At 34.1% G+C, this 288,358-nt stretch overlaps 5 protein-coding genes and 1 long non-coding RNA gene across 16 annotated transcripts; 2 read left to right on the top strand and 4 right to left on the bottom strand.

The window, feature by feature from the left end:
- Positions 1–53,131: 53,131 nt before the first annotated feature.
- Positions 53,132–56,422, bottom strand: LOC120354393. Its single transcript, XM_039441463.1, has 2 exons — positions 55,060–56,422; positions 53,132–53,386 (listed from the first exon to the last, which is right to left on the bottom strand). Exons 1-2 carry the CDS (start codon positions 55,585–55,587, stop codon positions 53,339–53,341), a joined length of 576 nt encoding a protein of 191 aa, XP_039297397.1. The 5' UTR covers positions 55,588–56,422; the 3' UTR covers positions 53,132–53,338.
- Positions 56,423–84,550: 28,128 nt separating this feature from the next.
- LOC111051798 (sulfate transporter) lies at positions 84,551–131,587 on the top strand. Of its 9 annotated transcripts, none has more exons than XM_039441828.1 (15): positions 98,015–98,320; positions 101,770–102,016; positions 104,502–104,669; positions 109,271–109,426; positions 111,063–111,173; positions 114,329–114,507; positions 115,807–115,971; positions 116,588–116,692; positions 121,081–121,214; positions 122,235–122,397; positions 123,809–123,985; positions 124,867–125,139; positions 125,860–126,033; positions 127,315–127,441; positions 130,638–131,587. In XM_039441828.1, the coding sequence occupies exons 2-15, from the start codon at positions 101,986–101,988 to the stop codon at positions 130,769–130,771; spliced, it is 2,097 nt and encodes a 698-aa protein (XP_039297762.1). In that variant the 5' UTR covers positions 98,015–98,320; positions 101,770–101,985; the 3' UTR covers positions 130,772–131,587. The 9 variants fall into 9 exon arrangements, with proteins under 9 accessions (XP_039297769.1, XP_039297768.1, XP_039297767.1 ...); XM_039441831.1 differs by having other exon boundaries at positions 98,016–98,270; positions 101,799–102,016; XM_039441830.1 differs by having other exon boundaries at positions 98,016–98,270.
- A 2,962-nt stretch (positions 131,588–134,549) lies between these two features.
- LOC111044345 lies at positions 134,550–165,042 on the bottom strand. Its single transcript, XM_022329459.2, has 9 exons — positions 164,685–165,042; positions 149,445–149,871; positions 148,004–148,177; positions 144,777–144,897; positions 143,972–144,244; positions 143,107–143,213; positions 141,437–141,608; positions 140,017–140,096; positions 134,550–139,602 (listed from the first exon to the last, which is right to left on the bottom strand). The coding sequence occupies exons 1-8, from the start codon at positions 164,692–164,694 to the stop codon at positions 140,019–140,021; spliced, it is 1,362 nt and encodes a 453-aa protein (XP_022185151.2). The 5' UTR covers positions 164,695–165,042; the 3' UTR covers positions 134,550–139,602; positions 140,017–140,018.
- An 8,360-nt stretch (positions 165,043–173,402) lies between these two features.
- Positions 173,403–212,555, bottom strand: LOC111044346 (SRSF protein kinase 1). Its single transcript, XM_039442097.1, has 12 exons — positions 211,928–212,555; positions 202,850–203,071; positions 199,938–200,025; positions 199,502–199,696; positions 198,733–198,895; positions 196,214–196,357; positions 195,142–195,247; positions 194,150–194,235; positions 187,626–187,886; positions 182,172–182,311; positions 181,145–181,252; positions 173,403–176,939 (listed from the first exon to the last, which is right to left on the bottom strand). Exons 1-12 carry the CDS (start codon positions 212,191–212,193, stop codon positions 176,661–176,663), a joined length of 2,058 nt encoding a protein of 685 aa, XP_039298031.1. The 5' UTR covers positions 212,194–212,555; the 3' UTR covers positions 173,403–176,660.
- A 31,231-nt stretch (positions 212,556–243,786) lies between these two features.
- Positions 243,787–269,102, bottom strand: LOC111044347 (syntaxin PEP12). The gene is made up of 6 exons (XM_022329463.2): positions 268,899–269,102; positions 266,824–267,066; positions 265,123–265,291; positions 255,905–256,169; positions 254,798–254,880; positions 243,787–245,194 (listed from the first exon to the last, which is right to left on the bottom strand). The coding sequence occupies exons 2-6, from the start codon at positions 267,057–267,059 to the stop codon at positions 245,102–245,104; spliced, it is 846 nt and encodes a 281-aa protein (XP_022185155.1). The 5' UTR covers positions 267,060–267,066; positions 268,899–269,102; the 3' UTR covers positions 243,787–245,101.
- Positions 269,103–270,847: 1,745 nt separating this feature from the next.
- On the top strand, positions 270,848–277,255 carry LOC120354513. 3 transcript variants are annotated; one of them, XR_005573086.1, is made up of 4 exons: positions 270,848–271,073; positions 272,582–272,669; positions 276,137–276,344; positions 276,895–277,068. It is a non-coding gene; the product is annotated as an uncharacterized LOC120354513 (long non-coding RNA). The 3 variants fall into 3 exon arrangements; XR_005573087.1 differs by lacking the exon at positions 276,895–277,068 and adding an exon at positions 277,119–277,255 and having other exon boundaries at positions 270,857–271,073; positions 276,173–276,344; XR_005573085.1 differs by having other exon boundaries at positions 270,857–271,073; positions 276,173–276,344.
- The last annotated feature ends 11,103 nt before the right edge of the window (positions 277,256–288,358 follow it).

Raw genomic sequence — 288,358 nt, 5'->3', positions numbered from 1 at the left:
CCGAGGACAAAAACTGTGCTCCGAGGACAAAAACTGTCCTCCGAGGACAAAAATTGTCCTCTGAGGACAAAAAAATTGTCCTCGAAGGATAAAATTAAAGTAAAAATGAACTTACATGTGTTGATTTGACGAAATGACAGCTATCTCCTCGGCTATGCTTCTCTCAGCTCAGGTAGCTCCTCGACTGTGGTTGTCTCAGCTCAGGTATCGTCTCAGCTTAGCTAGCTCCTCGGCTATGCTTCTCTCGATGCAGGTATGTTTCCCTCACGAGAGCACAACTGCTTATGAGACCGGAAACCGAGTTGTGAGGTGAGAAAATGCTGTGAAAAACAATGAAATATTTAATAACTGCAACCAAATATTAGAAATCAATAAGTAAGTGTTATTTCAAAAATATCAGAATGTAACGGATTATACTTACTTACAATCAAATGTCAGCGTTGTGCTGCTGGTAAACCTCTGGGGAGTTGAGTACAGCACGCTCCAATTGCACACGCCCCCTCGTATGCTCTCTCTCACTCGTACAAGCCTGCAACAGACAGAGAAACGACTTGGTATAAAATCAGTTGCCTCAGAGGAAAATCACCATTTACGTTAGAGAAGAGTTAAGTGAACTTATATACCCTACGTGAACTTCTCCCTAATCATCAACTACACAATGGATTCATCATCATCTTCAAGCTTCATCATACCAGACAGCCCACCAACAGAGCAGCAGCTCAACTACTGGCAGCAGAAGCAGCAGCAGAAAGCTCGCAGCTCAGCTGCCACCTCCGCTGCCACGGCTGCCGCCTCCGCTGTCTCCGCCACCTCCTCCTCTGCCTCACCCCTGAAGAGACAGGGAATCTTCGTTCATCGAGAGAGGGGTGAGGAGATCGTGATTCTGGACAGTCCTCTGCCACAATCTACACCAGCTACCTGGGCGCCATGACGAGCGGTGCTGTCAACTCAACCCAGCAAGCAGCCGGTGAAGGGGAGGCTAGTTTTCGAGGATGAGCCCGTGCTCACTCAATCAAAGGTTAGCTTAATGAAATATTTTTTCAACAGAAACGTGTGCTGGAAGAGGAGGAGGACAGCTCGATCGTGCCTCTCTTGAGGGTGGAGGGGGAAGTGGAGACAGAGGACGAGAACGAGATGCAATCGGAGAACTTTCTGAGATTATTGAATAGCCACACCGAGAAGCCATGGACGCCTCTCCGCGAGTTGGAAGAGGGGTTGCCATATCGAATATGTGACGTGAGAGAGGCATCCAACCAGCACGGGCGGCGAATTGTGCTCAAAATCCGGGTACCCAGACTACTTACAACAGATGTTTATCTTCCAGAAAGATTTAGCTGGATTTTGAGCACAAAAGACATTGAAAATTTTAAATTGAAGTGCAAAACCTTATCTCTGTTTGTGAAGCATGTTAATGCTTTTATGACTGACATAAAAATTGTTAAATGCTAAATTAGCATTTAGCATTTTTTATGTCACTGACCATCTAGCATTAACATGCTTTACATGTTAGTAGTGTAGTGTTCAATAAATAGTTTTTTTGTTATTCTATAAAAATTGTTCTCAATTCTCACCTGTTATACACAGTTCACTAGAAGTAGTAGTAAAACACGTACACAACCAGACGTTCAGTCAGCACTATGCAGCTTCCACTTTTATTATGATGAGTGCTGTGAAATGAATGTCTTTTTATAGCTTGTTGTACGCACGCACAAGGGCGAGCGTCAGACACAGCAGGCAGTCGCTCACTCAGTCAAGGCCGACTTCCTTGTTGTGAAAGGTTGGGCATTGCTCCCTCACATCTGTTTTAGCACACGCTCATATCTGTATGGGCGGAACACTTCCTCCTTTCAAATTGTGTTTGCCTTTTCAGATTTGCTATTTGAAAAGAATAATTCTTTTAATGAAAGAAAATTCTTTTCAAATAGCAAATCTGAAAAGGTGAATTCGATTTGAAAGGTGAATTCATTTCTAAATTAATAGAAAATTCAATTTTCTTTTAGATTAAGTTAGTGTAATGATTAATTAATTAACTTTAGTTAATGTTCAACCATTGAGTTGAAAGGTAATGAAAAATGGTATGTAGGAGAAAGCAAACTCCAAGGAAACAAGGCAGAGGTATCTTAAGCTCTGCTGCCAGAGTCCTTAAGGGCGTGGCGGGTGCTGCTACAGGTATTACTTCAACTATTTTAAATAAATTGATCGATATTACACCTGTGGAGATCCCAATAGCCCCTGGCTACCAGTATTGTGGCCCTGGCACCAAACTTGAAAAGCGATTAGCAAGAGGTGACCCGGGAATTAACAAACTTGACCAGGCTTGTAAGGCACACGATATAGCATATTCACAAAATAGTGATAATGCAAATCGATCGAAAGCTGACAGAGCACTAGCGAACACGGCGTGGGAGATTTTTAAAAATCCGAAAACTCCCCTTGCTGAGAGAGGACTCAGCTACCTAGTTACAAACGTGATGAAAGCTAAAAATTACTTTGGTGGTTTTTTGAGAAAGAAGAAGAAGAAGAAGAAGAAGAATGAGAGGAGAAGTTATAGTAATGATATTAGACGCAAAGCTATAGCTCAGTTGAAAAAGCATATTGCAGGAAAAGGGTATTTTTTGAAGCCTTTTCCTAGTATTAGTGGGGGCAGAATTTTAATTCCACCCCCACCCCCACCATCATATGGTGTGAGTTTATTCCCTCAAGTTAAGAAACGTAGAACAACAACAAAGAAGAGTAGGAAGAAGACAAAGAAGAGTAGGAGGAAGTAAAAGACATGAATATTGAAGGAGAATTGAGTAATTATGATTTGATTGATTGGTCAAAATTATTACAGATTCTTTTAAGAGGAATATATATGCTAGATGCATTACCCAAAAAAATTCTAAAAAACGAGAATGCCATTGTGAATTTAGCAAGGGAAAGCGAGGATGGTACACATTGGGTTGCATATAAAAAAGTTGGTTCCAATGTTTGGTATTTTGATCCAATTGGAAATTTACAACCGCCATACGAATTGGACAAATATTGGAAAAAAGAAATTGGAGTAAATATATTTTATAATGTAGAGCACATGCAACCATTAAATAGCGATTTTTGCGGTCATCTTACATTATTGTTTCTTGCAAATCAGTTGTAATTAAGTGTTTGTGCTGAACGCACACACACACACAAGATGGTTGTTATTACATTAAGATCTAACACAAGTAACCTCTATGAACATTTACAAGAAATTATAGAATTGGATAAAAATCGTGAATGGGAAATTGGATTGATTAATTTTTGTAGTTACAATAGTATTGCAAACATTAACAAAGGAACAAATTCCAGCTTCAAATATGGCGATAGATTAATTGAGTTGGATACGGGTGCATATGAACTTGAAGATATTATAAAATCTCTAAAGAATAAATTGAATATTGATGAGAAGAAGAATAAACTTATTATACGTGCAAACACAAATACTATGAAGATTGAAATTCATTCTGATAAGCCTATTGATTTAACACGTTCTGATTCGATTGCTAAGATACTTGGTTTTGATAATGTTGTTTTGCAGCCAAATAAATGGCATTATTCTCAGCATTTGGTTAACATAACAAGTGTTGACAGTATTGTAGTTGAGTGTAATTTAGCATGTGGTAGTTACTCTGATGGAAAACAAAAACATATAATCTACGAATTTTTACCAAAGGTTCCTAGCGGCTATTTAATAAACGAAGTACCATCACCGATTATTTATGTACCTTTGAATACGCATCGAATTCAAACTATTAATGTAAAGGTAACGGACCAGAACGGATCGTTTATTGATTTCCGTGGAGATACAATTACAATTAGGTTACACATACGTGAAAAGTAATGGGTTATCTTGTTTTCAATCCACGTTCAAATAAGACGTGTACACGTGATGTCATTAGAGAGATGAACATGAGAGCGTCAACACCTAAAAACAAACGTGCTTTGTCGGCTAAAAGTGCGAGAATATTAGAAAAGTTGGGTTTTATAGTTGATTGGCGGAATGTTAGGAGCGGCAGCAATTAGTGAAATTCTGGATGTGGAGACAGACCTTCAGTTCTATAATGATATTACTAAATTTCAGTTCCATACTCATACAGTATATTTGGGTCAAGAAATAAAAAACTCTGACGAGGCACGTATTGGTATAAATTCTTTAGATGTCTATTCTTTACCTTGCAAGTCATTCATATTTATTAAGGGAACAGTTAACTGTACAGAACCGGGAACAGGACCAACCGATGCACCAGTTGCGGCAGAGTATAAATTAAGCAGTAACATAATCAGCAACCTTTTTGATGAAATACGATATGAATTAGCAGGTCAGCAAATTTCTAAATCAAGATTGATTGGATTAACATCCACAATTAAAGCTATTCTAGTGAAGAATACGCTCAATAAAAACACATATCACTTGGCTGGTTTTGACAGAGCAGGATATGAGTTAACGGATAATAAATTCACTTTCTGTGTACCGCTCAAATTAATCCACCCGTTTTTTGAAGATTTTCAAAGAATAATTTTAAATTTGAAACAGGAACTCGTCTTATTGAGGTCGCCGACAGATCTAAATTGTGTTGAGTCGGCAAGTGGAACAAACGTTAGTGTGAAAATTACAAAACTGCAATGGAGAATGCCCTACATAACTTTAGAAGATCATGTAAGACTGAAATTTTTGAGACTGCTCGATGCTGACACTCCACTGAAATTAGGTTTCCGACATTGGGAAGTTTGTGAATTACCAAATTTGCAAAATTCACTTAACCATTCTTGGGCAGTTCGCACCACATCGAGTTTTGATAGTCCAAAATACGTTATAATTGCATTTCAACCTGATTGTAAGAATAAAATTAAAAAATCAATATCTAATTTCGATAGCTGTGGTATTTAGAATGTTAAAGTATATTTGAACAGCGAGTATTATCCATATGAAAATCTGCTAGGTAAAAAGGAGGTATTATACTGCATGTTCCTGGATTTCGCGCCCTCGTATTATAATCATTCAATCAATAGCAAACTCGGAACAGAAATTGACTTTAAAACGTTTTGTGAATCAACACCACTGATTGTTGTAGATTGTTTGCACCAAGCAAGTCATTTGAAATCATCAACAGATGTTTGTATTGAAATGGAATTTAATAGTGCAGTACCTGCAAATACTTCTGCCTATTGCGTTTTAATTAGCGATCGTGTGATGGAGTACACACCTCTGACGAGCATGGTGAAAGAAGTTCAGTAATTTTATTGATAGAGCACACCGCCTGCAATATTATATGAGGTGTGCACTCTGACAAATTTGGTTCATTATCAGTTTCACCTTTGAACAGGCAACATGTCCTATTCTTTGTGTTCTGATATTTTGGACAAGCCGCAAACTCACTCTATTGGTATTCAGTGCGATCTTGATAGTTTCTATTATGAAGCAAGGTGCAGTACACCAAAGCCGCTGCAGGTGGAGGGGGAGGAGGAGAAACGAGATGAGGAGGGGAAAGACGAAGGATTCAAGGAGCCCGCCGCCGAAGAGAAAGAAGTGGACAAGCAAGCGAGTGCGAAAATTGCTACAGTTGATCTTCACTGGTTTAAACAAGATTGTAATCAAATTATTGTGAAAGAACTTGCCATTATTGATCAGTTTAATAATTATATTATATTCCATTTCAAATCACCATTCGCAAAGACAGAATTGAGTGCAAAATTGTATAACGATGTAACATGGTTAGAACGTCACTATCATAAAATAAAATGGGAAGATGGAGATTTAGAATACAGTGACTCATTAATACGTGATTACCTTGCAGGTTATGAGAAAATTTTCACAAAAGGAACTGAGAAAGCAAAAATTTTAAGAAGATTACATACTAATGTTCAATGTATACCTGAGGATTTTCCAAAACCCGATTTCAGCTTTTTCACTAGTTCATGGTGTTATGCTGTGTGTAACATTCATAAAAATAGACCAGATGCTCGCTGTGCGTTGTTCTCTGCACAACATTATAATTCTTTGTTGTTTAAAAATATGTATCAAACAAATAATTTCTTGTGCGAAAACAATCGAATGCAAAGTATGAAAATGGTGCCGATGTACATGAATTCACAGAAAAGAAACTTTGCTCGTTATGGATTCTTCTACAATGGAAAAGAGATTCAGTGTGTTTATTGCATGCATGCATTGAGACTGCATAAAGCACGTACATGTTGTCTGTCGACAATTAATGAAGAAAGGCCGCTTAATTACTCTATAATAGTACCTGCCTACACATAGTTTTCTTCATTCGCTTATCATGGATCCGAGAAAGTGGTTAGCTGCCGACAACGAGTTGGAAGTGAGGTTGAAAAACTGTATCGACTGGTATGATGAATGCAAAATTGCTATTAAGAAATCATCTCGTGAAAATTATAGTTTGGCGAAACAATTGAAAGACATTTTTCTAAGCACGGTTAATTTAAATGACATAAGAGACTATTTGTGTTATTACCGTCCTCATAATTTGTGTATAGATAAGCTAATTAGAATTGAAGATGAAATTATGTATTGTTGTAGTGAAATGTGTAAATAAACTTTTTCTATGTTGAAAACAAATTTTTCATTCAGATATTTCCTTGTGCATTTTGGTTTAGTTTCAGTCTAGACTTGATTGAGCAAGCACGTATCGAAAAAGTTACACCCACCTCATTTTGCTGTTAGCACACAAGCTGCAATTAATTTTTTTAGAAGCAAGATACGCCCCCCTCACAGACATCTGTTACAGCTAAGTGCACCTTGTGCCTTATCAATTATAGTTCATAGCAATCAAGGACATGCAGTGTTTTAGCTTTGCAAAATTCAAAAAATTAACTCGTTTTGAGTTCAAAAAAAATTTCATTTAATGAATTTGATTCAATTGCAAAGAATATTAAATTTTCAACAGGTTGTCAAGATGTTGATTTACCGTTAACAAAAACAGAAAATGTACACTTTCTGATTTTATCTGAAATATTCGAACTGCTAGATATACTAGATACAGGACATCTACATTATTGTAGTGCAAATGATTTGTCAACTATTGTTACAAATTCCGACGAACTTTGGAAATGCTTGTATGACATTGCAGATAAAAAATGTAAAAGAACAACTTAGATCATTGACCTCTCTCTGTTGAGATATGTCAGACATCAATAGAGCTTGAGTATGACCCCCAAGTGAAATAGGTCTGAGTATATTATCTATACCTATTTTTGGATATGCTAGCTCATTCTAAATTTACTATAGATATTCTCGGAGAAACACTTAAACAATAACGCCTGCGGTTTGTACAGCACATGAAAATTCAATATAAATTGATTGAGTTTTCTTAACTGTCAGGTGGAAAGCAAACCATTATTATTATTAAGCATTAGATGTAGAAATATGCATTCACTTTAATTTGACAGTATAGATGTGAAGATAAGGATTCACTTTAATTTGACAGCATTAGATTATTAGATGTAGTAATATGGATTCACTTTAATTTGACAGTAGAGAATTTGAGAATGGATTCACTTTAATCTGACAGTAGAGATTTTTTCCCTCAAAGGGAAATTATTTTTTCCCTCACTCCCCTCACAGGGAAAATTATTTTTTCCCTCACTGAGAGAGAGAGAGAGAGAGATCACTCTCTTCTTCTTCATCCCCCTTGTCATCACTGGGGGAAGGGAAGATTAGATTAGATTGGATAAGATAAGATTAGATTAGATAAGATAAGATTAGATTAGATAAAATAAGATAAGATAAGAGAGAGGGAGAGGGAGAGGGAGAAGGAGAAGGAGAGGGAGAGAGAGAGAGAATGAGAGAGAGGGAGAGAGAGAGAGAGAGAGAGAGGGAGAGAGGTCCACCGCCTGGTGACATACGAGGATATTCGCTGGTCTCAAGATCACTTGTGAGGCTATATATCCTTAGAAGGATATCCTCATAAGTACCCAGCATTTTTCTTGGTTGGAATCGTTAATATATGCTTCTAGAAGGGCAACTAGCCCACTTTCATTGAAATCGGTAAATATCACCACAAGTGACTTCTCATCTACTGCATTAGTTGATAGTGTACTCCGCCAGGGCTGCGCTGAATGCAGTTTTCTCTCTCCAAAAAGAGAGAAGATGGGTGATCCTTATGGGGATATGAGCTGTGATTGGCTCATTTGAATTTCAGAGAGAGTAAATGTATCTTAATTGTCACTTGCTATGCTAGAGACGGGCAACAGCGCTGCGCTATTGCCAAGTCGACATCATAAACAAAAGAGTCATGGAGTGGATGTTTCAGCTTTTGCAGTCTGATCCACCTTCCCCCAAATGAACCCAGAGAATTTCTGTGATTTATTTGGGCGATAGAGGATGTTAGATTCCTCCTTAGGTGATGTAGTATTAAGCCTTCTAGGCAATCTAAAATACTTACAACTAAGGAAGGTATTTTACTAAGTTAATTTATTAATTTTACTAAGTTTTTACTAGTTTTTAATGTTACTTTACTAGAATTCAAATTATTTATAACTACAAAATTTTACTAATAATGGAATGATTTATCAACAATTTGAACCAAGCAAAATATTATCAAGTTACAGAATTTAAATTGAAAAATGGTTGTGTTTCTCCACTTGAGATACTTGAGATCAATAGGTTCAGTCTTTAGATTATTATAATAAATTTCTTGATATTAAAAATATTTGAAGTAAAAGTTTTTGAGATAGTTGAAAAATCTGTATAGTGGTACTAATGTACACTGAGCATGGAAAATTCAAAATTTTCACGTTTAAATGACTCCCACTCGGGTTCCTGGGAACGAAAAAAATTGCAATTAGTCTTAAAATGTAGAGAAAAACTTCCTCTTCAAAATGGTTAGTATTTCAATTCCAGGACTCCTGACTTATGGAGGTACATAGCAGGGGTTTCTCATCCTTTTTCAGATAAATTGAGTCATTCTTCCAATTTTATTAATGAAGCTCGATTAAAAATTGTTCAAAATATTCGAATTTGGTCTCAAATTTCAGAGAAAATGATGCTCTTCATTCAGTATATGGTATCTCTTATTTAACGAATGAAATTTGAATGATTACATTGTCATAAAGTCTGCTCTATCAAATTTTACAATTTTTTCAAATATTTGTTGAGTTATAACTTGGTAACTATTGAAGGTACCATTATGTTTTTGATCTAGAAATGTAGAGAAACTCATCCTCAAAAAGATAGTTACTGAAAATTTGCTTGCCTAATGCCTAATCCCATCACAATTTCAATAAAATAGGAAATTGACTCAATTTATCTAAAAATGAGAAACCCCTGCTATGTCAGGATGAGAAACCTCCTTATGCCAGGAATCCTGGAATTGAAATACTAACCATTTTGAAGAGGAAGTTTTTCTCTACATTTCAAGAAAAATTGCATTTTTTTCGTTCCCAGGGACCCGAGTGGGAGTCATTTAAAGTAACGTGAAAATTTTGAATTTTCTATGCTCAGTGTACATTATACACGGTAGCCATAGTATATAAAAATGTAAGCTCCTAACCGAATTTGACATATCATACATGGATTTATACCGCCTTTGTGAGCTAGGAATGATGAGCTATTGCTCGTCTGGATCCGATGAACCGTTCAAAAGTTATAGACAAAAATTTATATCCCCAAGAATAGGGGATGTTTTGATCCACCCCCATGAGTCTAATGGAATAATTCGGTCGATCAAACGTAATTTCTCACACTTGGAGGTCTTGGGAGGAGAATTGTAGAGTTATAAATAAGCGAATCCCAAAATTTTAAGACACTTTAATGTGCCATGAAAAGCAATTTTTGGGGTTTTTGTGGGTGTAAGGGTTTTTAAAAATTACTGTAACACAAAAACTACTGGCCGTAGAAGGTTAAATTTGGTCTCAATTGAAAGACAACTAAATCACTAAGAGGGATTTTGAATTACGGATGTAGGTGACATAAATTTGGAGTTATAAACTTTTTAATCAACAGAAATGTCAAATTTTCAATTTTGTGAAAAAATGATGAAATTTTTAAAACATTGTAAATTGGGAACTAACATTGATAGACGGTTGCAATTAGTCTCAATCTCTTCCAAATTTTATTCTTTACGAAAAAAAATTCATACATTTGTTCGTGCGATGCTTTGGTTCGGCTACAATTCTTGAAAAGCAAGTACATTGTTGGTCAAAAATACAGTTTTTTTCAAGATGACGGCCGAAGCTCACACAGGACTTTCCAGGACTTTTATTATGTTATTCAGGGCTCTTTCCTGAACATATTTCCAAATTTTCAGCTGGGTCCTTTGATTTTCACTTTTTTTGCTTAATTTGACTGGACTACATAGTAGTATGATACTGAATTACATAATGAAGCCATCATTACCAAATGATTCTTCAATGTCACCTCATTTAGACTCAATACCGACTTCGACTCCAGTACCAGTAGCAGATTCGATTTTCTCTGTGTCATCTTCAATTCAAATGATGAAGCCAACATTACCAAATGATTCTTCAATGTCACCTTATTTAGACTCAAGACCAACTTTGACTTCAGTACCAGTAGCAGATTCGATTTTCTGTGTGTCATCTTCAATTCAAATGATGGAGCCAACATTACCAAATGATTCTTCAATATCATCCCCAGACACAAAACAGATTCTGACACTTCTGAAGATTCGATTTTCCCAGAATCTACTCCAATTCAAATGATGAAGCCATCACCAAATGATTCTTTGATGTCACCTCCAGACTTGAAACAGGCTTCAACTTCAGTGGCTGATTCAATTTCTGATTCAATTGTGCCTGAAGTACCCACAATTCAAATTATGAATGATACATCAACAAACATTCCATCAGTGACATCTAAGGACTCCAAAGAAACATCAACATCAATTGCAGAATTTAATATTCCTTTGTCATTCAATCCAACAGTATCATCTTCAGACTTGAGAATATCTCCTCGTACTCCAATTTCTAATGCTGTGCAGTATGCAGTTCCTCAATCAGATGATGAATCTTCAATGAGTGGCATGTCAGATGGTTCTAATGACTTCTTTGTTCCTGAAACTGATGACAATTCATCTCATGACAGCTACATTTCAGATCTCAGCTGTGAATCAGATCACATCAACACTGAACAATCAAGCAGCTCTCATGCTGTTAACAACATTACTTGCAATGAAAGTGAAAACCCAAATAATGCATTGCATTACTTGCAATGAATTCCATCCTAATGTTAAAATCCAAAAAATTCAAATGAAATCAGGCCACCGAATCTATGACAAGAAGCAAGTTTGTCTTTTCTGCAAGAAGTTATTCACTAAGCTTCCACAGCATTTTGAACATAGTCATTCAGATAAAAAAGAGTAGTGTGAGTACTCTGCTTTTCCTAAAAAGAGTAAGGAACGACTTGACTGCATCAGAAAGTTAAGAAACAAAGGAAACTATCTTCATAACATGGAAGTTCTCAAGAAAAGTGATGGTGATCTGATTGTTACCAGGAGGTCAAAGAAAGATTTGGCATATACATCTTATTTGCCATGCCAATATCGTTTCGCCTTTATGCACAAAAATAAATTGTGGCGGCATGCTAAATCGTGTCCTGACAGATTTGAACAAAAAACCAAATCGAAGTCAGCTATTACAAATGGGTATCTGTTGTTACCTTTGCCAGAAAATTGTTCCAAACTGTTCAATGATAATATTCTGAAACACATGCGAGAGGGTGAAGAGAAATCAATAATAAAACATGATAAGTCTCTTTGCACATTTGGGTCAAAGCAAGCCGTTAAGAACAAATTCCTCCCACAACTCAAAAACCAAATCAAACTCAGACTACTTGCTTGACTAATTATCCACCTGAAAAATAAGAGAGAAAAAATCAAGAAAATGATTAGTTCTGCTAAACATTTAGTAATGAAAGAGAACTTCTACATTCTTGCATCAGCAGTGCATGAAATGAGTGTAGATGCTGGCACTCCATCACTGGGGAAAAAGCTGGGTCATCACCTGGAAAAGATAGCCATGATTGTGGGAAATCAGAGTATAGTTGAGGGTGATGATGTCCTGAGAAATAACATAGAGGACTTTCTTGTATTATTCAATGATGAGTGGGACACTTCAGTTTCTGGGCCTGCAAATGATGTGCTGAATAGGAGAAGGTATAATAAAAAGATTGAGCTGCCATCCACAGAGGATATAATGAGATTGAATCGATTTATCGAGTTTATTATAAGTAATTTCAAAGATGTAACCTATACTGAACTGACAAAAGTTATCCTCACACACCTTGTAGTGTTCAACAGGCGCCGAGTGGGAGAGGTTTCTCTGATGGAGCTTTGTAGTTATAATAATAGATAAAAAGCTGAAGAGCCTCAAGGTGAGATTGAAAAAATGCTATCTCAAAGTAAAGTCAAAATGTTTTCAGACTTGGAAATTGTATACTTCAGAGGGAAAAAAGGAGATAAAGTGGACTGCCTGTTAACCCCAGATATGGTGAAATGTTTAGATCATCTGGTTTCAATCCGGGAAAAAATGGTGATTTAAAGGAAAATATATACTTGTTCTGTCTGCATTTTTCACAGCACTGCATTAGAGGATCTGAAGCCATCAAAGAAATGGCAGATAAGTGTGGTGCAACACTGCCATCTCAATTGACATCTACCAAGTTGAGAAAACATATTAGCACTGTATCACAGTTGCTCAATTTGTCTGAGAATAATTTCAATGCTCTCTGCAAACATATGGGCCACAACCCTTCTGTGCACAGTCAGTAATTTGGTAATACTGTCTGTGCCTGAAGAGACCATTCTCAAAACGCAAATAAGTAAAATTTTACTTACTCTGGAGCAGGGAAATATCACAAAATATCAAGGAAAAAAACTGAGTGATTTTGAAGTACCGCTGACTGCAACTACTGATAGCACCAGTGATTCTGAAGAAGATGAAACAAATACATTGAATGATTGGAATGAAACATCTGCTGGAGGCAATGAATTTGGTACAAATTTATCCTCCAATACAGACAACTTCAATGATGGACCCGAAACGCCGACCCCACCTGAGTGTGAAAAGGCTGAGAAGAAAAAGAAGACAGACAACTTCAATGACAATTCTGGCTACAGCCCTTCTTCAAATGAGAGGAAGCCAACAGCTAAGCCAACTTTGCCTTTACACTCACCCTTTGTCAAAAACTCTGTCAAGAAAAAGATTATTAGAGTACAGTGGAGTAAAGAGGAGATGGATATTTTGAATGCATTTTTTGCTGAAGAGATAATTCTAGGAAAGAGACCACCTACCAAGAAACGATGCGAGGAGTTGATAAACTCCACAGTTCCAAGGAAGAGGAAACTATCTAAAAATCAAGTGGAGAGTTAATGCCATTATCCAAGAGAGGAGAAAGAAGCTGTTGTAATACTTCACCAAGTGTCGAAACATTGGGCTATTTTTTCACCTTACCGTATCAAAATGTTTTTTTCAATTCTTGAATTCTTGTTTCATGGTTCAGCTCTAAGGTTGCCACAATGCCATTTTTTCATTCTCGAAAACTTTTTCAAGTCAATGTGGATTTTTTTTTAATGGCTTACTCTTTAAAATGCATGGAACAGTGCACATCATTACCAAGATGGTGCTCACTTGAAAATTCAATATTCCACGCATTTTGAAGAGTGAGCCATTAAAAAAAAATCCATACTGACTTGAAAAAATGCCAGAGAATGAAAAAATGGCATTGTGGCAGCCTTAGAGCCTGAATCATGCGACAATTCAAGAATTGAAAAAACACTTTGATACTGGTTTACATTGAAAATGTTAGACCTATATATTTCTATTATTTTTCATTCTGAAGCTTTGTGTTCAACGTGTGGTACAACTATCATAGTATTTGTCTCAAAGTATATTACTGGGGCTCTATTGGAAACAAATGGAGAGACAATTTTTAGTAATTATTCAATGTATTGTCCATTTATCAATATTGATGTTGTCATTTCCCTTGTATTGAAGTACAATTATTCATTTATCTCAATCTATAATATTGTGTTCAATGTAATTGATGATTTTTTCATTGGAATCGAATTAAGATAAAATTTGTTTTACTTTGAAAATGTTGACCTATGTATTTCTATTACAGTATTTTTCATTCTGAAGCTGTGTGTTCAAAGTGTGGTACAACTATCATGGTATTTTTCTCGAAGTACTGGGGCTCTATTGGAAACAAATGAAGAGTCAATTTTCAGTAATCATTCAATGTATTGTCCATTTATCAATATTGATGTTGTCATTTCCCTGGAATTGAATTTAAATTATAAAAAATACAACTTTTTTGAAAAGTAAAACTCATCATTTCAATTAATTACTTAAACATCTATCATACTGTAACAATAAAAGGTACTTTCCCATTAAAGGCAACCTCAAAAGGTAACTATCAATATCAATATATCGATATCTCCAAGATGTAATGACAAGGAAACAGAGTATGAAAAAACGAACATGCATTTACTTTATAACAACTGACAAGGTAAGGCAAGTTGAACTTAAAAGAAGAAAAATCTATGATAATGGCATAAAAGCAGCAATGTCTGACATAATACTCTCAAATTAATCTCCATCCTCTGCTTTTACATAAATTCTCTCCTCATATAATATATATTGACAAGGTAAGTATCTAGATGGTGATAATTACATTAATAACACTTCCACACCGATTCACGGTTCTCATGAAAATAATACTCCATCCTATTCTCATTATTGCATAAACAAGTTTTATGCAGCAAACCTTTCTTTTTTAAGAACAAAATTGAATTTTCTTCATTTGCAGGTGAATCAAATAATAAAATTTATCACTTAGGTAATCAATCTTATCATTAATAACCGTGTTATTAGGTAATGATTTTCTATAAAATCAAATCATCTTGAAATACAGCTGATATAATTTATAAACATGATCATCATGAATATCAATTTCAATAGAATTGATATATCGATATTGATATCTTTCGAGGTTGCTTTTGATGGGAAAGTACCCAATAAAATTGCTATTAATATTGGTTACTGAGATTTGAGTAACCTAAATTGGATTATCATCACTAATTAGTCTACACTGAAGCATTGCAAGTATTTTTTAATATAGATCTCTTTGTCAATTCCATAATTTAAATTAAACGCTGTTATTTCTCCCAGAACAATCTTTGTAGATTGATGTGATAGTTCAGTTTTTCCGAAGTTGTTTACAGTTTTATCATTATATAGAGTAAACAAGAAACAAATAAACATTTTTGTCCAAGTAATGACTATCGCTATTATCCTTATAGTATTATATTATATCCTTATTAGTACTAAGTTATCACATATCCCTCTAAGTACCAAGATTTCTCTCATATCCCTTCACGTACAAGGAGTTCTCTCATATCCTAAGTTATCACATATCCTTCTAAGTACTAAGAGTTCTCTCATATCCTCATAAGTACCAAGATTTCGCTCATATCCTCATTAGTACCAAGTTATCTCGTATCCCTCTAAGTACTAAAGATTCTCTCATATCTCTCATATCCTCATAAGTACCACAATTTCTCTCATATCCTCATAAAGATCTTTCTCTCGAAAACCGTTATATCCTCATAAGCACCAAAAATATTGAATTTTCAAACGAAAAATTTGCGAGAGAGGAGGAGAGCATTTTAATCAACATTTATTTCTGATCATTTTTCTCTCCTTATAATTTCGATATCATGTTGAATAAGCGATTTCCCAAAAGGGACCATAGATCCAATATCCTCATAAAGTACTGCGCACTAGACAGAGAGAGAGGGAGTGAGAGAGGGGGGAAATCTATTTTTAGAACACCCCCCCCACCCTGTGGGCGGGGGGAAGGGGTGGCGGGATGGACGAGGGGTGAGAGGGGGGAGGGGATTTCGAGCAAAAAAGTCCGTCTGAAATCTTAGAATTCATCTACTCCCAATTCATAATTATTTACTTTCAATAATTCTATTGCATTGCAGCACAAACGACACACATTTTTCACTCAGACTAAATAACCTCACTTTTCTTCCAACTTGCTGTTGTAGTTGTTGTCAGCTGTGACTTAGAAGTTACAAACCAATATCAAGTCATATAAAACTACTGAATCAGAATTTTAGCATTTTTATGTAATTTTTATAAATTTCATAATATTCTGAGATAGTCAGTAATTTTTATTTTAGCGGAATATTTAATTGAAGAATATAATTTAATTATATAGTATGGCTGTCAGCTGGTCACTCAATGTCCCAGGAAGATGATTTTTGAAACAGAAGTTCTATAAATTGTCAACAGATAGCACTAAATTTCTTTCAGCCAGTCAACCATTTGTATCTTGGGAGTCACTCTGAGCAGTTACTGATAGTGATAATATCACATAACTAATATTATCCGTTCTCAAACGGCTTGTGACTTGAAAGTCACATGTGGCAGTAGAGGGTAAGGCGGTGCTGAACCAAGTTATACACAGCGTAGTTAGCGCGTACTATGCAAGTAACATTGCTGAGTCAAGCTATCAGCGCTCGTATAACATAGACTTTGAGGTGCGTACAGATTTATGCGCCACGAACACGTTCAATTCATTTTTTAACAGCTGATGCCAAGCTTTTTATATCTGTATCTTACCGTTTCTGTACGAATACAGATATAATCAGCTGATGGAAAGTGAATTGGTCGTGTTCACGGTTCGTAAATTTGTACGCACCTGTTTACCAAATTTGAACATTTTCTGTCTATTACTTCTTTTTAAAACTGAGAAAACGCAGAAATATTTCTAAACGCTGGAAAACCTGCTTATTTTAGGTGTATCTTTTGCGTTATTCCATAGTCCTTCTATTACAACATTCTTACACCCTAGCTGAGCTTCTGCACTAAATTTGGATATTTTCTGTTCATTTGTTCTCGATAAAGCTGAGAAAACGCTGGAAAAACGCAGATTTTCAGCATAGGCTATCTTTGAAAAATGTTTATATTCGTTCTTAGTGCGCCTCTAGAGGTTCATCAGAACATACATCCAAATTTGAACATTTTTGATCCAGTGGATTATTAGTTCTGTTGATGAGTGAGCGAGAGTGAGTGAGTAAGTGAGCGCCATTTCGCTTTTATATTATATATATATATATATATATATTATATATATATAGATTTGCGGGGAAGGATGCCGTGAACCCCATCCACCTGAGGGCTATTGCCAACCTGCATGCGGTACTTCTGTTTTTAGAAATTAAGCTCTGTTTAATATAAATATTTTCAAAATCAATGAGGAATTGAGGTTCATGGTGGAAATTGTGTAACATTTGCCACCAAAGTGTAAAAACAAAGTAGTGCTGTATAGTACATTTGTGAAGTAGGCCGAGATGATAACAGCCGATCAAATAAAATTGCTAATAATTGTTGGTTCAGATTTGTTTTGGAAAATTTATGTTTGTTTTGACGATTGTTGAGGCTTCTAGAAAATGTCCTGTAGTTACAATTACTGCCACCCAACTTCACACCAGCCGACAATTTTTGCTAAAAATTGTTGAAAATACTGTAATATACATCATTAGTTTAGCGTTAGTTTACGCTTATTATGACAAACGTGACGTTTGTTCAGATTTCTAGGTTTTAGACTTGAGAGTTATTATTGTCAACTTAGAATTATTACTGTCAACCAACTTCACACCTGCCCTAAGATTGACTTAAATGTTTCAAAATTGTATAGATCGTATTTACAAGGCTCTCATGTTCATTGAAACAATAAGAAGTTTTAGGAATTTATCAATATAATAATAGAATTGGCATCCTTGAAGAAATATTTCCAAGAAAAAGGGACGGATCTAAGAAAGGTAGGGTCCTCTTTTGGAAATTTTGAAGGGTGTTACAGAAATCCGGTTATCCCTAACAATAAACTCTTGTTTTGTGATGCCTGCACAGGTCAACTGTATTGTCTGGCGATTACTCATCACAGGCGATAACACTGCTCCAAAATCCTCACTAAAATGACTATCCACAAGTTGTAGAGAGGATCCATGACTTTGACTAATGTGATTGACACTATTCTGAGCTTCCTCTATGCTTCGCGGCAAGGAACAGGATTGGATTAAATCGCCCGCGGAACAACACTTTTGATCTACTCAAAAGCGCTACTATTGAATCCTCCGGCATATAGCATCAGAACTACTACCGTATACGGTTTAGAAGTGAGAAGGGGAGGTAGGAAAATTCTACAAAAAATCATGAACGATTCCCTTCATACTATTAACACACCCATGAAGTATCAAATCAATCTGTTCAAAACTAACAAAAGTTATAAAAATGTCTCCAAATTAATTTATAATCATAATAGAATAACATCCAACCTTCCGACCTGGACATTCAACTGATTTTTACTTTCCTTGCCCTATTACCATAGTTAAGGAAAGTATTGCTTTCCGAAAAAAATTAAGGTACCCCAATTTCTAAATTTCTATACGTTTCAAGGTACCCTGAGTCCAAAAAAGTGGTTTTTGGGTGTGTGTGTGTGTGTGTGTGTGTGTTGTGTGTGTGTGTGTGTGTGTGTGGTGTGTGTGTGTGTGTGGTGTGTGTGTGTGTGTGTGTGTGTGTGGTGTGTGTGTGTGTATGAGTGTATGTGCGTCTGTGTACACGATATCTCATCTCCCAATTAACGGAATGACTTGAAATTCGGAACTTAAAGTCCTTACAATATAAGGATCCGACACGAACAATTTTGATCTAATGCAATTCAAGATGGCGGCTAACATGGCGAAAATGTTGTCGAAAACAGGGATTTTCGCGATTTTCTCGCAAACGGCTCCAACGATTCTGATCAAATTTATACCCGAAATAGTCATTGATAAGTTCTATCAACTGCCACAAGTCCCATACCTGTAAAAATTCCAGGAGCTCCGCCCCATCTATGCAAAGTTTGATTTTAGACTCCCAATTATCAGGCTTCAGATGAAATTTAAACAACAAATTTTAAGTGGAAAAGATTGAGCATGAAAATTTCTACAATTTATTAATGTTCAGTAAAATTTTCAACTATAATTTAAAATAAGCTTGAACTTTGAGAAAATGTGATTATTCAATTGCAAACTGTTGGCAATACTGTTGATTCTATTAAATCATTCACTATGAAGAGATAGCAGATCTCGTGTGTATCCAGCGTTATTGTCTTATCACCAGCTGGCTTAGATCTTTGAATAGTAGACTCTTTAGATGCGCGTGAATACTAGCGTCAGGTGATCAATTTTTATAACGGCAAGGAAAGTTGTGTGAGTGCGACACACCAGATTTTTTTAATTCCCTTTAAAAAAAATATTATTCAATGATATTTAAGCTTTTCTGAGCTTGGGATAATATTTTTGACGAGTTTCTTCATACCTATATCCAATTAGATATATCTTATATGATACAGTTCTTGAGTAATTAACATTTATTTTGTATACCTACTCTTGTATATTTTTGACATTGAGTATGCACCTAACTGGATGAATACTTCTTATACAAATCAATTCATAGTACATATAATTCAATAATATCCTTGTAATTTGAATTAGAATGAAATATTATATGAGGAAAACTGTCATAAGGCTGTTGGAGAATGTTTATTATAGAACTAGCCGTCAGGCTCGCTTCGCTCGCCATATCCGTCTAGCCAGGGGGCTCCGCCCCCTGGACCCCCGACTGGATCGTCCAAGAATGAGATCAGCAGGCTCGCTTCGCTCGCCTGCATTTTCCATTTGAGAATTTTTATCATATGATAGAACAATCCAGTCGGGGGTCCAGACTAAACGTTTGGCTAAACGGATATGGCGAGCGAAGCGAGCCTGACGGTTAGTAATGTAATATTCCCAGGGTTGAAGTGCCCAATCAATTTTTCCGCGATAAATGCATTTAAATCTTCAACTTGGTGCCAACCTAACAAAGTCAACTCAACTTAATGCCAACCTGACAAAATTATTAATTTAGTTGCCAGTTAGCAACTGTTTCGAAGAGGTACTCTATCTAGATTATAGTTCTATAGTAACATATGATATGGAAATTTCAATTATAATTAAGAGATTGGGAGAAGAAGAATATACATGCTAAAAGACGAACTTTAAACCCTTAAAAACAACCCTTAGAGCTAAAATATTGCCAAAAGATTTCTTAGTGCGCCTCTAAAGGGCCAACTGAACATACCTACCAAATTTGAACGTTTTTGGTCCGGTAGATTTTTAGTTATGCGAGTGAGTGAGTGAGTGAGTGAGTGAGTGAGTGAGTGAGTGAGTGAGTGAGTGAGTGAGTGAGTGAGTGAGTGAGTCAGTCAGTCAGTCAGTGAGTGAGTGCCATTTCGCTTTTATATATATAGATGTAGTAACAGTTTGTAGCATTCAACTTTTTAATTCTAGTTCAGTATACTTTCTTGTGTCATTTATCATTGCAATATATTGTACGATAGGTATGAATTAAAACTTGGGATAAATTTAAAATCAATTAAATAATAGGCGGTGTTTGGCAAAGATGAACTCCAAAGAATATTGTGATTTGATGTCGAAATGCAATGACAATCGAAACCTTAAGATTCTATGAAATAAAAGATTCTATGACTGTTCCCCAGTTTTATTTGGATGTACATATAAGAGTGGTTGCTTTCTGAAGGTCAAATACAAAACAATCTTACTTTCCCACACTTTATCGATCCCCAATAATTAATTTTCTAATTGATCACTAATATTTTCATATAGGCTGCTTGTAAGTTTACTTAGTGTTTCTTTCTTCAACAGAAAGGAAGTGTTAAAACTTTTAGTCGTTATAGCCTAGAGGACTGACTAAACTTTAGTCAGGTGTCGTTAGTCCGGTAAAGAGTTGGATTCCGTTCCCACCTGGCATTTGTTTCTATCATACCAGGTACTAATTTGGGCATCATACAAAAATATCCCCTATATTGACAGTCTCTCTATAGTGTAGTAATGAATGGAAGATAATCGTTTAAAAATATTTATTTTCTTAATGATCAGAACATACAAACACTCCCTTTCCCAATCAATCACTGTATGTAACCCTCCGAGCTCAGAATGGCGTCAACCTTATAAACAGTTTATTCAACAGACCAACTTATAAAAAATAAATCTATTTCCACCAGAATGGAGTTTTTAAAAACTGTAATTTTTCTCTAGCCACCAAAAATCTGTCGCAAACCATCGAGGTCAGATTGACTATACAAGGAATAATTTAATCTGAAACGATAAGAATGTTCCTGTGTGATAACAGAAAAGTGCGATATTTTGCCAATCACAATGATACAGAATGATGGGGACAGTTATAGTTAAGATAACAAGAGAAACTGACTAGAAACTGTCCAGAAAGATTAAGTTTTTGGAATAAGTTAAATCGAGAAAATAAAAAAAATTTATGGTGAATGAGAAATCATCTTTAAGAATAACAATAGTGAATTCACTTCACTCAGATGAACATATTAGATTATTTACTTTATTTGTGTAGATTACAAAATTCTGGTTTGAATTCTGGATTATGATATTTAAAAATGTAAGTAATTATTCAATGAATTTTACAAACCATAAACTGAAGGAATAGTCAACAATATGGAAATTAGATGAAATTTGATAATGATAATAATGTGATTGAGATGCATCTACATGACACGGTGAAGTTCAAACATATAAATATTCATTTTTGGAAAAGGATACTCACGGATATTTTATATTTCTCATCAACACTTCACCATGAGAGAGAGAGAGAGAGAGAGAGAGAGAGAGAGATAAATTGTTTGATTGAAATGAAATTTAGCTGATGACGAAGTCATACTCTGGCTGAATAACCTTACCATTAATGTTTAATCTCTTCCTTTCTTCCATAATTTTTACATTACTGCTTTGCCATAAAGAGTAATAATCCTTCCTTCTTTTTTCTTTTTTCCTTCGTCCTGGTACCCCCAGAAGAAGGAAGTTTATTGCACAAAAATATAAACAAGAATAATGATAAGAATAGTCATACACAATTAATTATCAGGTCTTATTATAAACCGAATCAGTTTGACAACTTATCAATCCTCCATTTCTGTGATAAAATTACAGACAAAAAGAACACCAGACAAATTATCTTCTCTTTCTATAGACATTCTATAGAAGGTTTGACTGGAAATAATAAGAGAGATATAGACTGATTAAATGTTTTCATTAAGGGCGGATTAAGGACTCCGGCAGATCCTGGAGTTGACTTGAATTCGGAATGAGAGATAGTTTATTTTTTTTAAATTTTATGTTTGCAGTAATAGACAACATGAACAAGCTTTCCTTCTAATAATCGAATTCATAGAATGTGTACAACAGTATCTGTGACTGTACTACTTATTATTGTATTATCGAATACAAATTGCATTTCATCTTCAGACCGTTCATTCATTTTTCAAACTGTACTGTAAAGAATTAATTGAAGTTAGCTGTATCGTTGATATTATGAATAATTATGAACCAACGATCATGATGCTACAAAAATGATTACGCGACAGCTGCAACCCTAAACTCTAGACTAACAATGAGAAAGAAAGACATGTACAACACTATTCATTCATTTATTTTGAATAGGTCAACTAAGGACCACAGTAATTCACCATTAACCATTATCATTATTATTATTATTTACGTTGGTCTCCCGCTTTCGCCTCCAATACTCTTTCATCCTCGCACTCTGAGCGATTCGTCTTTCTAACGACCAAGTTTCAATTCTGGGTTCTTTTGGGAAAACATCAACTTTAAGCTGATTCCGTAGTCCTGCTCTGATTAGTAAATCTGCCTCTGTTATATTTAATTTTTGCATATCCTTCTTAGACTCTAAAAACCAGTTCAATTTGGATTTCCCACTTATCTTCTTGGGGGTTCATGGAAGTAATTTACAGTTCCACCACATGTCAAATTAAAGAAAATGAGGATATTATTTTCCAAGAACTTTCTTTCTTTTTCTGGGTCATTGTAAACTGATGGTACAGAATAGCATTGTTCCTGACTTGATGTTTCTACCTGGAGAAGTGTCACCGAAACCCTTCAATTGTTTAGCTTTACTGCTCCTACATATCTCGTTTATTGTTAGACTAGCAGGTACCCGTGCTTCGCAAGGGTCTATTTTAAAACTTGGCGTAATGAAATCCAGAAGAATTGAAAATAGGCCTATAAGAATCCTCGGTTTATCAAGAATTTATAAGCAGCATTTCAAGTAAATCAGTCCAGTAGCTCAGACGTGATGATGCGTCAAACATAATTCCCCTATCCTCTACACGTGTATACGTGTTTAAGCCAGTCCTTTCCACTATTATAGAATAGAAGATGATAGATAGATGGATATATCATCCATTTATCTATTATCTTCTATACTATAACAGAGGAAATGAATGAGAATAAATTTTGAATGGTTTGAGATATCGATGTGCGGTTTTCACCATATCTTTTCTCTGGAAATCCTGTATTTCTATATTCCCATGTATCATATGACCACCTTTCAATTAAAACATAATTGAATGCGTCAAACATAATTTTCCTATACTACTTTACACCTGTATACGTGTATAATCCAGTTCTTTGATATAATAAAAATTTTTAATTCCGACCATATGATTTGGTGATTTTTTTTTGAAATCGTATGTACTATTAATGAAGTTTGAACATTAATTCTGAAAAATCTAGAAGGAAAAATGAAATTTGGGCTTCCAGGTGCACGAGATTGATATTTTTAGAATCTATGTTCAAAATTAGGAGATCTAAATCATTCCCGTTTTTCCGGTATGCAATCCACAAGTTGACATGTTTTGATGCGAACAAACGAACAAACGAACACACGAACAAACACAACCCTACTCTCTCTTATTATATAGATGTCTCGGGAATTCACCAGGTTAGTTAGGCACATTTTCAATGTCTGAGATGATGTATAGTACAATGCATGTCTACTCTATCTGGATCATGAATTTCAATTCCAAACAATGATGAATTTATCATTGATGAATATGAATTCTGATCTGACTTGATAAGAACATTTATAAACCCATTCTAAAAAACAGATCTTACATTCCCTATAATCGCAATGACGGTTAAACGCTTTTAGACTATTGAAATTGAAATTCATTATCCAGATAGAGTAGACATCTATTTTTACTGAACATCAACTCAGACATTGAAAATGTGCCTATCTAATAGGATCAAGGATTTATATTATCTGAGCTAATGTCACGACGACTCAGGTAACGTTTCTCTTCTCGAAATATGAGCATTGATGGTGAACTTGAAGACTGCACAATACCAATAAAAATGAATTTATTCTGCTAACTGACAACATCAATCCAATTATTAGGCTATAGACTCAAATAACTAGGAAGAAGTGAGATGTGTTTTAATGGTGCAATGGTTTTGATGATGAGTGCAATTGAATCTATCCAAAAATACTATCAATACCGTTCCAACCTATTCCGCTTCATTAATTCCATACACTTTACTCTTATAATCATTATCATGCATCATTTTCATTGTTGATTGTTTATCATGCATCATCTTCATCTCCATAAAATTCGTAGAATCCTACATAGAATCTCTTTTGGTATCATAGAATTCGAAACAGAGTTTGTGGTAACTATAATCACAATCAAGAAGTTAGTCTTGACGCGTAGTTGATTCTAACCATGGTAAGTTGGATTATTTTTCAAAAACTAGATTTCAATACCGAAATCAATCTAAAAATTTACAAGCATTTGATCTTATTCCTTGTAATGATAACTTTTCAAATCCTTGCAGTGGAGAATTATGGAAAATTGATGATCAAAAACTTGAAAGTATTAATGGTTATGTCAGTTTAAAATCTGTAGCCCACAATCATCTGCACATTGGAAATGGTGAACAGATGAAGGAAGAGGGTGATGATGAGAGGGAAAGGGAAATTAGATGGAATAGTGGAGAGGAAAATGGAATTTAATCAAATTATGAAATTAAGGAAAAACTTGGAGAATGGAATGAGAATGTACAAAAAATGAGGAGGGATGAGAAAGATGTGGAAATGGAAGAAAGTCAAGGTATGAATTTAGAAAGAAATGGAAAAGAAATATTGGCTAGTATTGGAAAAAGTGAAATTGATAACAATAATTATAGAATGAAGAATATGTATGAGTTGATGCATACTCAACAAAGAGAAGAAAATTAATGAAAAAGCAATTCAAAGTACCCCAACAGCAAAGAAAGTCAGTCTTATCAAGCAGGTGTTGCGTGTAATGCAGTGTTATGTTTTGTTCACGTTCGTTTCATCTTGTGTGTTTTGTTTATTTTTGTTTTATTTTCCATGTTTTGTTTATGTCTGTAATCCTTTTCATTTATGACTTGAGGGCAAGCCAATTTGCCAGAATGGCCGAGTGTAGGATATGAGATTGTAGCGATGGTAATTCTATTTTGACGTATGATGTTATCATCATATGAAAGTAATCATGTGATCAATTCCGTAAGCAACATCGTTGATGAAATAAATAACAGTTTGATTTTTACGAGAAAAGCTCAATGTATAGATCAAGAAAATGTAAAATGTGAATGTGTGAAGCTAATAAAAGTTCTTTTGGTGCTGTCTCCATTCTGGAGAGCCTAGCGCAAGCGACAGTAGTTGAGGCCTCTTTTTCAGGAGTCCTCTACGGTCGCAGGTCTCGACTGTCGGGGCTGTACAAGAATTAGAGAGGCCTCAACTGTCGCCTAACGCAGGCGACATTCGATGCCTCTTTTTCAGGAGTCCTCTAACGTCGCAGGTCTCGATTGTCGGGGCTGTACAAAAATTAGAGAGGCCTAAACTGTCGCCTAACGCAGGCGACATTTGAGGCCTCTTTTTCAGGAGTCCTCTACCATCGCTGGCCTCGAATGTCGCAGGTCTCTACCATCGCTGGTCTCGACTGTTGCAGGACTCTTCTGTCGTTTGCCTCGTTTGACCGGCCCGCCTAATGCACTGATTGTGTGCCTTTTTACTCGTTCTCTCTCATATTCTCTCTTGGTTATGACGAGTGAGTAAACGTGTGTTAGTTCGGCTCTGTCTTCTAAAAGATATTTCGTAGGGTTATACAGTTCAATTCACTACAAATTATACATCAAGTTATTCAGTTTCTCGAGCTAAATTCAATATTGGAATTATATGTTTGATTAACTCACACTCTTTTTATTTATCTTGAGAAAACATTCCTAATTCTTCAGACTACCTTCTTGCCTGTAAAAGTGTAAATCCACCTAACGGTACACTATGGTTCGACCGAACAGAGGCACGCCGAAGAATGAGGTCAATGCTCTGAAGCCAGGGCCTTCTCCAGCTATTTCTGGATCATCGTCTGAAGAGACCCTCAGAAATTATTCGACAGCAAATTGGAGAATCTGTGCGAAATGCCATCTCAATGGCTGTGAAGTCTATTTTCGAGGAACTTCAGGCATTGAAGTAGGAGAACAAGCAGCTGCACAATAGAATTTGTGAGCTGGAGGTGTCTTGTCACCTGAAGGTCGACGACCTCAAGCAATATGAGCGCCAACATTCAATATGTATTTTTGGGATCCCGGAGAGTGACAAAGAAGACATGGACATGCTTGATGTGCTTGATGTCTTCAACAAGAAGCTGAACGTGCCCGTGACTCTGGCAGATGTCAACCGCTCGCATCACGTTGGAAGGTGTCAACCACCTCGACAAAGGCAAGCAAAGGTCCTAAAGGACTCGCCACACCAAGCTCGCCAGTACCGCCGAGGTAGTACCGCTGGTGTTAGTTTTCTCGGCTGAGCACGCCACACCGAAAAACGTCCGCTAGCGGTAGTCTCCGAGTAGTGAGTCTAGTAGTGGGGGGGTGAGACGTACTAGTTGCGTTGTGTTGCAAGGAGGAGAGGTGCGCATGCGCTACCTCTTCAAATCGCCTGCCATGTATTCAGGTTGAGCGCGCCACACTGAGCTTGCTTTGTCCGCCGTACTACCTCTCAGCAAAGTTTTGTTGAATCGCCTAGCAGGCGGTCGTAGGTGGTAGTGCGCCGTACTACCGCCGCGGTAGCGAGCTCGGTGTGGCGCAATCAACCTGAATACATGGCTAGCGATTTTTAATACTTCGCTACCGCCGCGGTAGCGAGCTTGGTGTGGCGTGCCCTTAAGGACCGACCCATCATAGTTCGACTCTACAGCTACCGGACCAGGAAGATGATATTCGATGCTAAGAGGAAGCTGAAGGGTTCCGGCGTCACCATCCGCGAGGATCTGACTGTGGAGCGTCTCAAGATCCTCAATGCTGCGGCCAACCATCATGGGCAGAGGAATGTCTGGTCATCTGATGGGAGGATCAAGATCTCTTTTGGCAAGAGAGGGTCCACACAGTCGAGAGGATGACCGACCTTCAAAAAATAAAGATAAATTAAATCATTTCATGATTCAATGACTAAGGTGCCCTTCACTACAATAATAAGAAATTTGTATTAATAGATTTCACAGTAGATATACCTTGGCATTTTTCATGAGCTGGCTTTCTGTTCTATAAATGAATCGTTCCACTGCTATTTATGATTATTTAATATAGCGATTATTTCAAACTAAGGAGATGCACATTTGTTAATACTGATTAATAATTTATCTTGATATTAATTCCCAAAACTATGTTCAATGCATCAACTACTATACTCCAGAGGGTACTAAGAAAATCATTATCTCTATTCTTATTAATAATTACATCTCTAACCAAAATTATTTCCATAATTAATAATTTTCGAGATGATGAATTTCAAATAAATTGGATGATTAACATATGTTATACATATAGATGTAATCTATAGTATAGAGAATAATCTCTTCTATATTAGGTGTACATAATGATATCTTCTACTATTGCCACAGCTTGAACAATAGATGCTAATGTGTGAAGAGTTATTGATAGAACAGAAGGGTGGGTAGTCTGTTCATATCCTTATATAGGGGCTGTGTTCCATTTAACGTTCTCTTAGACATTCATCACTAAAATATTACAGTACTCAATTTACTACTCTTATCGTTATTGCAACTCCCAATAGTTAATATACTTCTAATACTACATAATATTTTTCATACTTCACCGTTCAATCCTATTTAAAGCTCATCTAAAATAATCTAGCACTTTCTCAATTGTCTCCTCTACTTCTTATTTTTCTTTCTCATTTCTCTTCTTAATCTTATAGTTATTATGATTACTAAAATATTGTTGTAATTATTACATTTATTATAACTGTTTTGATTTTTGCGATGATGATTATTATTCTTTTCTATTCTTCTTCTTCGTCTTCTTCTTCTTATTCTTCCTCTTCTTCTTCTCTTTCTTTTTCTTTTCTTCTTTTTCTTCTTCTTTCCTTGATTAATTCAAGATCACAATATGATGTTCTATTTCTTATTCTATAGTTCAATTACATAAGTTCTTCTCAATTGTGCACATTCCTTCTTTCTCTTCTCTTCTTCCCTATTATTATCATTATTTCCCCTGTGATTTTTCCACTAGCTATCCAGCATGTTCAAATGTTTATTTCTCTTTCTATCTCTAATTCTCTTTCTACCTTTTCTCTTTCTATCTGATTACTCTCTACTAATATCCATTTGATATTCGATTTTTTCCCATATCTAATCATACTATTCCTCTTCCATTTTATGCAAATATTATTCATTATCAGTTGTATTAAGTATCTTTTCTCAATTGATAACTTTCTTCAAAGATTTTTCGTTTTTCTGCTGGCTTTTTCTTCTCTTTTGCAGTTTTTACTGGATCCCATTTCGCTCTATCTCCACCTTGAACACGATCTTCCACTACTGGATTCCATCTCTCTCCATCTCCACTTGGACTTTGATTTTCCACCACTGGATTCCATCTCTCTCTGTCTCCACTTGGACTCGATCTTCCACTACTGGATTCCTTCTCGCAAAATCTCCACTTTGACTCGATCTTCCACTAATGGATTCCTTCTCGCTCTACCTCCACTTGGACTCGATTTTCCACTACTGGATACCTACTTGCTCTATCTCCACTTGGACTAGATCTCCCACTACCAGTTCTTCCTCAATCTTCATCTTATTCACCATTAGGATTATTCATCACCGGAACTCCACAGATCATAACATCTACATGTTATTGTGTTTAGTGAATTTTTTGAACTAGTGTTTTTAAATAGTGAAGGGAGCCGGACTGTCAAGGCATACAGAATGCACTCGAAACAAGAGACTTTTTCATTCAGATTAAATTTTATCAGTTTCATCCCCATTTTCTCTGTCATGTGTCATTCTGAGGTCGGTTCACGGTTGGTCTGCTGCTTCCATGATGCCTCTCACTGACACGTCAGCTCGCTCGCCCTCAAGTAGGTATGATTATTTCAATAATAGTAATAATGACGCAGGTATGTTTCTAGCAAATGAGCTCCACTCTTTCAAAAAACTTTTCAAGGCTGCTCACCTTAACGTCCAATCCCTCAGCTGCCACATTGATGAACTCAGAGCAATCTTCCGTTTTCAGGACTTCAATATAATTGGAATTTCCGAATCATTTTTGAAGCCTAGTATTTCATCAAATTTTGTTGCATTACCTGGATAAAATCTTTTCCGGAATGATAAATTAAATAAAGCTTGTGGGGGTGTAGCAATTGATGTGAAAGATTGTATCAAAACAAAAGTTTTAATCACATCTAAACAAGAGTATTGTTCCAGACCATAGTTTATGCTACTTGAATTATCCTTATCTAGTACTGATAAATTACTCATAGGTATCTGTTATCGCCCACCAAAAATAGGTCATTTTACAGATTTCGAAAATGCCTTGCTTTCTCCTATGCCTTGTTATAAACGTATACTAGTTATGGGGGATATGAACACAGACTTGAACATGACAAATCGTAACTTTGACTACTTTCAACTGACTACTATTTTCTAATGCCCAAACATGACTATTTTACCTCTCGATCCATCTCATCATACTCATGAATCAGACACACTCATTGACCTTCTCATTGTTAGTGATCCCAACGAGGTTGTTCAAGCAGGCCAAATCCCAGTCCCAGCTATTTCTGGACATGATTTCATCTACTGTGTACTTTCCCATAAGATACCTAAACCAGAACAGAAAATTATCACTTATAGACACTTCAAAAACTTTGATGAAGCCGCCTTCCTGACTGATGTGGCTCAGATTCCATGGCATCAAATTGAAGCGTTACCCTCAGTTGATGACATGGTCAAGACTTTCGAGAATTGGACTTTGACTTTGTATGACAAACATGCACCTCATGTGACAAGGAGGATTGATAGAAAACGACGAGTACCATCATGACTGAAGACATACTTAAGATGATGGGATGTATCTTTGGTAGAGAGTTAGTGGGGAGGATATTTTTAATATTCTCTCTGAAGAATGAACATTGCTATGTACAATGCTCCGCCAGTTTATGTAGATGCATAACAATATAATTATCTATAGTTATTATATTACAAATTGCTTTTTCATATCATATACAGTTCAATAATTTTTTTCTTAGTCTATATTATGTAAATTCATCTATAATTTTGCTGTATTGTAAGCTATTGTAAATAAGTGTATAAGCCAGTATATATTGTAATCTACATAAATAAAGTACTCAATCAATCAATCAATCTCTCTTTCTCATTTTTTTTCTGGACATACACAAGTAGCGCCCAGTGGTCGAATGGGAGTGATACATGGCTCCGATACACACATTCACTGTTTACGTCGTCACGTCATCACTGCCAGTCTCATTATTTGTCTGTCACTCACTGTCTCTCACTCTCTCTGGAATTGATAACGGTATTATTATAAACTTTCTGACAACCTGACAACCATCTTACTTTATAACGATCATTCCTTTCCTATTCGACTCCAAAAGTGTTCCAGTGATTTAGCTCGACTTGTGAGGAATTTTGAAATTATGAATACATCGAGTTTCCAGCTCTGACAGTATCAGTAAGTTTAAAAGGTTGACGACCGGGAATCCCCCGGTTTGTCAAAACCACACCACCCCATCAACTTTTCTATAATTAGCACACATTGACTCTTTCAGGCTGTCACCATGAGTGAGAAAATGAACAGTGTTGATATGTTTGCTACGCTGAGTTTCAAAGTAATTATTAGTGTTTGAAGGTTTCAAGTATTCAAAAATATATCTTTATCTATCATCCACATTGCCTCTGTCATAAAAACAAAATTCAGAAATGAAAAGTCAAAATATTAGAATGAATGATTGAGCCGATGTGTCTGCTAGAACCAATTTGACAGAGATTATTCATTCAAGATGACTATATCTCAATGAATGATTGTTCGTACAATCATGATTCTTACCCAATCTTCCAATATCAATTGGAATGTAATCATAGGATAGAAATATGTATCTCATTAACTTGGCTAATATGTTGTCATAATACAGTAGTGTTTTGCTTGAAGCTTCCTTAGGATACTGTAGTGAATTTGAATCTCGCTCCTTACGTAATGTCGGCTGCTAGTGAGAGCGAAATGGCATCACTCGTGATGACGTCATGAACATTCACTTTGTTTCGTTCAATCTGTGAGTGCCCAAACACATTCTGACCGCTGGGCGCAAGTTGCAGATTCCCTTCTTTCTATCTAACTAAAGTGCGAGATAAATTACTTTTAACATGAAGAGGAGAAACCCATTTCTCCCTCCACAGTTTGTAGCATAGACAGAGACGGACATCCTGCGCACAATTGGATGCGCCGTGTCATTTTGCTTCATGTTCTTGTGATGAAAACATCTCTGTAACATACACAAACCAATATACCTGCTGACCAGTATATATGACTTGGAACATTGCCAGCAATAGGTGGAAGGGGAGTGTTGGTGCGTTGCATTACAAAGCTCTCTCACTCAGACACAAAAGAAGGAGAATGCTGCTAGGTAGTGGGAGTGATTAGTGGAGGATAGAGCAGCGGACCTCTCCATCTTCGAGAAAGAGCCGTGTTAAAAGTAATTTATCTCGCACTTTAGTCTCAGAGCTTTTTTTCTTTGGAGCTATAGTCAGTGGCCATTATCATGGTTATTGTTGTGGGAGTGATTGACAAAGTTTGCAATTCACAAAATATATTTCTTTGCGTAATGGTTCAATCAACAATTTTACGATTATTGTGCAATGACAAAAATAAAACAAATGGATAGCTGTAGTGTGAACTTGAGTGTAGTTTTGAAACATCAAAACAATGAAGTTGAGCCCTCTTCTGTCAACATTGTCCTTTGGCCTAACTTCTTTCCATTACCATTGTCATTGCAAATTCAACCCTCACTAGTAGTCACCACCTACCCATTTCGCACCCGCTCATCCTTTTTCTATCACCACCTACACCTCCAATGTCTCTCTTCCTTTCATATGATTGTAGTGAACCTCCCGAGCTGTAAAACGCACTCAGGAAGTATTGTACTAATTTTGAAATCCACGATTTGTATAATAATATTACTCATCATGGGTTTGTGAATCTATAGAACTTTATGAATACTTTATATATTATGGAATAAGTCAGAATCAAAATTCAAGACAGACAACTGAAATCACGTGTTGACACATATACGACAGACAGTCTGTGTGATTACTATAAAGTTCCTTTTTGAGTATCAGTTCAGAATTCAATGAGAGAAGATGTAGTTCGATCGAGCTCCCCTATCAGCTTATCCAACGGGCCTACTTTTCGTTCAGTTAAATCATAAGTAATTGCGTCAAATGTTCGAAATCGGTTTCTAGAAACTCAAAGGATAAAATCGAATGTGAAATGTGTCGAGTGTTCTATCACGGGTCGTGTGTGGGGTTGAACGAGACTGAATTGAGTGTTCTGGCGGAGCAGGGAAGATCTTGGTTGTGTTCGCCGTGCAATCGTAAGCGTCGATTAAGCCGTAGTTTGAGCGACACCAGTGTGAATGATTCCGAGGACGTTAAGGAAATGATAAGATTGCTGGGTGAAAAAATTGATAGCGGGCTTAAGCATCTAGAAAATGATTTTGGAAGTTCACTTAATACGTGTCACGAGAAGTTAGACGAGAACTCTCAATTGTTGATGGCTCAGAAGGCGATTATTGAGAAGCAGAATGAACTCATTGATTCTCTGCGTCAAGAAAACCAAAACCTTTCCAAGCGAGTGAGTGAATTGTCGGAGCGTCTTGATGACGCTGAGCAGTGTACTCCAGATCTAACACCCTGGAGATTTTCGGCGTTCCTACCTCTCAAAATGAAGACGTGACGCAGACTGTTATTGGTGTGGGTAAAGCGTTGGACTTGAAAATAACAGAGGATATGATTGATGTATGTCATCGCTTGAAGCCGCTAAATAACCGGCCGTCATCGGGGATAATCGTACGCTTCGTTCACCGTACAGTGAAGGAGGCGTTTTTGGCAAAGCGTCGTGTTAAAAGAACATTATCAACTAGACACATGGGCTTGGCTATGGACTCTCCCATCTACATCAATCAATCACTCAGTCAACGTTGCTTGTTAAATTAACATTGATTAATGGTAGGGTTATTTATATATGTATTGTTTACTTTTCTCCCAATGCTGGGATAGATGACTATATTGATTTTTTTGATTATTTCGAAACAAATGAGGTTGTTTGTTCGTCTTCTGTTTTAGTGTTGGGTGATTTTAATATCAATGAAATTAATGGGTTCAACTGTAATTTGAGTAATGGTTCACACAAATGCAGAGCATTGTTCAATTTCATGTCATTTTTTTTATATGAAATTGTACAACAATGTATTGAATGCAAGTTTTAAAACTCTGGACTTGGTGCTTTCAAATTTTTCTGTAGATGTTTTGCGAGAAAACGTTCCTTTACTCCCTGAGGATCTTCATCATCCTTGTATAGGAGTAAATTTTGTTTTAAGAGATACCCCCTTGCCTTTGCCTGTATACTCGTCTTATTATAATTTCAAAAAGCTAACTTCCTTGAACTCTACCGGACGCTCTGTAACTCAGATTGGCACGCACTGTATCACTTTCAGGATTTTGACTTAGCAGTTGATCATTTCTATGAAATTATATACAGAACCTTCTCATTGCATGTACCAAAATCTAATATAATAATTAAATCTAAATTCCCCTCATGGTTTACTAGAGATATTATTCAATTAATCAAGCAGAAAAAAAATGTGCACGAAAAATGACTTTTTCTAGATATTACCGTAGTAAATTTGTTGAACTGGGAGCCACTATTAAAATTGGAATCAATAATTCTTATAAAGACTATATAGCTAATCTACAGAGTAATATAGATTCGAATATTAAACATTTCTGGAACTATATTGGTAGTAAAAAGGAATCTAGATCAAAGGGCAATTGTTTGGAAATGGATGGGGTTAAGTACGTTGGTGCTGATGTGCCAAAGGCATTTGCGCATTATTTCTCATCCATCTATGATGTCATAGGAGGTGATCGCGATAATGCTGCTGCTCAACATGTAAACCGCAATAACAGTAATCGTAATTTCGATTTACCAGTACTGACCATTCCATACCTTTCAGCCAATCAAGTCAATTCCGCAGTTGATGGACTTAAGGCTACGCATTCAGTTGGACCTGATGGCGTTCCTGCCTACATTATAAAGGGTTGTAAGAATATACTTATTGAACCACTGCGATTTATTTTCAATTTATCTTTGGAAACTAATAAATACCCCACGAAATGGAAAACTGCCTGTATAACACCAGTTTTCAAATCAGGTCAACCAAATATAATTTCCAATTTTCGACCTATTTCTATTTTGGACTCTCCTGATAAGGCCTTTGAATCTGCTCTATACAGGCACAGAGAAGAGGACAGAGAACTCATCTAATGTTGCGCTTAATGGGTGACCAGCAGTGTGGAGTGGGTGTGGAGGGGGGTAAAATGGGTGACTAACAGTTAGTTCTTCAACTCGCTACGAGAGATCAGTACCATCGACAGGCCTTCCCCACTAATTCAGAAATCCCCCCCCCCAACAGTTGTAGTACTCTGTCACCTACTCCCCTTGCTCCGCTATTGTCATTCCACATCCACATTCAACAAAATAAAAACAAGTCACGATTGGCAATTATCCAATATTACTAGTAGATGATCGGCTTGCTCTGCTCTGCTCTGCTCTGCTGTCTTTTCAATTTTATGAAGCGCATACACGCACACATGCACACACCATACAGTGAATCACACACTAGTACAGTAACTTCTCAGAGAGGAGAAAGGAAAATATATTTTCTGTGTGATACTACAGTAATCCATAATTTCCCTCTCAGTATTATCTCATGCTGATGATATCAACATAAAAGCTGTTGTTCCTTTTCCAATATGATTCATAATAAGTTTGGAATTATTTTATTTCTATGAATGCATAAATAAATAAATAAATGAGTCAATTCTATTACACATTGGCAAATAATCTGATAATGAGATCCTTCCAGATTAATTTTTATCAATGATTAAATTGAGGCTCCATCAATTATTGTTATACTTTTTTTCAATTCAAAGTGAAACTTCAAATCAAATAATTTATTATTAAATCACCATACCATCTATTCATATGATTAGTCCATTAATAAAAATTAAAGTCAAATAAAATTATTCTTTACATCTTCTGGATTAATTGTAACTTACTGGAAACTGGGTATACAGAAAAAAATATTTCATGCTTTTTTCTATTTGACTACTTGCTAGACAGCCATATTTATTTCTGAGTACAAAATTCATAAACTCAAATAATGAATAGATCACGAAGAAAACAGAAACCTCCATAATTTATTTCCTTTCAATAATATATTTTATAGAAAAGAAATATAAAGTAATAAATTTGTTGACAGTGTGTGACATAATATATCCCAGAATGACAATTCAATTTAATTCAATGGAATTGATGAATGCAAATTATATAAAAATCTGCATAATAAATAATTTACACATTCTATGAAACTTATTTAGTAATAGGCTATATCAAATAATAAATAGTCTATTATTTTTGCAATTACTATAACCCACTATTAGCTATCACTATATGAAAAATTACTAATAACTGCTGATACTATTCTAGCATATTATGATAATATACGGTTAAAAGAATTTATCTTTTTCTATCTGTATGAACTTGTGACCCCTGTGGTTCAGAGAACTCGCCCTCGCCCTTGAAACCCTCAACTTTTGATTATACAGAGTTTATGAAAATTACTAAAGCTGCTAAATATTTCTCTTACAATAATAATTTGACAGCAGTTTCCATTGGGAATGTTATTTGAAATGAAAAATTACTCTAAAAATATTACTCTGTCGCTTCAACATCTTTGACACTCAAAGATTTTTTTAAATGTTTGATACATGATTTCGATACATAGTTCCAAGAGAAAATAAATAGCCAAAACCGCAAATTGATAATTATATCAACCCATATCATTTTGTTGATACAAAAGTTGTAAAGTATAATGAACCAGCTAAAATCATATTATGTCAATGTGTGTGATTGCTCCCAAATCAACGTTAGTAGACAGTCTACTAACTTTGCTCCCAAATAACCTCAGATGATGTTACGAATGAATGAATGGAAAAACTGTAGTAATTGCATGCAAAGAATTCTTCAGCAGACCAAATGATAGATCATAACAATTTTTTTCTAATGCACTTTCAATGTTATTTTTATATCCTGAAAAAGGACAAAAGAGTGAGTCAATTTGTTGTCCAACAAACTTGACCTGTAAAAGGGTTCGGAGAATACGTGTTCATAATTTGAGAAGATTGATCAATTCTTTCTAAAGTTATTGTAGAACATACAAACAGACGGACAACAACTTTGTCCTTCAGTAAGTCAAAAGTTAAAACTCACGCTAGTTCAATAATATTATTCTATACAAAACCACTATAAATGAACAAAATATATTTATCAAGCTTAATTTATCATGAATACCAATAGAATATATGAGCCCAAAGTTAAACAATAATATTCAACATTCCATAATAACATCTATATTCACAACCAGAATAGAAAATACTTCGAAATTCATCAGTCCTTTAATGTTACGAAAAGCAATACTATGAAAATGAAAATACAGTCGAACCTCTGTATAACGAAGTCGATTATCCCGAGAAAAAATTCGCTGCTTAGAGGTATTCGTTATTGAGAGGTTCTGTCAAGAAAACTGCCACGATCCCATGGATCTTATAATATCGTATCACGGCAGTAAATAAATGAATATGGTACATAAAACATATCATCGCGAACGTAGGTAGGGTACCTATTAGGCCAATATTAATATAAAAAATTAAAAATTTATGCTGTTGAAAAAACATGTTTTTTAATATTTGTAGAATCTAATAAGTAAACTCACCAATTTATTTCCAGAAAGCTTGATTTGTACTATTAGTAGATCTTAATCAAAGTACATACTCTGTAGCAATATTTTTCAACTTTTTACACTACTATTAGATGGAATGCAAAATATGGTTATTTTGTCAATAACTACACTATAAATACTATAATAACTCAAATTTCCTATTTTTTTTTGTTTTATATTTGAAAAAGTGAGTAATATCGGTTGAATTTTGCATTTGAATAAAACATCATGTTCGATAAACGACTCACATCTATTCAAACAGTCTGACATGTCTGGTACACTATTTTTCAGTTTTAATCCTTGCCTGATAATTTTGAAAGCCTCTAGAACTTCTTGATCTGACAGATTCTTCTCCTCAGGTTCGTCACAGTCATCATCATCATCATCATAGTCAGTTCAAAGAATTGTGAATGTGTGACAAAAGCAAGAATGGGAAAGTCCAGTCGTTCACCTGCCTGGTCTACAATAATGACAAGCTCTTGGAATTCAATTTCCGACATGTGTTTCACCCTCTATTGACTGTCTACCACCCTATCTTCTTCCTACCTGAATTGCCATTATTTTTAGTCTATTGACCTTTCTGCTGAAACTAAAGAATTCCTTGAAAATGACCGTCTGCTTCCTATACACACTACACTTTGTATGTTGAAGTCAAGAAAAAACTTTGTTGTTGAGAGGTCTGAAATTCGTTAAATAGAGGTAAATAAGCAGCAAAAACTCTAAAATGTCATGGGACCAGGTAAAAATTCGTCGTGTAGAGGATTTCGTTAGGTGGAGGTTTGTTATAGAGAGGTTCAACTGTATATTAGTTTGTTCAACATCCTACAGTTTATAATAGACAGGCCCTTATTGACAATTACTTGTGAATAGCTCCTCGAATAACAATGTTTTGAAATACTATTGTTCACGTAGGCTTCAGCAACACCTTTCTGCAAGAAGGGCGTTGGCAGTTGTGCGTGTGTCAAACTGGTTGGAATCTACAATCTACAAATTGACACCCTGGCTCACTAGAGCAACTGTTCAAAGGTAGTTTACAAAGAATAGCAGTCACGAAAGGCAATTCATTCATTTTAAACAAAGACAGCTCATTATTTGACATTGCAGTTGAGAGCGTAATGGAATATCAACATACAATATGATAAACAATATAAAACTAAATTTCGTATTAGGTGGATAAAATAATTCTTTTAGACTCAGTATGAGAAGCAGAAGGTGATATAATTGAAAAAAATAAAATATCCCTAATTCCATGTGCTAAAAATTTTTGTTGGAGAAGATGGAGATGAAGCCCTACCAGACTGTTCTAGGGTCCCAAACTTTGTCCAGGTATTCTATTGTCTAGGCCTACTAGGGGTGGATGCGTTTGTAATCGTGTTATCATGGTTCACTGCAGTTATCCTACAAACTTGTCCTGCACACTCGCACAAGCGCCAATTACAGAGCGGAGGTGCTCAATTAATTAAATTATTAATTAATTAATTAATTCACACCTAATTTACTAATTATTAATCAATTATTTATAATCAATTAATTAAATTGAGGTGACATGGTCAATCACTTTATTATACAATTTTCGTTTGGAAAACTATTTATAAACCTTGAAGATAACAGTAAATCTTTTAATTACCATTGTATCATAAAATCAGGAAACGGGTATTCTACTTTATATGGTTATGAAATGTTTCATAACTATTAGTTCGGAGAACAGTAGAACTCGCTACACTCACTAACATTTATACTCATAGGCTACACGTCTGCCTATTCACACACAAACACACATACAAATTGGATTTAGAGTATGATGATATATGCAATAGGATCAGTGGAGAACGCTGAGTAATAGAAGTTCTCTACACTTTTGAGCTTAGAAGCACGATTGGAAAGATAAAAAATCTTACAAATAGACGAACGCTGATTGACTTGAAACATAGAATTCGCTTCGCTCATTTAATAAACATACCTCAATCTGGTCTCCAACCCATTCCAGCATATTGCAATTCCAAACTAAAACCTAACCCCCTAAGCTACCCAACTCTAATTTTTCAACACAAAAATCTGTAACATCAACATGCATGAGCATAACGCCCACACAGCCGCACACAATCATGAATGTTCTATTCTATCTGGTATGATTTGTAAGGTGAAAAAACATACTGTAATACCTATATCACGATAAATATGAAGTATTAAATCACTTATTTGAAATATGAAAATATAAAGATAAAACTAAGTGAAAAACATCAGTGAACAACAATATTTACAAAAAATATGCACATACTCTATCACTACGCTTGGCCCTTGATGGAAAAGCTTCCTTCTGACTTGAACGGTCTTTGGCCAAACCAAAAACCTATAAACCCTATAACCCCATTTTTTAGGGTTTGTATGCATAAGAGAAGTCCAGAACCAATTTTCGCATGCAAAATTTCCTTGTACAGAGTGGCCCAAATACCTAATATGTCTGGTTCATTCTCCAGTTCTGAGCTATTACAATCAAATCCAGTCATTCAACAATATCTTCCGATTGTCACAATTCATAAATGTATAATTCAACATCCTACTAGGCGTAATTTTGTGCTCTACAATCTGAGAACAGGTAGAACGCTCTATCTCAAAGATTTTCAGGACACCTCAAGGATCGAAATTTCATTCATAACTTTTGATACAATGTTCGGATCTTCCCGTACGCTCTTTCTTTTCGGCTTGTCAAGGTAGTTGGAAATCATATATCATGAGTCAAGTTCCTAAGAGAAATGGGAGATTTTTTGTTGAGTGTACACTGTACTTCAACCCATATTCCATACACAGAATAACGACAACTTATTTATTCAATGCTGCATATCTTATGAAATAATACAGATATAAAATCAAAATCTAGTCAAGGATGTGAGGAATTTCCTCCTCTTCTCACTCCAATCAACAATACTTTCGATTTCAATACCATTAGAAAGTTACAACCGATTGAAAAAGTGACGATTGAAGTTTTACCATTTTTTCGCAATTCCACTGTTAATTAATCAAGAGTCTCTTAAACGAGGATCATACATCATAGAAACTCATGATTGGTTCTAAATTTTATTCTATAGGAGCTCAGTTACCATAAATATTTATCTTCAACTACTGTTTTCCATCTTAGAAATACGGAGATCGTGAATATGAGGAGAATATCTTCAATCTCTTGATATTTTCAAGTGATTGAATCGTACCGTGCGTCCAAGTGAACTATGAATAAAAATGATAAAATCAACAGCATTTTTTGCGTTTCAAGTTTATCAACATGGTCGGAATTGATTAGCAGCCACAAAGTTTCTTCTAAAAGGTCATGAAGATTATTTCAAAATCGATTTACGATTTTAGTTTTGCTCTTTATTGCTCTACTTATAATTTTGTATTATATCAAGCAAAGGAAATACATTTACGACAAAAATACACATACATACAGGGGTAGGTAAATCTTTTTAAAGAGTATCAATCAATTTCTTCCTTATAATATACAATGAAACTGGATGTTATTTTACTGAATGCTAAGAAGATAGTGGCTCTTATAAGTTTATAATGAGAGAAATTCATTGAATTTTCAAATTACTCCCTCTTCCCCAATCTCCCGCTAGACGGCTAGCCTAACAGCATTTAGCTCATATGCAAAATTAGAACTTTCCACTATGGGTACAGTCCATGAAAAAGGTTGACAACCATTGGCTATTCAATGAAAACAAAAAGCAACTGAAATAATATTATTAAGGTTAACAATCTTTGGCTATTCAATGAAAAAAAGTAACTGAAACAATATTATTGTTAATGAGCAGTTTTGACATCATTTAAGAACAATAATAGAGAAATATAATGCTGCATTACACAGCACCTCAAGAACATGTCATGATTAAAATTATTCCATGCTCTTTCTCAATTTTTAAGTTCAAAATCGCAATATTGTGGATTAAATTAGATTGATTTAAATTTTTTCAATTATTGAATTGAAGTACATAATGTAATAAAGTTACAAAATCTGGCCACTCATTCACTTATTGTTTTCTAGTTCTTGTTGATTAGAAATAAAAATTAATCCTCTTTGTCACTGGAGAAGCAGCGTTCATGTGATCTGGAGAGTTGAGAGTAGCAAGTGATTAGAATAAGAAAAATGAATGTCTAGTCTATGTACTATTAGCAAAACAATGACATACATGCCTCAAGCCACAATGCTGTCAGCAGTCGTTTTGCTGGGGGGAGAGAGTGGTGTGAACTGGTTTGTTGGAGAGGGAAGTGTAGGATGCCAATGACTCCCCACTACGTCCCCCTACTACAGTACTAACTCAGCTCAGACAGAAATCGTCATTAACGTATACAAGCGCTTTCTACCGGTATAAGTGATACTACACATTAGGCGAAACAATAGTCGGTAAGAATGTTCCCTCTGATCTCTTCTCTGTGATACAGGATAGTTTTTGATCATGTGAAGCATGTAATAACCCCTTTTGAACATGGCTTCATGCCTAGTAGATCAACTGTGAGTAATTTGCTGACTCTCACACAGTTTGTTTCCTCTCACCTTGACATGCAAGGCCGTGTAGATGTAATATATTTAGATTTCAAGAAAGCATTTGATTCAGTTAATTTTAATGTATTATTAGATGAATTGATTACGAACGAGTTTTCACCTGACTTAATTGAATTATTTCGTAGCTATTTGGTTGATAGAGTTTCCCAAGTGAAGTACAATAATCACACATCTGAAAACTATGATAACCCCACCAGAGTCCCACAAGGATCTAATCTTGGACCTCTTTTGTTTCTTCTTTTAATTAATGATCTCCCTGATTGCATTAAAGAATCTGAAATCCTGATATTTGCAGATGATGTAAAACTTTACAGGTCAATAAAAAGCATTGATGATTGTGTCAGATTGCAGGACGATCTTAATCGAGTTAACCTTTGGTGTTGTCAGAACAGACTCAAGTTGAATGTATCTAAAACTAAATTCATGGTGTATACAAGGCAGATGAATTTTCAGCATCATTTATATACATTGGGAGGTGACAATCTTGAGTGTGTTAATAGCATCCGAGATCTTGGAGTTGTCATGGACCCAAGGCTTGATTTCAAGAACCACATTAACTATACCTGGTCTGGCCAGAGAATTTGAACTGTAGCGCCAAAATCCCAGACTGCCGTTCTGCCAATAGCAGGCTTGTGTTTGCGCCAGTGCAGACCGTCCAGCTGTTTTGACCTTGTCAATGTATTTTTCCCAGTCCATCTTGTTTCATCAGCCCGTCTTGTTGTGCAAGACCGAGTTTGTATTTTGTCATGTAATTTTGATCAGAAATTTCTTGTAAATAATTGTTTGAATGTTGTGTGTGTCAATTATGAGTATAACAGCATAAATAGTGTTAAATTGAATTAATTTGAATCGGATTTGAATTTATAAAGAATCCAGTTTGAGCTTTGTTCGAAACACAGTGTATGACCTGCAAGTTGAACACAGAATCAACGCGAAAAGGCAGCCTGGAAGCAAACCTGTCTTTTCCCAGATTTCATCCCACCCTGTATCTGACCAAAACACCTAATAAAGGCTTCGAAGGGCAAGTAGACAAGATTGGAATCAATCTGGTGAGTTTTTGCTATTTTTTATTGTTCATTAATGCAGAGTTTAACTGTACAAATAACCTGGCTCAAATTGAAGATTAAATTTTGCCCCTTGTTTGTATTTGATTATTTGAATAGTAAACTACAGTCCTCTGGTAGCTCTAGCCTGAGCTTTGTTCAGAACATTTCTTGGTCCTGCCAGGCCGTGATGAATTTAAATGTGTAATTTGTTGATTAATTCACACACATTGGATTTAAGCAGTTTTCGTATTTGTCCAATGTTGGCATGTTGAGAATGGTCTGATCTATGCTCAACTTAAGTTTGTTGTAGCCTTGTTCTAGAGCAAGGTTTCTTGTCAATTTGTATTTGTCTGAAATTAAATTTATTTCAGTTAAAATTGTAATTTTCCTGAAACTAGGCTCATTGTGCTCTTTTTCAGGAATTTGTTTGTTTGTTGGAATTTGTATTGTCCATTTTGTTATACATGTTAGTGAAGGTTAATCACCAGCATGAATTTGTTTGTTCAATTCAACAAGTTATCGTTTGTTTGTGAGTTGTTGGAAGAACATTATCTAATCATATAGTTTTGTCTTCAGCAGTAACTTATCTTGTGAATTGATAATCAAAGTTTAACTTTGATAACTTACTAGTCATGATTCTTCCTTCCATCTAGTTTTGAACTCATTCTTGTTTTATTGTCTGTTGTTTGTATTGTCGGGGCTGAATTGTTTTGTGTATGAGTTCAAGATGGAGGAAAAATTACAGAAACAAATCAGGGTGCATCGCACTAAACTGGAACAATTGTATGCCAGATTGCAAAGAATTTATGAACTGTCTAAAAATGTCTCTGATCCAAAAGTTGCTGAGCAATTTTCAATCTTGTATCCTCGGGTGTCTCAGACCATTTTGGATTATGAAAGGACAGAATTAGTGGTTGATGAGTTGGAACTTGAGTTGAATAAAGATCATGTTGTAGCATTCAATGACTCACACCTAGATCTGTTTCAGTATATTGAAGTAGCGGCTAACACTCTCAAACAGAAAGAGGTGACTGATGCTATTGCTCAATCTTCGGCAGCTACAGCAGCTAGTGCACAGCCGGTCGTGTCCGAGTCGGTACTGCCTAAAATCGACCTTCCGAGATTTGATGGGAACCAGACTCAATGGTCGGTGTTTTATGAACTATTTAAGGCATTGGTACATGACAACAAGAGTTTGAACGATCAGCAGAAGGTCCAATATCTTGTAAGTAGACTTACTGGACAAGCAGCAAATATTTGTTGTCATTTGCCACCATTGGCTAACAATTATCAAATAATTTGGCAGGCATTATTGACCCGCTATAACGATCCACGGGCGCAAGTCGATGCCTATTTCAAACAAATTTTTGAATTTCGTCCAATAAAATCAGAATCAAAGGCAGGTTGTATTGCGATTTTGGATGGGTTTTGCAGTTCAATCAATGCAGTGAAGAGATTGCGACTCACTGATTTGTCAGACTCGATATTCCTCTATCATGGCTTGAGATTGCTGGATCCAAGTTCTCGAAGAAATTTTGAATTGGCTGTCCATGACAAGGCTATGCCAACTTATACCGATTATGTCAAATTCATTGAAAAGCAAATTGAGACTCTTCCTTCTGAATCGTTTAATATGAGGCACAAAAAGGATAATAAATCAAAGGTGTTTGTGGTTCAATCTAATGATTCATCTGACGATGCATCTAGTAAAAATCCCAATTGTCTGAAGTGCTCAAAACCGGGTCACCGGTTAGTAGATTGTGCAATTTTCTTGAAAATGACTCCTTGGGATCGTTATTGTTTGATTAAAGGGAAGTTTTGTTGTTTTCGTTGTCTTGATGTGGATCATTTGAGTAGAGATTGTCATAGTAAAACTCAGTGTGCTCAATGTCGAGAATCTCATCATTCTTTATTGCACTTTTCCAGATCAAGTTCCAATGAAGGTGTTGCATCCTCATCGAACTCCAAGGCAGGTGGCACATCACCTATTAGTTGCTGTTCTACATCCAATGATGTAGAAAATTCGACCGTTGTGTTGTCAACCGTCACTGCACATGTTCGAGATTGTAATGATCAGCTTTGTGATGTTCGTTTCTTGGTTGACACCGGGAGTCAGTGTCATTTTGTTACAGCCAAATTGTGTCGGCGTTTGAGACTACCATTCCAGCCCATGAAAACCGTTGTTCGTGGATTCGGTGGTGGTACTAGTGAAGTTCGAGGTCATACTTGTGTGTCGATTCAGTCGAAGTTGGATCCTACCATCAAGTTTTCGATGGATGCCACAGTGGTAGATAGAATCATCGACAAGTTGCCTTCTTGTGAAATTGACAGATCCAAACTCCATCATCTTGAAAATCTCACACTGGCTGACAACAAATTCTACCTTCCTAGTAGAATAGATGGCATCATTGGTGTGGAGTTAGTTCCTCACTTGCTACGTGGGAGTCCTAGTATAAGTGAATCGCACGAATTGATGACTATTAATAGTGTCTTTGGTCACATTCTGATGGGGAGAGCGCCGATTCTCACTTCAACAACAAATGTGTCGAATTGTTTTACAGCCATCTGTAGTCCATTCATTAGTAGTCCATCATTGGATAGTTTTGTGGAACGTTTTTGGGAGTTGGAATCGTGCCCTGCACCAAGCTGTCAACTGAAACCGGAAGAGTTGGAGTGTGAGATAAATTTTTGGAAGTCTGTACATCATGTGAATTCTGGTCGTTTTGTTGTTGCCTTGTCATTTGCGGAGCCGCCCAGCAGCTTGGGAGATTCGTATGCTGTTGCCGAATGCAAACTGCTGACTTTGGAGAGACGAATAGAGCTTGACAGCAATACTTGTATTTCATATCATGAAATATTGATCAATTACCTACGTCAGGGTCACATGTCGTTTGTAGCTGATCAGACAGACCGAGGTGGTTACTACATACCGCATCACGCCATCGTGAAAGCAAGCAGCACTACCACGCCCATCCGAATTGTATTTGATGCTGGGTCCAGAACATCATCGGGTTTGTCATTGAACCAGGTTCTTCATGCTGGTCCCAAATTGCAGACTGACATTTTTGTTTTGTTAGTTAATTTTCGTTTGTTCCCAATCGCACTAACTGCCGACATTAAACAAATGTATCAACAGATATTAGTGGAGGATTCCTGCCGTTGTTATCAGTGTGTATTGTGGAGATTTTCGCTGGAGGATCTGATCGAAATTTATCAGCTCAATTGTGTTGTTTTTGGTGTTTCAAGCTCTCCATATTTGGCGCTTCGCACCATCCACCAGCTTGTAGAGGAGGATGGAAATCGTTTTACGGCAGCCAAGGCGAGAATACCAAGAGACATGTTCATGGACGACTTAGTCACATCTGTCGCCACAGAGTCAGAGGCCGCGGAGCTGTATTGTCAGTCCAAGCAGCTGTTTGAGGGAGGAGGTTTCTCGCTCACAAAGTGGACTTCCAATTCACCATCAATGTTGGAGAAATTCTCGGAGGAAGAGAAATCGTTTTCGTACAAGGATTTCGAAGCAGACAACTCCTTGGCTATCTTGGGATTGAATTGGCAACCTAGTACTGATCTGTTTCAGTTTTCAGTCAAGAGTGGTGAGGTCGTCGCTACTAAGCGTTCTATTCTGTCAGTGATTGTTCGTATCTATGATCCACTTGGTCTCTTGTCACCGTTTACATTATTTCTAAAATGTCTTGTCCAGAAACTGTGGAAATTAGGAGTGGATTGGGACAAGAAGCCGCCTGAGTCTATCTGCACTCTTTGGGAGAATTGTCAAAAAGAGTTGCCTCTATTGTTGAAATTTGCTGTTCCACGTCACGTTGGTTTGTTTCAGAATTCTCACATCAGTTTGATTGGTTTTTGTGACGCATCATTGTCTGGTTATGGTGCAGTTATCTATGTGAAGTCGCAGAAGGAGAGCGAGGAGCCAAGAGTTGTATTATTGTGTTCAAAGTCCAAGGTAGCACCATCTAAAGTTGTTTCAATACCTCGTTTGGAGTTGTGTGCGGCACTCTTGTTGGCAGAACTCATGAATTCAGTAGTCACTATTATTAGTGAACGTTGTCATGTGTCTCGTATTGTCGCACTCTCTGATTCTACAGTCACCTTGTGTTGGATTAATGCTCCATCCGCGAAATGGCAAACTTTTGTTGGTAATTGCATCGCAAAAATACAGGATTCTTGTATACAGGAGTGGATGCATGTTGCTGGAATTGAAAATCCCGCGGACTGTTTGTCTAGAGGTTTATCACCAGTTGAGCTTGTGAACTTTCCGTTGTGGCTCTCAGGTCCATCATGGATAGCAGAGGACGAATGCGATTGGCCTGTCCGAACTCAAATGGAAGAGATCGTGGATCCACCGGAGGCGAAAAAACCGTCGGTGTTGACAGTCACAAAATCTCCTGATTGTAACAGCAATGCAATATATTCATTGATTGGTCGTTGTTCGGACTATGGTCGTCTTTTGAGAATTGTAATTCTTGTTCTCAAATTCTTACAAATCTCACCCCTATCAGAAGAATCAGATTTCGATGTTGCTGAGAGGTATCTATGTAAAGTGGTACAGAAGATACATTTTTCATCTGAATTTGTGCAATTAGAGAAGGGAGAGGATTGTTCTATGCACCTACGTCGCCTGTCTCCATTCATTGATAGAGGTGTGATTCGCGTCGGCGGTCGTTTGTCTCATGCTGGACTGGAATTTGAGACTTGTCATCAGATGATCTTACCAAAATCCGACACTTTCGTATCGATGTTGATTGATTATCATCACAAGAAGAATTGTCATGCTGGACCTTTGTTATTGTTGTCCTTGATCAGACTGAAATTCTGGATACTGTCTGCTCGCTCTATTATTCGTATTTGTGTCTTTAAGTGTAATTGTTGTTTCCGTGTTCGACCTAGTAATAATGCAATTATATCCACTCCCAACTCAATAGTTGTTGTGCTTGTTGGATTTTTTCTTTGTGTTGTTTTTTGGTGTTGGTGTTTTTTGTTCTTTCTGGCATGTCTGGATTTTTTCCTTTCTGTGGTTTTGTCAGTTTTTGTAACTTGGCTGAAAAATAGTTTTTCAGAGGCGGGGGTATGGTCTGGCCAGAGAATTCAAACTGTAGCTCCAAAATCCCAGACTGCAGTTCTGCCAATAGCAGGCTTGTGTTTGCGCCAGTGCAGACCATCCAGCTGTTTTGACTTTGTCGATGTCTTTTTCCCAGTCCATCATGTTTCGTCAGCCCGTCTTGTTGTGCAAGACCGAGTTTGTATTTTGTCATGTAATTTCGATCAGAAATTTCTTGTAAATAATTGTTTGAATGTTGTGTGTGTGAATTATGAGTATAACAGCGTAAATAGTGTTAAATTGAATTAATTTGAATCTGATTTGAATTTATAAAGAATCCAGTTTGAGCTTTGTTCGAAACACAGTGTATGACCTGCAAGTTGAACACAGAATCAACGCAAAAAGGCAGCCCGGAAGCAAACCTGTCTTTTCCCAGATTTCATCCCACCCTGAATCTGACCAAAACACCTAATAAAGGCTTCTAAGGGCAAGTAGACAAGATTGGAATCAATCTGGTGAGTTTTTGCTCTTTTTTATTGTTCATTAATGCAGAGTTTAACTGTACAAATAACCTGGCTCAAATTGAAGATTAAATTTTGCCCCTTGTTTGTATTTGATTATTTGAATAGTAAATTACAGTCCTCTGGTATCTCTAGCCTGAGCTTTGTTCAGAACAATACCCTAGGTAGTGCTAATAAATTACTGGGTTTTATATTTCACAATACCAAAACCATTCACTAATTGTGATGTTAGTTTAAGAATATTCAATGCACTAGTTCGCAGTAAACTTGAATATGCTGCAGTAGTTTGGGGGCCTTATAATGTGACAGACATTCATGAAATTGAAAAAATTCAAAATAGAATTCTGAGACATTTATACATAAAAAAATTTAATTGCTTTTGTCCCTTTAATTTTCCAACTAGTGAGTTAAGATCGATATTTAAAGTGCACTCTCTAGAATTACGCAGATCTGTAAATGCTCTATTGCTATTATTCAACATTTTAAATCATAAAGTTCATATTCCATCATTCATAAATTTTATTGAATTTCAATGTACCTTATGCTAGGCCTAGGAAAAATATATTATTCAACATCCCTTTTGTGAGAACTACTCATCACTATAATTCGTTTCTTATTAAAAGTCTAAGATTATATTATAGGTGATGATTTCTTGATCCATTCCGAGCTGCTTTGTATAAACACACTTTTTTCTATGTATTTTAACACGACATGCAGTCAATTATTGAGTAAATATTAAAAACTTTTACTTACTGACTGGAGTACTTTCAATTGCTTGGCAATCATTTTCAACAGCGAAGACCGGAAATGTTTTGATGGTTAGGAAGATTTGTGGTGTTTATTATGTGATCAAAAAGTTTGTTGGATTTGAAATTCAGCTGTTCATTTAGTATGTTGTTATTATCTAGGATGGTGGCTTTATAAATTTCAAACTGTTCTGTTGTATTTAATTCATGTCCATTTCTTTTTACTTTCAATATTGTAAGGTTGGTATCTATGTTTGTGTAGGTGTGCCCGGTTTCATTTAAATGTGTTGCAAAAGCTGATTCTGTTTTGGTTTTAAGTGCGTTGATATGTTCTTTAAATCTAAGTTTGAATGATCGTCCACTTCTGCCAATGTAGAATTTTTCACAATCACTACATTTTATCTTATATACCCCAGGGAGGTTGTGTTTGTCGGTGTTGTCAGTGGTTTTGGGGGTGAGGGTGGCCATTAGCTTATTTTTGGTTTTGAAAGCCACTTTGTAGCCTGCTTTTTTAAAAATTCTGGCAATTTTATTAGATTGACTATTGATATATGTTAGTGCTATGAAGTGTTTTCTCTCATTTGTTGGATTGGTTTCTTGCTTATATGATTTTGCTTTTGTTTTTTTGTTTAGTTTATCTATTATGTTTGGGTCATATCCATTACTCTGTGCTAGGTATTTTATTGTGTTGAGCTCATTTTTGTAGTTTTCTGGTGATAAGGGTATTTTGTTGAGTCTATAGAGCATGGATCTGAATGCTGCATGTTTGTGCTGTGTTGGGTGGTTGGAGGAGTTGTGGATTAGTGTGTCTGTTGTGGTTGGTTTCCTGTAAATGTTAAAGCTGAGTTTTTGGTCTGGATTTTTTGTGATTGATAGGTCGAGGAAGTTTATAGAGTTGTTTTGTTAATATTCAGAAGTGAATTGTATTTTGTTGTTGAACTTGTTGATGTGTTTACGGAGAACTTCACATTGTCTCTGGTTTCCCTTAAAGAGAATTAAGACATCATCTACGTATCTATACCAGAAAACTATCTTCTTTGATATTTCACTATTGAGGATATGTTTGTTTTCAAAGTTTTGAATGTATATTTCTGCAAGTAAGCTACTAATTGGTGACCCCATGGGTAAACCTTCATCTTGTAGATAGAACTTATTGTCATAAGTGAAATAGTTTTGTTTGGTTATTGCCTGTAGGATTTCAATAATTTCATCAGTTTTTTCTACTGGTAAGTTACTTTTTGTAAGGAGGTCTTTGATTATGGATATAGTTTCATCGATTGGAATGTTGGTGTACATGTTTGTTATATCAAAGGATGCTAGGGTTGAGTTGAACGGAATGTGAGTGTCTTTCAGTTTTGAGATAAGCTCATCACTGTTTTTGAGGTGTGTATTGTTGTTTAGATCAATTACTTTTCTAAGTGTATGGTCTAGGTGTTTTGCAAGTTTGTAGGCTGGTGCTTCGCGGTAGTTTACTATGGGTCGGATGGGAATGTTGGGTTTGTGTAATTTTGGGAGTGTTTGTAGGGTCGGTGCTGATGGGTGGATTTGTTTGAGTGTCCTTTTTTCTGTTGCTGATATTATATGTTTTGCATTGTTGATTGTTTTCTTTATGGTTATGTGGTATTCGTTTGTTTGGTCTGATTTGAGTTGTTTTATGTTGTTTTTAGTAATGAAATCCATGGTTTTTTGGTCAAGGTCTTTTTTGTTTATGATTACGGTGGTGTTCCCCTTATCTGCTTTGACAAATTTCAAGTTGTTATCATTTGCTTTATTCTGTAAATCTCTTATTATTTGGGCTTCATTGTTGAGGGAGTTTTTGGTTTGTGTTTTGTTGCTTTTGATTACTTTTAATGTTTCATGTCTTAGTTCATCTTGAATATGTGACTCAGTATGATGTATGGATGTCTCTGTTTCAATAACTATCTGTTTCAATGTGCCATTATTGCATTTGTAGGATAGGTTGTGTTTGAGGCCTTTGTCAAGAATATCAAGTTCTTTCTTTGTGAATTCTGTATTTGTTAGGTTTACAGTTCTTTTGTAGAATTCATGGTTGGATTCAATGGCTATGTGTGGAGGGGTTAGGTTAGCAATTTTCTTATTGTGTGTCTCTTCTATTTTTTTGGTTTTTTGTTTAATCCAGTGATGGGTTGTGATGGCTAATTCTTGAAAGAAGTCATGTCCATAAGTGTAAGAGATTTCTAGGTGTAGTTTCAAAAGTTTGGAGTTGAGCAGTTCTTTTTGTTTGTATAGGTCTTTGATGTTTTCTTTGATCATTATCTTTTCAGCTTTGGTTTTGGCAATTTTAGCAGGTCTGGAATCATTTTTAATTTTGATTTTGGCATACTTTGGAGTGAGATTTGAGTTGAGACATGTTTTGTTAAATTAATGTGGAGTTGTTTCTTCCTAACCTTAAACATTGTTGATCTGTAGTTGAGGATCATTGCTTGTCTGGCAGAATTAAAGGTGATGATTTCTTGATCCATTCCGAGCTGCTTTGTATAAACACACTTTTTTCTATGTATTTTAACACGACATGCAGTCAATTATTGAGTAAATATTAAAAACTTTTACTTACTGACTGGAGTACTTTCAATTGCTTGGCAATCATTTTCAACAGTGAAGACCGGAAATGTTTTGATGGTTAGGAAGATTTGTGGTGTTTATTATGTGATCAAAAAGTTTGTTGGATTTGAAATTCAGCTGTTCATTTAGTATGTTGTTATTATCTAGGATGGTGGCTTTATAAATTTCAAACTGTTCTGTTGTATTTAATTCATGTCCATTTCTTTTTACTTTCAATATTGTAAGGTTGGTATCTATGTTTGTGTATTAAATATTTACTCAATAATTGACTGCATGTCGTGTTAAAATACATAGAAAAAAGTGTGATTATATTATACTTTGAATGAACATATAGATCCATTTTCGAACTCATTTAATGTCTTAAAGAAAAATTGAGAAATGAATTTATCTTGTAGCGCGTTTGAGTCATGAAATGTTATGAGCTCTGGCTGAAACTCTTTTTGTTTTCTTTATCTTTATTATTTCAATTTTTTATTTACTTTTTATCTTATTCTCTTCTTTATTTTTTTCCATAATATTTTTCATCTTTTAAGTTTTCTTTATTATGTAGTATGGTTATCTATTAATTGTGTAAAAAAGGCTCTTCATGGTATTGTCTGTGAGCCTTTATATGTATATGTATATCAATAAATAAATTACTCGCAAAACACAGACACACATCAACTGGTTTGGTTATGTCACCACACATTTTTTCTTACACAATTTCAATGTTACCCTGACTCAATACCCGCTATTACTTAGTAATAGCTTTCTATTAATAGTAGGTATTGGTTATATCCTCAATAACGTATGTCGTCAAATCATGTTATAGCTTTCGTTCAGTAACTGCAAATATACAGGTTAATCAAGTTGGAAATCGTATGAATTCGATTTGTATATAATGATGGAATAGTTTATGATAAGAAAAGTTGTACATACTGCTGATATTTTCAAATATTTTTTGTATATAATTTCAATAGAATAGTAAAATAAGAGCGATATTGTCAGTTCCACATGATTTATTTGAGCCATATTGGTTTAGTTTATTCGTTCAAAAAAAATTATGTGGAACTGACATCATCGCTTTCATTTCACCTTGATATGGAAAAATTCCACAATATCTCTGTTCATACAGTAAAGTTTAAAAAATATTATTATCTTGATTTAATTTTAATTTCAACTATATTAAGTTTTTCCATATACCTTTAGGTCTAAAAGGCGTGTGGTCAACGTTTTTAATCCATGTTCTTAATTTTTAATGTTATTACAACTGTTTATTTTATAAGAACTAAGAAGGACAAACAAAAAACCAATAGATGTGATAATTTTCAATCAGACTTTATTTAAAAATGAGAAAATGGGATTGATGGCTCCCTGATTGCCATCAATACTTCGGCAAGTTCGAGGATCCAGTATCTCTGGCAACAAGGCGTGATGGTAGAAATAAATTAACTTTTTCTTCATCTTCTCGGTCCAAAGCCTGTCATCCCTTTCGATCTTTTCAATATGGATGTCTTTCTTTGTCCATACTACAAAATAACAGATTTTTTCTCAGCTACATGTAGTTGCCCTTGCACCTGAAAAATCAAGAAACAGTCCAACTTAGAAAATTCCACACATTGTTAGGTAAACGTGCACGTATGAAACTATTTATCATCCTATGGTATCATGTGGGGCTACTATTTTTTCAAATGAATCAGCCAGTACCTTATTGAATCTTGTTATTTAGGCTTGCTCAACATTTTTCGAAAAATACTGTCACTTTCAAATGTCAATTCAATGAATTAAACCATAGAGAAATATAATTTATGCTATTATTTCTCTATTATTAAACGTAGACAAACTAGGATAATAGCTATTCATCCTTGGTAAAACAGCTGATAATTTCGCCGTCTGTCGATAACTGAAGATGGGAGTGCCTGTGTAGGAATGAGACAGAATTATGTTCAGCTGTTGAACTATTGCAATCAATAAGTTTATCCCATGAGAAGTATTATCTTGCAATATTGATAAACAAAATATCGGGGCACCGAGCTTCGCTCGTTATTTATTTATTTATTGATAAACAGAATTCAATTCTTTGAAATGATTGGGGAAGGACTAACAGGCATAGCCCAAAACTGTTTCTTCCCCGAATTTTGATTTAATATTCCAAAAAGTAGGTTATGTTCCATACACTTGAATTCAGGTCAAATTTTCAGTTCAAATATTTGAAAACATAAACGTTCTAATTTGGATTGTTTACAAACCAAATTGAATAACAAAAATAGCACTCACTTATCACTTAGAACTGTAAAATAGTGATTAACTTTGAATATTATGATATACGTACCATCTCATGTCAACAAATCAGATTATTTTGATCGAGTCAATTGAAATTTCTAGATTTCTCGCGAGATACGGTAAGCTAATTGATTACACAGCTGATCTCCCACACAGGCACACGCATCTCCTGTTATCGACAGACGACGAAATTATCATCTCTTTTTCCAAGGATGAATTATCCTTTTCATGTCCTTCAGCAAGTTTTCCCAGGGATGAGACCTAGTGCAATCGAATTTCTATATCATAAACCTACTATGTTCAAAATTTCGTGAAATTGTTAGAACCGTTTTCGAGATCCGTTAACCAGATGTAACTATAAATGAATAACCAGATATAAAAATACATAAATTGCTCGCTTAATATAATAGGATATCTGATTTGTAGATATGACCAACGATATGATTTTATTTAAGATCCAACCTTTTTTTTATTCAAATTGAAGTACCCTTATCAATATTTTCAAAGTCAATCGTTATTTTACAGTTTTAAGTGATTAGTGAGTGTTATTTTGTTATTCAATTTGGTCTGTAAAAATTCGAAATTCGAGCTTTCCAAATTGACTTGATTTCAAATCTTTGGACTGATAATTGAACTTAAATTCAAAAATGTATGGAACACAACCTACTTTTTGGACTACCGTATTTATAGTGTATATACATCAAAATTCGGGGAGAAACAGGTTTGGGAAAGAATATTGTGTTCTGTGAATCAATAAATGAATATTATAAACTATGCGTTTATGCTTATATGCTTTTGTACTCCAGAGCGAAGCTCGGTGCCCCGATATTGATCCCCAAGAGGCAAGTTTTTAAGTTTTTACTGTCATAAATAAAATTATTTTTCTCATCTCACGTTTGTTTCATGACGGTTTTGGAAGTTTCCGTTATTGTGGGTTAGATATATCAAAAAACACCTATGAATTTACCTGGTAATAATAATTGTGTTTTTTCTTGAGACGGACGTTTCCACAACGTAGTTTTTCCAAGCAGAATGATTTCACTTTGATCACGGCTTCGCTGATAGTGAGGTTTTCAGCAGACTTCGAACATTTCACCTCAATCAGATTATCACCTCCGACCAGTCCGTCAGGTGAAGCCGCCAAGAAGTCATGTTCTTTGTCAACAAACAAACCACAAGGTTGAACTTGAATTTCTTCCATTTCTTGAAACACATTTATGGCAGCTGGTTCGTGGAGCTGTCCATACAACGTAGCATCGTTTGAGACCTTGCTGTATAATAATTGTTTGACGACTGTCGCCCATTTCGACCTTTGCAATCTTTTACTGATCAAACCGAAGTTTGATGCAGTAACACGTAACTTTCTTTCTTGAAGCCACCGGTTGTTCTCGTTTTGTCCACGTGTTTCCAGCTCTAGTTTGATCTTTTCATCTTGAGAATGTGCCGAAGATTTCAACAAGTTTGTCTTTTCTTCTTCCATTTCTTCTACTCCCATATCGATTTTTTGGCACAGTGGTCCATAGTCTTTCAAACCTGTACTCCTTTGCTTCACCCTCCTCTCATATTTCTTTCCATCTCTAAATCTTTTCAATAAAGACGTTCTACATGATAAGTTTTTTCACACAACTCAAACAAGTTTTTTTGACTAGAAGGGCTGGACTCTTTTTCAAAACCTCCTTCATTGTGTGATAGTGCAACATTGGGCCAAACTGAAAGTCGAGTGCAGCAACATTTGACCTGTAGTTGGAGGATCCTCTCTTTCCTGTGACTTGTTTTCCTCCACATAACTTAGCAACAAGAGGCATGTAGTTCTCGGCCAAGTTGCTGGTCCCGTTATGCCATAGCATAGATGCTTTGAGAAGTAGAGGTTTCAAAGCAATTTCTCCTTCTTTCAACACATTAAGTGTTTGACCTTCAATCATACTCCCGATGTCAATGTCTTTACAGAAGTATGACTTACAGTTCCCATGATATCCCAATACCAATACCAAGTCTAATGGAATGGACCGTTTCTCAAGTCTCTTTTCAAGTCTTCAATGTTTTTATCAGATGTATAATGTGCTACTGATCCACGCACTACAGCCTTCAGTCTTTTTATAACTGACTGATTCAGGACTCGTTTTTCAACAATCCCATCCTCTCTTATCTTGTACAGTCTTTTAGTGTGATTCTTAATCATATGATTGCTGCACTCTATTTTTTCAACATACCGCCCATATGGCACCATCTCAATTACCTTCTGGTGGACGCTAGAGTCTCCATCACCGATAGATTTTCTATACTGAAGGCCATGAATTTCCTCACTGGAGTTGAATGCGCTAACAACCATGTCAGACTCCATCGAAGCAATAGACCCCCCCCCCATCACAGTTCTTGTAGCAGTTATTGTGCTCAACACTGGAAACACCTTTTCTTTCCAAGTAACTGCACATAGAACAATACTTGTTCCTCACATCTATAGGCAGTAGCTAGAAGGCCTATCACACATACCACTCTGGAGTTAGCTGAATATCTGAGCCCATGACTGCAATGAGACCAACCACCGTCCACTACAACAGTTATGTGAGGAATGTTGTTAGTGGTCACATCTCCATTTGCTATGGCTAGTCGTTTTTCTTCCATACCAGCTTGCTTCATGGATTGGGATAAAACGTCCTGCCAAACCTGTAAAACAGAAAAAAAATCATGTTTTGGTTTATCAATGTTATCATTACATCATCTGTGAATAATAATAATAATAATAATAATAATAGTAGTAGTAGTAGTAGTAGTAGTAGTAGTAGTAGTAGTATAGTAGTAGTAGTAGTAGTAGTAGTAGTAGTAGTAGTAGTAGTAGTAGTAGTAGTAGTAGTAGTTGTAGTACTAGTAATAATAATAACAATAATTGACAAGGAGTTTAGGAGAGTTAGATATGAAGCATTTGACAGATAAAATTTAAAAACCTGTTGCAATCAATTTATGTCATACTTTGATATAATACAAGAATTTTTATTACATAATTGTTAGTCAACATAAAATCGGAACATAATGTAGACCTATACTTGACATTATACATTGGTCCGTGAACATTCTTATTTCCTTCCAATCATGGATCAAATCGTTCAAAACCAATCATGGATTTTGAACGTAGATAGTGGATTATTGAATTCTAAGGAAAGAATGTCCAGTTACTTTTCTGTCCCAAACCTTATAAATTTGGTACGTAGTTGCTAAAAATATTGATTTCTGAAATTACTATTTCCTGTTTGCTTTGTTTCCTTTGATCCTGATTTATGAGATTTGAAAACGTTTTAGACAAAAATAGTTATTCGGTAGGTATCCAAGTGATAGCAAAATATGAATTCTATTTATAATAAAATAATTTTAATGGAAATGGTTCTGGAAAAACCATTGGTATCTGGCTTGTTTTGCTATTTATACCGGTACCGGTAACTGATGCCTATTTGTGAGGATGGATCAAGTCCAGGATGGTCAAGGTTATCAACTTATAATATGTAATTTATTGTATAATTTGTGTTTTTTACACGGTATATCAAAACAAATTTAAAAAAAAAAATCAATTATGCTACTTGATGTCTCCTCAGTAGGAATCAAAATAAAACATGATGGATGACCTGAAGATTGGTTGTTCACATCAATAGTCACTGTCAAAAGTAAAAAATAATATATTGCTGGTATATAATGTAAACCTCACTATACGACGTGTACATTATTGTTTCCAATTGTAAAAAATAGAAAAACATATTCAATAAATTCATCCAAATAGAAATAAGAAATGAAAATTCGATATGCACCTTTCCTAAACGTTCCTCTGTCTTTTTGAAAGTCTTTTCATTTGGCGGTAATACGTTCATTGTAGTAAGAACCTCTTCCATATTTCTGTGACCTGAACCAATGGATGCAAACCCCCAAACTGCTTCGTCAATAAGTGTCATTTGCAATGATGGACATTCTTGTGGCGCAACTTCAGGTCTTGGATCACTGGTAATCACTTTACATTTCTGGCAATGCGGGCATTTGAACTTCATTGTCCATTCTAATGATTTTCAAGTTGAAGAACCAGTGTCATATAACCATTATCACTTTTTTCACACTCGTATCTATGGTAGTCCAAAGATCTCAATTCTTGCACAAGATGTTTGCCGTCCACAATAAATCGGTCAGAAATAATATTAAAATCGTCTTTGGGTGGTCTTCCATCCGGCTCAACTATTAGATCTGGATACTCATCATATCTGTAATTAAATGGGGGTGATTAATTATCAAAACATGTTGAAAAATGATTGAGATTTTTTATTTTATTGGCGCACGCACATAGCAGCAGACAGACGGAGAGATTATCAACGTCGGCATGTCGAAGTAAGCAGACATAATAATGTTTCTCCGCCTATGTCTGCTTTTGTGTGCGTAAAGAGAACTAGGAGAGCATAGAGGCTCTTTGACAAATTCTAGATCTATAGTAATTAGACCAATATCATTTCACAAAAAATGTCAACTTTGAATTAGACATAGTTTTAGAATGAATTTCTCTCTCTGAAGTTTATAGCGATGAAGAGTAGGTTTATATTATCACAGTATGTCGATAATCTTTCTCAGAAATGATCATCGTATGGCTGTGAATAACTTGTATTCATGTATTCTTTCTCCCTTACCAATTCAGCTGAAGATAGTAATTCTATATGATTTTTTATATATATACTGTATAACACTATACTCTATATTGACACTCATATATAACTGTATACTGGTATACTGTATTATATAGCCATTGACACAGCAGACAAAACAACACGACAAGCAATACTCTGAATCCAAACAAAACCTAACTCGCACTCTCTCTGACAATCGCTTTCTCTCTCTTCCTACCCCTAAGTTTGGAGAAGCTATACAGCTATGAGAGAGAAACGCGTTTGGCGAATGATAGTTCCATGCTTTCTCCCCTATCCCTGTCCCACTCTTTCTCACTTCAGCCCATTGTAATACTTTCTGTTGTAGTACGGTGTGCAGAAAGTCTCTTCAGGTTTGGAATGTCTATTGTGTCTATTCTTTGGAATTGAAAGAATAAAATCTTACTATCCCTCTCTGACTCTTGCTAATATGTTAGTTTTTCTTGGAGCTTGATAGAATCGCCAACCTGAGGCGCCTATTGCATGAATGAACTAGTAATATTAGTCTTATTTACTAGTGTGGAATTTTTTTATACTGTACTAAAATTTCAAATAAATATTAGTCAGGTGATCGAGTCATTATTGCTATTTTCATATTGTAGGCTATATTTGTTTATTTTTGCTTTGAAATACTAGCTTGAAAAAATATTTATCTTACTAAAAGTATCAAATATTAACTATGAAAAATTATTCTCGTTCTTGTTTAGCATCTACAAACGCCTTCAACACAACCTATCTGAATCATTCAACTTCTAATAAAATTTCAACTTCTAATAAATTTTTTAGTAATACGGTACATATACTTAAATCATTGATAGTGAATCTTCTCTTGCAAGACAATAATAGTCCAAAATTATATTTCTCAATGAGTAATATTGTGGGTTGATCCAACAAAGCTTTATATAACAGTTAAAAAAAAATAGAATATGGAAAAAAGTTGACCAGTGACCAAAATACATTCTACTTGTTAGGAAGTATAGAGAACAACATTTTCGTATATATGAAATTAGTTGTAAGTTATTATTATTATTATCTATTTATTTATTTATTACAATACAGTTGTGGAGGCAAACAGGTATAACCTAAATATTGCCTCCTTAACACTAGTTACACATTTCAGATATTCGATTTACAGTTAAAATAAAAATATAAAATAAAAATAAGATAGTAAGTTAAACGAGATGAAAGTATTGAAAAATAAACTAAATATGTATGTATACAATATGAATGCTGTAAGAAATGTATAGTTATATTGTATACTTGAACAATGGAAGTGATGAAAAATAAACGAAATATGTATGTATAAATAATGTATGCTGTAATATATAGTTGCAAGTCGGAATTAAAATAGAGAAAAAGAAAATCGAAAGGGATAGAGAGAAGCATATGGCATATAAACGGAATGAGAAGAAAGAGAAACACCTGAGAATGAGCCAAACACAACAAGATTACCATTCATTGATGAGAACATTAACAAGTACTAGCTCCGGATGATATTGTGAGCCTTTTTCCTGAAGCTGTCAAAACCATCTCCAAGCACATCAACCCCACCTCCAAGACCATTCACCAATCTGGGGATTCGATTGAGAGGTTAGAAGTATCTATTGGCTGTCCTTGATCTGGGTATGAAAAACAATGGGTGATATCTGCGCATCAAGACTGGAGTTGAGATGATGACATACCTTGTTAGTAAAGTATCACAGACGTTACTCTCCACGTAAGAAACTCCACTATTTCGCACTGAGGTGGTATCAATCTCATGGTTTGAAGCTGGTTGCAGACCAATTGAGGGGATTGGTAGCACAATAATTGTAGCAAAATCAGAGGTGCCATCAAGGACGCTGTTTTTTAGATTTGACTCTAAGGTGGAAGAAGATGTTGATGGCCCAGATTTTTCTTCTTCTTCCTTTACAAAAAAAGAAAAGTTAATAGGTCTGATGTATTAATTCTCATTGAATTAAATTTAAAATGAATATAGTTTGGGAAATAATTGAATCATGGTTAAAGAAATGCCTGGAAACGTTATGTTTGTATAAGAAATAATATTATATAACTTTGGATGTGAATATCTATTTCAAGTATCATTATTCAAATATGTGTTTTTATATAATGTATGTGTTGGCTTATTCGTTTTTTCAATTGTTATTTTTATTTATCAAAAAATAACCGGTTGTTTGGTAGATACAAGGATATGGACCATAAAAAACTTCACTTTTATTATTTATAGAGGGAAATAATCATTTACTATACTCGCTGATAATTATATTCTGTAAACTATTAAGTTACTTACTTCTGCTGTAATCTCCATTCCATCAAATGCACTGGTACTTTTCTTTTGTGTGGTCTTCTCTTCTTTCCTTTAGGAGTCGACGTTGCACTGCAATTAAATTTAGAAAGAATTATTCTGGAAACTTGTAATTATGGGATATGAAAAGAAAGTGTATGAAGCAAATGGATTTGTAAATTCATATTTCCAACAAAGAGAATGGGCTGGCTACTGTGATACTAAATATTGTCTTCGTAAGGGTATAATATTGTATTTATGGTGGAGGGTGAATTCCTATAGGGAATACTTATAGAGAAGGATCAGGCAACCATGAGACATACAATTTTAATTGAATACATTTGGCTATTATTAGCATCTAATTACTTTATTAGAAGTAATGAGCATTGGGATCGGGAGCATTTCCAATCACAATTTTCTCTATTTAATTCACTTCATGTATAATGATGCTTATAAATTCTTCAAAGTTGAATATAAAGTGTTGTGAGTCGCAAACTATTCATTGTAAATTCTTAACCTGTCATAACATAATGCATACCTGGGTTGAAAGTTCTCAGTGGAGACAGAAATGGCATCTGCTGAAACACTGTCAGCCTGGGAAGATGAAGGCACTTCGAGCGGTAAGGTTTGTTCTTCAATCCTGAAATGTTCAAAAATCACTTTGCAGACCTTTTTTCATATATAGTCTATATAATTTGCAATTTCTCTACACTCTTCTCACTGGTTCTTTATTTCCACAGAAATCACAATGATCAGGAGAGAAAAAAAGAGCTTACATTGAGCTATTTTTCTCCTAAATTTTCATAAGATTACAGAATTGAAAATAGGTTTTGTCTATAAATTCAATTCAGATCACATCTTTAACAGTATGTTCTGAACAAAAATATTGTACAAAACCGATTCTTGAAATATCTAGTCGCATTTGTATCACCTCACTATAAACATTACATTTAAATAATAAGGTACTGTGGTTTTGAAAGATCAATTCAAATATGCCATGCTTTTCTATCACCCGGTTGCTCTCTGTACCTATCCATTCAGACATATCTTGAATAATTATGCGAATAGCGTTGTCAATAACGTTAAAGTCGTTCATATTAACAAACATAAAAACATACATACCGAAATACCTCGCTTGAGATAATACAAACTGAGAGTATATTTATATTTACATAATAACAATATTAATTATTCAAAGCATGATTTGCTTCATATTAAAGTAGACCTAAAGTACATGACATTTAAATTTATCTAATTACATGAAATGAAATCAACGAACCTTCTACGTCTTTTAGCATGACATTCTGGTGGTAGCCGCCTTTTCATTCTCCTGGCTGAAAGAACCATCTTCTTCTTTCCTTTCACCGTATGTCTTGAATCCATTTTACCGGCCGAAAATGCCAGAGAAACATATATAATACGGAAATCTAGATTATATAGAAAGTGCGTCTGGAAATACTATGTCCTAGGACTAGCCACGATCACTGTGATATGACAAGTGAACAAGCTGAAGAACTAAGAAAAGTTGTGACCAGCCTGAGCACTAATAATGAAGGCTGACTTGGGGGTGGGGTGGTGGGTGAGTGACTTGTGTGTAGGGGTGGAAGGTGCCTGAGTGCCGTGTGGATGGGGTGGAGGGTAGGAGCGCATAAAAAATCATAGAGATAAAACTTGTAAATATGATTCCGATGGAATCACTGGTTCGATCTTCAAGCTGAAAAATGATAAAATATTTTATCATCAAATCTTAAAAAATAAAACAGGTAGTCACCTGTTTTTCTTGAAAAATTGTTCCCTTTGAAATTAAGAAATTTAGTTTTGTTCAAAAAAATAAATAAAAATAAATTGACATTGTAGTGGCATGGAGATAGATATTAGAAGAATAAATCAGTTTTCAAAACAAGTTTTACTCTAATAGTGAGCGAGTAATAGCATGAAGTATTTCACATGATTTTAAAGCGCTATGTGGTGGCAACTTTTGAACTAGGGCCTGCGGTGTTTCGCCTTAAAAAAATTACCGTTCCATTGGTTCCAGTTCTATATGATATATTAAATACAAGTATATATACAAATACAGGTATTTTCCCTGATCCCTTGAAGATTGCCAAGGTGATTCCTATATTGAAGAGTGGAAGTCGTTCGGATCCTTCAAATTACAGACCAATATCACTTCTGTCTATGTTCTCAAAAATATTTGAGAAGATTGTGAGAAGGAGGATTTTCCACTTTTTGGAGAGTAATAACTTTTTTTATGAGCCAATTTGGATTTCAGGAGGGTTCGAGTACTGAAATGGCATTATACAACTTCATTTCACAGATTTATTCGGGATTGAATGCAAGAAATGTGAAGGCTTCTGGACTATTCCTTGACATAAAGAAGGCATTTGATAGGGTTGACCATTCTATTCTACTTAAAAAACTAAATGCTGCTGGTATCCGTGGCAGGGCTTCAGAAAGGATGAAATCATTCCTTGAGAATAGGCAGCAGTATGTTTCCATTAGAGGTGTAAACAGTAACATTCTTAGTATTAGCAATGGTGTGCCCCAAGGATATGTTCTTGGACCCCTACTATTTCCTGTGTACATTAATGACCCATTCTCTTACAAGTTCAATGGCATTGTAACGTCTTTTGCTGATGACACTGCATTCTCTTACTCATCAAAAAATGTTGAAGAACTGCAAGTGATGATGCAGCAAGATCTTCATACACTCCGCCTTTGGTTTGATTACAATAAGTTAACAATAAATGCTGCAAAAACAAATTATTCAACTTTTTCTTTATCATCACCACTCATGTCGAATGTCCCTATTTTCTATCATGAAATTGACTGCAGTAGGATGCAGTGTAACTGCACTGTTGTAGGAAGAAATCAATCTATAGGATATCTTGTGTTGGTTGTAGATGATAAATTGTCTTGGAATATCCATGTTCTGGGTCTAAGGAAGCATCTATTCTACTTGTCAAGAGTTTTCTATAATCTGAGGCAATCCCTTCCCCCAAATATTTTGCGTCAACTATACTTTGCTTTCCTTAACTCCAAATTGGATTATGGGATTGCATGCTGGGCTTCAACATACATTTCTCACTTCAAATCAATAATTACATTACAAAAAGCAGAAGTTCGAGTTATATTTGCAGTTCACAGACAAACACATTCTTTCCCTTTCTTCAGATGGATAAATGCATTGCCTCTCAGACATATATGTACGTCTTCAAGGTCCTAGCTCTACTCTACAGGATGAGTGGAAGCTATGGTCAGCCCATTGTTGAGGATAATCATTCCCAGCAAACGCGACAGATAACTCTGGGATTGGTGAGATGCCCTAAAGCAAGCTGTACTCTCTTTCAGAAGTGCTTTCTTTTCCTTGGGCCAAAGTTCTACAATATTCTGCCAGCAGAGATTAAAAATTTGAGAACCTTCAAAAAATTTAAATCAAAACTTAAGCATGGCTTTTTGAAGCTCATCCAAATGATGTTGAGGAATGGTTTATTGTGCTGCATTGAGCTTGATTATACACCCTTTGAATAATTTTGTACCTCATAAATTTGAGTCCTATTAGGCATTTACAATTTGTGTAATGTGTGTGTGTGTGTGTGTGTGTGTGTGTGTGTGGTGTGTGTGTGTGTGTGGTGTGTGTGTGTGTGTGTGTGTGTGTGTGTTGCACTCAAGTGATATTACTCTCACTTTTCGAGCTAGTATTCATTCCACTTGCATCATTATGCATATAATACATTATTTATTGGTTGTGCAATGTCAATTGATATAATATATTCGTATTTTCGAGAAGATATTTTTATGTTCATTTGGTGTCCTTGTACTTGGTTGCCACCTCGATTCGTCCGTCAATGCTCCAAACGTTGCGCTGGCCATGAAGATCAGCTGCCGCGTTCAGGGTCTTCAGCCTCTCTGACGTCAGGTCCTCCCGAATCATGATCCCGGACCCCTTCAGCTTGCGTTTGGCGTCGAAAACCATCCATCTCGTCCTGTTGCTGATGAAGTGGAGGATGATCGGGCGGTCCTTCGGCTTGGCTGTCCCTGCTGGTGAGGCTGACGCTTTCCTACTCTGTGAGAACGTTTGATGTGGGTTGAGAACGGTTGAGGACAGTGTGGGTTGATGAAATTAACTTAGATCGTCGACTATTTGGTGAATATCACTATCTGTTTAATGTTTTAAGTGAGCATGAGTCCCGATTTTTTGAGTACATGCAAATGTCAACTTCAACATTTGATTATATTTTGACGAGAGTGAAGCCTGATTTGGAAAAACAAGTCACTAATTGGAGGAATCCAATATCTGCTGAAGAAAGACTTGTAATAACACTAAGGTAACTATTTTTCATTAGAAATAAACTTTTAACGTATAAATGAAATATGAAATAAAATATGAACCAAAGTTCCCCCACAATATTTACTAGATGGTGAGAGAATTGATGAATTTTTAAAATTTCATAGAATTATGAATGAAATGGATTAGAAAAACCTTACTTTTGATTTCAAAGTGCAATAAATGAATTTTCTCTTTTGAATAATCACGGGAATTTGGGCAAACATTAAAAATATACTAGTGTAGTAGATGGTGGGAAAATGTAGAAGAATATTTGCATTATTATGTACTTAATACTATATTAATACAAGTATATTAATACTTGCATCATTATGTACAAGAATAGACCACTAGTATGTACAACAGTAGGGCTCTCGCACTTTAACGCTTTGACGTTAATCTCATAGAGGCTCCAAAAAACAAACCAGCTTGTTCTAAAGTTTGACGCCACGCTCCGCTCCGCTCTGCGAATTGACGCCTCCAGTGTGTTTTAGCTCCTTACTTAACATGATATTGTTCACGACGCTCCTCAACGCCACACCACGCTTTCATACATCCCTCTTTTTTGGAGAATCATCTTGATAGGACCTTATGAGGTTATGAGTTCATAATGATGGTTCAATAAACCAATCAATATAGTTTGTTTAGTACCGTATGAAATGACTTGGTTTATTTATTATGAGTTTATCAAGTGATTTCATACATAGTGATTTGTTTCGTTATTTCATGTTTCTTCTTAGCAAGTTTCTCACTATAGTGAGGTCCACGTTATAATGACAGTGAAGAAAGATAGGAGAACAACGATGTCAAGTTGAATTCAAAAGCTAATTATGAACTTGAATTCTATTTATAATAGTAGTGATATATCATATATGTTACAATATTTAATAATTCAGCTGCATCAATGATACTAGTCCAGGCGAAAATGTCATGAAAAAGGCACTTCATGCTCATTTTTGGTAACAGGCATGGAAGATGTCTCAATTTCTTTGTTAGGTCTAGCGTACTGAGAAAAGCTGTGATGATAAGTCGAAATCACAGGCAAATACCTCGAAAACATGATGGCCGCCAAAATGTTCTACAAATCATCCCCTACAATTTTCCTTTAAAAGTTTTCTCTTAAACGCATATTTTATTAGTTATAACCTTCAAAACCCTACTATACGTTTTTCGAATTTCTTTCTATTATAACTTTATTTGTGCAAGAGATACAGAGAAATTTTGAATCTATGAAATTTAAATCGTTTTTTCAGCTTTAAACGATATATCTTCATGTGCTGTACATCGATAAATGTCTCTCCAGCGCCCTCCAAAGAAAACCCTGTGTGATTTCTGGTGCGTTTTCCATACGCATAGGTAACAAGCTAGAACTATAAAATCGATTTTTCATGACTACTTCACGATAAAGACTTGCAAATGGCCTCAATCTCTTTGTTAAAACAAGCCTAGTATGAATATTGATAATTGAACAACAGAAATATTCGACATCATTAAAAAATTCAAGATGGCGGTCATTATTGACAAAAGTTTTTGTTATTCAGTTATTCAGAAATAACTGCTATTCAGAAATTTTTATGACGCCCCAGCCTACAACTAAATGTCATTTTGAAGCTTTACAAATATTCTACAACACTGTGCCAATAATATTAGTGTTTTTTCACTGTAAAGACATTCACAGAGTGAAATGTACAATCCTTTTTCCCAAAAAATCAGACTTTAAGAGTTTGAAGTTATATTTACCATAGTATATAAGTTGTTGGAATGGGATAAATCTTTCGTATATTGTAGTATGATTATTTTGCAGCCCCAAGATGGCTGAATTAATCCGATATCCTCAACATTAATCTTTGTTTTTTCATGATGGCGAACATTTTTGAGATTGCCATCATTAACATTCTTCTTCTACACATCATCACGAAGAGATTGATACCATTTCCGAGTCTGTAACTTCAAGGAGTCATGAGATACACGCTTTTCTAATTGTTGGTTTGGCATATGGTGGATAAAGCGTGTTTTCCGCTGCAAACAGTACTTTTCTCTCTCTTAGAGATTTCTTTCATATTGATGATGGAAACAACAAAAATATTCGACATCATTAAAAAATTCAAGATGGCGGTCATTATTGACAGAAATTTTTATGACGCTCCAGCCGTGGAATATGGACTTACAGCCTTCAATAAGATGTCATTTTGAAGCTTTGGAAATATTCTACAACACTACTGTTCCAATAATAGTAGTGTATGTACACTGCGAATACATTTACAGGGTGGAAAGTGGAATATTGTCTCCGAAAAATGTATGTTTCAAACTTTTGAAGTTAAATAAATAAAAAAAAAGAGTACTCAAAATAAGACGATTCTCTCCAATATTATATTTTGGTTAATTCTATGCACTTTGGTGGTAAAATCAATCCGATATCTCTCACAATAACTAAACATTAAGCGATATAAAAATTTCTGTCAATAATGACCGCCATCTTGAATGTTTTACACTGAAATATCATAGGTAGGTAGAAGATGAAATAAGAACTTTCTTCATTCTAATCATTTTAAGCGTTGATTTGATCATTAGCGTTGATATTGAAGTCTACCAGGAACAGTTCGAAAATCAACAAAGCTAGCATTATAAATTATGTTTTGTCTGTAGACTACGCTTGTTGATGAATTTATTGACACACCATATGAATCCAAGAACCGATATCAATTTAATGAATGTGTACACAAACATGAAACTGTTGCTAAGGCAATACATCTGATAGCTACACTAGTCCCTTGCTCTTGAGTGGAATCACCTGTCTTCTATTTCTGTCCAACACTCCACCCTGGGATGACACTCTGTATCGTATTTCGTCAAGCCTTTTGAGTATTTTACCAACCCTCTTCATGTAGGGTATCTACATGCTTGATGGGTGAAATATTTCAATAGGAAAATGCACTTTAGAACTAGGTGGAATTCATTAAGGAAGGAAATAAAATACGTTTAGGAACAAATTCAATGTACATAATTAAATTAAAAAAAACAATGCTCCTTATCAGTTTATTACCAGAAAAGTTAATCTAACAAATCTATCAATATTTAATAAATCTAATAAATATATCGTACAAAGATTTGCAACTCACTAGAATAGGAAATATTTCTTCCAATTACATAAATTTCATTAGGGCTACTTTATTTGTTAGATAAAAAATAATCCAATAGTACCCCTTTAAAAAAAATATATAAAATACAATAAAAACTCAGATGTTCAATTCATTTTCCAGTTTTCCTTGAAATAAACAAAATAATAAAAAAAACTAATAAACAAAACAATATCTTCGAATAATTTCGTCAATAGCTGGTTTTTCTCATCATTGAACTCTATTTCAAATTTTTAGTTTTAAAACTCTTTCAAATATTGAATTGTGATTCAAAATCTGGGATTCCTCCTTCGTGTTCAATTTCTCACTATCATGTCCTAAAACTTATCAGATACGCCTATTCCACCCCCTAGGTTATCTAATAATTGCGAAGTATTGCTACAACCCGGACTAGCTACAGTCGGATATGGGTCGGGGTCAATAGCCGCACTCACTGGTGGAGATACAGGACCTACGCTTCTCCCCCTATATTTATATATTAATATTATAATAATTATATATATATATATATATATATATATATATATATATATTAATATTGTATTAATTATTTATATATATTATAATAATTATTATATATATATATATATATATATATATATATATATATATAATATATATATATATATAAGGCAGAGCAAATTCTTTACCCTCTGCTTCTTTCGCGAGATTTTTAATTTCAGGGGAAGAGTATTTGCCCGGACCGTTGCAGGCCGATTCGGCCCTCGGCCTTTGGAATACAGGGTGGGTGTTAAGGGAGATTAAGATAACCCTATACATGGAGACAGATCTGACTATCAGATCCCTACAAATAATTATATTTGTAAAGGTAGTACACAATGTGAACCAACTGCGAGTTGACGGCGGGCAGACTGGATCGGTGAGCCCGGAAAGAGGTTTTTCTATGGGGTTTAAGATAAGAGCTATTGGGTAAAGGTGTGATGAATCTATGGAGTTGTTAGGGGTATTTAAGATATAGTTAAAAAGGGTACGGTATAGGGTGTAAGCTGTAGAGAATAGGGTACAGGGCGTGAGGTATACGGTATAGGGTATAGGGAACAGAGAATCAATAATAAGATTATTATTCTCTACAGCAACTCTTCAATAATCAGCAATTTGACAATTGCGCTGTAGTTCTCAGCAAGCTGGACCTGCTAGCTAAATACAGGGTATAAATTTCCAATACGGGATATTTAAGGTTCAGTATATAGGGTTTTAGGTTTAGGATTTCTGAATCGCGGCCTGCAGCTGCGAAAGGATCTTCAGCAATTCTGAAACTGCTAAACAGGATTTCCGCGCTAGTCTAGCAACTGCTAGATTAAAGGGCTAATTTGTGACAGCCCTCAAGTGAATGAGAATCAATCTCAATCGTCCGAAACGCTTATAATTAATAGTCAGTATGTCGACTATTATGAGAGGATAGAAAAGGTTTTCAAAGACACAGTCTGTAGAATAATATCGGGAAAACAACAGTCTTCCGTTATCAGGATAGGAAAGGATTTTTCCAGTATTTTCCACAAGGAAAATATCGAGTCAGAGACTCCTAATTCAGGAAAATATGTCAATGGGCTTTTCCAAGCAATGGCCAGTCTGAGGACTACAACAAAATCGATCTCTAATTTGCCACTGAGATCACGGGAAAATTCATGAATTTCCCACAGGAAAAACCAGTAAATAATATTTGCTATTAAAGGAGACAGGTTTCTAGGAATTTTAGAAAGGATTCGCGGGTCTGAAAAACCGCGACTAGGACGATCTCTAATCTGAAACTGAGATCCTGATCTGAACAGGGTTTTCCTAAACTTTTCGTGGGTCAGAGACCGCGATGGGATCGATCTCGAGTCTGGAACTGAGATCAGGAAGGATTTTAGAACAGGGAAAATTGAGAGAAAGAAAGAGAAAGGATGTCGCAGTCCAAGGACTTCGACAAGGAATTTCTCAAGCTGTGCCTGAGAGCTGGGAGGATTTTAGAATAGAAAAAATTGAGGGATAAAGAGAAAGGACGTCGCAGTCTGAATGACTCCGACCAGGACGAGCTCAAGCTGCACCTGAGTTTTCTAGGAAAAGGATTGGAATTTCCCTACTAGGAATTACAGCAAGTCCGAAACTGATATGTAAAATAAATACAGGGGCCACTCTACAATATGAAAATCAAGCAAGGAAAATTTACTCAAAATGATAAGAATTTCTGTACAAGTATAAAAATTAATCGAGAAAACTATTCTCAAAAAGGACAGGGATTTCCCCAGAAGAATAAAAATTAATTGAGAAAAACTTTTCTTAAAAAAGAACAGGGATTTCCCTACAAGAATAAAAATTCAATTGAGGAAAATTATTCTTCAAATTGAGGGCCACCTTACTACAGGAAAGGAAAAACATATGGACTACCAGTCCTGACATATAATTACCTGAATCGACGTGATTACTGATACAGAGAATGACGAACCGATTCCCAATTCCCGTATTAAACTTAAAAATTTCATGAAGCGACAGAGTCGAGACTTACAAATTAAGTCATCAAAAATAATCCGCTGCAAGAGCCTAGTTAAATTTCCCACTTAACTGTTTGTAGCACAAACTTGAGATCCCTCCATGTTTCGAAACCAAGGATAACTTGCTCACTGTGGGAGAAATAACTAACAAGAAAGAAAATCCCCAAGAAAGATCTAACTTCGAGTTGTCTGGAACTCGTCCTACAATATTCTATTCTAAGACACAAACATAGAATACTTCCCCTAGTAATAAACTATTACCGGGAGAGGAGAGGAGATTCACGACCTGTTCAAACGTTCGACTACCGAACTACTGCACTATAAATAAAATCTACAAGGACAGAAAATCCCCCAGGAAAATCTACCTTCAAATAGTCGGTAATTCAACTTACAATATTCTATTCAATAAAATAGAGAATAGAATATTATCCCTATAGAACACCACATTTGGGGATGCCGCTCGGAACGCGGCCGTACACAAACTCAATCACTGAACTACTGCCTCTCACCCAGGTCTCATCGAAGCAGAACAGGGTCGCTGAAAATTAGGTGGCCAGGGGAAAAGAGATTACCGACCAAAAGGAGTCTCAGGAGACGATCACGCCACCGGCCATGTGACAGGGTATGATTCCACTAATGCTGATGCTAAGGGTGGATTAATGATGACCATACTGCTAATTTCCATGATAAATTAGGCCGGTAAACAATCCTTCTCACCAGAAATTTCATGAAGAACGATACCGACTCAACCCGGTAGTTGCTTATTGCTTTGATGATACGGCTGCTTCTGTTGCAATACTAGATACTAGAATGCTCAAACTAGTAAACAAGATCTGGAAATTTTTGGTTCAGATGAATCTGCTGCTGATAATTCACAGGGTTGTCGCCAATGATGATGATTTATATGCTCGACTCTAAGCTTAGCAAAATGCATCTGACTGCCGACCCTATTCTTTCACTAAAATAGAGGAAATTCACTAAATTCTATACTGAATGACGGTTCTCCATTCGTCACGAAATTCACTTTGTGACAAACTAATATTATCCATTGATACATGAATGTTTTATTTATTCAGATCTGGGGATAACGTATTCAATATGTAATATGATCTATAAGTTTTTTTGATCAATATAATATATACACAAAAACAGGAATATTCAAAATCAATTGCAGTCATTGTAAAAAAATTATATTGGACAAACACGTCGAAATTCTCAAACAAGATTCAAAGAACATATACAGGTACTAAAATCCAGATATTGTACCACACAAAAATCAAAATTTGCTGAGTATCTTCTAAATTCAAACCATAAATACACAAGCATAGAACGTTATGTCAATATTAGATTTTGGACATGAGTGAAATTAAACATGAAGGAGGTATTACAGATTTATGGGGGATAATCATTATATTAATTCGTTTCTAAATCTATGTGAAGTAAATATGGATAATCTGATTATTGTTCATCAAAATATACGTAGTATGCGAGAGAACTTCCAATCTTTCATGAGTGAGTTTCTTGATGAGAATGTTCGTCCGCATATTTTTATTTTCTCAGAAGTATGGATAAAGGATCATGAAATTGATTTTTATAAATTGGATGGTTATAATGCTTACTATAAATGTAATGAAAATCACAGGGCAGGCGGAGTAATTGTTTTCATTACCAATAAATTCAAAAGTGAGTTAACTCAAGCAGATACAAGTACATTTGATGTGTTAAATATTAGTGTAGAATTAACTCCTAGGATTAAGTTTGCTCTGTTAGCTGTATATAGATTACAATCTTATAGTGTCACTGCTTTCACAAATGAATTACAAACATTCATGGAAAATATAAACGATAAAAATTTAATTATTTGTGGAGATCTGAATATATGTGTTAAGGAAGTAACTCGTGAAAATTATGAATATCTAACACTTATGGCTAGTTTTGGTCTTGAACAGCTGATAAATGCACCAACCAGAGTTAATAGAATGAGCTCCTCATCAATTGATCACGTTTTCTATAGAACTCGAGATAACATGACATGTTCTGCTGGTATCGTTAAGATTGATGTGACCGACCATTACCTAATTTACTGTCTCCTGGATATAGGTGACATAATAAATCCTAGTTCCCAAAACTCTTCTAGCCTAGTCAATTCTATTTCTAAATTTAGCTATGAAATTTTTTATGAACATGTGAAATGTATTGATTGGATTGATGTGTATGATACTAATGATGTGGATGTTGCTTATCAATTATTTCTCAACAAATTAATAACGGCTGCAGGAAGATCAAAGGTAGAGGCTCCCAAAAAACGCAGTTATAAACCACTACAACCGTGGATAACATATAATTTGTATCGACGCATAACTAAACGAAATCAACTATATAAAAAGACAATAAAGCATCCAAATAATAATGACCTTCTTAGTTACTATAAAGCTTACAAATCAAGTCTGGCTGCAGATTTAAAGTTTACGAAAAATTCTTACTATTATTCTTTATTTGAGAATAAAGCAAAGGACACAGCTGCACAATGGAAGTTAATAAATGATTTAACCGGTTGCCAGAAAAATAAAAATAAAGATATTGTTTTAGCCGAAGAAAATAATGTTGTATCAGATCCTTGTATAGTTGCTGATAAATTTAATAATTATTTTGTGAATATAGTAGAAAAATTGAAAAATAATTCCGCTAACTGTATAACAGAACGAAATGAATATAAAAATTGGTTTCCAGAAGGAAATTATTTAAATTCTTTTTTTTTAAACCTTGTTTGTACAGATGAAATAGTTAGAGTTCTGAAAAGTTTTGATGATTGTAAGTCGTCTGGAATTGATGGAATTTCGGTGAAAGCAATAAAATTGGTCAGCGTATTAATAGCTCCCGTTTTAGCATATATAATAAATCTTAGTTTTGAGTTGGGTGTTGTCCCTGAACAATTAAAACAGGCAGTGGTCGTCCCGATATTTAAGAGGGGAGATAGCAAACAAATGGGTAATTATAGATGGTGTTGCTGGATTATTTATAGACATTTTTAAGGCATTTGACTGTGTTTCTCACGAGATAATTCTGAATAAGTTGTGGTTATCAGGAGTGAGAGGTGTCACACATAAATGGTTCCAGAGTTACTTATCAAACAGGAGTCAGAGGGTTAGAATAGCTGATAAAATAAGTGAGCCTTTGTTTTTATCTTGTGGAGTCCCACAAGGCTCTGTTCTGGGTTCTATTCTTTTTTTGGTATATGTGAACGACCTCTGTAATGGAAAATTCATTGGAAAACTAACAGCATTTGCGGACGATACTGCCCTGACATATAACTTGCCCAGAGAGATTGACATTAGTCAGTGCATGTGCGATGATCTGATAAAATTGAAGTTTTGGTTTGAATTAAATGACATGACTATCAGCAACAAAACAAAATTCATATCGTTCAATTCGAGAGGGGGAGATCAGGCAATTCTTGATATATTATATAAGTGTAATGAATGTGTAGCCTCACCCATTCAGCAGTCATGTAACAGGTGCATGCAAATTGAACAGTGTGATTCTATTAAGTATCTTGGCGTTGTAATTGATAAAAATTTGAATTGGAAAGAACATATTAAAAAAATAAAAGGTGAACTAATATCTACCCTGAGAAAATTCTATTTTCTACGCTATATGTGCCCAATTAACGTCTTAAGAATGCTGTATTTTTCTCTGGTGGAGTCCAGACTTCAATACGGGCTGGTATGCTGGGGAGGTACCTATATAACTACATTGAAACCGTTAATAATATCACAGAAAAAGCTTTTAAGAGTGATAATGCATAAAGGGAGAAGATTTCCATCTCGAACACAATTCTTGACTTTGAAAATTATGCCATTGAGACATTTATATGTTTTTAGAGTTCTCCGAATATTTTATATGAGAAGTGGTAATATTGGTGTGGAAGCGAATATCTATAGCCAATCCCTGAGAACAACGAACCGATTTAAAGTACCAAGACCTTACAAGGAGTCCTTCCGTAGATCTTTTCCATATTTGGCACCAAAACTGTTCAATTTGTTACCACCTTATTGTCTTTTATCCCACTCATTATACATATTGCAGAGAAAAGTGAAAGAGTGGCTTCAATCATTGAATAGTGTGGAGGTTATGCTTTGTTAGAAAAATATTATTATGATTATTATTTTACTATTTTTGTAAATGTATAAAGAATAATTCCTTCTTGTTTTATCGAGGTATATATTGCCTATGTATATCATTTGTAAAACTCTTGCAATATCTAATGTTAAAGCGAACAAAATAGTGCCCGCCAATCGGACCTTTTTTTTTACTTCCAAAAAATTTAAAAAATAATAATGTATGGCTGCCCCAATACAGGTTTTTTAAAAACAACCTCAGGAGCAGCCTATTCCACATAACCAGGATGGTATATTATGTTATTACAAATGTCTTACTATGTATTATTATTACTTATAATTTTGTAGTTTCTATATATTTTTTGAAATAGTATGGTCTAAGTTATTATGTAGAGATGTATTTTGAACTTGTATTTTGTATTGTTTGAATTATGTGGAAATAAACTTATTTATTTATTATTTATTTATTTATTTACTTGCGTTCAAAACTGAATAAACATAATATGTTCAACATCACCCATGTGGAAAATCACAATCCAATATTTGAAAGAATTTTTAAAAACCTGGAATAAGCCAGATGATAAGAAGAATCAGCTGTTGAAGAAAATTATTTGAATATATTATTTTGTTCATTGACAATAATAGTTCATTTCAAGAAAAACTTGAAAATGGATTGAACATCCGAAACTAGTTGTTATTGTATTTTATAAAATAAGTTTTTAGGAAAAGGGTACTATGGGATTATTCTTTATCTAGGAAATATTTGATTGAACAAAATATTTATGCATTTCTCTGCTTTATCTAAAACATAACTTATTATTGATTATTAAATACAGATTACATCAAATTTTAAATATAGTACCTACTCTAAAAGTTCTTCCTGGAAACTGTATATTTGAGAAAAAATCAACCTCACTTTTTTGTTGTATATTTCTTGTTTTTGAAGTAATCTCGGGACTGGGCAGGCATAGATATGTAAACCCCATGAAGAGTGATTTGTGTTATGACTGGTAGGTAGGCCTACTCCAGAGATGACAGTTGTGCACAACATATTGTGGCATTTGGGAATTACTGTGGCATTCTGAAATGAATGCTGTGTTATGTAGATGAATTTATTTAATTTTTAAATTTGAATATGGTTGGTGGAGTTTGTACTCAAGGATAGCATACAGTGCTATGTACTATCCTTTATCCTTGGTCAATGATAGTATTCATTCATTTATTGTACAAAACACTATAATCATAATATAATTATGAAATTGGAGGAGAAACTAGGCTGAGCCTTAACTCTTCACAAATTTTGATAAAATGTTAATGTTCTCCAAAGGTTAATGTTATGAAATCATACACTTCTTTGTCGCTTGATTTTTGGTATACAGTGCTATAAACTATCCTTGGTCTGTACTATCATTTGAGACATTGATAAGCCTTTGCGCACCATAACTTGCAATTTAACTCTACAACATCATAATAATGCTTGTTGCCATAGCAGAACTAGTGTTGTATGCATTACTCATATTCAGATGCTTCCTGATTGATTCAATATATGTTTATAGGCGATAAAAACCACCCTGCCCACACCTCAAGCTCTTCTCCCACCATATCTGGATTCTACATTTTTTATTTTCAATGTGGGTAGTAGAAGTTTTAACAGGAAGGGGAGACAATTTACAGTTGTAGCAATAGAGATTCCTAGTCATTATTATTGATAATTCCAATAGACCGCTCAAATGAAATCAAGCTGGTCTTTCCCATACAGTTTTCACATGAAAACAGTTGTTTCAATGAAACAAGTTGAAAAAATGACAAAACATCAACTGATTCTTGTGGGTACTGCCCACCTGTAGCAAAAAATAATTTTAATGCCATGGTGAAAGCAGAAATCAAGGATTGAGATTTGTACATAGAATTCAGCGAGGCGTACATAGAACATAGAAGGCGTTTTTGAAAAGACGGCTTCTCTGATTGGTTCTCGTGGAATTAATAACGGTTAAATTAAACCGGCTGTTGTGCAACCGGTACTAATTGTATTACTTTGTTCACAAATATAGCGTCACATACATACCCACCCACACACGTGATTATTTCACCATTTTATGCTTTCCATCAATTGTTATAGCACCTTCAGTGTTGAGTGTGAAATTCTCAATACAGCAACAAGTGTCGACTTGTCGGTACTCAACCTTTAGCACAGGGGTTAGGATGAGGATTTTCAGTATGTTCAGCTCTTAACTAGAGTCTTAATGAAGATGCAGAGTCAAAAATTGTGCTCCATATATTGTGTCCAAATTACATTGTTAAATGATCTATTGTTTTAAAACTAATGATTTTACACTCAACACTGAAGGTGCTATAACATTTGATGGAGAGCATAACATGATGAAATAATACATCAAATTGAAGATAATTGAATGCTATACAACCCAACGTTCAGTACTTATTTTTTCGATGCATTGTTGTTGATTACAAGCCCTAAAAGTGCATGAAGTTGAAAGAAAAACTGTCTTTTCAAAGATTATACACTTTTAAAAGTGAATATTTCGTAAACTAAAGGAGATAACACAAAACTCTACTGAACAAAACTTGTAGGAAATTTATCTAGCTTTATTTTCTCTTAGTTGAAGATGCCGCTGAAATGCATTGTTTCCAAGATACATGCGTGTAAGCCAGAAATGAAAAACACAACTTTTAAACCACCCTCATCCCTTAAGTACAAGGGGTAGGGATGAGGACTTTTGATATGTTCACCTTCTAAGTAGTCCGAACAAAGCTGTAAAGTCGAATATTGTGTTCCAAACATTCCCTCCAAATTTCCTTGTCAATTGTGATCTATTGCTGTTGTTTAGATCAAAACTGAAGATTTTACACTCAACACTATAACGGCTGCAACAATCGTAGGGAGAGGGAGATGCGTAAAATAATGAAATAATACATGAAATTGAAGAGAATATGATGCTCTATGAGCTCATGATTAGAATGGATTTTTTCAATGAATCGTTGAGAAGTTATAAGACCTAAAAGATGAAAAAAATCGGAGCCGGAATAGTTTTTCTTCAAAATGTGACACCTTCGAGAGCTCATACCTAGAAAACTATGAGAGATATGGGAAAATGTTGCGGATAAAACTTGTAGACTAACTTGTAAGCTTTAATTTCGTATTTGATAAAAATTCCCGAAAGACGCATATTGTTCGAGATATATGCAAAAAAACATAATATGGTACTTCCAAACCAACCCCATCCCCTTAGCACATGGGGTAAGAGTGAGGACTTTTGATATGTTTACCACCTCACTATCCACAAGAATAGTGTATATACCATCATTGCACTATCCATAAAAGAGCTGCGGGGTCAAAAATTGTGTTCCAAACTTTTCCCCCTATACCTTTTTTGAGCATTCGTTTCTTGAAAGTGCTACCAAAAATGTTACCAAAAATCCCACTCCCCACCTACCAAAGAGTCATGGAAGAAGTGAAGTCAACGAAGAAAGAAATATGAATTGTTCAGAGAATAAATTGAAAGTGAAATTAATTAGTTTTTTTACTTTTCTACGCTTTGTTCAAATGCTCAAACAATAGGTTTCATGGTCCAATAACTCTATAATACTAAAACACTATTTAGCATAACTTGACTGCTTTTAAGAAGATACAAGAGACCCGTAACTGAAATGTTTGAGACCGCAATTAAAACTGTTTTTGCATTATTTGTCATTGTCTGGATAAATCATTAGCATTTGGAAATATTTATAAACATTCCCACATTATGAGAGTCATGCGGTAATGATTTTATTCTAAAAATCTCAATGTGTTTTCATTTACCTCAAAATACGTGTTGGTATTTTTCAATCATTTATGATTCACCACATTCGAAATATCTAGAATTGTGATTGAATGCTTGATGGAAGATGTTCCACTACTTAACTTATAGATGTATAGTACCGTACCAAATGCAATACCATACATTTCAAATCTATTAGTCTCTTAACCTATGTCAACGGCGTTCCCACACTGGTTTCAAGCTCTAAAAATGATAGTTCTAGCGTGGCACACTCACTCTAATAAGTCATCTTTTCCGTTGTGAAATTTTATTCAAGTAAAATAATTCTAGGCTTTACATTTTTTACTCATCAGTTGATCAAATATAGTGAAAGAAGACTTTCAGCGCCTGCAGCTAAACCGATTTGAAATCGTGGAATAAACAGCAAGAAAGGCTCTGTTCTACGGAAGGTTAGCGTCAGGTGAGCGAGCGGAGTGAGGATACTAGTTTTTAATTCTAGATTTTCCTTATTTAAAGATTTTTATATTTTCAAAGTGAAAATAGTTCAGAACCTATGGGCTATATTGATATAATATATTTCTGCGGATTTCGTCAACGCTGTTGATCGAAAAGGTCTTGGATCAGTTTCCTGTACCATAATACGAGGGCTATTTTTTTTCAACTTCCGATCCTGCCGCTAGATGGCAATGCGAGCGGCATTGGCCAACAATGCGCGGCAGCTGACTATGCGCATCTCACACTATAACCTCACTCGTTTCCGGCCATCTGTCGTCATTACCAGTTCATCTAGCAACACATAAACATGGCTAATATGATAGAATCTCCCGCCAAGTGTGAGTTGCGAAGTGATTCGTTTTGTAATTCGTTTTTTGCAAGCTGAAGGGTTATCCGCAGCAGAAATTCACCATAGAATGAAACGAGTATATGGTGAAAGCTTTATGAGTGACAGTGCAGTGCGTGATTGGTGAAGGGAATTTAAAGATGGACGAGTTGACATTCATGATGAAGGGGGCCAAGGGTGACAACGCCCGTCCTCACAGTGCTGCTGTGACGAAGCATCTTCTTGACGGGTTTAAATGGGACGTTTTTGACCATCCGGCGTATAGCCCAGACTTAGCACCAAGCGACTAACACCTTTTCCCGCAACTGAAGAAAATGCTAGGAAGGCAGAGCTTCCGATGCTGTGAAAAACCATCTCAAATCACTGGCGGCTAACTTCTATGAACAAGGTATTAAGAAGCTTGTACCCAGGTATAAAAAATGCCTCAATCTGAATGGTGACTATGTTGAGAAGTAACTAATAATGTAAATAACTTTTGATAATAAATTCATTCAATTACTCTCACTAGTTTCTTTTTTATACCACATCGGAAGTTGAAAAAAATAGCCCTCGTATTAGTTTGATTAACTGTCGGTCCCGGCTGCCTAAAAAACATACTTCAGGTCATGTCAGGAGGCCCTGGAATTGATCAGGTGCAACCAGAAAACTCTGAAACAAGACCTGAGCCAAGGTCACTCGACTACTATTTAGTTTGACCGATGTGTGTAAACTGTTTCTACATAATGTATCTAAAATGTGTTAGCTATAGTGTCGATAGAGTTCTTTTGAAAAAAAATTCCAAGGACGTTGAAGATGAAATAATTTTGCTCTTTTCAACTCAAGACTGAATTCTCTCTTCTATCTGACACATTCGTCAATAATAATGATTTTCCAATTAAAAGATGAAACAGTTGAATATGTTGAAATATGAATATAGTCCAGGCAACGAATGCTCAAATAAACGTGTAGAGGGAAAAGTTTGGAACACAATTTTCAACTTCACAGCTCTTTTAAGGATAGTAAGAGGATTAACATATCAAATGTCCTCACCCCCACCCCCTGTGCTAAAGGGGTGGGGGTGGTTTAAAAGTACCATTTTTTAATTTTTCGCATATATCTCGGAAACTATGCATCTTATGAATGGACATTATTTTGTATTCTGTGCAAATTGAAGCTTACAAAATTACCAACAAGTTTTGACCTTTACATTTTTTCCATATCTCTCATAGTTTCTGAGATATCCGCTCTTGAAGGAGAGGTTTTTTATTGAAAAATTTTTTCATCTTTCCGGCCTTATAATTTTTGAACAATTGATGAAAAAAATCCATGCTGATTATGAGCTGATAGAGCATCATGTGCTGAAGGGATGAGGGTGGTTTGAAAGTTGCATTTTCCACTTATTACTTACATGCTCATATCTTGGAAACAATATGTTCTATTGACATAATCAACTACATAAAAATGAAGCTTGATACATTTCTTACAAGTTTTGTTTGGTAGAGGTTTTCGATAAAGCCTATACTTTTCGAGATATTCATGTTCTAAAGTGATGCATTTTCGAAAAACCAGTTTCTCTTCTATTTTTCGCTCTTTCAAGACTTATAACTTTCAACAATTGATGAAACAAGAATGTGCTAGTTACGAGATTGTAGAGCATTAAATTATCTTTCATTTCATGTTTAATTCGACTATTTCACGCATTCCCATATGCTGACTGTTGCAGCAGTTTATGTTTTGAGTGTCAAATCTCAAGATTTGCAAGTGACTTTCTTGGAATTCACACTATTCTGTCACAAATTGACAATGTGCTTCAGTATGAACATTCATATTGAGTATCTATTGGAACGTCTGCGGAACTGAACACAGTGGGTGTTTCTAAACTTCCTACCAAACAAAGACACTCAAAACTGAAACTGCTGCAACAGTCGTATGGGAATGCTTGAAATAGTCGAATCATACATGAAATGAAAGATGATTTAATGCTCCACAATAATTATATAATTATATAACAAAGCTGCAAAGTCCAAAATTGTGTTTCAAACATTCCCTCCAAATTTCATTGTCAATTGATCTATTTTTGTGAACAGAAAATTTCACTCTCAACACTAAAACTTCTGCAACAGTCGTAAGGAAATGCGTAAAATAGTGATAATATACATTAATTTCTCACTTTCAAGAGCGGATATCTCAGAAACTATGAGAGATATGGAAAAAATGTAAAGGACAAAACTTGTTGGTAATTTTGTAAGCTTCAATTTTGCACAGAATACAAATGTTCATAAGATGCATAGTTTCCGAGATATATGCGAAAAATTAAAAAAATGGTACTTTCAAACCACCCCCACCCCTTTGGCACAGGGGGTGGGGGTGAGGATTTTTGATATGTTAATCCTCTTACTATCCTTAAAAGAGCTGTGGAGTTGAAAATTATGTTCCAAACTTTTCCCTCTATAATCTTTTGTTGACTGGTCTACAGAGCAAATTACAATCAATATACGATAATCGATTGAGAATGTCCAGATGTAGGCCCTATGCGATCCTGAAAGTCCCTAGAAATAGCTACTCCCTTCCAACAAGGTCCAATAGATAGAGGTCATCACATCAATGTTAATTTTCGAGCAAAGGCATTCACGTCATCAAGTTTTCAGTTTATCATGAATCAACCGGGTTGGAGCGTCTCAGTTAGTCGAAATCTCAGTTCTTCAAGATCCCGTTTCATGAGCAAGTTCTCCAGCCCTGGGGGCTCACTAGTATCATACATAAATCCAAATGATACCGTATCAAAACATTTATTCTAATAATGATACTATATTACCATTTAAAAGCAGAATCACAACCTCCAACCCTATCATTTCACATCAATAAATATAGCCTTCAAGTTCATGTTAAAGGCAATTAGTTAATGTTTAGAGCAATAATAGATCCACGACAGTTTGCAACGCTGTAGCTCACTGTAGTTGATTCGTGATCAACTTTACTTGGCTCCGTGTATCATCCTGCAATGTAAATTTGATGCCGAGAAATTCGACAAACTGAACGGCTCAACTTTCCACTTGTTTCAGTTTCTCAAGAAACGGACGAAGTTGGCACTTGATTAACTGAGATCGTGAGGAACTGAGACCCTCCCGTTACAAACTACTCGATGACGGATGTATCAGCAGATCCTGAGCAGCAGAATTATGTTATGCTGCAGTCAATATTCAAAGGATTGCAGTATTATTACACATTATTATAGTGGTAAAATATCCTAATATTACATACAGGCTAAATTTACAATTGGATATTCACAGTATATGAATGATTAACCATTGGATGACTGATTATAATAATTCAGGTGAAGAAGGCCGTTAGATAATTGATTGAAATTGCATAAATAGTCTGCATTGTAAAGTACTTAGAGAAGAGGCCAACAGGTTTTCATGAAATGAAGTCAGTTTGATGATACTACTTTCGCTTGGAAAAATCGAGAAATTATGGCAAGAAATAAAATTTGTTAAAAGCACTTTAATTGAACAGAAGGAAAATGATTTAGAAATTGTGTACGGAAAGTGATGTACTAACCGCAAGGAGCATTACTTGCCGTGAAAGGACGATTCGGTTATTGAGTCAATCACTAATCAAGTCTTAATCAGTCACTTGATCATCAGCCCGCATCATTCATTTAATGAACCTTGAAAATATATACAAAAAATAAACCTAACTCCATCGGTCCAGTCGTGTAGTCAATTAACTAATCAGGATGACGGATTTTTTGTCAACTACTTGAACGTGAAAAAAATGTATTAATGACGTACCTGATCTTTCACCGATAAACTAGCTTGGCGAAAGTTATCGACACATCATTATACTCTTTTTTCTAATGAATACATTATGTGTTATTTTATAAAAGAATACATTTTTATATCAGCTATTCTATATTCTTTACATCTTAAAGATATTCTATCCTTTTCAGGTCATCTCTACGTTCGGTTTTTGATCAGGAGGGAGTATGTTAAGGGTTAATCTTACAAAGAAATGATATTCTTTGTTAATGATACTCTAGTTTCTATACTATCAATAATCTTGGGTTCTATTTTTCTATGGTCTTAGTTTCGATAACCAGTTGCATTATTTGACGTTGCTATTGCTTCTATGTATTTTTAAATTGTATCTGAATGTTCATTTAGGAACATTTTTCCAGATGTATCTTTCGGATACATATGTTGTAGCCTCGATTCGATAAATCAGGTGATAACAAAGAGAGTTCATACTGTGTGGTATGAAAATAATTATTATTGATAAAGGAAAAATAACAAAACAGCTGTGCACAATGGACGTTACTGTATAGAATTTAGACTGGTTTAAGCAATCTCTATAATATGAATAAACGATCAAACAAACAAAAATAGGTATTCGTGAAAAAAGAGTATTTTCGGTGCGTGAAATATTATGTTTTATTGGTGGGAATAAGTTACAGGCAACTGGAGTTGGATAAAATATAAAAAAAAATTTTCAGTTGTAGCAGAATAAGCTATAATTATTATTCATATAAAGCATAAACGACATGGAAACCTATATGAAATTATTCATCTTACCGGATTTCTTCATGAGATCCATAAAAAATAGTGTCTTCAGACAAAATTAAGAGCCTTATTACGCAAATTGAAAGCCCGCTTGAAAATAATTGAAGAACGAATGCAAATTAATGTGCCCGCTGTTTCTAGTTTGGCACGCGAAATGGTTTTTTGTTTTGTTATTAGCTGTATGTTATTTATTCGACTAATAAAGCGGGAGAGTGAGAAGTTATGGAGGGAGGTGCGGTTACTATAGTGATGGCGAGAAATATGTTAGCATCTGAACAGTTTATCAATGGTAGTAAGAACGGTAGGCCGAGCCGGCTATAGTAGAATGACTTCGGCTTCACTTAATTCAGTGTGATCATAGAGAGAAAAGATACCGTTGAATTATATTATACTTGTATTATTTGTCTGTGGTGTGATCTCTCCAGTGAACTCTGACAGTCCAGGCTTCAACATCATCTGTGGTGGGTATAATATTTGCAATACTTTTCTTCCAAATAGTGATAGCCTTTTGATAGAATAGTCTTCTAGTTTATTTTTCCTAGTCCAGTTTAGTTTTTGAAAAACAAAACAGAGACTGAGAGAAATCATTGAAAAATTCAACTAATAAACGTCTGCTGTACTCTACAATATTTTCAGAAAAAATATTATACTTATACGCGACGTTGATTATTTCGCTTCAGACTCTGTTCTGTATTACCATAGAAAAAGATACCATTGTCTTATTAGTCTCTGCATTCAGAGCTATTTGGAAAGATCGGTTGGTTAGTTTTCGAAGTTTGTCTCTAATACATGATGTACGGTATGCTTCAGTTTTCGCTCATTATGTTCTAGACTCGTATTTTTTTGTCAATGAACTTATGTATTTATTATAACATCTTTCAGGCAATAATTCAGTACCGATATAATCATTATCAGACCTTTAAACCAAAATCCACTCCAGAATGACTAGTATTAGAAGATACTGTACATAGACGGACTCGTAACACAGATCAATGAACAGAATAAACGTTTGACGACCTTATCATTGTTTTAAAATATTTTAAAGTGATCATTTTGGGAGTTAATTTCACGGTTGAATAATGTTCACGTGTTCTATTATCTATGTTCGTATGAGAGTCAAACATCCATACTTTTAAATTTTATCAACCAGGAGCACTATTTAGACTTGAAAGTAGACAAGTAGTAGATTATGTTGCACTATAGACTTTGTATAATCAGCCAAAATGAATAATTAAATCAAAAGTAAAATCAAATAATTAAATTTATGATGGAAGAAAGTGAAATTTGACGAAAAAATTTATTACCATACCCATCTATTCTCATGGATAATATTGTTTGTACTTGGAGAGAGTTTAATACGTGTTAGAAAATTATTCCTGGATGAAGTCAATGCACTTTGCAATATTGCAATGCTGTAGTTGACAGAAAGCTCTATAAGTTACAAAAAGGCAGACATAACTATTGAGTTGAATGGAAGCTGTAGACTGTAGACTTGAATTCTGAAAAGGATCTTCTCAGATAAACAATGATTTAAAGGAATGAATGATCTGAAATAATTTCAGTGCTTTCATTAAATTATTTTCATAAATGTTCGAAAAGTTGATTAGATTTATTCAAGTTCTTTAGTTTCCTTCGATAGTTCTCTAGAAGATGTTTTATTTTTTTGGAGTATAAATGGCATGGCAAAATGTAGCACAAATCAGAATGGTGATTCAATCTAAAACAAATACTAATTTGGGTTCTCACTGAACTGTACCCTGTTCTCCAATCACTAAACAGTGTTATACTGTATTGTCAATTAGAAAAACTTATATTATGCACTAATAATGCATTCATTTCAACCAAATAAATTAGTGGTTCTGTGAACAGTAGACCTCACGCAGTTTTCTCATCCACAAGTATCTGATGTCACCTGTTTGAAATGTTAACAAACTCATTTCACGTTTGAATTTGTATTTCATATGATATAATTCATCCAGTTCAGTGATAATCATCCGATCTGATGAAAATTAATCTTTTACAATCAAAAATATTATAATTTCTTCAGCATTATTATTTAGTTCATTTGGTTATTTTTAATCACTTATTAAATTAGTTTTTTCAAATGTGAGAATATTGATTCTGATAGGCACGCATAATAATTCCATGACTGCAAAACAAAATATTGAAACCAAAGACCTTAAAGATGCATACCTCTTTAAGGTCTTTGATTGAAACTATAGACCTTATAGAAATAGAGACGGCTTCTCTAGACATCTGTGTAATCCAGTTGTCAGCTGATTGATTATGAATTATTCTATAGTCTGATTAATCCTATCTTCAGAGTAGATGATATAATAGTGATATCGGAGTATGGAGGAATTCCTTTTTTTTTCATATTATCCTTAAAATGCAGAATTTCAAAAAACCTTGTGTATCGACGCGCAGTTGAAAAATGAATATTCCTGCCAAATCTCATCGAATTCTATCAACGCGTATGGCCGTAATTGCGTTACATACATACATTTATACAGACAAAAGAAAATCCGAGTTAAAACATCACTACGTTCGGTCAATTATAACATATCGGTCCTAAGCCATACGACTCAGATAAGCCTTAAAGCATAAAAATTCATGAAAATATGTATTAAACTACTGTACACTAAACGAATTTACTAAAAATAAAATTGTTTTCGGAGACACTTTTATTGGCAATATAAGTTAATACATCATTCTTAGTATAAGCGCGTGCTTTATGCCAGGTAGGCCAGCACATGAATATTAATCATTTTTCAAATTAAGACTTTTTATGAAAGGGAAATATAATATGATAATAAAGTGACCTATTTTATTGATTTATAGCGAACAACTCATGTGGAAATCCGTTATAATCCCACATTGATAAATTCTCATCTGCTATGATGGTAAATACTACTAATCTTCAGCACCACTCATAAAAAACATAAGCGTTTCTCATTCAATCAATTCTGACAGTTTTATGTGAATTCCACTATAGCGAAAACAAGATAAATTTGTATCTTGCAGTTCGGAGATTAATAATTATTCATAAATGATAAATATTTCCTCATGATCAATAATCCTATCACTTGCTCTTTCTCTTATTCATCTCACTTCTTCTTCATATTTACAGTGTTCATTGCAATTACATACTGACTTTATACGCGTACACTTTACCGTAATAAATGTGCATAGCCTTTAACCTGCCTCAACCGTTTTCTCGAGTACATTGTTATAAATTAACTGGTTGTTGGCAGAAATATATTTAATCGAAAAAATTGTTTTTGTTGTTTTGTGAGTATACCAGAGAAGACGACCTTCTCTGCAGGAGAGGAGTGACTGAGAGACAACTCTGTGAGATAGTCTCTCTCAATGCTCTCCCACTCCCATACACACACTGTCATACAGATAACTCTACCTCTACTGGTCTAGGTCTACCCAACTCTCAGCGGCTTCGCTGCAGTGTTTACTTTGTGCGTTTGCATGCAACTTGGGGGGATCGGACGTGTTTCAAACTATAATGTGTTTAGGTTTTTCAAAATATTTGAGCATTGATTTTTTCATCCAAAACAGTTCACTTAATAAGTAGAAATAACTTCTGAATGTTTTCTCTCTTTTAATAAGGTAAGTGAATATATATGAATATATTATAATTCAATCTTTTGTTTGGAATATATATGAATATATTATAATTCAATCTTTTGTGTGGAGTGATTGTGTAGGATCGGCAGTTTTATGAGAATCTATTCAACTAGAATAATACATTAGTATAATTAAAATTTTAGAATTTATCCTATATTTATCAATTTTAGAAGAATCTTTCCTTTGTTAAACCAAACTCCAATATTCTACTAAACATAAATGTGAAACACTTCGAATTAAACTTTCAATTAAAGAAAGTATTTCGATTTAAAATTTAAAGTCTTACCAGAGTTTATTAAGATCCAATTTGAAGACTAAAAGATGATAGGCTGAAACATTGTAGGAAATATTTTAATGGAACCAATATATTAGTGAAAGATTTATAATGATTCGACTTTTCATTTTCATGAACTATTGCTTTTTTATGGAAAAAATATATTAGGCTAATTATAAATGTCGTATGAAATTGATACTAATAATCGGTTTCATGTTCAAATTCAAATATTTTTTATTCCATACATAATACAGGTTACATTGCAATACAGAGCATGTTTTACTGGAATACCCCTACAAGACTATTCGACTAAGTGTAGGGGGTAAATGTATCTTGTGTTCAATATCATAATAATTTTTCGATTTCAAATCATGAAAAATCATTTCAAATCATGAGCTTGGGAGTATTAATAGAGTACCGTACGGTAGTAATTTTCAAAAAAGTTGGTATTCGAGTCTGGTTCAAGTTCATTATCTTGAATACTGTTGGTGAATCCCACACAATAATGACCACAAATGAAAATCATGAATATGATGATGCAATGATCACAAATAATACAATGGTTTAAATTCAAACACAAAATGAAACTTACAGGCCTATTCAGCAATTTGATTATCAATAAATAAAAATAATGAGATAAGATTAGCCAAGATATCATATGTTAGTAAAGTTCAATAGTAATTTTCATAAACTTAAAATGAAGTATCAACTATTTGTAATAAAAATAACATCAAGATTGATATCATATTTTTTGAATAGCTCGTTTGAGAGAGCAATAAAATCATAATTATTAACAGATATAATATTATAGGATGGAGATAGGAATAAATTTTCATACAGAACTGAATAAGTAGTTTCTATCTGAATAGAACTCTTCCTCAAACACATAAGTTAGCTATTATGTATTTTAAAAATCTCTAATATTCTTTTGTGAAGTTTACGTGGAAAAATACATGGGAGACAGTACCTTCCACAATTTAACAATATAAGCGTCTACAATTATTTCAAAAGAATAAAATACCTTTCAAGAAACCATAACTTTGTTAAAGTGATACTTTTTAGTACTACTGGGAGTCTAGTTTCTCATTTGAATTCTCTTAGTTGATTTCTTTATTGTTCAAAACTTTCCAGATTTTTGTACTTTATCTCGATAGTCAATATTTCAAACTTAAAGCTCAGTTGTTATATCATATTGGAATTTTATATTCTCTCGTATATAATGTTCATTTTGTTTTTGAATCGTAATCAACAGATTAATTGAAATGAAAACATTCTTTATAAGATTCTTTAAAACATTCTTTAGGCAGAGTAAGAAATTATAAACGTATCTAAATCCCATGAATAGAGTATTTATAGTGATTATAGAATTTACCAGTCAAGAAATGACACTTCAATTATTTTCGGTTCTTATTAAAAGATCAATAGTACTTTTGAGATTCTAATTCTCAAATTCAGTTGAGAGCACTTACTTACTTGAAAGCACTTGAACTGAAAACTTCTGAAGATCTACAGGAAATTCCTATTGGATTGCAGTAAATGAGTGTATAAATAACGTGAGATGAGAGTGTTATGAATGTGGATGTTTTTCAAGTATATCCCATCAACAAACACTTGAGATCCTCTCGAACTTGTACTACATTGTTGCATGGCTTGGAAAGTTTTTATTTATAATAATTTTGCTCATATATTTTGATACATTGTGCCCAGCAGCGCTGGAACTCAAGCAAAAATACAGTAAAATTAGAACAGAATTCACGATTTGGTTTGGGTTTCAAGTTGAGTCCAAACTATCAAAAAATATAAATCCAGAGCAAATTCCAATCCAACACTTCCAACTGCAACATTGTAAAGAACTCTCAAACAGAAATGTTTGTTATTTCGAGGGCTCTCTTAGGCTCAACTCACACTCACGTGACTCAGGTCGAAAAGAGACTCGTCTCTAGTCGAGAGCATCTGTTTCCAAATGGTGACACTCAGACCAGTCGACTCTAGTCTCCGCGACTGTCACCAAATGGTGACACTCAGACCAGTCGACTCTAGTCTCCGCGACTGTCACCATTTTGAAAACACATGCTCTCGACTAGAGTCGAGTCTCTTCTCGACCTGTGTCGCGTAAGTGTGAGTTGAGCCTTACTCTCTACTCATAACTCGGCTAATTCAAACACTCAACTATGTTGAACAGACACCGACAAAAAAATATTTGGATGTATTTTTTCTTAATTAATAATTTGTTTGAATTGAGAGGATCATGGGAAAATGGTTGACAATCATCTGGATCATAACCATGTCTCAGAATCATGTGGGGATGATCGTCAGGAAAACATTTCAAATGAGCAAACTGGACAGTGTAAATTACATGAAATAGTGTTAAATTAGATGAGTGTCATTCATTTCAATAGCATCTGTAATGGATTTTTTTGTAATTACTTCAGAAACTTTGTACAAGAAATTATCAAATGATTGTTCTACTAAATTCTGGAGTTTCCTTTCCTTAGACAGTAACAAGTAATTCTGCATGTATTTCGGCACTTTATATAGAGCTACTCTGTCAAAAATATCGAAGGCTATTTATTTAATTGTAGGTGAGACAACATTTCCAAATTAGACATTTCCTGTCATGATATTCAAACCGTCTCGTTTACAAATAAAAGGTATTTCCAAATTACACGCTTAATATTTGCCACGGAAAAAACGTTTAATTGAGAATGTTTTTGATAAGTTCTTACAATTTCCTCGCCAATTTAAAAAAGTTTATTTCCGTATAAAGATTGTTGCTTAATCATATCGGTTTCATCAGTCAAAGACTGAGGTTGAGAATCCAAGTGCTGAGGTTGATAGCTGATTATCACCCACATTACTTCTACTCATTCATGCATATCCAAGGTAAAAACTCATAGTTTTCATTGTTTTACATATAACATATCACCATTTCTATATTCGTTCTGTTTATTGGTAGGAATATTTTTAGTTTTTCTTCATAGATATTTTCTATTTCATCAAATCTTGATTGAATTGATTATTTATAATAATGCTACTATAAAATATGGAAATTCTTCCAAAGGTTATTTATATTCACACTTGAACAATCATTGCATTGAAGTATCCTATATCCAAAGCTTGAATACCTATAAGTCAATACTAGACTTTAATTTAAGTGAATATCATTTGTTTTTTTAAAATTCTGATGATTTGAAGTGTAATTTGGTATGGATTGAATCAATGTGTGTAGTCTGATAGATAAGCCAGAGTGGGATACTTACTTGAATTACATACTGTCTTACTATGGTATATTTTTATAATCCATTGGAAAAGACAAGGGTTTAAATGAGATAAGGGGTTTCCAATCAATAAACTTTTGATTATTGTTTATTGGTAACTAAGAATGACTATTCATAGTTTTGAGTTCAGAGTAAAAAATACAAGAATAATGAATACAAATAGTTGTAGGAAATAGTAATAATTATTGTTCTTCACTCATTACGGTTCTACTTTGGCTAGAGCATAACAAAAATTTTAGAAGAAGAAGAAGACGAAGAAGAAGAATACGACGAGGAAAAAGAAGAAGGAGACAACTGAATACGTATGAGCTAGAAAATATTGATGAACGTGAAATAGAAAAGTAAGAATATTTGAAACAAGGCCCTACGTGACATCATAATTTGCAACACGACAATTTGCTATTATCTTGAACATAAATTTGAAAAAGAAACCCTGTCTTGTTCACATTCTGTCTGACATAGTTAATACCTTTGTAAAGCTATCATAACTCATATTGCTAGTAGTAAAAAATCCGTCATTAGATGCAGAACAGTAGCATAATACTTTGAGCTCGAGAATGATTTAAAATTACCAATAACTTGGAGACAAGTGCCGCTTATCATGTGGTGGTGTTTCTCATAGAGCACATCTTTGGGCTTAGTTTTCGGTTTTTATATCACTTACTCTGAGCACTTACTTCTTTCATTACTCTGAGCTTTGTTACCATTGTTACAATGTTACCATAGGCAACAGCCTAGTAACAATTGTCAATAAATATCTTATCTTATCTTAGCTTTCTTTCATCTTCTGTGTGTCTTTTACTTTATTATTCTGTGTTTTGCTATCGGACTAATTCGGAAAAACATCATGAGTTGGCACTGACAATAAATACTTGAAAACAGGGCATGTTTTCCCTAAACAAAAACACTTTTGACATTTTGCAGAAGGTTGTTGATAAGTGACGTTTCTCCTTCATCGTTCATCTTTGCTATCCCACACTAGTTATGAGAAAAGTAAGTAATCTAACAGTATCATATCATCTATGAAACGACAGAATCAGTAATTTTCAGATTTTAATTTCCGCTTTGTGAGCATTCCCATTTGTTAAATCACGATCGAAAGTCCCAACAATTTATTCTGGTAACCTACAATCAAAACTATAGATATGTTACATGAAACAACCATGATTTCAGATTATTGAGAAACCTTTCATGATCATCTGAGGAAAAAGCATTTCCTTCATCTCCAAGGCAACTGGTATATGGGGTCTTTTACCTTGAACAGTCAATAACTTATTGATGTTTGCAGTGGATTCTTCCACTGAGCTTACTCTGTAGGTAATAACATTTAATCACAATCTAGAAGAATACTCAATGCGTAACACTACTATCTGTTACCACAGTACTTTTGTTGGGCTATATAAAAGTTTATTGTTGGAGATCTTATTGAAGGCCTTCAAGCAATATAGAGTCTAGACATTGTCGAATCACTGTTAGTGGGGTACAACTTACAGCTTCCGTAAATATTAACCTTCCTAATAGATTCTTCTTTGACATAAAAATTTTGAAACATCAATATTGAGTAAGAAAATTATAGAATAAAGTGAATAGTATAATATAATACAAAGTGCGCCAGAGAAACTTACTTATTTGAAAGGTCAATAAAAACAAAAGTAGTTAAATTATTATTTCAATCTTTTTTTATATGAGAATACAATTTCCCATTTTTTTTTCATTCAGTCTTGAAAAATGACATTAGATCAATGGCGACCCCAATTGCGCATACACTGATGAAGTCGATTTTTGAAATTTGTATCCATTCGTTGCAGTATATTAATCGGTGTGTTGGTAATGGTGTCACGAATGTTGTTCTTGAGGTGTGCTATGGTCCGCGGTTGATCGACATAAACCAGGGATTTCAAATAAACCCCAAAAAATTGCATTGAGGAAACGCATGTGGAAATAAGCCTCTTCAATGAAAATAATGACCGCGTCTTCAGGCAGGTTGTCAATCAGCATATCACATGCATTTTGACGGGCAACAAAATCGCGTTCAGTCAATTCTTGAACAACAGCCAATTCATAGGGATGAAATTGGAGGTCTTCATGGAAAATTCGTCAAACAGTGGAGTCAGAAATTGCCATAGTAGCTGCGTGTTTGCGAGTCGAACTCCGGGGAAAATGCACAACTGCCTCACTCTTCCGATATTTTCTGGAGTTCTGATGGTTTTTTGTAGTCCATTTCTGGGTTTAGCGACACCTCCACACTCCCGAAATGAGTTAAACCACGACAGAATCGAATTACGGACAGGAACGAGTCTGTGAGGATGAATTCCAAATCGAGCGCGAAAGGTACGTTGCGTAGAAGCAACAAGTGATCAACCATTAGAAAAGAAGCTCTCAACTGCAAAGGCCCGCTGCTCTCCAGACCACAGCATGATGGCTACTTACTTAAGGGAGAATAAAATTGTACAGGAGAGGAAATTGTAATTGGGGAGGAACTTCTTCCTCCAGATGCGCCCCCTCCTGCACCTCTAAACGACCAATTCACCGCGCAGGAATTTTTATAAATAAGTAAGTTTCTCTGGAGTACCTTGTAGTAAAATATTGAAACATATTCGTGATGCCCAGTAGTAGGAAAAGGATCACAAAGAGCTTCACGAAGAATAAGATTCTCTGATCATAGCAAAAAATATGGAAAACATAATTATTCAAGACTTTGCATCGGCTAAAATAACGGATTCACAAACGAAATGAGAATCTCATGAGATTGTGAAAAATGATTGAAAAATATTTTGAATACTTCTTTGTTGTACAGCAGTAATGGTTGAAGATAACCGATGAACTTTTGTTATTAACCAATCACCTATGTTTCTTCTTTAATATTTATTTGACTTTTTTATTTCGGCATCAATCAGTTTTAAATCATGAAAGCACTGATTTAGTTCAACTTTCTTGGTTAGATGCAACGTGATACGGAAACTCTATACCACTGCAGATGAATATATATTTTGACGAATCGAAAAATAGATACTTGAATAGAAGCAATCAAAACATTTCTAATACAGTAACTGTCCTCTTGAATACTGCAGAGAAAACTGATATTTATTCTGAATCACTTGTAGTCTATTAAACCATAATTAATGTCTTAATACTACACCATTAAGATACGGTTGCCAATGCGGTAAGAGTTTTAATTGTTGTTTCTTATCTGAAAGTTCATAGAAGTTCGATAAGGATTTCTTCCATCTACATATCCACCAAAGTATCCTATAATCTTGAGGAAACAAAAATTCGTTTTAACTAAAACCCCAATTTATTTTTTCTATTCTTCGTTTCTTTTTCTTTAGAGAAGTAATCAAATCACGTCATTAGATCAACATAAATTTTATGCTTTTATGCTTTTATGCTTGAAATGATTATTATTACTGTAGAACAGGTAGCCAATGAAATCCTAATGGAATTTGTAACTACAATGGTGGAAGATATCTTAACGTTATAGTTAAATTTCAAGGGAATGCCGAGAAAAGGGATTTTTTCATGGGCCAGAATGTTACAAAACAACGAAGTAGGTCAACATAGTATTGATTAAAAATAAGCATGCATTCAAATTCAACTCAAAAAAATTCACACAAGTAAATAATCATCGATAAACAGTAAAAACAAGATTATTTTGTCCTGTATGATAATACCATCTATTGATATTTTCTTTTGTTTTAGTGATACTGTTATTGGCAAGAGATATCACGTCACGTTAGTTCTGATCCAAGAATATTTCTGAATTTTACAACCGAAATATAGTTTTTGAAACCATTTCTCTACGAGTCACGAGATTTGGAACAAAAAATGAAATGCGGAACTCTGTGAACGGATAGATCGAATCTTTAGCGTTATTGTGGATGCCACAGCTGAAATTATTTGACATCTAACGAATATTGCAATTAGGCTGGTCACTCACCGTGTTAATCAACTTTGGAAAATGTGATTTTCAATATTAATGAAGATAACAACAACGCTCTGTTATCAGTAACTGCTACCATAACTGGTTGATTCCAGTTCCATGGTAATTAATGAATATCCTGAATCAATGATACATTATTCCAGTTGTTTACAAACGACATTATCATTATTCCAATCGTGTTAGATTATCATCACAATTTTATAATATAGCCTAAACATAGTAGTGATTTGAATTTACAATAACCGTATAATAAAATCATATCATTCATTTAGGAAAATTTATTCCATGACAAGTACTTTACAGAATAACAATAATTAAATATTCAATTCAACAAAGATGCGTAGTGTAATGTCAATGGATACAATACTGTTGCTAAAGAATTAACTTTGTCTGCAAAAAGGAGCATATCTCATAATTGAAAATAAAATCAGGAATTCGCTTAGCATACACACATGAGATAATATAAACTTAGATAACCTTTGAGATAATGTAATTCACCTTATCTTTTATTTGCTCTCAGAGCAATTATAGAATAGAATAAATATTTATAATGAGTCCTTCTCAAGGCCTTGATACTTGAGAAACTGAACTTTAAATATATATGAATTAGAAAGTTACTCTTCATATAATTGCAGTTAAATTACTAGATGTTAATTAATTTGTTTGGGATCAGCTATTGCGACAAAATTATAAAATTTCCATCTGACAGTGGTTAACTGTGTTACGTACTTACGTTTGTAATTGTAACTGATGTACGACAAATATGTCGTACAAATATGTCTATGACAGTGGTTAACTGTGTTACGTACTTACGTTTGTAATTGTAACTGATGTACGACAAATATATTGCATATTGAATTTCCCTGATTACACTCATCAGTAACTAGTTTCTTTGATTATAGATACAAGTATCCATAATACAGATACACGTATCCATAATACAGATACACGTATCCATAATCAAAGCTAGTATCATGACTCGTTGATTCAAGTCCCATGACAATATTATTGAAGATGCTGCAGCAAAGGTTATTGTAAATCCTGCATTTGAACATGTACTATTCTTCCAAAACAAATGCAAATGCTACTGTTGAGCCAAAAATGACAATCAAAATTATATTCTTCCAAGAACGTGAGAGTAGGATAATAAAAGTCGAGTAGAAAAGGTCGAACAAAATTCAAGTACGATTATAGGAGCTACAATCATATTTATAAAAAATCACATCACTATTTGCGGGATTTCCCTAGGGTTAGCTCCTGTGTAAAAAATATTTCAGGCCTACATTAAGCGAGAGTTATTGGAACAACTATCGCAATGCCAAATAGCATAATACTCTCTCTTGAGTTTGATGAAATGACGAAGATGTAAGCAAGATCATTAACAGCAAACAATATTCAACATGATGTTATCAGAAGATATCTTCTCGTATAGGTACTAAGTAGGCACTTGTAAATAATAATATCATAGCCGTAACAACATCTAGATCTCGATTCAGGCTTTGATTGTCTTCTGTAATAAGACGGTTGAGTCACTCACATCTACCTGCATTGTTTTCGATCGAAATCGTTGCCCAAGCTCATTTGTTTTCGTTGATACACTTTCTGAATGGAGAACTGAACAGTATGGTATGGGACTAGAGACTATGATAGGCTTCCATCATTATGGTATGTTAATGTGAGTCAAAAGTCATTCATAACCATACAATACCAAACAAACTACTATCAGTTTCAGTCTTATAGTAGAATTTACAATAGCTAATGGATAATTTATTCAGGTCCACACCATATCCAGAAAATCCAGAAAATGGATTTTAATACTGTCATTACTAATTATTTTCATTGAAAAAAGAACTTCTCAAGCACCACTCAATTTGTTAAGTGAGCAGAGCTGCAGATATATCACTTTTCAGATATTCACTGTTCAGATATCACTTTTCATAGCTTTACTAGTCAATCAAATTTATAGAAAGATTACCTCAAGATTGGTTTTGGAAATCATTATTTACAGTTGTGTTTCTAGCAACTAGGAAGGTAGGTCACTGCTAAAAGCAGCCCAAAAATGTATTGCTTGAGTTGAACGAAGAATCTGAAGCTCTTTACACTCATTCTGTCTAGGGGTGTGTTATTGTAAGGGTTTGAAATATTATTCATTACTGGTCAAAAATCGACGTTTTATAGTGGCTTTGTCGTGTTGAAGATTATCAAATTTCTGAAGTTGGAGACATTTTTTTGCTGAGGGTGATGCCCACATGAGCTCTCGGCTTGTGCGTGGATAATAAAGCGGATGATACTGAGAGATGTTTGTTTGTAAGAGTATAATTGTGTTTCTCCTCCTGATTAGAATGTTCATTCAACTTGCTAGAAGAATTATCTTCAATAGTGTATACACAGTATATTTGGTGAGAGTAATATAAAAACATAGAAACACTTTCTGGTTTTTCCTATTTTATCAGTTACATGGCCTATTATCTATTATGGGTCCCTTATGTACACTACAGCACTGGTCTAATTGTTCAAAGCCTACTCATTGATTGGGTTTTATCGATCAGTTATCATTATTTAGAACTTTGACCCTAGTGACAGAATGTCCGTCCCAGAAAACCAGTTCTCGCCGAGACGTGGCATTGACTAGTTGCTAATGTTTTTATTAACTCTTTTATGGCTAGAAGCGCGTTCAGTGGTGTTTTACACGGTTTTCTTCTAACGGAGTTTTTTATTCTAATAACGGATAGTGGTCTGCAAATCACATTCTTTGCCGGTTCCTGTTCTTCCTTATAATTAGTTATTATTCTTTTGATCGACTTCTAATAATTAAATTCTGTCGATTGAACGAGTGATAATTCTGTTATCGAAAGTGACATAATGTGAGGAAAACTATTGATATTTTTGAGTAGAAGGCCTACTATGCTCTAAGGTTTGAAACTGAGAGATATTACTTATGCACTTCAGAAATCATTAACTCATTTTTTTATTTCTATAGGGCTACTTGATATTTTTTATAGTATTACACAAGTATATGCTTTTTTTAAGACACGACCGGTCTCGGATGATTATGCTATTGATTACTATTATTGAGAGAATAAATTAAGATTATTTTGATATAAGAAATATCTAATTGATAAAATGAAAATAGTACAAAGAAATTACTTCATCACCTCTGTAATATTTTATCAGCGTACTGTAAAAATAAAATTTATTCTATTTATTTATTTATTATTCTAATTTTTACAAGAAAGCACTGAATGGGAGCGAAAAACTAAGGATAAATTGATCTTTGATTGAATGGGATGGATTGAATTAACATGAGTGGCTTGTATAAAATAAAGTAATTCAGGATGAAGTTACAGGATCTACAAATTTGAAGATTTTCATATTGAAAGTTTTAAGGAGAATTTTTGATACGATTTGAATATATACAAAATTTTAATATGAGGATCAATCATTATTGATGTATGACGATAAATTTCTATTATTTCTGATAATGAGGTTGAAATTTATTCTGTAATAATTATAATCCTAAAATTAAATTGTTTTTGAGGAAGATGATATTCCACTTGAGATGGATAACCAATGAGACAGCAATTTTTCTTTAGATAGTAATTTTCCATTCCCAAATCTATTGAGAGCTAGTCTAATTCCATAACTGTAATATTATAATAACCAACGTAACGTAATAGTTCAACCAACTATTTAGTGTAAGCATATAATTTATGCCACAATATCAGTTTATATAATGATTCAGACATTGATTGAAACTTGACTATCAGCAAATTATTAAACTTGCAATTATGCAGTTGAATTGTATTTGTGGAAAATATTATTTACTGTCGACGATTCAAGTTTGTTTCGTATTAAATCTCTCACATTCCTTCTTCTCATCTTTTGAAACTGTATTCGAACTCAGAGAGTACCTCACATATTCTTATTATCTTGCATTCCAGTATTAGAATTCATTCTATTCTTTATATTTCTAATCTTGCATTTACTTATTATTGAAACCTTAATTGATCAATGATCTCCTAGATTTCTATCTTGCATTATCATTTTCTCATTGATCTAGAATCGATCTTTTTATTTCCAACCCTATAATTTTGTTGAGAGTAATCTCTGATTCAGGTACAACTATATATTCGAGTGTCTCAAAGTGCAGATAGAATCTCAAATAATGAGATTCTTTTGATGCATTCAATTAAAATTTAACTCAATGAATCTAATATCTGATGTAATAAACTGAATACATTAAATGAGAGCTATGTATACTGCCAATCGTCGCCAGTAAGATATCTTTGGGCTCACGATAGCTCAAGATAGCTTTGACACTCAAACAATCTTTATTGAGAAGAAAATAAATCAATAATAAACTCAATTCCTAGATACAAGTGCAACATATATGATTTTCATAACATAATTTTGATTTGTCGTTTGATTGATTGATTGTTTGATTGACGCGGAGTCGGTAGAGTTGCGACGAAAAACGTATATACCGAATCACCCAAAAATTATTATTATAATTCACGGGGGTCAGTGGGAGGTCACTGATTTATTGCATTGCTGATTACAGCATAAAAGATTTTTCCGTTCCTTGGAATTAGTATCGTCTCGTTAGTTGTGAGAGTGAGTGATAGACAGGGATAGAAGACCAACAACTATGGTGCAAAAAGGTACGTTATCACTTTTGTTCACGTCTAGCCCAAGTGAGAAATACGCATATACATGTAGGCTACATGTCTTGAACATGTGAGTTCAGATGTGACGTTTGTCACATATCGGTCTGCTTGTTCGAAATTATTTGAAGATTAGCTAAAATTTGTCCTTTCCCTATTGAATTATGTTAGAAGGCCATTGAGGCCATTGAGGTCTTCTCTCACCTCTAGTTCAAATCTAGCGAATTTCTTCAGTTCCAACAGATGTTGAAAAACATTTCTGCAGATCTTCTGTATTTTCCTATTCTTGAAACGGTTAGTATTGGCAATGGCCTTGGTTTGCACGTGTTTTATACTCATCATCAGAGTTCAGTTCTTATATAGCTTGAAAAATGTAGCACTTGTGATAAATATGATAAAATCTTTGTTCGTCAGTCAAGTTATCAGCAAAATCTTGGCCAAAATGTACAAGAACCGGCCTTCCACTAAATAATTACTACTTGAGTATGTTATTGGTGTTACATCCATATTTAGCTAGTCTACCAGCTGGTTGTCAGCTAATTCATTCACTTTATGCGAAAATAATGACTGGATCACATTAGAGAGAGTTGTAGATCAGGTCAGGGTTTACCAAAAAGACAATCTAGATAACTTTTCAAACCTACCTAAATTCATTAAGAATTAATTCAATATTGACAACAAACAATATTGCCGGCTAGGTTTGTCGAGACAGCTAAAGCGTTGCACCTTGCACCCTTCAGTCTGCTAGCGCTACCTGGTCGTGGGTTCGAATCCCGGTAGGCATGGACGTTTGATCATCTCATCAAATCACCCTCACACTTCTCATTACCCACGCACAAGCAAAACGCTCATGTCTTGCATCATCCGCAATAAAAATAAATAAAAAACAGTTCGGGTGATATATAACTGATCAAATCGAATGAAAAGTCGCAATTATTAATGAAATATCGACATTGCTAATAGTATAATTGATAGTCTCATTATTAAATCATGTCGGATATAAAATATGAATTATTACATACATGAAGATTAAACATAATTCAATATGTAATGAGTTACTCTCATTACTTTTATATCATATTCCGGAATAGATAAAGAAAACATGTTCAAACAATGGATGAAGAGCTAATATCCACATTATTTTGGAGATATGTATTCTTTGTCCATATTTTGAACTGAGAAGAATTTTCCAATAAATCTTTTGAAGATCACGAAATCTTGGAAAAAATAACGAAACATGCGATTTGTCACTGATATAGTGACATGCATACCAACTCCATTCTCACTTTTTCCATCAAAAATGGGGAAAAAATTATATTACAAATAAATACTAAATTTAGAAACAGCTTGACCATTAATCAAGAAAATTGAGGGACTCCATTACGAAGCAGGACTATTTACAAGTTGAATAGTGGAAATCAATAATGTGCTTAGATTAATCAGGTGAGTTTTAAAATATTGAAGATTGAATTTAAAATGAAATTGGACGCTATTTAAAGGACTAGTTTAGGTATCGGATACATTGAAGTAAGATTTACGTCTTGTGTTCTTGTAGACGTACTGAACAAAATAGACTGTAATTCAGTATAAATGTTACACGTTAAGGTTTGTAGGAGATTGTAGCCTCTACTCGTAGAACGTAGCTGTGGTAAATAGAGCACAGAAAACAGCGAAAATAATTTCACTTTTTCCTGCTTAGTTCATGTCAGTGACTTGATTGAATTGTAGAACAGTTCTACAAAATCCGCAGACCTGCAGATAACGTTCAAAGCAAAGCAAAACAAGTGACGAGATGGCAGATGAAAGTGATTTGCATAAACTATCCAAGTGAACTTTATCAGTATTGAATCAGTTTTTACTCTGCGACAAATCTTTGTAACTTGTCAATTAGAAAGATAATTTTCTGTGGTTAAGTATGGAACCAGAAGAGAATGATCCACTCTTGGGTAAGTAGTCTGTGATTATAGTAAAATTGTGATGCAATTTAATTTATATTTTGAAGGAAATAATAGAATATTAGTATGATCATGGGTTCATTAGACTCTGGCGCACACTTAAAAATTACAAAATATACTTATTTACACTGCAACTTAGGTTTCACCTCATCTTTATTATCTGCAAATGTAATAAAAAAAATTAATCCACTATTTGAATGTTAAGTGTAGACAGACCTTCGACTAAAATTTGAATATAGAATACAAATCCCAATACAGCATCAATGCTTACATTCAACCAATTTTGAAAGTCTTGTTGTATTGTTATGAAGGTGATTTTGTGGTAGAAGTCCATATTAAATTGAAACGACAACGTATTGTCAAAGCAACTAATATATTGATAAAATTTAATATACTAGATTCGGCTGTTACGCCATTATCAATCCTTATTAAATTGAAAGCTTAAACATTGAGCAGCAGAGATTATATTATAGTGTAGCCCTAAGATTGGCCATTAGCTGTAGACCAATGAAGGTTGAGCTCTACCTGTCATTGGCCGAGACTAGCCACGCCCAAGTAATCGAAAAATTTTCAAATTTGTAAATACTTCCATTGTTTCTCATATTATTCATTTAGTTACTAAGTTTTTCTTCATTGGTTGTTGCTTAACGCTTAAACAAAATTTTATGCAGCTTAAGTAGGAGTATCTTATAGCTATAGGTATAGCCTAGAAAATAGCCTATATTTCAAACACTTCCAACATTATTTTGTATTTTTTTCACTTTTCTTTACCAGAATTTGCCGCCCCCTGAATTCTTCCGTCCAGGGCTCTAACCCATTTAGTCCATATCTGAATCCAGGCCTGATAATTCATCACAATATCTTTCTCTCCCTCTTTCATTTTGATGCTTCATCATTTATTCAGATTTACTCCCAGAGTACGGATTTCCACCTAAATTCCTACTAAAAATCTCACCTACTTTTCCTATCACAAAAAACATCTATGCCTTATTTTCCATTCCAAATCCAATACCGGTCGCTCATGGTTACCTAATTTTATTGCTGACGTTGTCCTTAATCCTTTTACGGGACCATTCACCTTTATCCTCTTAACATCAAAACATGTTGTTGTTTTTTGATCTTCAACTTCACACTTAACACAAATGAAGACTCTCTAAATCTCAATGCAAGCTTATGTAGTTCATCATGATAAAGTGTAAACATCATTCAATTAATTATCATCCACGAGTGTAGACAATATATTAAAAATTCGATAGCCTATCCCAGTCATTCGTTTCCTTGTTCGATTATTTATTCTCTTGTGAATTCGGCTGATAGGCGACTTAGGGTTGTTTTAGCAACTGTCAGTGTTAATTCTAGTTTTTATGGGTCTGCAGCAGCATACAGTTCAATGTCTTCAGTATAAATTAAATTTTAGCAATATATTTATCTCTTCAGGCCAACTCTTCCTTCTTATGACTGGAAACCGGTTAGGAACGGTTGATAGTAAAGCACAGCAACCAGATAGTATTTGTAAGATGTGGTCGCTTCTAATGAATGAGATACTTCCTCACGTCGCAGAAACTGATCCCGCAGTTAGCTTACTACTTGTTTGCCAACAACATATCCCTGGAAGAGCGTGCATGCATGTAGAATGTAAACAAACAATTTCAATTGAAAGTTTTGAGAATGTATGCCGAAAAGTCATAAAATTGTTATCAATGAACGGTTCAAGATTAGTTGGTGCAGTTTCCCGCTCTTCATCAATGGAACTGTAAAACATAGAGAAAAGATCATAGAAAATTAGTTTTTCCAATCTATTCATCAGGCTATTTTACAATTTAAGAACGATGTGTTGATCTACACTATATTAAGGTGAAGAACTGGCTTATTTACGTACGGGATAGGAAAATTATGTTTGACCCATCATCAAGTCTGAACTACTGGACTGCTTAACTTGAAATTTTGCATATAGATTGTTAATTCAACCGAGGATGGTTATAGGCCTATTTCAATTCTACAAAATTTCGTTAGGTCAAGTTTTGAGTTTGTCAAGTTTTAAAATAGACCCTTGCGGAGCACGGGTTACTTGCTAGTACATCATAAAATAATTATAATCTTCGTTGTAAGTGTTGCATGTAACTAATAAATAAATGTTGTTTACAAATTTCTTATTAATATTCAAATTTGTTCAATAATATTTTTATACAGGAATGTTACGAAAACATTCACCAATTCCTTGCTAAGATATATGAAGAAAAGAGGATAATCTGCTGTAGATGATTTTGATATAAACAAAAATAAATTTTCTCCATTCTATGAATACGTACAATCAGTACCAAGCTCTTACTATAGAATGTGTTCGTTTTTCACACCTCACCAGCAACAGAACCCTGTGAAAAAATTTGATGCAATGAACGGCTCATTCATGAAAATGGGATAATAAGTAACTATTTTTTAAAATTTATTGCTCAAATACTCTATTTTCATGTTCCAGGGAACGAGGACTCGGGTGGAAAAAATTTAGGCGAATTTGGTACATGCTGGATGATGGACGCTACCATGAAGTGTACTCATACGTCATCAACTCACGTGAAGGTGGATCGACCAATCTATCCTCAGACCATGCTCGATGAGGCATATCGGTGTAAAAGTCAACAAGCATGTAAGTTATTCCATTGTCACTTCCACATTTCTCTCAAAATTATTCAATCAATATTTCATAATGTTAAATTCATATACAGTTCATAGAAAACCTCTTATTTTCGTATAAGCTAATAAAATGAACTTTCATTGTTTATGTGAGGATGATGTTGTAGTAGATAATATGAAAACTACTTGATATTGTCAAAACCACAAATTCATTGATACAATTTAAGATAGTTATTTTCAGTTGTTACACCAATATCAATCTTAAGTGAACTGAAACCTCAGACATTGAGAAGCAGAGTTTATAGTATTGGCGAGGCCCTACTGTACGGTGTTTTTCAAATTACAAGGAGATTTGTTATCAGATGTACCTGGAGATCTATGTGAGATAGATCGCTCTACCTGATCCCAGGCTGTCGAGCACAGAATTACGCCAGAATTACGCCAGAGCACAGAATTACGCCAGCACAGAATTATTATTGTATTATACATTTGAATGGAAGATATTGTTGAATAAAAACTGAAATTCATCAAAACTGATTTTCTTCTTAAAACTTTGCTCATTTTTGAAAAATTGTAATTCAGTACTTATTGAAAAAAGAAAGCACTGAATAATTTCATTCTATTCCTAACTTTTCAATCTGAAAGAAGGCGAGAGCAAATTTTTCTGTACGATGACTGGATTTGACGGCAATAACTATACTGGAAAATAAACAAAAAATACGAGTATTTTGGGCCACCTTGTGTTTAACACAAGGAAATTTTGCATAGGAAATCAGAACTACAATACAGAGTGATTCTTAATTATGGTAAAATACTTTGATACGTGATAGTGGAGGTAAAAAAAAGAAAAAAATTCTTATAAACATATATCCATAAGCGCTTCATTCGCGAGCTATACAGGTTGAAAGATTTCGCCCGGAATTCAGTTCCTCTGGTGAAATACACCGATGCTGAAATGTTTCGGGACTAGTTTTTGAAAAACTTATGCTCGATTCATATGGAAAAATATCTGAAAAATCGAATAAAACTAGTCTGGAAGCTGTAGTGTGAGTAGTTTTTGAGAAAAAAGTTGATATATGCAAAAAATCTAACTAGAAAAACACAGACTTCTACGTCTGATGCCCAATAACTTTCTTTAATGACCAGTAAGCAAATAATTTTTCGCAATAAAAATTGTAGAGAATTTAATTCTGAAAAGAATTATGTGAGCTGTTTAAACTAAATTTGAATAAAAATTGAATAAAATGTATTCTTATGTAGTACATTACACCACAAAAATTTTCTGTTTTATGAGGAGAGAACTAATAACTCATAGGTTTGATTGCAAATAAAACATGGATTCAAATAACAGCTGTTCCAAAACAGCTGATTTATTTTGTTCTGAATAAGAAAATATTTAAAAGAAATTATCAGCTGAAAATTATTTTTAGAAATATTTTAGCTCACTGTTGAACAAAACAACAAACTGTAAGTTAGGCCTACTGTAACCGCGCTGTTTCTTGTTTAATCTATTGAACAGTTATTTGTAACCATTTGACTTTGATTTGTGTTAAGTGTTAACTTTTTTAAAAATGACAGGTAATTTTAGACATTATTCATACTCCGAATTAGCTGACATGCATCTAATGTATGGAATAGGACACTGTAATTTTACTGAAGCAAGACGTTTGTATCAAGAGAACTTTCCTAACCAAGTATGTCCAAGTTCAAGGATTTTCGTCACTATTCATAAACGTCTGCAGGCAGACCCCGATCTACTATGACTTTTAGTTAGAAGAACAAGTTCTTAATGAAGTTTATGAACATCCAGAAAAGAGCAAGAAAGAATTGTCAGTGCAGTTTCATGTCAATCAATCTATTATTTGGAGGATACTAAAAGAGCAACAATTTCATCCATATCACCTCCAGAAAGTTCATACTCTAATGCCATGAGACTGTATTCCCCGTGCTGGTATTTGCCAATGGTTTTTAGAAAAACTTGTTAACCCAAACATTTTAACAACCGTTTTATTTATCGACGAGGCACACTTTACAAGAACAGCTTTCGTTAACGTCCACAACCAACATATTTGGGCAGATGAGAATTCTCATACCATCAATCCTAATCGTCCACAACATCAGTTTTCAATAAAAATTTGGGCAAATATTTAAGTTCGAGCTTCCTCCCAGGCTTAATGGCATAATCTACTTAAACTTTTTGAGAAAGGAGCTATTTATCTTACTTGAAGATGTACCTCTTCAGTTGCGCCTAAACATTTAGTTTATGCATGATGGAGCTCCAGCACACTTCAGTGTTGCTGTTCGTGAACACCTGAATCACAGGTTTCCAAATCAATGGATAGGCCGAGGTGGGCCAGTACCATGGCCAGCCAGTTCACCAGACTTAAATCCTATGGATTTTTATCTTGGGGACACTTGAAAACCTTAGTATACAATACTCCGATTGATACCATTGAAGAACTCCTATTAAGGATTTTGAATGGAATAGAAATGATAAAGCAGACTCCTGGAATATTTGAACGGGTCCGACAATCGATGAGAAGACGTCTGAACTGCATTAAGAACAACGGAGGTCACTTTGAACATCATCTTTAGTCTTTTGGTATAAGTTTAATGTCATTTAGATATGTTACTTTCATATAAAAATAAAACTTTTCATAAAAACCGAATATTTTAATTGCAATCAGCTATAACCTATGAGTTATTAGTTCTCTCCTCATAAAACAGCAACTTTTTTTGGTGTAATGTACTACATAAGAATACATTTTATTCAAATTTAGTTTAAACAGCTCACATAATTCTTTTCAGAATTAAATTCTCTACAATTTTTATAGCGAAAAATTATTTGTTTACTGGTCATTAAAGAAAGTTATTGGGCATCAGACGTAGAAGTCTGTGTTTTTCTAGTTAGATTTTTTGCATATATCAACTTTTTTCTTAAAAACTACTCACACTACAGCTTCCAGACTAGTTTTATTCGATTTTTCAGATATTTTTCTATATGAATCGAGCATAAGTTTTTCAAAAACTAGTCCCCAAACAATTCAACATCGGTGTATTTCACCAGAGGAACTGAATTACGGGCGAAATCTTTCAACCTGTATAGCTCGCTAATGAAGCGTTTATGGATATATGTTTATAAGAACTTTTTTCTTATTTTTATTTTCTACTATCACGTATTAAATTATTTTACCATAATTAAGAATCACCCTGTGTAATATATTGCGAGCACGCCCCTTTTCTCATGTCTATATTGACTGGACTATTAAATCAGCTACACTAATCAGGAAGGAATTGAGTCTACCGATAGAAAAATTCCATTTTTCCATTTAATCTTAACGTATGTAAAATGTTCTCTAATAATTTTCTTAAACTTTCTCTACCGAATATTTTCATGTACTGGAATCACACGTCCAACCAATCAATAAACAATTAATTGAAAATTCATGTTGGATCTAACAATTTTCAATGACATTATGACGCTCGTATACTAATACACTAATGCACGTTTTATTAGTTTCAAAGTATTGATTAATAATTAAGGTTTCACTTGTTGATAACAAAAACCACGATTCGACATGTATAGTCTATGTAATACACTCGATTTTTCAAGCTCTGGTAAATGATATTAAATCAAATAATTTTCCGAAACATTCTCTACCGATGATTTTTATGTACTGGAATTACACGTCCAACCAATCAAAAATCAATCAATTGAAAATTCATGTTGGTTTCAACAATTTTCAATAACATATGACGCTAGTGTACTAATACACGAGAAAGTAATGCACGTTTTATTAGTTTTAAAGTATTGATTGATAATTAAGGTTTCACTTGTTGATAAGAAAAACCACGATTCGACATGTATAGTCTATGTAATACACTCGAGTTTTCAAGCTCTGATAAATTATATTAAATCGTTAAAATTTCATTGAAAAATATTGCTGTACAGCCAGATTGAGACAAAGTTAAAAATGAGGTGTGATAGTTGATAACGTAGGCACACACATATTTTACTCTTTGTTCTCGATATGCTTAAATCAGTGACGAAATTAATTCACTTACTCGCGATCCTCACCAAAAACAACTAGATCAGTAATTACTGTAGTTGATGATGATAAAAGTATTCGTATTAGTCTATACCTTCAAAACAGATACTCCTAACAATAAGTTTTTCCAGTAAAGGTATTTTTTATTGAAAATGCATGCTTCATATAAAATTTTCAATATGCTTATGACATAATATATGCCCAGTTTATGTTGAATATTTTCGCAAGTTTCATGTTCTATAAATGAGTTTAGTAATGTTCTATCTATTTTCTCATTTGTATTAGTAGTCTTGAACCCCAAGAATAGTATATAGACTAGCTATATACTATCCTTGCGCGAACCCACCTAAAACTAGATCCACTCATCTCTCATCAACCAAGCACAAGCCTAAAGCTCATGTGAGCGTCATCGTCATGAAAAACATAGCTCAACTCTCAATCACTCTCAAACCATTTTAGAGCGGACATATATACTATCAAAATCATCTTTAACTCACCTACAAAGGAATGTAAAAAATAGAAACTGAAATCTTTTTATTAATTGCAATCCTCACTTTTCTCACAGATCCTCTCGATATTCGATGTTCAGAATGCAATCCTGGAAAGATGGTGAAAAGTATGATTCCTGCAATCGACTGGCTTTCTCGTTATAGCTTTAAACAAGACTTACCCAAAGATATAATCGCTGGACTCACAGTTGGAATCATGAATATACCTCAAGGTAAGTTTATCTCTTTCCAATTCAACTGAAGATTTATGTAGAGGATTCATAATGTAAAAATACGAAGAACATTTCAAGATTGGTCATTCATGTTGAAGATTAATAAGGAAGATTGTAAATTATTATTGTTTTGTAAGATACAAAGCATATGTACGATATTATATATAGTAGTTCTGTCAACAGTAGACCTCACGCAGTATTCTCATCCACAAGTACCTGATGTCACCTTTTTGAAATGTTAACAAACTCAGTTCACGTTTGAAATACAGAAATAGACTGGCTTCTCCAGATATCTGTGTAATCCACTTGTCAGCAGACTAATTATGAATAATTCTATAGTCTGATTAATCCTATCTTCAGAATAGATTATGTTATATAGTGATATAGGAGTATGGAAGAATTCATCTTCTTAATATATTATCCTTAAAATGCAAAATTTCAAAAAACCTTGTGTATACATCGACGCCCAGTTGAAAAAGGAATAATCCTGCCAAATCTCATAGAATTCTATCAACGCGTTTGGCCGTAATTGCGTTACATACAGACAAAAGAAAATCTGAGTTAAAACACAGACCTCACTACGTTTGGTCAGCTATGATCGATAATTACAAGGAAACCCTGCTTTTCAAAATTGAATATAACGAGTGTTTCAAAAAGGACGCACATCGAAGTTTGAGGGAATATATTTTCTGTATAAGGAATATTTTGTTCCCCCAAATAACGGTTGGCACTACCGTACTCATTGTTGAACTGGCATGCACCATTTTACATTTACTAGTGCTTGTTAGTATTCATTTGTAATCTGTAGTGTCTGTATTATGTTCAACTATGGTGTTTTCAAAGGATGAAAGTTTGTTTATTATTGAAAGTATTGTAGGGCCTTCATTTTTTGACAAATCTGTAGATGGTGTTGTATATTGCAACATTATTGAAAAATTTATAGATTTGTTAGAATTAGACGATCGAGATTGTTGGTTTCAGCAGGATAATGCAACATTCCATACTTCTGCTGAAACGATGAATATGTTACGAAAATTTTTTAACCATCATGTGATATCAAAAGGATTGTGGCCGCCAAGATCCCCAGATCTTACTCCAGCTGACTTTTTTCTTTGGGGGAATTTAAAAAGTAAGGTTTTTAATGACAATCGTCCTCATACACTTGACGAATTGAAGGCTAATATTGGAAGTGAGATTAAAATCATTTCTGAGCAAACACTACGAAAAGTGGCTGCAAATGTTATAAAACGTGTTCGAACCTGCATTACTAGTGGAAGAAGCCATTTTGAACATTTATTGTGAAGTTTTAAAGGTAATTTGAATATAATAAAGGTACTAATTCCATAGAGCATAACTTATAACTACTTTAATAACTTAATGTACCTAATAAATTGACATTGTCAAACTTCCATGTGCGTCCTTTTTGAAACACCCGTTATAATCTTTTATGCATCAATGACAACATCCTTTTTAATGATCATTGCCCTTTTCAATACCCTGACCATATCAACAATTTCAGTATCTTATGATCTGTTCTACATTCCACTTTTAAACCTACCTCACTATAAAAAATCTTTCCTGAATGCTATTGATGAAAAAATTACTATTATAATAATATTATGCATTTCTGTTACAGGAATGGCATACGCTATTTTAGGCAATGTACCACCGGTTGTTGGACTCTACATGGCGTTTTTTCCTACGATAATTTACGCATTTCTGGGAACATCACGACACATATCAATGGGTGAGTTTTCATTGAGTCTGTGTGAGTGAGCTGACCTGAATGGAATTCAAGTAATTTCTAATGAAATTGAATTACTTTGCTTCATCTCAATAGTACAAATACAATATTACAATAACATCGTTGGCAAAAAAATCCTCAATCTGATATACAGTATATGTCTTCAAATTCGTTTGGAGGCATTTAGTACTGTTGATCACTCACAAATAATTAATTTCCATACATACCTTGCCACACATGTTTTCTTCAGAGTTCAGGGATTTAGGGCTTTTAGTTAGGAATTTTAGGTTATTTTTAGGGAAACTGCTGTTTAATAGCTACGATAAGTTACGATAAGGACGGGTAAGTAGTGATTACTTCAAGAACCGACTCCGTTAAATATAATTTATGAGTTTAAAATCGCTACCCGATGGTTCGGAACCCACCAAAAACTGAAGGTCTACATCATCATCCTATGCATTACTCTCACTCACAATACTGGCTTCTGTGTGAATCAACCTCAGCCAAAAAACTTTTTGTGAGAAGTCTCAAATTTGAATTGAAATAATGATACTTCGTGTAATTTAAAACCGAACCAGACTATCTAGAGCCCACAAGAGTCTAGATTACTTCACGAGAGTACCGTAATCTTCTGCAAAAATTCCCAATCTTGTGTCTGGTTTTGTCTGGTTCTATCTGGCTTAGTCGGGTTTAGTTGGCTGGAGAATTCTTTGCAGACGTCTCTGCAAAATTGCAAGTGCCTGAACCAACTGCACATTGGCATTAATTTATAGACGCATTCAGCTGGTTTTCACACTATTCCAGCAGCTTATATCTTAATCACGTACGGCTGTATCTTATTTTATTTATATTCATCTCGGAATTCCGTTGGATCTTCCAACTGTTTCTATGTTGGGAAGAGGATACTTACAACGGGTATTAGGCCGGCCCTTTGAAATCTACAAAATTGAAAAATTAAAGTGATTAATAAGAACTTATGGAGTATTCCCGATTCGAACTTCCATGAATAATGCGAAAGCTTATTGACATCCAAATTCTTATTAATAAGATATTATAGAAAGCTGTTCATACTAGGAGTAGAAGAAAATGCAATCTTTCTAGTTAGTACTTCTACTTCCTCTAGAAGGAATAGAACAAAGACACAAAAAAATCGGTTTCAATCAAACGACAAATATCAAGTTCATACATTTTTATTTTATGATAAAAAGAACTTTGAAAGAGCTATTTATAGAGAAGCATTATATTAAAATCGAAAAGGAAGAAAAATAAACCTCCACAAACACTTTTGTCTGAGCGTTCTTGGTTCCATAAATAGAACACATAAATAGAATAATCAAGTAGTGTTTAGGAACAAGACTACGATGAAAAATTCTCGAAGAGGATCAAAGAGGGTCTATGTTGTGGTGAGAGAGAGGCAGTCACACCGTACATATCAGGTGGGGGATCACGCATCAGTACGTGTTGGTTGTGGGGGAAATAATGGTAATAAATACTTTCAGAGAATGGTAATTTGGTATCCATGCCGTTTTGTACAACGAAAAACTTGGTCATGCTGTTAAAACTTTGTTGCAAATCCCAGTATAGGCTAAGTTCACATTGCAACTCCATAATTTTCATCTTCCGCTTTCCAGTTTGCGGTAGGAAAATAGTTAAAACTGACAAGCTATTATTTACAAAGCTAACAAATTATTGAACATTGAAGGAAGATGTGTTGTCAACTGACAAGGCGGCGCGGCGCGTCTCCAGTGTGCTCCGTGCTTTAAAGTAGTCAGTAAGAACACTGAAGAATGTTGGTCTATACTATTATTTTTTAGAAAAAACCCTTATCGATTTCGGCGCTACAGCGTTACGCTATTGCAATTAAAAATTACTGAAGTCGACTTGTAAAAAAAACATTTTTGACAAAAATTCTAGTCAATATATTTCAATTTGTCGTATGATTGTTTGTTGACATCTGAAAGATTGTTTAAATATACCAATCAGTATAAGCCAATCTACAAGTATACACAATTGACATCATAATATGTATCGTGGATTTTAATTTAAAAGTGTATGAATATATTATTTGTGATTATTTGCCGTCATAATCCACCAGTTATAAATAAAGTCAACAAGATATCGTGATGAGGTACTCTACTCTTCCTTTTTACGAGTATACTTATTCCGAAAGGCAAATACTATGTCTTTTCTATAACTAAAGAGGAACAAATAGAATGGCACATAATAAATTTTGAAAGATACTTTCTTGTTGAATGATAATAATTCATTCATATTGTGTAAAAATAATGAGAAACTGAATTTATAATGCAGACAATTATTTGGCCAAGAATGCAGAGTTAGTGTAGAGTTGAAGATAAAAGCGTGAAAGAAGTCATATCAAAGCGAGTGACACTAATAATGAATAGATGATAAAAAAGTCAGCAGGTCAGTGACTTGAACTTGAACTTGGATCGACTGACCTAATGCAGGTTAAATAGAGACCATACCACACTTTATCTAGCAGTATTTGATAAAACAGATTTACGAACAACTTCTGATGCTAGATGACAGCGCAAGAACATTTTATTTTCTATCAGATTCTATTTTTCTGTAATGACAGCTACTGTAAACAGCCAGATGAAACAGCTCATGACTTATGTTATGCTCTGCTTTGTCTTCAGCTGCTCTATGAATTATTATAATTATAATTCTATTAAGTAGTTTCTAAAGTATCCCCTATTATAACTACGATAAGGGTGGAAACTATACTTCATAATGCTGTTTTAACAACCTAATCTATAGCTTATAGGTTGTTTAGCTTACAGCTTATTTACTAACTTAGTAGGTACTTTGAGCATCCCATGTATGGAAGTACGAGCTAGAGTTAGTTTTTAGCTCATATTAGTTAGATCGTCGCTAGAGTTAGTGGACTCAGACCATGTTATTTTTTGGAATGGAAATATTCATTTTCCAAGTTTTAATATGAGCTTGATAAGCTTTAATAAGCATCCAGATAAACAAAATATTATAAATAATGCACCAATTACAACCAACAGATGATAAATGAATAATCATGATTGGTGAAATTATAATAACTGTAGACTGTAGGTAGTACTTCTCGATCATTATAATTATTATTACACTCAAATTTTAAACAAATTTAATCATATTTCCAACAGGTTCTTTCGCTGTTATTTGTTTGATGGCCGGAAAAACAGTTTCTACATATTCATCGACCTATTCATTAGCAAATATTCCAGTCAATTCAACGTTACCATACGCAGCCGAACAAAGTGGAACTTCTTATTCGCCGATTGAAGTTGCTATGGCGGTCACATTCATGGTTGGAATTTTCCAGGTAAAGTAACAGATTGATTTTAACAACTAGATCCACGTGAAAATAAAGATAACTTTGTTAATGGTCATAGAATAACATGATAGATGGATTTTTGACAACATTTCATGTCTCTTCAATTATGGAAAAGTTTCACAACATCAATATTCACGCTACAAACTTAATTTATGATACATGGGTTATAAATGGGGTAGTGCACATTTACCAAAGGTAACTTGTTCAAATATTGTGAAACTGATACCAGGAAACAGTGCTTTATAGAAAAAGGTAGGAAGATAAATGGGGAGAGCGTCAGAGAAAGAAAGAATGTATTGGCTAAACCAAGGGCAAGTACATAACACGGGGTTAGTTATGCAATCATATGTATTAAATAAGTTCATTCATAATACTGAAATTATGAATGAAACTATTAGCGAGAAGGGGTTGCCTATCTAGCCCCGTGTAAACTTTCCACATGTGCAGAATAATTACTACTGAAACAAACGCAAATGCGAATTTAAATGAAGCAGATGCTAGTATAAGTGTGTATTGGCTATAGGTTGTCGCAAGAATATGTGGAGTAAGCTATTTAAGTCTGCCATAGATTACATTACGATTTTATGTGATACGGTACGGTAGTAGGGTTGTATGTGATGACTTAATTTCATTTGAAAGCACAAACAAAATCACCAACCACGGTAAGGAAAACTATTCTACTCTGTGAGTACGAAAACTAGAATCCGTTTTTTTATGGTAAATGATTGAAACTGTTGCAGCAGTTTTCATGTTCACTATAAAATCTTCATGATTAAATTTGTATGACATTATATCAGTTTGTGTATTTCCCGTAGTAATCTACTACAAAGCATTTGGTATACAGTGATATTATGTGAGAGATGAAAATTATACACGAGAAATACATTCTCTATATCAATTGTGATGCGCGTCATACACTTGAATGACGAAATTATACATCAATCTGTATTATCATAGTATTGGTATAAATAGTATTATTTTAGTAATTGAGAGAATTTTCCGAGGTCACAGCTTTATTCTGATTCGAGACTGAATTCATCAAGCAATGAAGAAGTAGGACCTCCGATAAAAGAAACTTTTTTTAAAATTGTTGATGGACAATAATAATAAATTATTGTGGATAGTTGTTAAAAGGTATACTTATAACACTGATATTGTAATATGAGTGCAGAAAATTAGGTGAGAAATTGAAAACGAGATTAATAGATTCCTCGTAGGGTAGCTATTGAATAGTAGATTGTTAGCCAAATCTTTGTTGTATGATTTCCTAACTGATGCCTTTTTCAGCTAGGAATGTACTTGTTACGTCTAGGAGTTATTTGCACGCTTCTGTCTGATACATTAGTGAATGGACTGACAGCTGGAGCCGCTATCCATGTATTCACTTCTCAAATAAAAGATCTTCTTGGAATGAATGTTCCAAAATACACCGGACCACTATATATACTACGAGTAAGTAATAATTGCCAACATTCTCTCTTATTCAACATGTGGATCGGTGTTATAGACATAATCATACTTATCCTGTATCTTATTTTTCCACTTGAAACTTCAAAATATTAAAAATATAATCCATACTATAAGTTTTATTCAATTTGAAACTTCTAAATATTATCAGCTATAGCAAATTATAATTCAATTATCCAAATACAAATATCTATTGATTTGAAATGTATGCTCCATTCAGTATTCATCATACTACTACAAAAATATTATTTCTTATTTTTTGCGAAGTGGAGTGGACTTCACTGTCCAAACTAGGTTAAGACATCGAGTAAAATGGATCTTTTCTGAATTTTCTAATTTTTCCTATGAATTATTTCTTTTTTATGAAATGTCTACCATTTTTTTTTTTTTTAGTTAGCAAAATAAATTTCAAGTAAAGCAAGATTGAGTTTACTTCAAGGAATAATACAAAAACGTATGCATTTACTCAAGTACACTTAGAAAATAGGAGAATTCTCTACGTTCAAAGACATGTATGATGCACTTTGTTCAGACTCAACTGAGTTGTTTATTATGTGAAAAACTACATTCGCTTAATTTTATGTACGGCTTTTCTTTTCAGACTTACATTGGGATATTTGAGAATCTGCATACAATCAATTACGTGGCAACATTTTGTTCAGCTGTCACAATGGTAGCTCTAATAATCAACAATGAAATCTTAAAGGTGAGAATAATATATTCATTTTAAATAATGTGATTATATTCATCTCGGAAATTTAAAAATTTATCTAGCTGTTTATAAATACTAGAGCCTGTTCCTCTGAACATTCTGGCATTATAGTCAAGCAGTCAGTAAAATTGTATAATCAATTTAATTTAGTTAGGGCCGGATTCAAAAAGTTTTCCCCCTAGGCACCATGAGAGTGTCAACAAATATCACACCATATGTGCAAAGCTTGAACTAAACCCTTATACGCAAATTAATAAGTTAATACAAATTAATTATTATTCGAATCGCTATCTTACATTGGTTAGCTTCTGATTTGTTCAATTTTTTTTTTTTTTTTTTAAGATTACGTCCTAAAGACTCCAGTCATGGAGTATAAGACAAGTCATGTTATTACATAATAATTCTAACACTAAGTAGTTCAACCTAGTTTAGGTTTGAAAGGAATTCTTGTACACTATAAAAAGCTTTATCAACTAAATATTTTTTCATTTGTTTTTTGAAAATCTTCAAATCATCATTACTTTTCAAGATTTGAGGTAGCTTGTTATAAAATTTCCTACCAATATAATCTGGTTTTTGTTCAAATAACCTACTATTGTGACCCATTATATGATAATCTGCTCTGTTTCGCGTATTATACTCATGAACATCTGAATTCTGGATCACACCACTCGTTTTCACATGCATTACAACTTCATATACATACAAAGATGGCACAGTTAATAGACCAAGCTTTTTAAATAAAGGCCTACAAGAGTCTAACCTATTCACTTTCTCTATACATCTAAGTGCCTTCTTTTGAATCTTAAACACTCTGTCCATATTTTGTTGAGATGAATTACCCCATACTAAAATAGCATACCTAATATGAGATAGTATAAGTCCATGGTAAGCAGTTAACAGTAGCTTTTTATCATTCAGCCTAGCAAGCTGCCGCAGGACAAATACCCCAGATGATATCTTATTACATATCCTCTCAATGTAAGGATGCCATGTTAATTTCCTGTCCAATAAAATTCCCAAGAATGCTACTTTCTCTTCTTGGTCTAATTCATTTTCCTCTACAAACACATTTATTTCTCTATCCTCTACTGAATTATATTTACTTTTGAATTGTAGGAATTGACATTTCTTACTATTTATTGTTAATTGCCTTTGCTTCAAGAATTGGACAATTGACTGTACTCCAGTAAAAGCATTTATTTCTAGACTATCTAATAAATAATTGTTAAAGATAAGCGATGTGTCATCAGCAAACAACAGAGCTCTGTGATCTTTTAACTCTTTTGGTAATTGGTTCACATACAACAGAAACAGTAAGGGACCCAGAATTGAGCCTTGAGGTACTCCAGCCTGGACCTCCAGTTTTTGAGATTTAATTTTTACTATTTCATTCCCATCCACCTTGGTAAGCTCAACACACTGGTTTCTACCTATGAGATATGATTCAAACCATTTTAGTTCTATACCATTCACACCTACAGTTTTTAGTATTTCCAATAATATTCTATGGTTCACACAATCAAAAGCTTTGGATAAATCAAGAAATATTGCGGCTGCCTTCTCACCTGAATCTATTATATCTATTAGTCTTTCAACAAGGGATACTATTGCAGTCTTAGTAGATTTCCCTTTCTGGAACCCATGCTGTTCATCACATATGAAATTAATTTCTTCCAGTTGCATCAATAACCTATTTAAAACTACTCTTTCAAAAATTTTACTTATTACATTTAGAATACTAATGGGTCTATAATTTTCAACTCTTTCAGAATCACCGCTCTTGAAAATTGGCAAAATTTTTCCTTGTTTCAGATCATCAGGGAAAATACCCTGCTCTAGTGAAGTATTAAGGAGATGCAATAAAGGGTCCAGTAAATTCATTTTCACATTCTTTTAAAATTTTGCTTGAGACCCCATCCAATCCTACTGTTTTTTTGTTATTCAAATTTTTTATTATTCTTGACAACTCATCTCTTGATAATGGATGAAATTTAAATACCTTTTCAATTGGCTCAGCATTTAATGTAGTTGTATTATAAGTATTAGTGTTCAGTGACTTTTGGAGATTATATGCAACCTGTTGATAATATTTATTGAAAAAGTTACAAATGTCTATACTATCATCCATATAATTTCCATGTTCATCGATTATCCTAGGGACATTAGTAACTGTATCTTTTTGAGCTGCTCTCCTATTTCTATTAATTACCTCCCAAACAGCAGAGTTAAAATTGGTACTAGTTGTTAATATTTCAGCTGTTTTCTTACACTTAGCTTTCCTCACTTCTTTTGCATAGTTTTTCTTTAGACATTTGTATTTGACCTCACTCGGAACATCCCTCACTAATTTAAATTCCTCATAAGCTTCCCTAACAATATTTCTTTGAGTAAGAATATCTTCAGTTATCCATTCATCTACTAATTGTCTATTACTTAGCTCTATATTCTCTAATCAACTTCCATTGGCTGCCGCCATGTCAACAAAATTGCTACTCTCTTATTGGCTAGCTTGTGAGTGGTTGGATTCTCAATTGCTCGACTCTCATTGGCTGTTATCACGACGAAGCGATCGCTGCTCTCTGATTGGTTGTCTTGTTATTGGTTACAGTAATTTCTCTCTCTGACTTATGTTGTCAGTTGACGATCGATTTACTGCTCTCATATTGTGTTAACTCGTGGATGGTTGAATAATCTACCACTCAGCATTGGCTGCCAACAAACCAATATAGTTACAAACTATAAAAATTAGAATCACTTCACTTGTATGGGCTACATTATTAAAATTAATAAAAACATCAAGTACCATTTATTTAAAACTTGAAAACATTTCAAAGCAACTAGTTTCGGCTTACTTTGGCAATTTTCAAGTTCAAATGCAAAAATCACAAATACAAATAATTGTTGCATTCAAACTTGAAAATGGCCAAAGTAAGCCCAAACCAGTTGTTTTGAATGTTCCAAAGTTTGAAATAATAGAGTACTTCATGTTTTATTGATTATAAAAATTAGTTATATTTGTATCTAAATATCCTCGCTCTCTGTATTTCATTATCGCTGGTTTCTTCTGACAAAATTTTCCTTTTTCTGAAGTTTGCATCTCCTACTACTGGCATCACAAAGTCTTCTGTCCCAGTCTCCATAGAAATGAAAAAGGGACAGTTTTTGCCCCATTGTTCAATGAAAATCATCATTCATAAATCATACAATTCATCTGTGGTATCTTGGAACATTTTACAACGTTTGACTGACAGTCTAATCGTTCCATTATATATCGGCACAAATCTTTGCCACCCTTTTGTCACTGGCCAAGTATGCCTAGTGGGAAATCAACCCCTGAAAGTAGTCAATGGACTTCCTTATACTGTATAATTATTGTTTCGTCCAATGTTGGCTAGCATTGGTTTCAGTACGCTACAATAGTAGTTTACTATTAGTATATTACTATTACTATATACGCAACTATAGGAATAGTTGATGCTACCAATTCTATTGAAATACACCAGGATTACTACTCAAGTATGAGGATAATCCAAGATTATTCCAGAGTTGTGTTCTGATAAAATAGTCTATCGGATTCAATGTTTATCATCAATCTTATTACAAATTAACACAAAATGACATTTCGTTATTCAAAGAGTTTTTTCTAATTTACGACAGAACATGAGTTTTTGTCTTTTTTCTTTAGGGCTATTTTTAATATAAATGAAAATTATTTTTATAATTCAAATCTCAGTATCAATTAAATTATTTTGTTTCAACATGTTTCAACATGTTGTTTTCCGGGCATTAGTGTCCGGAACATGTTATTGTGACAAAATAATTTAAAAGGGTAGGCCTTTAGGAGTTTGTGGCCTAAGCCTGACTTAAAATCAAGCCCTAGTGTGTGCCTTTTGAATGTATGCTGCCATCGGACTCCCTATTACAAAAAAAATACTACTCTGAACGTTTATATTAATATATTTTTGCAATAACTCAGTTCATCGTTTAAAAATCAACATTTTCGAGAGATTAACATAACCGATTGCTCAGGTTTTTGAGGGACCAGGTAATATAATTTATCCAATATTTTTATCAGTTGAGGATGACCAAGTAGTTCATGGCTTCATGATAGTGACTTATTCATATAGATCAGTTATTAAGTCGCATGAGCTCAATTTCCAGTTGAAAGATGCAGATCAGTTCCACTGGATGAAATTTATGAGCATCAAACTTTTTAATCACTTTGAACCTACTTAAAACTAAACATTCATTCATTTCTTTCATCATCGTAAGCACAACCTCCTCAGTAAGAGAGAGAATAATTGTATGATTTTCAATTGAGTTTAGGTCATAATTAAATCTTCCTCATGAAATAAATTTATATATATTTCTCGTTTCAGCCATGGATTAGTAAGAAGTCAATAATCCCAATTCCTATAGAACTGATAGTTGTCTTAGCTGGTACCCTACTATCACGATATGCCTATATATCTGACACTCACAATTTATCAGTTGTTGGACATATAGCTGTTGGGTAAGTGCTTGTATCATTATACTATGCCATTTTCACTCATTTTATTTTGTTATTTTGTTATTCTGTTATTCTATTAATCTATTTTATCAATTATTGTATTCTACTACAAATAGGCTATATTTGTTTTTCATCAATCCAATAATTAATATTTTCAAGAGGCAAATCATTTCATGAAACCACAATAATTCAATCAATATTAAATTCTTTCTTCATACGCATAGTTCAACTTGAAAATAGTTCGCTCCTATTCCACTTTATAGCCCATCCATTGCGAAATATTGGAAACTCACGAAAATATAGGAATCATGGAATGAGTTTTCGGTGAAACCAATGAATACAAGCTTTATTAGAGGAAAAATAAGAAGATTGAATAAAACCGTGTCCTTTTTTCAAAAATTGACATATTCTTGAAACTTTGGAACTTATTATCAAGTTTTTTTAAAATATTTAAAAATACTAACATCCACTCAATAGAGAAATTGAAAGAAAATGCCAATAACATTCATAAAATGTTTTTCCAAGACTTCAATGTCATTATGACCTTAAAAATCCCTTGAAAACTGGTGATCGTAATTACCTAATATTATGATCATGAATCGAGTTTTGAAATATTTCAATATGTTATGACTATGACAAAAATGTATGAAGGTTTCTTCACTTTATTCTTCTTTCAATAATATCAACTCATTCTATTCATACTATTTTTTTATCACATAGATTGCCATCATTATAACTGCATTATAAGGGACAAGCGACATGAGGCGCTTTTGAAACGATTCGTCAGGGCAGGAAGCTCTCCGTTAAGTTGCTTGGGTTGGCGTTTGGAATCAGCTTCCTGCCCTTCAGACTCTTCTGAAAAAAACCTCATGTATGTGGCTTGGCCATGATTCACTGGTTTTTGAACATATCCAATAAGGTTAAGTCAAGTTTCATGACGATTCACCATTTCCATCACTTCAAATAAATGTGAAAATCCTGTTATTATAAATGAAATTATGTTTGAAATTATTTTTTTTACAGACTACCAGAAGCTGCAGCACCAAAATTGTCGCTTTTGTCGTTGGTAGCTTTGGACAGTTTCGTGATTTCAGTAGTTGCCTACATCATAAGTGTCTCAATGGCTTTGATTTTTGCTCAAAAACTGAAATATACAATCGATTCGAACCAGGAACTTCTGGCACAGGTAAGAAAATCAGCATAGTATTTCATAGATTCGTTGTAATGCAAAAGTCATCCCGAAAATTAACCTCCTCAATTCAACTACAATAATTCAGGCAAGAATGGAACTTTATACTCGAAGATCTTAGTGATAGCTTCACTGCTATATAACAGCTTAGTAAAAAACTATAATTTTCTTCATCTTTCTAAATTTTTGGGTTCATTGTCATTATGTACATTTTAAACATCACTGATTTGTTTAAGTTTTATAAATTCAATCATTGAGTCATAAATTATAAGTAATTTTACAAAGTTATCATTGCTTTGCACGTTTGTGAAACTGAACTTCAATTGTGAATCATAGAGCAATAATTGATCTATTATTTCTTGAACATTGTTCTGCGATTGCTTTATTAGCAATTCGCAGCAATCCTCAAAGCTCTATATGAAACTTATGTTCTGTTTCTGCTCTTGATCGGATGAAAACTACCTACGGTACTTGATGTTCCTCTTGATTGAGGTTGCTCTTGCTCCTTCGTTTGAAATCTCCAATTTATTATCTCGTTTACAATATTATCTTTGTATATTGCTTATTGAACAATATTGCTAATTTGCTAATATTGTATCTCGTTGTACAATTATCTTGATTTATAAGATTGAAATCAATCGATTAATGTTTTTATAGCTTCTCTTAAGCTTTCAGTTCACTAGAGACTGATAATGGTGTAACATTCGAAACTAGTGTCTAAAATTCTTTTAATAAATTAGTGGTTCACATTATCAAGTCGCGTTTTCATTCAATATGGATAATTGGATATCAACCACATTACTTTCACAACAACACAGAGAGTTTTGCTCTTGAAGTTGTGATAAACATGAATATAAGATTATCAAATGTAACTAAAATATGACTTACAGAGTCATCATTAATAACATATTTCCCATTTACGATGAAAAAGTACCTGCCACATCATTTTAGCTAGCCACTTCTGCTCATGGAGGTTGTATACTGAATTCCCTCTGGTGTATTTTATCACCTTTATTCCATTATATACACTCAATTAACAGTCACGAGCAAAAAACTAACAGGTTACCATTGCGGTTGCATGGAAGAGAAATTTTGAATAGTACTGAAAAAGTTCTATCTTTAAATGTTTTTATATCAGTATAAAATTGAACGATATAGGTTTTATCTTTGTTTGCTTTTCGACATTGAACAATAATATCATTATAACTTAAAAGCGTTAATGAGTAGTCGCACTGTAAGCTTCAAATAATATGCGTCTGACTTCTGTGAACCATTGTGATGTTACTCAATCTCTGATTCGATTCCTTTTAATCGAAACATTGAACTCATTAAGGTTTGAACTCAATTTTCAAGGTTCCATGCAGTAAAATTAAGTTGGGATATTTTCATGATGTTTTATGTTTTCTAGGGCGTTGGAAATGTAGTTGGGTCGTTCTTTTCATGCCTACCATTCGCTGCTTCGCTTTCCCGGAGCGCTATTCAAGAAATGGCAGGAGGTGTTACTCAAGTGGCCAGTCTTTTCTCTTGCAGTGTACTTCTTGTCGTATTGCTTTGGATCGCTCCATTCTTCGAGCCATTGCCAAGAGTGAGTTTTCAAGAGAAGTAGATCAAAAATTTCTTCAATCGTTTAACAAACAATTTATTTTGTTGTTTTTCAGAATAGGGGCCGCCCCCCGGAAAAAATTCAAAATAAATGGAAGGGAGGATTCAAATAAGTTTCAAAAATTGAATCAAAACTTTTTTATGTTATTGTCCCATGAGGTGACGGTAAATTCCCGTACTGTCCTAACGGTACGGCGTACTGGCACATAACCAAAAACGTACGGTACCCTCACAAAAACAGCACTATTATTTTTGTTATTTTTTACTTGAGTACTCAATTTCAATATTACCGAACTCAATATTTATTCAAATGAATCATTCTTTATCCATTAAGATTGTTGATTTATCACGAAGAGTGGTTATTATTTTAAACTTACTTCCTGGTACATTATTATTGACTGGAGAAATAACAAATGACTAATAATTATCACCTAAAATATTGAGATTATCGTATGGAACAACATCAATCAATGAACATCGAAATGACTAATCTAAAGCATTTACTCAATGGTACTCAATAATACTCTACAGATCAATTGAGCATCTAAGGAAATTTCGTATAGGACTGAAGTTTTGACTTGAATGGTAAAAAATGTAAGTCAGTATAATATTTCAAAAAGGTGGTAAATATATTTTTCCCAAAAATCAGTCCATGTCACAAAAGAAGCTTTTTTAAACAGATTTCCTGCGAAAATACTATTTGTAGCTACAACTACCAGATTTCACTAAAAATTAGAAAATCAGTTGTTGAATTAATGCGATTCTATTTTGTTACTGTTTGATTGCTAGTTTTTTCAATTTTAATCTTCCTAATAATAATTTTCTATTTTACTATTTTACCGAAATTATTTTTCACTTTTACAGTGTTTCCTGGCTGCTCTCATCATAGTCGCATTGAAAGGTGTGCTATTTCAAGTGAAAGACTTTTTCCGCATCTGGAAAATGTCGACGCTGGATGGAATCACATGGCTTGTAACATATCTCACGGTCATACTAGTCGAAATAGACATTGGACTTCTGGTTGGCGTTTTTGTATCAATTGTTACTATTTTCATTCAAGGCATGAAGCCATACACTTGCCAACTAGCAAGACTTCCCAATACAGACATATATGTGGACTCTACAAGGTATACCAAGGTAAATGACAACTGCATTCCTGCAATCACACAATTTTATAATGAATGAGGCATTGAAATAATAAAAATTGTTATAGCCTTTAAAATCCCAAACTCACAGTCAATACAGTTTTTGTGAAAAGTGAAATCTTCACAGAAATTATAATAACATGACGCTCATCTGTGCAATTCACCAAAATTATAAAGAAGAGAAGTTTTGAGCTGTGTGAGTTTCTTGTTTCCTATGTATAGAATCGATTCCATAAATGAATAGATGAAGTCGGACTCAAGGTGAACTCTTTTATTGTAATTCAGATTGACAAGGTGAATAAAATCAGATATAGATTCATAGATGTACTAGCAACTCCAAAGTAATAAAAATTCAAAATTACTGATTATAAATGGAAATTGTTAAGCTTTTGCCCGAAAGAATTGTAGAATAGACTGGAGAAACTAGTGTATAATAACGGTGTTGTGATGTTAAACGGAACAGACAACTACCAGACTACCAACTCTGGCTCATAGAATTGAGCCATGTCAATTGATTTTTGTTATCCTTTGAAATTGTAATTCTGGATTTTTTCGAAGATCATTGAATTCGTTACCTATTTATCTATAAATAGCAATTTAACAGTAATTGGAATGTATAAAATGGATTTTGATTTGAATTTTACTATATAGCTCATGCTATCTTTTCTCTGTGATATTGCGACAATATTGTTAACTTTTGTTATGTTTTCAGACTGAGGAAGTAAAAGGTGTGTGTATCGTCCATTATGCTGGTGGCCTCAACTTTGCAAATAGAGTTTACTTCAAGAAGGCTGTTCATCAAATTTACAAGGAGTGTGCAGAAAATGAAGTGAATCTGGTAGTTAAGGGAAAATCGACTTCTGACGATGACATAGAAAATGGAAAGGTCAGTATCACGTGATAGAATTGAAAAATGATGTACAAATCTAATACATTGTAATAGGAAAATAGGACTTATAGCATAGTAATAATTGAACGAGCGTTAGCGAGTTCTCACTCAAGGCAAAAGTCATTGTCCGTCTGTGGGTTTATTTCTTTGTATGTTCTACAATAACTTATTGAATAATTGATCAATCAGCTTCAAATTTTGACTCTTACTCTTCGAACCTTTGGTAGAGAGTTAGTGGGAAGGATATTTTTAATATTCTTTCCAAAGAATGGACATTGATCAAATCAAATCAAATCACTTTTATTGTCAGAAACACTTTTACATGTTAAAACAATCGTCAAACAAACATTTACACCAATCAACATGTCTAAAGTCATAAAACACTTTTAATTATAGGTAAGTAATGAAGGCGTGCTACTTAAAAAATATTGTATTAAGGCTATACTAAGAATTCCTCAACTGAATAGAGGCATTTTTGTAGAAGAAAAAATGTGTCCAAAGCTCCGCCAATTTATGTATATGTATATGCCAATTTAGTAGATGCATAACAATATTATTTATAGTTATTCCAAATTGCTTTTCTCATATCATATATAGTTCAATATTTTTTTCTTAGTCTATATTATGTAAATTCATCTATAATTTTGCTGTATTGTAATCTATTGTATATGAGTGTATAAGCCAGTAAATAAAGTACTCAATCAATCAACCAAACTTTTTACAGGTCAAGTTCGTTGAACAACAAAATTGACTCAGGATACTCAGGATCCTTTTTCGGGATACAAGTGTAACTTGTATAGGTGTTGATACAGGTGTTTTATAAACCTCCACCGGTTACACAAGATCACAAATTGTTGTGATTTAGCATTTAGTCAGCTGTTATTAATTGCATTCCAATTCTATAATTTTTCCATCCTTTTATAAAAGCTGATGCTATTTGGGAGTTATCACACAGATTGCCCTTTATGTGCTGACACATGATTTCAACTGATTAATATAAAACATATTCAATTTACATCATTTACATTATGTTGCTTCCGTTAACGTGTGTCTGCCTGTCTCTTATCTATGTGTAACATACGCTTAGTATTAATAATACAACTTGTGAGTGTTTTTAATTAGATAAGATCCTTGCGGAACACGGATTACATGCTAATATATAATAAAGTATAAATAGGTACTGAAGATTTTAAAAAAGTTTAAGAGCTGACCCGGTCTAAATTAGATTACATAATTACCGTATCTAAAAACTGAACAAAAATGTTGATCATGTTTCAGATACAATTCATTATATTGAATTTGTCAGCTATGCAGTACGTGGATCCAGCAGGGTCATCAACGATTTCATCGATTGCTCAGGAGTTTTCTCAGATATCTGTCAACATACTCTTAGCTGCGGTTGGAGGTAAGATCGCATAATTATTATTAGGCATTAAGATCTTGGCTCCATTCAGGGGGGAATTTGCATCCTTGTGTAGAGCTGTGAAAGCCACATCACATATTTTTGCCAATGTGCGTTACAATCTCAGCCATCTATGCCATTTATGCCTGGTGCTTTGAACTGTTATAATAGCAACAGCAACTTCACTCTCATGCACAGCCATTACAACATTGGATGGTTCCCCACTCTGAGCCAACAGCTCTCTCAGTTGTCTCTTGACTTCTTGCTTGGCCGTCTGCTGATTCCAGGTCTGCTATTGTCCTTGAGGGTCTTTGCTATGCTATTTGGGGTAACTCCCCAGTTATGCTATTTACAGTAACCTCCCTCCAGCGCTCTAACCAGCTTTTCAAATTGGAAATTTGTTTTTCTCTATTTGAAGGGTAAATCTTTGAAAATGAGACTCATGAGCTCACATATTTGAAATAGGAACGGTTTTGGGCATAAGCCTGTTGTGCCATTTCGAAAATTCATTGTCTGTACAAAATATGGAATGGATAAAATAAGCATGGAATAAATATAGATAAAATATTGAATAAATTTAAGAGCCCCATACAATCTGACTCTATGGGTTTTATCGGATTTAAATAATAGACCCTATCCTAAGTCAGTTTTGAATATTATTGAAGAAATAAAAATGTGCATAATGTAGGGTGGAATACAAATAATTTTAGCAAACACCAAGCCTCATTCCAAGATGAATAATTCTTAGATTATAAAGTTTTAAAAGTAATTAAATAAAAACACACATATGTTGTCAAATTCTACACAGTTTTATTTGATACAGGACCATGTTTCGTCACCACACACGTCACATTTTCAAGTTGATTGTTTTTATTCAATTATTATGGAACGGTTCTACAATATTGACAATGACTCAGTCGAATTTTTAAAAGTAACCCGATACTGGAATTGATGTAAAGGTTTACACAGTTACCCAGGTAGGTGGGGGTAAAAGTACGCAACTTCTTGATTTTTCCATATCCATGGAAACTGTAGGCCTACATCAATATTCAGGTTTTTTCATATCATACACTTGGTACAGAGCATTGGCAATATTCACGTTGAATTGGAACATTACACTTTAAAAATCAGAGATATAATCATCCAACCAAATTCCATCATTGTATACTCTTACCCCACATCATGGGATGAAAGTACGCAGCCCTGGAGCAAAAAATAATGAATAATTGCTCAATAAAAAAGTATAAATAGACTCCCCCATAATTTTTAAGATTTCTCCAAATTTCCAAAGATAATCGAAAGGATAAGGGACGTTCTAAAAAGAGCGCCATACAAAGTGGATGTCTTGAGGGAAGAAAATTAAATATCATTGAATTAATAAAAAATAAACATTTCCTTTAAATTAACTGAAATTGATCGATTTCTTCCACGAGGTGCTCCTAGAGGCAAAGTTGTTTTAGACGTCTCCTCCTTGCACTATAATGTTCTGTGCTTTATTATTGATTGTGACGATTCAATGTTGTCAAGCTTGTCTTTTCTACGCAACTCATTGAATAAATGAAATTTGATTTGAAAAGCTCGCACTGCGTACACATACCTTAGTACAAGGAAATGCTATATAAAATCAAGTCAATAAATTCGTTTGGAGAACACTATAGACTTCGATGAGTAGTAGAACTTATTATACAAGTAGTGCCGCTAACTATTAAATATATACATATACTGTAGCTATTTTCTGCAATTCCAGTTAAATACTAAATTACTTTTCTTTTTTATTATTATGATATGAAATGGGGAATAAAAAAATATTAAATTATGTAACAAAAAATGGAAAAAATGATTAGATAATGAGAGAGTGAATAGTCGCTCAAGTCATAGTAGGATACAAAGGTGAAGAGAAAATAAATACAATAAATAATTGTGGAATGAGATAGATCTTCTGGAAAGCAGAATGGAGAGGATGATGCCCACATAAGCTCCAGGCTTGTGCGTGGGCAATGAGACGGATGATGAGAGATGAGTGGACCTACACCTTTAATTGGGTTACGAACTACCGGAATGCTATTTTCAAACTCATAAATGGTATTTAGAGGAGTTCGGCTCTTGAAATGGTCACCTTCAATTTTGTGGTTAAACAGATAGAAATCTATGTTCTGCTATAGAGAGTGTGACGTAGCTACATTGTAAACTTTATAGTAGATGCTGTAATTTATTATACATATATATATATATATATATATATATATATTATATGTAAAAGAATTAACCGGGTACATCCGTTTGTTTTGACTTACTTGAGTCTGACGTTTCGTCGCCATCGCAGACGACATCTTCTGAGGGTGGCGTCGAAATCCACACTGAGTCCTAGGTATTCTTTCTGGGTCGAAGAGCATACCTCCTACCCCCTCCCTCCACTTGCTTGTGCTGGCGCTGTTGGGTGAGTGAAATTCCAGGAATGTTGTCTTGTTTTGGTGACAATGGTGCTGTAGCGGGTTTCATTGTACCAGGTACTGGGCGTTTGGTATTCAAAATTAACTTCCATAAGGGAGACACGTTGAGGCTGTCGTCTCTTTTATTTAGAGAGCCTTGCTTTTCGATTTCCAACGCCTCTCTCACAATCCTGACTTGAAAATCTCGAATGCTGGCTATTTGTTTGGAATTCACGAAATTTATTGTATGACCAGTGTTTTTCACATGGTTATATAGGGCTGAGGTTGATTGTTGATTTTTTATGCTTAATTTATGTTCATCAATCCTAGCAGAGATTCTCCTATTTGTTTGGCCTACATATTGCTTGTCACAGTTGAGGCAGGGGATACCCTGGGGATATCCCCTACTACTATTTATCTCTTTCCTGTATAGGGCTACTTGTAATATAAATATAAAGAAAATAAAAATCTCATTACCCTTTTTTATGTCTAATAATTAAATTAATTATTACAATCAAATTAAATAATTTAATTACTTATTACATAATTAATAAGCAAAAAAAAATCATTCACAAAATGACCGAAACATGTTGTGATAAAATATTTAAAAAAAAGGGTACTGAGATTTTTATTTTCTTTATATTCTACTACTATAAATCTCTTTAAAAAACTCTAATATTACTCTGATACTAATAATGTAAAAATTCAATTCACAAAACTGATGCTATGTATTTTTCATTATTTGAATTTATGTATCATCCCTGTTCCAGGTCCTGTACATGATGCAATGCAATTATGTGGTGTCTTTGGAAACAATCTTATAACGTGCTTCCCCACTATACATGATGCTGTATTATATGCCGAGAGTAAAATGAATAGACAAAGGTTGTCAATTAGATTATAAGCATTGGATTACCAAGTGTTTCATACTAAATCAGCTCGGTCGAATGTTTCACAACTTCAACAACATACAGGCCTATACTAGTTCCTATGTAATTTCTGTATTTAATTGTACTTGTTCTTATATATTTTGATAGTTTTAACCATTTATAATTATTTTTCAGATAGGCATGGAATCAAACAGTAACTAGAATATTCTCACAAATGTGTTTCATAAGCTCATAAGCGCCACATATTGCAAAGCTCCAAAATAGTTGGCTTAGTATGAATAATTTGATGATTATAAATTAGTGTGTCAGCGTCTGTATAGTTATTTAATAGTTTCAGTTGACATACTTTTATCATTAAGACTGCATAAAAATCGAAAAAACTGTCTTTTTCGGTCATGCATAAAAATTTACGATAATGCTCAGCTTATAATGTTAATTATATAGGCCTAATCTTGTGGCAATAATGTGAACTGTTAATTAACGTTTGTCAATCAACAAGATGACAACGTTACGTTTTTTCAACTTCTTCTATAAAATAAAAATATTATAGTGTTGAGCAGCAAATTTTTAATTATTATTAATAAGAATGTAATAATTGATGTATAGTTCAAACCTTGAAAATATATCTTCCACTGCATAGAAGTAGTTAATAAATTTGATCATGTATTAGTAATAGTATCTATTACTTTTGTTTATATTTGACAAATATGTAAATATTAGACTTAGGTAGATAGTTTTTGCGACATTGTTTTGGCATACTTGTGAAAAAATTGATTCATGTGAAGATGTGATAAGATGATGTAAAAATGTTAATAAATTCCTCTAAAATCCCTAAATGAATTTTAATACATAGTACATTATTCCTGATCCTGAATCAATATTACTTGGGAAGTAGTAAACCCAACCATACACTATTTTCAGAAATCACAGATCAAGGAAACTCCAAGTAGTCATTTACTTCAAAACAATTAGTATTAATTCCTCTTGATGGAAATAGAGGCTGAAATAGGGAGGATAAAGGAACAAAAATCTTTGATGAAAGAGAGTTTTTATTGAGTCAGACGATTACAACTATAATTTGAATCATTAATAGATTGACACTTACAATATCTCTCAAATTCTGTCCAGCTACAATTTTATCAATTATTATTACAAAAATAATTTGAAAATTATTATCAAGTTACACTTTATTTGATTAGAATCTTGTAAATCTATCTAAGATGAATCCAATAAATTTAATATTTTTTTAGTGATGATCAAACAAGTTAGTTGAGATGAAACCTATCACATATAAATAATGAATTGATGACAAAATATTTCAATAAAGTAAAATATAACATTGGATTTTGTTTCTAGAATGGCAGAAGATATTGGAGAAAATCAACATACCATTGCAAATTAATGACTAGAACAAAACATTTTTGATCTTCAATTTTATTCCATTCGTTGTGTAGTTTTTAAAATCGCACTTGAAAAATAATTGCTCATTCATGATGAATTCAAGAAAAGCGACGTAATGTTAGTATCATATTTATCAATATAGATATAAATTAAAATCTTTACTTATATAGATTCTAGATTCGAATAACAAATACTCTTTCATTAAGCCACTATTAGATCAAAAAATTATAGATGTGTATTCCTGTGCGTTAATCTTGGAACAGATGCGGGAAAGTCGCAATAAGCATTGAATTCTTCTGTGAGTTTTTCTGATTTTCCTTGATGGTTCATAAAATATTTTATCACATCACTCTTTCTTCGATCCACTTCTTTCAATTGAAACTTTTTCAAAAAACTGACTTTTCATGAAGATGTTGTGTCCGCATAGCTAAGCTATCCAAAGATTTAGATTTTTGGGTATTGTACAGAGTTATCATAAAAGAATGGTGCGGTTTCAAACATTGTTTAAAGAAAAACAGAATTACTTACAATTAATGTTTTTTTTTAATCTTATTTGTCATCTCAAACAGTTTTTTACATAATCAATAAATTTCAATATGGACTTGAACCACTTAAAAAACAGGATTAATGAAGCAATGGCAACCAAAACCGAAGAAATGTTAGCGAATGTTTGGAGAGAAGTTGAATATCGTTTGGACATTTGTAACCCAATACAGAGTTATCATAAAAGAATGGTGCGGTTTCAAGCATTGTTTAAAGAAAAACAGAATTACTTACAATTAATGTTTTTTTTAATCTTATTTGTCATCTCAAACAGTTTTTTTACATAATCAATAAATTTCAATGTGAGCGCCCTTAGTCGCTCGACAAATGTCCAAACGATATTCAACTTCTCTCCAAACATTCGCTAACATTTCTTCGGTTATGGTTGTCATTGCTTCATTAATCCTGTTTTTTAAGTGGTTCAAGTCCATATTGAAATTTATTGATTATGTAAAAAAACTGTTTGAGATGACAAATAAGATTAAAAAAAACATTAATTGTAAGTAATTCTGTTTTTCTTTAAACAATGCTTGAAACCGCACCATTCTTTTATGATAACCCTGTATTTCCGATAAATACATTCTTATTGGTATTTGGATACACCTATATTATTTATTGTGAAACTGATGGCTATTTTTCAATGAACCTTTTGTATTTTACCTATTTGAATCTTCAAGAAATATTAAAAAATATCCATCAGTTCCACAATAAACAAAGGCATTTAAATACCAATAAGAATGCTTGAACTATTTATCGGAAATACAATACCCAAAGATCGTAGCTTAGCTACGCGCTCACATCTTCCTGAAAAGTAAGATTTTTTCAAAAAGTTTCAATTAAAAGAAATGGATGGAAGAAAGCGCGATATGATAAAATATTTCATGAACCATCAAGGTGTTAAGCAGATGTATATAATTTGAATTCCTTTACACATTATTTCTTCCATTAGAATTGTTTGATTAGAGTAATCAATCCTTACATCTCTCTCAGTATCAGTGACTACAGTGCTCTCATCCAAAGAAATTGACAAGTGTTCAGCTGGTAAGATTTGTCTATCTGTAATCCATCGGGGGGTTTTGTCTTTAGACACGTCGGAGAACATATTATTTTTATCATTCCAATAATGTTTCAACTAGACATCAGAAACTCTGAAGCCAAAAATTATGTGTAAAAACAGTTCATCTAAAGAAAACGTATCGAAATCTTCAATCTTTAAGTAGTTTGACAAGAATATGGAACAAATCCGTCAGTTTAGTATTTTTGAAAATGGAAATGACAGCTCAACTACCGAGTATAATTCACCAAATAATGTAAATTTCAATATTTTCTCAGATTATAGATTGCAGTGAGTACCGTGTAATGAGTAATGAGTAATTATAGTGCAATGAGTATGAATAGATATTAAATTAGGAAATTGCTGTATCCACCCCTGTTCCGGTTGGGAAAATCCTTAATTAATTAAACCGAGAATGAATATCATTTGATATTATTTTTGACATACTATTATTTCTTTGACTCCTCAAAGAAAAGAATAATATAGAAAACTCAGTGAATTGATCACTGATGGTTGCATTGATTTGGAGTCTAACATTATATTTTTTTCTTTTTTTGTGTAGTTGGGAAGTTGATATTGTGGTAATTATTCATATTAAATAAAAATACCGAGAAATTGTCAAAAACCACAAATTTATTGATACTTAGAAAGACCGGTTTCGGTTGTTACACCATTGTTAATCTCTGATAAACTATTTTATCACAACAACCGAAACCGGTCTTTCTAAGTATCAATAAATCTATGGTTTTTGACAATTTCTCAGTATTTTTATTCAATAACATTATAAAATATAAAATAAAAATAGGTTATCGAACTTGATCTCAGTGATCCATAAAATATGTCTGTATAGGAGAGAATAGAATTATTACAAAGTGATAGTTGTAAGTATTCACCCCATGATCATCAGATCCAAGAAAATGAGTACAGTCTTGGAGACATGGAGTTTTCAGTCCAAAATGAGGATTTATGAAGATTGATTGATTTCTACTATGACGTGCTCGTACTCTCTAGGAGTGCTTTTCACTTCAGTACTCCTGAAGAGTACTGTTCAAGATAATATTTTTTGTATTTGGATGAAAGCACCGAAGTCCCTGAAACAGAAACATGTAATTACCGGTATTGAATACTTGAATCGAACAATTCCAATATAAATGTTATTTATTTTTTAGAGATACCGGTATTTAAAAGTTTTTCAATTCAATATACTGGTACCCCTTTTTATAAATATAAAGGGTACTTATGCAATGCATTTAAAAATATGCAGGCCTATATACTGCAAATATTTTTTGTTGTTGCTGATAATGCTCATATAAGCTCTTGGGTAATGGGATGAGTGCGTGGGTAATTGAGAAAATCAAACGTCCTGATCTGAGGAAAGTGAAGTTTCTAGTCAAATCAAATATAAGAGATGCAATAGGACTGATACAAGAGATGCAATGATATGAGAGACCGCTATTGATCAAAATTATGATCTAGCTATTCCAGCTGATAAGTGACAAACACACAACCACAAGACTGATTGAAGAAGTACCAACTGCAAGAATTGGTGACAAGTGATTAGATACAGAGCAAGATTTCACGGAAGATTGAATTACCAATATTGTGATGCCAAGAATAGGCTAACAACTGGACAAATCCCACCAGCTGAGCTCTGGGCAGAACACTTCAACCATAATGCAAAGAATAGAAACCCTATACATGCCAAATACATAGATCAACATAATAATTACTTAATTTGTAACTTTACATATTCATACTCATTGCACTATCTGAGAAAATATTGAAGTTCACATCATTTGGTGAATTATACTCGATAGTTGAGCTGTCATTTCCATATTAAAAGATACTGATCTCACGTATTGGTTCCATATTCTTGTGAAACTGGACAAACTTCTCAGATTGAAGATTGCAGATTTTGATACGTTTTCTTTAGATGAACTGTTTCTCAACATACGTTTTTGCTTCAGAGTTTCAGATATCTAGTTGAAATATTATTGGATTTGATCAAAATCTTCAATCTTTGAGAAGTTTGTACAGTCTACAAACTTCTCAAAGATTGAGGGTTCTGGTCCAGCTGAACTCTGGGCAGAACACCTCAACCGAAATGTCAAGACTAGAAACCCAATCTATACCACATACTTAGATCAGCATTTGGCAGTATGCAAAGTCAAATAAGGTTTATTCTGAATCCAGATAAAATCTTAGGCATTGAATTAGGAAAGTTGAACGCTCCACGTTGTGGTTTCAAAATAAGCAGGACTTTTCTCAAGCAACACAAGACTAATTAATGAGCGACAGAGCAAATGCGATTTTTCAAGGTCAGACAATGTGACCGCTACAAGCGTCCAACTTTTCGAAGACTGCGAGACATCAAATATTATTGAGATTGACTTCTCCCAGCATCAAACTCTCTCTTCACCACTGAAGAGTACCATATACAGACTGTTCATATGCAGACTGCCAATGAAACAGTCATTGAAAATGAGAAGGCTGTACTGAAACTGGGAAATTGACTTTGTGATTTGAAAACATAGATGAAAAAAGAATAATAGAAACTTTCAAAGAAAGACAATACGGAAGAATACTCGGTTATCCCTGTCACAACCTGGAATGACACCACCGCTAGTTGTAGAGACTGAAATTGATAAAAAGAATGGCTGGATGATGCGAGGAACTTTAAGTTTGTTGCCCGGAACCTGGGATTGGACTTTGGGGGGGGGGTGGACTCAACTGCCATATGCAGATTGAATTTAAGAAGAAAGGGGGAAGATGTAATATACCAGATGTTATGCAAAACACATGATATAAATTAGTTATAATATTATATAGTTTGTTGATTTGGGATTACTCTCTCTCTCCTACATGTTATGATGAAGATTACACACGTTAAATACTCAATCTTGATATTTATTTTATTCTAATATTCTACATGGCCTTATTTTCAAATGATAGTTCTTCACGTTTATTGTAATATGGTAGTAATTCTTTACTTACATTTGCATCTGTTGTCCAACCACTTCAGAGATAGTTTGAAAATTTTGCAAGTGTTGTGTCATGTTTTGTTGTTGCTTCTTGTAAGCTTTTTGTTGATAATGGTATATCTTGAGATCGAAGGTGGAAAAGATGTGTCTTTTGTTGGAACTTATTTAGTTTTTCTTGTAAGATTCCAGTTCTTCAGTTCTGGCTGCTCGGGAATGGCGGCAACCATGACGGGAGAGGCACCGTAGGGAGGGTACTGGCCGGGGGGGACTTGCGGCATGTAGTAGTCGCTAGTCGCCGGCAGCCGGGGGCGGCACAAAATATGGTGGGGCGACATGGAAATCGGCGATGATGTGGTCGTGTCGTTGTTCAACGAAGGCATTTGTTGCGTGTACATCATAGGATTCTGCATGCTTACATCATCGGTGTGTCCAACCACTTCAGAGATAGTTTGAAAATTTTGCAAGTGTTGTGTCATGTTTTGTTGTTGCTTCTTGTAAGCTTTTTGTTGATAATGATATATCTTGAGATCGAAGGTGGAAAAGATGTGTCTATTGTTGGAACTTATTTAGTTTTTCTTGTACGGTTCCAATTCTTCAGCTCCGGCTGCTCGGGAATGGCGGCAACCATGACGGGAGGGGCACCGTATGGAGGGTACTGGCCGGGGGGGGGGGCATGTAGTAGTCGCAGCAGTACCAATTTTTGTCCAATCCGATTTCTACATGTCCAACATCAAGAGTTTTCGAGGCAACTACATCGCCGCCTCCCATGCCTACGCAGTTTTACATGTCGAATAATGGAATACCTTACCATTTTAAAAATGGGACTGCCTTCTTCCAGCCTCCCCAACTCCAGGCTACTCCTATGCGTATCGCAGCAGAAATGTATCCAGGTGCTGCATACATGCCTGCTCAAACGCCCCAGGCGTACGCACCGATGATGTAAGCATGCAGAATCCGATCATGTACACGCAACAAATGGCTTCGTTGAACAACGACACGACCACACCATCGCCGATTTCCATGTCGCCACACGGCACCCCACCATATTTTGTGCCGCCCCCGGCTGCCGGCGACTAGCGACTACTACATGCCGCAAGTCCCCCCCGGCCAATACCCTCCCTATGGTGCCCCTCCCGTCATGGTTGCCGCCATTCCCGAGCAGCCAGAACTGAAGAATTGGAATCTTACAAGAAAAACTAAATAAGTTCCAACAATCTTTTCCACGTATCTTTGCTTACATCATCGGTGCGTCCGCCTGGGGCGTTTGAGCAGGCATGTATGCAGCACCTGGATACATTTCTGCTGCGACGCGCATAGGAGCGGCCTGAAGTTGGGAAGGCTGAGAGAAGGCAGTCCCATTTTTAAAATGGTAAGGTATTCCATTATTCGACATGTAAAACTGCGTAGGCATGGGAGGCGGCGATGTAGTTGCCTCGAAAACTCTAGCTGGGAACGCCTGTTTTATAATTGCGGGAGCAATGTTCAATCTTTTTTATTTAAGCATCAACATCTGATTGCAGACGCTTGGCTTCTTCATCAGTTTCAAAAGTTAAAACCCAGTTTTTTTACTGAGCATATTTCAGAACATATTTCAATGTTGTTTATGGGGGTCGGATGCATAGAATCAAAAACTATCTTGAATGGTTGCAATCCGAGATTCTCAAGTAGTGAGTATCGCTTTTTGTCTTCGTTTTTGATGTTTCCATTTCGTAGGAAAATCTAGAATCTTTCGTGCCAATAAATCCAATCTTCGGTTGTTCCGTCAAATGGTTGACATTTGCTGTGACTTTTATTCACCGACTGCTCCATGTAGAATATTAGAATAAAATAAATATCAAGATTGAGTATTTAACGTGTGTAATCTTCATCATAACATGTAGGAGAGAGAGAAAGAGAGAGAGAGTAATTCCAAATCAACAAACTATATAATATTATAACTAATTTATATCATGTGTTTTGCATAACATCTGGTATACTACACTAGGATTGATAGTAGTGGAGATATATAGAGGAGAATAGTTACGAATATTTACGAAAAGTGTTGGAGTGGGTGATACGACCTTAGTCCACTGAATAATACCACCAAGTTGTAGGAGGAATGAGTGTGCACTGTGCACTACTCTCTCATCACTACTCTCTCACCAATTCGTCCGTGATAGCGACTAAATATCACTTTCAAGTAAATAAACGCTTATAAAATGTAACCCGGTAAACTAATTCATAAATGAGTGTCTTGAAAAACAAGAAAGGGTACTAGTGTATCGAATTGAAAAACTTTTCTATAAAAATAAACACAAAATGTGGAACATGCATGACTATTTGTTTTATATCTAAACTATTGAGTGGCTTTAAAACTATTTCTATAACACAATAATTCTATAAACAATGATTGTCTTTATATTTTGGGTTATCAACGGGTATTTTGTTCAAATTTTTGATTCAACCATCGCTTGCATTATTTATCAATAGTTTCAGTTGAACCTAGTTTCTCAACATTATTTAAATGTTTATTGAGACATATGGAATGGAATCCTTAATATTTTTCTATTATGAAGGTTTTACTATCTCAATAATACCACAGTATATGAAAATCAAAAAAGTTGATTTTTTTAAAATTAACTTGTTTGATGCTTCATTATAACATGGCTACCAATATTAATTATTAAAATATCACTTGAAACCAAGAGCAATTACAGAAAATGTTAATTCTCTCCCTGTAAAAATATTTCAATTAAATTATTAATCCACCAGGATCAGTTTACATCGAAGAAAAGTTTCTTCTATTTTATGGAAAAAATATATTATGGCAGAACGAATACGTGACAATTTTCTATCGGGTTGACCAGTGTGGAAGAAGTAGAGCTCCCTGTAAGAAACAGAGAGTATAATTCATCATTTTAATATGATATAACAGATTTAATATAAAACATAGAGTTTATAATCACTAAATTATTAAAAAAATCTATTTTGCAGATCATGAATTTTTAAAGCATCTCCGAACTATATAATTGATTGAATTGCTAATGAAAATAGTTTTGTTACACTATATGATCAGATAGAACGATGTTACAGAATGATAAATGGGAAACATGGGAAAAGGTTTTTGAGAAAACCTTAAAACAGTATTCAATCAACATCTGCAAATATCTCATAAAGATCCCTTCCGGGCTCCTAAAGCTGAAAAAAAACAGTTTTTTTACTTATTTTAAATAATTTTACAGCTTCAATTTGATAATCTTAATTTGGGAAAAAATTCATAATTGAATGGAGAAAAACTTACGGTCAATTTTTCTGGATCATGCTTTCCCAAACGTCGATCATGGAGCTTCGTTTGATGGCTTGTTTGCTCTTCTCAGTATGCTGAAGAAAAAAAATAATTCTTTCAAAAAATATAATTGATCCTGACATGACACATATTATGTAGAATTATTGTTTTTCAATAGCTATAAAAATGTTGCATATAAAAATTCAATCCAGGACCTTCAATCCATACTTCCTTATCATAATTGAAAACAATATTTAGCAATATTATTTTCTCTCGTAAGCTAAACAGAGAAAAATTATCAGTTGAAGAAAAATGTATAGCTTTAATTGGAGTAGGCAACACTGTGGATATAATACACACCCAAACACTAAGCCCATGGTTTTTTATATTTGTAACATTTTATTTGTTTCGTAAATCTTTGTAATTTTGTTTTGTCTTGTTTTGTGTGTTTTTAATAAATGATAATAAATTGAAAAATAATTGAAATTGAATACAGTAACAGGGATTTCCTGGAAAAAAACTATTGGGCGATGGATTCATTGATATTCTTCAAATTATAATATTTCCTGAAAAATCATAATCTTTAAAATTGAAAACAGTTTTAATTTTGTCACATCAACATTATTCTATTAAATTCGTTGACAGAACTGCAAACGCATACATCATCTTCAGCTGTACTGCAGTTCATATTCAACAAATTTTATAGTTTTATACCCTTGAAGGGTTAAAGCTGGGCTAATCATTAGCCAAAGCTAAAGACTTCCATATTAAAAAAACGGGACTTTATCACTTAAACGGGGCTAACCACTTCTTTTAAACCCAGACAGTTAAATATTTCATATAACAATGAGTAATTGGTTTATTATTTTATATATTTGCTCAAAATATAGACATGCCAATCGTATTATATTCTTTCTGATATACTGGTATTTTGTATGTGAGATACTAAAGCGTATACATATAAAACACCACAATATAACAATAAAATCAACGTATTGACAAACAGAATTATAAAATAAACACTTATTTCTTGTTGACTAGGAACAATAAAATTATATACATTAACAAAAATAGGATTTGGACAAGAAAAACAACTAAATTCAAACATAAAAAGTGATACCTCAGTATCTCATTATCAATAAAATTGTATACAATACCGGTACCTAAAAATAGAATTTGGACAAAAAAATGTAGATAGAAGTAGGTATAGTTGATAGAATCAAGAGGGCAGGATTCGATTCCTGCACGGATAGCATATTTTTGTATAAAAGGTAGCGTTTATCGAATCTCCTTCAGATAGCTACTTACTTATTCTGTCGTAAATATTTGCAGTAGCGGATGTCTTAAGAATATTTTATGAAATAAATTAGGAATTTTGATCTATCAATAGCCTAATTGAAAACAATTGAATTCAATAATAGAAAGCAATAAATACCTGATTAGGTTCTTCGGAGTGTAAAAGGTTGGGAATGCTCAGAGCAGATCGCAAAACGCCCATTTTAGGCACTTCTGTTTCTTTTTCTCTTCCTTTACTTTCATCCAAGATTTTAGGCTCATCATCGAAGCACGCCAGAAGGTTTGGTTGAGATCGGGCCATTTGCTGCTTCCTAATTGAGGAATTTCAAATTAGAATTAAAAATAATAAGTAATGTAATGATGTTTCTATAAACATTCATTAAATAATATATATTGATGTTGGCTCGATAACTTGTCTTCACTACATGTTGTCAGAAAGGTAAACGAACAGTCTACAAAGAGGAAGAAGGAGAAAGAAAGAACAATCTCAGGCGATAACAATGGCAAGGAAATGGAATGTGAAAATATATAAATAAATTAGCTTAAAGATGAAATTCGTACACAAAAACGGAAAAGGAAACTTATTTCTAGCAAATTATTTTAATGTCTTCACTACAATAGTTACATTTGAAAATGATCAGGTAATCAACAAAATCGCATTTTTTCATTGTAACAGAATAGAGCAGTGGAGATTTTCTAGTTTCTTTATTGGTAGTTGTAAGCTGAGTTTGAAAGAAAATTAACATGAGTGATCAATGAAATAGAAGTGTCTTTTAATATTGAAATCGACTTATTATTCATAGGTAGCCTACCAATTATTACTTTGAATTACCTAGATACAGTCGACAGTATGCAAAAGAATTGTATATCTCTGGATACACGTAGGCTTTTTATACAGTAAAATATATTTAATATAATCAAAATAATATTTATGATGATATAGTTCCCAAAAAAATATTGGAATAACTAATACAAAGCACCAGATTTTCAGCATTCAGAATCGAAATAAAATAATGGTTTGTTATGTTGGTAAAAACCGACAAGTTTTATTGGAATAAAAAATATCATAGACTATACAAAGAAATACATAGACATACTAGAAGTACAAAGTGAAGTTAACTTTGCCCTATTTTTTTGGCACAGCTGGTATAATCTTTACTAATGCAAATTGATAAAAGATGTCTCTAGTTTTCGGTTTCAATTCCATGATTACTCAAATCCCCTGTTGTCAATGTTTGGCATAGCAGAAGGTGATTTACAGCATTCAACTTTGGATTCTCGTTTATTAATAATAGTTATTACCATCAATATTAAATATCAACAGGCATTAACATTTTTAATGTCTCGGCTAGCATACTCAATTTGTTTGTTGTAAGAGAGTTCAAATCGCTCCGCCCGCAATATTTTTTGCAATATTTTCACAGTATTTTTCTAGCTAGGACAATTTAATTCCATATTAAAGTGATGTTCACTAACGTTATACAAGAAATCATGTATGTAAAGGAAAATCCAAAATTTATTTCTACGAAATATTCAAGTGCTATTGAGATGTATGAATATAATTATAGGCATTCGTATATTCATTATAATAGTAAATAGAGAGGAAAAATTACTAAAAATACTTAAATTCAAAGTTATGAATAAAATAAATCTTTCTCTGAAGCTATAGCATAAGGAGAAGAATTACATGAGGAACCAGAGCGATCAGCCAATAGATATTAAGACTTGAACTGTCCACACTGTTATGCAATACATTCACTGTAAACTATCACAAGCATCCCCATTTGAGGATTTTGGAATTTATCTTACCTGAGTTCTTCCTCACGTTTCCTCATCTCTTTGAGCTCAACTTGTATTTTATCCTCAGCAGAAACATACCCTGGCCTCACACCCAGTAAGGATAAATCTTTTTTCTCCTGAAAAAAAAATCATTTTAATAGTAATAATATTAACCAGATAATTATATTTCTGATTGACCCTTCTCTAAAACATATTTGAACATAGATAGTCAACATCTAACTTGATCTAAACATGTCATTTCATTCTTTATATTTTCTGGTTTGAATAATATATTGTTAATCATGATTTGTGACTGTTGAAATGAACAAATCAATATTGAATGAATAAATTAAAATGTGAATAGGATATTCAAGAGGTATGAAGTCAATTAGCATAATTTTACCTCATTAAACAGTGGAGCACGAACGAGATTCACCTGAGTGAACGATTTTGACCATTTTTACATGTTCTGTATGGAACCTACGTTTTTGTAGATGTCGTCCGAGCCCATAGATAAGAGAAGACATGAAGAAAGAAGAAGGGCACATAGAACACATAATAAATCGTCATAAACTTGATCTTTTGTGAGTAATTTCATATAAAATTGATTTGTATGCATAGTTTTTACTCTTAAGACCGCTGAAATTTGGAACGCCTGAACACTTCTGTGTAAGCACAGACACGCCTTTATTCAGGAATAAATAATCCTGTGAGAATACAAGATCGATTTCTCAAAAAATCGCTCAAGTTAAAACTTCAAATTAATAATAAAATGGTTTTAATGATTTGATTTGGTTTCAGATTTTTGAACTGCTTATCGATATTGATAATCGACGAAAAAAATACTTGTTAATTGAATTTCATCTTGAAAATTTGGAATTTATCATTGACGTACCGGTGGTTGAATTGGTTGAGGTGACTGTACAGGAATGAACGTTGCAGATAGTCTTCCTCGGGACGCAATGAACCGTTTCATCAGCCCTTTCTGTTTAGGGTTGGGAGAGAATATTTTTGGTATCGCTCCTTTCGTACTGGGTGCTTGCCTACTAGCTCCAACAATGACTGACTCTTTGCGGAACACTACTGGCACTCTCCTCTCAACTGGACTATCATTTTGGTCGCTCGAATTACTCCTCTCAGCTGTTAGCACTATCTTATTGCTCTTTTCCTGCAAAAAACCAACAGATCTTATCAGTTGAGCTTATGTCATGTCTAAATGTCATATCTCATCTCTAAATGAGCTTATCTCATTTTTCAGCACATTACATCCAAAAATTTTCATACGTTTTATTTTTAGACTGAATCGATAACTGGATACATTCACTTACTTATTAGCAACGATACTTTAATTTAATATTTTCAGATCTATCAATGAAGATACAACTGGTATTTCTTGGGGTAATAGACACCAACTGATTATTAATAATTTTAACATACACAGTAAAGTGTAAATCGTAACTGGTTTAAACCATTAGATATTATAAACTGGTATAGAATGTATGATGTTTTTAAATCTATCAATAAGATATTATTCAAGCTATTTTTGTTTGTTGTAATTACTTTTGAACCGATTGTCACTGTTGAAAATGATCGCTAGCCGATCGAAAGTACTCCAGTCAGTAATAGTAAACAAATTTGATTATAAATATGAACATTTTTCATGCTGAAAAGTACCGTAAGATTAAAGTTTCGCATATTACCTGAACTAGAGGTTCTTTGGGTTTCACTTCTATAATCGGTTCTCCTTTACTTCTGCGAAGTTCGTCTTCTCTCTCTTTGCTTAATCTGATCTCTCGCTCGATTGGTGTTTCTTTCGCATTCCTGATACCACAAAAGAATACAATAATCATTCAAGAGCCAGGATTAAGGTACTATCAACTTATCCTAGTTGCTTCAAGTATCAATTGTTTTCAATTCATTTGAGATTAAAACTGTTGATTACCCCGAAATTAATTGAGTTTGATGCTTTAAAGTTAAGCCATTAAGGTGATTCATGTATGATGTGATTCACAAATACCATAGCCACCTCTAATACAAGGCCCCGGCCTACGATATTGCAACGTTGCAGTGTAGGCCTAGAATCTAATACATGATTGGTGAAAAAGATCAGCTGATATTTTTTAAAATCTTTTTCACCAATTATGTATTATAATTGGATATATTATTATATATTCTATATATATTCTATATTATTATATAGATTCTAGGCCTACACTGCAACGTTGCAATATCGTAGGCCGGGGCCTTGTATTAGAGGTGGCTATGCAAATACTCTACTAGTGTGAATATTGAGAGGGTATTATAGTAGTTTTTTGTGTGTCTTGATATCTTCTTCTTCTTCAGGTTATTGAACTGAAATGAAATAAAACTGAAATGATCTTTGATTTCTACTATGAATTTTTAGTGCGGGAATCAAACATGCCTTGACGATTGAATTTGCTAACTTGTCAAAATTAAAGCAATTCTCGTGCATTTTCCAAGTATCATTTTCAATTTCATGTCGAAATATTTGGGATTATATGAACATTGACCTTTATGAAGCTTTGGCTGTTCCACAGTTCCACTGAAAGTTGGGCTCAACGCTCATGGAGGGAAGATAATGTTAGTGAAAAAGCCACAGTTGAAATTGATAGGTAACCGGGAAAATATGTAATAGTGAACACGCTCCGGCTCTCTGAATGGGTCTGCTTCCCATATATAGCTTCACATATAGTCGGTTTCAATACAATCCAGTTTGATATTTTCAAGGATGCATGTAAAAATTATTAGTGAACATAGTTGTGAAATTATAATATGTATCACAGATGAGAAATTAATTTAAAGTTTGGTAGGATGTCTGTGTGAATTCGTGAGTTGTGTGTCTTATGGTGTATAATTGTGAAATTCAGATGTTGATTTTTTCCTTATGGTGACTGCCAATCGTTTTTTAGCTCAAAAATTCAGTTTCATAGAATGACCGAGGCCCAAATTCAAATGCCAGCAAGTTGGCAAATTGTAGAAATGAAAATTTAATATAGACTACATTTTTGTCCTAAAGCTGTGTTGAATCTGATAGCTGAATAACTTTGTTTTTGTTTGAAATTTTGAGATGTGATTTTGATTAACGATTTTTTTTTTTTTTGAGAAGCTCAATAAACCTGAAGTTGAATTATTATAACAATATTTTTTTTCATTGGAGCTCCTAGCTCGTAGTTACTAGTTGCTAAAATATAGGTGACAATTAAATTTATGAGAATATGTGCATTTGAATGAACAAATCCAATAAGCTTCCCACCAATCAAGGATTCAAATATATATTAAATAGAAGTATTATTTCAATAAATATAATAGAAGAGAAGAAGCACCCCTTCGATTACAATGATGGCTGCAGTGGTATAGACTGCAAGAATGTCTATCGAACCATTTGTTTTGTTTATATTCTAAAGATGAGATTTTAGTTTGGATAACTAAGTCATGGTTACAATAATACTAAGAGGGAATAGATATTTCAGATATTCTCATGTTAAAAAAGCATATGCATGATGTACAGACAATTATTTATGATTTACACTTGAAAATATAATTATGTATTAATTTGACGACGTTCAACTGTGTGCTTGTGTAATAGAAAGTGCACTGTGTTGAATGAATTGAATATTTATCTAAATGGGTCTTGAAGAGTTAAAACTAGTAGGTTTACAATAAAATAAAGGGTACTTGATCGTTTCAATTGTGTTTTGATAATCAGTAGTCCTAAAAAGAAAAGTGAATAAGAATGATGAAGACGAGGTACAGTGATTATTATTCCAGTATAATTATAGTTTATTGAAATTTGTTCAATTTTAAGATAAATTTAAACAAGTTATATTATTGTGAAAATATTGGGTAATTATTTTTACAGTATTTACTATTTACAGTATTATCTATTATAGTTGCATTTGTTGAAATTTCCAAACTATCAAACCTAAATCTGTTAATATTAAATATTATTTATCATACAAGATTCATCGTCTCTATGTTGTTATTTGTTTATTTATTTTGGGGATTTATGTTTCTATCATGATTGCGTGTGTTAAATATCCAAACTATTTACATCTGTTTATATCAAATATTATTAACCATATAAGATTCATTTTCTCTATGTTGTTATTTGATTATTTTTTTCGAGGATTTATGTTTTTAGGGTATTACTTTTACATTGTTACTACTCGATAAATTGGCGTGAATTCACAACTAATTTGTATGAGCTAAAGGCTCTTGAACAGATAAAATTATTATTTATTATTGTTGAATAGTGGGAGTATTTTCAATAGATGTTGTTCTGGAATCTTAAGTGGAATAAAAATATTCAACAATAAAGTTTTCAAGAATAAAATATTAAGACTTGGATAGAGCTAAAAATTATTTTTTCAACCAAGTCAATACTTTTCGTTATGTATTCACAAGCCAATACTGAAAGTTTCGAATAAATTTTATAGATAATTGAATGATTCCCAGGAAAACTGTTACAAGCACCATTTCTCAAATTTTATATTTTAAGGAACGTTTATCCATAAAATAATCGAGTACTCAAATTTTGGCGCTTGTAACGTTTTTCCTGGAAGCCATTCAATTATTTATTCAACATTAACTAAACCAATCAAATGTGCTTCATAAGCGTTTACTCAATCAGGAATATGTTATTATTAATCATCATAATAATTATTTTAGTACAAAAAATCATATTATTTATTGCTTGTAAAATATATTCATCTTTTGAACTTATATTAAAAAAAAATTCTATTGAACAGTTTAGAAAATTGTATTTATTGTACTCAAGTTTTAAAATGCCAAGATTATATTCTAATCAAAGTAGACATTCACATTCTTCTACCTTTCAAATGGCAAGTTACCGTATTTGTTTTGAAATCAATGTCCACATTAAATATGATAAATTTGTGTTTTTTACCTTAAAAATTGAGATGTATTGACTTGGTCGGGTTCATCTAATGGTTTAACAGTGACTTGGCGTCTGCGTGCACCGGATTCACCCAAAGACCCATACCCTGAACCGGATGCTGAGCTATGACCGGAACTCATCGAATCCAGAGATCTTGTACGATGGTGATGGTATATACTCAATCTGAAATCGGATTTGGAAATTAGAATATCATTTATACGAACAATTAGCTTTCAGTAGTTAATTAATTGTGTATGCTAAATGTGGTATAGCTTTCACGTCCACCAAATACTAGGCTTACATAAACTTGAAATCAAATAAGTATTATTTGAAAATTCAAAAACTCGTGGGTTATTATCGCTATCATATATAGAAGATTTATATTGAAATTCTTCAACTGGAAGTCGACAACGTAGCAAATGTTTTGTGAGCGATATGATTCAATATTCAAGAAATACAATGAATAATATTGAGCCCAATATATATGTAATGCAATATGTATAGATCTATTAACACTGCATATTATAACAAAGATAATCACTTCACATCACATCGTAGATGTGTTTTTAGAATCCTTAGTTCGACTGATACCCATACCCCATACTTAGTTAACTACAGTATGCACGCCAACGAAAAATTCATAGAATCATCATTCTTGTTTGATTAAATAGTTTTTCAATTGATTGGATTTGAAAACTACGTAACAGAAAAAAATGTTAAAATAGCTCGTTACGTAAACTAAGTTTGTTTTATAAGAATTTTGGGATATTTAAACTTCATCAAATACTTATCCAAAGTTCATGGAAACTGAGCTTCCCTAGAACCCGAAAAATATTGATGTGTGCATTTGAAAAAACGAGTTAACTTTTAAAATAAAAGTGACTTGAACAAGTCCTAGTGTATTTAATTGTTACAGTGCAGCTGTCGAGCTGTGTTTCAAGCAGGGCTTAGCCCTATCCTTTGAATGGAGAAAAATATTTTTTTTTATAATTTTTACAAGAATAAGACCAAGAGAAAAAAAAACTAAGTAGGATAATCCTTGTACTATTTCTCTCCAAAATTTAGATAACATTTTAAAAGTCCGAAATACTACTTGATTTGCTAATTTATTAGATTATTTACTCTCCGTTATTCTGTCTCTCTATGCCCTTTTTATTCTTCATTGGTGCACTGCAATTTAACCTGGTACTCATCATGAAATTGTTTTCTAGTTAGGCTACCTTTAATGTCATATTTTATACGTAATACTGCAAATCTATGTTTCTGATTTTTATTTTTTTTTATATCTAACTCATATTGCATATAAATATTTATTGCGAGTGTATCAATCTATTTATGTCCATCTTATTTTATCTCTCTTCACAAACAAAGACGTTTCTGGCGCAGTGACCTGAGCACAATTTGCATAACTCGTTTGCAGCTTACATATTGATAAAAAAGTATAACTTACCCATCCTCCAAGCTGTGATCCTCTTTATCTTCACTGCCGTACTCCGAATGGTTTCCATCATCCGTGTTAGTGAGAGACAAACTACATCCTAACAGATCCGGACTCTCGGTGGGAGTACGAGGTTGAGTTGCACTGTCCGAAATATTCTGCGACGGTTTTTGAAATTTTGATCGCGACTGCTGGTGTTCCAGTTCTCTCTCCTTCTGCAGCTGAATTTCTCTTTCGATGAGCGAGCTCTTGATCTTCGGAGGTGCATTGTCTGACGGTGGGAACCTCTTGAGTATACTGCAATCGCGACTAGTGCTTGGCGAAATTGATTTCTTTTTGCTGTTCGTATCTGTCTGTTCGGAGTTGGCGGTCATCAGTTGCTCCCAGTAGCATTTCGTTTTCTGCTTGTTCTCTATTATTGAGTCGTTTACGATTTCACCTGTAATTGAAATAGAATATTAATAGAATTACAGTAGACCTATTCGTCGCATTGATTCAACAACGATTTTTAATTGATGCAATCAGGAGGATACATAATTATAAAAACACCTCACTCACATGGGATACTTTTTAACAAATTAATAAAAACAATATAAAAATCTTGAAGCACCCTTTATTTAAAAAAAAATTAAAATAGTTCAACAAATAGTTTCGACCCCAACTTAGGTCATTTTCAAGTTGAAATGTAGAAAATAGATAAACAAGTTGTTACTATTATAATATGAACATATTGTTATTTTCATAAGATTAATTTATTTCTTATTCATCATTTTTGGTTGAAGTTATTAAATTAATAAGTATAAAATAATTGCATAAAATATGAGATATCAAGAAAATATTTTTCCGGAATATTTACTCTTCGAAACTCGATTGTCATTTCCATGACTAGTCTTTAAAAATCCAAACCTGAATGGAAAATTCAACTCTATAAATTTTCTTTCAATTCACAATAAATGGAGATCGAAAAACGATCAACTTCTAAGAACTGGTTTTTATAAAATTCAATTTTATTTTCGAAACTCGCAACTAATGAAACATGGATGGGTGAACTATGTCATTACAACAAAAATGTTCTTATTAAAAAAGACACAAGTCTGAAGTTTGAAAAATGTATATTGCATCATTCGTCCTAACTACTCAATCATTAATAATGTGTAGAACGGAAAATTTTTGGGCTTTGCCTGAAATTTAAATAAATAAAAATTGATAGAATACATTTTTTATGGAAGGCTCAGTGGTAAGCCCATACATAAAATGTCAATAAGGTGTTCATTTGAATGTAGGGTTCTTCGAATTTCGGGTTATGCGCCACTCTAGTGGCGCAAGTCTAATAACGCAGCGCTCTGCGTTGTAGCATGGCTGAAGTAACTTAAGGCCTCAAGGGAATTTTCCTAGAGTACCATATGAGTGAAAAGTGTAGGTTGGGTGATAACAGTGAGGTAAATTTCAAAAAGGAAGAACAAGAGTGAGAAGTTTACTGGAAAAAACAAGGAGCAGTGGTTAGAGAGAAAAGTGAAAAAGGAACAGAGAAAATTATGAGGAGGAAGAAGATCCAGCACCAAATAGTAGGTCTAACCGTGGAAAGTGCGAGGAGTGGAAACCAAGGAGCATGAGAAAGGTGCAAGAATGATACAGATGAGAACAAAATAACGTTACAGTAAGAAGGAAAAAACAAGGTGCAAGCAAAGGTAGGAGCGAGAGGAAGACTAACTAAAAAAGAAGTAGTGAGAAGCTGGTTAGAAACACGAAGCCGGATGAGGAAAAAAGATACTGAAGAATGGTGAAGATAGCAAGGTGTCTTAAAAATACGTTTATTTCTGAAGTAAAACGCATGAGTAGGTAACACGTTTACAAACCGGTCTTAAATTTTGTGAAAACCGAGCGAGGTGCGTTCCAGCTATAGTAGCAACGGCAAATCAGGGCTCTGCTGCTGATGCTGACATAACGGCCAGAGGCTAACTGGCTAACTGGCTAACTCGGAAGAGAGTGCTTCATTCCAGAGTCGGAAGTGCCATGCATTATGTAGGTGAAGAAGTGATCGACTAACGACTAACAGTAGATGAGTGATGTGTGAGCGCCTATACTCTAATTTTGAAAACTTCCGAATTGCTATAACCAGAGAGTATAAAATTCACACTATTACATTCTATACTCTCTGGCTGTAACACATATAAGATATGATTAACTTATTATAACAACATTGACAACATTCAAGTTATATTAATTTGTTTCAATAGAATACTTATGCTCGATACGATAAGTTGGAAGTTAAAATTTAGAGTATATGCATTGAATTCAATAAGAATTCCATCACATTAGCCGAAATATGGTGATTAGATGTAAGAAATTAATTCTGTCACTACAAATCATTAAGTACCCCCACTGTTCTCTCTGTTCCCAAAAAATGATACGAGAGAATGTTGCAGGTGGTACTTGTAAGCGAGTGGTGTGATCAACATGCTATTCGATTAAATTCAATTCAATTTTATTCACGATTGAATAATATAGTACGTAAAAATATAAATTATTGAATTATACATGTAAAATGAAAATGCATAATAACTATATAAAATAACCAAAGTAAATGAATAATAAATATAAGGAGGTCGTCCTCCTTGGACAAAAGAAGAAATTTTTCAAGAAATCAAAAAGAATAGATAAAACAAAATTAGGTTCTGAAACTCACCAGTTATGGAAATCGCTATGATATCGCTGTATAGGGTCCTCACTATCCGCAAAGATACATCCCTCACATTCAATAATTTGTGCTGTAGCGAATACAGCACAAATTGTTGAAAGTGAGGGATGCAGCGTTGACGATAGTGCTTCGTCCAAGTCTGTGAGATGAATGGTGAGTTTACTAGTTTCTCCTACTACTTATAGCTTATTTTTCAGGCCATTTCAACCAAACAAAGTTGCCTAAATCTGTTACCAAAATATAATTGGAAAGGTTATCAGGTTTTTACTTGCTCAAGGCTGTTGAAAATGTTGTGATGTTGACTACTCTGCGCCTATTCGCATAAAATAGTTTTATATAGGCCTACCATACAACTTTCACTTGTTTACAACACAGAAACCATGATGTTCTCATAGTAAAAAATTATGAAATCAATTAAGGTTTTGGCAGGGCCGCATTTGAACATTTTTTCCCTTTAGGTACTATTTAGAGTGCCACGCCCATAAAAAATCACACACATGTGCAAAAACTTTATGAAATCAACCACCCATCAGCGCTGATACAATTTGTAATATTTTCCAGCTTCCAAAACTATTTTGAGGATTCTTGAAGTTTAAAATTTAATTTTCATATCAAAATAATTTTTCTTATTTCTCAATAAAAACTATTATTGTCTTTTTTTCTTTAGGGCTGCTTTTGATTTGAATAAAATAAAAATATAAATCTCAGTACCCTTTTTAATTATTTTATCACAATATATTTCGAACATTAAAGCCAGATTTTTCATCACTTGAAAATGGCTTTAACGTCCGAAACATGTTGTAATAAAATAATTAAAAAAGGTACTGAGATTCAACTATTATTGAATGTTTGATAGGTCAAATATTTGTTGGGACAGTCCACTGTGAGATTTACTTTTTTAGCGACTCTATAATACTCACCAGCCTGACGTACAAGGTACAAGTTTTCTTCTCTAAATATCACTCTTAAGTCCAAATTATTTATTTTATACTTCTTCATTATTTTGTTGACTGATCTTATTATTTCAGTTTATATGACTTCCACAATACTGAGAACTGTTTGTTTGTAAAGCTTCAATAATTACTTTGTATCAACCTATTTGGTTGTATTTAGTAGTCTATTGCAGAGATAATGATCTGATTACGTTACGCCGCCAATTTTCTAGATGCAACCCACACGACACTCGATGCAGATATTATGCTAGAATTGAACTATGTATTGGATAGATTGAAGATTGATGGATGAGATTGGATGAAGATCATGTACTAAGATGAGGATGAGATTGATAAATTCTATAATAAATAAAACCTTGTCATATTGTTATAGAATATAAGCCTATTATAGTTCAACCTTCATCTCATACTAAGAGGGGAAAAATTCAAACTCTTGGGTTAATTCCAACAATGGCTGTTATTGTGGAGGGAACACAATAAGCTCCGGTTGATGTGTGGGGTTCTTTGAACCTTTGGATCCTTGAATCCATCCCTTCAAACATAACATAACATAACAGTGCTGTACAATAGTCAACAGATCGCTTCACAGATGCATTCCAGTTCACATTGCATCGTAACTGTATAAAATTATCAACCAATTTTGAAATGTACGCAAATTGACAGGTTTCTTGCTACCAATGTATAGCCTTAGTAGGAACTTGTGAATTATTAGCTACTGAATCATTCAAGTGGAATGATTTATTTTAATTAGTCTAATTGAATTAAAATTTGAGCTAATACATTGAATGGAAAAATAGTAAGATGAGGTGGTCAATATGGCAGCTACGTGGTGATGATTCTTGGATTTTTTATCGTGGTTCATAGGAACCTAATAAGCCTATGCTTGTGCATGGGTAATGAAATGAGCATTGATAAGATATATACGATTATACTCCTAAATTATATACTCCCGGGTTCGAATCCCAGCCCGGGCAAGATATTTTTCTCGGGTCATTCCCGTGTTTCGGATGGACACGTTAAGTCGTCGGTCCCGGCTACCTAAAAAGCAGTCGTTAGGTCATGTCAGAGGCCCTGAAATTGATCAGTTGCGACCTGAAAACTCTGACACCAGACCTGAGCCAGCCAGGTCACACGATATTATTATTATTTTATACTCCTAAATCAAAGTATAGTATTTCTTGAATCCATTTATCAATCTGATTAGTGTTTAGCTGTAATACCAGTAATTTTATTGAGTTTGATGAAAAGAGTTAGGTAGTTTATTGATGGGGGATTTGCTGTATAATAAAAAATTAAAATTATGTTATTAAATAGTGAAATTTGATAAGGCGACTCCAGTAATTCAAATTAATAATCGTCATAAAATATTCACGGAAATGCTAATTGATTGTTGAATTAAATGCAATGAGCTATTGGAATGGTTGTGCAATCGGAATATACCAAAAGAGGTATTAAAAAAAGTGTATTTATTTTCATACGTACACTATAGCCTACTTGGCGTAGTAACTTGAATGGCCTACTTGTCAGCAAGACGTCTCTGGCCTTCTAAAGCAGGTAGCTCTAGCTCTAAATCAAGGTAAATAATGCAACTGATAAAGCAAAAAATGCAACAATTGAGCTAGCATTTCTACAGAAGTGAAGACACTCTTGTATAACAATAACAACGGTAGCATTCAATTTTATTTTTTTGGAACTTGTACAAATAATAGGATTTTGCAACATTTGAATGGGTCAACGCATTACGTAGGTAATGTTTGATCATTGAAACTCGACTATCTTGCTTTAACGATGAGAATTACAACTGGAAACGTAAAATAGTAGCAGAAGAAGCAATGTAGTTTTTCAAAGTGGAACGTTTCTTTTGTCTATGTAGTGGTCTATGGGCCACTATAGCTGTATTTTGTTGTGTTGTAATTCTTCATTTTTTTCTTCGATACAAGGATAAGACTCATCAATTTATTAATAAACTATCAATTTTATTTTATTTTTGAACTATCAATTTTTCAATAGACTGCGGTCGTCTATCATCTCTTCGTGAATCATTCCTGAGATGAACAAAAACAGTTAGAAAAAACGAGAAAATTGAACAAAAGGGAGATGAGCATAGAAAAAGAAAAAAACTAAAAAGGAGAAGAGAAAAATAATAGGAAAGAATAAGTAGAATGAGAAAATAAGTAGGATGAGAGAGACGAAGAAATGAGTATAATGAGAAGAGGAAGAGAAAGAAGAAGGGGAAGAACAATAACAAGAAAAATATCAAGAATAAGATCAAGAGAAGAGGAAAAGAATAAAGATGAAATAAATAGAAATAGAAGATGAAATGAAATAAATAGAAGATAGACTCTTTGAATATTAAAATATTAGTAGATTGGTATTACCGTATTTATTAGAAACAAAAATTTGTTTCAAAAAAATATTTCTTTCGATGAAAAATGTATTTGATATTCCATTACAAGATGAATGAATTACTCTTTGCACGAAAGTCAAGTTTTCTATCTATCTTTCCATTATGGAAGAATATTTCCATTCTACAATTCTTGTTTCAATGTACAGTAAATTATGTAATAAAACATAATTTGAATGTTTTTCGATCATTTATTCGATAGATTGAAGCCGATACAAAATTATGTTTTCATGTTTATCACTGACCGCCATTAGTGCACCAGTTGGGCACATTCTATTGCAGAACATATGTGGAACAAAAGGTTTATTTCTCTTTGTTTCTTTAGTGACGGATTGAAACCTTCACAAAATTCTGATTTTCATGTCCTAGCGTAATAAATAAAAATATGTAAACGTTCTCTGTTCCTAGCTATCATAAATCTCTCACAGACAACAGCAATGGTGGTTCACCTTGATATCGTGTCAATTTCTGTCGGATTTATTGACACACTTTGCACGGCATTTCAATGATGTAGGCTAAAATATTGTACAGGAAGATTGACAATCATGAGCATTGAATTCACTATCCACGAGCCAAGTGGAAAACACTGCTCAAATTTAGCTAACTTATCACAAAGGTTATCTGACTCAACAAAACTGATAACAACACCACTTGAAATTTCTCATTTATAACAACATTATTTTTACTCGAAAGGAGAGAAGATTCATACTCTCCTAAAATATGAAATATTTTGTATACTTTCAAGTATTTTTAGATTCTCTCTCTCCCTATGACAGTCATTTTCTATACTAATTCTATCTTATGTGGTAGTAGTATATGATATACTGGAATTATTGGGTACAGAACGTTCAACAAAGCATTTCCGAAATTACAGTTATCATGAACATTTGAATATTCAGCTGTGAATAGCAAATAGTGAGTAGGTTTTTGATTTTGTATTAAAATTTGTAAAATAAGTGCAATATTTCTAAAGTTTTCAATTTATTGTGATACATTCTGTGATTCATTTAGAGTATAAAATCAACCTTCAAAATTCAAAATTTTAAATCATCATTCCTGGACCGAAAATCAAGTAACGAAGCAGTGTGTGATTACATAACCTTATCTTTTGGACAACATTAACATTTTATCAAAATGTTTGGAGAGAAATAGTACAAGCTCAGCCTAGTTTTCCCTCCAATGTCATAATTGTATTATTATTATAGTATTTTATACAATAAATGAATAAATAAAATTTCCTATTGTTTTAGCTAGAACAATAAACTCAGAAGGCGTTTGTAACACTGAGTCAATCTGTATAGAGAACCTGTTGAATTACTCAATTTATACACGTATTTAGAACTAAAATAATCAAATTTTCAATAGCAAAAAATATTACTCATCGTATATTAGTTGTTTCCTCAATGCTAATTGAACCATTGTTTGTAAAATGTAGGCCTACTGTAACTTCAATTACAATTCGTAGTCCATGACCATGGCCACAAAGAATTGAAGAGTTGATAAAAATAATTATTCAAAGTTTCTATGAAAGGATATTTGTAACACGTGCATGGTCAAGCTCAGTATACGAACGTATATTTAAGTAAATAAACAAAATAGCTACAGTTCTCTTAGAATTAATTCCTAAGAACTATGAAACCTCGATATAGTATACCCCTTTATAGTTTATTTTCTCTGAAGCTCTTTGAAACATCCATTATAGTTTTCAACCTTGATATAGTGAAGTCCGATTTAGTACAAGACCTCGTAATAGTAGCGGTCCCTTGAGATAGGCCTATACTACATCAAGGTTTCACTGTACTTCGGAATTAATTCCATAAGAACTGTAGCTATTTCGTTTAGACGACTATCAAATTTGCAGTTAAAAGTTTCCTGAACTGGTAAAACTAGTTACCTAAAAGCAAGAAGTTTCAATAAAATTTATGATAGTAGTTTCCTAATAGCACCTAGATTTGAAAAACGGAAGCTGTTGGTGTGTGTGTGTGTGTGTGTGTGTTTGTGTGTAGAAGCTGGGCCACGATTGGGATGGGTGATGGGAGATGGCAGAGAAGAGTGGATGGGACACTTTCATCAGTACAGTTACAGTTATGTATATATATGTCTAACTGGAAACAAGGAAAGAAAGGACGATCGTCGGACATAAAAATTGGTCCATCTGAGAGCGTTTATCTAGAGATCTGAGAACGCTTTCTATTTGGAAGACACATTTTTCTTCGATGACAGATCGAAAGGAGACTGTAACAGCACGAGACACATTTTCCACAATTTTCTTAATAGAAACGTGGCAATTTCCTTGGGAATTCAAGGATTCTTGATCGGCCTACTACTTTTATGACTCACGGAATTTATTTCTGCCAGATGATCTAGATACCTTATTACTATTCGCCAACTACTGTTTACCTGGTTTGTATTCATTACATACAATTCTGACACATGCTGGCATGGAGCCTGATGAATTGTGAGCACATTTCGAGCTAGTTTCGAGTTTGTAACTCTAACTTTGTTTTTCGTGATGTGATGAAATTATTTGACAGTGAGTCATATAATAAAGGTGCTATATTCTTCTATTCGTTTGTCAGCAATTAATATGTGACTTCAGTTACAATGACTCGTAGGGAATAAAATAATTTTAACACCACACTTGGCATAACCGGTATAGTTTAGAAGTGTTTCTATCAAGTTCGAAACCTACGTTTTTTGAATTAAATCATAAAAACCACGTGATTCATGACGAATTACTAACTTGGAGTCAAAAGGTACAGAACATCAAACTAGGACAAAATGAAACAACTTTTCGAATTTCAAACCATAAATATAGTAATCACTATGAATTTTCGAAAAATAACTTAGGGGCTTATTTAAATATATATTAAGCAGTAATAGATATTAAGCAGTATTATGATGGATCGATAAATAATGTTTGTATGGTTCCTTGATATTTGAAAAAGTTATATATAACTATTATTTAACGAAAATCCTAAATAAATGCTGTACATCACCCCGACGACTTCTGCTACTGCAGACATTGACAACAGGGTTAACAGCTAGATGGAAATTCGATGATAACTACTATCCAAAAATTAGTTGCCAGCCCGGGAATCGAACCCGGTACCTCCCAATTGCTAGTCAGGAATGCTTACCCTTACACCAAACTGACAATCTCTGGATAGCAGCGCTCATTTTATACCAGGTTGGCCGCTATGGCTTCGTATAAAATGAGCGCTGCTATCCAGAGATTGTCAGTTTGGTGTAAGGGTAAGCATTCCTGACTAGCAATTGGGAGGTACCGGGTTCGATTCCCGGGCTGGCAACTAATTTTTGGATAGTAGTTCTCATCGAATTTCCATCTAGCTGTTAACCCTGTTGTCAATGTCTGCAGTAGCAGAAGTCGTCGGGGTGATGTACAGCATTTATTTAGGATTTTCGTTAAATAATAGTTATATATTAATTAGCATTTGAATAAATGCATTCTCTATTTAATTCCACCTGTAAAGTTATTTATTCTGACTCGAACAAAACTTTTATTCCTTCTTCGTGAAAAAACGTTCAACAATGATTTAAGTATATGTACCGTATTACTAAAAAATCAATCGAGAAGGGTTAAAAATATAATTGCTTGTAGTTTTTCCATTCAAGTAACAACAAAAAACTTATTTTTTATGCATTGTTCAATTTTATCCATCGATGACTTGATTACAACTCTTTTTTCAAGTTTGTTGCTTGTTTTTTGTTTTGTTAAAAAAGTACAATAGCTTCATAATCTGGGAAATAACGTTTACTGGCATGTTGAAATAATTATGTCTAAAATCATAATGCAATCCAAAACAAAGATTAAGCGTTACATTAGTAACAAGAACTACCACGATAAGAAGTGACTGAGCTATAATTTTAGATATTAGCTAGTAATGCCATATAGATAACAGAAAATAAATGCTTCACTAAATTATTTTCATTGTTTCTCTCTGATGGTCATTCGTCAGGTTTTATTGTATTCTCATTAACTCAATCTCTCTCACTCCTTCACTCTCTCTTTTTTCTTTCTCTCTTTATTCTTTTTATTTCCCTCACTAACTCTCTCTCTCTCTCTTTCTCTCATTCTCTCTCTTTCTCTCACTCTCTCTCTCTATTTCTCTCTCTCTCTCTCTCTCTCTCATTCTTTCTTTCTCTCTCTCTCTCTCCTCTCTCTCTCTCTCTCTCTCTCTCTCTCTCTCTCTCTACCGTATCTTACCGTATATGTATTGACAGCAACGATTGAAAACTATTTTGTTGCAAGAGCAGTAGAAAAAATTAATTAGATAAGTTGGAAAAAGCACAATAATAGAAATTAAATAGTGATAAGCAAAAAACGTTAAGAGTGAATAATATTGCCTGAAACTAGTACTAAAGTGAATATTATAGCCTATCATTAACTCCTACCCTTTTAGCGATTGCTTCATATATAATAATCAACATCACACATGTTGGCTAACATGTTATGTTGGATGTTGGAATATTAAAAACATCCAGTGAGAATTCATAAATTCTACGAAAATAAATTGCAAAATCTACATCAACTCGCTACCTTCAAGCATTCTTCAGAAAATTTTCTTCATACATTTCATTTATTCTAATCTTCTCCGTCGCCCTCATCATTTTCATATATGTAAACGCTCTTGCAGGGGAAACATTTTTATGACGAATTAGTTCTGTCCTGAAATGTATTAGCTGGTTTTTTTACTCACTGTTAGGCTATTCCATGATTTTCAACCACTCAGTAAATTACTAATTATATCAGGTTTGTAAAAAATCTTATTAGCTGGTTTCTTATGTCATGTTATTCCATGATACCAGGCCTCTGATTGAATAAGTTCTAAGCTGATTAATCGAATACTAGCAAGATTGCATTGGACAGGTGTCCCGAGTTCTCATCGTCTGTCTTCCAAGTGACTACGTGAGAAAACTCACGGTTTTCATGGTGGAGGGAAAAGCCGCCAACCAAGAGGAAACAGAACACACGGTGTGACTCCGTCCCTGGGAACAGCCTGGCCTACGGTCAGATGAAGGCTCCAGACTATGGGATGTGGACTATCTGTCTCTGGGAGTAGCTAGGCATACTGAAGACTCTGGCGGAGTTTCGGGTTTATCCAGTGGGGGGGGGGGTGGTCCAGACTATGGGAAACAGTATACCCCCACCTCTGTAAGTAGGAGGCGTGTGAAATAGCCCATACTGTAGGATTCATGGGGAACAACTTCGTCTCTGGAAGTAGCATCATATAGCATCATAGTATGTCAAAAAACCCTCCACTGGTCTCTATTTCCGAAACGCTCATGTACCCTTGAGCGCCTGTTCGGTGGACGTGCGAGCGCCTATCTTGGAGACGTACATACAGTTGGGGACAAGGAGTATTTTTTCAGGTTGTAGACAGGTTAAGCACGGAGCACACTTAAGACGCGCCGCGCGGCGCCGCGCAGCCGTGGAATTATTCCGGTTGAATACTTTTCATGTAAATAAGTTAGAATAAGCACACTGAAGGCACGCCGCGCAGCCGTAGACGCCGCGGAATTATTCCGCTGCCGGAACTTTTGGGAGAATACGAAGCGGAATTTTTCCTCTGTGGCTGCGCGCCGCGGCCATAGGCTGTCAGAAAACGGCTGCGCAGCGCGGCGCGGCGCGGCGCGCTCCCAATGTGCTTTGAGCAAAAACGGCGTCTCCAGTGTGCTCCGTGCTTCAACAGACAAGGCGGCGCGGCGAGGTGCAGCACGCCTCTGTGCTTTGTGCTTTGTGCTTTGTGCCAGTGTGCTCTGTGCTTTAGAGGATACGTCCGGGCCTTATAAGTCCCACGTACCGCCGGAACTGCAGCAGTGCCACGTCTGGGATGACTGGTTGGTTCCTCTGTGATAGTTGCCTACCGACTTAACAGTGCCGTTGGATATTAGCTCGCGCGTCACACCTCACGGGATATGCGCATAGCAGGTGCCCATTTGGAGGAGCGGAATTAACGAGTGTATTGCCAAACTGACTGTATTCACAAAGATCATCAGTATGAGATAGAAAGGATTGGGGGTTTAGTGAGGTCTACGTTAAAATGGCAGTATTCGACTGATGTAGCATTGATGTTACTATCCTTTCTATTTTTCCACAGAGCGGATAACGCTATCATTTTCTAGCTCCACAAAGTTGCCAGTTTGTTTTTAAACCATGTAGGAATATAATATATGCATGCATAAGAACATGCGAATGTCAGCAGATGAAAGAAGAAGACTGATTAGAAACTTGAAAATAGAAGACGATTGTGAAGTGGAAGGCGTCAGCGAGTTTAAATACTTGGAAGTAACACTGACAGCTGATAATAAACCTATTCATGAAATCTCCACTCGAATTATGATGGGCAATCGAGCATATTATGCTAATCAGAAAATTTTCAAAAGCAGACTGATTTCTAGGCAAACCAAGGTAAAGATGTACAAAGCATTGATAAGGACGGTTGTGACATAAGGAGCTGAAACGTGGACCATTTTGAATAAAGATGAAAGAACGTTGAGGTCTTTTGAGAGAAAGATGTACAGGAGGATATGGGGACCGGTCTGCGTTGAAGAAAACTGGAGAGCAAGATTTAACAATGAGATTGATGAAGCAATTGGCGAAAGAAATATCATGAGGTATATCAAAGCAAAAAGAATAGAATGACTGGGTCACGTGGTAAGAATGAGTGATGAAAGAGTACCACAAAAGCTGCTTGATGAAAGGATAATGGGCACCCGAAAAAGAGAAAGGCCAAGAAGAAAATGGATCAGCGATGTGGTAGAAGATCTCCCTACGCTAGGTGTGGCAAACTGGCGGCAGGAAGCACAAGAGCGGGATGTATGGAGGCGTCATGTAGAGGAGGCCAAGGTCCACCCAGGACTGTAGAGCCAGATAAAGTAAAGTAAGTAAGGAGTTAACAAATTTAACAAATTTAAAGATGGTAGTCTTTTCAATTATTAAAAGTTATTATTCAATCATTGAAAAATATGTTTTTTGACTAATAAAATATGATTGATTATTTTTAACAATAAAAAACAGTATTATATGAAATATGCCGGTATCAGCTATCTTTTACAGAAGGCAGTGAATCTTCAACGCTGTTCTCCACTCCTCCTATCTCTCTCTTCTTTCCAAAGAATGGACATTGATATGTCCAAAGCTCCGCCTATTTATGTAGATGTATAACAATATTATCTAGCTTTTTTCATATATCACATACAGATCAATAATTATTTTCTTAGTTTATATTATGTAAATTTATCTAAAACTTTGCTGTATTGTAATCAATTTTAAATAAGTATATAAGCTAGTATATATTGTAATCTACATAAATAAAGTACTCAATCAATCAATCAACCCAGTGACATTACAATGTGGACCTCACTATAGTATAACGATTTTTGTATTCACAAAGAAAATATAGTCTTCGATGACCAAATCCAACAAATTTTCAGTATTGAAGCGTATCATTCACGATCCGATTTCTTGATCAATTTGAGGATTTCAACATTCAATGTTGGATTCAACATAGGACCGTGAATTTGAATGATAGACCGTGAATGTGGTTGTTAATGTTGCATGAAATTGTGTATGTCTAGCCGGATGAGTTGGATAAACTGGATGTCCAACACATCCGACATCCCATGGTCAGCTGCATAGTCGTGTTAGAATGTAGGTGAGGATGTTGGACTAATTCGTGGTTGTCCACGGAGCATGAGTGGTGAATGATCCGACCAGTGGTCTTACCACCGGTCCAACACTGTTGGACAAGAAATCGGATAGTCAATGGCTCGCTCAAGGGGGATTCCAACATATCACAGTATCAATGTACGGTACAGTGAAAATGTATTTCACTGTATTGAGTTATAATGGGACTATTTTACACTCGCTCGGCCGTGCTATGTGGGGTCCCATTCAAACTCATGGTAATTATATTATCACTTTCCCGGGCACGCGTACTGATATGATTGAGATACCGCCTTTATTCTTTCCACGTAACGTAGCTAAGGCCCAGTTGCACAACGGTCGATTAAATTTTAACCGTGATTAATTTCACGAGAACCAATCAGAGAAGGCGTTTTTGAAAAGACGGCTGATATGTGATACCGCCTTTATTCTTTCCACGTAACATAGCTAAGGCCCAGTTGCACAACGGTCGATTAAATTTCAACCGTGATTAATTTCACGAGAACCAATCAAAGGTTTTGAAAAGACGGCTTCTCTGATTGATTCTCGTGGAATTAATCACGGTTGAAATTTAACCGGCTGTTGTGCAACCGGCACTAAGTATGTAAATTCAAGTTTTACTGGACCATTTATGAACTTGATGAAATTTGTAAAAAATTGTTTTTCTTATGTTACTACTTAACTTACACTATGCTACTCTCGGCTTACACTATCAATCAATTCCACTGGAATTGAATTAAATTACTGTCTTTATTTCAAGCCTAGAAGGGCGAATTTAGGGCGCAGCCGGCTTTCTCTTAGAAGGTAGAGAATTGAAGTTTTAATAATTTTTAAGATAAGAGAATGAATGATTATGAAAACAAATTTCCTACATTACGGTAAGCTACTATTGTTATGCATGAATTTTAGCTATTATGTTATAGCATTCCAAGCTTATCCATTCAATAAATATTACGATGCCTACAATGAACAGGTATTCTTGGCTCACACTAAAAATGAGAGCATGGTTGATGTAAAAATATGAAAATGTCTTGGAAATGGGACATTCCTACTGCTCGGTATACGAACGCAATCAATAGACATTGAAATGAAATGAAACCATTCTTTATGAGGCGGTGTTAGGACTTTCACACAAAAGTATACAAAGCTGGCTTCAAAAGTCAAAACTTTAGCTATAGAATAGTGTTGATAGGTTGAGGTGTGGTCTGTGGTGTTAAAGGCATAGCCATAGACAGAAGGGGAATTTTAGGGTCTGGGGAAGTCAGGTAATTCGAAACTCCCCGGTCAACCCTTGGTGTGTGCTTTGTTGCACACCTATTCTTCCGGAGTGGCGGTTACATTTTGTTAGCACATCCAGTCAGAAAGACAAAAAATTATCTCACGCTAGATTTTAATAAACAACAGATTTCAAGATCTTGCGATAGGCCTATATGTAGTTAACGTGAAAAATTGAAGAAACAATAGAGGAACTGTATAATAATTTATAATAATTATTTTTATTACTCACCCAGCTTCATTTTGGCAGTTTGTGATTAAGTTCGATGAGTGGAATAATATCGGATAATGAGCGAATTGTTTTAAAGTTTGAATTTTTTTATTTGAAAAGTTGGTGCTCGGTTAACAGGTGTTCATGAACTTTTGAGAAAAAGTCGATGATCCAACGCGTTCAACCGTTTACCTAACATTACTCAAGGAAAGGGTAGAACGCATCTGATGAACAAACAAAACTCCACTTAAAGAAGACAAGCCTTTAAAAAATAATGTAAACGAACTTTAAAAGTCATCGTCACCCGCTTGTAGCACCATTGAGCATCCGACCTAGAGACTGGAGATTGAGAACTTAATTCAAGCCGAAGAATCTTCGAATGCTACTTTCAGTGACCTCACCAGGTGTGCCACCTGTTGTACCGTTTTTTCAATCAAATATCCCTTTCACGCATTTAATTCCCTGCAGGTGCAAATCTGAAACTAGCCGCCGTGTTTGAAATGTCACAAAAAATCCACGCAAAAAACGATCAAATAATTTCACTTTCCATGTATTTAGGGCTCAGCTTAACAACAACTAGGTACCTCAATCATAGAAATAGCTCTCATTTCAATCCCCAAACCTACGAAACCTTAGTTAATTAATTGATAATTATTGCGGTAATCCCTCATTGATGGTAATTAGCGGCCATCAACCACTGAGTAATTAAGCCCGCTTTTATGAGCCACAAATACGATCACACATCACACAACTTAAGTGAAATCATGGGAACATGCGTTATCCTTTCTCAAGATCGATCTCTCCAAGTTAGTTGTCGGTAATCGGTTTATAACTTTCTACATCAATCAACAGGTGGGTAGGTTATGACGCAACATTCTGTATAATATCATAGACTAAATAAACAATTTAGAAATCGACAGTAAAATGAGCAATTTAAAAATTGAAAATATTAGGAAAGAATTTAAAAATAATAAAAAACAGGTTTGTAGAGCATTAAGTTCTCTTTGAAATGATGTATTGTTTCACTATTCCAAGTTCTCGTTTCATTATTATAGCAACTTTAATGTAGGGGGTGAAATTTTCAATGCTGCAACAATTTTGATCATTTGACAATGACATTTGAAGGGGGTGTTTGTGACACAATGTTTGACTTTGTAGCTTCATTAATGAAACGAATACTTGGGATAGTGAAACAATACATAATTTCAAATAGAATGTAATGTTCTACAAACCTACGATTACCAACCAATTCATTTTTACGATGCAATGTTGGTGAGTTATTAGCTCTTGAAGAGCAAAAAATTGGATAAACGTCTTTTATCTTGACAATTACACACCTTCAAGAGCGAATATTTCCGGTACTGTTGGAAATATCACAAAACAAAAGTGTAGAGAATCTATCAAGCTTCATTTTTGAATGGTTAGTTATATCTGTTAAACACATTGTTCTCAAGATATGAGCGTGGAAGAAAAAAGCTGAAAATGCCACTTTTAAACCACCCTCATCCTCTTAGCACATGATTTAGGAATGGGGATTTCTTATATGTTCTCCTCCTAACTAGTCTCAAAGCTGCAAAGTCAAAAATTGTGTTCAGAACATTCCCTCCAAATTCCTTTGTCAATAATATTGGTCTAATGTTGCAAAACTGAAGATTTCACACAACACTAAAGCTGCTGCAACAGTTGTAGGGAAATGCGTAAAAGTGTGAAATTATACATCAAATTAAATAGAATACAATGTTCTACAAGCTCATAATTAGCATGGATTTTTCCCAACGGTTTTTAAAAAGTTATAAGAGAAAAAATAGAAAAGAATTGGAGGCAAACATGTATTTTTTCAAAAATTTCACACTTTCAATAGCGGATATCTCAGAAATAGAGAATATATAGAAAAAGTAAGATCAATATTGTAGGCAATTATGTAAGCTTTAATTTTGTACATAACAGTTATGTCCGTAAGATACATAGTTTTCAAGTTAAATGCGAACCAAAAAATAATATCTTTGAACCACCTCCACCCCCTTAGCACAGAGGTTAGGAGTGGGTACTTTTGATATGGTTACCTCCTTACTAACCTAAACAGAACTGCGGGGTCGAAAATTGTCTTCCAAACTTTTCCCTATATACCCTCTCCTGAGCATTCATTATCTGGACTAATGCAGATTCATTTAAAAGTACAAACTATCTTCTACGGCTGGGACGTCATTGGAGCAGCTCTCAGAATTCTTGTAAAAAATCCTCTTTACCAAGTTTGCTTTTGTTACAGATGTTTTTCCATATTAATGCTGGGATTCTTAACAAGTTCCAATTAAACTTTCGGTCTCAAATTGTAATTCAAATTGAACATTCTCTATCATTAATGATTGTTGAGTAAACCTCAGTTGTAGCATAGGTACTCATACTACACTAATATAACAACAGACCTTGCTGTTATGTTATTTCGTATTTAACATGTTTATTTGACCATTCAAGCCCATTTCAAAAATTGTACAGTATATACAAATCACTTCTGAAGCTTGAATCATGCATTATCTCCGTGCTTTTAGCACTTATGAAGCACTATTTTGCATTGCACACGATACACAAAGAACACACCTTAGATAAGAAATGTCTAGATGAGTGGTCTATGACTGTGCACAACAAATTTTTCAAAGGGAGACTACCATGTTATAATAATATTGTCAATTAACGACTGAAGAAGGAGATGGAATTAGAAAGAGTTTAAAATAATAAATCAATAGGTTATAGCATAATATAGCCAAAATTTTAACATTCGATTTAATTTACGTTATCGAATATCAAAATTAGGCCTCTCACTTGATTAATGAAAAAATTGATATTGATATAAAGAAGCACTTGAATTGCACTTAAGAAATGTTAGGCTTGTGATATGAAAGCAAAACGTTTTAATGAAGAAAAACCCAATTCGATAATTGAAGAAAAGGAGTGGCAACTTACCCATGCTGCGATTCAGACTAGTTTGTAACTTGACAGCTGAATTGGCTATCTCAAGATAAGATAAGCAGTAATGTCAACAGGCTTTAATTTTCTTAGTAATAATTATTGCTATACGACATAATAAAAGAGCCACTTGAGAAGTGCTGGGTGCATTTTGGTCTTCATTCAGTAAATAGCAATATTTTTATTGGTTTTCTTGAATTTTAACTTCTGATATCTTAACGCCACTATCCACTTTCGTTGTTTGTCAGATAAGAGTGAAGTCAATAAATTGAGTATTCATATTCGTGTTTCAAGTACGATATGACTGGAGACTCAATATGTATAATTGTAACGGACAATCATTACCGTATCAAATTAGAGAATTCTCTTAATATAAATGTTTTTCACATTGAACTAGGGAAGTTTCATAATGGCAGTTCTTCACTTTGTGCAAGATTTTCAATGAAAAATAATTGTTTTCTCAATAAATGATGAACGTCTTTTAATTATGTGGAATTTGGGCATATCATAAATATCATATTTATTAGGTAGATAAGATATCAAAGAAAGAATTGGAAATAATTTTAACTGTACTAGTATAATCAGTAATGTTTTCATTAGTGGTACAATAAAACACTTGAAAAAAGTTAAACTTTTCGATTCAATAAGTTTTTGAGAACCTTTTCGGTAAGTAACCTTACTCAGCTTGTGAATATAATAGCCCAAGGGATCTATTTAAATCAGGATGAAATGCCATTTTTGTAGCCGCTGTCAATTGTAGGTAGCCGCTTTGAGCTCAAAAGCAACACACTTTTCAACATGAAGCTTTATTGGCTGATCGGAAGAAACTCCATCGGTGGAAAGTTGGTTTGTTAGACTTGTTAGAGGTTGAACGTTGTATTAAATTTGCAATGTATGTAAATCTCGGTATTCAATTCTCAATTATTTAGTTGTTTATGGTTGCAGAAAAATATCATTCAAAATATCAAAATAATGACTTCTAAGCTCTAGGTAATAGCCTACTGGAGTAATATTGTATTGTTCAGATGGTCTGGCCACATATGTGGCTAGTTGAGTTCCTAAGAAATGAGTAAAGTTGGTGGACATTAACATTTATATAGTAATTAAACGTCACATGTTATTTTCAGCTGTTGAACTATAACACTGTTCATAGGAAAAAAGTAATATTATGAACAAATAACCATATTTAATTGATATAATTCCCAACTATTCGACTTTATTTCCAGATCCTGATGTGAGCAGTTCTACTTTCATTTGCTCCACCAGTGATATAACACCCGCCAAAGGTAGCTCCTGTTCAAGCCATGAGGTAGGAAGTGAAGTACAAGATGGAGAAATGGGCTCAGAAGATGTTCCAATAACCTGTGAATCGATGTGGGATCCAGACTGTTTTGACATAGGTACGGTAACATAACTAACATTCAACAGAATATTGATAACAACCTGAAGAAAAATATTATTCTGTCAGTTTTGTTTCCAAAACAACCATATGTGTATCCTTCAAGTGAATGTAAAACACAAAAAAGGAGATTTCAATAAAAATGGATAACTGACCCTGCATCAGGATTTCCTTTTCTGGCTTATTCTAAAAAAAGAAGATGCAGTTTATTGTAAACCATGCTTTTCATTCTATAATACAGGTGTTGGCAAAGGAAGTCATGAGGATCCTGGAAAATTTGTTAGTAGTGGATTTAGAGATTGGAAAAAAGCCAAGGAAAACTTCATCAAGCATTCTAAGAAAGTGTATAATAAAGCATGTGTTGTGTCTGCAGAACAGTTCATGATGGTTATGTCAGGGAAACAAAAGGATATAAAATCACTGATAGACACTCAACATGCAAGGGAAAGGGAGGAGAATAGGTCAGGACTACGACCAATAATTGAAACAATACTTTTTTGTGCTGAGCAAGAGCTATCATTGAGAGGAGATGAGGACAGTGGGCTACTCACATTAGAAAAGCCAGATAAAAAAGATGGGAAATTTTGTGCTTTATTTCGATTCAGAGCATGTGCTGGAGATGAAAATTTGAAGAGACTTATAATTAATTGTAGTAAGAAATAAGAATGCTTCTTATGTAAGCCCTGATATTCAAAATGAGATTATTCAAATCTGTTCAAATTTAGTAACTCATGAGATTGCTTCTAGAATAAAAAAAACTGATTCCTTTGCTATTCTAGCAGATGAAACCTATGGATATTTCAGCAACTGAACAACTCTCAATATGTATCCGTTATGTAGATTACAAAAATTAATTGCCAATAATAAGAGAAGATTTTGTTGGATTTGTACCAATATATAGTCAAACTGCAGAGTGTTTCGAAGGTGATTTTGAAGAAATGTGAATATTTACATTTGAATATGGACTATTGTGTAGGTCAAGGGTATGATGGAGCTGCCACCATGTCTGGCCATGTTTCAGGTGTGCAGACCAGGATTAGAGAAAAATGCCCAAAACAGCAAGGTACTTTCATTGTACCAGTCATAAATTGAACCTGGCATTGAGTGATTTTTCTTATTTTAATTTTTCAATTTTCATTAATTCATTAATTTTCAATTAATTGTGTTAAAAATTGCTTAGGAGTGATGAAAGAAATTGTAATTTTTTCAGGAATAATACTCATGTAAGGAATATTCTACAAATTAATATAATGCACCATGCACCAGAATCCAAAAAAAGAGGCTAACACGTGTATGTGAAACGCGGTCTGTTGAAAGACATGACAGTGTCTCAACATTTGCTGAATTATTCAAACCAATTGTGCTAAGCCTAGAAGAAATATCTCAGACACCACAAAAAATCTCTTCATCTGCAGTAAGTTTCTTGGCTACAATTGAACGAAGTGAGTTTATTGTGAGCCTGTTGGTCTGTGAAAAACTGTTCAGCCTCATTTTGCCACTCTCCATTTCACTTCAAGATAGAACGCTTGATATGGTGTCTGCCAATAATCATGCAAAAATACTATTGGAGTCTCTGAAATGCATGAAAGATGATGCGATTGATGATTTCAGAAATCTTTTCACATTGGCTGGAACATTAAATAGGGAACTATTCGATTGTGATTTGAAAATTCCCAGGATGAATTGCCGTCAAACACAGCGAGCAAATCCTGATACTGATTCAGCATAGAAATACTACAGAGTAGTAGTTGTTTTACTCGCTAGTTTTGAATTTGTCTGACAGGTTTTCAGCAAATAGTGAAATCCTCGCCAGCTTTCAAATGCTCCTTCCAGGATTCACAAGTCCTGAGAAGGTGAATCTCTCGGAAAACCTCAAAGAATATTTTGAAAATGAGGAATGTTTAGAAGCTATTAAAGCAGAGTATACTTTGTCGGGCAAGTCCAGAGAAAATTTCAGTAAGGAGAATAATAAAGTTTTGAAAGTTCTTGAACTGTGTGACCGAACCTATTTTACCACAATTATTCATGAATTACTTGGTGTATTGACTACTATGCCAGTTACCAGGTGCAGTGTGGAAAGGACATTTTCAACCATGAATAGAGTGAAAACTGCACACAGTTTTGAGCTTGATGGGGGATGAAAGGTTGAGTGCACTGGTTATGCTAGCTACCCATCAAGATATTGTAGTTGAGCCAGATAATGTAATAGAGAAAATGGCTTCAAAAAGGAAAAGAAGACTGTTATTGTAAATATTGTAGTAATGTAATCAAACGTTAATTTTAATTATATGCATTCTGAAAGTGAAAGTCTCATTATTTCCCAGTCTTTATCATTTTCAAGTATATGTTATACTCATTCCATTTCAATTCATGGAATAGACTGAATGAAGTTGACTGAATTAAGTGGATGGTATCACACTATGTTAGTCTATGACAAATATCTATTCTTAATTATTATAGAAAATAATTAGTACCCGTTTATATAAAACATGAGTAGTTTAGGGTATTAATTTATTCGATTTTCAAGTGACAAAATGAATTAAACCTGCACATAGTAATAACAACCTGGAATGATAACACAGTAAACTGCAAAATATATATATATATTTTGACTCTTGAGAATTGGATAAAATACCCTTTACAGGTCGTGTTTTATATAAGAATATAACTAGAGTACTAGCCTAGTGATTTTATAAAATTAAACTTTCCAGTAGCCTTATTGAATACTTTATTAGATATATTATTCAATAATTTATAAATTAGACTGTGAACAGACCAGCTATTATAATTATAGTTGAGCTACAATTGATCATATAACATAATGTATTCTATATAGAGTTATAGAGGAACAAAACATCACATAAATAGTAGAAGCATTATTTAGAAACTTACTTAATTTACAAACTACTTACTATTTTATGTGATTTATTGCTCCTCTACATTGTTATTATAAAACCAAAGTGTCTTTATTTATCTGATACAGTGGATTCTATAATAGATAAATCAGTATGACAATATTGATCATAGTGCATTGCAATATGGGGCAGGCTGAAACTTTGGCCCCCGCCCACAGCCAACCACATAAATCCAATTAGCCCCCCAGAAACCAAATCCTGGCTACATACCTGCTCCATCCTTTCAATCCGAAACAAAGTAATCCAGTGCAAACAGATATTAGAGCTATACAACTTTGGGGGTGAATTAAAGACAACAACATCATTATAACGATTCCAAAACAAGGTGCTGAGGAACATTGTGGATGCTCCTTGATATGTCAGGAACAGATATCTTTGAAGAGGTCAACGTGCAGACCTGGTGTCCACCGAGATCCAGAGGTATGCGGAGAGGCAAGAGGGGCGACTGCACCAAAATGACGTCGAGGCGATCCAGCTGCTAGACAATGGAGGGTTGGAGCGGAGGCTCAAAATGAGGAAACCGTTTGAACTAGTGTAGTGCTTGTTCAAATAATGTCCAGTGAAAGAGCAGAGCAGTGATTGAGTGAATCTAGCTTCTATAGTGTAGTTAATAAGTTTACTTAAACAAATTAGTAAATTAAACAATAGCGTAAGAGTTCCTAATGAGAAATTCACTGTTCAATTTTTCAAGTAGTATTTTAGGAAAGAAAAAATTAGCTCATTAGACTTTACACTAGATAACTATAGTATTGACAAAAAAACTTTTCAACATCAGCCAATAAATTTGTATTCAATGTTTTATTAAAACATAATAATCTGAAGTAGCATTATATAAACTGAAGGAGTAAATCCTGTTTTGTAGAACGTTGTACTGAGTTTTTAAAGATAAAAGGAATGTATATGTTAGACCGGGCTTAAATTAACAGATTTTCCGGTCTATTGACATAACAGTCCTGTTTTGAAGGGTGAAGGATCACAAATCGGTTCAACATTGCCTGTCTACACCATCAGTTACAGTTTCAATATTGTAAATATAACCACCTCAATAGAATACAATTTATGTTTATATATACTGTACTAAACAATATACTTCTGCTAAATTGTAACAACCGCATTCAACTTAAATCTTGAATGATTTAAATAATGAGCATAAATAATAATCTTAAATAATAAGCAAACCGGGCAGCGGGCTTCCAGGATTAGTTTATCTTGATTAGAAAATCTCAATCAATCTTCAGCAAACAGCAACTCAATCTTCTCATAGAAAATCTATTCTATGAGTTCCATGTTAAAATGTCAGTGGGAAAGATTGATTGTTAATGAAATGCTGCCATTAAAACGTGGACCTCACTGTAGCTAAAATACCATGTCTCGATGATGGTTAATGCTTAGCTTCAAATAAATTTTAAGCGACAATTAGAATTAGGGATAGGATTTTTTGAAAACACGAATAAAAACAATCAATTTATAGAACAAAACATAAGATATATTTTTTTGAGATTGGATAGTCATCAACATGGATAATACAATTTCTTGTAATGGAAATTCGTGAAAATATGAAATTTTTGTTTTCAGATATATTTTTAAGATTTTCATTTATTCTTTATTTATTTCATATTTTCAAAAAGTGGAAAATTCCTACCCTGAGTCCCGTTAGAAAGGAAACATATAAAAAGTCATATTAATAGCCTGGCCCCAAAACGTACAGGCTTCAGACAATGAGTAAATGTAGAAATTTCCATCATTTTCAACACAATGTATTTCGACTTTCCACCTACACCTCATTTTAGTCATTTTGATTTTATCCAGAATCAAAGTAGAACATCTATGTACTTAATAGCAAACCTTACAAGGCTTCACAACAAATTGTTCGTTGAATAAAAAAACATCATTATCAGAAAACGGTTTTGTTTCTGTTCAACTAGCCCTTGTCTTTTTGAAATGAATTAAATTGGGTTGAATTAATCGGATTATCAAGCGTCAGAATTCCAGATAGTTTTAAAATTGAGTTCTAGCACCAAATGTTCTGCATAAGTGAGAGTACTTGAAGTGAGGTTAGAGGTTTACATTCTATTTAATATTCACAGAGGGAGGTCGCTACACAATTAATATCAATATCAATACAATGAACTATAGCTTCACGTTTGAAAAGTATAAGAATAATATTCAGTCAAATACGGCGTTATACAATACTGCACATTATACGATAGTGATAAGAACTAGTCGTGGGCAATGTAATGATATGCTTTTAATAATATTGCTTCGCTGTTAGACGAGGAAGCACAAAATAAATAATGCTATAAGATGTGGGGAGGCTAGGTTGATGAATTGATACATTGTCGTTTTGAAAATGTCACACCAAGTATTTCTACCTCATTATGGAATAGAAGACAGCTAAACTAATCCTCACAATGACTAATTCCCAACTACAAGAAATCGTTCCGTTTATCTATGCTGATTTTGTTGAATATAATACAAAGATCACATCCTTACATCTTAGGTACACTTATTATAACAAATATATTCCAATCATCATAATCTGTAACATGATAACATATTCGTGTTTAGATTATCATAATTTTACAGTTCTTTTCAACCCGGGCGAATTATACATACTCATTCAGCTCAATATTACATTCTAGCCCACAATACTCGAATATCGCAACCAGTAAGTACATCGAATGACAACAAGGACAATATCTATAAAAGCATTGTTTTCTGCTAATCAAATGAAGTGTGGTAAGTGACGTTTAGCAAACTCACAGTAACGATGTGAATCACAAATAACCTTACACACTTTTATGTACTTCAGATTGGAAACATTATATAAAAATAATAACACACAAGTAAATACATTTCAGACTATATGATATAACTCGAGTTCCTCCCTGAAATCATGGTTTTAGATGAATTGAACAAAGGCTATAATTATATGTAATGGAGTAATCGAACGAGAGTAACTATTAGTGCATAACTGCAAAACTTATTATTTTGAGGATCTCGTTTGACTGTGGTATATTTGCTTCTGACTCTCTTTCAACCACCATGATTTAAAGAAACTTATTGAATAATGATATAATAACGAAGGCAGCAGTATGCTTTTCAAATAAATTGGGAAAAGGTTACATATATAATAGTATCGGCTGTATATATGTAATGTAGTAATCAAACGAGAGTAACTATTATTGAATGAATAAGGAAAAAGCCGAATATTTTATTGAGGCAAATATAAAGTAGAAGAAACCATTAGTGCATTATAGCGAATCTCGTTTTACTGTGGTATATTTGCTTCGGACTCTCTTTTAACCACCATAATTTAAAGAAACGTATTGAATAATGATAAAATAACAAAAGCAGCAGTATGCTTTTCAAATCAATTGAGCAAAGGTTACATAAATAATAGTATCGGCTATATATGTAATGTAGTAATCAAACGAGAATAACTATTATTGAATGAATAAGGAAAAAGCCGAATATTTCATATAGCAAATATAAAATAGAAGAAACCATTAGTGCATTATAGCGAATCTCGTTTTACTGTGCTATATTTGCTTCGGACTCTCTTTTAACCACCATAATTTATAGAAACTTATTGAATAATATAATAACAAAAGCACCAGTATGCTTTTCAAATAAATTGAACAAAGGATAAATATATAATAGTATTGGTTATATATGTAATGGAGTAATCAAATGAGAGTAACTATTAGTGCATAACTGCAAAACTTGTTATTCTGTGGTACAGTTGCTTCAAACTCTCACGATACTATAATAAAATTATTGCATAAAGATACAAAAATAAATCATTATTTGAATGAGAGTATTGAATGATACTGTAATATGAAAACGAAATCAGCTATGTCTTTTCTTGTATGAATAGGAAAAAAGCTGAACATTTTATTGAGGCAAATATAAAACTGAAGAAACTATTAGTGCATTATAGCGAATCTCGTTTCAGTGTGGTATATTTGCTTCGGACTCTCTTTTAACCACCATAATTTGAAGAAACGTATTGAATAATAAAAATAATATATTGAATAATACATGATATGATAACTGATCACCAGTATGCTTTTTAAATCAATTGAACGAAGGTTAAATATATAATAGTATCAAACGAAAGCAAAATAAAAGTATTGAATGATGGTATAAGAGCGATATATGTTTTTTTCAACCAATTGAACAAAGGATATATATTTAATTAATGTATCAAACGAAAGCAACTATTAGTGAAAATCTAATTTTTCTGAGGTTTACAGAACTTCACAGTTACTTCGAACTCATTCTCTCTCTCTCTTTCATCACTATAATGCAGTCTATATTTTCACTACATAATATATAAATACTCTCCTCAGCATTCGCATCTTTCAAAAGTTATATTCATGTAACTGGCATCCAACTACAGTAAACGATATTTGAAAAGTGATATGCAATAATTAAATAACCATGGATAAACCATGTGCCGAACGAATAATGAGTGTGTCAACTAATAAAATATCGATAAAACCAATAATTGATGTCGAATATAAATTTGAAAAACGAGTGTTTGGTATCGCTATCTGGTAAAAATGTAATACTGATGATAGACTACTGAGTGTTGGTAGCTGGTACAAATTTACACACAAACATTATTTGCTAAATTTAGAAAAACATGGAAGTGGTATTAGTTGACGCAGACGCAGTAGAGGAGGTCGACGCAGACGCTTTCGAGGTGGATTGAGATCAAGAAGAGGTGGACGATGAGGACGAGGAGGACTCGCAAGAGGAGGAGGGGGTGTTGAGCCAGGGATGTTTGAGGCAGGCAGCAGCCGTAGCTCGGCAGTCGGGGTCAAAGTCCAGCATCGGAGTGAGGAAGTCTGAGAAGGCGCGAGCATCGCTCTCCTGCCAACCATACTTGTCAGTCAACACGTCGATCAGGTTCCACGGCTTCATGTACGGGATATGTTTCAGTTTGCCTGTCAAATCACAATTCAAACTGTCACACAAAATGCCTCGGACATACTTAACAGAAAAACCATAGAGACAAAAATAGCATATGCTTGTGCTATCTTTTCTCTATTGTAAGGCTCAACTCACACTTACGCGACTAAGGTCGAGAAGAGACTCGACTCTAGTCGAGAGCATGTGTTTCCAAATGGTGACACACAAACCAGTCCATTCTAGTCTCCGCGACGTCACCATTTGAAAACAAATGCTCTCGACTAGAGTCGAGTCTCTTCTCGACCTGGGTCGCGTAAATGTGAGTTGAGCCTAAAACTACGAGGGTAATTTTTTTTCAATCTCCAATCAAATATCACAAGACACAGACAGGCGGGGCAATTTTCACAGAGCTGAACAGCTTGTCATTCTTATCAAACGCCCTGTGATCGGTGCGGCCAGATCATCAATTGTTGTTGAGTTGTTAGCCACCTCACTTGCAGTGGTTCATTGCAGTGGAGCACTTGCAGTGTTCCGCTTAGTGGTAGTTGTGTAGCGTTATTCTTTTTGTAAGTTAAAGGCCATAGTTAAGCATAAATTTACTGAAGAATAATTCAAGTATACATAGGAAACGTATGTTGTGCGTGAATGGTGTCGGAAAATAAAAGAATTCGGTTGAATTGGCTCAGAAATCGTTGCGAACCTTGGAAACTGGGCCTCACAGTACTGGTGCAACTAAACGGCTTCTCCAGCAAATCAAATGTGATAATTTCGATCACCAGTCATACAAACCTGACTTGGCCACTGGTAATTTATAGCATATGCCTAAACTCACGTCATAAATTTGAGGGCAGAGCTTCCAAACTAACGAGGAAACGTCATAGCCCACTTGACTCATTTGGCGGCAGAATTTTTATGAACAGGGTTTTGGTAGGAAAAAATGTCTCAACCTTCACGGTAATCATTTTGAAGAATAATAAGTGTAAGTAACTTTTAGAGAGAAAAATATTCTTCCATATACATTCGTCTTCTATTTATGGCCAATCGGAGGATGAAAAAAATTACCCTCGTAAATTAGTTAATGAAGAATATTGAGCGTCATGATATCAACGTCTCACTCGAATATTGAATGTAAACGACTTGAGATTGTCAAAACACTGGATTATTAAAGCAATTTTGAGATATTAGTTTCGCTTGTTACACCATTATCAATCAAGTAAACTTCTTGTCGAAGGTAGATAATTGATATGAAGAGAGAAGCAAAATAACAAGAAGGTGGGAACAAAGCAACTTCTCTAAAATAAGACGAAATTAGTGGTCGTGGGCATACAAGGAAAATCAACTAAGTCCATAAAATTAAATTTTTCAGGAAATCAATTTCTAATTTATAACATTTCCAATTTCTAAGATCAATAATAATTTACCTACAGTGATTTTTCACAAAATAATTTCATCGTGCAAGAAATTGAATATTCTTCATTTATTTGATGATTAATTATTTAACATTCATAGTTTATAGAGATAAAAAATCAAAGTTTGGAAAAATTGAACTTGTGCATTTTCTTTGTACTGACTAAAACGAGTCTGTTAATTCAAACTAAGCATGGGATAGTTTTTTATTATCCTACTTATTTCCATTGCTTCTAAAATGTTCAACTGTCTGCCTTAGCCATTGACATAGTAGCAAACTAGCAATCAACATTTTCTCCAGCTTAGAACTTTTGCTTATTTGCCATCAAATCCAGGCCAATGAAGTAGAACTCTACTTTTAATGTTCAACAGCTAATGACCAATCGTAGGGCATCACACATAGTCTACTATTAGATTACATTCAATATGGATATCTACCACATCACCTTAACAACAATACAGAAAGACTTTCAAAATTGGTTGAATGTAAGCAATGATGTTGTTATATGCGTAATGCTGACAGTTAAAAGTGAATCTACTTTAGTGAGATTCACGTTATAAAGGCAGTAGAAATGATATGACTACAGAGTCTAAGTATTCTGTGACAGGGTTGTCGAGTCTTTGTTATCACCGCCTTTAGTATTAGCTGTGATTAAAGTTATTCCAGTATATCTGATGTAATATTAATAGCTGATTCTTGTTCATAAATTATTTAATTATTTAGTGAATAAGTCTATTTTAATTTTTGGATCAAAATTTTTCAAAGTACCTCAATATTTTGCAGTTTCTTAGTGTGCTTATTGAGTGCGATTATGTTATTTAATTTGGTTTTTAATCTATATAAAAACAAAATTGTATGTTTATATGTGTTTAAATCCAAAATTGGACAAGTAAAGGAAGAAAAAATAACACAAGGATTGCCTTAGTATTGTATCGACCAATTTTTTCACATCAGTATTTTTGTTACATGTACAGAGTGTTCTCAAAAAAGTTCTCCATAAGTCAGAGCGTGATTCCTCACATCAAAAGAAGAAAAAAACGTTCTAATTAACATAGGTCCGAAAATGCTTAGTTACCAGGTTATACCATAGAGAAACATAGCATCGATATCATATGGTATGGGGCGTTTATGTCGCAACTTTTACTGTTAACTCAAGCCGATTACTGTCGATTATTGTAGATTTTTACTGTTTTGACCGGTTGAGAGTGTATGAACGGTACAATATGAGAGACTATCAGCGTTACACAGCTTCACGGGAAAGAACTACGTGGTCTATCGGCATGAGATAAAAGTAAAAGTATAAACGCCCTATACCATGGGATATCTACTTATGCTATTGTTTCTCTATGGTTATAGAGTGAAAAATTTCGTCTGAATTTCAGTTCCCCTGCTGAAAAGAAGCCCTACAGGTATTTTTTTACTGTTAAGATGTATAATTTAGCGTACTTTATGTAAAAAGAACTGAAAAATTTAATAGAACTGTTTCCAGACCAGTAGCTACAGTAATTTTCAAGATATGTGAAGAAATACGCAAAAATTGGTCTCGAAAAACATGTTCCTTCAAGGTTTGAATCAGATTTACTATGTTAAGTGTACAATAAACACAACATATTTTTTACAGAACTTGTTGAAAATTCAATTTTAAAGAGAAAGATGTAAAATAAGTCTATAATAGACAAACGCAACAATCCTTAATTACATACAAAACGCATGAAAAATAGACAAAATCTGTTAAGAGTTGCGCACAAGGATAATTAATGGAGTTTAAAGGATACGTGAGACACCTGGGATCTTCGAAAATTAAATTTTCTATTTTTCTGTTGATCTAGAATCAACATATAGAAGTGAGGAAGAAATTACTTTTCAATAATCTACAAAAAGCATCAACTGAATTATAAAACAATAATATGAAGATAAGATGCGATATTATGTGATAGTGAGAATAAGAGATATATCACAAAAATTTCATTAAAAAATCTAAGAGAAATTAAGTGGATTTCGAGTTACACAATTAACTGAAAAATGTATTTATATAGACAAGAGATCAGCGTGAAGCGGCAAATAAGTATACCCCACCGCACTATCTAAATAACAATCCAATACTTCATTCAATTAAAAAAGAGATGGACAAAAAAATTATCAATTTTAAGAAACTTATATTTTGGAGTTTATAGAGTTTTGAAATGAGATTGGAAGGGTGTAGGTCAGATCATCAAGGTGTATGTGCAACAAGGTGGCCTATCAATGCGTCACTGTATCAATATCACGATTACTGTATACAGTAACATTCAACATTTAATATAACACAAATTTAGTAAAGTACCACAGGCTTAAGCCCAAAACAGTTCCAATTATAATTTATACAACAGTTCAAATACAGCTTTATGATATAGTAGGCCTACGATATAAAATTGCAGTAATTATTCTGACCTGTTAGGTATTTTTGGATATTCTTTATAGGGTGTTTATAATCATGTTGCATGTTGGTGTAAATGAAATGTACTACCATATTTTAAAAACACAATAAGGTTATAGAGTACCTTTTTTATTTTAATAGAGTACAACTATTTATACAGCAGCAAAATTAAATATAAATAAATTGATAAACATAGGTAATGCCAATTTGACTTGGACAACCCTATATTGGACAATTATATCAATATAATAATATAATACATTCCATAATTATCAATATTAGATGGGAGATTTCTGCTCAAAACCCGTAGCTAATATTGTAAGTTACGGGTCGGGGGAGGTAGACCTTGATGCCGTGACACCTTGTTGATTTGAATTCGTCAATCGTCCTACTAGAATAGCACCACCTTGATGCAGTGCCACCTTGATTCTGTGGCGTACTTCAGATTGAAAAGGTGCTTACCATGCAAGCAGTACTCCAAATGTCGGCAGGAGTACCATAACCACAGCCAATTAGAACTTCCAAGCTTCGATACTGTCTGGTTTGGATGTCATCCGTGAAATGGTGTTTCTGAAAAATAAACGACAAAATTAAAATCCAGTTATATGGATGGTATTGATGATAAACAAATTGGCAGTTTCAGGTGATTTTCGAATCTTTGAGAAGTTTTAAGCTTATGGAAACATTCAAATGTCCGTCTCCTATCCAATGTGAGTGATTAGAAACCAGCGCTGAGCCTAATTACTTTACTGTTTGGTTATTTGATAGGTGGATTTTTTTAATATTACTCGATAACAAATAAATCCTTAGTTCTCACCAATACAATCTCAAGTTAATTGTACACTAAAAAACCTCTTAAAAGCAAGCGAACTCTGAGAAATATAATTTATGTGCCATTATTTATACAAGTGGTTAACAACTTGGGGTCGATCCTAAGGAGGCGATAAATTCGTAGTAAGCGATCAAGATTAAAAAATTAAAATGTAGTTTACAAATTTTAATAGTTATTCCAAGATTTAAAATGGTCATAATTTGCAAAAATGTGCAGCGTACAGCATCTGCAAACAAAAGGTTCCATGTTAGCTTGGGTAAAGCTAATGAGAACTTTCTGGATAGTTAGCAACGCTAGCACTGTATCTACTAGATAGATTTCACAGATAGGTAAATTTATTGGTCGATAGTCGAATATTCATGCATTCATTCATTCATTCAATGATACACAATTATTTTTTAAATAATTTGGTAGAGGATCAACAGGCACAGCCCTAAACTGTTCCTCCGCCGAATTTCGATTCATTAAAATAGTTCAGAAAATAGGTTATGTTTTGTCAACTTTATAAAATTTTGTCTAAATTCTGACCAAACACTGGCTTGACTTAGCCTAGTTTTTTTCAGAATCATGCCTCAGACCCTTTTCAATAAAACATTTAAAATTGAGTATGAAATTAGGCCAAATGACCTAAATAAGTCAAATGGGATAAATATTTACCTCCCAACACGCATTTCCAAGGTCAGCTATCTTGACATGCAGATCGCACACTTCATGGACTGGGTCGAATTCTGACTGACTTTGGCTTTCCATGCCTTGATGGTTGGGGCAGGACAGTACTCGCCGAAATGGAGTTGCTCCTGTCAAATAAAATCAAGTTGAGATATCTGTGCCGTTATGACTGGTCGAAATATAAATGTATTTTTCCGTTAAGTTCGCCTTTAAACATCACAAACGTCTACATGAAATAGAGTAATATAATAATTGTACATTAGTCAATATTATTATATTAATTTATTTCATGTAGTCGAACTTCATATAATTATATTGACTAATGTACAATAAATTATTATATTATTATTAATAATAATGTACAATTCAACTGATTGTGCATCAATGTAATTCTAATACGTATATGAAACAAATAACTCAGAACGTACTCAAAAATTCTCAAATAATCTGTAATATGTTAGGAAGAAGATCAAAGAATGAACTTTTCCGCCACTAGCAGTAAAGCCAGTTACACACACATAATTTTTGAACGTTCGATTTTTTGCCGTCTTTATGAAATGTACGATATTAAACGTAACTTGGCAAAGACATGAACAAATAATCTGTTTGCCAAATTATGTTTAATCTAATGGAATTTATAAGAACGACAAAAACTCGTACATTCAAAAATCGATGAGTGTGTAACTACACTAAATGTCTGCAAGAAACAGTTATGCAAAAACTAACTATAACTTAACAAAAACATGCACTTTTGGCTGAAAGTAAAGGCTAATATGAGAGATTGTTTTTAGAGGGACCATTCTCCACGTTTGGGTAGACTGCCTATAAACCTAACCTAGCAGTTAAAAGACTTGACTGGACCTGTCAGTACTTCACAGCTTCGTCTCCTATATGGAACAGAATTGAAGATATCTTCTTCTTCAACTTACATTTTCTCCAAGATTAACCACAAATAACAGATAGTGAGTTCCGACTATCGTAGCCTACTCTGTATCAAGTGAAATTAAAATTGTATATTTTCAGTTCAAATCTTAAGTATTTTCTACCCTTGACCACTCACAAAAATAGTAACTGGAAAAAGGTTGATGGTAACAGGTATGAGTAACAGATATGGTACATCAGTATGAGTGTCCGTGTCTGGTTCAGTGAAAATACTACGCCCATTCCATTTGAACTATTTCCTCTCAGAATGAATAGTCCCATTAGAACTCATGGAAAGAATATTTTCACTGAACCAGACACGGACACTCATTCTGATTGATGTCTTGTATATAACAGATCTGTGCATCCTATCATGGTCTAAAAATGGTGCTTGATATAAGGAGTGTGTATCGAATGTGGTAATAAACAAAAATGAATTGTTGCAAACTTATATAGATTTTTGTGGTGAGTGAATCGATGAATTTCACTGTGATAACAATATCATGTACAGAGAAATTCACGGACGATTTGGTAAAGAATAATTATGATTGAATTACCTTGGATGAACTATAAATTAATGATAATAATCATCACACGCTTTAATTATTGATAACAATAGAAATAATCAATATAGATCAGCCTTCAAGTTCAAAGTGTTGTATAAATGAAAAATTAAATAGAGGAAAAATATAAATTAAAATAAGATATCACGCCAGCCTCATAATTCCCAAAACCTTTGTACGTGTTCAGTATTGTAACAATTCAAACACCCCGCTCTCATAGGTTATTAATTATTAGAATAGGGAGTGGGGGTGACTGATAAGTACGTAAAGTCGTTGATGTTTTCGCTGTCCAAATTATCAGCTATTTAAGTGGTTTATTGCTAAGTGAGGGATCTAAAATTTTGCATACCGGTTTGAATAAGGGCTGTGAAGAATTGTGTTAAGTATATTTGCGATTCCTAAAGTATTGACTGAGATATAGCGATTTTCTCAATACGATCACTTTGTTCAGAAACACAACGATTGAAGAAGCCATCATTTTCGTTGGAGATTATCTTATCTTAGTTTTACAGAGTGATGAGTGGGTGAGTAGAGGAACTTATTTTTCTCACCCTCCTCCCAAACGGCCGAATTCTACTAACGGTTGATTACAGCAACCAGCTGTTGTTTGCGATTGTAACGCTATCTCGCTTCAAAAATGGTCTGTAGACTCTGGGCGGAAATTTTGAATTTTTATTTGAGTACTGTTTTCTAGATGGGCACTTTCGTCTTGGATAATTTATTTTGCTTTAGAATCCAACACTTATTCCCGGCCTCTCTCTCACCTTTTACCTTTGCCTGTCATCTCAGGAGCTTCCCATTTCTTCCAAAAAGCCTTGAAAGCTCTCTTGGCGCTCCCCTCAGCTTCCTTTGCCACCTAGTCCTATTTTTTTGCGCTGAGTTGTGATTATGAGTTGGAGAGTTTACGAAGTGCTCGATTTGCAAATAATTAACGGATACAAATATTCTAGTTAGCTATATCGTATTGAACTAAATTCAGGATGGCATTAAGCGAGAAAGTTATGTTTGCAATGCTGGAGAAAATAAAAAATGAGATCAACGATAGCACGCTCACAATTATTAAGCAAGTGATTAGTGAATTGAATATTCCATCGTTACTTGAAGAGCAAAATAAAAGAATGGATAAGCTGACTGAGAAGAATGATAGATTGAAGATCGAGGTATCGCGGCAACGGGTAGTAATAGATTCCATGCGTAGAGAGAAAAATCTTATATTTTATGGAATGGAGGAGAGAGAGGGTGAGAGGCGTGAGCAGATTATGGAGAAGATAATGGATTTGAGTAATAGTGTAATGAAAGTCGATCTGAAAGAGGCAGATATAGATTTTGTCAAACGATTGGGAGCTGCTGGCCCAGGTGTCAAACGCCCAATAATGTTGTCATTGGTATCGAACATGAAGAGACAGAGTATTATAAATAATAGTGCAAGATAAAAAACCTGTAAGCTATATGTGTCTCCAGACTATGACAAGGAAACTAGAGAAAAGAAGAAGAAGTTGTATTCAGTCCAAAGGCAACTGCGGGATGCTGGCTATGACGTTAAAATCAAGGGAATCGGACTTCTAATCAATGGAAATTATACAACTTGAGATAATTTAACAGAAGATACGCTAAAAAAGTATTTTGAGAAGGCCTCGCAATCAGCATTCTCTGCGTCGCGTAGAAGTAAACGAACCGCCCATCAGAAACAGGACACTGCGATAGCTACAACTGGAGGGACCATAACTTCATATCTTTGTACAAAACGCGGCCAGCCAAAGTAGAGAAAAACGTCAATCCGGAAGATAATACTATACGGAATATTCAACTATATTGATTTGAGGTAGTTTCTTACAATTTAGCTGGATTCATTAGTAGAGTTAACATAAATAAAAAGTTTAAAGAACATAGATAGACCTTTTTTGGGAATTTCTGGGAAAAAGGTGATAGTATTCTAACATGGAACGTTTCCACTGTGTGAAGCAACATCTCAAGTATGCATTTAAGAGTGAAGAAAAAATAGGCTGCTACTCGCGATTTGATACAGGCTCCTGCAAAATAACGACATCGAAGAATTATTGGACATTCAATGATCCAGTGAAGCTCTGCTCCCTATGCAACTGAGAGAAGAAGAGGATGTGGTTCACTTTGTGCGTAAACCAGAACAGAGGCTTGCTAACATGGAAGGAGCTGAAGTACCTGAATGGCAGCAGTTGGACAGACATCATTTTTGCTTTCGTTGGGCGACTTGGCAATATTGATTTCCATTAGTTAAGGAGTTGTATTCTGAAGTAATCTTCGTGAAAGACAATTCACAAATGTATTGTTAAGTCTCAAGTTTTTTTTCTCTATCTCTTTATTTTGAACTAAAAAAGAATGTCAACTTTATTTGTTTTCAAATCAAATATCATGTTACTTACTCCTCTCCCCCAGACGGATCTAATCCATGGGGTATTTCGCCGGCAGAATAATATTAACGTTTTAGAAGTGCACTTGCTTGTAATGTATTCGAACATCAATAAAGGCTTTTTTTATTATTATTATTATTATTATAATTATTAGAATAGTGGAGTCATCACTCAGGCCACCAAATTGGACTTTTGAACTGGTGAGCTGAGAGAGTGATGACCGCGTAGAGGCGAAACTAGAAGGAGAACGTTCCGAGACGCGCGAGAGGAAGGTAGTGCGTGAGATAGTGAGATGTAGTTTTTAGTAATGTGATTGAGGAGTGATTATGTTTAAAGAGTATAGATGTTTGTTATGGGATTTTTTCAATAGAGTGAGATTGTTTTGGTGAATTTGCGTATTTATTTAATAATATTATCCTATAAAAGTAGCAGGGCCCTGGACCCTAAAAACCTGGTGGTGGCAGCGCTACTGGAGAGCACTGTCATGCTCGCCACGCACGCCACAGTATAGATAAATCTAAGTACCTTGACTTTGTACCTAACCCCTGACCTTTCCCTAAACTAACATTAAACCAACTTCTTAACCCATTCTCACGAATCCCTAAATAGTGTGCAACGGTGACGCTGGCTGTGTATCTTGATGTAAGGCTGATGAGGCTGATATCCAATATAAGGCTCAAGATTTCTGCTCAGACTATTGAATGCAATTCCATTCTTTAGCTATATTTGTTAGAAGTGGACTCGCTTACAAATTTTGTTTATCTTTTTTCTTCTCTCTTTTTTCTTTCTTCCTCTCCCATTCAGTTTGGTAGAGAGTTAGTGGGGAGGATATTTTTAATATTCTTCCCAAAGAATGGACATTGATAAGTCCAAATCTCCGCCAATCTATGTAGATGCATAACAATATGATTATTATCTATAGTTATTATATTACAAATTGCTTTTTCATATAATATACAGTTCAATAGTTATTTTCTTAGTCTATATTATGTAAATTCATCTATAACTTTGCTGTATTGTAAGCTATTGTATAAAAGTGTATAAGCCAGTATATATTGTAATCTACATAAATAAAGTACTCAATCAATTCATTCCTTTGTCGCTCCTCTTCACCCTTTATTCCTTAATTCTATACCCTGTACCAGCCGATTATATGGGAATCCATAGTTTTGAAGGATTATGTTCTAACTCAAAAGAAACACTTAATAAAAATACTTATTATTTAATTTAGAACTAAATTCTAACTTTCAGGTTAATCCACGAGTCGCGAGAGTTGACACTCGACAAAAAATAATACATCGACTTAGACATAATCGATATTACAACTTATAACACATAGTTGGCTAGGTATTTTTCCTCCTTTCTTTCTATTCATTACAACCCACCATGAAGCCTGCTTTTTGTATTATTATTATTAGAAATTTGTATTTCGATTGTACTATTTTTGTATTTTGCTTTATTTATGGTTGAATATAAATTATTGGTTGATTGACTGACTAGTTATGCGATCGAGTGTTAGGAAAAATACAGTATAGAAAATGGGGAAGAGTACTGTATAGTGAAGTATGTACCTTGACTTTGTGAAGGACTGCCCTTGGTTTTCTCGGCTTGACTCTCGCTGCGACCGGCCGATTTTACCGAGGATGTGCCACGGGTATTAGGGGCAGAGTGCGGGGCGGAGTGAGTGCCATTCTGTGGCTTTGCGCATGCGCCGGCAACCGCAGCCTCCGACGTGGATGTGGTGGGTGCAGGAAGCTCCACATTGTGATTGGTGCCGCTCGATACAACCACACTGCTCTCCATTTCTGTGAAGCTGTTGCGATTCTCCAAAGCTACAATGCAAAGCAAACATCAATAGACAATGTCAAATTTACACTAGATACAAATTTCTACATATTAAGGTGAAATGAATAATATGTTGTCATTACATGTGGAAGTGACAACTTATTTTTCATTTCACCTTAATATTCAGAATATGTCACACTGAAGATGACACCATAGAGAAAAGATAACACTAGTAGTTCTGTAAACAGTAGGGCTCGCGCAGTTAAAAACTACAGTCACCTCTGTCCATACTGTCAATCAAAGTAAATTCTGTCCAGTCCTGTCGTGTCGGCGAGATATCGGTGTGAAAACGACTAATGGCTGTTGGAGTTGGTGTATCAAAAATGCTAACATCAAAAGTTAATCTCCTTCAAGACATACTGGCAACAGGTCAGCCCGAGTTGAAAGAAGAGGAAGGTCGAGAGAAAATACTATGTTATTTCAGTCATTAAGTGCATGCAACTAATAGTCCACAAAACAGCTGATTTTTACTATGTTACAGTTTTTCAAATCAAATTCATTTATTGCCAAAAAGAAAATAATCATTGCATGCAATAATCCACTCGACAGCTGATTTATGATTGATAATTCTATAGTCTGCTTTTTACGGTAATATTGGCGTTCGAAGGAGACTCCTCCTTTTGTATTATCCTTAAAATGCAAAATTGAAAAAAAACGTATATATACGTTGACGCACCTTGTTTCCAAGTACTTATATACCAAATTTTATCAAAATCTGACAATAACTGCGACTGTAACTGCGGTACAAACAGACAAAAGCCGATCGAGTCGAAACTAAGACCTCAGCTTCGCTTCGGTCAATAAGCTATCTTATACTATCTTTCTTATATCTATCTATGATGACACCAAACGTGTTGGAACAGTTTGTGTTTTTCACCAATTAATAAATTCGTGATATTTGACTACATCTTTGTGTTATCATTATCAATCGAATAAGTGCAAGGATTTATTAATCATCAATAGCAAAGTTCACAGCTGAAATTGGAAACATTGTCAAATACAAAGTTTCATTATCTCAAAATAATCTTTGAGAGGAAAAGTTGTGAGGGTTCTTTACAAGTCATATTTATTTGAAAAATTTGACTCAACTTAATTTTTTCCTTCAAAATGGGACCTTTACAGACAGGACCGCTAACCTTAGTTCTAGTTCAACCAGCATGTAAATAGGTACTGTACAATGTTTAAGGATACCGTCATCAGTTAGCAGTCTTAAATAAATATACATTTTTCAAGTATTGAGTCTAAAATCAATTACTTTGGTGAGATTCGCTTTATAGAGTCAGTACCTGATTAAAATTGGTATTGCTATCCTTATCTTTCATAGACAAAACCCTTTTCTATCTCAGCAATGTTGCCAAACTACAAAAATATTTTATATCAGTTAAGGAAATTTGTTATTCAATAACAAGAAAATATATTTTATTAATTGATAACAATGTTGCCAAACTACAAAAATATTTTATATCAGTTATGGAAATTTGTTATTCAATAACAAGAAAATATATTTTATTAATTGATAAAATATTACTATTCTATTTTTATGTAACATTAAAGCGAAAAAACACTCACATTCTTTGGTGAAAGAATGAAAGAAGAAGTGTTTCTGTTTTGCTTCAAAATGTGCAACCCCAGCACAAAACGGTCGCCACACCAAAGAATGTGAGTGTTTTTTCACTTTAAAGTTACATAAAAATACAATAGTAATAATAATAATAATAGTGAAAACAAGATGGATAACCAACAAATAAAAAAACATATTTGAGATAGAGTAGATCATTATTAACAAGAATCAGATACATCGTTTAGAGGTTATTTTGAGGTTAGGTTTTTCGAGATTTAAAAATAAACATAGATAGTTTACTTGACTAAAATTATAACCAAATTAAAATCCTATCATTTATAAATCAATTATTATTATTGCAAGTAATATAATTTCTTAGATAGGAAGATGAGCTCAAGTAGAACACCGAAGGTTAATAATAGAAATGTAAACATAGCGGGAGTACTTACGCGTTCCCAAAACCAAAATTCAAAAACGCCAAAACCAAAAACCCCAGTTCTTCAAACTACTTTAGCCGAAAAAGTTGCTCAACTACAAAGTAGCCACACTAATTTAAAAAACCAATTAGAAGTAACTCTAAAAACGTCTGAGGAAGAAAGGTTAGGGATGGTAGAAGAAATTAAATCTTTGGAACTGATTATAAAATTACAATATGAAGACCATAAAAAAGAAATACTAAATCTAAAAAATCAATGTAGTCTAATGTCGGAGGAAATAAAGAAACTAAAATCTAAATTTGATAATACTAAATGTATGATAGAACCTCCGTCCAAATGCAAAAAAATAGAATCTAACCTAAATGATGGGAAATGCTCTGAAAATGGTCGAAATAAAACGTACAGTGAGGTTTTGAAGACAGCAACCAAAAATATAGCTGAGGGAAATAAAGATAGGAAAGGGAGAGTTCTGCTACTGACGTCCAGTCATGGACGTGATTGCAGTGATCTCCTTGATAAAAGATTAAAAAATAAATTTGATGTCCAATGTTTTTTCAAGCCAAGTACATCAATTAATGCAGTTGTAGAGTCAGCTAGGGAACAAACTAAAGACTTTGATGAAAATGACTATCTAATTGTACTGGGTGGCTCAAATAATATAAATGAACCTAACTTGAATCATCTTCCTCAAGTAACAGAAAAAATCAAGGAAATTGTGCCACTCAGCAAAAAAACGAACTTAATAATAAGTACTATTCCTAATAGGTTTGATAGGCCAGAATTAAATGAAGCAATCAATTCGACAAACAAATCAATCCATAATACAATCAACAGCCTAAAAAATAAGAATTCTAAACAACTGGGGATTTGTTTTCTAAATGAAAGGCTGAAAAGACATAACTTCACTAATCATGGGTTGCATCTAAATCGATCTGGCAAAGTAATCTTTTGTAATAGATTGGCAGAGCTGATTGAAAGCCGTTTGCAATCCTCTGGTTAAAAACAGTCAAAAAAACAAATAACGATTTTTTAGTAAATTGGCTCAAAACAGGGAAGGGAAATAGCTACAAATGCTAGAGATAGAGTAGCACAAGATGGTAAGGTTTTTAGTATTTATCATCAAAATATTCAGTATCTTCGCAACAAAATTGACAGATTAGAAGTATTTCTTAAACAGGAGGATCCTGACATTGTTATTTTCACAGAGCATGGCTTAAAAATAAAGGAAATAAATCAAGTTAGGATTCCAGGCTATTCACTGAGATCAGAATTTTGTAGAATAGCTCATAGAAGTGGTGGTGTATGTATATTCACTAGCAATGCTAAACATACCCAAACTTATGAACTGGATTTTGTTAAGAGATTTTCTGTTGAGATGGATTTAGAGGTGACGGGACTAAGGTTAAAAATTGATGATCGATTTGAGGTAGCAGTGTTAGGTATCTATAGGTCACCAAATGGAGACTGGCAAAAATTTTGTGAGCTGCTCCATACACTTTTGGAAATTACAACCGCTCGTTTCACAAATGTTATAGTAGTAGGAGATTTCAATACCGATTTTGCCAGGCAGGATAAAATGACAGAGGATATTAGAGATATTATTAATATGAATAATTTAGAAATTAAGGTCCACGAATATACAAGAGTAACTCGAACTTCACAGACAATTATTGATAATATCCTCACAAATATAGAAGGTTGTAATGTCAGGTTAGGTAGCTCAGATCTATCAGATCATAACTATCAAATTTTAGATGTTAAGTTGCAGGGCCAGAATCCAAGCAGAAAAAAAACTTTTGTGAAAGAAATTCAGCAATATGAGCTAGGAAATATAAATTGTTTGAAGCAGGAACTGCTTCAAGAAAATTGGAGTAGTGTTTATAACAGTTGTAACCTAAATTACAAATATAAGCAATTCATTGATACTCTAAGATTTCACATTAGTGTATGCTGTCCAATAAAAAAAGTCAAAGTAAAAAGTAAATTAAACAAATTAGATGAATGGATAACTGAAGATATTCTTACTCAAAGAAATATTGTTAGCGAAGCTTATGAGGAATTTAAATTAGTGAGGGATGTTCCGAGTGAAGTCAAATACAAATGTCTAAAGAAAAACTATGCAAAAGAAGTGAGGAAAGCTAAGTGTAAGAAAACAGCTGAAATATTAACAACTAGTACCAATTTTAACTCTGCTGTTTGGGAGGTAATTAATAGAAATAGGAGAGCAGCTCAAAAAGATACAGTTACTAATGTCCCTAGGATAATCGATGAACATGGAAATTATATGGATGATAGTATAGACATTTGTAACTTTTTCAATAAGTATTATCAACAGGTTGCATATAATCTCCAAAAGTCACTGAACACTAATACTTATAATACAACTACATTAAATGCTGAGCCAATTGAAAAGGTATTTAAATTTCATCCATTATCAAGAGATGAGTTGTCAAGAATAATAAAAAATTTGAATAACAAAAAAACAGTAGGATTGGATGGGGTCTCAAGCAAAATTTTAAAAGAATGCGAAAATGAATTACTGGACCCTTTATTGCATCTCCTTAATACTTCACTAGAGCAGGGTATTTTCCCTGATGATCTGAAACAAGGAAAAATTTTGCCAATTTTCAAGAGCGGTGATTCTGAAAGAGTTGAAAATTATAGACCCATTAGTATTCTAAATGTAATAAGTAAAATTTTTGAAAGAGTAGTTTTAAATAGGCTATTGATGCACCTGGAAGAAATTAATTTCATATGTGATGAACAGCATGGGTTCCAGAAAGGGAAATCTACTAAGACTGCAATAGTATCCCTTGTTGAAAGACAAATAGATATAATAGATTCAGGTGAGAAGGCAGCCGCAATATTTCTTGATTTATCCAAAGCTTTTGATTGTGTGAACCATAGAATATTATTGGAAATACTAAAAACTGTAGGTGTGAATGGTATAGAATTAAAATGGTTTGAATCATATCTCATAGGTAGAAACCAGTGTGTTGAGCTTACCAAGGTGGATGGGAATGAAATAGTAAAAATTAAATCTCAAAAACTGGAGGTCCAGGCTGGAGTACCTCAAGGCTCAATTCTGGGTCCCTTACTGTTTCTGTTGTATGTGAACCAATTACCAAAAGAGTTAAAAGATCACAGAGCTCTGTTGTTTGCTGATGACACATCGCTTATCTTTAACAATTATTTATTAGATAGTCTAGAAATAAATGCTTTTACTGGAGTACAGTCAATTGTCCAATTCTTGAAGCAAAGGCAATTAACAATAAATAGTAAGAAATGTCAATTCCTACAATTCAAAAGTAAATATAATTCAGTAGAGGATAGAGAAATAAATGTGTTTGTAGAGGAAAATGAATTAGACCAAGAAGAGAAAGTAGCATTCTTGGGAATTTTATTGGACAGGAAATTAACATGGCATCCTTACATTGAGAGGATATGTAATAAGATATCATCTGGGGTATTTGTCCTGCGGCAGCTTGCTAGGCTGAATGATAAAAAACTACTGTTAACTGCTTACCATGGACTTATACTATCTCATATTAGGTATGCTATTTTAGTATGGGGTAATTCATCTCAACAGAATATGGACAGGGTGTTTAAGATTCAAAAGAAGGCACTCAGATGTATAGAGAAAGTGAATAGGTTAGACTCTTGTAGGCCTTTATTTAAAAAGCTTGGTCTATTAACTGTGCCATCTTTGTATGTATATGAAGTTGTAATGCATGTGAAAACGAGTGGTGTGATCCAGAATTCAGATGTTCATGAGTATAATACGCGAAACAGAGCAGATTATCATATAATGGGTCACAATAGTAGGTTATTTGAACAAAAACCAGATTATATTGGTAGGAAATTTTATAACAAGCTACCTCAAATCTTGAAAAGTAATGATGATTTGAAGATTTTCAAAAAACAAATTAAAAAATATTTAGTTGATAGAGCTTTTTATAGTGTACAAGAATTCCTTTCAAACCTAAACTAGGTTGAACTACTTAGTGTTAGAATTATTATGTAATAACATGACTTGTCTTATACTCCATGACTGGAGTCTTTAGGACGTAATCTAAAAAAAAAAAAAAAAATCAGAATAGAATCACAGCTATCTATCTAATATAGAAGGCATAACTGAGAATCAGCAACTATGTAATCCTATTATTTCAACTGACTTTATAAAGTTATCTCACTGTAGAAAAAATCGCAATAGGTGATAATATCGAAAGTTGAATAGAAATGAGATACTTACTCGGTTTTGGAGGTTTGGACGGAGTCACGTCTTCTATGGTTATTTTACACCTCTGAGCACATTCAGGACTGCCCTCAGATTCGATTCTAAAAATAAAAAACAAATGCATTACCGTAAATAATTTCTCTATTATTTAGAAAATTACTCTATCATTTAGAAAAATGTTTTGTTAGAAAAATGCTTTACTGTATTTATGACAATAGTAGGAGATATCAATTAATATAATTCCTGATGGTCATAAATTAGAAATAAGTGAAAGGGTAATGATGTGAAAGATGAATGCCAAAGTTGGGAATGGGAATCGAACCTATGACCGCAAAAGCCAATAGTTATGTCCATTAAGTTATTCAATGAGCTTGCCCCTGATGTAAGACTGTTGAGTATCTCACTATTTAAATCACACATAAAAGGATTACTTATAAAAAATTACTTTATTCTGTTGGAGAATTTTTTGAATAGCTTCAATGTTAATCTGTTTAACTATAACAGCTTAGTTGTGACTTGTGTTGGAGTATATTTTTCAAGTAGACCCCATTTTAATAATATTACTATTTATTAATTACTTCTATTTATTACTATTTGCCAATTTTGTTGTACTAATTTTTCTGATCGTTTTTAATTTTATTATATCTTTGACGTTTGTTACAACACTTCGTGTTTTATGACAATGAAGGATTATTGATTGATTGTTTGATTGAAAGCGACAACAGTTTTATACGTAGATGAGATTGTATCGTTTTATCCATGTAGATATTATGTTCATACTTCACCGTTTTATGTGAAGAAATTACAAAGATACCTCAAATTTTGTATATTTCATCTTTCTATCTTTTTATATTTCTATCTTTGCTCCATATTATTGAAAAACTCTTTATTCTGATATAGGATATCCGGGAATATTATCCCATCAAAATTAGACCACAGTAATGCAACGAGAGAGTTACATGAATTAAAGTGAAACAGATCATACAGATTTTTTTATTTTGACTCACCTACTAGTAAGGCATTCTGGTGGAGTCGATTGGTCATTTGGCGTGTCTTTCATCTCGAAATCGCTATCTGATTCATCAGAAACTTCTTCTTCTTTCATCACCACGTCTGAAAATTGAATGAAATCGAAATTAAAATAACACAGGGCGAAACAATCACAAAGAGCAACAAAAGAGAATCGATCCGGCGCAATTTCAAGCATTCATAACCACAAACGAATCAACATTCTGCGGTGATGTAAACTATTCAAAGTCATGTATCCAAATCAAATAAAAGTAGTCTCTATGTATATAAAATCATTCAAATCAAAATCATGTAACCTTTTAAAATCTCTCAATCGAAATCCAAGATTCTATGACCTGAAGATTTATTTATCAAATATAATTATAGTACCCTCTGAAATTAATAAAATAATAGATTAAGAATAAAAAATGATAACAACTAGATTCATTGTTCACACCATCGTCAGGTTATAAAAATAAATTAAAAAAAAAACGTTTACTAATAGTTTTGTTATTTAAAATATCATATTTAAGTAAACTATTTCTTGTTTTTTTTCTGAAGATTTCTTGATTTCTTGAGTGATCTGTACAGTCACTCCTATTAACAAAAATCAAGCATTCCAGACAATTTGAAAACGGTGCGGAGTTGGAAAAGGATAGAGTTATCTGCATTGTCTAATGATAAATAAGGATAGCAAACCGAATGCTGACTTAAAAACGTGAATATCACAATAGAAAAATCAACATTGGATGATAATACTCCTTATATGAAAAGAAGAAATTCATACATCTCTAGAGTAGATTAGGGTCTAGAACACAGCGCGAACATGAAAGAATTACAGGGACACCAAACGTTATCTTTATCAATCTTGTCTCTATGTCTACTCTTGCCATGTATTGTGGCAGAAAGTTATGTTATGTTAGAATACTCTTCTTGTAATGTTTTGAATATCTTCAATTTTTCGAAGATTACATGAAGATCAAGTCTAGCTACAGCCTTACAGATAAAAAGACATCGATTTTATTACAACCAAAAATACGAGTATATTTACATAAAATAATTTCCACCTACCACCATATTCTTCAACTTCCAGGTGTTGCATTTGCTGCTGAAGAATTTCCGCTTGACGTTTGGCGCGTTTTTTCAACTTCTTTTTCTTACTTTTTGAGATCCTAACCGATTTGTCTACTTGGTTTGTTTGTGGAGCTGTACTCACTGCAAAATACATATGAATTATCACAAGACGCCCGTTGTAAAAATAAAAATGGATTTCAGAAAAAACCCTGGAGTATCCGAGAAATAGAAGGATATAAAGATAAACCTTCTATTTCTTGAAATAGAAGGTTCAACTTCCATTAACCCTTCGTTTTTTTGCGCGGTATACAATTTTTGTATGCCTCCCAGATATTAAAGCTCAGTTGATAACACATTGTTCAGTTGAAATCAAAGATAGAATACCATTGAGAAACTTTGAATAGACTTCAAACCAGCATCAAAGCGAGGTAAACCAAGGAAAATATGGATGGCTAAGGTTTGCGAGAGGATGACTAGAGAGATCAGGGGCGTTGGCGGAGGGGATGCGAGAAGCTTCTCTAAGTTACAAAAACTTATGCGAAAAAATCTATGTAAATCATGAAAGAGATGGATGAATGAACAACAATATAATCAGTGAATTGATCTGTATTTAAATAAAACACTTTTTTCAATCACTGAACTCATCATCTATAATAAGATGTACCATATACTATTAAGCTTGTGTTTGTACAACTTATTTAGATGATGAAATACATTTTTGTAATCAAAAGACCTATTTATTTACGCTTGAACCATAAAGCCGTAATACAAGAAAAAGCTGGAGAGAAGTTGTAAGCCTCTATTATAAAAAAACCCTAAATTATTAGCGAGCCAGATGTGTGGGGTGGTTTTCCTGTACAGTACTGCCACCATCCACCTACCACTGTTTTCTTCATTCTGCTGTAGCTTTAGCATTCGAAGAAAGGCCGCTTCACGTTTGGCGCGTTTTCTCAACGTCTTTTTGTCTTTTGTGAGGGTAACCCCTTCGGGTACTTTGTTTGGAGCTGTATTCACTGCAAAATATCAAATCACCAAGATGCCATTGAAAAGATAAAAATTGTTCAATTTCAAAAAGTAGGAAGTATCTGAGAAATAGGAGGGTGAAAACCACCCATTGCCAAACATTTTTTGTGGGATGATTTACCTTGAAAACCTCAAAAAGGCTGCTTGACAAGGTATTATATACAAACCTGTAAATTCAAATATAAAATTTATATTAATATATATCAGTGAACGTCATTTTCACTAGAATTCACTCAACAATCGAATATTAATGATATTAGCTAAATAATTGTGGGCTTAGCACTCAAAAAAATTGGAAGTACATAAATAAATAAACATTTTTCTATAAATATATTGTTAGCCTGGACGTTTTACAAGGAGAAAAACTAAAACAAAATAGATTACTACAAAACAATATAACATGATGCATTTCATTATGCTACATATAATGTGTAATTATTCAGCCAATTTTTTAAATTTCTTCTCAGTAAACGCATATTTACTAACATAGCAGAATTATTATCTGATAAATCATTGAATGATTTCGGTACAATATAGATCAAGGTGCTTCTTGCTGAATTACTCGAAGTAAATGGTACAAAATACCTCTCATTCCTGAAATCATACTGACTAACTTCCAAAATTAATATTTCTTACGGAATTTTTTTTAAAGTAAACAAAAATATTCCTTTTATATTCAAAACATTTCATCTATTCATATGAAACATCTCTTTGAGAATTGCTGACCAAACGTAAAATCTTCCTCTGAACAGAAGATTTCTGCTCAGATAAACATTGCTAGCAATCCATATCTCATAACGGAGCTATATACATCATCCTCCTCACTGTATTGGGTACTAGCAGAAAACCCGTGCTCCACAAGGATCTAATTCAAAACTTGACAAACTGAAAACTTGACGAACTGGAATCTTTAAGAAGTTAAAATAGGGCTATAAACATCATCGGTAAATTAAACATCGATATGATAAATTTTCAAGTTGATCAGTCCAGTAGGGTTCAGACGTGATGATAAGTCATTCCTGAATATCCTATCCCCATAAGCAGATTCTTCCCTTTATTATAATTATTATAGATTAAATCTTTAATGAAATACATTTTGGTCAATACCTGTACGAGTTTATTACAAACATTTTTATAAGAATATCCCAGAGAAAATGACTGTCGACTATTAATTCTACTTATAACTGATACAATTTTATTTAAACTGACAATCTCTTGTACCTAAAAAAAGATTGTGATCTTTTCTCTATGACTCAATAAAAAGGAGATTTTCAGTTTTTCGTGTTTCCAGACAGCTTACAAGTAGCAATGCATTGAATAGCTTATCTATTATTCAGAATCAGTCACATTATGATCGAATAATACTGACTATCTTCGTTTCAAAATCTTTATGCTTCAACAACATTTTTGAGAAAATCTAGGAAACCATAGAAAATTGGTTTAATAGAAAATAAGATGTGGAATGAAAATTAGAGTAAGAGGAGAAAACTTACCAAATGAATAAGGCAAACGAATACCCATTTTGTGCCACTGAGTAGCTTCAGCCGCAAGCTTTCGAATGTAGTTCTCTTCAACACAGAGCAAAATATTTTCGGGTTTGATGTCTGTGTGAATGATTGCGCACTTGGTATGTAGATAGTTCAAACCCTGAAGCACCTGAGAATTAATACATTTTTAATATTAAAAATTGGAATGAGCCGTACTTAGTATTTGGATAGTTTAAACCCTCAAACACCTGAAAAATGTATACATTTTTATCATTGAAAATTCAACTTTTGACAGAGAATACCATGTTATAAAATTTGATATGTTTAAAACAACCAACATGAAATCCATTTACAGAACTAAAATGAAGCATTATTCTTGTAAGGATATCATGCAGCTTTGATAATGAATAGTAATTTGATTTGTAAATTGAATTAATTCATTCATTTTTCAAGATAAAATCTTGAAATATAAGATAATACTTTTTCATTCATCGATTAATAAGGAATATTTTGTCATTTAAAAATGTCGTTAGAGTTGAAATATTACGTGTTCTTGAAATACATATGAATGGTAACAGTTTATTTGTTCAACAATAATAAGAGAGAAGAGATATGCTGCAATCAACTTCTTCAAAGGTTATTGGATAAAGTTAGATCATGAAACATTAGTTAAAGCTGAAATTGCAAAATAAATTAATAATACAACTTAAAGAATACTAATGACTATAACTAAGATTCTATACAGAAGAATATTGTAAAATAGATTTTGTATTACCTGACGAATAATCGATTTTACATTTTCAATAGGAATTCCTTGATAATTACTTCTGATTATCAGTTTCAAGAGATTGTGCCCAAGAACTTCGAACACCATACAAACGTGAGTGCCATTCTGACCCGTGATTTTGAAGTCGTTCAACAGGCGGACAACTTTTTCTCGGAAAGGATCATTTACATCGGAGTCTCTAACCTGCGAAACAAATAAATAACAAAAAGAATTAATACATAATTGTATATAATTTGTGAAACAATGATAATATATTGGATTCAGAATCAATTATTCAATTTATACAATATATTAATATTTTTAGAAGATGGCTAAATACAAATCTCCCATAGTACTTTACATCACATGTACGGTAACGCTAGTTACCAACACATTTCTAAAACACACTGAAATTTACGAAATTAAAATGTTTGAAAATACTCACACATTTGAGTAACTTTATTTCATCCAAAGCAGTTTCGGTGTAATGATTGGCACTTTTCACAACTTTCAGGGCAACAAATTGTTTCGAGCTGTGGAAAATCAAACAAAAAATCATATTATTAGATCTCTGGTTGAATTCATACAAAAATCTGAAATTTGACTAGATAAATAATATTATTCAAGTTGAAGTGTTGGATTTTTAGTAGTCACTTAAGATAAGAAGTGATCACTCAATATAGTTAAGATCCTTTAGTACAGGATTTTGGATTGCCGTACGTTAAAACATAAGAGTCCCCACCAAGAAAGTTCTTTTTTCGGCGTGATTACACTGTTGCATATTTGATTACTCTGATTCTTTTTTCTTAACAATTGAAAATGAATATGAACAGGAGCATGTTTCATGATGACTGCCATAAAACCCATGACGAGTTGTTATAATAGAAGAACAGTTGACTTCACTATGAGTGAATTTTATTGATGAACGTTCACATACTGTATGCAAAAGGATCAGTTTTAGCAGCTGATAGTGTTTATTTTCAGAACTTTTGAAAGTTTATTTCATGTTCTCAAGGTTTTGATAGATTCTCTGGTTGTGTGACCAGATATATAAAATTCTACATCATTCCTTCAACAGGAGCTAAATTATTAAAACCTGTTTAAGTAGTGATAATCGTGTAAATTTAGGGATGTAATGAAAGTTAAATAAAAATTCATAATACAAAATCTTGAGTGAGATGAAAGTGAGACCTATACTTTTATTGATAGTTTTCATTCATGTGACGAACAGTTTTGAGTAGAAAGCTTATTGTTCATGTCAAAAGATTGTAATAATGTGCGGATAGATTAATACTATTTATTATTCATCAGTACGAACACCCATAACAAAGATGATTAGGAGAGAAAAAACGCGAATTTTGCGCTTTTCTCTCCCAAATACAGGTAGGCCTACATTAAACGGTACATTACACATAGTTCAAAATAAGGTTTGAAATAAATACAGTAATGAAAAATACCCAACAAGAGAATTTTGAAAGATGAGAGCGGGACTTCGATTTTTAATAACAGTTAAATAAGATAGCGAACTTTGACGCATCTAATTTTTTTCTAAAGCGTGTGGTTGAAGGAGCCAAGGTATTGCTATCAGTAGGCGCAATAATGATGTGGATATTAACAAACACACATATAATTATCTTGGTTGAGGTATTTTATTATACAGAATGTTCTGAAAAAAGGTGCCCGTAAGCCAGGGCGTGATTCCTCACATCAAAAGAAGAAAAAAAGTTCTAATTAACATAGGTCCGAAAATGGTTAGTTACCAAGTTATACAGAGTGAAAGATTTCGTCTGAATATCAGTTTCCCTGCCGAAACGAAGCCCTACGGGTATTAGTTTGCTGTTAATTGAAATGTATAATTTAGCGTACTTTATGTAATATGTACTGAAAATTGAATAAAAACTTTTCCAGACCTGTAGCTACAGTAATTTTCAAGATATGTGACGAGATACGCGAAACTTGGTCCCGAAAAACAAGTTTCTTTAAGGTTTGAAGCAGATTTACTATGTTAAATGTACAATAAACAAAAAATATTTATCTACAGAACTTGTTGAAAATTTAAGTTCGAAGAGAAAGATGTAGAATAAGTATAAAATAGACAAACGCAACCTTTAAAAATAATTCTTAATTTCATACAAAACGCATGAAAAATAAATAAAATCTGTTATGCTCTCTATTCTTAATTACATACAAAACGCATGAAAAATAGAGAGCATAACAGATTTTATTTATTTTTCGCTAAATTATACATATAATTAACAGCAAACAAATACCCGAAGGGCTTCGTTTCAGCAGGGAAACTGAAATTCAGACGAAATCTTTCACACAGTATAACTTGGTAACCAAGCATTTTCGGACCTATGTTAATTGGAACTTTTTCTTCGTTTGATGTGAGGAATCCTATCATTTCAAGCCCTGGCTTACGGGCACCTTTTCAGAACACTCTGTATAACTTATTTATTATAATATAGCCTAACCTATCCATTAAAAAATGATATTCTTAATTAGGGCCCCATTACATAAACATATATTTCAACATAATTTTTGAGAAATATCTATTCAGTCGAAATATCGAATTTAAAAGGATAAGATATGTGGGCTTATATAAGAATCTCTGCATATAACTATATTCGAAAAACCTGATACGAAACTCAACATGATGCCTTCACTGATGAACCTACGAAACAATAGTAATTTACATCTCTAATTCATAATTTGTATTCAATTTTATTTGTGAGTTACTTGAGGGAAATAAGTATAATATTTTGAAGGAGGGTAAACATAAACTTAATCCTTCAATTGTTCATATTCATCAAACTTATCAGATCATTACCGTACAATACTGGAATGGAAAACTGGTGCTAACTCAAAACTTCAATCAGATAAGGCACATATCTGATTGCAAGACTAGCGACAATATATGTGTGATCGCATACTAAAAGCTGCCACATATCGACAACCGTATCAATATATATAAATTATGTAGGTGGAGCCCTCAATGGTGAGTTTCTGCAACATATGTGTAATGAAAGCACAAGTATGTAAGTTAATTCGTTTTCAACTATTTTGACGACACTACAGTCTAATATGTAGTCAAATATCACGAATGTACTTGGAGAAAAACATTTGACTACATTATTTTTTCATTGTAAATCACTACATCTCACCAAACACAAAAATATGTGTTTTATCATAAGATCTCATCACATCTAAGCTAACCTAGCCTAAGCTTTAACCTTCAACTAAATTTCTACACTGATGCAGGTTTAATGCCTAGTCAGATCGGTTTCCCCGAATCAGATTCTCCCTAGCCCATTCTCACTAATCTCTAACTAGTAAGATGACTGCTTTATTACTCACACGAGGTCCCAGCAAAGCCAGACGGTTGAAAAGTGTCCCCAACCAAGTTTTCGCACGACATGGTATCGGCTGTGAAAGAGATCGCCGATCTTGACCGGATGGTAGCCCCCTCTGCAGTAGTCACTCGAATCTTCCTGCTCATCCTCCTCCTCCGAGTTCACCATCAATTCTTGAATGTCGGCTGCTTCTGCATCGTTAGCCCCGGAGTCGCGAGGCTCCGATCTGAACATGCAAAGAACGCCAAAATTAATAGGTAATCAATAAAATTGAGTGATGAACTTTCAAATACTGTAATTGAAAGAATATATATTATATACAATATCAGACACAACCATAATTTTCAACAAACTTCAACTCACTTATCTGTCTTCTGTCTGATAATTGGCAACTCCTCCCTGCCCGACGTTCGTTACACGAAACCGGAGTGAGGTTATTGACATTAAATCCTGCTCAGAAGTACTCCTAAGGGTCATTGACAACTGGCATGTAAGTCATGAGACCTCTCTGATCACAGGTATGTCTGTTTCGACATACAGAGCGAGGGTGGCTCTTCGTGCTATCGGAATCCGAGGAAAAAAGATTGGTCACTCTATAAGTCTGACCTTCTGTCTCAACTTGGGTCATTGGACAGGAGGGTTACCTGCTTTGCAGACATTGATCGCTTCTGACCTTCAGAATGCAATCATGAGCTGCTTTCAGGACAGTTGCCCATTGCGGCGGGGAAAGAGTCACACCAATACTAAGTGGTGGACTGCTGACCTTGACCGCAAAAGGGCGGCTATAAGGAAGCTTCATAACCATTGAAAACGGAGCCGTATTTGGGAGCCATACCACAGGGCACTCACAGAATGCAGCCTTGCAAACAAGAAAGCTGAAGAAAACTCTTGGAGACAATTTACACAAGAGGTAAACAGTCTCAGCGCAGCAGCGAGACTGCAGCGTGTTTTGGCTTCAAGCCCAATTGGCCTCTTGGGAACTCTTAGGTCACCAGGGGGACAATATACCACTGGAATTGATGGAAGTCTCAAACTTCTTCTTGAGACTCACTTTCCAGATTTTACCTTCGATAGTGACTGCTCAGGCATGTCTGGCAACAGCAAAATGAGCTCATGGCCAAGAGCTGATTGTGGAAGCTGGACTTTAGCCAGGCGAATTGTCACACTCTCCAAAGTTGAATGGGCCATATCCAAGTTTGGCCCCTTCAAATCTCATGGGGGGATGGCATAATACCAGCTATGCTGCAGCAAGGACCAGAAGCTCTACTAGTTCTCTTGTGTGAACTTTTTAGAGTAAGTCTGGCCTATGGGTACATCCCTCAAGCCTGGTGCCTCAGTAGAGTGGTCTTCATTCCAAAGAGAGGAAGAGCAGACTACTCAACTGCAAAGTCATTTGGTCCCATCAATCTCACATTGTTTCTCTTGAAGACGCTGGAAAGACTGGTGGAAAGACATCTAAGGGAGGGAGTGCTTTCAGACACTCCCCTCCACAGGAATCAGCATGCTTATCAGCCTGGCAAGTCATATGAAAAAGCCCTGCATCAGCTTGTGAGCAGGGAGGAGGACAGCCTTGCTGCCAGGGAGATTGCCCTGTGTGCCTTCATGAACATTGAGGGCGCATTTGACAATGTCACTTACAAGGCCATGGTCTGGGTGGTGCGGGGGCGTGGTCTTGAGCCTGCCATATGTAGGTGGGTTGAGGCCATGATCTGCTCCAGGCGGATCATGGCTAATCTTGAAGGTGAGTCAATGGTGATTGCACCTGCGAGGGGCTGTCCGCAGGGAGGTGTGCTTTCACCTCTTCTGTGGAACCTTGTGGTCGATGGTAATGAACTTACAAGTAAAGGTGTCTTTGTACAGGGCTATGCTGATGACATAGTCCTCATGGTACAGGGAAAGTTCACCAACATTGCTGCTGACGTCATGAACGTCAACCTCAAAATTGTTAATGACTGGTGTCTTGGAGAGGGACTACGTATAAATCCCTCGAAGACTGCAGTCATTCCATTTACAAGGAAAAAGAACCTGGAGTCTCTCTCCAGGTTGAAACTTGGATTTATACGGCTTGAAGTATCAAGTACAGTCAAATATCTAGGGCTGACCATTGACTCAAAGCTGACTTGGAACAACCATCTCAACAATACACTGCATAAAGCAAAATGGGCGCTTATGACGTCCAGGAGATTTGCAGGCTCCATGTGGGGGATAAAGCCTCACATAGCTCTGTGGCTGTACAAGGCAGTAATAAGGCGTCAGGTAACTTATGGATCACTAGTCTGGTGGACAAAGGTAAACCAGGTTACAGCCACAGCCAAACTCACAAATCTACAAAGGATGCAAACACTTCTAAGTCACTGCAGCTTTCAGGAGCAGCCCATCAGCAACTCTTGAAGTTGCTCTTGGCTTACTGCCATTGAACATTTTTAATATGGCAGAGGCACGGAAATCAGCCTATCGACTGAAAGTTGCAGGTCAATGGAGAAAAGGTCTGTCCGGAACAGGCCACTGCACAATCACCAAAGCTGTTGCTCACAGCCCTGAGCTTGAAATGACGTCAGATATGTCATGAGAACAGAGTTGGTTTTTACTAAACCTTTCTCTGTTAAATTCTGCTCTAGAGAGGAGTGGAAGTCTGAGGAAGGGCCCTATCCCAAAAGAGGCAGCCTTGTCTGGTACACAGACGGTTCTCTCATTGAAAGGAAATCTGGCTACGGGGTGTACAGTGATTCACCTAGAACACAAGTCTATGCAAGTCTGGGACAACACTGCACCATCTTTCTGTCAAGCACTTGGCAAAAGGCTGCTGGCAGATGCAAGCCCTCGCTTCACCAGCTGGCTGGTGAGTCTGGGTAGAGGTCAGGTCAAGCAGGTGATTGCCCTGATAACTGGACATGGCCACTTCAGGAAACATCTCCACACAATTGGACTCAGAAATGAAAGCCAGATGTGTAGGCTTTGTAATCAGTCTGAAGACTGCTAAGCATATCATACTGGATTGCGAAAGTCTTGGAGCTAGAAGAGGGGCTCTGTTTGGCTGTAAGCAACCAGGTGAGGAATGGGATGTTGGTATAGGGAAGAAACTCCTGGTCCTTGTAAATGACACGGGAGTTGGTTTGCCTAACTAACATACTTTTGGGACACACAATAAGCTTCGGTTGACGTGTGAGGTTCTTCGAACCTTTGGATCTTTGAATCTGTCCCTTCAAAACATAAACATATCAAGCGACCCTCGCACTATCTATCATGCACAAGCTAAAAGCTCATGTGAGCATCATCCATAATAATAAACAACAAGGAATGAAAAAATCGAGTAAAGTGAAAGTTTTGTCCCTTGTTGGATAAAATTTATGTTTGGAATGTTGACAACCACTTTTAAATTCATAAATTGATGGAAACCAATTTACTTTCTGTTTATTCATTAAGTCTAGTTTTCACTAGTAGAGTTAATGATCGAGTAACTGGCATACTAACTCTACCGAGCCAACTCTACTTACTTGGTCGAGTAACTGTTTTCACTACAGTTGAGAATAGTAGGTAAAGTGTGTTGTCTAGTGAACAGAACTAATATTAAAATGACTCTACTTAACTAGTTCGAGACTGTTTTCATTAGCATATTAGTGGTAGAGTAGAGTGAGAAGCGGTGATGGGGGAAGGCAAGTGGTACAGTACTATCCCACTCTAATCTACTGAAAACTAGTACTTTACCATGACTTTAATGAGAAATAACACAGCAACGCTCAATCAATACAAATATGTAATGTTAAGGTTGAGGATAATGCTTTTTCGCCACACTTGGATGTAATGAGCTGGTTTACGTGCGTCATATGGAGGCCGAAAGTGATTGTTTTCCGACCAGGCCGGTAAAACTTTACAGCCCTAGGGCTGTAAAATGACCTTGAATAACAGCTGATCGTGTCCGATCTCACAAAAATCATAGAGAGATAATCTCATAATGACTGTAATAATCTATATAATTATGTATCGTGAATCGCGGTATTATGTCTATAATAATATATTTTATAAATTACTGTTTCATAATTTAATATTTATTATTGTGTTTTTGATATCAAACAATAGAATACGATGATATATCTCCATAGCCTCAACAATATAATGTTGGCTACATTGTCCATTGTCAGAAAGGTACGTATCGCAAGTCTTTAAAAGTGAAGAATCGAATTTGAAATCAAAGTACAATAATTGTATCAATATTTAAAAGTGAGGTAGAGTAATAATTGTTTCTTTTTATTATCGAATTCCACTTCTTAATGCAATACAATCAACAATAATAATAGGAAAATACAGCAGAGATCTAAAGTTTAAGGTAAGCCTACTGGTGAAACTCAGCCTTGACTAAAAAATTCCTAGTAATTTTTTCGTAATTCATTATTAAAACTTTTAGATAATTTTTCTTCAATATCAAACCATATAGAGAAAACATTAGGCCCACTCAAGATTGAATCTTCGAATGTTTTCTCTATGATTTAACTATTTTCAGAGCAATATTTTGTTGTGAAAATGCCGGCAAAATGGCTTCAAGTTTGCCGCTATAGGCTACACTATATTATAGTAGCCTACATACGTTACCTGACTTACAGGCCAAATCGATCAAAAGATGCAATGGCCGAGAGTGTAAAGGCGTGTACTCAAAAGCTCAAAGCTAGCTCAGTGAATTACAAACATGATCTAGGTTCGAACCTCGGTCAGTGACATTTTTTTTTGTCGATGAATTTCGACTTTTATTAGCTATTTTTTATATTAGTTACCGTAATTTAAATTTCAATCAATTTTTTAGATATATTTTGAGACAAAACTGTGAAATATGCAATTATATTAATTTTTTAATCAAATTATTTCAAAATAGTAATGAAAATTCTATTCATCCATCTATCCATGAGATATTGCACCAGGCGCAAAGCGCGAGCTATAAAAATTCAAACAATTATTCGAAATATTAATAGTATAAAAATATTGTCACTATTGTAAATTATTAATTAGTAATATTGAAATTAATTGACAGTGAAAGTTATCATAACCAAGATTCAAACTATCAAAATAGGCTGTTTGAATTTTATTTATTTTTTAATTTCTTATATATTGGGAAGTTTTTTTTTGGTGTGGCGAAAAATAGCGTTCGCACCATGGGCAAAAATGTATTTCCGGCTCTCAATCTTTTCTAGTCCTCGGCCTACGGCCTCGGACTTAAAAACCGATTTCGAGCCGGAAATATCTCATTTTCGGCCCTAGGTGCGAAATATACTATTGCCGAGAGTGAAGCTCTCATGAGTGACTGTGCATCTTTTGTTGAGGATGATTCCCACACAAGTCCTTGGCTGGCGACCTTCAATTTTAGATGGGTTTCAAACCACCTGGATTTTGTGTATTTACTTCATAACTGTCAATTAGTAGAACTAGCTTCAAGAAGACATCTTTTCAACGGGAGAGCACGATAGGCTACTCATCGTAATATTGAATAGTTTCATCTGTGAGGACAACCAATACCCAATTATATCAAACACAAAACGATTGCCGTGTCTAGAGACACGATTTTTAGAAACGATGGGATGTTTTTGAACGACTGAATTTATTCGATACCAAGCAATAACGACCACTCATACTTCAATAAAATATTGAGACGGGGAAGTGAAGGACCGAGAATAGCAAGGACATTTCACGAAAGCGCTTTATTTTTAGAACCGTTCTGATTAGTATGTACAAGTTCCCATACATCTAATAACATCTGAGCTTCACCCAAACATTTTCCCTCATGGCAACTAGAGATTCTTATAAATACGGTAGTCGTAAAAGACCAATAAATCTAGAGGGATACCCGTTTAAATAGAGGTTTCTAGTCAAAACAATGATCATCTAATATCACAGAACTGAATAAGAGTGGCACCCCACTTCTGAACACAAGATTTACTACCATTTAATGTACCATAACACGTTAATAATTGTTATTCCAAGCAATCCTTTTGAAAATAGAACAGCAATAAATAGACTAGAATAAGTATGTTTTATGACGTATATGTTACTCAGCTTTTCTTAACTTAATTTAGACTACTAGAATAACTCTGTTTTATGAGTTATACATTACTTAGTTCATTATTCACTGTACAGCATCAATCTACAAAAACAATGAAACTAGTGGAACCATCAATCATGAATGAAGACAAAATAAAGAATTAAATTATTTTATTGAACCGATCTATTCGACGAGTCGCATATAGCCTTATTATTAGGTTTTCACGTGAAACTTGTAAATTGAATATAATCTTCATCAATCACTATAATTATATTACATTTGAATAGTCATATTTCATAAAAATTTTAATATGACGTATTCAACGATTAAGGATGAACAGAATTGTTATTGTTTATTTAATTTTCCAATAAAACTGTCTTAGAAATTCAACAGTTTGGAAAATACAGCTCAATAATAGAGTTGAAGGATAACGATGTCTTTAATAAATGATCTCGATAAATTGTACCCTATGATGATTTGATAAACCCTCTAAGTGATAGATAAATTTCAATGAGCATTGGTAAGTGGTGAACGAATTTGTAAATTATGACATCTGATGACTGAGAATTTATTTGTTTGAGAAATATTGTAAGACGTATCCATTACATTTAGAACAACAGAGGGGAGTGCTTTGTATGGCTTCTTTGTCTAGGTAGAAAAAAATATTATCAATGAAAGGCTTACATTTTTGTGAATGAACGAATGTGTTCCTTATTTTAAATTAAGGAATATCAATTTGAACTTGTAATTGCGAGGATTAAGCCTCGTGAGGACTAGGTCTAGTCTTGTTACTTTACATGAACTCATTATGCAGCCTACTATTTTTACTATTCAAGACTTCATAGTTGACTTCCATAGAGAATCTCATGCAGACATTTTTCTCTATTTTTCAATTTGAAAGACTTTCCAATATTTTTTTATTTCTTCATTACAGTGAAACATGCTGTCAGTCTTCAAATAAACTATATTTTATCTAAATAATACTTATGGGCCTATTATATCTAACTATGTATATCTACTACGGGCTTATTAAATCTAAATAATAATACTAAAACAAGTGACTTTGACCCGTTGAGAGTTAAATGATTGACAAATAATTACATGTTCTATCGATCGTATTCTAATTCTAAACAAATGTCATGAGTGGGCTGGAGTTGGAGGGGTGGTGTATGTGCTAACTACTAGACCGACTAATGGCTGTTTGTTGTGCCCTCAGAGTGCAGTTTGTTGTTTCATTAATTTATAGGTGACTAGTTGATGATTCAGGTAACGACTAATCGGTCGTTGGCTATCAACGTTTCAAATGTTTGCTCTTCCTTTCCCTGGTCGAATAAATTTTAAACAACTAGAAATTGAAGGAACATCAGTCTATTTATCCCGTTCTATTCTAGCCAAAATAGAATTTTAGTTTCAATCTTTCAAAAAAGATTACTGGCCATGAAGGTTCTAACAAGTCTACTACATGTCTACTACTACAAGTTGCCTATAAGCATACTATTTTAGTACGATTCTGTCATTTGGCTCTCAATTTATCTTGTGGTATAAATTTTTGTGTTTGAGACACTTAGGCCCTGTCGCACAAAAGCCGGTTAAATTATAACATTGATTAATTTCACAAGAACCAATCAGAGAAGGTCTTTTTGATAAGACAGCTTCTCTGATTGGTTCTCGTGGAATTAATCACGACTAAAATTTAACTGGCTTTTGTGGTACCGGCACTTGACGTATTATTATATTATGATCAATACAAGAAATGAATTGTTCAGTATCAAACTAACAGCAAGAGTAGTCATTAGATAGTTCATTGCATAGATAGTTCAGTAAAACATTCGTCACATTAACTCAGAATTATTACATAATTTAAAATAGTCCTACATTACAAATTGAATATGAAATTGAAAATGACTCAGTGCTTCACTTGTACATATCTTGTTTAGTACAGGAGCATTTTACAAATATGTTGGGTAGAGTCCTCGCAGTCCGAAATTTCTCGAACTATAGAGATTTCATAAGCGGCGTGCGCTCGGTTCTCCCGATGGAAGGGTGGATGGCTAAGCTCCAGTAGACATGTTAGAATCTTCATGGCCATTAATCTTCTTATCATTCATAAGACACAGATCAAGGGGGAAAAATCATAAAAAATCTCACCACTGAGACAGTGTTGAGTACAAATGCATTTTTGTATTGAAATACCCCTCTAGCAGAGGGAGAGTGCTATCATCTACAGACAGTCGATTCCTAAACTGGCAATCATCCTCAGAGAAAAACAACAACACTCATAATAAGTAATAACGCAATAATTGCTTAAAACTTCAGCATAGGTTTGGTAATTTCAACATATTGGAATGACTAATAAAATCTACATAACAAGACTGTTGCAACTGCAAGCAAGTGATTCCTTAGGCTTAAAACTTCAGCACTGGTAAGGCAAGTTAAAGATATTGTAATTACTGGTAATGTCCTTAGAAACATTTTTATCTTCTTACAGGTTAATGAAAAACTGCACCATTGGTAAGGTAATTTCAAGATACTGGATTGACTAGTAATTTCAAACATGTTGAAGTTGTTACTGGCTCATCAAAAACTGCAGCATTGGAATAGAAGTTTCAAGATATAAAATCATCTAAATTTAAAAATCTACTTAGTGAAAATAATTGAGGACTGAAAATTCTGTGATGTGAACAACTACAAGACTTAACCTATTTCGGACTATGTGTAACCTATATAAATTCGGGAAAGGAATAGCACAAGGTTACCTTATTTTTTTCTCTCCCTATCATTTTGATGATGTACTTCTTGTATCGATCAATAAAGAATAAATATATTGACATAACTAATAATCTGCTTAGAAACATGCTACTATTGTAACTACAAGCAAGAGGCGTTTGCTTAAAACTTCCGCATTGTTATGGCAATTTTAAAATATTATAATGATTGTCAGTTTGATTGTGAAGACATGTTAGCGTTGCAACTGGGTTTTCAAATACAAATACCAACAAAAACAGTTTCGTTGTATGAACTTGAAAATCATGACATAAATGAATAAGCCAAGTGTACCTAAGGACAGACGTGTGAGCATGACTTGCAATGACAACAATCAGTGCAAACAAAGCCAACTGCAGCAAACACCGACAACTGTGTACAATCGGATTGTCGGCTGGTGTCCCACCACTGACACTTGTATCTTCCCTCTCACTCTCACACAGGGCGCGACTGTCGTCAGCCCAGTACTGGACACGCACCGAACTGTTGACCAGAGTACTGCCGTCTAGACCAAGCCATTCCATCCGCAGACGGTACTGCCGGTACCGACGCGAAGCCATTCAACTCACGCTTATCGACTGGAGATGTTCCGAGGCAATGATCGATACTCAATCGTTTCAATAAATCGAATCGTAAAAATTAATCACAGTGAGGTTATTTTCGTCATTGATTGTTCTCTAACAAATTGTCTCAACTAAACGGTTGTCTCGACTGGAGACAACTATCGATGTTCCGAGGCAATGATCGATCCTCAATCGTTTCTTTCAATCTAAACGTAATATTCTATCACAGTGAGGTTATTTTATATTCTATCACAGTGAGGTTATTTTATATTCTATCACAGTGAGGTTATTTTATATTCTATCACAGTGAGATTATTTTTCAAGTTCGTCATTCATTGTTCTCTAAGGCTGGCCACTAACATGCATGATACACGTGTCGTCATACATTGTTGCGCCATCACAGGGAAAGGCTTCGAGCAAAAGTTTTTGAGGTTAGGTTTTTGTATCTCCAATTTTTTGTTTTGTTTATTGTTTTTTCGCTGCTCTATTTGAGGTTGAATTATTTTCTATTATTATACTTTTTCATTTTCCAGTGATTTATTTATTGTTTATTTTATGTAATAAGCCTCTCACTGATGACAAAACATGTATGATGAACATGTGTGTGTACATGATAAACATGCTTGCCTAACAAATAAAAATAAATTTCCATAAATAATTTTCACCTGGGGAATAATTTTTTATATTATTTATTAATGCTTTTTACATTCGTTACATTCATGCATTACATTCATTTCTTACTCATCCTCTTTTTTCAGGAGTTTTCGAATAAGTTAATTAATTATTTTCAAATGATATCTTTTTATTTTCTACGCATGTAAATATTGTATTACTCGACGCCTTTTAATAATCTTTTTTAATATAGACTTTTCTGCAGAACTAATTTACATTACTGAGGAACATTTATTATATTCTAGTATAATGTCGAATTTACTGCCTTTACTAAAATTTTCATAAGAACATCACATTTCTGATCACATTTTTAATCTGTATCTCAAGAGACTTAACTGATAAAGTACTGATACAAAAGACTGTATTGATGGTGGGCTGCTACCGCGCATATGAGAAATTTTGATCGTTCATGAACGACTTAGCCTCAAAGATGAAAGAATTAACACACTGTTCCACAAAATGAAAATCATAGCACAATTCTGTGGAATTGGAATTTTATCAAGAAAAAAATATGAATAATGATGAGTAGAGTCGAATAGGCTTGAACTGTGACCCGAAATCGATCGGAGACTCGCTAATTAATGATCTCATCCTTCTATCAAGGCAAACTCAAGATACGCCGAACAACTAAGATAATGTATACATAATACTGATTAATTGGTTTATTGAGTAGCGATTGAATCGATTAGTTGGGAGAATAAATCGACAACACTAATCGATGCTTAGAAGTTCGTTACCCATTCCTACACTCACGGTCGCCCGACACTTACTACTCACTAGTCAACTGCTAATGCTAAATTTCTAAATTTACACCAGAACTGCTCTTCTGCCAACATATGTGTCTATTCACAGAACTCACGAATTACACCCCCCCCCCCCGCCACCTCAGCCCCCAAACAACAACCCACCTACCCAAACAGATCAAGATCATCGCAAAACAAAAATATCATGTTTACTATTGAATGACCATTCCTGAATTCCAAAAGGTGGCAAAAAGTGTATTCTTTTGAAGTTCTGCAATTCAACAATAGTAGTTTATACAACAGTTTTATAATGAGGGTCTTCAAAGCACGAGTTAGATATAGAGTTGAGACACAAGTGAGTGAGCTTAGCGAGCGAACGCATGTCTTAAGCTAGGTTTACACTATGTAGCAGAGCTATATAGCAGAGCTACATGTAGCTTAGCTGTATAGCTCTGCTACAAGTCAAAAAGTGACACTGGAGATCTGCTATATAGCCCGGCTATATAGCAGTTTTAAGCCTATTTTCTCAGCTATATAGCAGAAAATGAGCTATCTAAAATTTTCGGCAAAGTCACATCAAAGAGAATCTGAGCTATATGTAGCTCTGCTACATGTCAATTTTTGTTTATAGCTGAGCTAGATGTAGCTGCTCCGTCCTTGAAGGAAGGCTACCGCAGCTGTTTACTGCTGTTTAGTACCTGCTGGGTTTACACCACATATACTGTACTCATTTGTTGTCAGAGTGCTAGTAGGTTACTGCGCATTGCGAGCATTTATTTTTGATTTTTATATTATTGTGCAATAATGGAGAGTGAATTTGACTGGAATAGAGACAAAATTATCCAATATCTTCTTTCTCTTCTCTGTGCTGAAAATATCACAGTAGGTGCGGCGAAAGCAGCAGCTGCTGCAAGAACTACCTTCTACTTCGGCATCTGGCTGGGACTGGGAACTGAGCAGTGAATACTGGTTTATTCCAAACTATATGTAGCTCTGCAACAAGTAATGGCATCAAAATGGCAGCACAGAGAAGAAAAAGAAGATATTGGATAATTTTGTCTCTATTCCAGTCAAATTCACTCTCCATTATTGCACAATAATATATAAATCAAAAATAAAGCTCGCAATGCGCAGTAACCTACTAGCACTCTGACAACAAATGAGTACAGTATATCTAGTGTAAACCCAGCAGGCACTAAACAGCTGCAAACAGCTGCGGCAACCTTCCTTCAAGGACAGAGCAGCTACATCTAGCTCTGCTATAAACAAAAATTGACATGTAGCAAAGCTACATCTAGCAGAGCAATATGTAGCTGACAGAGCTATAGGTATCTCAAATTTTATATAGCTCTGCTATATAGCATAGCATTATACATAGTGTAAACGTAGGTTTAAACATCTTACGAGTTCTTCAAAGACCATATAAAACAGTGTACACTACTTTATCTACAACCAATCAAGCAAAGTATACCATTGCTGACTTTTTGTGAGAGGTTTGAAATCAACCAACTAGCCTAAATGATTAAAAGATAGAAATAACAATATATGTAAAAAGCTAACCAGTGAGAAATAAAAATCGCTCAAAATTCGTGATCTTATGGTTTTTGATGCCAGAACAGTAAACTTGAAATACTGAAAACAAGACAAACTGAAAACTTGAATTGAAATCTTGACAAATTAAAAGCATGACTCACTGAAAACTTGACAACTAAAAGCATGACTCACTGAAAACTTGACAAACTAAAAGCATGACTCACTGAAAACTTGACAAACTAAAAGCATGACTCACTGAAAACTTGACAAACTGGGAACTTGATGAACTGAAATCTTGATAAACGGAAAACTTGACACACTGGGAACTAGATGAACTGAAAACTTGATAAACTGAAAACTTGATTATCTGAAAACTAGAACTAGAAACTTGAAACCTGACGATTTGAAAATTTGACTCAATGAAGACTTGACGTACTGAAAACTTGATAAACTGAAACCTGTTGCCATAATCAGACTGTGTTGTAATGTTTATGCTATCAGCATCGAAAATCGTGTTATAATTGTTCAAGTCGTTGCATAAAGTTCTCATTATAGTATCGTTTTGAAAAACCATTTTGAAAAGACCCCTGTTATGGTATTGATTGTGATGTTTAATGTTTATATTATAACATGGTCGTAGATAAAATATTAATCCCTAGAGTGAACCACTTGAACATGAATGGTCTTTACACTCCTCATTGATAAAGCTCATTACTCATTACTACCAAATTGCTGTATTTATGATGAGTGACATGAATTTTTATACGCTCAGCTAATTGACCGAACGAAGTGAGGTCTAAGATTCAAGTCGAAGGTTTGGCATTTCTCTTTTAATGTTTCAATGTTTAAATGTTTATAAGTTGCGCATTTACGGCGAAACGCGGTAATAGATTTTCATGGAATTTGACAGGTATGTTCCTTTTTTAATTGCGCGTCGACGTATATACAAGGTTTTTGGAAATGTTGCATATCAAGGATAATATAAAAGGAAAAAGGAGCCTCCTTCATACGCCAATATTAGAGTAAAAATCAGACTATAGAATTATTCATCATAAATCAGCTGACAAGTGATTACATAGATGTGTGGAGAAGCCAGTCTATTGTTGTATTTCCATAAGGTCTATAGTTTCAATCAGGTACTTGTGGATGAGAATACTGCGTGAGGTCTACTGTTCACAGAACTACTAGTAAAATGACATGCATTCAATTCCACGGTAATCCAACAGGTATGGGACGGATGATGGTATCACATAATAGAAAAAGGAGGATTATTCAAAGTAAGTTATTCATACATTCAAAGAATAAGATGAAAAATTGAAATAAAACTAGTATGTTCTATTGACAAGATATTGAATTCTACTATGAATACACAATGAGGCTGATAATAAGTAGTAAAATTCTACAACATCTCTGAATGCAGTGTTCTATTCAATACAAAGTTTTAGCGAGCTGATTTATTGCTTAACTACGCTACACATCTTATCAATTTCTCCGGTTTCTTCATTCAATACCAATTAATTAATTAATGAAACTGTGCTTCGGAGTTCATGACTATTTTCCCTATTCATGACTAATGATGTGGGTGATGATACAATGAATGCCACAATGAATGGGAATCAAACCCACAGGTTCAGACTGGAGCTGCGAGGCTCCAAACTATAGACCTTATGGAAATACAGCAATAGACTGGCTTCTCCACACATCTGTGTAATCACTTGTCAGCTGATTTATGATGAATTCTATAGTCTGATTTTTACTCTAATATTGTCGTATGAAGGAGGCTCCTTTTTCCTTTTATATTATCCTTGATATGCAACATTTCCAAAAACCTTGTATATACGTCGACGCGCAATCAAAAAAGGAACATACCTGTCAAATTTCATGAAAATCTATTACCGCGTTTCGCCGTAAATGCGCAACATATAAACATTTAAACATTCAAACATTTGAACATTAAGAGAAATGCCAAACCGTCGACTTGAATCTTAGACTTCACTTCGCTCGGTCAATTACCCTGACATTCATTGACATACAAACTGTGGAAGTATAAATTTACTTTTTGTCTAATGACAGAATTTAAATTGAGAGAAGTAATACGGTAGACAATAACTGAATTCGACCAAGCTGCCCTCCTGAGGGTTCCCAAACCAAACTGCGATCAACCCGATATCATTAATAGGAAATTAATAAGGTAGACAATAACTGAATTCAAACTAATATTTAACCATACTGCGATAACTGAATCCATAGAAACTAATATTTAACCAAGCTGCCCTCCTGAGGGTGCCTAACCTAACTGCGATTAACCCAATTTCATTAATTGAGAGAAGGAATAAGGTAGATAATAACTGAATTCAAACTAATATTTAACCAAGCTGCACTACAGAGATAACCCAATTCTGAGATTAGCCCAAGATCAACTACTGTCACAATGTTTATTTGAAAAGGATAAAAAGGACTACACAATAGATAGAAGCTATTCTAAGCCCACTTAGATGTATTCTAAGTCCACCAATGGTGAACGCACAATAGTTGGATGTGCAGTATGACAGTATGAATGACCATAGATTCTGTAGCTGACAGCCCAGAAACGGCAAACGCAAACACAACAGTTGGTGTGGGGAAGTAGCCAGTCGCGGCTGTCAATATAATTCACACCAGAAACTATAGCGCTGTCAAGTAGAATTGAACTGATATCATCCTCCATATACTCTAGAATCTAGATAAAAATATAAATCTAAGTACCGTATCCTTCTTAAAATTATTTTGTCACGACATATTTCGGCTATATAATGCCATTATCAAGTGCTATTTATATTCAAAAGTAGCCCTAAAGTGAAAATACAACTCGTTTCGTTTTTTACTACTTCTAAAGAGAAATTAATCAATGGAAAGACAAAGTAATCTGGATTAAGTAATTATCTGAATTTACATGAATTATTTGAGCAACTCTGGGTTTTGTCAATAAAATTTTGTCAATTGTGGTGGCATATGCATATTGAATGAGAATGATTATCAGAATAAAATTAGTGATTTTGACAATTTCAAGTCGTTTTCATCCAAGGTTTATACATATACAACTTGAATTAAACTACTCGACTACAACCCAAGTAATCGGATGCCAATACAAAACAAACTATCAACTATTAATTCATTATTAAACCAAAATCTAAATTGAATATAGTCAACCAAAATAATAATCATGATATAAATTATTATATATTCATTAGCATTAAATTGAATGCAATCTCACAATTACTTCCATGTATCAACTATTTACATCTAAGGTGAAATAAAAACGATATTGTGAAGTTCCACATGATTTATTTGAGCCAAACTTAAGTTTAAATGCACTAAGGCAGCATATTCAGTGGCCTTTTTTTGTTAGACTTAGTGACCTTGATGATGCCTTAGTGCATTTAAACTTAAGTTTGGCACAAATAAATTATGTGGAACTGACAATATAGTTTTCATTTCACCTTAATATGGAGAAATTCCACAATATCTCTGTTCATAGTGTAAATTTTATTTCCATCTAGCTATCATAATCATACATCTATTAACTATCTTGATTTTAAACAACATCTATTAGATTGGGGAAAAACTGTAGCAGCTGAAAGAAGAAGTTTTTGAATCTGACAGCTTTTTCCAATCCTCAATGGTTGAAGGATCAAGATACTCATGAAATCCACCAACCTACTTCATTATTCAACTTATAATACGAGATTAGTGAAATCAGTAAACATCACAATTTATAAATGATGAAAAATGCACAAACTCAACCCATCTACTTTACTAGTCAATGTGAAAAGGTCAACATCATAGTTCGTGAAGGATCAAGATTCGAGAAATTCACAGCTCCAACCTATTTACTCCATTATCAGTCTAACCTCTAATGAGAAACGGGGAGACCCAATTGCATTTCACATGCAAAATGTGGATACAGTAATGCTCAATGCAATCGCATGTTCTAACAGTTGAGTGGAGTCTCGAGTGAGAATCGTGTCAGTGGGCAGTGGGGTAGGTAGCCTGCTAGCAGCCTATATTGATTGCAGTCAAAAATTCAGTAACAGTAGCCTACTCACTCAGGTCGAGGCTACTCAATGAGGTAACGAGGTCGTATGATTCAACTAAGCACACCATCAATCACTAAATCTTCAACAGCACAAACAGAAATTATGTTTGCCACAAACATTTAGAAAAATCCTGAGCTGCAATTACTAGAGTAACGAAGGACCCAAACTAACTGAGAAATATTCAGTGAAAACTACTTTAAATTGACAAAACCACTGGTTTATTAAAACAATTTGAGATAATAGTTTGTGTTGATACACAATTATTATTTATTTATTAGATTAGCGGAAGCATTACAATAGTCGGAAAAGAAAAAAACAGGCTATTGCCCAAAACTTCTTCAATTTCCTAATTTAGTTTCAAATTGTCCAATCATACATATGTTATGTATTATCGATCTCTAGTACTATCGATCTATCTTCTTAACAATCTCTAGTAAGTAAGCTACTTGATAATGGTGTAACAACCGCACATAGTATATCTTTTATAAAACCAGTGGTTTCGACAATATCAAGTCTTTTCCGTTTAATATGGATATCATCACTTTCACAACAGCACTGAAAGTTACAAATTATTCGCCTTGTTTGGAAAATTTGGATAATTACTCCTAAACCGGATAGTTTGATTACAAGAAGAGTAGTATGGAAAACAGTAGGCATTCCATAATCTAGAAATTATTTTCATTTGAAAACATTGAAAATAATATTGTTTGTGCTTCAATATTCGTATACAAGAGAACATTACAGCAGTATGCCACATGATTGTATTACTATAACCAAGTCTTCAATTAAAACTGAATATTTATTGATTCTGATAAAATAAAAAATGTTGCAACCCTGCCCTACATAATTCAAATATGAATCGAGCGTGAAAGTTTCTTTTGACTTTTTGACAGAAGGAAGCAAGCTCAAATGAAAAATGCGCGAATCGAGCCTACTGATTTTTTCTGGATGATCAGCCGGGGGTCCAGGGGGTGGAGCCCCCTGGCTAGACGGATAAGGCAAGCGAAGCGAGCCTGCCGGCTAGTTGTGAATAAATAAACGGCGTTGACGATTCTCTGTCTTGCCACTACCTTCTATAGAGCTAGATTATGGAATATCGGATGTAATTTAAACTGTTCAATTCTTGTTTAAAATAATCAATCAAATTTTATTCGCCAAGAAATTATATTTTTCAATGATAATTAAGTAATACATTTTCATAATTCAGATTGAATGTTTCAATTAATTATATTTCTACATTGTTGAAAAACGATCTGGCAACGTTTCAGAGGTAGAAAAGGATAGCGCTATCTGCTTTGTCGAATGTTAGACAAGGATAGCAACACCAAAGTTAAATCAAGTACTGCAATTATAACGTGGACCTCACTCTGGCAGTAAATAATTCATCCTCGGAATCAATCAACTAGCTGAATTCAACTAGTTCAGCGGGGTTTATATTACTCACGTTTTCTTGATTCAAGAAACGATGGAAATTTTAATCCAATTGACCAATGTGAGCCCTTCTTCAAGTTTTCTTAATTCGAATTTTGTTGATTCAAACTTCAAGATTTTCTTGATTCAAGTAGATGAGGAACCAATGTTTCTGACTTTTGCATGCAACTTGAAGGTACAATTTAATCTACAAAAATGGGAAATGATATGGAAAATTTTATCCAATTCATCAGTAGCCGGCAATAGAAATAGGTTAGGTTTATGTTGGATTTGCTGTTTTCTTTATCTTTTTCCAAATCCAACATACACGTAACCTATTTCTATTGCAGGCTACTGATGAATTGGATAATATGGAAAGTAATTGGATTAAAGTTTCAAAGTGTACTTTATAACGTTCACTGTAGTCTTTCTTGTACTTTTTTTAATAATCATGTTCTTGAAATGGATGGAAATCCAACCAGATAAAGATCATGCGATTGATACTCCCATTGGAAGGATGACCACTTGAGCCAACTCCTCTGAATATGATTCATGAGTTGAAAAATCACTTCCCGGTAATTCGGAACCCACCGAAAATTGTAAGTACATTCATCAACTCATCTCTCATCATCATACGCATCATCACCGCCTCATAAGCCTATTAGAGTTCATGCGGGCATCACCCTCATCAAAGTAAACTTTTCAGGTTAAGAAAACTTTAATTCAAGTTTGCAAATTGAACTCAAATTTCCACGATTTTTACGGTCGAAAAACTACTCCTAATTGTTTCTCAACCATTGAATTACCAGAAGTAACCTGTTAGGTAGAACAGCTTTAAATGAAACCCTGTTGGGTTGAACTACTGGATTTTTACCATAACCTAATGGTTTCTCAACAATCAAACAGGTTTAAATACTTTTTAAGAGAATATTGGGGCCATACTTATAAACAACTTACGCGTAGCAACCGATAACAGGGGATCAATTAGGCTGTTTCTAGTGTCTAACATCGTTCTTGATATTCGTTTCGTCCCTCAGTTATTTGAAATTGAAAATATGATCAACAATTGAATCTTCAGACTTCGTAAGTAATATTATTCTATATACCTTTTGATCAAAATTCGGGAATAAAATAGATTGAGTCAGTTCCTTTATCTCCAATCATTCTATGATTATGTATTTTTATCATTGATGAATAACTAATGAAATGTTCAAAGGATAATAATTTGGTTTTGATTTCCGTTATAAGCCAACCTTGTTCTATTCGATAGCAAGAGCAAAAAAAGTTAAAACATTCGAAAATTATTAGTTTTGGCCACACAGAGTATTTTCATAGAAACAATAGTCCAATTCAAACTTGGAATGTGAAATAAAATGATCACTGACGGCGTACTGTAATAAAAATAAGAGGATGTCTCTCTCAAGGATGTCCTTATCCACTCATCTGCAACAATCCTCATACCCTCCTATTGATCGAAGTATGATACCCTCTCCCCACGAACGCAATCTTCTCATCCTCATATATAAAGCAACAAATCAGAATCGTCAAGTAAATATATTCACAAACATTCAGAAAAAATCTTTCTCATCTATTACAGAACACCTGAGAAGTGAGTATGAGTGTATTACACAGAAGCGTTTATTGCGCTGTGAAACTTTAATATTGGAGAATGAGTGTTGCAAAGGTCATAACCGTCTCACGCGCAAATTAGATTAGAGCGAGACTCATGGATCACATGTTGGATGAACGGATGCTAAAACCAGCTCCGCTAACAGACATTTATGAGCTTCAAAATCACTTGCCGGTGGTCCAGAACTCATCAAAAACTGTAGGTCCATTCAACCCTCAACGTCATCATCAAATATAATTTGTGCATCATCAAAGATGTAAGTATGAATGATAAAATCTGTTCCATTATGGACGCATCAGCCTAAAGGCTCGAGTGGACATTATTCTCAGAGAGAAATGGAATTGAGTACAACTGCATTTTGCACTTTCTGAAAAATCTATCTGACAGAAATCAGTGGCTTTTTGGTTACTCTCTAATAAAATTGTAGAAATACTGACATTTGACAGTTGATATCTGATCTGCAGTGAGCAGCTTTTCAATCAGTCTCTTCAATCTGAACGATCCTTGTGTTTCAAATCCCAATAATGAAGATGGGTTGCATATGGATAGTGAGGCAGTCTCTGATTGACAAGTTCATACTATTCATACTTCAAAGCAACAGCTACGGTAGCGGCGGCTTGAATAGTCTGTAGCTGCCATTGGCTGGCAAGCAGACATGATATGCTGGCCTTTGTGCCTCAGCCATAGATTTGCAGCTTAATCAAAGCCAGGTTACCTCGAGCAAATGAATGTCTTTCATGAATCTGCTTTGCTGCAGGGACTCCCTTTCATGCTGCTAACCGTTTTCAAATGCACAGCAGGACGGTAGCTTGTGAGATTAAGTGGGGTGTATCCTGTCAGTTTCCCTCACAGACCAATTCGCCTTCTTTTCCTACAAAATTCTCTGGTGTTCTTTGATTGCTTCTCACATTTGTGAGAGCTAATATCAATGAACCCATACCCCGCCTTTCATCTCGTTGGTTTAGTTTAGTTGAAAGCGTCTAAAGCGTCAAATTAGCGTGGTGATGAAATCTCTGCATTTGGACACTCGGTTAGAGGTTCTAAGCTTAATTGCAGAAAGATCTTTTTGCAGAACATCTTCTACTAAGGATACTGTAAAATATTATTTTTATGTTTTCGACAAAGTGTAATTTGACAAATTATTATTTTTAATATTGAATTATCATTTTACAAAGAATCAAGGTATTTTATTTCTCATCAATTCATTTCAATTAACTAATTCAGAATTCTTCCCATTTCAATATAGTTAGATTTTTTATTTAGTTTTATTTTGAGTCAGCCAATTATTCTTTCAACTGAATTCAATATTATTTACATGTTTAGTGATATTTCTTCCATTTAATCAATTTATTACAATCAATTCATTAATTGGGAAATGTATACAGTATACCGTGAGTATAAATAAAAATATAAATCTAAGTACCCTTTTAAATTATTTCGACACGACATGTTTCGGCTACTAATGCCATTTAAAAAGGGTACTCAGATTTATATTTTATTTATATTAAAAGTGGCCCTAAAGAAAAAAGACAGTATACCTTTAGTTATCCATAGAGCACGAATGCTTTACTATCCAGCTAGGAAGGTGGAGGATACTGAAACAGTACTATAATTATTTCACAGCTAAGGACAATAAATACTATATTGCTTCAGCCTTGCAATTTGTGAAACTGATCCCAAACTGTCATCTACATATGCCCTATTTCTACTATATAATTATTTGTAACCTTGAAAATTCGATTATAAAACGCATTCTCTATTATATGTTAAAACCTATGCAAGCCATCTCATAACATTCAAAGTGAGAGATTGATTTTCATCTATTAGCTAATAATATATATGCAAGAATAAGATTGCAGCATATCATATTATAAAGAATATTATTTTTATCTCTACCCAAATGATCGTAAATAGAAAAGTAAATAATTTTGTGAATGAAATAATATAGAAATGATAAAGAGTTGAAAGAAGAATTATTCAGAGATATTAATCAAAGAAATACTACCAAATAACAATAATAAACAGACAACCGAATGAATAAGCATACGTACAATAATATAGCTCTTTTGAGCAGCTGCATTTTGTATTTACTGTGCAATGAGCTTAAATTTGAAAAAGAGCTTTTAAATATCCTCTCATTTGTAATAATAATTGTATTTGAAACATGATACAAGAATCAAATGAATTAATACCCTGAATGAAATAGCCCAACACAAGTGGACATTCTGTTATGGAATGAGAAAAAGAGAGTATTGATGAATGGTCACCCGGGAATTCTGAGAAAAGCGCTATCCACTGTCTGCAGGTAAGGCTAGCTTGCAGCTTCCGATAAGCTCACCTTCATTTTTTTCATGAAGCTTTAGATTACAAAGGTAAAGTAGGAACACTAAAATTAATTAAACAACGCAAATACTCTGAATAGATTAAGAGTCACGTTTCATCAGGGCTCTGTTTAATGCACCAGATCAATACATTTTTTATACCTACTGAATAATTCATCATTTTATTCTAGATTACGCATGCAAAGGGCATGCAAGGTATTCAGTCTTTATGTCGACTTACTAAACCTTGCTGAAATTATATTTTGTATATTAGATTTTAAAATAGTTGTACTCCAAGTTCTAAGATTTATAACAATACAAAAGGTTACTACTTTATAATTACTAATTATAATATGTGGTGCTTCAATTTTTTAATTCCAACTTGAAATTATTCATTTAATCCCTCATTAGGCTATATCAAGTGTGAACTATGCAATTCAAGTATTTTATTGTAATTATTAATACGGACTCAATCAAAATACAATAATTCAAAAAAGTGAGATAAACATTATCATGCAAGTAAGGTTTCTAATAAGATAAAATTACATGAATGAATAACATGATCAATGATCATGCTACGCAATACATAATTTTAGTTAGAAAATTCACATAAATTATGTATTTTTATTGTAGATGGAAAGAGTAAAATCATATATCAAGATGATTATCAGTTGAAATTGCATTATTAGACTATTTTCACTAGCTAGATAGTCATGTTTATACTATAACATTTGTAAAAGTATAAAATATTCTTTAGAGCAGGTTCACAAGAACTTTACTTTATCATACTAACAGTAGGCATACATTTTTATGATACTGGAAACCCATCTAATATACATTGTCTAATGTATCTTGTACAATACTATAGTTCTTTTAGAGAAGAGTGGAGAATTCTGCATATTTACATGTTTTTTCTTGTTTAAATTCATTGATTTGGAAAATGGAGATTATGCAGATAAACTACAATATATCTTGAAATGATAAATTTTAGGGCAATCATACAATTGGAGGTGAGTTGAAGAGCATAAATAAACAAAATATACTGTACAAAAAATAATCTGACAGCAAATAGTTCTTGAAGATAATACTATAGAACATGTGAACAAATGATACTTTTAGTGTTTTTTTTCCGTTAGGGCTACTCTTGAATATAAATAAAAATAGAGATCTAAGAACCCTTTTTAAAATTATTTACTCACAACATGTACTTGGATTTATATTTTTATTTGAATACTTTTAAGAGATATATCTTGTATAAGGACTCTTGAGAGTTTCTTTCACATTTTAGTGGGTATAAAGAGGTATGAAGGCCTACATGCTTCCTATGATTTACTATGATGTAAGCATCGAAACTAGTTGTTTTTAATTTGTGTTTTATTTTAATTTGTTATTTTATATTAAACATATCTCAAACAGGGTACTTTGGTGTTATTTTACAAATAAGAAATTAAGTAGCCCTGAATATATACGTTTTCAGATTTACTAGAAATTTGAGGAGAATTGAAGATCTTTTATTCATAAATCATGTACGTGAATACAATATTCACTACGATTACAGATAAATAAAGCACTTGCCCTGTATTAATAGATCTTGTAATGTGAGTACAATATTCATAAATAGTAGAGGTAAATTAATACCATTCACTGTATTCATAGATAATACTAGGAATACATTTAATACTTTACTCGCTTTATACTGATAAATAAAGTAGAAATACTGCATGTAGAGATGAAGGTTGTGTCCTATATTAATAGATCTTGTACTGTGAGTACAATATTCACAAATAGTAGAGGTAAATGAATACCATTCATTGTATTCATAGATAATATTATGAATACATTTAATACTTTATTCGCTTTATACTGATAAATAAAGTAAAGATACTGCATGTAGAGATAAAGGTCTTGCCCTGTATTAATAAATCTTGTACTGTGAGTACAATATTTACTAAAAGTAGAGGTAAATAAATATCATGCACTGTATTCATAGATACTATGTACACATTTAATAATTTATTCACTTTATACTGATAAATGAAGTAGAGATACAATATATCTACTTTATACATCAGTATAAAGTGAATAAATTATTAAATATGTTCATAGTATCTATGAATACAGTGCATGGTATTCATTCACCTCTACTATTTGTGAACATTGTAGAGATGAAGGTCTTGCCCTGTATTAATACATCTTGTACTGCGAGTACAATATTCACAAATAGCAGAGGTAAATAAATATCATGCACTGTATTCATAGATAATATGAATATTTGATAAATATTTAATATGAATATTAACATTTGATACTTTATTCACTTTATACTAATAAAGTAGAGATAAATAAAGGTCTTGCACTGTATTTATAGGAATTGATTCGCCACATATTCATAGATTTTGTACTGAGCATCCAGTTTTGACTACAAGTAGAGATAAATGAAGATCCATAGATACTGAGAATACAATAGATGTTTTAAACACTTCTAGAGGGAGAGCTTGTAGGGAGAAGCTCGTTACCCAGCAAATACACAAAATTGGCAAATGATAGAATAGTAAGATAATGATTGCTTAGCGAACGTACAGGCTAACGAAGGGCCCTCTATAGGCAGGCATGCCTTGTCTGCGATGGAGAGGGGGAGAGAGTGAGAGCGAGAGGTGAGTCCACCACTTAGCCACCACGGACACGACCTGAACCAACAGTCAGACACCCGACAAACGACACTCATCCACATCACGTGCACATGAAGCGCGGCAAGCAACTACCCTGCTCACTACTCAGCTCTCAAACACCGACCCACCGACCGGCGACCGCTCACTCAGATCCGCGCAGCGCAGCGCAGGGCATCGATCCATCCCTCTCATCCCTAGACAACCCTACCACTCCTTTTCCAACTCACCCCTCCGATTTTCATCTCTTTTCCACCAATCTGTCTCTCCCTTCTTCAACCTCGCCCCTCTTTCCAACCAATTTTCTCCTCCTTCTCAACAAACCCTTATTTTTCCTCTACCCCTCATTCCCTACCTCTTCATCCCCAGCCCCTGACAAACCCACCAATCAATGCAACATGACAGCATTTATCCTATTCAACTAGAAAGCCGCACACACTATCTATAATCTAGCACCCAATTCATCTAGTTTTTTACAAAGCATCATTACCAGCAACCATTAGATGGGTATCGAGCTGACAATTGAAACGCAACATTGTCAAATTAGCGTCACCCCATCCAGCGCCCGGATTTTCTATTTATGTCGCTCCGCTAGCATTCAGTAGTGCGCACGTCCACAACAACAATATTACTCTATACTGTGCCAATAACAAATATTTCACATCAGCTATGCAACGATTATATTTATAATATTGATTGTATTAATACTATTGAAATCAGGACGTGTTTCTTCATCACTGTTAATCCTAGTTTTACAGACATTCATTCAATCCTAATTTTCTTTGTAGCACTCTCAAAAAGTCATCACTTCGATTATTTGTCAAATAAATTCATTGTAACTCATTTTTTTAGAATAAATGTTATTGACTGGAAGGATGAAAACATCTGATAGGTCGAGATCATCAGAATTACCGGCTTATAACTCGAAAAGCCACGCCCACAACGACAAAATAGTTGTTAACAAAACTTTTCTCATTCATTTCTAGAAATTAATTCCATCTTTCTTAGTGATGATGATAATTGATATTGGTGTAAATTCCAATTCTATTTTTCGTCTGTCTTATGTATACCATATATTAAAAATCTTTTGAAAAACTCAAGTTAACCCTACAGGTTCTACAGTGCCGAATATAATAAATAAATGTTATTTCCATTAAATATGTGCATATAGAAAAAAACACAGATATAGACTAAACATTAACTATAACGGTATTGTATGACCTATTAAAAAATACATAAATAGCCTATTCACTAAGTTCCTACTGCCATCATATCATATTTTGTATAATGATGGGGCCGATTAAAATGTGTGTTACACATACGAAAAAAATACGTTAGCGGTACTATAGCTGCAGATTAAATATGTATTTTAATTGATTAGAAAAATGAGAAATGAAGTTTAGGCCTATATATGAAGATGTTTACTATGGGATAAAAACTATGGGAAGAATTCAAAACATATGATCGAGCCAGGTATTTAAAATATTCTATATTCATCAATAAACACTGTCAACTAGCACAAGTCAATAATAGAGCAAATATGTTTTATTATTCCGGTTCAAATTAAATTAAATGAAAAAAATGCTTTATTTGGCAGAATTAGGGCCAATCAACCAATAGGACCAATGAGACCAATAGCACCTCTCTACCACTCAACCAATGCGGATGATGCCCACATGACCTTTTTCCGTGGGTAATGGAATGAATGAGATGATGATGAGATGATCAAACGTCCATGCCTACCGTCGGGAGTCGAACCTACGACAAAGTAGCGCTAGCAGACTGAAGGGTCGACCTTTAGGCTATATTATCATTATTATAGTTATTTATTTACATTTTTCCTTGAGCAAAAGTTGATTATAATAACTCATCATATTTAATAAAAATCATGAATCAGTCAAAATCAAATCTAATAAACCTGACAATGCGACATTTTCAGTTTTAATAATTTAAAAATCAGATCATTCTAAGCGCGTACAACACAGGAATAAAAAGGCATCAGCTCACTCCTGTTTTCGATGTGCTTATCTACAAATTAATCCCGTCATGGAGCCGGTTCTATTTGGTCACTAATCATATTGACTATCAATGGCTACTAATGAAAATTTGACATTGTTGAAATAGTGGAGGTGTTATCTAATTAAAACTCGATCTAGTTTTGTTCTACTGAGTGATCATTCATTGCATAGTGCAGTGACATTTTGTCGATAATTGAACAAATATTTGACCCTCAAATTAACTGCCGCAGAGAAAACGAAATTAGAGTTGGACAACAGTTGATTTAATTCCTTATACAAATTGAGGATTTGTCACAGAAAAGAACTTAATAGTAGGAATAGTTGATGAGTAATAGTAGGAATAGTAGATGAGTGACTACCACTTTAAAACTATTCACCAATACTCTTGGTGAATAACACCAGGGAATTTATCAAATACATATTTACAATCACAATGTGATAATTAGGCTTAACTTCAATTTTCAATGAAAATTAACATTAGGTCGAAGTAAATAAGACAAATACTGCGAAGAATGTTGTACCAAGTATCCTCACAGTCGGTGGCATCGTTTATTAAGATTTGAACATTGATTATTGAAATTAATACAGATAATTTTTGGCGGGAGATTTAAGATTAGTTTAGTTTAGTCTTCGCCACATCTATTGACTGGGAAATTGTCAAATTAGTGCTTCACCCATGATATTATGTATTGTAGATACATATACAATAATATTTTGTAAATTGCATGTACTGTTATTCATGTATGTATCTTATTTTTTTAGTAACTTGCTTAATACGATTGTAAATTGTAGTGAAGACTGTTTTGGGCTTAATGCATCTAGTCTTCTTTGTTCTGTAATAAATACATAATAATGTAATAAATAATAAATATGGTGTCTTGAGGTGACCAAAGTATGATCAACTGATCGTAGTGCTTCAACAACAAAAAATACTATCTTAAATGCTGAAAAGCATTCAAGATTCCGGAATTGTGTAGTAAGGTTTTTATAATAGATGATTCTGTAATAGAGTGCTTCAATTTTGGAATAAACAGACTTTGCTAACTATGGATTTAAGGCAAGGTGGGAGAAGGTTAAAGAGTCGCGATCCTGCATGTATTGGATAATTTTTGTGTTTATTCAGTCTATGTTGAGGAAGATTTATATTATTTCTGTTTCTGGTGTAAATGTGAAAATTGGATCTTAGTGAAGGGTTAGAATCCGTAGCCAGTATATTTTACACCGACATTCAGTCAATTATTCAAATGACTAAATTGACTGCATTTCGATTTAAAAGTGGAAAATCATATGAATTATTATGTTGAAAAATCGCCAATTAGGTACAATATCTGAGGAATAAACTCAGATAATTAATTCATGTTTTTCATCCCTGAGTGGTAGCCTAACATCCAGTTTAATCAAACAAGTCCCTACATTCCCTACATGTTCCTACATTCTAACAAATACAACTTGAGGTGTAACTGATAATGCAAATCTATCTCCTTTATCAATAGTATAAAAACTTTCTTCAATTATTATAACCTCAAAATATCATTTTTTTGAGAAAGTCATTTCATTTCAAATACATGGCTAAAAATAACTCATCTTCAGATATTTTCAGTCATTTTTGAAAATGGAATAACTTTCTCAAAAATGTATATTTTCAGAATTTTTCTTATTTCATCAACAATTTATCCTCAAAATTTCATGAATTTATCTCTTACTGAGTTTGAAATGATCTGTTTCAAAAATTCAAACTTTGAGCACTCATATCTCAAAAATAATCAGTTATAAATTTCATAAAGAAGCTTTTTATTTTGATAACTTGATAGTATCCAGATCAAAAAAGACCACCAGTAAAAGGGTTTTTCAGGTTGTTGCACAGCCTTATAATGTATCTAACTATAGGATGAATCTTACAATGAATCTCCTAACAGGACAGAAAGGCTTGAGAGCAACAGTTCATAACGGACGCCAATTAGTGATGACCGCAATTCAGACACTTCAACTGAACTTCATCAAATGTATCACTTCAAACTCATCTCCAAAGTGAACATTGCTCGAGAGTACTTATTCAAGTAGTAGACTCCGTCTTTTGGAAACCACTTGATCAATTTGAGGTCTACAAGTTTACAAAGTTGTTTCTGAAGCCAAACAGTTTCAAATTGTGCGGATCTCTACCTATTTGCAAATATAATCTTCATCAAAGTACACCTCTCTGATTGAAACTAAACATATACTTATCAACGTTCAATCTCTGATATACAGAGTGAGTCATATTTATGGAAACCCTTAATAAGTTGGGGACTGTTATAGATATAATACTGTAACTTTCAGGATAAATTATTGGTCAAATACCAATGGTCAAATACTCTTGACTCTTGACGTACAACTGAATTTCAACCCCTCATAAGGGGTTGTAACTCAATTACTTTAAATGTTAACACCCATTGTGTGGTACATAATTTTAAAGGCCTTTCTAAAACAAGAAAGATGACATCAATAAAAATGTTCTATGATACTTTTATCCAAAATGGCAGCTGATTGAAGTTTTAGTTTTTAAAGAAATAATTGATAAAGTTCAATCAGCCGCCATTTTGGATAAAAGTATCATAGAACATTTTTATTGATGTCACCTTTCTCGTTTTGTAAAGGCCTTTAAAATGATGCCACACACAATGGGTGTTTACATTCAAAATATTACAATTAAAACCCCTCATTACTTTAAAAACTAAAACTTCAATCAGCCGCCATTTTGTATACAAGTATCATAGAACATTTTAATTGATGTTATCTTTCTTGCTTCAAAAATGCCTTTAAAATTATGTACCACTCAATTTTGGATACAAGTATCATAGAACTTTTTAATTGATATTATCTTTCTTGTTTTAAAAAGGCCTTTAAAATGATGTACCACACAATGAATGTTTACGTTTAAAATATGAGTTACAACCCCTAAATCACCCCCTTATGAGGGGTTGAAATACAGTTGTACGTCAAGAGGTAGAGTATTTGACCAATAACTTATCCTGAAAGTTAGAGTATTATTTATCAACAACAGTCTCCAACTTATTGAAGGGTTCCCATACATATGACTCACTCTGTATAGTAACATGTTACAAGTAGTAGATTAACAAAATTGACGACAAATGTACTACCCACCGACGTATGACAACCGACTGTAGGCATTAATCATATAAAAAGTTTGTAAACTATCAACTATACGAATTATGTTAGGGAAAAACATGAAAAAACAGTGCCTACAAGCTATACTGCAATGACTGCAACAAGGTTTGCATAGGAAGAAAATATGGAGAATATCGCAAACAAGATTTATAGAGTACATTAGAGCATTCACATACACAAATACAGATTACACAAACTTACAGTGAGATTAAAACATTGGTTGAATGGGAATCGCTAATGTTATTCACACTATAAGAATGCTAACAGTTTCCAGTGAATCTCACTATACCGTATATACATCAACATCAACATTGCTTTTGTTATAAATTTTCTACCTCAAACAAAATCAAACAACTAAATTAACTAGAACAGTACGAAATGTATAGACATCTCATGTAACAACTGAATAATATGTTTACTGAGCAAAAATAATATTCTAATTTCACACACCACTGTTTAGCTACCTACGCCCCAATTCCATACTTGAACTAACAAACGCTCACTTGAGTCACTATTTTACCACAAAAATTGCTTATGAACTTAAAATACCGCATATCAGGGAGTGGGCCATCTTGAGCAGAATTAGAAGTGACTGCCAGGACAGCGGCAAATCAATTCAGGTGGGGCTACATAGACACCCCTACACTGTGATTGTGGTGATCAAGTTCAAACCACCTCTCACATAATAAATGAATGCTCAATCTAAAAATTTTATGGAGGGATTGATAGTTTAATTAAACTGATAACTGAAGCCATAGAATGGCTCAGGCAATTAAATGTAGAGCTGTGATAATTATGTATGAATAAAATTTTGTATTTTTTATGTGTTTTCATTCTGACATGCCATACGCATATATATAGCATATATAATCAAAAATTCTTTACTTACAAGGATATCAATCTCTACTTCTTGTAGGGGTGAATTGGTTTTTAGGATATATGTCAACACAAGGTAAATAGAAGGAAGGTAGAATACTGTACTCAATATCGGTTCGTAGTGCAATGTTCGTAGTTCAATGTGTTGGCGTAATTTCAATGTTTTCAACAGGGCTGTTATTATTGCTCATAAGAGTAATGATAAAAGCAGGTGTCATTAGCCAAAATAGGAACAGCTGATGAGTTTTCTACATTATCATCTATTTACCTTGAACCTAACCTAACCTAAGAAATTAATTCAAGTCTACAAAAAGTAGAAATTGAAACCTCGATAGCAAGTTACATGAGTGTGCCTAATAGTTGAATGATGGTGTAAGGCTAAGGGTGAAGGTGGCTTTGGGTGTACTATGGTACTATCAAGAATCGATTTTGAAGCGCATAAATGATGCTCTTATACTAAAATGAAAATTAAATCCATGTAACCCTTTTTCAGATCAAAACATGTCTTGCAATAATAACATGTGAAATGGATGCCTGAGTTTTATTTTGATTCCAGAAAAAAACATCAGTGGTAACTGGTAACCTTACATGACATGAAACTGAATACTCATAGATGATATCTGACAGAGTCTACTCCACTAGTCACCCGTCCAACTGCATTGGCAGGCACAAGTATCTAATCTAAACTTGGTTTAGTGATGAGACACCAATGCAACCGCGGAGTCACTGAGTATCTAAACTCAGTACATGCATAAAACAAATGGAACACCTATTGTTATATACTTGTCTTGCAATATGATCAATTGAATACGAATTAATCTTTTATCTCAGCAGGTGATGACATTTAGTTAAATGAATATTAAAATCACAAGTTCTTGCTAAAATGAATCATTACTAAGACCGATGAAGGCTCTTTTTATTACAACTATCAAAGCTATCTAGAAATAATGTGTTAGCTATCATTCATAAATGGGGTTGAAATTTATTTTCTTTCGTCATTCAATGTATAAGATCATTCTTCTAAGAAGCAGCTGGCCATGATCGAGAAACTTGCTCCTGCTACCAGCGTAACACGGGTAACCACTTGAGAAGCCGACTCAACTAAATATAATTTATGAGAATAAAAACGCTTCCCGATGGCTTGGAACCTGCCTAAAGCTGTAGCTTCACTTATCTCTGTCGTCTACATCATCTTCAAGTCTTCTGTGAAGTATCTTTGTGTACTAATTGCCACTTATTTTGTTCTGTTTAGATGTGTGTATGTACTTGGGTTAAGTACGAGTATGTAGAGTATATGAACATGATAATCCCTATACATAAAAAATTAGCAATTCTCAGTCCAATTACATATGCACAAGACTATTTTTGGAGACATGAGCTTTTTTTGATAATTCCACCACATATTAGGTAAACTTTTCGATTTCCAAGATTCAGCAATAAATCAAAAATTTGGTACTACTATTTTCAATATTCATGCTTCTTCAGTGTCTCCTCACTTTCGTTCTATGATGTTATGTTTTTAAAAGGTCCCGATATATTGATATACAGAGTGAGTCATATGCATGGGAACCCTTCAATAAGTTGGAGACTGTTGTAGATATAATACTGTAACTTTCAGGATAACTTATTGGTCAAATACTCTACCTAAAACAAGAAAGATGACATAAATCAAAAATTTTATGATACTTGTATCCAAAATGGCGGTTGATTGAACTTTATCAATCATTTCTTTCAAAACTAAAACTTCAATCAGCCGCCATTTTGGATAAAAGTATCATAGAACAATTTTATTGATGTCATCTTTGTTTCAGAAAGGCCTTTAAAATGATGTTCCACACAATGGGTGTTTACATTTGAAATAATTGAGTTACAACCCCTCATTTCCTTGAAAACGAAACCCTCAATCAGCCGCTATTTTGGATACAGGTATCATAGAACATTTTTATTGATGGCATCTTTCTTGTTTTAAAAGGCCTTAAAAATTATGTACCACACAATGGGTGTTTACATACAAAACATTCGAGTTACAACACCTAAGTCATCCCCTTAAGAATGGTTGAAGTTGCACGTCAAAAGGTAGTGTATTCGACCAATAACGTATCCTGAAAGTTACAGTATTATAATCTACAATAGTCTCCATCTTATTGGAAGGTTCCCATACATATGACTCACTTTGTATATCAAATAGGTATGGCCAAATATACGAGTATGTCAAGTACCTATATGAATATGATAATCCATATAAATCAAAAAATGAACAATTCGCAGTCCCATTACATATTATGCACAAGACTATTTTTGGAGACATAAAACGTTTTTGTTATTTCCACCACAATAAATCAAACATATTTATATTCAGCCAAATAAAGGAGCAGTTTCAAACTTTCATAGACATCATCACACATGAAGCATGTGTGATTAACGCCGTACTACATTACAACCTACATAAACAAAAACCTAAATACACCGCAAATATAGATGGTTGAGTCATATGTAGCGGTGTGAAAGGGGGGGGTGAGTTCTTTGCATGCAGGCAGTGCAATTCCTCTTCACTAGCTCACTCAGCCATCTATAGTGAGGACCACGTTATAATTACAGTGAAGAAAGATAGGAGAAAAACGTTGCCGATCCTCCGTCTTGTCAATGCCTTCTATAGACGGGTTCATTCACGTTTAAAATAATCAATTATTTATATTTTATTAAGCAAGAAATGATATTTTTCAATAATTTAATAATGAATTTTCATAATTAAGATGAAATATTTTGTTAATTAATAACGTGGACCTCACTATAGCCTACAACAATTGACTCGATATAATATTTGAATGAAATCAGAAAGCAATAACGACTTACTGCGAAGGGGCTTTCTGAGCAGCCACAGCGCCGTTGGACTCCCTATTTCGGTTACTCTTCGCTTTGGTCGGTTTATTTCGTTTCTTCTTAGCTTGTATAGCTAGAACTGAAAAAATGACTCGTCAATAAATAATAATGTTGCAAGCTAATAGTAACAGAAATCGACAAGTCATATGAAATTATATAATTATAATCTATGTGAAGATGAACATATCAACATAAACAAAAAATCTGGTGTGGTAAACTCACACAACTTTCCTTGCTCATTGATCTATAAGCCTCATTCTTAAACGAGGATAATCTAGGGGAATAACATTATGCCGATAGACGGCTTAATAATTTTATTGAAACTACGATTATACTATTGTTATTGTTCTCAGAGTTCATTTTCCTTTGATTGAATTATGAAATTTGAGGATTTTTTAAAAGTTGTCAAAACAGCTGTTCTACAAATAAAATATCGACATGAGTTCTTTTGAATAAACTTCTCTACCTACCTACCTCACGCACGAGAAGGAGGTTACAAAGTAAATTTCTCAGGGATGGGGTGGACCCCTGTTAGTTCGCCAGGGAGGAGACTCATGCCAGTTGATAGAGCTGATAAATAACTATACAGGGTATAAATTTGAAAAAAAACGCTCAAGTCATTTTTGAGAAAATCGTGATAGAAATTTAACAAAATTCATTCTTCTCAGGAATATTACGGAGCTCCGGCAATTTTCCCAGAAATGAGACTCATGTCAGTTGATAGGGCTTATAAATAGCTTATCTAGGGTATAAATTTGAAGAGAATCGTTAGAGCCGTTTTCGAGAAAACCGTTTTTTAGCCATTATCCGCCATTTTGAATTGAATTTTAATGAATTTCTTATTGTCGGATCCTCATGGTATAAGGACCTTAAGTTTAAAATTTCAATTCAATCGGTTAATTAGGAATGGAGTTATCGTGTTCACAGACACACACACAGACCAACACCCAAAAATCATGTTTTTGGACTCAGGGGACCTTGAAACGTATAGAAAACATGAAATTATGGTACCTTAAATTTTTTTGGAAAGCAATACCGTACTTTCCTTACAGCCTATGGTAATAGGTCAAGGAAAGTAAAAATAATAAGAGATCAACAGCTTTTACAAATATACATGAAGAAGTCGTGAGATGATTGAACTAATAGTGTTGAATACCAATTTCTCGCTAAAATAACCCTGGTTTGGTTGAATCTACATTCTTTTTGGCTTCTCTGTCAGAGAGGTGTGAATTTCATTTCTCAAGATTATTATTATTAGCTTGTGGCGTAAATACGCGCACACAAATACATATTCAAAGAAAAATCATCTGGTCATGAGACCGTTGTCAGGTTGATACAAAATTGTAAATAAGCTACATTGAATTTCAAAGTCAATGTTGTCAATTTAATGGGATGGTTGTCGAGAGGCCGAAATAAAATAGTTTAAATCGCTTTGGTAGGCATGAAGATTGCAATTTCTGATAATATGCTATTTCTTAAGGTTCAATTCCTATTATAACTCGTGGCAATTGTATTTTCACTGTTCACTGGCACTGTTGTGTGCAAATGCAGCTCTATTTTAGTTATCAAAGAAGACATTTCTTGATTTGGAACGCACTCATGGTTCATGGCTTATGTGAGCCAATGATTTTTAAGTTTCATGTCATACTGACCAAAGTTGACAGTCTCCCTACTTTTAAGACATACCTAATGATTGGTCATATTGTTACTCAAGTTAGTTGGAAATTGTGAGTAAAGATGCAATTCCATGTCGAGTTTATAAGGCTGTGCAAAGACTAATAAATACTTTCTGTTGGTGATATTTTTCAAAGTTTTTCGATTTGTATACTATGAAGCTATAAAAGTAACAAAGATCTCTCCGGATTTTTTCCGATCATTGCTTTTAGAGAAATGAGCACATAAAGTTTAAATTTTTGTGATGGATCATTTCAAATTCGGTAAGAGATATGAGTTATGTTAATGATTCATGAATTCTAAGAATCAATTCTTCATGGTATTGTTGATCGATTTACTAAAAATTACCAAACTAACTTTTAGTTGTTATTTTTGGTAAATTGGATAACTTTCTCTAAAATTGATAGCCTATTTTCAGAAAATTTTCGTTTTATTCAACAATATTTCAATTTTATTCAACCATGGAGAATTTATCCCCAAAGTTTCATGGATTTACGAAATTGGAAATGATCTGTTCCAAAAATTTAAACTTTAGGCGCTCATATCTCAAAAAATAATCTGAGAAAAAATGTTTTTCTGAGAAAACTTTTTTATTCTGATATCTTGATAAAAAGGAGCACATAACCTATAAACTGGCTGTGCGTCTCGACACACCTATAAAAATCCTAATTAATAATTTGTCACATTTTTTCTCTCAATAATTTTCTGGGTAATTGGAATCTGATTATATTTGTAAATGACATTGTTATTTTAAAATTTATTTCTGTATCGGTTGAGAAGCCGTGTTGGCGAATTGTCGCATGGCGGAAAAAAGCCGATAAACTAACCTGGTGCAAAATAGGCAATTCAAAAACAACGTAAAATATTTAATCTGATATAAGAACTTCGAAACTTTTCAATTGCTTAAATATTACGAGAATCATGAAATAAAGTAAGATAGGAAAATGGTACAAACTAGTCTACTGTTTACCAATAGGTTCACAAACCTTCTCCTTATTATTGCTTTATAGGGAAGCGTACGCCGAATTATAAATTTTTTATAGGCCTATAGGAACAGGAGTAAAATAAAAAATATTTCTCATTTATTTGACATTTATTTATTAAACAATAGTGCTTGTCTTCATGTGAAAAGCACCAACATAATTTATTAAATTATTATTGTGAATAAAACAAATTTACCTAACGTGATTTACGCACTTACTAACCTAAAAAAATAGCAATGGATTTATTTTATTTAAATCTGAAAAAATATGTTGTTTTACAAAAGACTTGCCGATCATTAAAACATAATTAGAAAATTCACAAAATTTGAGAGGAAGGTACGAACTTTTGTCAATTTCCTACGGCTTTTGTGAAAAAGACAATAAGCTTATCCGTTACAATTGAAGTCAAATAATTACCTCGTCTGTTCACATCCGATTTGTTCATTCTTCAGTGAAAAAATACGTGAATGAACGGTGAAGTTCTTATTGCTAAAAAGCACAGATAATTTAAAAAAGCAATCCAAATACAATTTCCGAATACAATATTTCTAGCTTTTCAGTTTGTTTAGAACACAACATCCAGAGCCAAAAAGACGTATAGCAGGTCGATTTCGTTTCGATTCGTTAGCTGAGCTGAGACCTGTGACCAGCATCGATATCTGAGGCTTTCAAAACATCGACTCAATATAATATCAATACACAACCGGTGATTCTAGTATTTCTTGATTAATATTATATTCTTAATTCAATCCATTATTTGAGAGATTTAATGAAAAAGCTCCGATATTTTATTCACTAGACTTATATTGGAAAGCAACTTAAAGAAATTATGTTCTGCCAAAAAGCACCTCACATTGCAGCTAGCAATTGCTCGATAACAGAGCAAGATTTTATAAACTATCCGAAAACTTCATTGTACTGCTTCTGAGCATACGGTAATAATATGTCTGCACCAACAAACTAAAATATAGTAAACCATAGTTAAAATATGAAAATAAAAATATAGTTCAAATATATTATAATATAGTTTAATTATATCATAAAATAATATAGTTTACTATATTTTAGCTCGTTGGTCTGCACAAAGTAGAAAATACTTCTACTCTACCCTCTTACTTCTTTTCTGTGATGTCTGGAAGCATCACTTTCGGAAAATCAAGATTAGTAGATTACTCATATGAAGAGTAGACTTTTACAATCTTCCCGAAAGGTATATTTTTACAGTGAGATTCAGGTCATAAAGTCAGCACCTTATTTAACATTGGTGTTTCACCTTGTCTGTCATTGGATAAAGCGGATAGCTATACACTTTTCTATAGTGAGGACTTGAGGAGTGAACTCCACGTTGTAATGGCAGTGGGAAGAATAGAAAGATTGCCGATCCTCTGTCTTCAGTTGTCAATGCCTTCTAAGGAGGGTAACTGATACCGGTTTATTGATGTAATATTAACTGTTCATTCTCGTTTCAAGTAATCAATCATATTTTATCGAGCAAGAAATAATATTTTTCAAATATTGCATTGAAATCAGAAAAAAATATGGTTGTTTGAGCAATACAAACATTTTCAAGCAAAAAAACGACATTTTTGTCATTTTTCAAATGTCTCATATCATATCAGCGTTCAACTTTGTAATCTTAGAATGTGTCCAATCGGATTCTTCATCCAAATCTATACCTAAAATTTAAGTTTTTACAATTCAAGTATCGTACCGTACACACTTTCGTAGGCCCAACCAACCTACTGAAAAAAAATCACATTTTAAAATATTCAGATTTAAAATGAAAATAAAATTCTATGGAAAGCCAAATAATGTAGAATAGAAATATTTTCTGCAGCCACTCATGGGCAAGGTCTTGTCCTCTAAATGCACTCTATGTGGGGATAATGCAAATCATATAGTTTCCAGTGCTCACACTTTCTGGAAGAGCGAGCAGAAATAAACATCAGGCTTGGTGAACTGACAATGGATATAAGGTGTCATGGATAAAATGCTGACTTCAATGGGTCATACGATTGCCCCATTCATTGATAGCATCCTGCGCCATAAGAAGATTGCTTGATGAATGGCTTATTTGACTTATTCTATTATTGAGTTTATTTTCTTTTATTGAATTCAATCGCCTTATATGTATCAATAATCAAGGTCAATCGGAATTGATTGTGTGAAAGAGGTGCTGCTCATCGTGAAGTAAGAAATGGAAAGCGGAACCACACTAGGGTATGGCAGGTTTGAGGTGCAGTTTTCAGTACGATCGCAGAAAGCAATCCCACACTACCAGTCAGAAATATCATATATTCTGAATGGTACCTCCTGAAGATTTTCCCTTTTTTCGCCATCATATCTCGGTAACAAAGCATTTTAGGACCCATATTTACTGTTTTTTGTTTAATTCAATCTGAAATTCACCTTACGAAGTTTGTCAGTCTATTTCAGAAAAAATATAGTGAGGTCCACGTTATAGTTAGTGGAAAAATAAGACAAAAGCGTTGTCGATTTCTGCTTCACCCCTGCCTTCTATAGTGTATAGCGTTAACCGCAGTGTATCCAATATAATATTGTCCATTCTTGTTAATAATCGTCAATTATCATATTTTTATTTGTCGAAAAAATATGTTTTAAATGATTTCATAATGAATATTTATGATTGAGATGGAATATTTTGGTAATTGATTATACTTCTACATGGTCCAGAAAAATCTGGCAAGTTTGTAGAACTAGAGAAGTATAGAGCTATCTGCTTTGTTTAACAAAAGACAAGGACAGCAACACCAATGTTAATCAAGTGCCGGCTTTATAATGTGGACCTCGCTATAGTTTACACTACATTCACGTTATAAAGTCAGCACTTGATTAATAGTGGCTGTTCTCACACTTACCGATTTATCGAGGACACGACAGGAAGCTCTCCATTCTTCAATTGGCTGATTCTCGATACGCCAACCCAATCTCAATGTAAGAATCAAGAAGTTAGTGGTGATTCGGGGTTTTCATGAAATTTCTTATCGAGATCACATGAAAATCTATTTAATTCCAAGAGGACCTCTTGAACTGGTTAGGACTCTGTTATAATACTGTAATGAGACCAGGTCTCATTACAGTATTATAACAGAGTCCTAACCAGTTCAACTATGTAAATTGTAATGTGTAGTATAGGTTTGACTGTGATAGTTAAGTTCTTCAACTTGAAATTTTTTCAATGAATTCGGTGATGACGATTGTCTCAACATATTGTATGTTTTATGACAATAAACAATGATTTGATTTATTATGGATATACTAATTGAAATATAATAAAAATGCAAAAATTAAATGTATTCACCGATATCATCAGTATTTTAGAAACACGTTTCCTAATACGAAGTTTTCCAACATGAAATCACAAGATGAAGCAGGCAGTTTGGTTTTATGTTGATAGTTCAACTAATTTATCGGGATTCGACAAGATATCGATAGTAGAACCTCGATAATGATTAGTGTTCAATATTAGTTTTGTTAATGACACACTAAACCTTCTTTTAACAGTTCTTGAGGTATATGATTTGAATAATTATTAAGAAACACTGCTTCCCTCATGGTCTGATAAGGAACAGGGAATTATCTCGCTATTACATAGCGTGGAATGTCCATAGTTTTTTACTTTCCTTGCCCTATTACCATAGGTAAGGAAAGTATTGCTTTCCAAAAAAAAATTAAGGTACCCTAATTTCAAGTTTTCTATACGTTTTGGACCCCCTGAGTCCAAAAAGATGATTTTTGGGTGTTGGTCTCTGTGTGTGTGTGTGTGTGTGTTGTGTGTGTGTGTGTGTGTGTGTGTGTGTGTGTGTGTGTGTGTGTGTGTGTGTGTGTGTGTGTATATGTGTGTATGTCTGTGAACACGATAACTCCATTCCTAATTAACCGATTGACTTGATATTTTAAACTTAAGGTCCTTATACCATGAGGATCCGACAATAAGAAATTCAATTCAAGATGGCGGATAATTACAAAAAAACATGTTTTTCACGTTTTTCTCGAAAACGGCACTAACGATTTTCTTCAAATTTATAACATGGATAGCTATTTATAAGCCCTATCAACTGGCATTAGTCTCATTTCTGGAAAAATTGCAGGAGCTCCGTAATATTCTTGAGAAAAATGGCGGATAATGACTAAAAACCCATGTTTTTCACGGTTTTATCGAAAACGGCTCTAAGGATTTTCTTCAAATTTATACCATTGAAAGCTATTCATAAACCCTATCAACTGGCATGAGTCTCATATCTGGGAAAATTTCAGGAGCTCCGTAATATTCTTGAGAAAAATGACAGTTACTAAAAAACCATGTTTTTCACGATTTTCTCAAAAACGGCTCTAACGATTTTTTTCAAATTCATACCCTGTATAATTATTTATCAGCTCTATCAACTGGCATGATTATTTTTCCTGGGAAACTGATGGAGGGTCCACCCCATCCTTGAGAAATGGACTTTGTAACCTTCTTCTCGTGCATGAGGTAGGTAGGTAGAGCAGTTTATAAAAAGAACACAGTCATATAGTCAAGATATTTCATCTGTAGAACAGCTGTTTTGACGACTTTTAAAAAATTCATCGGATTTCACAATTTACACAAAGGAAAAAGTACTCTGAAAACAATTATATATACACATATACAGTAGTCTGATCGTAGTTGCAAATATGTTGCCGCCAATCGTAATTATGCTATTCCCCTAATTATTCTTGTTTGAGAATGAGGCTTACAGTTCAATGAGCAAGGAAAGTTGTGTGAGTGTACCACACCAGATTTTTATCATAAAGTTCTTGCTGTTATTAGAACGTTCTCGCTGTTCTGTCTCTCAGTCTGGTTGTCTTCCTCTTCAACATAAATATAGATCCTTTTCTGGATCTTGTAGCATAGGTACATGTCATTCTATTGGGTAGATAAGAAAAAAATGTACATTAAATATTCGCTATATTTATAGCTGGAATTTATATTCATGATAAAACTATAAATATTAATATACAGTATAAACATTCAACTCACTATTCTATTGTGTGTATCACTATGTTTCATATAAAAGCTATAACAAAATCATCAGTAATAAAAATAATCATATTAATAGAATAATGGTAGAAAAGTTTTAAAATGAAAATTTAACTCAACAAGCTTAAACGATAAATGACGGGTAAAGGGAATATTTCTGAATCTTCAATGAGGAGTGATACTGAATGTTTGGACAGTTATGCTAGCAAAATAGTATCAGAATAATAACTAAATAGTGAAATTCAACAAGAAAAAATGGATATTCGTTTTCAGTACGAAATAATTATTCAAATTCTATTAATTACAAATTACGAACTGTATTACACAATAGATGAAAAAACTACAGTAGTCACTTTTATGGTCTCACAAAGTAACACGCATTTGACACCTGATTTGCTTTATCGACCTCAGAGGCAACGCCAAAAAAGTTAATAACTTTTATAATTCACTGTGAAACACAATGTATGATATCTGTGGTGGAATTTTAATAAGTATTCGCTTATAGATCAAGTATAATTACTACAGAAGGAGAAATAAGTATTCATGTAAAAACTTGAAAAATAATACCTAAAATGATTGCCCTCCTACAATCGTGATAACTCAGTCTCTTCAGATCAACGAATCAACGATGGTCCAAATGCATATTCATCTAACTAGTTTTTTCAACAAAGAGCTACTTTCAGATGGATAACTGAAATATTGATCTCATAAATAAAAAACCATTAGAGCTTCAAGCCACCAGACGTTAGGATACATTTTTTCTCGTATATGGTATAGGCCTACTTGAAAGAAAATTTATCAACAGTTACTGGATAATCATCCATTCGATTATGTTTTCTATGCACATTTTATGTGTCAGTTTGATTATACATCAGTTGATAACAGCTTCCAAAGATATTCTTTGAAAATATAGTTGGGGAAATATTAGCATGAGCCCCATACCTGATTTTTATATATTTCAACTGTTTCCAAGTTATAAACAACTTTATATTACTGGTAACGCATATTATTTCCAAACTTAGGGCAGGTTGGATTAAATTGAATTATTGCCTTTATTAAGAGCGGAGTTAGGACTCTGGGTCTTCTCTGCCACACGATATATAGTTAGATATATAGATATTCTTCTGATAAGAATTTATGACTTACAAATCAGATTACTTCTAGTAACATAATACAGTATCTATCAAGAAATACGTTCAAATGCATGAGCATTGGAGGTGTAAATAAACTTAAATTCATCTTAAAGATATGTAAACCAATAGAAGAAGTATCAACAGACATACGATAGCTATGACAGCTAATTTGAAGGCTGATTTCCGTCGTTTGTTCTGGAAAGGACAATAAAAACATTCAGCAATTGATAAATCGTTCATGTCACATTATTCTATTCATAAAACAGGCCAACAAATAAAAAACATATTTAGCTTAAAAATAACGAGATTTGAGGTATAAATCAATATTATTATTGAATATGTATTGAGAGATTACTACAGTCAATAAGATCCAATAAAAGAATGCAGTATATACACTTAATGGGTGAATTAATCGTGGTGTCATTTAGCATCAAAATTATATAATCTACTTCCTGCAAACTTTAAACAGACTAATCATCCTAGACAGTTCAAAACAATAGTACACAATTGGTTGATGGGCATAGGAAAACAGAACATAGAAAACATTAATTCAAACTAAACACCTAATGAATAACCAAACACTTACTAATTACTAATTCGCACACAAAAAAAACAAACAAAACCTACTCTAGAACATGGTAGGCCATAGTGGATGCATAGTAGGTCAATTTCCACACAGAAAACACTAAACATGTACAAAAAACACATTATAAGAATTTTCTGAAACTATCTATTGTATGTAATTGTAAACTATCTAATATTTTCTGTAATTGATGTAGTAGTTTTAGTTTTTTTGGGAAATAAGCATTTATTTATTTATTTTATCCAACGTAAATACCAAAAGATGTACATTTCGAGGGAATTACATTCAAGAGCTCACAGGGTAATTTTTAGTGCTGTTACCCAGTTTTTAATTAATTTATAAGACGGAAATTTAGTTGTAATACTATTCATTGTTTTAATTTTGTTATAGTACACAAAGAAAATATAATTTTCTATTACTCATTTCTTAGTTATTGAATATTATTAAAGAATATGGTCAAAGTGTCCACCCATTGAAGCTAAACACGCTTTGACTGATTTCGCCGTAATATTCATGTTCTGTGGTGGAAGACATCCATCATGAGACGACTTAGATTCACACCAGTCAAGAGTTACATTTGGTAACCCCCTTTATAATGCTGATGTAGCTATGCATTGTTATTTACTAGCCATTAGTTTAGTTGCTTTTTCGAGTCAGTCTGTTGCCAGAGCTCGTAGAGCGTACATCGCTTATAACCATGTATTAGATGTATTAGTATGTTGAAATAAATAATTCTTTTTAAAAAGCCGGTTGGTTATTCCAGTTCCTTAACTGGCGCCCGAACCACCCTCGCGCAGTTTTCCGATGTTGTTCGTTTGACAATATTAGTTTTCCGATTCGTGTCGCGATCGCTTATTTCGACTTTGAAAAGGAACCTATCGGAGGACTAAGTGAGGTGAACCTTCAACTTCAACGGAACTTCTACACGGGATAACCACGCCACCGGACTCCTTTCATCTTGGCAACCACACTGGCAGACTCCTTCCGGAACGCTTTCATCCAACAACCGGAAGTAAATCCAGTTCTTACCATTGCTGCTACTGTAAGTAACGAATGAATTCTTCTACCTCAGCTTCACTTTCTTCTGCTTCAAATCAACTCATCAAGCCCTCCAAATTAGACTCTTCCACTATGGCAACTATCCCCAAACATCTGTTGGACTTTATTCCCAAGTTCGATGGGACACCTGATAAAATTCCCAAATTTCTCAGATCCATTGAAGAACTTTTCAGACTTTACTGTAATGATGCTATCGAAAAAACTCAACGTGACCAGAACCACTGGCTTTTGTATACCGCTGCACTTCACAACTTAGAAGGCACAGCTGATAGCGTAGTTCAAAATAGTGAGTGCTCCAATGTAATCGAACTTATTCAACTCATAAAGAAACACTTTTCCGATAAACGTACTGTTCCAGACCTCATAGCAGAGATTGCTATCATGAAAACTTTTCAACATGAACATCCCCTTGACTTTCTTGACAGACTAAACGAAAAACGAACCAGGGTAGTTACTCGCTACAAATTAGACGGTGTATCCGGCGACTTACTCAAAAACTTTCTTGAACAACTTGACATGACACTTGTAAGGACACTTATTCACGGTGTTCATCCAACACTCGGAGCTCATCTCCAAGTCTACAAGCTTAAGAACTTGGACGAAGCCCGCGACACCCTTCGCAGTGATTGCAGTATTGTGCTAAATCAATTGAAACTTACGGAATCTGTGTCTGATAATGCAGTTATCAATCCTCAATTTCGGCAGCGTAACTTCTTTCAACCGCGATCAGTGTTTTCCCAATTCAGGCAGTATTCACCTCGAAGTTTCCAACAACCCTTCAAGCAAACTTTTGCTCCTTTTAACCAATATAGGTTTCAACACAACCAATTCCAACAACCTCCACAAATCCAATCTCAACAGCCTCAACAGAATCTAGTACCATTTAACGCAAGATTTCAGCAGTCTCAATTTCAAACTGTCCAACCAAAATCCTTCAACAGTAACTTTCGTAATTTCCAAGGCGGTGCACAAAACGTTCGACAGTCTCCGAATTGGAATTCTCAAAATACTGTCTCAATGCGTACTGTTTCAACCAATCGTAGTAACAACTCTGCACGGAACAATTCGTTCCACGATGTTCATTATATGGAAGGAAATTGCATTGACGAATCTAACGTAAATGTCACTCCACTTGATGAAACTAGTTTCGTTCAATCTATGCAAACTCAAATCGATTCTCTCACTTCAGCTGTAAACGAATTGGCAGACCGTTTTTTAGGATTAGGCCCAGCTCCTTCGGGGGACCCGCCAATCAGTTCGAGTTGAAGATTATCAACAAATCCCTCCCGTACTTTGTCGATGATTCTAATCTAAAATGGCTTGTTGACACTGGATCAGTGAAGAACTATATAAATCCCGCTATTGTACCACCTGATGTGACTAGATTTAAGGAAGAATTTATCGTGAAGACACCTGCTGGTGAAAGAAAAGGAGATGAGTATATTTTTATGAACTCGTCACAAGTGTTTCCAATGTGTGCTAGAATTAAGATGTATTTATTTGAATTTTCTAAGAAGTATGACATTTTATTAGGACATGAAACTCTAAGTGTACTCAATGCCAATGTTAATTTCAAGGATAAGACGTTAGATTATGATAATGGATCGAAAAAATTATTATTTGTAATGAATTCTAGTAGTAACGAAATTGAATTGAAACCAGGTTTTAATGTGATAACTGTCCCAGTTAGGTCTATTCCCAATGTAGGACGAGGATTGCTTAAACCTGTAACAAATGATAAATTTAGTATTGAAGAAGGTATAGTAGATATAGTTAATGATGAATGTACATGTCTAGCGTTTTCTCATGAACTCATGACCATCAGTCCTGAACCCATGGAAATAGATGAGATAGAAACTATTTATGAGCCAACTAATGAATCAGTGACCGAGAGTCCCGAACATTTTGCATTAGTGAAGAATTTGATTTTTGAAACTTTGCGTACAGATCATATGAATGATGAAGAGAAAAGGGAGATATTTGATTTAGTAATTAAATTTCCCGAAATAATCAAACTTGAAAATATCCCTCTAGGGTCGACGAACTTACTCAAACACAAAATCAACACAGTTGATGACAATCCTGTATACACAAGAAATTATAGGTACCCTCAAATTTTCAAGAAAGACGTTCAAATTGAGATAGAAAAGTTGCTAAAGAACAAAATAATTCAACCCTCAAACTCCCCATACAACTCTCCAATATGGGTAGTTCCCAAGAAAATGGATGCTTCTGGTCAAAAGAAAATTAGAATGGTAATCGATTACAGAAAACTCAATGAAAAAACTATAGCTGACAAATATCCTCTACCAAATATTGAAGATCTATTTGGAAAAATAGGACGAGCTACTTATTTCTCGACGATAGATTTATATTCTGGTTTCCATCAGATTGAAATGGACCCAGAGTCTGTCCCAAAAACAGCTTTTTCAACAGAAGACGGCCACTTCGAATTTCTAAGGCTTCCCTTTGGATTGAAAAATGCACCCCCATTTTTTCAGCGTAATATGAACATACTATTTGCTAGAATGCCGAATGTTTTAGTGTATATGGACGACATAATTGTATTCTCTGACAATTTAGAGGAGCATTTGAAACATTTGAGATCCGTTTTCAAAAAATTGAAAGAACACAATCTTAAAATACAGCTCGATAAAACTGAATTTTTCAAAAGAGAATTGTTGTACCTAGGACATGTAATCTCAGAAGAAGGAATTCAACCAAATCCCGCCAAATTGAAAGCAATCAAAGACTTCCCGATTCCCAAAACCGAAAAACAAATAAAACAATTTTTAGGATTAACTGGTTACTACAGAAAAATGATCAAAAACTATGCAAAAATCGCTAAGCCTCTGACTCAAGCTTTGAAAAAAGATGTCAAGGTTGACATTTCTAATAAGGAGTACGTTAATGCATTTGAAAAACTGAAAACAATGCTACAAAACAGTCCAATATTGCAGTTACCCGATTTTTCTAAACAATTCATAGTTACTACTGACGCTAGCAATTTTGCTATTGGAGGAGTGCTTTCACAGATTTTCAATGGTAAAGATCTACCTGTTGCCTATGCTTCAAGGACATTGAACAAAAATGAGATCAATCTTTCAACCATAGAAAAAGAACTATTGGCTATTGTGTGGTGTTGTAAATATTTTAGGCCCTACTTATATGGACGTAAGTTTTTAATTCAGACTGATCACAAACCTCTCCAATGGCTTCATAGTATTAAAGAGCCAAATTCCAAATTGATAAGATGGAAACTTTTGTTAGAAGAATTCGATTTTGACATTACCTACATAAAAGGGAAAACCAACTTTGTAGCGGATGCTTTGTCCCGTCCTTATGACGTCACTATGATGGAAAATGAAGAGAATGGTTTTCGAGGTTTCGAGGATGGTTTTCGAGGTTTTGTGAATGATTTTCAAGGTTTGGAGAATACTAGTGATGACCCCCACGAATATGATGATATAAGTATAGACGATTTGATAAGGTTCAATACTAACACTGACGTACCCTCGATAGATAGTAGTACCTACGAAGATTTTTTTCAACGAATAGGTACATTAGGCGAGCGGAATGATAATACTGGTAATGATAACTTAGTAAATAATGCTAATCAAGGAAACTTTGTAAATAATAATGCTTATGATGACATTGATCGTGAGAATATCCTGAGTAATGATAATAACGATGACGAACAAGAAGCCGAGAACGATAATCGCAGCTTAGCTACGATACACTCGCAAGAAAGCTCAAATGAACAGGTAGTTATAGCTGATGATGATAAGTTGCTTAATATTGAGCATAACCAACTTATTCTTGAAAGAGGTGACCAAGCCCCTCAATTAAGAAAAATTTTTGGTAAAAGACGATTGACCATTTATTTTAGGAACGCTAACGATTATGATGGCATGAAAAATAAATGTATTGAGTTTTTGAAACCAAAAACAGTATATGGAGTTTTCTGTTCGCGAGAAGGTGTTTTGTATGATGAGTACGAGAAAATTTTCAACAATTTTAAAAATGTGTTATTAGAAACGTTCGATTCGATAAAACTGAAAAGGTATAAGAAAATGAATTTAGATATAGTGGATACTGATGAACAAAAACAGATAATTTCAAATCACCATGAAGGAAAGACGTACCACAGAGGTATCAATGAAACGTATAATCAGGTAAGAAGAAGATATTACTGGCCATCAATGCTACGAGACGTAACAGATTACATTAACAAGTGTGCTGTATGCCTGAAAGTAAAGTATGATAGACAACCTGTTAGTCACATATAAAGTCACTCCTACTCCAGATAAACCATTTGAAAAACTACAAATTGACTGTTTCCAATACGATAAAATAAAGTTTTTGACAATGATTGATTGTTTTTCCAAACGATTAACAGTCCATCCCCTAAAAAGTTTGAACCAAATCGATATTCAAGAACGCCTGAATGATTATTTTTCATCTTTTCCCCTACCCAAAATTATACAAATGGACAACGGCCGTGAGTTTGACAATGCAGGTTTACGCGACTTTTTGAGATTGTACGGTGTTGAAGCATACTATGTCACTCCTGGACACCCAGACTCTCAGGGCTTAATTGAAAGAGCTCATTCTACGCTTATCGAAATCCTAAATGCAATTCAATTGGAGAATAAAAACAATTCAACAGAAACAAACATGAAACTAGCAGTTATAGCATTTAATAATACGCTCAACTCAACTCTGAAAATGACTCCCATGGAAATAACTTATGGCATATCAAACAATCCTTTTGTTAACAGAGTTACGGAAAGATTGGTGACAGAACAACAGTCTCACCAATATTTAGAAAGAATGAACTTAGTTCACAAGTTGATAAAGAATAAAATTGAATCCGAAAAACAAACACGCACTGAACAACTGGCCCCAGCAGCACCTTATGAAATGATTGATCTGAGCAAATCCTCCGGTGTTGCTCCCATTAAAATTCAGAACTCCTTTATTGTTAACACGACATACACATATGTTCATAAAATAAGTACTAGCTATTTAAGATTAGAATTAAGTAATATAGAAACATTTATTGATTTTTTAGCTAATAAGGATATTGATAAGAGTCGCCTAAGCATCATGAAATTAAATTTAAAGTATACGAAGAGTAAATTAAATCAAATCCAATCAATTAATTATAGACAAAAACGAGGCCTTTTTAATAGTGTAGGATCTGCACTTTCTTGGCTCACTGGTAATATGGACGCTAACGATAAGGAACGATATGATAAAATTTTACAAACTGTGCAATCAAACGAATACCATCTTAGTAATAATGTAGAAAAACAATTTGCTGTTAATCATAAATTAATGGAGGAATTCAACAATGAAATGAAAACAATACGATCAAATAATATGAAAATCAGTAATTACTTTAATTCATTGTATAATGAATCAAACAGAATCGAACTTAATCAGCAATCCTCATTGTTATTTGACTCTCTCTTGCTTTTAAATAATAAAATTTCTGATATTGTAACAAGCTTAGAATTTTGTAAATTGAATGTACTCCACTCGACTATTATTTCTCACGATGAACTTTTTCTCATGCACCGAAATTCGAATTTTAGCTTCATTTCAAACGATGTCAGTGTAATATGGAAACTCAGCAAAGTCCATTGTGCAATGTTTAAAGACCACATTTCTTATTTCATTGAAGTACCGCTACAGTCGGCAATTTATGAAACATTTTTCCTGTTGTCATATCCTGTCATTCAAGAAAATGAAATTGTAACAACAATTGTACATCCTTCTTTTGTACTCCGTAATGATAAATTATTTTTTGGAACTTGCGAACTTATCAATGATAATTATTATTGTAGTAATATAAGTCGTATTGAAAATTTATGTATTGAACAATTGTTAGATGATAGAGATTTAAATGGATGTAATAAATTAGTTTTAAAAGATGGGTCTTCTTTAGTGAAATATATTAACATAATTGATAGTTTTATATTATTTAATGTAAGTTCATGTATAATTTACAGTTCTGCCAAGAAGAAAAATGTTACTCTCTTTCCAAACAGAAAAACTAAATTGTTAAAAATTGATAACTCAGAGACTTTAATTGGATATTACAGACCAAACATATTTTGGGAAAATGAAGTTATTGTGCCAACTAAACTTATAGAAAATAAGAAGATTTCTAATTTTAGTTTTGATGAAGTACATACTGCAAACATAAAATTTCAACAACTTGATATTATTGATGAATTACCTCTACAAGACAATAGAATCATCTATATTGTTGTAATTACTATATTATTTATTTTGGTTGTAATTTTATTGATATTAATTTTTATTAAAATAATTTGGCAAAAACTGTCCATTTCTAACTCAAATAATTGTAATTCTGGCGTGGATAACGATATTGTTAATACCGATTCCCAACAAATGTATCCAAGATTGCCATGTAACTAATACTTAATTTTTGTACTTGGACTTAATACTATTTTATTTTTGAAGCTGAGGGCAGCTTCACACTTGGGGGGGGAGGAGTTACATTTGGTAACCCCCTTTATAATGCTGATGTAGCTATGCATTGTTATTTACTAGCCATTAGTTTAGTTGCTTTTTCGAGTCAGTCTGTTGCCAGAGCTCGTAGAGCGTACATCGCTTATAACCATGTATTAGATGTATTAGTATGTTGAAATAAATAATTCTTTTTAAAAAGCCGGTTGGTTATTCCAGTTCCTTAACTAAGGATTATCAACTCGCACTGCAGTGTGAAGGCTCTAAAAACATCTAGCCTGGCACTAGTGTATAGTGCAGCAGAATACTGTTCATCAGTATGGGAGCACAGCACTCATACTAAGAAAATAAGCATCACCCTGAATGACACTGTGAGGCAAATAAGTGGAACCATAAGACCCACTGAAACTGAGTAGTTGCCTGTCGTATGCAATATTGTTCCACCAGCATTGAGAAGAAAATAGAGGACTTATCAGTTGATGAACCGTTTATCCTCCAGACAAGAGCTCCCACTAATGAAGGATATGCTGAATCCAGCCCTTAAAAGATTGAGGTCTAGGCATTATCTCTGACTGGCGGAAGTTGAGAGACAAGATGTTAGAGAATTGTGGCGGCAGAAATAGAATCAGGTCAACATAAAGAATAAGTCGTTGGTGGAAGACCCATCTGTGCCTTTGGCCGGAATGAATCTGAAGAGGAAACTGTGGTGTAGGTTGAATCTGCAGGCAGGTGTGCTCAAGCACAGACTACTTGGGGCATAGCCGCTGACCTCCACTGCACATGTGGAGATGTGCAGACGATGCAGCACTTGGTGGAAGACTGCCCACTGTATTCCTATGAAGGGGGGTTCAGGGATATACTACTTCCCCAAAAGAGCAATCTCGAGCTTGGGGGAGGAATTTATTAGAAATAATTTACCACACACGAAAGGATAGGGTAATTGGACTGAAAAATCAATCTGTACCAGTTATTTCCTCTGCATAGCTGAGACAGTATGTTATGGATTCAAATCGTTCGACAGTTTTTTCTATGAATTGTTGGGTGTTTGAGTTTGATACATATTATCTTCATGGATCGCAGATGGTATGTGATTGTCAAAAGACATTCAACAAAATACAAGAAGGCAGAAGATGTGACACATCTACTTGATAGTTACGCTACACGAGGTGAGTTAAACTCAGTCTCTCTGGAAAGTTCCCAGGATAATAGGCTGAGGAAAGCCTATTAGCCTATATCACTTCGAAAGGTGAAAGAATATTCGAAAATTGTATAAAATATCAATCTTAGCCTTAGTTGGATGATTCAGAACGTACTGAAATTGAAATAGAAATAAGTACAAAGGAAGAACAGATACTGCAGAAATAACTAGTGAAATAAGTATTGTGGTAGTTATCTAACAAGTTGAAGAAAGTAATTCGAAATTATAACAACCACTAATCTATTGAAAAATATTGAGAGACTAGATTCGGTTGTTACACTATTATCAATCCCTAGCAACATCCTTATGTTACACTACATAACTATATAGTAAGTAAGTAGAGTTCATTGATTATTGAGTGGTAATCGAAACTGGTTTCTCAATTTTTCATTAGATGAATGGTTTTAATAGCTTCAAGAAGTTTTATTCAATACTTCAGAAGTGGTTCATAACATACCTGATATGTAGCTGCTTTCTCCAACTCCTCTTCCGCAGATTGAACACCTACTGCCACGTTTTCTATTGCGTTTTCAATACTATCTGAAAATAGACGATAAGATATATTTAGTTGATGGAAAATCTTTAAAAAGAAGCACCAGAACATACATTTGATAATGAACATGTGAATATGAGACCACTTGTACTGTTGCATAGTAATAGGAGTTTTAACTCCGTGCTGCAACTCTTGTGAATACATAGAAAGTGGAACAGATGCAGTTTTTTCGGAGTAGACCCAAGAGCGACAGCTTTCTGTACAGATTATGGTCTCCTCCTCACATACCGCAGTAGATTTTACATTGAACACAACTGATTACACAACGCCCTTGATAATACCACCAACATTCTTACAGTGTTACACTTGCTCTATCAATTGCACTTTAAAAAAAAAATCGATTTCAACATTTAGAGGTTTATACAACATCTTACCTAACCAATTTAAACGGCTACTACTCTGTTTCCAAACAAGATCATGAATGCTGTGATTGTATCAATAGCCCGTGGTGTTTTGCACCAACTGCTATATATTATATCATATTTGTTACCTGTACCGGGATTAAGGGTTCTCAATCTTATTTCAAACAGAGGAATGCAATAATTAAAAAAAACCAATGATTATTCAATTTCCTGACCAGTGACCCATCCTGTGGCAAAAAACATGTTTCACTGTACAACTTTGCAATAGAATATGAATAAAGAACTGGGCTAAAAATTTTAAAATTACATAATCTATGTATGCTACCTATCTTAAAAACTATTTTTTAAATTTGACTACAATTGAAACTATAATATAAAACGGTCTCACCCAATTCTAATAGTTCTCCTTCTCTCTAGGTTATTGTTGCTCATAATTATTTTATGTCATTTAATTCCAAATTATACATTTTCAATGGCCTAAAAGAGACACTTACATTTATTTCCCTATCACATTTTATCAAATTCTATTATTTATAAAATCTATAATCACTATTTTAAACCATTATTTCAATTTTCAACGTTAACAGGAACAAGAGCTGAACAGACACCACAAATAAAAGGCTATTGCACTCTAAAATCACCAACTTACTGATAGATTCAGCTTGCTGATAAACAACAGATCCAAGTTCTCTCATTATCTGGTTAACATCAATTATCTCGTTTTCGATTCTTCTGACTTGCTGTTCACGTTCCAGTATCATGCCTTGCTCAAACTCCAAATCTCGTATTTCGCTCTGTCGATTCCGCATCAGTGACTTTTCGGCATCATCAGAGTAGTCGAATTGCCGATTACTGTCCTCAATCAACGCCAGTTCCGATGGCAATTGACAAAATTTCATTTTATCCGCGATTTCCTGAAACAAAATTAATGATCAGAATTGATGTCAAGAAAATTTGTTTATGACAAGAATTGTAGGTTTAATCTATGAATAGTTAGGATGATTGGATAGTTGAGACCTTTTTCTTTGATATTAACAATATTCTATAAATCTTAATTTCCCTCTCAATCTTTATCTCGTTTTTTACCGTTTTTCCATACATTTAAATAATTGAATGAACTGATACTCGCTCCTAGCAGAAAGGATTTCCGTGCTGGATAGCCGCCATAGAAAAATAATTAGAAGGAGACAAAAATTCTAATGAACTTAATAATAGTATATTTATGTTTTGAGTTTTAGTATCGTTTTGTATTATTATGTATGCTTTATTTCTGACCTTACTTGTGACTGATTTGAAATCTAGGTTATAATATGCTTCTTATATTGAAATTTCTATATTGTTTTTGTTCAAGAGGTAAAGAAATTGATTTGATTTGAGTTAGTCTGGTTCACATATTTATTGATATTATGGATGAACATTAAAATATGCTTTCCCTCATTCCCTCAAAGTGAAAAACAAAATGAAAACATCTACAATCAATAAGTTAATTTTGTGAGTTTTTATTTCAGTAGTAAGTAGTTCACTGGTGAACTTTTATGTTTCTGGTACAATCATCGTACTCCAACAGACATTTTATGAATTCATGCCAAACTTACATTAAAATTATGAGTGAATGTTTATAATATTACGAGGGTGAATCAAATGAAAACCTTAAAAGTGCTGTAAAGTTCCGAGAAGTTGTAGGATTGATCCGGTAGTTGGCAGGGATGTTCGTTGAAGCTCACACAATGACTACCGGGTGCATCAGTGACCTTGCTACACACAACTGGCGGCGACTTCAGTTACAATATGGCCGCCCCAGTATCAATATGCACCGCGTTAGAACTGCTATCAGTCATCCGTTTCTTGGACAATGAAGGTGTCAAACCAATGGAAATTCATTGCAGGATGACAGTACAGTATGGTGATTCATGTTTGTCCAGAAACAAGCATTACCATCAACCAGAAACAAAAGAGAAAGTAAGGAATGGCGCCATAGCTCATCGCCAAACCCCCAAAAAATCAGAACTCAGCGATCAGCTGGAAAACTCTTGCTAACTCTCTTCTGCATTGTAAACGAATTAATAATGGAGCATCACACTTACAGGGGCTATCATTGAATGACAGTAAACAGTAGGCTATCTCAAATCTTTTGAAAAATCAACATTGGTCAGAAATCAGAAGTAAACGGCGAGGACTTCTCCCTTTAGGTGTGTTGTTACAGCATGATAAAGCCAGACCATATACGGACCCGTCTCTCAGTTCAAACTATCCAGAATATCAAATTTGAATGCCTCATTCACCCACCTTATTCTCCAGACCTCGCCCCTAGTGACTTGCTTGTGTTTGGAAAGCTTAAAGATGCAATGAGAGGCAAGCATTTGCAAAGTGATGAAGAAGTGAAAACCACGGTGCACGAGCGGCTACAGGCACAACCAAAATAATTCTTTAAACGTGGTATTCATGTACTTCCAAAGCGGTGGAACATTTGCATAACACAAGGAGACTATGTCGAAAGTTAAGTGATTGGACGACACGACTGAGTTTTTAAAAATTAAAACTTTATTAACACTACAACTACAGAAAATACCGAATTAAAGAATTTCGGGAGCCGAGTGCTCTCGTCAAGAGTTTGAGTAGAACTAACTGAAAATAATTAATTGAGACATAAAGAAGACAATGCATAGTCAGCTATATTCTGTAACAATAGGGTTGTAATACTATTACTATAGATATTTAACTCCTCCACTCCTAGACTGAAGCTGTCCTCAGCGATCAGAATTTTGGGTTTGGAGGCAAGGCCCAAGAACAAATGTTGGGGCTTGCGAAGTTGCTGCTACATTAACATTTCTACAATTATTTAGTAAAGAAGTTACATATTTAAATAAAGTTATATAATTTAAATACAATAAATATACTAAGAATAACAATAAAACATATAATAAAAATCCAAATATAATAAGTACCGTCTTTTGCAATGCTAAGTTCTTCTATTGCTAGTAGTGGTTCAATCTTAATATTTGCTTCATGTATAATATCAAATGAAAAGTTTGTTTTCAATTTACGAAATGGAACTTCAGATGGGATTGATATATCACTTTCCCAATATTCATGTATTTTAGGATGTTCGAATAACTGTTCTGACTTATTAAGATACAATAATTGAGTTGATTTTGGATATAATGTAGTGTTCTTTTTGTCTGATAAAATAATAGCTTTGTCAATTTTGTACAGTAGATATTGATTGATAATTGGAATGAATTTTACAAAAGAAGCAGATTCATTAATTACTAATTGTTTACAGTGTTCTAATTCCTTATCTTCTAACACTTCACTTATACACTTATTTTCTATCACTGTCACATTTCTGCAGTAGTAGTTGTCACACAAATATTCACATTTACCAGATAAAATTTCGTCATATCTCAGGATAAGGGAAGGATATTCATGAATGGTGGCAACTTCAGTATTACGATAAACAGGATAGGATAATAAGAAGAAGGTTTCATAAGTAGGTGATTTTAAAGGGAATTCAATGAAGTAGGATATATATTCTTTATATAATGAGCAGTGTACCTTTGCTAATTGCCATAATACTTCTGGTTCTTCAGAAATCAATTTTACATTCGATTCAGAAATAATATTATTCATTTCTTTATGGGATAATATACTAGAATGTAGAATATTCAATCTACAAAACTCCAAACTAGTATCTAAATCGCTTATTTTATTAAAGAGCAAACTTAATGAGCTAAATAAAAGGGAAAATTGCTGGTTCAGCTGTACAGTCGTAGTTTCGTTTGAGAGAGTTTTGAAATAATTTATAATTTTCAAATTATTCCCATGAATCTTTTTCACATCAGCATTAAAATCGTCAATGAGCCTTTTGTTTACTGAAAATTGATTCTCAATATTATGCTGTAAGCGGTATTCATTTGACAGAACTTGAAATAATATTTTGTCGTATTTTTCTTTGTCGTTCGCATCCATGTTACCGGTTACCCATGAAATAGCTGAGCCAAGTCCATTGAAAAGTCCACGCTTATTTCTATTTTTGCTGATATTGATGTGATCTAGTTTTGTTTCTGTGTATTTTAAATGCATTGTTATGATGTCTAGACGGCCTTGATCGATATTGTGTTCACGCAAAGTGAATATTGTTCTTTTGATTGTATTTAATTCGATAGGCAACATGTTTACATTAATATTATGCATGTATGTGAAGGTTTCATTTATTAGGAATGAGTCGTGAATTTTGATAGCTGAGTGATGGGTGATGTTTTACTTGTATGAGTGAATGTATATCTATAGGGAGGGAGGGGTTTGCTGGTGTTAGCAACGCCACAGCATCAGAAGAACAAACATTGTTACCTCAAACACATAAATTAGTTGATTTGTTTTTCTTTGGAGCTCGCTTCACTCGATTCGGGTGAAGTTTGAAGGGTCGTTTCTGAATCGCTCTTGGATTAGTGGCTAATTGAGTTTCCTTACTGTATTTCACTTTGAAAAATTTGGGTTTGTCCTTTTTATTAAACGTTGTCTTTATGAAGGGTTCGTTAGGCATTTCAAAATCTTTTTCTCTAGTTTAATTTAAGCGATCAGTTCTATTTTGTTTTTCTTGTCCTACTTTATATTTTACTAGTTTGTGAATAGTTTTCAGTTTTTCTAGATAGGCGTTTGTTCTTTCTTCAGCAATAAGGGCTTCCGTTATTTCATCAACATATGGATTTTTCGATACACCAAAAGTCATTTCCATAGGAGTTAGTATCAAAGTTGAATTTATTGTGTTATTGAATGCGATAATTGCAAGTTTCATATTATCTTCGGGTTTGTTGTCTTTATTTTCCATTTGTATAGCATTAAGGAGTTCAATGAGTGTCGAGTGTGCTCGTTCTAATAAACCCTGGGAATCTGGATGTCCCGGTGTTATATAATAAGGTTCTATCTTATATAAACGCAAAAAATCTCCAAGTCCAGCATTGTCGAATTCACGACCATTATCCATTTGGATTGTCTTAGGGCATGGAAATAGAGAAAAGTAATCGTTCAAACAAGACTGTATTTCAAGTTGGTTCAAACTTGTTAGTGGATATGCCATGAGTTTTTTCGAAAAGCAATCTATTATCGTGAGGAATTTTATTCTACTGTATTGAAACGTGTCAATCTTTATTTTTTCGAAAGGTTTGTCAGGAGTTGGGGTAATTTTGTATTCAACTTGAACAGGTCTTCTATCATATTTCACTTTAGCACATACTGAACATTTATTTATGTATTCTGTAATGTCTTTAAGCATGGTAGGCCAATAGTATTCTCTTCGAATGTGGTTATAGCTTTCATTAATTCCACGGTGATACGTTTTTCCTACATGATAATTGGTTACAACTTCTTTTAGTTCCTCTGAATCAGTTATATCCAAATTCAGTTTCTTATATCTCCTAAGTTTCACAGAATTAAAATTAGCAATGATAACATTCTTAAAATTTTCGAAAATCATTTCATATTCCTTATCCAATACACCTGTCCTGGAGCAAAGTATCCCATAAAGTGTGTTGGGTTTCAAGTACTGTATACACACATCATTTATTTCTTCAGGAGTGGATGAACTATGAAAATATAGAATCAATCTGTTTTTTGTAAAAACTTTTCTGATAACAGGTTCTTTGTTGCCACGTTCTAAAATGATTTGATTCTGTTCAACATTGATTATTTTGTCATCTTCCGCAATGACTACTTGTTCGTTCGAGCTCTCCTGTGAATGTATTGTAACTAGACTACGATTATCAATTTCTTGTTTGTTTGCATCATTATCATTAGCATTATTATCATTAGCATCATTATCATTATTTACAATATTGTCTCGATCGGAATTGTTAGTTTGTTCGGCAGATTTGCCTACATGTTGAAGAAAATCGTCAAGTGTGACGGTGTCTACTGAGGGAATGTCTGTGTTAGTGTTAAATCTAAGCAGTTCGTCCATGTCAAATTCGTCGGGGTCATCGAGATCATTGTTATTCTCGAGATCCTGAAAGTCATGATTGAAACCACGAAAACCACTTTCGAAACCTTGGAAAGGTTCGTCTTCATCATTTTCCATCATGTTAACGTCAAGTGGGCGTATTCTTGAAAGAGCGTCGGCTACTTGGTTCGATTTACCTTCCACATACTGGATTGAAAAATCAAATTCTTCTAGAAAGAGTTTCATACGAATTAATTTTGAATTCGGTTCTTTAAGCCATTGAAGAGGTTTGTGATCGGTTTCGATTATGAATTTTCTACCATAGAGGTATGGTCGAAAATGTTTGCATGACCAGACTATAGCTAATAATTCTTTCTCAATCGTAGAAAGATTTTCTTCATGACGATTAAGTGTACGAGAAGCATATGCAATGAGTAAGGTTTTACCATTGAATTTTTGTGATAACACTGAACCTATAGCATAATTGCTAGCATCACAAGTCAGAATAAATGTTTTTGTGAAGTCAGGTAGCTGTAAAATTGGATCGTTTTGTAATAGAAGTTTTAATGTTTCGAATGACTTTTGATATTCTGGATTGTTTGGATTGATTTTAACATCTTTTTTCAAGGCGTGTGTGAGAGGTTTTGCAATCTTAGCGTAATCTTTTATCATTTTTCGATAATAGCCTGTCAATCCTAGAAATTGCTTAATTTCTTTTTCAGTTTTTGGGATTGGAAAGTTCTTAATATCTTCTAGCTTTGAAGGATTGGGTTGAATTCCGCGTTCGGATATGATATGTCCTAAGTATAGTAATTCTCGTTTAAAAAACTCTGTTTTGTCCAGTTGGATTTTTAGATTATGATCTCTAAGTTGTTTGAAAACTGATTTTAGATGTTTCAAGTGTTCCTCGAGATTATCAGAAAACACAATTATGTCGTCCATGTAGACTAACACATTGGGCATTCTGGAAAACAAAATGTTCATTGCACGTTGGAAAGTAGCTGGAGCGTTCTTTAATCCAAACGGCATTCTCAAAAATTCATAATGTCCGTTCTCAGTTGAAAAGGCAGTTTTTGGAATTGATTCCTTTTCCATTTGAATTTGATGGAATCCAGAAGCGAGATCTATCGCTGAAAAATAGGTAGCCCTACCAATTTTTCCAAATAAGTCCTCAATATTTGGGAGGGGATATTAGTCTTCAATCGTTTTATCATTAATCTTCCTGTAATCTAAAACGACACGTATTTTACGTTTACCGGAGGCGTCTGGTTTTTTGGGCACTACCCAAATTGGACTGTTATATGGGGAGTTGGAATGTTGAATTATTTTATTCTGAAGAAGTTTGTCAATTTCTAATTCAACGTCCTTCCTGAACACTTCAGGGTAATTTTTAGAATATACAGGGATTTCGTCAGTAGTGTTGATTTTAAATTTCAACAGATTAGTACTACTTGTCAATTCATCATGTTCACGTTTGATGATTTCAGGAAAATTCCGGATTAGATTTATGATATGTTTCCGCTCTTCGACATTCATATGGTCCATCCGAAGAAGTTTAGGAATTTCTCTTATAATATCCGATTGGTTTGATACATCTGAGTTATCAATTTCATCATTGTCAAAAATAGTTTCTAATTCTTCTATCTGCATTGGCTCGGGGCTTATGGTCATGAGCTCATTGGAATACACTACGCACTTACATCTATTTTCTTCTATACTAACAATACTTTCTTCAACGTAATAACTTTCATGAGAAACAGCTTTAAGTAGTCCTGTCTTGAGATTAGGAATCGACCTAACTGGTACAGTAACAACATTAAATCCTGGTTTCAATTGAATTTGTTCATGAGAGTTAATCACTGATAACAACGGTTTCGAAATAGTACGATAATCTAACGTGTTGTTTGTATAATTTACATTGGCTTTGAGTTCTTTCAAAGTTTCGTGACCTAATAATATATCGCATCTTGTCGAAAAGTCATACACGTACATTTTAATTTGTGAACTTCCTGGAAACACAGTATTTGAGTTCATAAAAATGTATTCGTTTCCACCACTTTCACCGGCTGGTGTTTTTACTACGAACTTTTCTTTATATCTGGTCACATTGGGTGGTATGATAGAGGGGTTCACATAGTTCTTTGACGACCCAGTGTCAACCATCCATTTACGGTTAGCGTGGTCGACAAAATATGGAAGCGACTTATTTATGATATTCAATTCAAATTTTTTGGGGGTGTTTCCGCTGAGTGTGTTGGGCCTACCCCTAAAAAATGAGCCTGCATGTTGTTGAATGCTTCAGTAAGTGAAGTTAGCTGGTTTTGCATCCTTTGGATTTCGTTTCCGAAAGGATGAGATGAGTTGTCTGTCAAGTCATCGTGCATGTTTTGGATTCCGTTTCCGAAAAGATTAGATGAGTTATCTGTTAAGTCATCTTGCAAATGATGCACTTCAAACGGAGATTTTGAGTTCAGTTTGAAACGATTAGAAGGATTAGTTTGAACTGTGCGCATGCTGACAGTGTTTTGTGAATCCCACTTACTATTATGTGGTTGTCTGAATTGAGGATTGTTTTGCACAGGCCTCGGTTGCTGAGGGAATTGAGCAAATTGATTTTGAGGGAAATTTTCTTGAAAGTTTCTGTTCTGGGGGTTTTGGGGGGTTTTGGGGGGATTTGGCGTTTGCTGTGATGCATTATTCTGTTGGAAGAAATTCGGTACTCGAGGTTGCGAGAAGTTGTTAGAAAAAGCTCTGTTGCTTGCTTGATAAGCATGAGTGAATGTGTTTGATCGCATTGGCGTTTGATTGAAAGCTCGTGAATCAATTTTATTGATAGTACTGATAGTTGATTTGAAGTTCAAGCTCCTTAGAACAATACTACAGTCATTAATAATCTTATGTCTAGCATCGTCAAGATCGTGAATTTGGAGGATTTGCAAATGAGAGCCCAAAGTTTGATGTACTCCGTGAATCAATGTACGAGTAAGAGTTGCGTTCAACTGCTGCATTAGATTAGTCAAAAGTTCACCTTGGATACCATCTAGTTTATATTTAGTCAACACAGTTGTGCGTTTTTCATCCAGGCGATTAATAAAGAAGACAATGCATAGTCAGCTATATTCTGTAACAATAGGGTTTTAATACTATTACTATAGATATTTAACTGAAGAATGATAAATGTAAGTTTCACCTAATTGTCAAAATAAATAATATTTAATACTTTTAACCTTCCGGTAGTCGCACCCTTCTCAATCACACGACCAGTCGCGTGTTGTAATTTTTACAACATCCAATTTTCCAATTGTAAATATGTACTCTGTTTACTGTCAAACCATATTAATTAATTGTATAATTACTTTTTCCATCTTCTTGGATCATTTTACGCCTATGAACATTTGGGTGATTACCATATCATAGCCCAATAAGGTACATCAAGCAAAGCCATCAATTCTGTGTTATTGGTTTGTTTACAGTCCCTGTATACTGTCTTTCCCTATCTTATGCACTGTCGCGACTAAATGGCACCTAAATACTGAACCATTGCTAGGTTGATACTGCAACTCAGTGGAGTGATGGGGAGAAAGTTTTGGAATGCATAGGTGACTCATTCACTGACACCACCCCATCCAATAGTTTTGTGCACCAAAAAAACCTGACACTGCTGTACTTTTTACAAAAGCGCGACTGCCGGAAGGTTAAGGTTTTCATTTGATTCACCCTTGTAATTAAAACAAGAAACACATGACATAAATAGATTAAAAACACTTGATAACTTTGGAAAAAGATGGCACAGCCATCGAAAATTTCCGAAAATAATGTAAGTTTTTAATCTATCTATGTCGTGTGTTTCGTTTCCTATTTTATTTAATAATGTAAAACTGTAAAGTGTTTTCTGTTATGTACTACAAATGATTTTATAAATAATATAATACCTTTTGAACGGAACTATACGTCTCAACAGCTTCTTTGAACATACTGGTTAATCGATTAATTTGCAGTTTCAATAACATGTCGCCTTTCTGTCTCGATATTCCCGCCAATTTCTTAATATCTTTTTTTGTTTGATCAATTATTTGGTTCGTGCTTAGCTGCGTGACTTTTCTGTAAACAGATAAGAACAGACAATTATTAAAGAGTAATCTGAAGATATAGGAGTCTAAGTTAAGAGTACTTGTGTACAGTCTCTGCTCTGATTTTTACTTTCCTTGCCCTGCTACAGTTAGCAAAAAAGTATTGCTTTCAAAAATATTGATGTAGATCGAATAAGTGATTCTTTCATTTAGGTTTTATATTCCCTACACACTGCTATTGCAGGGAAATATTGCTTTGAGGCGATTTTCATCTCATAAATAATGATATTGAGAGGAGTCACCTCTTCACCGCTTTAAGCCAACCGCTTCCCCAATTCAAAATAAATAGGATGCTTCCATTACACAATCAAAAGCAAGGAAAGCAGTAATGCTTCCTACATAAAAATTCTGTAGTTGATACTACGTTCTATAAACTGTTCATTCATTTTCGTGCCCTTCTCTGTTGGCTCCCTATAACACATTCATGAATGACTTTATATTTTCGCTATTTAGTTCAAACATTATTAACATGTATTAATATTAATAATAATGTTTTCGTCAAACATTCATCTATCATCTATAAACGAATAAAATTATTCAATTTTGAATATATTACCAGTCAGACATTCATTTTCGTTTAGAGCAGTTTTAGATACATTCAAAAATAAAAATTTATAATAATTATTCTTCCCCAACACAACCTCATATCACTAATTATAATATTCGCTACAGAAATAGAGTTAACTAATCAAGACCTAGGCTTGAACACAACATAAGATTTTTCAAGTATGTAAGTTGTAAGCTTTACAACCCTGAAGTTGTAAATACTGTAAGTCAACCTGACTTGAGTGTAAATATAGCCGAGCGGTAAACGCCATATTGAAAAAATCATTGATGCAATTATTGATGAAATTCAATTATTTTTATGAAGGCTTAAATAATATAAGGTTGATAGTTAGTTTGTAAGGTTGATCTAATTTTAATATGCTTGGAATGTTAATTCTATATTATAATATACTAGCTATATTGCGTCATAGCACTTACATTGAATTGTGCATGGCTTCTTCTGTTGGCTGAACAATCGATAACTATTACTTAGACTGTGCTGTCCGCACAAAAGCCTGTTCAATTACTATATGATATTATATTATTTGATTTTCAATAATTCTCTCTCGAAATTTTACAGTTTTTAAATATTATGTAGAATATCTAAGTATCACTATATATATTTCATTTCATTCTTTTTTCTGCCTTCTACATGTTTTTCTATTGTGGAATACAAATATGAAGAAGGGCCCGACACAGGATTACCTGAGGGGTTTCATCCAGACTATAATAATACTGTACCGTAAATGTATTGTACATGCTAAGGTGTTTGCTACCACAGTTTTGTTTTTAATTCTCCTACTGGCGAACAAGAGTCATCTTATGCCAGTGGTTTTCATTCACTGAATATAATTTTTAGTTAAATTGTATTGTAATGCTTAGTTTTTTATGAATGTATGTATCTAGGCTATGATGAAATAAATTTGAAATTGAAAAGGTTCCTTTTTTGATACGTACACTTCATCACGTAGTCCCTTACTGTCTTTATGAGTGCCAATGTTTTTCGATGCCTGTTGTAATTGCTTCCAACTCGAACAGATTGTTTGCACTTTGGAAGTGATGTTATCAATGAGAGCAGCTGGTAGCTGTTCACCCTGATTGTAATGGGAACCAGCAAAGCTGACATCTGGCAGAGGCTCATCTCTTGTGGCTCCGTAAGATTTTTTAGAGCCTTGAGCAAATCCTTCAGCCATATTAATACTGTAAAATGCAAGTTAAACGTCATTTTTCAAATTCAAGTAGAAGACTGTGTAATCCGGTTACTGAGAACATTCTTTATTCTTTATTGATTGATAGAATAAGTACATCATCAAAATAATAGGGAGAGAAAAAAATAAGGTATCCTTGTGCTATTCCTCTCCCAAATTTAGATAAGGTTCCACATAGTCCTAAATGGGTAAAGTCTTGTTGTTGTTCACTTCACAACAACATTATTTTCAATTTAATTGTTGTGAAAGTGAAGGTTTCAATGTTAAGGTTATAAGTATCAATTCCTAGAATGAAAAAATCCATAATTCTCTATACATATTCAATATAATAGCAATAAAAAGACTTTGCTTTGTTAAGATGATAATTTACATTATCAACAAGAATAATTTCACAATATAAAACAAAAATAGAAATTCAGTGCAATGTGCAATGAGTGCAATGTACATAGAAATGAAATTCATCAGTTATTTACCAGGTTGCATGAGGCATAAATGTGATGCCAGCGCCAAGCTCTCGCCAAGTAGCTTGTCAAACGGCTCGCTGTATGCAAGGAAGGTTTACTAACCTTAAATACAGTATACTATCCTTGTATACAGTGATAGGATACTAGGCTACAATTATATATTATCATTGCGCTGTATATACCTATACGGGCGGAGTGGAGGTGAGTGGTGGCATAGTAGTCATACACACTCTCACGCTCGTTGTCATTTGTAAGCACTTGGTAAGAGTGTGGAAGAGGCATGATAGTTTGAAATTTTCAGAAATTAAAAGAGAACCTAATCGAATTATCATGCTACGGCTTGAACAAATTTAATGTAAAAAAATTGATATTGTATTTTTGTCTAGTGTAACAAAATAATACATTAATGTTTCAAAACATACCAAATTATTTCATTAATGTAATAACCTTTACAACATATTTTTATTTTACCTTTGTGACGTATTGGTGTACAGTACTCGTATGATATCCTGGTCTGGGGAAGCCTTTTGCCGTTTTTAACACTTGTCTTCCGATTGGCTAATTCTCAGCCAATCGGAGGACAATAATAATAAAGAAAGTGTGAAACGGTAATTCCACGGGAACTATCATGCTTATACCGTCAACTCAGACTTCCATGTCTTGAGAATTAATACCTATAATATTCATGTTGGTTACTCAGACTCTCATGTATATGTTGGTTGTTAGGTTAGAACAAAAATAGCTTATATTATTATATGAGGGTTATTCTAATCCTAATCTTATATAATAATATAAGAAAGCGGTTCCCATACATATGCTCATGTATATGCTGTATGTTCACATATTCTGTATGCTCATAGGATGAAAATATCAATACAATTTTCGTGACTAATAATTTGAATGATACTCTACTAAAAAAAGCGAATCAACAGCAATTTCAGCGTGAATAATGAATCATCCAGTGTCTTTCACAACTAGAGAATTTTGAAAACATTAACTCTATCAATCTATGTAGGTCTCAATGCTGGATTCTGATGCCTATATACTAAAGCGCCCCTTAATTTTTTGTAAAAATGATAACATATAAATTATGAGAAAGTGATGTTTTTAAAATGTTCCAGTTGTGGACTTGTGAAGTACACCGGATGATTCCTTATTCACGCTGAAATAGTTGATTTCATCAGTTTAGGCAGCTAAAGTTGCCTCGTCCACTTGAATTTATGATTATCTTTGTTTGCAAAAAGCATTGCACTGGATGCGTCATTTATAAGGAAAACAAAGGATTCAATCTACAGACAATGAAACTTGATTTACAAACAATACTCCGTGCACATAATAGGCTATAGTGGAGACTACTTACCAGTAAAAAACTTGCTGTTGTCTAAATGTCTCTGATTTACTGTTATCAGATATAAGATGACTATAGATTCACATTGAATAGAATATTATTGGTAAGTATACACTTTTGTAAATTGATCATCAATCTATGATATAACCTATAGTTTTTGGATTTTTTGTACGCACTAGCACTACGCAGCTGGCAGCTCTACAGCTGCGCTGAGTGCTGACAGCTGATTAAGGATAAATTGAATTATCACATACTACCAATGTGAAAAAAGAATATACATTCTATTTTAGGAATTTTTGTGAAAATTCATTTTTTGTTTTCAACTTTTATGAACATTATTTAATCATCAATACAGTCAATTTCACTAATCGATATTGTATGACTCAAAGATGCCATAAACCTATATCGTATAATATTATATAATTATATTATATTATTATTATCTTATTATTATTATCATATTAATATTATCGCTGTGGCTACAGTTACGGTAACCGTAGCTCTTATCGAGTTCCGGTAAACATTTGAGCATCCGCGGCTACCGCTATTTACATGTGCATTGTGGTGCTTGTGGTTTTTGGTCACATGGTTATGATTTATAAGTAACTAACTAACTTCATTATTAACTAACTTATTTCTAACTAACTTCATTGAAACGATAGGTTATCATAACCATGTCACCAAAAACCATCAACACCACAATGCACATGTAAATAGCGGTAGCCGCGCCTGCGCAAATGTTTACCGGAACGCGAATGGAGTTACGGTTACCGTAACTGTAGCCACAGCGTAATATTATATTATCTTGTGCCGCGAAATTCGAATCGTAATCGTACTATTGATGAGCGATCAAGGAAATCTGATCCTCAAACAGCACCATAATGCGCATGCGCAGGTAACATTCAATTAGCTCTTTGTAACGGCAGAGAATAGATACAGAATGGAAACTTGTAATCAAAAGCCTATCTAACCAATGCTTTTTACATTACCCCAATACTAAACATGTCACGTGACCTTGGGAAGTTCCAATCCTGGTCTTCTGATTGGCTCGTGGCAGTGAACGAGATCAATTGATCCGGATCATTTAAGTGATCCGAACCTACCATCAATACTATTACAATGCGGCGCTTCCTAACAAGATGGCGGATTTTGGCGTCAGGGTATAGCCAAGTTTCCGTACTGTATGTATACTGTGGTAACGGGGCCGCGGAATTGGAAATATCTGGAACTAAAAATATCAATGTCAAATGTTCTATGGAGGCCGCGGAATTGGAAATATCTGGAACTCAAAATATCAATGTTAAATGTTCTATGCTTGAAAACTGTTGCTGGGTGGAACTCCGAATATTTGTCAGACAGCGGAATTGGAAATATCCGGAACTCGAAATATGTTGCTAGGCGGAATTGGGAGTATCTGGAACTCAAATTACTTGTTTGTCAGATGGCGGAAATGGAAATATCTGGAACTCAAAATATCGGGCCAAAGTGGGAATACTGGTAATGGGTCTGTCATTGAGAAATGGTTCAAGTCTGACTTATTTTCTAGAATGATATGGACTAATTAGCCCACTTAGGGTAATTCATAGCTAATTAATTTTGGGCGGATTATTAATTTTGGACGGAAATATTGAACTTAAACTTTAAACAGTAAGAACAACTTGACTGATCTTTTTGGACTTGTTTTTCATTATCAAAATTTGGGAATAGAATACTTTTGGACCTGGTTTGTCATTCTTTTTCAATTATATTCATATGATTTGCGATTGTACCAAAAAATAAATAGAAGTAATTTAATATTTTCCAGATAATATAATATTTTATAATAAAATAATAATACGTACATATCTATTATTTTTTTAGAAAATTTAATATGTTTTCAATATAATAGCATTAAGTTTATAGGTTATGTTATGCATAATAATAATAATTAAGGTAAGTGTAACCACGGAATAAGCATACAGTAGTGCACTAGTGTTTCTTTCCTCTGTGGTGTAACGTACATTTGCATTTTGCAACAGAAACAGCTTCTTATAGAGTATTGTTTTACAGGCTAATATTTTTTATGTAATGTACGGTATTCAAATGTAATTATAAATAGGATTGGGATAATACAAAAATATACTTTTTGCTTAGTGATATCTATTACATTGTGACAGAATTTGGTTTCTCAATAATTCTCATCCTGAGGTAAGTTTAATGTGGACTAAGTTACTAAAGTTGAAAATGTTATTTTAAAATAGCAAATTTAATTTATTAATAATAGGCTAGCAACTTTTATTAATTTCTTTGTTCTATCATTAGAATACTTGAATAATATTAGAAGTAGGGGTACTGAATAGGCTAAATATATTTAGACCGTATTCCCTATTGTGAGATATTTATGAATTTCATCTTCTTTTAAATACTGTAGTTAGATTATTGCATCATTTATTCAATAAATTAAAGAAAAAAGGATTTGCTAACATAAGTGATTTACATGTAGGCCTACTGCAGTCAGGCTACTTGTTGGAAAATCCATTTAGAGAAATGATTCAAGATTAAGCTTAGAGTGGTTTAGCCAAATGTGGATTGTTTTATAACATAAGGTTTTTCAGTATTTTATAAAAAGTTTTCCATTAACCAAATTATAAACTGAATGAAATTCAACCAGACTCACTGAAGCCCTAGAGCTGATTGGATTGGTTGTTTGAAGTTAATTTATATACGGTACTCAGACTACTGTAATTTGTAACATTATAGAGAAACAATACGGTAGCATAAAAAACATCTCATGGTGTTTAATTTAATGGTTTAGTATAGGGCTTTTATGTTTTAAATTTCACTGTTAACTCAAGCCGCTGATATTCCTATGGTATTTTTGCTTTATGGTAACTCAATATAAATAACTCTGGTACTATGAGGTCCACCTAATGGCAGCATTTGATTAACATTGGTGTTGCTATTCTTGTCTATCATTAGACAAATCAAATTGCTTTGGAAATTGAAATAAGTTTAGCGCTATCGTCATGTTGCTTCACATGATTGTTTTTTTACAATGTAAAAATATAATTAATTGGACCTTACAAAAAGATTTAATTTAAATCATGAAAATTTATGAATTACCAATTGAATAATATATTCTCTTGACGAATAAAATATTATTTATTATTCTTATTAAATAGAATGCACATTTAATATTAGGGTACATCAGATATGTTATTCCGAATCAGCTATTCACTATTATAGGAGCCAGTGACAATACAGGAAATTGGCAACGCCGTTGTCCTATCTTTTCTACTGGCATTATAGCATTGACCTAACTATAAGCCCACTTGAATGAATGAATTTATTTGCCAAAAACAAGATACAAACATAAAAATTAAGGAAATGTTAATCTATTTAATTAGAAATTATAACAAAATGATATCCTTATTCATGATAATAGTATTAATAAATTAAGATTAAATTTATGCTCACATGCATGAGTACAGTAGGTGAGGCAAAAACACCTTCAGAAGGAAGATTCCTTGTTTGCCAGTGTGACTCGTAAAATCAGCTGTAATTAAGCTGTACTTAAGTATCACTGTATTTATTTACCCTCTTTGAATGAGTAGTTTTCATTTGATCGCCAACTTTTTTCATGCTAATGTTAAATTTAATATTATACAAAAGTTTTCCTTATAAATTAACTTGAACTTATTATTCATATTTTACAGTGCCAAACTGATCAATTGCATCCTAATGGAACGTTCAAGATGTGATTCAGTAACTGATACGGTAGTTGCAATAATTATTTTTGACCAAGTAAGTAAACAATTCACCATGAAATGGTATTTTTGCTTTTGCTCCAAATCAGTATGGGCTGGGACACACAGAGAACAATCTGTGGGAAGCGGTCAGAGTGGCCTTCATCTATATTTTAGATATTCATGTCTATAACCTGCTAAGACCTCTCTGATTCCTGTCCGCAGATCGCTGTGTGTGTCCAAGCCACAAAGTTTTACCTTATTTATAAATACTGTGCGCCACCCACTTGGAAAACTTTTTGCAGGTGTCATTTTTGTACTGTTTCGATTTGGATACTATCAAGAACAACTTGAATATGGTAATTTTAAAAAATCGATTTAATTTGCTTAGAATTGATATTCTGAGAAATCAAATATGTAATGAGACAGGCAATACTTTCTTAATCACTTTATACTAGTTTCCATCCCTCTGGAAACGCTGCTGCATTGTGGTCGTCAGGCTAGTTTCACACTCATTCGGTTCGTTTCGTTTTCGGCAAATTCCGATAAGTGTGAAACGTTAATTCGGTTTGAATTCGGTACCGAATAGCAACCGCATAGCACCGAACGCCCCCTCGACACGAATAGGTTTTATCATATTTGAATTTGTTGCTAGGGAAACAGGAAAAAACAAAGTCTTCTACACTCGCTGGCCTTTTTTGTTTTTATTTTAACCTGATATCGTGATTATCTGTTTCAAAATTTTCCAAGTCAAAATCATATGGTCAATTCAATTCTGTTAGTTCACAGGAACATTTTTTCTCAATGAATAGTTTGCCAAAAAAATATGAAAGATATAAATTAAAACTCAGGAAGAATTTTTTTCCACGAATATTATATGATTTCATCAATGGAGAGAAGAGATGAAGTTTATATAATACCATGTGTCAAAACAAGGAACAAATTTTCAATTTAAAAAAATAATCTCTCTAAACATCCAAAATTAACATAATCAAAAAGAAACTATTCAAATAATTGACAATTTTTAATTAACTTTTAGGGTCGGTTTCCGAGCTCGGGATTTAGCTTAGTTCTAGACTTTAACGGGCTTTAAACTCTGGAGTCAGAAAATTGGCTTTCCGAGTCAGAGCGTTGACGTAGTCGAGGACTTAAATAGACTGTGTAGTTTAGAGATCACGTTAGACCCTGAAGTTTGTAATTTCGCTTTCTGAGTGAAGGGCTTTTAAGTCCAGGACTTGAAACAGCGTGATTTTAAACCCTCGACTGGGGTAGGGTTTAAATTCAAGTTCTAGACTTAACTGAGCAAACTCAATTCAGTTATTGTTTTGGAGAAGATAAAAAGCCAAATAATTGTCATGGAATACAGTTTTTTTTTTCAAAACAAATACGTTTTCAAACTCAGTAGCCTAATGAAATTTTTATTCATAATCACTGGTTAGGATCAATGATCAATAATAGCATAACGTAAAATGAAATGTTTATTCATTCAGCTTTCAAAGGTTTTGCTTTGAATAGGCCTACAAAGAAATCGAAACGTATTTTTACAAAATAGTTTGGAGAGCATGCTCATTTCAATTATCCCGCTGCAATCAGCTGTTTCCGTTTTGCTATAATGCCAACAATACAACAGCAAAATATTGTGAATTTCCCTCATGTTTACTGCGTTAAAGTCCTGGACTCAAATAAGTCGAGAACTTGATAGACTCCGGAGTTTAGAAGATAAAATCGTGACTCAGAAAGTCAATTTAGACCCGAGAGCTTATTTTAGTCCTGGACTCTGTAAGTCCAGAACTTATAGATCCCGAGCTCGGAAACCGGCCCTAAGTCTAGAACTTGAATTTAAACCCTACCCCAGTCGAGGGTTTAAAATCAGGCTGTTTTAAGTCCTGGACGATTTTTGATAAATCCTTGACTTGGAAAGAGGCGAGAATATAATTCAAGTCCTGGACTTATAAGCCCTTCACTCAGAAAGCGAAATTATAAACTCCAGGGTCTATTTTCGTAGTCCTCGACTACGTTAACGCTCTGACTCGGAAAACCAATTGACTACATCTGATTTTGAATCTGACTCCAGAGTTTAAAGCCAGTCAAAGTCTAGAACTTGGCTAAATCCCGAGCTCGGAAACCGGCCCTAAATTTTTGTTGTTCAAGAAATAACATCTTACAATTGAACACCAGCTGTTATATTTAAATATACCAGCATGAACTGTGAAAATCCAAACACAGCTGTTTTTGAGAAGAAAATACCTAGTTAGAACCGTACGAATTAAAACCTGACATGTATGAAAGCCTCATTCGTTTTCGGTAACGAACCGAACCGAATGCGGTTGAAGCGTCTAAGCCTCACTGTGCAGAATAAGCCTCGTCGACAGAGTGGTGGTCATGATGTGGGTCTGTCTACCCGCTAACTTTTCAGGGTCTTCTTCAACTAGTCCTCTTTCTATGCTTCGTACAGTAGCTGCAACCTTGTTCAATATTCTTTTGCTCAATAATTCAGGCCTATTCCTGGCCAAGGTTGAAGTCACTTCCACTACATGGATCAATTTTGCTTGTAGATCTTTTTATAGTGATGAGTTTCTTCATTTATTGTGAACATTTGTGGTTTCCATTCCACCATTAAGGCTGATTCCAGGATAAACATTGCAGCAGAGTCAAAATGAGGCCACAAAGGTTGAAATAGTGGTCTACAATGAGCAACTATCTTGAATAATGAATCCTCAAAGTTTCATGAATTTATTTGCTCCCAATTCAGCAATGGATCGGATCTCACCCAAGATTTAAACTATATATCGCAAAAAGTAAAAATTATGAATTGAGTTTTCCCTTGTGATGTGCTTCATTTAGTGAGACCGATGGTATCCAAATCGGAATAGCCTTCTTTGAAAAATGTTACCATAAAAAGTTTTGAAAAGCGTGATGCACAACCTTAAGTTATCATTCTTATCAAACATGCACCTGCCACTCCCACTAAACTGTTGACGTCTTGTGACTCCACTGAATATATTTATGAATACCGACTTGCATAAACTAACTTATTGCCTAAGTACAAAGCAGGTTCAAAAACATCACATTCATATTAGGTGTACTTCGTCTACCTGAGCCTACGTTTATTTATTATAATTTTGTACCAATTTTCACTTAGATAAGACTAAAACTACCATAATTTTATCTTTGATAGATTAACTATAACAATTTTAACTTGTCTAGCTATTATGCTTATCAACTCATAAAATATTTTGTAGGCAACATCAAAATAATTTAATATTTTATTTTCTTAAGTTTAATATTGATATTTAATGTGTTTTTAAGAGCATTCTAAAAGAGATTTATAGAGAAATTGATGTTTTTCTAACTCAAAAATGTAAACTTGAATCGTGAAATGTGAAGAAAATCATACATTGACAGCCTATCATTTGCATATGAGCATGTTCCTACTGCTGGCAGCAAATAATAGGATAATAATATATACTTTTTAAAATATTGAATGCTGGGATTATAATATTAATCATAATTTTATTATTACAGATTGAATCCACAAAATAATTGAAGAAATGGTTTCAGATGATTACGAACAAGCGCCAGCTATATTTGGAGAGGTAATGCACCTACTGATATCCCGTGATAAGAACTTGGGAGAGATTTAGTGAAACCCTGGAGAACGGCCACTTAGCTCACAAATCTGAGCTGTTCACATCAAGCTGATATTTGTGACAGCCATTATAGCTTTAATCATGTAAGTAAACACTCGATCATACTATAATTTTCAATTATTTGTATCAATTAACTGCGCCCGGTTCTACTCAGAATAACAAAGGCACAGGTTTCTTTGTTTAAACTAGAACAGTAGGCCTACTATCACCGACAGGAGTCGAGTCGGAGCACGGGAGCAGTGGTAGCGGACGGTCGTGTTTCGAGGAGCGCACATAACATAAACCGTTTCTTGTTTATGCCTTTAGAAATCTTTTTTCATCGTAGATCTTGTCCATAACCTAATAACTTACTTTATTAATTTATTCTTTCAATTAATACGTAATAATCTTTCTAATAATAACTCATCATTAATAACATCAGTAATAAAATCGGTATTGTACCTCTTAAAGTCTACTAAAGTATTTAGTACTTGTCTCTCTATTTGAACTTATTAGTTGCGAATTCAATCATCAGTAACCATAATCAACCAACTTAGCTGTATTAAACTGTATTGAATCGTAAATTATCTCTTTATAAATTGTAGGTTTGAATTACTCTTACTCATAATATTAATATATTTTTTATCCATCCAGGAAATTGAAAAAGGGAGATGTCATGATAATATATATATCGATACTGTGATATCGATATATTGATGTAACTATCGAGTGTGTTTTGTATCGAGTCTCGAAGGATGAACTTGTACTTCGTGTGCTTGTGAGTTATGCTCAGTGCTTACTGAAATAAATATATCTTGGTGAATTAAACTTTGTGTTAATGATTAAACCTACAAACAATAAGTAACATAACATTTCAGTCGGCACGACAGACAGGAAGCTGTCCGATTGGCAGATAGGGTTTGCGTTCGGGAATTGGCCTGATAATCAGCCAATCGGAGATATTCTGCCTTGCCGACTTGTTTCAAACGCTTCGTTAGGATTGGCCCTAACTCTGGTCAACTACGGTAAGCATAGGCAACTCGGTAACACATAAAAATTGTCAACTATCAACATTATGATGTTGACTACAGCACCTTTGTGTTTTCATTATGATAATCGATATTTGTACATCTCATCAAACACTGTGTCAGAAGTAACTTAAAGATGCGTTTACACCAAAGATTCTATTAGATTGAACATAACTTATCAACACATGATGAACATTTAAGTGTTTGTCAAGTTCCGTTCAATCTAATAGAATCTATACCGGTAAGGATTAAGTTATTAACTTTGGTGTGAACGGAGCTTAAAGCATTCCTTATTTCTCTTAATTATTTTACTTTCTATATTTCCTTACTATTCTATTCAACGATTAATTTATCCAGCTATAGAGGCTGAGAATGCTTTAATTTTGGTTGTAAACTAAAGTAACATCCAGTAGCTTTAATTAACAAGGCTAATTTCGATCACGACCAACATATTCGTCACTATGGCCCAATGAAAATCGGAAATTTATGTATGGCCATATATCGAATATAGAATACAAACATTTTTTTTATGTTTGTACGTGATTGTGGGTTGTACTGTATTTTATTGGTTGAAATTTAGCTTGATGAGTACCGTACTGTAGTAGGAAATAACAATATTTTCTGTTCTATCCTCTATGGTAGTACAATAGAAAGATGTAGGCCTGATAATAAATGTTATTCTATTTCTCTTTACTATTATTAGTAAGTACACGAGTATAGTAGTTCGTAGTGGAAGAAGTACAGTTGGAGTGAAGCATCAGAACAATGCTCAACGAATAATAATTATGTCTTGTAGGCGAATATGTCTTTACTCATACTTGATAATTAAATACCAAATTTGGTTTTAGAAATACAAATGCTTCTGCAACTACGATTATTGACAAGTAAATAGAACAAATGCTGTAGTTTTTGTATGTTATGATGGATTCGTTGAAGAATCAAATAGAATCATCTTCTAAATTACATTCAGACTATTTTTGAAACAATAGTAGTGTTAATACAATGTTCTAAAACTAGAATGCTAAATGGATATACCGTAGGCCTATACAAAATGAATAAAAAATATAAAATGTGACACCAACTTGGAAAAGAAACCTTTTATTTCGAAGACTTCCAATTATGGAACAGCTAGTGCTTTATTACAATAATGTACAATACGTAGGGTAACTAGTAGAAAAATGCACTATGATACAGGAATAACAAATTCAATTTCATAATTTCATAATTCAAATCAATCTTATTCCATTTGAATGGTATCATATTTACTTTTGAGAGCAGGATTCGAAGGTTTAATAGATATGATCCCAATCAAGGTAACCGCCTTCAAAAGTCTTTCGCCATCATAAGTCAGTCTTCTATGTGCCTGGAGAATGTTGTAAAATGTCAGAATTTGTCCTGCAAAACATTAAGAAATCATTTAATGAAATAAGTTTGTATTTATTGCTGAATGAGCTATTTTTATGAAATAGTATAAGTAACAATATTATTTTCATTTGGTATTAGTAGTGCTGACATCAAAACTGCATTTTGAAGCTCAAGTGAAGGATAAATCTGAGAAGACGAATCTGGGGTTGAACTTGGCATGGAGAGGCATTTTTAATAATGCTAAGGTAGACTTTCCAGCTAAATGTAAATGGTTTAAAGCATGCGCAAAGACTGTACTGTGTCTCGGAGCTCAGGTATGGGATTACAGGCATATTACAGTGTAAGTTACTATATCATGGCTGACATATTCCCTGTTTTGATATTAACCGTTGGGTAGCCTAACAGATTGGTCAGAATGGACTCCCTACTTTCAAATCAGTTAATAGTGCGCAGGTGAATAGTGAAATAGAGTGGTGGTGTTATATGGTGGAAACTATGTCATTTTAAGTATTCATGTTCATCATGCAGTGGTAAGGTGAGCACCAAGGTTTTATTGTTGGAACGTTCTTTAAAAACAATGACAATGTGGTAGCGACGCAGATGCTTTTTGTAGGCCGTTTGGTTTGAATCTTCATGACAGTTCCTGATGCTAGAACCATTAAGAAATGGCTTTCTACTGTATGGTCGAAAGGATCTGCACTTACTAGAAAACAAGCTGGGCAACCTAAAAAAGATGGGGTACCTGAAAATATCGCGGCAGTGAGGGCGTCCATTGAACAATCCCTATCGCGCTCTGTGTGGAAACATCCATCTTCACTTGGAATATCGTCCAGAAAAGCAAGGCGAATTTTACACTTCGATCTCCATTTACACCCCTAAAAGATTGTTTCAGACGACTGGTTAAAGCATACAGATGCTTGCAACGCACTCTTAACCTCTGTGCAACACGACACTATTCTGTGGTCTACAGATGAAGAATATTTTCACGTCTCCGGATCAGTAAATACAGGAAGTGCAGATCCAGTCGACCATACAGTAGTAAGCCATTCCTTAATGGCGTTGCATAGGTTCATCAGAAAGCCAGTCATGATGATTCAAACCAAACCACCTAAAAAAGGTTTAAAAGTATCATTTTTCAGCGTTTTGCTTCCACGCTCATATCTTGAAAACAAGGCATTCAACCGACATAACTAATTATTCAAAAATGAAGCTTGATACATTCTCTACACTTTTTGTTTAGTGAAGTTTTGTGATATTCCCAACAGTTCCCCAGATATTCGCTCTTGAAGGTGTGTAATTGTTTAAGTAACAGGTTTTTATCCAATGTTTTGCTCTTTCAGGGCTTATAACTCTCCAAAAATGCACCATAAGATGGGGACTTTAGATATGTTCTCCTCCTAACTAGTCTCAACAAAGCTGCAAAGTCAAAAATTTTGTTTGAAACATTCCCTCCAAATTCCTTTGTCAATTGGTGTATTGTTGCAGAAATGGATATTTCACACTCAACACTAAAGCTGCTGCAAAAGGTGTAGAGAAATTCGTAAAAGTGTGGAATTATAAATCAAATTGAGGAGAATTTAATGCTCTATAAGCTCAAAATCAACATGGATTTTTCCTATCGATTTTTAAAAATTTATAAGAGCAAAAATAGTAAAATCTGGTGTGGCGCACTCACACAACTTTCCTTGCCGTTATGAAAATTTATCACCTGACGCTAGTGTTCCCGCGCATCGCAAGTCTACTATGCAAAGATCTAAGCCAGCTGGTGACAGGACTATAGAGCTGGAGACGCACGAGGTCTGCTATCTCTTCATAGTGGATGATTTAATAGAATCAACAGTTGCCAACAGTTTGCAATTGAAATAATAACATTTTCTCGAATTTCGAGCTTATTTTAAATTTTAGGTGAAAATGTTACTGAACATTAATTGTAGAGATTTTCATGCTCAATGTTTTCCATTTGGATTGTTTTGTTTAAATTGTATCTGAAGCCTGATAATTGGAAATCTAGAATCAAATTTTACCTAGATGGGGCGGAGCTCCTGAAATTTCTACAGATATGGGACTTGTGACAGTTGATAAAGCTTAACAATGACTATTTTAGGTATAAATTTGATCAAAATCGTTGGAGCCATTTTCGAGAAAATCGCGAAAAACCCTGTTTTTGACAACATTTTCGCCATTTTAGTCGCCATCTTGAATTGCATTTGATCGAAATTGGTCGTGTCGGATCCTTATAGGGGAAGGACCTTAAGTTCCAAATTTCAAGTCATTCCATTTAATTAGGAGATGAGATATCGTGTACACAGACGCACATACACTCATACACACACACACATACAGACCAATACCCAAAAACCTCTTTCTTGGACTCAGGGGACCTCGAAACGTATAGAAATTTACAAATTGGGGTACCTTAATTTTTTTCGGATAGCAATGAAAGTAAAAACCACTTTCTTGGACTCAGGGGACCTTGAAACGTATAGAAATTTAGAAATTGGGGTACCTTAATTTTTTTCGGAAAGCAATACTTTCCTTACCTATGGTAATAGGGCAAGGAAAGAATACTTTCCTTACCTATGTGTTTTTTTTTAAATGTCACACCTTCAAGAGCGGATATCTCAAAAACTAGAGGAGATATAAAAAAGTTGTAGAATGAATATTGTAGGAGATTATGTAAGCTTTAATTTGTTATATAACAGTTAAGTCCTTAAGATACATAGTTTTCGAGTTTTATGCGAGAAACCAAAAAATGGTACCTTTAAACCACCCCCACCCCCTTAGCACAGGGGTGGGACTTCTAATATTACCTCCTTATTACCCTCAACAGATCTGCGGGGTCAAAAATTGTCTTCCAAACATTTCCCTCTATACCCTTTTTTGAGCATTAATTGCCTGGACCTAATGTCAACCAGGGGTTGGGTGACTTTGTCTAACTTTGAAAAATATATGGAAAAAAGTTAATTTTCAAGATTTATACAAAGTAAAACCAAATGTCAACCTTTAAAATGGATAATTAAATTAAAAACAAATGAAAACCACTTCAAAAAATTACAAGTTATTTATTGAAAAATATTTATGTTTCTGCTGCCTAAATTTTTTTGTAACGTCGGGGCATGTTGGCTCCAGCTACAGAATAAGCAAAAAATGAATATTGAGAACATATTAATATTAAGCAAGGTGAATAATTATGTTTTATTAGGTAGAATACATTATATTTATCATACATTGAATTGTATTTGCATAATATATCCGGCATAATAACACAATTTTTATACTGGGACAAAGTCACCATAATTTAAACCTGAAATAATGACTTTCTAAATGATCACTATGTATACCAATAAAAATATAATAAAAAACAAAAATGAAATGTACTCGCCGATATTATAAGTCTTTTAGAAATAAGTTTTCTAATAGGCTACGAAGTTTTCAGACAACAAAATCACAAGATGAAGCAAGAAGCTAGGTTTTATGTCGATAATTCAAGTAATATATCGAGATTCGACAAGATATCAATTGTAAAACCTAGATAATGATCAGGGCTACGGATATAAATGTTAAACATCGATTTCGGATAACAGATATCGGAGATAAAACGATTTGAATCTTTTTCCGCGACATGGGTCAAAGTCACCCCGGTTGACGGTATTTTACAAAAGCGACTTTCTAGAGGTATTTTAAGCCTAGGTGATGGAAAATGATACAATATAAGTCTCTCTCTCTCCAATGGCGCTACAGCCCAAATCGGGCTTTGGCCTCAATTAAACTTTGCCTCCAGCCATCTCTATCCATTGCTGCACCTTTCCATCTCCTCAAACGTAGCATTTCCCTAGCGTCCTTTGCCACTCTATCCTCCCATCGCTCTCTTGGTCTTCCAACAGGTCTCCTTCCTCCAGGCTGTCCCACGAATATATTCCTTGGCACACGTATATCTGGCATCCGTTGCAAATGTCCTGCCCATCGGAGCCGCATCAATCTTATGTGGGCCGATAGTGGGGGTTCTCTGTAGAGTGTTGCTAACTCTGCATTAGTACGGATACGCCACTGTCCTGCCTCACACACCGGTCCATATATTCTTCGCAGCATCTTTCTCTCAAATACATTCAACAGGTCTGCTGTTCTGGCTGTCATTGTTCATGTCTCACTTCCGTAACACACCACTGTCCTTATAATGCTTTTATATAGTTTTATCTTGCATTCACGGTGTACATTCCTAGCTTTGAATATGCATACAAGGGAGAAAAATGTGCGGTTGGCTGCAGTGATACGTTTTTGAACTTCTTTGAGTTCCTCATTAGTATCCGTTATGCAACTCCCTAGGTAAGTGAAATTGTCAACTACTTCATAGTGCTTCCCTCCACATTCCATACGTTGTCCGAGTCTATTCCGATGCTGTCTACTCTGGAGCGATACTTTTGTTTTTCCAGTGCTTATCTCCAGCCCAACATCCGATGCACCCTCCTCCAACTCTATTGCTACATTCTTCATAGCCATCATAGATCTACCAAGTATGCCAATATCATCTGCATAGCCTAGTATTTGGACTGACTTCATCATCAGTGTTCCACACCTATCCACTGAAGTCCTCCTTATTGCATGCTCTAGTGCCAAGTTGAAGAGCATTGGTGCAATTCCATCTCCTTGCTTTAGGCCATGCTTCGTTTCGAAATATTCTGTCAGCTCTCCAGCCACTCTGACCTGGCAAATCGTATTCTCCATTGTGGCTCTGACTAGCCTCAGCAGCTTTGATGGAATGTTGAAGTCTAACATGATTGTATACAGCCTGTCTCTTGTGATGCTGTCATAGGCCTGCCTGAAGTCGACAAACTTTGCGAATATATCTATATTGTTTTCCCAGCATTTTTCTGTAATCTGTCGGAGGGTGAATAATTGATCAGTAGTTGATCTACCTGGCCTAAATCCTGCCTGGTATTCTCCTATTATGTTTTCCACATACACCCCTAATCATGCTTTCAATGCTGTGGTAAATATTTTATATGTTGTGTTCAACAGATATATACCTCTATAGTTTCGGCAGTCTAGTTTGTCTCCCTTTTTGTAAATGGGACAAATAATACTTTTCTTCCATTCATCTGGGAGCTGTTCTTCACACCATACTTGCTCAATAAGCTTGTGAAGCCGTCTGTATATTTGCATGCCTCCATACTTCCATAGTTCACCTGAAATTCCATCTGTTCCGGGAGCTTTCTTATTGTTTCTTAGCAGCTTAGTGGCCTCAATAATTTCCTCCAGAGTTGGAGGTTCAGCACCGTCTACATTTTCCTGATCCTGTTCCAACCTAGGATCTCCATTTTGCACTATTCGGGGAGCAGCCTGATTCAGCAATTCACTGAAATGGGTTCACCATATCCCTTTGATCGCTTCCCTATCTCCAATCACTTCTCCTTCCTTGTTTCTGCACAACACTGTATGGGGTTGATATCCTTTTTTAAAAACATTGACTTCTTTATATGCGTGATGTGTCTTATTGTCCAAGAAATTCTTTTCAATTCTTTCTTCAATTTTATTTTGGTACTCTCTCTTTTTTCTTCTAATTGTCTTGTTAGATACCTTTCTTGACGTTTTGTACAGTTCCCTCTTTGCTCTAGTGGGCCTTTGCAGATAATTATTCCTATTCCTATTTTTTTCTTCAATTGCTTTTCTGCAGTCTTCATCAAACCAAACTTCTCTTATTTCTCTCCTTTCTAGGCCAAGTACTGCTTCTGCTGAGGTAGTTACCGCTTCGGTCAGGATTTGTAATTGCTCTTCTATCATCATATCTTCAATAGACCCATCCATCTCTTCCATTTTCCTATTCAGTGCTTCTTCATATTCTTCTCTCTTCTCAGCCACATGCAGTTTGTTTATATCAAACTTTGGTTGCTCTTGATATCTCTCTTTATTAACTGCAATATGGCATCGAAACTTCACACCTACTAGATGATGGTCCGAGTCACAGTTTGCCCCTCTGTAACTACGCACATTCATGACACTGGACATTCCCCTTTTATTGATGATGACATGGTCAATCTGATTGAAGGTTCTGCCATATGGAGACATCCATGTTTGCTTATGTATATTTTTCCTGGGATGTTGTGTTGATGCGACAATCATGTTTCTGGATGCTGAAAATTCAATAACTCTTCTCCCATTGTCGTTACTGACTTCATGAAGACTATTTGAGCCAATAATATCTCTCCAGTGATCTTCTCTACCCACTTTAGCATTCATATCCCCGATAACCATTTTTATGTCATTCGAGGGCAAGCTGTCATAAATGCTTTCCACTTTACAGTAGAACTGTTCCTTTACTTCATCCTCCTTATCTTCAGTTTCTGCATGTACGTTTATAATGGACATATTGAAGAATTTTGTTTTGATTCGCAAGGTACATATACACTCATCCACTGCTTTGAAATCCAGTATGTTATGCATCAACTTTTTCTGAACAATGAAACCAACTCCCAACTCATGTCTGCCATCCATCTTCCCACTGTAGAGAATTGTCCCCTCTCTAGTGTCTGACACGCCACTTCCAGTCCATCTTAATTCCTGTACAGCCAAAAATACCATTTTATATCTCTCCATTATTTGAAAGACTTCCTTCAAGGCACCTCCCCTATACAATGTTCTAACATTCCAAGTTCCAAATCCAAAATTCAAGTCACTTCTTTTCCTGTATGTTTTCCTTTTATTCCAGTTACCAATCCGAGGCTCATTTAATTGTTTCTGAACAATTGAGTTTTTATGGGGATGGGGGGTCAGCCCATCGTCCAACCCCCAACCTGGAGGACCAGGTAGTTTTTTCGGGTTTCCTTCCCTAGCCTTTGGTAAACCAATACCAAACTACAAGGCAGCAGCATAAGGAGAAAATAAAATAGAAAAGAAGAATTTTCGCAAGGTGGGGAGGACAGGATAGAGAAAGAGAGCAGTGCGCAACCGGCAGGATGACAGATTGACACCTTACTGAAGCAAGGTGCCCCCATCATCCCTGTAGCCGTGCACTGCAAAAGAATGGCACAAAGCTAAGTCAATGGAAAGTGCCATTCTAGAAATAAAAGATCCAAGCATATAGAAGAAGAAGAAGGTCATAGGAAGAAGGGCTTGGAAAGGGGAGTTCCCTTTTAGTCGCCTCTTACAAACAAGCAGGGATTACTGTGGGGATTCTACTACCCCTACCACACTGGGGGAACAATATAAGTAGAGTTATAATAAATGAGGTTATGTAGAGTTCTTTTTTTATTATTGTATTAACTTAATGATGAGTTAATGGGAAAAATATAAAATAAAATAATAATTGCTATGGATTCACAAAAAAGCTTGTAGTGCACCCAATAAAACACAGAAAGTGAGATAGGCTAAGGGACTAAGCTATCAATCTGTGATAATAGGAAAACAGCTACCGGTACCGTATAGGAAAACTTTATTTTCTATAAGAAAACATAGCAAATCAAGTATAGGTGCATCAGTACCTAGGTTTACTTATTGCAAATGTTAATTAATTTCATTAGATTATTGGAACACTTCAACTCTTATTTTATAGCTTTTATAAAGTTTCTAGTTTTTAATGCTCCCAAAGAACTTGCATTACTGGCAAGGGCTGAAGAAGTAAATAAACCATTCACAAAACTTAAGTACATCTAGTTTTAATAGGTTGATATTAAAAGAAAACTCACTTGGTATGTTTTGATATTCCATTAGCTTCATTAACGTGAGCCATTCGTTCACCACAGAAAACTCAAAATATAAGGTATGATATAGGCAGTAGTAAGGATGATATGCAGGAAAGCAATTGCTATTGTTATCTGAAAAATAGTTTCCAATTAGGCCTAGCATAAATTAAATAAATATAGGATAAGTGAATTATCATTAGAATAAAACTAAATAGCCAAAATAAGTTAAATAAATAATATGGTATGCTACTCCAGTTTTAAGTTTGCTGTTTTTGAAAACATTGAAAATATAAAGTTGTTTTTCTTATTGTATTACTTTATGTGATACCCATGATTATAAAATAGAGTGATAAACAAAGAAAAAATGTTGATCAACCAATCTCATTGATTTACAGTGAAACTTGCTTATTGTTCAACTCTAAATGTATAAGGAAATACTGTACCTATGTAACTAAGTTAATGACCGACAACCTTGAAAAATAAACATTAATTGTTATCATAGATAAATAGCAACATAAACTGTTATAATATTTCAATAGAAAAGTTCAAATTAACCTAAATAATGAAATACCAACATGAGAGTCAGTTTCTTTCTTGTTATAATAAAGATTTTTTTATTAGGTAGGCTACATTATTGCTACTTCATTTTATAACTAATACCATAACCAACAGTAAAAACACGAATTATAATTATATTGGTTTATAGAAAAATAGTCATGTACTACATTTATGCAAGTTTTCAAAACTCTGTTATCTGTTTCAAACAAGACTGACGACTGTTGAGTGTTGATGTGTTGAATTTATTTTAGGTTAACTATAGAACCCTTCATTTGTTTTGCGATAGATTTGTTTCATCCAGATCTACACAGTCTCGCTAATAACTATTGATATTGTGAATTCGATATATTTCCAATTCCACCAGCTGACAAGATATTTTGAGTTCAGTCAGTCTGCACGATATTCGGAGTTCCGTCTGTCAACATATTCGGAGTTCCATATATTTCCAATTCCGGCCAGCTGCAAGATATTTTGAGTTCCAGATATTCCCAATTCATGCGACCCGCTGTAACGTTCTTTGTGATAACGGCTACTGAGCATTTATTGGACATTATAGAATAATATCAACATATTGCCATAAAGCAGAGATCTAGCCTCCATAACCTTTCCTTCTACCGTGTAAAAATTCACATTAGGCTACTATACTGCTTTTACAATATTAATATTGTATGAATCATCAAATCGAATGATTTTATAGGTTAGGTTAGAATTTTGGTGTAGTTAGAGGACTACATAAATTGTCGGAATGGATTAGATGCCTGCTTTGTATTCCAGAGGCACGGGTTTGAATCCCAGCCCGGGCAAGAAATTTTTCTTGGGCCACTCCCGTGTTTCGGATGGACACGTTAACTGTCAGTCCCGGCTGCCAAAAATTGCGACCTGACACCAGACCAAAGCCAGCCAGGCCACTCGATATTATTATTATTACCTATAAATTCATTAGATTTGGTGATCCAGTTGATTTCTATGTTGTATGAACGTTACCGTATTGAAGCAGATGAAAGTGTTAGCTACTATACCGTATTGATTTTACGATTCATATTCATTGAATCTGATGAATTAATAGGTTATATGTTCTCCAGATGCTAAAACTAGCCACGCGGCTCGAGTCGTCGCTAAAGTAGGGTTTACATTAGTCAAGTTCACTTGTAGTACCTATATTATATAATTATAAATTTAAAAATATAATTACTCTCAAAAATTACTTCTATCTTTTCTGTTCAGTTGTTACCAAACATTCCACATTGACAACTGTTTTTATCTAATTTTCTCAATAATTATCTATGTTGTGCCAACTATGTAAGATAAATCACTGCACCACATTTCACACTATCATTTTTAATGATTGTTTCACCAGCAGACCCTCAATAAATTCAAGAATTCCTCATCTCATGCTGGAGCCTAACCCTTCAAACTACTGCTGGAGGCTATTGAGGACACGACATACTCTTTGCTAAAACACTCGAGTGTTAACTGATCGAGATACCTTAC

The sequence above is a fragment of the Nilaparvata lugens genome, chromosome X (genome assembly GCF_014356525.2).
Source record: "Nilaparvata lugens isolate BPH chromosome X, ASM1435652v1, whole genome shotgun sequence".
Classification (NCBI taxonomy): Eukaryota; Metazoa; Arthropoda; class Insecta; order Hemiptera; family Delphacidae; genus Nilaparvata; species Nilaparvata lugens.
The sequence above is the reverse complement of the archived record's forward strand: the minus strand, read 5'-3'. Positions and strand labels throughout refer to the sequence as shown.

What these genes read in the sequence shown, in the direction of transcription:
- LOC120354393 (XM_039441463.1), bottom strand. Translation starts at nt 55,587, where the DNA reads ATGGGAGTAGAAGAAATGGAAGAAGAAAAGACAAACTTGTTGAAATCT. An exon ending in AACACAATTATTATTACCAG is followed by an intron (nt 53,387 to 55,059) that starts GTAAATTCATAG and finishes TTGATTTTTCAG; the next exon opens with GTGCAAGGGCAACTACATGT.
- LOC111051798 (XM_039441828.1), top strand. Translation starts at nt 101,986, where the DNA reads ATGGAACCAGAAGAGAATGATCCACTCTTGG. An exon ending in GACCACTATATATACTACGA is followed by an intron (nt 115,972 to 116,587) that starts GTAAGTAATAAT and finishes TTTTCTTTTCAG; the next exon opens with ACTTACATTGGGATATTTGA. An exon ending in ATGACATAGAAAATGGAAAG is followed by an intron (nt 126,034 to 127,314) that starts GTCAGTATCACG and finishes ATCATGTTTCAG; the next exon opens with ATACAATTCATTATATTGAA.
- LOC111044345 (XM_022329459.2), bottom strand. An exon ending in AATACATCTCAATTTTTAAG is followed by an intron (nt 144,898 to 148,003) that starts GTAAAAAACACA and finishes TTGTGGTATCAG; the next exon opens with GAATGCGAAAGAAACACCAA. An exon ending in CCAAAGAACCTCTAGTTCAG is followed by an intron (nt 144,245 to 144,776) that starts GTAATATGCGAA and finishes GGTTTTTTGCAG; the next exon opens with GAAAAGAGCAATAAGATAGT.
- LOC111044346 (XM_039442097.1), bottom strand. Translation starts at nt 212,193, where the DNA reads ATGGCTTCGCGTCGGTACCGGCAGTACCGTCTGCGGATGGAATGGCTT. An exon ending in TAAAATCGATTATTCGTCAG is followed by an intron (nt 198,896 to 199,501) that starts GTAATACAAAAT and finishes ATTAATTCTCAG; the next exon opens with GTGCTTCAGGGTTTGAACTA. An exon ending in GTCCAAACCTCCAAAACCGA is followed by an intron (nt 187,887 to 194,149) that starts GTAAGTATCTCA and finishes TTTGCATTGTAG; the next exon opens with CTTTGGAGAATCGCAACAGC.
- LOC111044347 (XM_022329463.2), bottom strand. Translation starts at nt 267,059, where the DNA reads ATGGCTGAAGGATTTGCTCAAGGCTCTAAAAAATCTTACGGAGCCACA. An exon ending in AAGGGACTACGTGATGAAGT is followed by an intron (nt 265,292 to 266,823) that starts GTACGTATCAAA and finishes ATCTGTTTACAG; the next exon opens with AAAAGTCACGCAGCTAAGCA. An exon ending in CGTATAGTTCCGTTCAAAAG is followed by an intron (nt 256,170 to 265,122) that starts GTATTATATTAT and finishes ATTTTGTTTCAG; the next exon opens with GAAATCGCGGATAAAATGAA.